Below are 279,480 nucleotides of genomic sequence, written 5' to 3'. Positions count from 1 at the left end.
AGGGTAGTGTACAAACCCTTTAACCTGAAAATCGAAATGCATTGCCATCTCTCCTTCACTCACCTGTTCCACTTACCTTTCCCTTTGCAGTCCAGGTATAGCAGAAAAGCTTAGGGTTTACTGAAAAGCCATGTGCTGCTCCCCTGCAGTGCACTGTCAGACTAGGACTAGGTGTCCCTGAGTTCTGACTACAGGGATGTGGGCAGAAATAAGCTTTGGCACATTTCTAGGACTAGCCATAAAAGCTCCTACATGACTCCCCAGTCTTCTGTTCATGTTACATTGTGCCTTCAGAGGCCACATGCTCCATAAGGTATAGCTTTTGAATGGTGGAGCTTCCAACAGCCTGGATCCCCAAGTGACTGTGTGGAGTACAGCCTCTGCTGACTGATGTTGCATATGTGATATGAACAGAAATAAATGTGTTTTGTGTAAAGCCTTTGAGATTTTAAACTTAATTTGTTGTAATAGCAAAGCCTAGCCTATCCTGACAAGCACCACATATGAATGGTCCATTCTAGTCAAACCAATCCATTTGTTTTTCTCACTCATTCTCATCTGGGAGATTTTGCTAACACTGCTTATCTTGCCTGAATATTCTTTTTTTCTCCTCTAGACTTGGGAGTCCTTCCCTGTGATCTTCCTTTTTTATAGTTTCTTATAACACTCTCTTAAATAAGGATCTGTATTGGTTTGTTATTGCTACCAGAATGCAATATGCCTGAAATAAGTTGACTTCTATAAAGAGCATTTATTAAGTTGCAAGTTTACAGTTCTAAAAACATAAAAATGTCCAACTAAGACATCCAGGGAAAGATACCTTGACTCAAGAAAGGCCAATGTGTCTAGAGCACCTCTGTCGGCTGGGAAGGCATGTGGCTTGCATCCGCTAGGGTCTTTGGCTTCTGGTTTCAAACAGCTTCCCCAGGGGCATTTGCTTTCTTCATCTCCAAACATCTGGGTCTCATGTTGCCTCTGTTGCTCTCTCCAAAATGTTTCCCCTTTTAAAAGATTCCAGTAAACTACTCAAGACCCACCTTGAATGGGTAGAGTCACCTCTCCATCTAATCAAAAGGTCACACCCACAATTGCATTTTTTACACACACAAAAAAGAGTGGATTGTAATGATAAATGCATAGCTGTATGATGATATTGTGAGCCATTGATTGTACCCTTCAGATGATTACAAGGTATGTGAACATATAATATGTATCAATTTAAAAAATGAAAAAAAATAAAGCATTTGTGGCAAATAATATGGTCTGTTCTGTCCAGGTTACAGGCAAAATTCCTTTTAGATTCAAAGGGGAAAATGACTTCAAGCATTCTGTTGACTCTTTTATTCCTGGTAGACTTCAATAGACCCAAGTACCTTTTTTTGTTGCATTTTAATTGCCATTTCTTTCCTAACCATGTTTTTCTAAATCATTTTGTTCTGATATATCGACATGGATGGGAGGGACCTGCTACCTGGGATTTATTAATAGTTTGGTGTTGGGAGTTCTAAAATGTACTCATTTTTAAAGTTTCAAAATTTGAAGTTTTTCCATTTAAAATGTTATTTTTATTTAAGAGAAAGTATAGTCCTTACACACAATCTGGATCAGAGTTTCTCCAAATATGCTCCCTCAACCGCCTGCATCAGACATCCTGCTTGGAAAGTTGCAGATTTTAGGGCTCCATTCTAAGGCAAAGGATTCAGTAAGGCACAGAAGTATGCATTTTTAAGACAACCTGGCCAGGAGGGTCTCAATTTGTAATGGTCATAAAAATCATTGATCTTGGCTTTTGATCTAAGATGACCAAATGTTTTCAGGTACCACTAGGCGTGTGAATGACCTGCAAGGGGAGATTTAGAATGTAGGCGCCTAAGCACCCCCTTTCCTAATGAGATCAAGTCTCCTCTGGCCCCTTTTTGGTGGCAAACTGTCAGTGGGATCTGGCACCACTCAGCCTTCTGACCGACAGACAAGCCTTAAAAATATAAATTCTCAAATTTTGCCTGCCTTTTTGTGTGTGTGTAAGGATTGCAATTCTCCGGGGTTAATAAGCGAAGTTCTAAACCCTACGCCTACCTGGTCACTTTCCTATTTAAAGCACTTCCATGTACTGAGGAGCTTGAGATGCAAAATCTATAAATGCAAATGGAAGCTCTGAAGGTCTTTCTCTCGTATGCATGTAACGCAGTTACTGCTGAAGTGTATTATTTAGTAATTGGGTGCATTTTTTTTTCAAAACAATTGTTGTGGCATCATAATATACAGGTATATACATTTATTTAATATTGATTCAAGAAATTAAAAATATTCAAAACATTTGCGAGGCACCAGGAATGCCAAGAGGACTAAAGTGGGTTCTCTGAATGGCTGTCAGGCCATGCCATAATTTCCGGGAACTGTATTAATTTTGTACCATTTTGGAGTTGGGAATTCTAAAATGTACTCATTCTTGAGGTTTCAAAATTTAAAGTTTTTCGACTTAAAATGTTGTTTTTATTTAAAAAGAGAAAGTATAATCTTTACACCCAACCTAGACCAGAGTTTCCCCAAAACTCAGACTTTTGTGCCCCTGCTGTGAACAGCCATCTCTCTTTGTCTGCCCAGGAAATCCCCACTCTTTCACTAAGAATTCACTGCATATAAAGCCGAGTAAAGCGAACTTCCCCCTGGAGACTTCCTGACACCAAGGTCTCCTGCACCTGGAGACCACCATGCCTTTGTTGGCATTTGCTACTGACCCTCCTAGGCCAAGTGGATCCCTAAAACTTCATGTCCAGCTGGTGTCTGTGACTGTGGCCTTATTTGGAAATGGGGTCTTTGTAGATGGAATCACATAAACCTGAGGTCATATTGGATTAGAGTGGGCCCTAAATCCAGTGACTGGTGTCCTTATTAGAACAGGGAAAATTGAGAGAGGAGCATGCCATGTGAAGCTGGAGACAGATTGGAGTGATGCGCCCAGAAGCCAAGGAGCAGCAGTGGATGCAGAAGCTAGGAAGAGGCAAGGAATAATTCTTCCCTGGCGCCTTGGGGTGGGGGGTAGGCGGGACCCTGTTTGTACCTTGATTCCAAACTTCTGCCTCCAGAACTGAGGCTGAATAAATTCCTGTTGTTCCAAGTCACTCAGTTTATGGTAATTTGTCACAACAGCCCTCAGAGGAGACTAATGTACTGATCATGACCATATATCCTTCTTTCTCACTCTTCTCCCCTAACAAAGTTCTTACACAGTGATTTTGAACTTTTTTGAGACCTAGATATAAAATCTGATGACATCTTAGATTCCTTCCCCCCAAAACAGGACACAGCACAAAGGATATGATTTCAGAGGGGTGAGTGTTTCCTGAAACCCGTCATGGATCTTGCCTGGATCATCTGCTATGCCCTGTGTCTAAAAGTCTTCTTTGATCAGACACTAAGTTGCTTGAATTAATATTGAATACACATGTGGACATACACGTATCATTCCTCACAAAGGCAGGGTAAGAAATCTGTGAACTTTCACATATGCCAGGTAGTAATAGCTGCATTGCATAGGCATGTCCTACAGAGCTTTGATTTCTGGTTTAGAGATTTTGCATCTCAAGTACCTTAGGGTTTAGGCAGGGGTCTATACTTCTGACCAAGGAGAGAAAAACTCAAGAGGAACTTGGATAACATTAATCCCAGAATGACCTAAACAAATGATAGTAAACACTGGGTTATGGGAGGGCTTGATCCAAGGACTGGAGTTTGGAAAGAGGAGAAGACTTGATCCCCTAAGGGAAGCTGTAAGACGGCGAGGGGAGATGGGTCATGCTTTCCTCTGCAATGCCAACCAGCCCCTAGGAAGATGCCATGGTTACTGACTGCTGGCTTTTTGGACCTTTGGGTCCTGATTGAGATCTCTTGATCCTAAAGAGATTCTTTAGCAGCTGCACAAAATATGTGTGTGTGTGTGTGTGTGTGTAGAGGCTGGCAGTATAGGGGGTAACAGGAGGCTTCTTTCATAGCTAATAAGTGGAAGGGGTAGTTGGGGTTTGAACTTAGATCTAAGGACGCCATCTTAGTGCCCCACCATTCTTGCAAAGCCAAAGATGCAAATCTTCAGTGCAATCAAGCAGAGTTAACTGGGGGTCTTGGGAACTCCTAGGGGTGGGACCCCTACTGCAGCTTGGCTTTGCTACTCCTACTGCTGCCTCAGCCCACTCCTTTGCCCTGGTTAGGTCCTTCCAGGCTCAGCTGTGGGACCTCTTCTGGAATGTTTCCTAATCCCCAGAAGTGAGGGTTGATCTTTCTTGGTGCTCTCGGCATCCAGAGTATGTATCAGATTTGGGTACTTTCCAGGCTGCTAAAAGCATCTATTTCCTTTGTTCTCTGATTGACTCACTCCAGAGCAAATACTGAGACCCTTGTCTCTGTATTCCCAGACATCCTGAGACCTTGACAAATGTTTGTCAGATCAATGAATGAACACATCTCAATAGCCATGTCTAAAAGAGAAAGATGCCACACTGTTATTGTCTTTTATTAGAAAAAGCAAAGCATTTGAGGTTTATTATTATTATTATGGTTACTCAAAAGATTGGAATTTTCTCATTTCTGTTATAGCTGACTTTAACTTACTGCCGTGTTAGATCTAAAATAGTATCTAGCACCTTTTCAGTCATGTCTGTTTTCAGAGCCTTCTGATGGCACATTTCAGAAGGTGAATTATAAATATCTTTCACTCAACTTTTGTAAATAGGTGCCAGACTCAGTTTCCGTCATGGTTTCTGTTACCCCTCGTTGTAGGTGAAGGTGCTAAAGAGTTTAAATTTCAACTTCTTGACCTTTCAACGAGAAACTGTAGGCTTTTAAAAAATTTTCCTTTCTTTCCGCAGTTCCGATTCTGGTACTTAGAAGGAATGACAGAAGAGGGAGCTCTGGGTTAGGCGATGGTGGGCCATTGTGGGGCAGACTTGCCTTGCTTTCAAACTTCATGACGTAGACTTTGGTGACTTTTCTGAATGGAGAAGAATCTGGAAGGAGCAAGTATCAACATTTAGTGGCCCACCCTAACCTGGTCCAGTGCCTGGAGTGGAAGATGGTCTGCCTTCCAGCTTCTGGCCTCAGACTTTCAGACGTCAAGTTACCCTCCCAATGGTACTTAGCCCACCTTCACTCATTGTCATCTATCCAGAAAAGGGAACTGAAAAACAGAGAATGTCACCAGCAATCTACTGAGAAACCACTGCCACTACACTAAGCCTTTTATATATGGTAGGTCTTGGCTGTTGTGGTGACAGGCACAGGATGAGCAGGGCCCAGGCAGCTAAGCAAATACCTTGGGCTTTTGCCAGCTGTCCTGAAGAGGCTTCTGGAAAGAGGAGAACCCAGAAAACCAGGCACAAGATTGAATTTGTCCTCAGCCTAGCTTTCTGAAAACAGCCAGATCCCAGGACCTTGTTGTCATGGCCTAAATGGCTCAAGAAACCAATAAAACCCATCCCATGTCTCACTTAAAACCATGCACATAGCTAGTCCCCCCTGCTGAGTCTGCACGAGACCAAAACAACTGGTGAATTTAGTGAAGCCAATCAAAGCTGCCCTCAATCATCTGGCTGATGGCACAAGGCCATTCGCTCATCTCCCAGAGCCCTACACACACACACACACACACACACACACACACACACACACAAACAGATGGTCTAACTAAAATTGTGCTTTAGAACCTTCAGATGTTTCTCCCTGGCCAGCCCTTTCAATGTTCATCCTGGCCCTCTCCTGTAATTTTATGAAGACAGTGAGAACCACAAAATGCAAGTTCAGCTGAGGGCCCCACATCACTGAACGAGGGAGCCTCGTTCTGGGCATGGCACGGGTAGTGTAGACTTGTCCTCACGCCACTGCCCTACAGATGCCCCAGGGTCAAATCTTTCATCCCATAATTGCACACTTTCATTTTTTTTGTTTTTTTAAATAAAACAGTTTTTACTAGAGAAGTTGTGGGTTTACATAGCAATCATGTGTAAAATACAGGATTCCTGTACACCATGCCACCACATCACTTGAATTGGTGTGGAAAGTTTGTTACAATCAACGACAGCACTTTTTTGATAATTCTACTATTTTTTTGAATTTTTATTGTACAATATAACATATATACAAAGCAAAGAAATAAAAAAGCAATAGCTTTCAAAGCATTCTTCCACAAGTGGTTACAGGACAGATTCCAGAGTTTGTCTTGGGCTACCATATGATCCTCTCATATTTTTCCTTCTAGCTGCTCCAAAATATAGGAGGCTAGAGGGCTTAAATACTTTTTTGTCATCACAATCGACTTTTTCCCTATTTTTTTTTTGTGAAACATAACATATGTACAAAAAAGCTATAAATTTCAAAGCACAACCCCACAATTAGTTATAGAACATATTTCAGAGTTTGACATGGATTACAATTTCACAATTTTAAGTTTTTACTTCTAGCTGCTGTGAAATACTGGAGACTAAAATAGAGATCAATTTAATGATTCAGCATTCATATTCATTCATTAAGTCCTATTTTCTTTGTACAACTCCACCATCACCTTTGATCTTTCCATCCCTCTCTTTAGGGGTGCTTGGGCTATGGCAATTCTAAATTTTTTATATTGGAAGTGTTGGTCACTCATATGGGGTGGGGAGATGGAACTATCTGATGTTCTGGAGAGGCTGGGCTAGGTTTCAGGACTTACCTGGACCAGGGACCCATCTGGAGGTTGTAGGTTTCTGGAAAGTTACTCTAGTGCCTGGAACCCCTGTGGAATCTTATATATTGCCCTAAGTGTTCTTTAGGATTGGCTGGAATGGTTCTGGTTGGGGGCTGGCAGGTTATGATAGGTAGCAAAGTATATCTGAAGCTTGTATAAGAGCAATCCCCAGAGTAGTCTCTCGACTCTATTTAAACTTTCTCTGCAACTGATACTTCATTAATTACACTTCTTTACCCCCTTTTGGCCAGGATGGAATTGTTGATCCTAAGGTGCCAGGTTTGGATTCATCCCTGGGAGTCATCTCCCATGTCGCCAGGGGACTGTCACCCCTGGATGTCTTGTCCCACGTAGGGGGGAGGGCAATGATTTCACTTGCAGAGTAGAGCTTAGAGAGACTGAGGCCACATCTTAGCAACGAAAGAGGTCCTCCAGAAGTAACTCTTAGGCATGCCTATAGTAATCTAAGCTTCTCCGCTACCTATGTAAGCTTCTCAAGAGTAAGCCTCATGATCAAGGGCATGGCCTATTGACATGGGTGTCCCTAAAGTCTGACACAATATCAGGGGATTCCCTGATGGTAAGGCTTAATAGTTTCATAGTCTTTCTCCCCTCTCTCAGGGGACTTTGCCAATACTTTTTGATTATCTGCTTAATATACTCTAGGATGTATTCAGGCATTACAATAATCTATATAGGATTACAGGATCTCTTTCTTATTCTGTGCTTCCTGTGTTTCCAATTGTTCAAATGAGTATACAGATAGGTTGAATTAGATTATGCACTACGGAAAATTTCAGTTCCAGACCAAATACATCTTCCTTCCATTGTTCTCAAAGAGTATGTGTGGTTCTAAAATATAGACACTGTCTTCCTTACCCCTATGTTCTGAATTACTTTAACCCCAACCTGTTTGGCTTTGTCTTATCTCTAAATATCAGGTGATATATATAAAACAGCCCCTCAAAATCCAGAAATATTAATCACCACTTCGGAGTTACTGTGTCTCTTCTAAAAGCTTACAGTCTAGGCCCCTGTTTTCTTATAAGCATTTTCTAAAGGTGACCGTACCATTGTTGTTCTGTTGTTTCTGGTTTATTTTGTCTCACCAAATGTCCCACATGTTCATTCACATCGTTGTATGCCTCACGACTTTGTTCCTTTTTGTAGCAGCGCAACATTCCATCATAAGTATAAACCATCATTCGCCAATCTACTTCTCCGTCAGTGCATCCTCCAGCCATCTGCATTCATCGGGTATCATGTAGAAGGCCCAAAGTCCGCTGTCCATCAACATTCTCAATTTTATATAATTTAATTTTTCCCAAGAGAAAGAAAACCGATAAACACACCCTCGCCAAATAGGAAATCTAAAAACCTCCTCCTAACTCTTGTCCCTCATATTATTTACCTCTGCCGTTGCTGTGGTAGTGCTGATGGTTTCCTTTTGAACATAGCTCATAGCATGCAACAGCAGTTTTCTCCCTGTACCCTGGACTTAAACACTCTTTATACGGGAGTCATATCTTTGAAGTAATTCTTGCAAGAACTAACTCTTATTTCTAGTATGAATCAGTGGGACACATAGGTCTATACAACCTCTTTCAATCTTGTTCATCTTCAATATGGTAATATTACTTCTAGACCAACTAGAAAATCAACTTTGCTCCTATCTGTTCCCTTACATTGGAGTTCAAACTCATTAGCTAATGGTTTACCCATCTCTAGCATCTATGTATCTCTAAATCCCCTGTATTCTGTATTATAAGCCTCTGATTATATCTTTGTGCTGGTCATAAAAGTGGAATCATACGGTATCTATCCTTTTGTCTGGCTAATTTCACTCAGCATTATGTCCTCAAGGCTCATCCATCTTGTCATGTGCTTCAGGATGCCATTTTGTCTTACTTCTGCATAATATTCCATCGAATGTATATACTGCATTTTGTTTGTTTCCATCTTTTGGCGATTGTGAAAAATGTTATAAACATTGGTGTGCAAATGTCTGTTTGTGTCGTTGCTTTCAGCTCTTCTGGGTATATACCAAGTAGTGCTATTGCTGGGTCATAGGGCAACTCAATATTTACTTGCCTAAGGAACCGCCAAACAGTCTTCCGTAGGATCTGCACCATTATACGTATGCGTAAGTGTCCCAGTTTCTCCACATCCTGTACAACATTTATAGTTTCCTGTTCATTTAATAGCAACCATTCTTATAGGTGTGAGGTGGTATCTCCTTGTGGTCTTGATCTGCATTTCCCTTATAGCCAGTGAAAATGAGCATCTCTTCATGTGCTTTTGAGCCACCTGTATTTGCTCTTCAGAAAAATGCCTATTCTTGTCTTTAGTCCATTTTATAATTGGGTTGTTCGTTTTTTTTGTTGTTGAGTTGTATGATTTCTTTGTATATACAGGAAATCAAGCCTTTGTCTGATATGTGATTTCGAAATATTTTCTTCCACTGAGTTGGCTGCCTCTTCACCTTTTTGTCAAAGTCTTTTGAGGTGCGGAAGCATTTGAGGAGTTCCCGCTCATCTATTTTTTCTTTTGTTGCTTGTGCTTTGGGTGTAAAGGTTAGGAAGCTACCTCCTTTTATTAGGTCTTAAAGATGCTTCCATACATTTTCTTCTAGAAGCTTTATGGTGCTAGTTCTTATATATAGGTGTTTGATCCACTTTGAGTTAATTTTTGTGTAGTATGTAAGATAGGGGTGCTCTTTCATTCTCTTGGCTATTGATATCCAGTTCTTCCATGCCTGATTATTGAAAAGACTATTTTGTCCAGTTCAGAGGATTTGGGGGCCTTGTCAAAAATCAGTTGACCATAGATTTGGTGATCTATTTCTGCACTCTAGATTTGATTCCATTGGTCAATGCTTCTATCTTTGTGCCAGTACCATGCTGTTTTGGTCACTGTGGCTTTATAATAGCTTTAAAGTCAAGGAGTGCTAATCCACCCACTTTGTTCTTTTTTTAGGATGCTTTTAGCTATTCAGGGTCTCTTTCCCTTCCGGATGAATTTTGTAGTTAGCTTTTTCAAATCTTCAAAGTAGGTTGTCGGAATTTTGGTTGGTACTGTGTTGAATATGTAGATCAGTTTGGGGAGAACTGACGTCTTAACTATATTTAGCCTTCCTATTCATGAGCAGGAATGTCTTTCCACCTATTTAGATCTCCTTTGATTTCTTTTAGCAGTTATGCAGTTTTCTGTGTACAAGTCCTTTACGTCCCTACCTAAGTTCATTCCTAAGTATTTGATTCTTTTAGTTGCTGTTTTGAATGGAATTTTTTCCTTAACTAACTCCTCAGGTAGGTCATTGCTTGTGTATAGGAATATTAATGGTTTTTGTATATTAATTTTATATCCCGCCACCTTACTGAATTTGTTTATTAGCTCAAGTAAATTTGCTGTAGATTTCTCAGGATCTTCCAAGTATAGTATCATATCATCTGAAAATAATGAGAGTTTTACTTCTTCCTTTCCAATTTGGATGCCTTTTATTTCATTGTCCTGCCTGATTGCTCTAGCTAGAACTTCTAGCATAATGTTGAATAATAGTGGTGACAGTGGGCATCCTTGTCTTGTACCTGATCTTAGGGGGAGTGCTTTCAGTCTCTCTCGATTGAGTATGATGCTGGCTATCAATTTTTCATATATTTTCTGTATCATATTAAGGTAGTTACCTTTGATTCCTATCTTTTGGAGTGTTTTGATCAGAAAAGGATGCTGAATTTTGTCAAATGCTTTTTAAGCATCAATCAAGAGGTTCATGTGATTTTTCCCTTTTCATTTGTTAATGTGCTGTATTACATTAATTGATTTTCCTGTGTTGAACCATCCTTGCACTCCTGGTATAAAACTTGGACATGGTGCATAATTCTTCTAATGTGCTGTTGGATTCGACTTGCTAATATTTTATTGAGAATTTTTGTGTCTGTGTTCATTAGGGAGATTAGCCTGTAATTGTCTTTTCTTAAGGCATTTTTACCCAGTTTTGGTATTAAAATGATATTAGCTTCATAAAATGAGTTAGGTAGAGTTCGTTTTTTCTCAATTTTTTGGAAAAGTTTGAGCAGGATTGGTGTTAGTTCTTTCTGGAATGCTTGATAAAATTCCCCTGTGAAGCCATCTGGCCCTGGGCTTTTCTTTGTGGGAAGATTTTTGATGACTGATTGAATCTCTTTACTTGTGATTGCTTTTACTTGTGATCTTCTAATTCTTCCTGAGTCAGTGTAGCTTGTTTGTGTGTCTCCAGGAATTGGTTCATTTCATCTAAGTTGTCTAGTTTGTTGGTGTATAGTTGTTATAGTATCCTCTTAAGATTTCTTTTATTTCTTCAGGGTCTGTGGTAACACACCCCTTCTCATTTCTGATTTTGTTCATTTGCATCTTCTCCTTTTTTCTTTGTCAGTCTTGCTAATGGCCCATCAATCTTGTTGACTTTCTCAAAGAACCAATTTTGGTTTCATTGATTCTTCCTATTGTTCTTTTGTTCTCTCATTCATTTATCTCTGCTTTAATCTTTGGTATTTCTCTTCTCCTATTTGCTTTGGGGTTAGTTTGCCGTTCTTTTTCAGGTTTCTCCAGATGTGCTGTTAAGTCCTCGATTTTTGGTCTTTCTTGTTTTTTAATATAGGAATTTAGGGCAATAAATTTCCCTCTCAGCACAGCCTTTGCCACATCCCATGAGTTCTGATAAGTTGTAATCTCATTTTCATTCATCTCCAGATAACTACTGATTTCTCTAGCAATTTCTTCTTTGACCCACTAGTGATTTAAGAGTGTGTTATTTAATCTCCACATATTTGTGAATGTTCTCATTCTTTGGTGGTTATTGAGATACAGCTTCATCCTGTTGTGATCAGAGAAAGTGCTTTAAATAATTCCAATGTTTTTAAATTTATAAAGACTTGTTTTGTGCTCCAGCATATGATTATCCTGGAGAATGTTCAGTGAGCACTAGAGATGAATGTATAATTTGTCCTTTGGGGTATAATGATCTATATATGTCCGTTAAGTCTAATTCATTTATCAAGTTATTTAATGTCTCTATTTCTTTGTGATTCTTCTGTCTGGTTGTTCTATCTATAGAGGAGAGTGGTGTAGTGAAGTCTCCTACTATTATTGTTTAAACATCTATTGCTCCCTTCAGTTCTGCCAATGTCTGTCTCATGTACATTGGAGCTCCTTTATTGGGAGCATAAATATTTATGATTATTGTATCTTCTTGGTGGATTGACCCTTTAATTAGTATATAATGTCTGTCATCTCTTATGATGTCCTTAGGTTTAAAGTCTATTTTGTCCGATATTAGTATAGATACTCCTGCTTTCCTTTGGTTACAACTTGCATGGAAAATCTTTTTACATCCTTTCACTTTCAATCTATTTGTGTTCTTGTGTCTGAAATGAGTGTCTTGAAAGCAGCATATACAGTCTACCAATCTGTATCTTTTAACTGGTAAGTTTAATCCATTAACATTCAAAGTTATTACTGAAAAGGCATTTTGTGTTCCCCTATCTTATTTTATTTTTTGATTTTATTTGTAAGATCTATATATTTTTCCCCCTCTTTCTCTTTGTAGTCTTTAAATTACCCTTAGTGGTACTCTTCAATTCTGTGCCCTCCTCCAGACCTCCCTCTCATGTCTTTTTTTTTTTCAGCTGGCAGAACTCCTTTTAGCATTTCTTCTAGGGACAGTCTCTTGTTGACAAATTCTTTCAGAACTTCTTTGTCTGTGAAAACTTTAATCTCTCCCTCAGTTTTGAAGGACAATTTGTCTGGGTACAGAATTCTTGGCTGGAAGCCCTTCTCTTTCAGGATCTTGAGTATATTATACCATGATCTTCTCACCTCTGAGGTGCTAGTTGAGTAATCTGAACTCAGTCTTATTTGATTTCCCTTGTATGCAGTGTATTGTTTTTCTCTTGCTGCTTTCAGGATTTTCTGCTTCTCTTCAGCATTTGACAGACTGACTAGTACATGCCTTGGGGAAGATCTATTTTGATTTATTATGTTTGGAGATCTTTGGGCTACTTTGACTTGTATATTCATGTCCTTAGAGGATTGGGAAGTTTCCCCCCATTATATCCTCAACTACTCTTCCTAGCCTTTTACTCCTTTCTTCTCCTTCTGGGACACCAATATTCTTATATTTGTGTCCTTTGTTTTGTCTATCATTTCCCTGAGTTCCCATTCAATTTTTTCCAACTTTTTCACCATTTGTGGTTTTGAGTTTTCAAAGTCAATTATCCTGTCCTCTATGTCACTTATTCTTTCTTCTGTCTCTTCAAATCTGGTGTTGTGTTCCTCTAGTATGCTTTTTATTTGGTCAACAGAGTCTTTAAACTCTGTGATATCTGCTATTTTTCTATTAATATTTTCAAATTCCTCTTTATGTTCTTCTATTGTTTTCTTGATTTCCTTTATGTCATTTGCTATTCCACTTATTTTATTAAGTAGAGTTTTATGAGCATCTTTGATTAGTCGTTCCAACATCTATGTCTCCTCTGATGTTTCAATTTGGTCATGAGGCAGGGCTACATCTCTCTGCATTGTGATATGCTTAGTGATCTTCTACTGTCTTTGTCGCATGTAAATATCTTGACTGATTTACTTTGGAAGTTGATTTCTTTCAGTGGTCCAAGGCCTTGTGTTTGCAGGATGGTTGTACAGCAGGGAGCAGGGCAAAGGGTGGTGCACTCAGTGTGGTGATTTACTTCAGGGCAAATATATGCGCAGGTTGGGGATGTTATGCTGATGCTCATAAAGGTGGGCACCCAGCGGCCAGGGAGGACATTGCCATGTGGCTGCACTGCTCTGGGGGGCATAACCCTGGTGTATGCTGGTCTAAGGTACAGGGCCCTTTGTGCACATGCGTAGAGCTGTGGCAGCAGGTCGGCATTATGCCTTCCTGAATTATGTGAAGATGTGACCCGGCTGTGCAAGTCAGCACTTTCTCAGAGCTGGGAAGTGAGGCTGAAGGCTGCACACATGCACAGTTCTAGGACTGCTGTAAAGTGTGGTTCCCAGAGCTGAATGACGTGTTTGGGTACCTGTGTGCATGCGTGGGCCTGGGAGTGCTGTAAACAGATGCTCTGAGCTCAGGAGGGGCAGAGTGAGGCTGTGCAGCACTATGGGCAAGGGGGCGGGGTAGCCTAGGTATGGAGGTTAGTGCCCGCAGCCTTTATGAGCTGGAAACAGCATGCAGGGAACAGGGTGGGGGAGGTAGTGCTCAGGAGGGGTGCAGGAGAGGTGGGTTGGGCTGCACTTAGGGTGAGGGTGGGGGGCAGGTACGTGCACTGGGGGCTGGTGGGGTGGGGGTGCCTGGAGCATGGGGAATGAGAGCAGGTGACGGTGTTCAAGTGCGTGGGGTGTGGGGTGAGTTGCCAGTCACAGGGCTGTGCTGGTGAGGGTAGAGTGCCCAGGAAACGCAACCTGGCTTGCATCCTAGTCCCGGGCTCCCTTGCATGCAGTCCCGCAGGCTCCATAGCTCTGCACCTGAATGCCAGGCTGCAGTTCTCTGCCTCTCAGTTCCTTGGCCTCTGCAACCAGGGCTGCCCCATGTGGTGCAGTAGGCTCTCCCAAGTCAGCCGCACTCTCGAATCGCTGCCTCGGTAGCTCTCTTGTCCCTTCTCTAACTTTTCCATGGAGCAGGGCTAATCTCCAGCCACCCTATTCAGCCATCTTCCCAGAAGTCTCTCTACTATTTTTTAAACAGCAGTTACATTTGTTACGATTGATGAAAGATTATTAAGGTAGTACTGTTAACTATAGTCCATGGTTTATGTAGGGTATTTTCCCCCTATTCCCAATCTATTATTATAATTTTTCATGCATGTCTTTATTTTATTTCTCATCTACCCATACACTGGGTAAAGAGAATGTCAGTCCCAAGGTTTTTACAATCACACGGTCGCATGATGAAAGCTATACAGTTGTTCAATCATTATCAAAGATCAAGGCTATTAGATTACAGTTCAACAGTTTCAGTTGACCCCTTTTTGTCTAACTGCTTTCTGACTTATTTTTTTAATAACATGACTTTCATTCAGTCATTTATGGTTGTATTATAACACTAAATTAACATCCAGAATTCTAAGAAAAACACCAAAAAAAAAAAAACACCCCAAAATGTATCAAATGCATATAGTCAGTAATTGTTTTATAGAACTGTTTTAGACATTAATTGTATAGAATGAAAAACAATAAACAGTAAATTATTAGGTGTTCACTCCTCACTTTGTTTTGTGTATAAGGGTGTAGTACTTTCTTGATACTTGGAGCTTCCCACTTCCTCAGTAAACTAGCACCATTACCTTTAGGTATATTTAAAAATTATTAATAAGCTTATATTTTAGAAAATTTTTAGATCTATAGGAAACTTGAGCATCTAATACATAGAGTATTGTATTACCACTCCTCACTTCCCACTCCACAACCAGTTTTCCCCATTATTAACTTCTTACATTACTGTGGTACATTTGTTGCAATTAATGAGCCAATATTAACACATTATTATTAACTGAAGGCCATAGTTTACTCAGATTTTTCTTAGTTTTACACCAGTATCCTTTTTGTGTTCCACTAGCCCATCCAGAATACCACACTTCATTTAGTTATTTAGTTGTCGTGCCTTAGGCTCCTCTTAGGTGTGACAGTTTTTCAGACTTTCTGTGTGTGTGTGTGTGTGTCCATGTGTAGGATGGGAACTGGCAACACCTTTTTTTTATTAGAAAAGTTGTGGGTTTACAGAAAAATCATGCACAAAACCTAGGGATCCCCTGAACCACCTTATTATTAGCACCATGCATTGGTGTGGTACATTTTTTACAACTGATGAAAGCACATTTTTATAATTGTACTATTCACTATAGCCCATGGTTTAAAAGAGTTCATGGGTTTCTAAAAAATTTTATTCTACTAACATATATAGATAACCTAAAATTTCCCCTTTTGACCACATTCAAACACATATTCAGTGCTGTTCATCCACGATGTTGTACTGCCATCACCACCGTCCGTTACCATAGATTTTTCCATCATCCCGAATAGAAACTGTATCATTTAAGCATTTGTTGTAATGTTTTTGACTGTTTGGAGGAGTATTGGTCACGCACACTGTAGGCTGCCCACTACTGGAAGCTGATGTTTTCTTCATTATTAGATGGGGGTTAGAGGTGTGGGAGAGGATGACCACAGATGTAAAGTTCCAATTCCATCACCCTGTATCAGGACACATGTATCAACTGAATTTATGACTGTGGATGTTGACCCAGATCACGGGGCTGAAAGTAGGCTTTGTTAGAAGTCTCCACTTTAAAATTACTGTTTTTGTTTCCTCCTTGGTGGCTTTTTAAAATTTCAAATGATCTTATTTCCATGACTCTATTACGCTGCCTACATAACCAGATGGATGCTTTGTGTAGAGGTAGCCAGCATTAAAGTTTTGGATCATCTTGTTTTCTGTTCGGCAGTGGGACAGCCCAGAAACAGGCAAAAACCTTCAGAAGCTGTGTGTCCTCGAATCTTCCACGGCTGCAGTGGTTTACCCAGGGTACAATCCAAGACTGACAGAAGCATCAGAGTTTCCCCCGGCATGCTAGACAGTAGCTAACAGTCCTTCTCTGCTTAAGTTCTTATTTAAAACCTTCCCTGTTTTATTAGTCATGAAACCACTGCTAACCTGAATGAGAGCTTACATACATGTAGTAGAATCAAGTGCTCATATATTCATTCATCAAACATTCCCTAACACCGACCTGGCATTCTGCAAGGGTGCTTTGACTGGATAGTTAAGCTCCTAGAGGTGAATGCAGATCGTTCCTCTGCGAAGTCATGCACAAACCTCAATGAACAGAAGGATCTACTTAATACATGGAAAACAATGGAAGCTGTAAAACCTGAGAAAAATAGTCTTTCTCTTGCTTCTGTGAAAGCACAGATAAATGAGGGACTTACATCTGGGATCTCGACATTTGGATTTAGAAACAAAATTTTGCCTGGATGTTTTCAAGCAGAATGAAGGGCAATAAGTCATAGTCAGAAGACAGAGAAATGAAAGGTTGTCCAAGGCTCCCTTCCGTACACTTGGTGATACTTCCTGAGCTTTTCAACAACAACACCAATCCTTGAACATAGTACTGTGCCATCATTGATAAAGGCTTCTGAAAAGAGAGGACAATAAGAACACACCCTTTTCAAATAGGTCTAAGAGGGAACTGAAAGAAGTTAGTTGGGTGTGCTGGTTTGAAGCTGTTATGTAACCCCCACAATGGCATGTTCTTTTAATCCATTCTTGTGGGTGCAGACCTATTGTGGGTGAGACCTTTTGATTAGGTTGTTTCAATTGAGATGTGAGCCACCCACTTCAAAGAGGGTCTTAACCTTTTACTGGAGTCCTTTATAAGAGGATAAAAGGCAGATAAAGCCTAGAGCATTCACAGTGAACACCCAGAGAAGTTAGGAGACAGCTTAAAGAGAGAAAACCCCCTGGAGGAGCTAAGACAGATGCTTAGAGAGGAAGCCACTGGAACCAGATGATGAAAGAAACAAGACCCAGGAGTGAAGGGCAGCATACGTAGGCCATGTGCCTTTCCATATGACAGAGGAACCCCAGATACCAGCAGCCTATCTTCAGAGTACAGGTACCATCCTGTGGATGCCTTAATTGGGCATTGTCATGGCCTTAGAACTGTAAATTTTAAGTTAATGAAGCCCCATTGTAAAAACCAACCCACTTCTGGTATATTGCATTCCAGCAGCTTTAACAAACCAGAACTCTTGGTAATAGGAGACTTTACACAATTATAAGGAAAATAACTTTCACAGTTGGGGGCTTCCAGAGTACAAGACAGAGTAGTGTGAATGGTTGCCAGGTAGCAAAAGGGGAGCGAGGTCCTGCCTTTGGACTCCAAGTGCCAACTTTTTTCTGTACACTCACCCATCCTTCCGGCTATGCCCCAGAGCCTGAGGACACAAAAGGAATGAGGCAGATTGTGTAGAGGAAGAGATATGTCTGGCCAGGGAGTTTGGGGTCTTGGGAGAGCAGTTCTAGGATTCATTAGAAAGGACAGAGAACCAGTGACAAGCAGCAGACAACAGCCACTAGTTGGTACCTGAACTTAGAAAGGTGGAAAAGAGGAAATGGGGGTTTGCAGGAGAGGACAGAATGCAACGTTCTGACAGTAGAAGTGGCACACCATGATCATTCCCATATGGAACATTCCAGTCTACAAAAGACTGCCACAGTCCTTTCCTCAATGGATCTTTAAGGATAGGAATTTAAAATCTACCTGTTCCTTTCAATTGCGGAACGTACCTAGAGGCACAGAGTCCTTTGGAAGCGTGCAGAGCCTTTGGACTGAAGCTTCATGCTTGTGTTTTCTACTGACGGTTGAAGGTGAGACGGTAGATCAAATCGTGGATTTAATCAAAACCTTCTTCTCGTTGGGTATTTTGCATTCACTGCCTAAAGAATATTTTATTCTCTTAAGGAAGTGTGAGAAGAGCATTGTTTGGGGTTTGGGTTAATGAGGCAACTCACTCATCCAGGTTTGCTGGATTTTAGCACTGAAAGTCCTACTTCCTGGAAACTCCTCCATCCTGGGGAAACTAGGATGGCTGGTTACCCCGTCACACAATAATCTGCCTTTGGTGTCTTCATTTTAATAATTTGCTTTATGGACAATCTGAATTCTTCATAGCCTAGCATTACTGAATGTCTTTAGAGTGGTTTTCTTTCCCCACTCTCCTAGGGGTGTCTAAGAAAGAGGTGAGCTGCAGGTAACCAGCTCCGTGGGAAAGCACATTGCGTACCAACTGCTATATATTTTTCATGAACTCTAAGTGAAACCTTAAAGGTCATTTCTAATATATATTGATCCACTAACGGCTTTGTTTTCTCAGCCTTAACTCTAGGGAGAAGTGAATGCTAGGGAAGCTGGGACTTGGGACAGATGAATTTATGGCAGAAAAAATTGGAAAGTTCCTGAGCTTGCGGCTGGGTTGTGAACTCCTGAGTAGAAGTCCCTGGGAGAAAGCAAATTGCATAAAAGAGCCTAAGTTCTGGTGTTGATGCTCAGAGAAGGAAGAAAAACCACTGGAGTGAGGTTTGGAAAGGGGGGGGTGTCTATTCCAGTTCCTAGCTCAGTCTCTTTGGGGAGTGTCAACTGTTCCTGTGACTTCTAAATCGCTTTGATCTCCAGGACAGGACAAATGGACCCCTTGGATTTTCTTGAAATTTCAGTATTTATTTATGTTTATATTACGTTTTTAGACACGTATTATGTGGGTTTCCTCTACTCTGTTGCTTCAGCTGCAGTTTCATAAGTTACTCTGCAGGCCCTGCATATTCCTGACATACCAAGCCCATTAACTTGAAATCAGAAAAAAGTTCTTTGAGGTTCCTAAATTCCTTCCTCTGATGATCAGTCCCTACACTTGCTGAAAATAAAATCACTGGGCTGGAGCAGAAAAAATAATTGGCCCAAACAGTCATGGAAAAGTCTAAACAGAAGATTTTCTTTCTTTCTCCGCTTGCAGAGATTTATTTTCACGGTTTTATGAGGCTTTAATGAGGAAACCTTATCTGTATGCCTGGTAATTATCAACCAAATTCCCATTTCCTGTCAGAAAATTCACAATAAGTAAAACAAAAATGTGGACTTGGAAGACTCTTTGGCCTCTGACCTTTATGGCTGAAGAATAACTCATTGTCACACGGAGTGTGTGACCATGAAGCTTGTCTGTGACTTCTCTTGTACGCCGTTGCTTAGAATAGATTGCCACCCTCAATTTACTATAACCAAATGCAAGTAGAACTAGCTTCTGCTGCGTTTCCCACGGGCTGTTCCATGAGGGAATTGATTTGGAAAAGAAAAAGTACAATTTTTCTCTTTATGGTTTAATATAATTTCTAGTCCGGTCTTAATATTTCCAGCTCGTTCTGTTGGGGTGAATGAGCTCACACCCCAAGCAAGGGCATGACACGATAAAACAAACTTTGTATATTGTGAGTCACTCAACAAAACTTCCATGGTCACTGTCATGGTCAGGTTGATGTGTCAACTTGGCCAAGTTGCGGTACCTGTTTGTCTGGTTGGGCAACTGCTGGCCTGTCTGTTGCAATGAGGACATTTCATAGAATTAGATCATGATCACGTCAGCTGCATCCACAGCTGATTCCATTTGTAATCAGCCAAGGGGAGTGTCTTCTGCAATGAGTGATGCTTCGTCTAATCACTGGAAGCCTTTTAAGGAGGATTCAGAAGAGACAGGCTCTGTTCCTGCTTTGGCTGGCAAGCCTCTGCTGTGGAGTTCATCCAGACCCTCCATCGGAATCATTGGCTTCACAGCCTGCCCTGCGGGTTTTGGACTCTGCATTCCCATGGTCATGTGAGACACTTTTATAAATTTTATATTTGCAAGTATGTCCTGTTGATTCTGTTTCTCTAGAGAACCCTAACTAATACAGTCACTAACTCAGGCATGGACAACTCCTGGATCTTGCAACTTAAGCAGAGAACTCAGCAGCGCCGTGTTGGGTGTCTCCTGACTCTTTATAACCAGAAGTCACAACTAAAGGAAGCACAAATGCACAGGCAAGCAAGACGGAAGCTTGTAAGGGCTTCGGAATCTTTTTTAGAATTTTAGGGCACCATGGCACCCAAAGGCAGCAGAAAAGTCAGGACACATATGCATCTTTATTTACAGTTCCAGTTTATTTCTGACACTTTGTTCTCAGTGTAAAATGTGTCAGCTCCCAAATAACATACTGATTTATCTCTGCTTGTTCTGTCATTTTGTAAGAACTTTGCAAATGCTTTAATGGTATCTTTGTTGCTTTCTGGGCCAATGGTGAAAGAATCGGAATAATAATGCAATGATTTAATTTAAATTATAGAAATAGTTTTCAAAAATATATTTTCAAATTGCTGCGACTAGGATTGTGTAGATTTCTATCAGGTACAATTTTTCTGTTCCCTGAAAAATTGTGAGATGGCCCAAATTTGCTTGTGCTTGCTCTCAGGTATGAGGTTCCGGTTCCCAGACTTTTATCCCTGCATCCTTCCCCATTCTTCCCTTCCCCATTGAAACCAGATACAAGCAGGAAACAGGGAGATAGAGGCTGCTATATAGCGTGCAAGTGGTCACAAGCTTTGGATGTATTTGGGTTTTTATCTCTTCCAGATATTTATTCATTTATACCCATTGACCCTTTTTTTGCATTGTAGGGATGTTTAATTTGGTAGGCTTTCTGAACTAATGAATGAGCTGGGCCAGGCCTATTCTACTCTTTATCTCTCTTGAGTAACCATACAATTAGTCACCTGCTAGCATAGCAGCAGAGAAAGGGCTCTTGGCGCACCAGTTTTTTCCAGAAGAAGCACATTCCAAGGCCAAGGAATTCTGTGAATTAAAATCCAAACAGTGTATTGCTCTAAAACAGTGCTGTTCAACAGAAATATAATGTGTATCATATAAGTCATTAAATTTTTTCTAGTAGTCACATTTTAAAAAGGGAAAAGAAACAAGTAAAATTAACTTTAATAACATCTTATTTAACCCAATATGTCCAAAATTTTACCATCTAATATGACAATATTAATGCAATATTTATTTTCAGGTTTTTTTTTGCACTAACTCTTTGTAATCTGATATATATTTTACATTTACATTAAGTCTCGATTCTGACTAGACACATTTAAAATTCTCACTAGCCACATATGGCTAGTGGCTTCCTAGTTTACTTGGATCTAGAATATTATTCTATCTCAACTAAAGACATTCAGTTAGTTACCATTTGTTGCTCTGGGTACATGACTGGCTGTACTTGTTAATGCTGTGGTGTCTGAATCAGAAAATGCTACTTTACCTAGCCTTCATTATTATATTTCTATCCACCATCCATTCTGAAACAACATTTAGCACTAAAGTTAGAATTAGGATATTCCCAGCCCATCTCTGCCTTCAGAAGTTGCTTTGCTAGCTCACTTCAGACCTTTAGACTGTGAGGTTTAGACTGCTGATTCCCAAAATTTCGCATGCCTAAGAATCACTTGTTGAAAATGCACATTCCTGGGCAGATCTCCAGGCCAATGGAGGACAATCTTTGCAATTAAGGACTGGAAATCTGCCGCTTATCAACACCACCAGGTGATTCTAATACACACTGAAGTCTGAGAACACTCCCATCCACCCTCAAAGAATTTATGATGGTTTCTGTAGGAATTTATGATTTTCACTCATTCAGGCGTTGGTTCAGCCTCATGCAACAACTTATGTTCACACGCATTTGAACACATGGAGCCTTCTCAAAAGGCCGTTCATCAGTCTCCATTTGATATTCCATAATAAACTTGCTCTCAGTCAATTGCATTCAGAGACCCTATATCATATCCGTAACAACTGAGAAACCCATTCTGGACTGTATTCTTAAAACTCTAACTCTCCTTTTGAAATGCTTTCCTGTATTTTTGCTGTATGCCAAGATAGCTCTGCATGTGCAATACCTTGTATTTACACAAACACTTTTCTCCCTGGGGCTTTTAAAGTCTTTATAAACATTTTCTCATTAATCTTCATTGCACCTCTGTAAAATAAACAAGTGAGATTGCCTTCATTTTGCAGGAGGGAAATCAAGACATCTGGGGGTTAAGTGACTTGTGAAGGAAATTCGGGTCCAAAGTAAATGGCTAAATCACATCCTCTTTTTGGTAGCCATCCTTGTTTCTTGACTTTCCTGATCTGCTATGGTTCTTGAAAATCATTTGGAACTACTTCTGATAAAAAAACACTTTACTGAAGATGCTTTGTGTGCCAGTTTACTGCTTCAGATGAAGAGGTAAGACTATCTTATGTTCATGCTAGGAGACTTCAGGTAGGAAGTGCTCTTTCATTTCATACTTATTTGTGACACCCCATCTTTCAATAAGAACATGTCTGTTGCTCCCAATTCCCTGGAACCAAGTGATGAGATTTGGGATGAAAGCTGCCCTTTCTGTGTGTCTTTGCTCAACAAAGCTGCCAGGACACTATTAATTCAGGGCTGCAGTAGGCTCAGGTAGAGTTTCACGTCACACACAGGTATGTCTGGGCCACATGTTTCTTTTCGTGGTCCCAAGACCATGTCTGCCTAGAGATTTGAGGAGAAACAATTTTGTTCCCTGTTTTGTTTTGTTTTTTAAAGGTGATTTTTTTTTCAATAATTGGTTTATTTCAATCATAGGTTCATTATAGAAAAAAATTAACATACAGAAAATGCAAAGGAGAAAATGAAGATCACCTACAATCTTACTGCCACCAGAGAAAACTGCCTTTGGTGTATTTTCTTTAGATTTTTTCTTTTTCTGGTAGTATATTTGAGATGACCTGAAATCTGCTTTCTACTCAAGAAGCCCTGCTTTCATTTAGTGGGAACTGATCTTCTGGGCACTGGGTATGTAAGATATATACTTAAAGGTAAAATCTCTAAGAACTGTTACTGATACTTCTAATTCAAATTCAAGCTTATAGGGAATTGACTTAACCTTTTTTATTTTCATCTCCTTTCTTCTACTCTCAGAATCCTGGTTCTCTGTGACACAGGGGATGATACAATTAGAATATCCCATATTTACTCATATGCTTTATCTTACTCCTGGTTCATCCCAGGAGTTCTGTCCCATATTGCCAGGGAGATTTACATTCCTGGGAGTCATGTCCCATGTAAGAGAGGAGGGCAGTGAGTTCACCTGTCGAGTTGGTTTAGAGAGAGTGGCCACATCTGAGCAACAAAAGAGGTTCTCTGGGAGTGACTCTTAGGCATAATTATCAGTAGGCTTAGCTTCTCCTTTGCAGGAATACGTTTCATAGATGCAAACCTCAAGAATGAAGGTTCAGCCTATTGATTTGGTTGCTCTCGCTGCTTTCGAGAATATTAGAAACTCCTCAAATGAGGAAGTTGAATATTTCCTCCCTTCTCCTCAGTCCCCTAAGGGGACTTTAGAAATACTTTTTTATTCACTGCCCAAATTATTCTGGGATGTATCAAGACATTATACTAGCCTGTATAAACCAATATGATCTCATACCATATTCAAGATTCCATGCACTCAAGGTGTTCAACTAAACAGATCACACAAGGTAAATTATTAATGTGATACCCAGAATATAAGTATTATATCAAATAAACATCTCTCCCTTTGGTCTCATACAGAAATTGAAGTTTTAAAATATGGACGCTATCATCCTTTACCCTATATTCTGATTTACCTTAGTCCTATCCAGCTCAGCTTCATTCATATCTCTAGTCAAAGTCTGATAACTTCTTCAACTTTTTAAACAGTTCCTGTATGAGGTAGTGCTGACTTTCTTAGCTTCAGATCTCTAACTCTGAGTCTCAGGTGTCACATATATGCCCAGAGTTTCTGGGAACGACCAAGTTATATAAAAACAGCTCAGAATCTCAGAATTTAGAAATAACAGTTATAACTCCTGAATATGATGTAACTGCTATAAGAGCTTACAATCTAAGATCCTTTACAATAGGCCCCAACCTGATAACCTATGATCTCTACTTCAACTCACTGAGTTTGTACATTATAATTAGTCCATATGAGTGAGGCATAGTAGTATTCATCTTTTTGTTTCTGCTATCATCAGTTTTAACAAACTAAAACACATGTAATATTGTGTTTGAAAAGTCTTTTCATTATAAATCACTTTTTCTTTTGGCTTAACTGCCCAAAGGATATTTCTTTGTCTTAAAGTCCAGTAATTTTACTAGAATGCTTTGATAGAAGTTGTTTTCATTGATGTTCCCAGGTATATAGAGTGTTCTTTCAGTATGTAGTGTCAGTTGATTTTTTTTTATTTAACTAAAATTTCCTTGGATTATAGCTTTATTATTTGACAGTTTCCTTTGTGTGGTTTTCTTCTTGGATTCCTGTTATCTGGATGTTAGGTGTTCTTTATCTATATTGAAGATTTACCACTTTGCTTTGAATCCTTTTTATCTATTAATTTATTTTTGATTTTTAAAATTGACCCTCTTTTCACCTTCTATTTCTCCTAAAGCATTTTATCTGTTGTGTATTAGCTTTTGCATTCCCTCTAATTTATATTTCTGAAATTAATTTTCTTTGTCTCTAATTCTTTAATGAGTTCTGCTGTATCATTTGTTGTCTTTTTCTGCCTCATTTTTTTAATGTACTTTTGCTCAAGTTGAAATAGTAAGTTATAGTTTTGATGTGTTTTGTGAACATGTATTTCTGGCATGATTTCATTGTAGGACTGTTACTGTGCTTCTTAATTCCATTTGAAAGTAGCCTTTCCATATGGGATTTGACCTCAGTGTTTTTCACATTTTTCCTTGAAATCAGTTTTTTTGAACTTTAGAAGGAGACATGGGTCAGGATAGTCTTCCTAATTTCATAGGCTATCTTTTCTGGTTGTTTTCATGTAGTGTAAAAAACAAGGTAGTTCACTTTCTAAGAATTCCTGACTCTCCTCTTTTTCCCATGTTTACCTGAATCTCCTCTTTCTTTTATCTCTGTTATTCCTCTTATGCTCTATTTTTTTAACCATATGATATTCCACTCTTGTTATATAGTCAATAACTCACATTATCATCACATAGTTGTATATTCATCATCGTGATCATTACTTGGAATATTTGCATCAATTCAGAAAAGGAAAATAGAAAAAAACTCATACATACCATACCCCTTACCCATCCCTTTCATTGATCACTAGCATTTCAATCTACTAAATTTATTTTGAACAATTGTTCCCCCTATTATTTATTTATTTTTAATCCATATGTTTTACTCGTCTGTTGATAAGGTAGGTAAGAGGAGCATCAGACACAAGATTTTAACAATCACACAGTCACATTGTGAAAGCTACACCATTATACAATTATCTTCAAGAAACGTGACTACTGGAACACAGCTCTACCTTTTCAGGCAGTTCCCTCCAGCCTCTCCATTACACCTTAACTAAACAGGTGATATCTATTTAATGTATAAGAATGACCTCCTGGATAACCTCTCGACTCTGTTTGGAATCTCTCAGCCATTGATATTTTGCTGTATTTTAATTTAATTCTCAGCAATCTCTTCTCAAATTTAGGCCTTTGCCTGGAATAAAACACTGACTGTTCAGTTTCAAGAGTTTCTAGTGGCTAGACTGTTGTAGTCCCTTCAGACTTTACTGCAGCCTACTTGTACTCATCTCCTATTGGGTTGGCCAAAACACTCAGTTTCAGCTGTTACCTTTACACATTGACTAATCTGACATTTTCTTGTTCTTAGGTCCATCATTTGTCCCCTTACTTCCATCTGCTTCTTCCCTCACAGACACTGACATTAGCAGACCTTATGGCTACTGACAGTTTACTCTCATCCCTTTTTATTTTGAAGTTCTTGGGGATACTTAGTCTCCTAGTTTTGCTATAAATGTTTCCAGGAGTTCTTGATTTTGCTGTCTAGTTGCTCTGTTTTTACGTGGGGATTCAGGGTGATTAAAAACTATCTCTGCTGCCATCACTGCCTTCCTAGAATCCCCTTCAACTTAAAAAAAAAAATACAAATGAGAACTTGCAACTGGGGCTCTCTCCAATCCAGACACATCTCAGCCTTGTGCAGCTCTTGGCTTCTGGAAGGTTGCATTTACTCCTGCACTCAGAACCCCATTTTCACCTGTATTTTCTCAGTGCCCATCCATAGCCAACATTTTTTTCCATACCCTTGAGACAGTCTCCAGCCATACTGAACTACCTGTCTGTATTATCCAGGTTATCTCCCAAGGCACTGATTATTTTTTTTTACTGTCTTGCTTACTAAGTTGCATAGGTTTTGAGAGGTTATTCAACCTTATTTTTCCCATAAACTCTATATATTTAATATACACAGTTTACAGAGTGTAATGTTTTCATTAAAACATATATCATGTTATTATAGAGATGGCTGTACTTATTTGTGTATGGCATGTGAGAAAGAGCACTTGGAAAATAGTTAAGGATTGATATGTAGAAAACTATGTAATTGGAAAAAAAGAGTCAGATGTCAGCAAAATGGCAGAATGAGAGGCTGGGGTGTTCTGGACAAGGAGGAGAGACTTTTAATTTCCAGAGATAGGGGAGAGTATCTATGTAAACAGAATAATTGATAAAGCATGAGTGCTTACCTAGGACAAGTCATGTGCTCAGAAAAAAACTGAGAGAACCCTATGTTTTTGCCTTGAGCTATTCTTTAGGCCCACTGTAAGGTTCTTTAAGTTCTGAAGAAAAGAATAATAAATAGAGCTAATCTGCAAAGATTAGCTTGGTAAAGGTGTTTTCTTTTGTTCTTGCTGCTGCTGTTGTTGTTGCTTGCTCCTGTCACTCAAGGAAATCTGTCATAAGATTAGCTGGATACAAGTGAAAGAAACAGAGACTTCAGTTATCAAACAAACCACTAAGTCTTCAACAATAATAAGGGGAGAAAAAAACCTTAGCAAGCTCTAGAGATGGGGGATAATCTGACTTCCAGAGTTAATACATTAAAATGTTCAACTATTCATTCAACTAAAGATTATAAGGCATACAAAGACACAGTAAAAGTTGGTCCATTAAAGACACAGTAAAAGTTGGTCCATTTAAAGGAACAAAATAACAGGAACCATCAATGGGGAAGATCAAACATTGGACATACCAGTCAAAGTCTTTTAAAACTCTGTCTTAAATATGCTCAAAGAACTAAAGGAAAATGTTGACACAGAACTGAAATAAATCAGAAAACTAAGAATTTCAATAAAAGGATAGCATTTATAAGACAAGACCAAATGAAATGCTAGACCTTAAAAGTACCGTACCTGGAATTAAAAAAAAAATAGGTTATCCAGCAGATTGGAGCTGGTAGAATAAACAGTCAGCAAACTTGAAGCTGAGACCATTAAAATTATCCAGGTTGAGGAATAGAAAGAAAACAGAATAAATAAAAGTGAACAAAGCCTAAGAGACCTGTGGGACACCATCAAGTGTACCAATCTACACATTATGGGGGCCCCAAAAGGAGAAGAAAGAGAGAAAGGAGAAGAAAGAGTATTTAAAGAAATAATGGCTGAAAACGTCCCAATTTTAACCAAAGACATGAATATACACACTCAAGAAGCTCAAAGCTCTCTGAATAAGGTAAAGAGATCCATAATATGATATATTATAATCAAAATGTCACTGCTAAAGACAGAGAGATAATCTGAAAGCAACAAGAGAGAAGTAACGCATCATGTGCAAGACAGCCTCCGTAAGATTGAATCCTGATTTATCATCAGAAACTATGGAGATGAGAAAGCAATGGGATGACAGACAGAAACTGCTGAAAGAAAAAAAAATTATAATGGAGATTCTATACCAGGCAAAACTGTTCTTAAAAATAAGGGAGAAATTAAGACATTCCCAAGTAAACAAGAGTGGAAGGAGTTCACCACAAGACTTGCCCAACAAGAAATGGTAAAGAGAGTCTTCAGGATGAAAGGAAAGGACAACAGACAATTGCTCAAAGTCATTTGAACAAATAAATATTTTTGGTAAAGGTAACTGCATGGGTAAATAAAATGCCACATTATTGTATTCTTGGATTGTAACTATTATTTATTACATAATAATTTATTACATAAATAATACATAAACATACTATATTCATAAATATAATAATATAAATAAAATAATATAAATATTATTGTTTACATTATTATTCTTACCTAATCTAAAAATACAAATTCATAAAAAGTAATACAAAACAATGGTGTCTGGTACATGATGTATGAAGATGTAATTTGTGACAAGAACAACATAAAGGGGGTGGACAAAGGAGCACTGGAACATATTTTGTTTATGCTATTGAAGTTAAACTGGTGTTAAACAAGAATATTATAGATTTAGGATGTTAAACTTAAGGCCCATGGTAACCACAAAAAAACCCTAAAAATAATAGATGCAAATTGAAATGAGAAGGGATTCCAAATGATCCATTAAAAAGTTCAACTAAACATATAGGTAGGCATAATGGAAGAGCTTAGAGACAAAAAAAGCTTAAGAATTACAAAAACCAAACAGCAGAATGGCACAAATAAGTACTGCACTATCAGTAATTACTTTAAATGTAAATGGATTAAATTCTCCATTCGAAAGGTAGAGATTAGCAGAATGGGTTAAAAAACAATGACCAATCTATATGCTGTTTATAAGAGACTTACCTTAAATTCAAAGACCCAAATAGGTTGAAAGTGAAAGGATAGGAAAAATAGATCATGCAAATAGTAATCAAAAGAGAGTTGCAGTGGATATATTAATATCAGCTAAAATAGATTTTAAGTTTTAAAGGGACAAAAAAGGACACTATATATTGACAAAAACATCAATTTCACAAGAAGATGTAATAGTTTTAAACATGTATGCAACTAGCAAAAGAGCCCTAAAACACCGACAGAATTGATGGGAGAAGTAGATTGCTCTACATTAATAGGTGGAAACTTTAATGCACCACTTTCAATAAAGGATAAAACATCTAGACAGAAGATAAATGAAGAGATAGAGGACTTGGGTAACATTATATATCAACTAGACATAACAGACATACATAGAACATCTCAACAACAACAGAATACACATTCTTCTTAAGTGCACATGGATTATTCTCCAGGATGAACCATATGTTAGGTCACAAAACGAGTCTTAATAAATTAAAAAAAAGTTAAATCATACAACTGACCACAATAGCATGAAGATATAAATCAACAATAGAAGGAAAACTGAAAAATTCACAGATATGCGTAAATTAAGCAATACACTCTAACAACTTGTGGGTCGAAAATAAATCACAAGGGAAATTCGGAAATTTCTTGAGACAAATGAAAATAGTACAGCAACATACTAAAGCTTATGGAATGCAGCAATGGCAGTGCTCAGAGGGAAATTTAGAGCTGTAAACAATGCATTTTAAACAAAAGGAAGATCTGAAGTCAGTAACATAACTTCATACATAGAAGAACTAGAAAAAGAAGCTCAAACTAAACTCAAGTGAGCAGAAGGAAGGAAACAATAATGATTATAGAAGAGATAAATGAAATATAGAATAGAAAATCAATAAAAATAATCAATAAAACCAAAATTTGGTTCTGTGAAATGATCAATAAAATTGACAAAACTTTAGTTAGAATAACAAAGAGAAAAGAGAGAAACATAAATAAATTAAATTAGAAATGAAAGTGGGTATTTACTCCTGACCTTACAGAAATGAAAGAGGTTGCAAGAGGATACTATGAATGGTTGTATACCAACAAATTAGAAAACCTAGATGAAAATGGATAAATCCTAGAAACAGTCAAATTAGCTACACCGAATAGAGAAGAAATAGAAGATCTCAACAGACCAATACATTGTAAATAGATGGAATTTATAGTCCAAAACCCAACAAAGAAAAATCCAGGACCAGATGGTTTTGCTGGTGAAGTTTACCAAACATTCAAAGAATTGACATCAGTCCTTTGCAAACTCTTCCAAAAAATTGAAGAGGAGGCTCTACTTCCAAACTCATTCTATAAACCAAGCATTACCCTTATACCAAGCTGGATAAAGAGCTCACAAGAAAAGGAAATCACTGACCAATATTCCCATGGATATAGATGCAAAAATCCTCAACAAAATACTAGCAAACCAAATCCAACAGCACATTAAAAAGACTATCACCATGACCAAATAATATTTATCCCAGGAATGTAAGAGTGATTCAGCATATCAAAAACAATGTAGTACACTACATTAATAGAATGAAGAGGGGGGAAAGTGATCATCTTAATTTACACAGAAAAGGCACTTGAAAAATTCCAACACCCTTTATTGATAAAAACTCAGAAAACTAGGAATAGAAAGAAAGTTCCTCAACATGAAAATGAGCATTTATGAAAAACCTACAGCTAACATACTCAGTTGTGCAAAACTGAAAGATTTCTTCCTAAGATTAGGAACCAGACAAGATGTCCATTTTTACTGCTACTATTCAACGTTGTACTGGAAGTTCTAGTCAGAGTAATTAGGCAAGGAAAAGAAGTAAAAGGCATCCAAATTGGAAAGGAGAAAGTACAATTATCTCTATTCACAGATGGCATGAACCCATATTTAGAAAATCCAAAGAATCCACAGGAAAGCTACGAGGGCTAATAAATGAATTCAGCAAAGTTGTGGGGGTACAAGATCAATTTGCAAAAATCAGTTGTCTTCTATATACCAGCAATGAAGAATGTGAAAGGAAATCAAGAAAATTCCACTTACAATAGTTTTTAAGAGAAGAAAATATCTAGTAAAAACTTTATGGATGTAAAAGACTTGCATGCTGAAAACTATAAAACATTGCTGAAATAAATTAATGAGACCTAAATAAATTCAAAGACACCCTATGAAATGGAAGACTTAGTATTTTTAAGATGTTAATATTACCTGTGCAAGTTTGAATCTATTATGTACCCCAGAAAAACCATGTCCTTTAATCCTCATTCAATATTGCTGGATGGGACCTCTCTGATTGTTTCCATGGAGATGCAACCCACCCAATTGTGGGAGGTAACTTTTGATTAGCTGGTTTCCATAAAGATGTGTCTCTACCCATTCAAGATGGGGTTGCTTACTGGAGCTCTTTAAGAGGGAACCATTTTGGAATAAACTTTAGAACCACCAGAACCAACAGAGCCCATGCAGCCAGAGACCTTTGGAGCAGAAGGAAAATGCCCTCATAGAAGCTTTATGCAATGAGGAGAGAAAGCTAACAGATGTGACCATGAGCCTTTTCCAGCTCAGAGAAAAACCCGGATCATCATCGGCCTTCTTAAACCAAGGTATCTTCCCCTGGATGCCCTGATCTATACATTGTTATAGCCTTGCCTTAATTTGGACATTTTCATGGCCTTAGAACCTTAAACTTGCAACTTATCAAATTCCTCTTTTTAAAGCCATTCCAATTCTGGTATATTGCACTCTGACAACTTCAGCAAGCTAAAACGCTACCCAAAGTGATTTACAGATCTGATGCAATCCTGATGAAAATTTCAGAAGCCTCTATGAGATATGGAAAATTCAACCACCAAATTCATATGGAATGACAGTGGTCCCTGGATAGCTAAAAACATCTTGAAAAAGAAAAACAATGTTGGAAGATTGAGCCACTCAATTTCAAGACTTTGTGCTACAAAGCTACAATAATCAAATCAGTGTAATACTGTCATAAGGACAGACAAATAGACCAATAAAATAGAATCAAGGGTTCAGAAATAAATCCTCACCTTTACAGCCAATTGATTTCTGGCAAGAGTGTCAGATCTGCTGAAGGGAAAGAATAGTCTCTTCAAGAAATGGTACTGGGAAAACAATATCCACATGCAAAAGAATGAAATTTGACCCCTACCTCACACCATGTGCAAAAATTAAAACAAAATGGTTCGATAGCCTAAATATAAGAACTAAAATCATAAAAATTTTGGAAGAAAACCTAGAAAATATTTTATGACCTTGTGTTAGGCAATGGATTCTTAGATTTTATGCAAAAATCATGAGCAACAGAAGAAAAGTTAGATTAATTGGACTTTATCAAAATTAAAACCTTTTCTGTACCAAAGAATATTATCAAGTAAATGAAAAGGCAACCAACAGAATGGGAGAGAATATTTTGAAGCCACACATCTGACAAAGGCTTAATATGTAGAATATAAAAGAACTCCTACAGCTCAAGAACAAAAAGACAAACAACCCTATTTAAAAATGAACACTGGACTTGAATTGACATTTCTCCAAAGAAGATACACAAATGGGTAATAAGCAACTGAAAAGATGCTCAACATCATCAGCCATTAGGCAAATGTAAGTCCAAACCATATTGAGATACAACTTTATACCCACTAGGATGTTTATTATTTTAAAAAAAAAAGGAAAATAACAAACGCTGGTGAGGATGAGGAGAAATAGGCACCCTTATACATTTTTTAAATCATATTATGTAATTCTTTTCCGTTTGTTGCTTTGTTATTTGGGCATAAATCAAATTTTGCTTAGTTTTTCTCAGACAGAAGTTTTCGTTGCTATGTGTGGTAGTTAGATTCAGGTGTCAACTTGGCTAGGCAAAGGTGCCTAGTTCTATTGCTGTGGACATGAGCCAATGGCATGTGAACTCATCTGTTGCTGATTACATCTGCAGGTGGCTAGGAGGTGTTCCTGCGGCAATGAAAGATGTTTGATTTAATTGGCTGGTGCTTAAATGAGAGCATTCAAGTAGCACAGCCAAAGCAGCTCAGCATACCTCATCTCAGCACTCGCAGCTCAGCCCAGGCCTTTGCAGATGCAAAAAGGAATCACCCTGGGGAAAGTTGTTGGAACTCAGAGGCCTGGAGAGAAGGCCAGCAGAGATCATCCTGTGCCTTCCTGCATAAGAAAGAACCTCAGTTGAAAGTTGACTGCCTTTCCTCTGAAGAACTATATGTTAACTAAATAAATCTCCTTTTATTGAAAGCCAATCCGCCTCTGGTGTGTTGCATTCCGGCAGCTAGCAAACTACATTTGTTTCCCTTTATGGTAGCTCTCATTGCATTTAAGCTTTAAAAGTTCATCTTCTAAGTTTCAGTGGCTGAGAGATTTCAAATAGAGTCGAAAGGTTATCCTGGAGGTTATTTGCATGCATTATAATGATATTCCTTTTTCATTTATGGTGTATTGGGGTGACTGGAGGAAAGTACCAGAAACCGTTGAGCTGTGTTCCAGTAGCCTTGATTCTTGAAGATGATTGTATAACGATCTAGTTTTTACAATGTGGCATGTGGTTGTGAAAATCTGATTTTGTCCAGGTTTTGTCCAGGGTGTGGACAGATGAAAAAAAAAAGGATAATAAATAAATAATGGGGGTGGGGCAGAAAGGGTAAACAAAATGGACAGATTGAAATACTAGTGGATAATGAGAGGGAGGGGTAAGGCATATGGGATGTATGAGTTTTTTCTTTTCTCTTTTTGTTTCTTTTTCTGGAGTGATGCTGCAAATGTTCTAAAAAATGATCATGGTGATGATATCGTGAGTCATTGTATAGCATATATGGACAGTGTGTATGACAATTTCTCAATAAAAATGTATTTTAAAAAAAGAACCAGTTAGAAAATGCAGTTAAAAATATGAATCCCATTTACAATAGCAGAAAAATACATATTTCCTCATATCCACTACCAGGTAGGGTGTGGAGATGAGAAAATACGTTCACAAACTTTATGAAGAAAATCAGAATACTAAAGGATGTAAAAAATGCCCTATTTATACAAAGAGAGAACGATGTTTATGTGAATCTCCAAATAACCTAAAAAATAAAAAAGTTTGTCTTCTCCTTTCCACCACTCAAACCAGAGTCTGAGAATTTGATGAACAGCATCTCATCACCACACGTGCTTTGAAGAGCAGCCTTTTGCTGGGATGAGGAAACCCCAAATCACAGGGACATAAAGGAATACGTCCCACCTTAGTGGGCACTCAGGCTATGGGAGTGACACTTGAAGCCTCCAGAAATGGATCTAAGAAGAGTCTTATAACCTGAGACACTGCTTCCCAGGGTTTTGCTGGCCCTTCCTGGCCTTTGGAGACTCCACTGTGCCTTATTGCTACTGAGCTGCCGGCTCGGAGCTGCTGACACAAAGGCCTTTCCTTAGAAAGTAACGGGTCTGACTTTTCAAGATACAAAAGCCCTTCATTGAGTATTTGCTTGGTAAACTCAATTCATTCTAAATAGCTCTCCAAGATAGCTGTTTGGTCCCTGCAAGACCTCCTACAGTTGGTGTTCATTCAATGGCTGGATTGGATATTCTTAGTTCAACCTCATGAAGAAGCAGGGTGAGGCGATTTTTTTCAAACATGAGTTAAATTTCATCCTCCATAAGAATTTGTATCTTGTGACTCAGAACAAGGTCCATTGTCAGCCCTAGCCACACTCTCCCAAATACTCTGTTCTGGTAACACCAGTGGAGCCATCTCCATTTGGCTGCTAGCTATTCCTGACAGGAATAAGTTCCAAACCATTTGCTGGAGGGTTCTAAGTAACTTGTGATTCATGATTGTCTTGGTAAGCGTCTTCAGTTGGGTCTGTTTCAAAACAGAAGCCATTTTCTGACTGATTTTTGTTATGACTTTGGTGCTATGAAGTGCTGAACTTCCAGTATACTGAGCTAGATGAATTTTCGCAGCATGACAGAATACAATTAATTTCCTAAATTGCGCAATTTCTAACACTAAAATTACAGAAATCATAAATGCTCTCTTAAAATTCTTTCAAAGACATAATTTCTAATGGTATTCCTTTTCTTCTTTTATTGTTTGTCTTCCTCTCCCACAGTGGTTTTTCATTCCTGGTTGAACACTGGAATCACCTAGAGAGGTTTTGTTTCACTATGGAAACTTGGGTCTCTCCTTCCCAGCTGGGTGACCTGCAAGTCACTTAACTTCTATGCTCCTCGGTTGTCTGCGATGAGAGACACCGTGTGTAAGGGGCCTTTGATAGTAATAACGACTCTGTGGGTCTCAGACACAGACAGTGGCCTGGACCCTGGAATGTTCAAATCATCCCAAACCATCCACCACTTCCCAGAGATCCTCCAGAGAAATCCCATTTATTAACAATTAGGGCTTTGGCCCCAAGTCCCTTTTGTTTGGCAGAAATGAGCTGGACTCTGATGAGCGTCCAGAATTCCTTTTGCCCCTTTCGTTAATTGGCAGGCAGAGGGGCTTCCTTGGCTCCTTTTCCCTGCCCCTCTGCCCTCCGTTCAAGCCTTCCCCTCTGCCCCTCATCACCGCCAGCTGGGAGTGGAGGGGCCTGTTCCAAAGCACAGATGCGGGCTGAGATGAGGTGGTGATAGAGGTCCCTGTTGGTCCCTGCTGACACCACTCTGAGGCCAGAGGAGAAAGAAGAGCTGTAAATGAGGCAGTCTCAGGAAGGGGATTTTTTTAAACCCTCCAATCCTTCCCCTGAAAGTTCTTCTCCACTTCCCCTTGCTGCTCATTCTCATTTCCCTCTCCCTCTTCTTACCTTGCAGTATGAAAGGCGAAATCAGACCCTGAAGGCTTGAGAAGGAAAGAGGCAGTGCCTGGGGTAGGAAAAATGATGGTGCACGCTTGTGTTAGAGCCTTGTTGAAAAGTCCCATTAAACCCGGTGAAGACAGAGCTAATTTATCTCTTTCTCCTTTCCTCCCATCTGCTCTACTTCCTTTTCTTCATCATTAAAGGTGGGGCCTGCTGAAAGGCAGACGGAACCCTTGCCTCTTTGGGTTACCTGCCACACGGCCAGGCATTTGTCAAATTCTGCTACTTTCTACAAAAACATTTCCTGCATCTGGCTTTTCCTATGAAAATGGAAAATGGCTTTTCCATTGCTACTATGAGAATAAGCTCAGGCAAATTTCCATCCAGAATATCCTAACCTTTTCACTTCATTCATTCATTTGTTTAATCATTTGTTCATTTAGTAGATAGGCAATTATCGACTGTTCTGTGGCAGACTTCAGTGTGTGCCATGGAAGATCCACGAAATGAGAAGACACAATCCCAGCATCCTGTTCAATTTACAGTCTAGTTGGGGCAGCTTGAAAACAAATTATGACAATATCAATGTGACATGTTTTGCAATAAAAGAAAGAATAAAAGGATATGACAAAGGCACCACAGAGAAAATAGGATATGAAGGATAAATAAATGTTTGCTAGATGGAGAATGGGAAGGGGCATCCCAGACATGGGGCCAATGCAAAAGAGTTGCAAATGGCACAGTCCAGGGGCTCAGCTGAGAAGTTCAATATGGAGCATCAACAGGTGTAGGGCAAAGTCAGACTTTGTTGGGTTGGAGGCAGAGTGTGGAATTTATAGGGGTGAGGAAGACAAGGGCAACTTTAAGCAGGTAAGTAAAATGCTCATCTTTGCTTTTGCTGAGAGACAACTATGCAGGCGAGGTAAGCAGATTGGAGTGGGTGGGCATTGGCTGCCAAGAGCAAGATCCCAAAGAAGGCAGTGGAGAGGACCCCTCGGGAGCACGGGTGGTTGGGCTTCCTCCTCCCAGCTTCTCTGCGTTAGCACAGATGCCTTCTTTTCTTGTGCCACTCCTGCTTTCTGTGAAATTCTCTCCATGCATTGCCTGTAGCAACCAGAACATTTTGTCCCATGGAAATGGGAATTCAACTCTGCTCCAAAATGGAAGCGATGAACTGCCTACACTGTAAGTTCCTGTTGTGAGAACAATGACTGTATTTTTAAATTCTCTGTAGCTCTAGAGAGTGTCGCAGGGTCCCTGGTGTGAAGGAAGAGCTCGAGAAATCCTTGATGAGCTGGATTGAATCCAGAAGCGATTGGAAGGGTGCTTTGTGAGCCATTCCTTTCTCTCATTCTGAATTTTCTCTGGAGGGGCTCATTTGGCATGGGGCAGGTTATCCAAGAGGCAGTTCTAGAAGTTCTAATAATTTTATTACATAGTCAGCACAGTCTTTTTTTAAATCTAGATTCACCCGTCCTTCAAATATTTGAGGGCCCACTGTGTGTCCCACACTGTTCCAGGATCTGGATATGCAGAAGTCATCAGACCAGCACGCTGCCCTAATCCGATAAAACTGGTTGTCTTTTAAACTTGCCGAGAGTATGAACTCCTCAGGCAATTACATAACGGAAAACTATTTTAAGAGGAAAAAAAATTAATCATTCTTTCTCAAGAGCAGAGCTAAGCTGCATGATTTGGAATCGTGTCTTATTATGAGGGCTTCTAGCAAAAATGTGAACCCCAGTTTGGAAAGCTCTGACTGTGCGCAGGGAGGCAAGGTTAGCCCCCAGGGATGTGGTCTGATGGAAGGATAAAGGGAGGGACGCTGCATGAGCTCCTTTCAGAGGACCAGATAGCGGGAGTTCTGGTAGCCTCAGGGTCGATCAGGCCAACATGAGTCCTTTGGAATGTTCCAGTGATCATTTGAACCACCACAGTGATGCTTCTTAAGAGGTCTCCCTGGCCCAGCGAGATGCTTCTTCGTATGCCCCAGCAGGGACACAGCGTCTGGGGAGTTAACTCCAGAACTCTGTGCATTCATCTTCATGACTTCCTCTATTTCTTGGTCTTAACAGTATAGACACTTACCACATGTCCCTCCTTCCCCTGGGCCTTCTAGCATAACACACCTTTTGGCTCCCTCTCTGTCTCCTGACTTTGATTTGAATCCTTGGATTCTGAACAACTTTTCTCCCCTTTGGCAATACTGACACGGTGTAATGAATGGCCTGTACTTGGCAGAGGGCCAGGGTGGCTGAAACCTGTGAAGGGAACTTTAGACAGCTCATCCCAGCCAAGCCAAGCCTGGAGGGTCTCAGATACTGACAGCCAGCAAGGATGCAGTGCCCTGGCCCAGAAATCTTGAAGCATTCTCCAATGATGGAAGGCAAAAGTTAAGATGCAACATTAAGTATACGGACGTGCAAATGCGGGTGTCTGGCATAGCCCCAAAATAGCTGGGAGCAACTCAGCATCCTTCTATAGCTTTTCTCTTGATGATGCTCAAGGTAGATATGAGAAGCAAGGGAGGATTATTAAAGAGCATGTTTCCTGCACACAAATCATGAACCCTGACACTGGTGTTACGGCTGTAATAAAAAATTGTATCCAATTTCTCAACCCTCTCCACCACCAACCCCTTCCCCACCCCAATAAATCTTAGGATACTGAGGCATTTTATCCTGTAGCTAATGTTTAGCATTCAATAAACTGAGGAACTACTATTTCTGGCTGTAACCCAATTTACTGTAGACTTATGTTTCCTACTCAAGCTAGGAACAGACTCCCCCTTTTCGTGATTCATAGGTTGGTTAGCAGATATCAGGCTTCTGTGTAAGAATGGTTATATTTTTCCCAACCACCAAGAGACATATGGTTATATATAATAATATTATACTATTTTTGTGTTTGTATTTTGTATTAATTTGTATGATACTTATATTTATTTGTATACCATTTTTTAAATATTCATTCTAAAACTTGAAAATGAATTAAAGAAATCCATGGCCAGTGAATCTAAGTCCAAGACTCAAGGAAAAGTTTATTACAAGTAACCAGTATAAACTTTTCACCAAAAGACTACAGAAGAAATCAAAACGCATGTGAAAGTCTGAGTCCTTTATAAGATGTTTCACTTTACTTATCTTGAGTTATTTTTGTGTGAGAAACAGAGAAGCATAGTGGATGCATAAATAAAAACCAAATTAAAAAAAAATCAAATCCAAACCCCTGACTATCCCATACACCCAACAGGAATCCTTGTTCTTGTTTAGCCTATGGTGTTATAACATGGCAGGACTGCAGCTGCTTTGCTCTTTTCTGGAGTGAGGCAGTGGCTCACCCATAGACTGTGTCCTTTTCCACACCTCTCAGCTTCCCGTACATTCTTGCCTAGACTAGTCCGTATACTTGCTAATCTCTTTTTTTATATATATTTTTTATTGTGAGATATAACATATACACAAAAAAAGCAATAAATTTCAAAGTACATTGTAACAAGTAACTATAGAACAGATTTAAGAATTTGGTGTGGGCTACAGTTCCACAATTTTAGGTTTTTCCTTCTGGCTGCTACAAAGCCCTGGAAACTGAAAGAAATTCCAATATAATGATTCAGCAGTCATACTCATTTGTTAAATCCTATCTTCTCTGTTATAACTCCTCCTTTTTCTTTGATCTTTTTCCCAATCTTTAAGGGCATCTGGGCTATGCCCATTCTAACTATTGGAAAGGGCTGTTGATATGGGATAGGGAGATGGAACTAGTTGATGTTCTTGGAGAAGCTGGACACTTTGCATTTCAGGACTTATCTGGTCTAGAAACCCATCTGGAGGTTGTAGGTTTCTGAAAAGTAATCTTACTATGTGAAACTTTTCTAGAATCTCAGATAAAGCCCTAGGTGTTCTTTAGGGTTCTCAGGAATGGTTTGGGTTGGAGTTTGACAAACCCTGGCAAATAGCAATATTTTGCTGAAGCTAGAGTAAGAGTAGCCTCGAGAATAGCCTCTTGACTCTATTTAACTCTATTAGCTGCTGATACCTTATTTTGTTATATTTCTTTTCACCCTTTTGGTCAGGAAGGCACTGTTGATCCCATGGTGCCAGGGCCAGGATCATCCCTGGGAGTCATATCCCATGTTGTTAGGGAGATTTTCACCCCTGGATGTCATGCCCCATGTAGAGGGGAGCGTATTGATTATACTTGCAGAGTTGAGCTTAGAGAGAGAGAGAAGCTACATCTGAGTAACAAAAGAGGTCCTCCGGAAGTAACTCTTAGGCATAACTATGAGTTAGAAGGTAGGCTTAACTTTTCCACTACAGAAATAAGCTTTGAAAAATTGTCTGGAGGTTCTTCAAAAGTTTAAACATAGAGTTACCATATGACCCAACAACTTCACTTCTGCTGATAGACCCAAGAGAAATGAAAACATATGTCCACAAAAACTTGTACACAGATGTTCATAGCAGCATTGCTCACAATACACACAAAGTGGGAAAACTCCAAATTTCCATCAACTGATGAATGAATAAATAAAATAAGGTACTGTATAGCCACACAATGGATTATTATTTAGCAATAAAAAGGATTGAAGTACTGATGCATGCCCCAACACACATGAACCTTGAAAACTTTATGCTAGGTGAAAGAAGCCAGTCACAAAAGACAACATATGCACGATTCCATTTATATGAAATGTCCAACGTAGGGTAATCTATTGGAGACCAAAAGTAGATTAGTAACTTCCTAGAGCTGCAGGGGTGGGGGCAAAAGAAAGGAGGAGGTAGAGAGGAAATGGGGAGTAACTCTAATGATTGTGGAGTTTCTTCTTGAGGTGATAGAATTGAACTAAAATTGTTTGTAGTGATGGTTGCACAACTCTGTGAATGTACCAATAGCCATTGAATAATATACTTTAAACAAATGAATTGCTTGATATGTGACTTATGCATCCTTTATTTTGAAAAACAGTAAATATGCTTAGTGTATTTAAAATATAATCTCCTTCCTCCTTCCCTTCCTTCTTTTCTTCCTTTTCTAAAGTACAGTGTATAAGCATGAGATGGAACATGTTCACCCCATGAAATAAGGTGTTCCTGTATTGTTAGCAGGGTGATGAGAAAAGGCAACAAGCCAAAAGTGGAAGGTTCATTTAATTTGAGGAACTACAGATAAAGAGAGTATTTAAGGATCAAACAAATCCCCTTAATGGCATTCATTCCTTTCTTTCATTCCACATGTTTATGGGACATGAATTAAACATTTGAGGCATTGGACTAAGTGCTATTTTATGATTTCAAAACAACATATAAACATATACCTGAGACCAGATTTCAAATGTCTTGTGTTTCATCATTCTGCCCAGACAACCAGCTCCCTTCCTCCAAGCAAATAGCTGACAGTACCTGACTTCAGTCTATCACAGTTGATTAAAAAGATTCAACACACATTCACATTTGGAAATCTCTTGATATTTACAGAAATGCAAAACGCTTTTGCACAAAATTCATAAAATAGCTCTTTAATAATGTCTGAGTTCATCTGGTAGCACCGCTGGGATCTGTGACCCAAAAGGAGTGGGGTGTGGGGAAGTCAACTTTGACTTTTTGGTTCTGCCCCTGACCACTGGGGCTTATGGATCTGCTTTGGTGTCAGGAGGACTGGAAGCTTGACCCAACTGGGGTCAGGAGCCAAGGTCAGCCTTGTGGCCTCTGGACAACTGGCTGTTCATGGAACGACTCTCAGAAGACTCGGATCTGCTGGAACCAGTACCAACACCAGAAGCAGAATGCCAGGTCAGAACCCACCTCTCCTTAGAGGAAACCGAGACCTTAAAAGTGTTGTCTGAGACCCCACACCAAATGCTTTGAACCCACATCTCCGGAGGTGGGGCCAGAGGATTCTTAAATCCCAGAAAGTCTGCAAACAGCTATCTACACCTGGATTCAAACCTGATATAGATTTCTAGGGTCCCTTTAAAAGTAAAGAGATCTGGACTTTGTAATTCAGGACATTTCTAAGCTAGAGAGAATTTCCTGAGCCTGTTCTAGTTTTTGCTTAGGTCTTCAGAACTTAATTGAATTGGATTCTGGAGATTAAGCCTATGGGCAGAGGACATAGCCATTCATCTCCTCCTTAATTTAAGGATAATTCTCTTCATTTATCCCTGGTTGTTTGCAGGTCAGCCCAATTATCCTCTTCCTGGAAGTAGCAGAAAAGTAGTAAAATAATGCAGAAGAAAAGGTGTCCATATATATTTCTAGTGTATTTTATTCCTATGATGCAAACACATTTAGAAAAAGTGGATTTTCCTGGGAAAAATAATGTAACACTAAACAAATAATCAAAGGGAAAAAAATGTTTAGCCAAAACATTCAGACACTAAAATATATGCATTATTTTGGTCAAAACGGATTCTTTCTATTCAGTGCCTGACTTTTCTTTATTATTTATCAACATTCCTAATTCCTTTTGTATCTCATTCTCATTCATTTATTTGACAAATATTGACCAAGCAACTACAGCTTGTCAGGAAGATTTCTGAAGTTTTATTATTTAACTTTAAGTTTTGAAGGATGATTGAGGTAGAAAAATTGTATAACAGAAGAGAAAGGAAAAATGAAAGTGTGTGCATGTTCAGGTCACTCTCGATTTTGGTGCTCCATTTTTAATTTACTCACTTGGATATCTGCATAAGAATCCAGCCTTCACATGGGGGGGAAATGGGCTCCAGTGAATTCACTACAACACAGTCCCTTAAGGAGAAAGAAAACTTTGAACAATAGATGCCTGTTTCAACAACCACTGCCAATGTTCTGAAAGCACTAATTTGCTTTCAGCCAGAAAACAAAAGCTGATTTGCCTTCTTTCCAATTGATTCACTGGCTTGCTGGAGCTTTAAAAAGTGTTACTTAAATGCTTAGTACTATTATAGAAATCTTTTGTGAAGATAAATTGAATTTTTTTTTAAGTCAGCAATCTTTGCCCTCATCATTCATAGTGCTAAGACAGCTCCCAGCACTCTACAATCAGGGTAAGGGTTGATATTCATTTCTTCAGGGTAAACACCAGGTAAAAGCTTCATATAAAAGAGACCTTGTATGTTGACTTTTCCTGACCAAAAATAAGTCCCATTTGCAGATGTGCCTCATTTAGTGCAAGCTCGGTTTTAATGAAATGAGATATGGTATGGTGCATATATATACGTGTCTCCAATCATTTAAAATGCAGTTAGCCCTTGTTTTATGACAAAGTCTCCTACAGTAAACTTAGATAACTAAACTAAAAATATTTCCACTTGGGTTCAGTGGCTTTTCTCACAGTTTCTAAAGAACTTAGGACGCTGAGGAGGCACCTTGAGCAAACTGGTTTCCCAAAATGGCTAGTTGGTCTGTGATTGGAACTCACCTCCACCAGGCTCTCCCTCTGTGCCCTTTCCTTTGGAATTTGGGGTCACTCAAAGACTCACGTTGCTGTGACGAAGAAAGCATTGCTTCAGGACCACTGGTGCATAAAACTTAGGCTTAACACACCATCATTCCATGCAATGAACTGAGTTTTCTGGCTATGAGTTCCATATTCTCATCAGTAAGACATCCCTTTCCCAACCTGCAATGATATGTCAGGTGGGGCTCAGGTCTACACTCCAAATTCGGCCTCCAAAGAGGGGCAGTCTCTTTGTAAACCTTTGCCCAGGCAGCCAGGCAGCCAGGCAGGAATCCATCCATCAATCAACAATACTGATCCACAGCCACATGCCGTGTTAGACTGTGGTCATTCTCACAGAAGCCCCTATCCAGCTAAGCTTTCCTGCTTCTCAAGGCCAGGGAGAAATTGTTGCCCATGCCGACTTTAGGGAAACTGATGTATTTTACTTTGTTCTATGAATTCTCGAATACTTACTGATTTTGGTTGACTGGGGATCCAAGCTGAGACAGGCCCTTGCTGGAGACTTTGTATAAAAATGAACCAAAAAACTCCATAAAACTGGGTCAGAATCTGACAGCAGCAGCTATTGCTTTAATGTAGGCCTCCTCTTCTGGGAAGAAAGGAGCAGGACAGGGTTGTGACTGCAAATTCCGAGAACGGTTCCTGGATGTACACAGGGCACAGCTGAAGACCTGACCTGAGGGGCAGCTTTGTGCAAGGCCCAACAGGGTGGGCCCAGGACCACCGGGCACCATCCTCTCAAGTTCTATTTGCTCCAGGGGCAGCCTCCTGCTCAGACAGGAGGGAAGAAATCTAGTGGGACAAATCCTGGGATTTTCCTTACCTTAGGAAACAAAGAGTTGTGGGTTGTTTTTGTTTTTTTTTAAGAAGTAGTGACTCTGAGGTATAGAAACATCCAGGGAAAATGTATTTACAATCTCTATGGCCTTGATTGTGTTAATGAAGCTATTACTCAAAGAGAAAATGAAAACAAGCTTCCACTTTGGAGGCACATCTGCTGACGGGATCTGGGAACAATGAGGTCAGTCACGCAAACAGGGAGAGGAGCAGCAAGGCCAGGGCGCAGCTGCTGACCGGGCGGGGGGCCGTGGCACTGGCCTTCAGCATGCATACCACCCTGGACCAGGACCCGTTGTTGGGCAGCGGGGCGATGCCGGCCACATTGCACATGACATTGTAGACGTCCACGGATCGGATGGGCGCGGCCCTGAAGTGGGATTTGAAATCTGAAAGGGAAAGGCAAACAGGCGATCACGGTCACGGGCAGGGCAAAGAGGGACCGAATCACAGAATGGAAGGAAAATGCTCCAGGAACTCTGGCATTGGAAGAGCAACTCCATTAGCAGGGCGAGGATGAGCCATTGCTAATCGGAAGGCTGCAGGTTAGGAAAGGTGCTTTCATTGGCTTGTGAGCATGAGTATCTTTATAAGAAAAGCCAGCAAACAGACTCTCCTTGTAAGACAGAGTTTTCCTGGAGGGGTTGAAGGGCCATCTGGGCTGCCCATTTCTGCCAAGAGCAGGTGTGGTCCCAGAAGATTGACTGTCTTGCTGGGCTCTCCTTATCCAAATTAAACCTTATGCTTCTCTTCCAGAATGTTTATCTAGCAGGGACTGGTTAGCCTGGGCACTGATTTTTTTTAGTAGAGGTCCCAGAGCAATGTAAGGATGTTTCTCTTCTAGGTTACAGGACTTCCTGGGATGGGAAGCCATGCCGTTTCCTCAATGCTGGCTAACTCAGCAGATACAGCAAAATTTTCTCAATTAATTTGGAAGGTGATGGAATGTTCCTTGGGAGCTTTTCAGTGGAGATAAAATAACCCAGCCATGTGGGAAATAAGTGAATGGATGCCAGAATTAGGGCCCCACATGAAGGCACAAAGAGATCTAAGGTACAAGTGTGCTGTGTTCCCACTGGGGCCCCCCACCACACTCGAGCAGTAGTGGATGAATGCCCGTTGGGGACAAAATCATGTCCCTCACAAAAGGCACGGTCAGGCCCCAACTCCCAGTTCTGTGAGTGTGAACCCATTTGTGAACAGGACGCTGGAAGTTGCTAATAGCTAATGTGTGCCCAAAGTGAACAAGGGTGGCCTTAACCCAGTATGGCTGAAATCCTTATATTCCATTGGACATAGAAAGAGAAGCCACAGGGAACAGACAGAGGTTGGTAGTCAACAGAAGGTAGGAGAGAAAGGAGAAGACACCATCATGTGCATTGCCACATGACAGAAAAGCCAAGGAGCCCCAAAGATTGGCAACCAGTCAGAAGATATCAACCCTGGGAGGTAGCACACCTACTAGACTATGAAATTATGGGCTAATAAATTCCTATTTTTAAACCTACCCATTGCATGGTATTTGTCTTAGCAGCTGAGAAACTAGCACAGAGCATAATAAATAAGGGCACTGCAGTAGATTCTGCATATCATCAGAAGGACTTCAATCAAAAGCATCACCTTCTCTTTTTCCAAAGGGGACATTAATGATCCTAAATACAAAACACTTGTCTGTTTAAATAGTGGATATAAGAGTCCAATGATACAAAGAAGCTGATTCAGATGCCAAACCACAGCTTTCAACATAATACCTAAAATTACATTAAGGTTAATTCAGAGGAGGATTTTATCCATCAATAAAGACCCGACATTGGCTTTTAGTTCATTTAAAATTTTAAAGGAAATGGTTAGTTTGGGGACTGTAATGTCAGTCTTTCTATCTTAGAAAATAATCTCTATAATTGCTTTGCTGACGTAAGCACATATTTTATTTAAAAAGCAAACAAACAACAGCAACCTATCCCAAAGTACCAATGCCAAATTCTATTCTTGTTATTATCCCTGGAATTATAAATATGGAAGAAATTTATATACAGAAAACTCTGCCACAGAATATGGTAGATCCAAGCAACTTCCAAAATGATGGGTTTTACTCACTTTAGAGAATCAAAGTTGAATTCAGTAAAAAGAGACAGTAGAGGACATGCTAAAAAACATGGAGCCCTGCAACCAGCTTACAACTATTTACGAGGTAGATAACCTCAGAAAAGCTATTTAACCTTTCTGGTCACATTTTCTGCCTTTGAGCCTGGACTGGGAATTCAAGTTACTACCATGGGTTCAATAGTTCTTGATATTAAAAACAGTCCCCCTAAAGAGAAAAGGTTCTGCAGCCTCTTGCTGTATCTGGCCACCTTGGGCTGCCTTCCGAGTGAAGCTTCTTAGCTTGTAGGTGGCTCACTGAATTACCATGCTGCTGTCTTATCTCAAATGTGGAGTTCTCCAGGGCAAGATTAGGCTGCTCAGTTTAGAAACTGGGATTTACCAGAGTGAGACTCCCTCCCAGAATTATTTCCCTTTCTCTTTGCTGGGCCAGTCTTACTGACTTTTAAGGCTGTATCTGGGCAGCTGCACTGATGCCCGGCTTCCACCCTAAATAAGAAGCACCTACAATTAATCAGGAGGGACGTACCTTTATCTTGAAGTGCAGCTAGACAGCTATTAAAGGACTTGCTCTTAAATTTTCTTCTGAGTAAACAGTCAGTGTGTAAAACTGTTCCATCTTTCATTAGAATTGGAGCCAGAAATGTGACAGTTTGCGGGAAGCTCTCAAGGATGTATCTGCCTGGAAACGTTTTTGCAATTAGCCCTGTCCATTTTGATCAGGGGTCGTCTTCTGTCTGTTAAAGACCAAGGGCTCTTAGTTTTAAGAGCCCATATGATGGAGGCCTTTGTTAATGGACAAAATTTCCTCACTGGATTTAATTTTAAGCTAATCCAGTTTTGCATAGTGTTCCTTAAAGTTTTTGATTTGGGGCGAGATTTGGTTCTGCTTTAAAATATGCCTGAGCCTCTTGCTTATATTCACTCCTTCACAGACAACTCTTTTGCATTGGTGATCTTATTTCTCTGTTTGGGAGAAGGCAGAGGTGCTGTGTTTGATTGAGAGCCCTGCTGTGTAGTGCTGGCCCATAGAGAGTCCAGAGCCCCGGACCATCTCCAACATAATCGAACAGCAGACCTCAGCGTGGTCCTCAAGGCTCCCTTCCCAATTCCCTTCCCTTTTGAGCCCTGCATTTCTGAGCTCAGGCTGGACTGGCAGGGGGTTAATAGCTGCGTGCTCCGACAACCTCTTACCTCTCTCTTGGGCCAGTGTGGTGAACCCAGTTAGCACTCTGTAAATGTTGGCTGCTACTGGTTCTGATGGTCACTTCAGGACTTAGGAACTCAGATCACACATAGGAAAGGATTGAGACTAAAGCATTTCCTAATCTCAGGCTCCCAGAAGCAACTGAGGAGGCTGCAAATCTGGCACCCCCAAGTTCTAAACAGCTATGTGTGGTAGTAGAGCGCACCAAGGCAGACCAGCAGATGGAATGAGCTGAGCTGATGCATATTATTAGTCTTGCTACATGGAGAACAGCAAGGCTCCCAAGTGTGGCTCCAACCCATCATTTGGGTGGTAGATTGGATCACGTTCCCCACAAAGACATGTTCAATTCCTAAAGCCTAGTCCTGAGCATATTAATTCACTTGGTACATGGGCTCTTTGAAGATTCTATTAAAATGAGGCCAAACTGAGTCAGGATAGAACTCCAATAAGAATGCAATCCTTATAAGCAGAGGAAATTCGGACGAAGTCTATCAGTAGAAGCCAGAGGAGGAGACAGAAGATGACCATGTGACAGAGGCAGAGATGGAGTTGTAGACGGCCACCAAGTCACCACCACAATGCCACCAACTTCAGAGAAAGCATGGCCTGACAACACGTGATTTTGGACTAATAGCTTCCAAAACTGTGAACCATTAGATTCCTGTTGTTTAAGCCAACTAATCTTAGAATATGTTAGAGTAGCCCTGCAAACTAAGACAACATGAATGGAAAGTATGGACTTTTATGGGCTGAAACATTTTGACTGACATCTGAAAAAAAGGATTTGGAATTTGATTGCCAAAGTAAGCTTATCAAATTTAATATAGTAGACAGTAGTAAGAAAAAAGAGCAGTTTCACGAACCAATGGAACAATTGTTGATGGTTGTTTAAATTCTTTTTGGATTTTTGTTTTGTTTTGTTTTGTTTTAAGGAAGTGACTGTTCAGGCAACAGTATGGTCTTTAGAGTATGTGACGACATTTTCTAAAATGTGAATTTATGTGCTGTATCAATTAAAGCAAGTGCCCCAATAGGCCCTCTGTATCTCCCTTCTAGCCCTAGGAATTAATGTGATCGGAGAAGGCACAGCAAAATGGCTTTCATCCCCATCTAGTCATTCTGGCTCATTCTCAAGGTCAGTCCCAAGGTCATTTCTGAATCTGCCCTCAAGCACATCCTAGCTTCTGGTTGGGCCCTAAAGTGAATGAACCTCAGAGGGGTGGGTGCTCTAAACAAGGAGGGGCTGCAGAAAGACCAGACACCATGAAGGAGACACATCAACCTCGAGATGCGCAATGTCAGTGACCTGGCATCTGATAAGCTTCTTTGGACACCAGATAGCTATGAAATAACATTGTGATGAATTAAGTAAAAAAAAAGGAATCACATACATGTGGAATACATTTTCTTCACTGCACTCTGGGTTGAAGATTTACAAGGAAAAGTATTTGGCTACATTTGCCAAACCCAAGAAGCATTTGAAAAGAAGCCAGCAAGAGACGTTTCATGGAGACCAGCTGGGTTTGCTCAGCATGGCTCATAAAGAGGATCCATAAAAAATCCCTCCAGCCTTTACTAGGCCATTAGCCCCTATGGGGAGACACCTCTGGGAATGACCGGAGAAGAGGATTTGGTCATTTCCTGCCTACCAGGTCCGAAGGCCAAGAAGATGCCCCTCATGTCCATGAGTTCGTTGTCATATCCATGCCACCCGCGCTGCCAGCCTTCCCTCTTGCCAGTGCTGTTCATCCAAAATGGAAGCATCTCTCGACTCTGAAATCAAGTAAGGCAACTACATTATGTGATGTCCCGGGCAGTCACGATTACTGAGCATCTGACATAAGCCCCCACCCAACGTGTGGGTTCCTCTGAGGTTGGATCACCTCTGCTTCCTACTCCAGGTTACTCCAGCCTTTGAAGGCAACCCATTAAATTGCCGAAGAACGCTAGCTATGAAGATTTTTTCCTCTATGGAGCTGAATTGTAGCTCGTAATAAATTTTAGAGGCACTAAATATTGCATGTTAGAAAGAGAAGGAAGATTGAAGCGCACCAATTCCAACCACCTCATTTTTCTCACTACCACCTCAGTGCCCTTTCTGCCGTACATATTACCCTATCCTTTTGCTGCCTCCAGCTCCACCCCCAGGAGCTACTCAGAATAAATCAGTCCCTTCTTCAAGCCATTCCTTCAAGCATTTGAAGACAGCATTGTGCTCCTTTTAATCCAGGCTTTAATCTCTTCCTTTTAATTTTCATGGATTCTGGAACCACCACTTCCTTGTCACCCTTTTTCCCTTCAAAACTAGATTTCCTTAGACTAAAGATGCTTACTTGTGAAACAGAAGGCTTAGAGGAGGTTTTGTGAAGCCTAATGAGGTGGTAGCCAGTCAGATGCAATCCTAGCCATTCATTCCAAATGTACCATCCATTCATGATATTCCAAGCCTCTTCTTGCTAAGCAAAGGTTAGTATTACAAATATTTCAAATGCAGATGGTAGAATTGGCTGGCCATGGGGACTGCGTGGAATAAAAACAGTTAAAATGCCAGCAATTTACAGGTTGCCTTACAAGATAGTAATAGTACCATGCATTCAGTGTGGTGTACAGTTCACCAAGAGCTGAAACTGACATCCACTTAATTGTCACAACAATCCTGAATGAATGATACTATTTCCCCCACTTTATAGTCGAAGGAGCTGAAGCACAAAGAGGTTAAGTGGCACTCAGCTGGGGAGAGGCAGGGCTGGGTTTGGTCCGTGTGCATTTCCCCCATTCCACAGCCAGAGGTCACTGCAGTGCTCCTGCTAGCACTGGACAACTGGGTGTCCCGCCTCCCACCTCGTCCCTTACCTCTTCACTCATCGAGGGGCGGCTGGGCCAAAAACATAGAGAAGAGACTTTGAAATTGGATCAATGTAGGGCCATGTAAGATTAAGTTCCAGTTTGGCCACTTTCTAGCTCTGTGATCCTGGGCAAATTACTTAACATCTCTGAGCTCTGGATTCCTTGCTGAATTATGGGGATGGAAGCAGTCGCTGCTGTGCAGGGCTTTTTTAGAGGATGAATGAACACATGTGGAGTGACTGGCACACAATAGGTGCTTAGTAAATGGCTGCAGTCTGGTCTCCAGATGCCCTTGGCTGTGGGCGAGGCATTCTGGCATAAACAGGAGGACAATGATGGCCGTGAAAGTTGAACTCTCCTTTGCTTATTTAACTGTCATATCACATGGTGCACTCATCTAGACGCACCCCATAAATTGCTCCCTAGAATTACTGCTTTCCAAATCTCACTATTTCATTGACTCTCTGTTTCCTGAGTTTCCATCATCCCCGTTTTGCCTTCTCCAGCTGTAGCATGTATTTTTTCCATGGGAATGCTTTATTAATTTACTGCATTTCTAACTTCTTACAGTGATTTTTGTTGTTTTTCTTTATCTATGGTGATGATCTCACTCAGCCTAATTTAGCTTTGTCAGCTAATTTAATGTGTTGCTTCTCCTTCTCACAAACCACAAGGCAGTGCTCCCTGAAGCCCTAAATAGAACATTTTTGTAATTGACAGCATCACTGATCATGAGCCCCATAGTGTGATTGTACCCGAAGACAAAGGAACAGGTGAGAGGGAGAAGCAGGCTGATTACCTGATTAAGAAATCACTGCCTAAATCCCACGAATACAAACATACAACAGAGAAAGCCCTGAGCGTCACTGAAGATCTGTCTGATCACAGGTAAATCTTAGCATTTTATTAAAATAACCAATTTGCTCCAGCAAAACAACTGTTCTTATTGTTTAAAATAATAACAATAAACCACCTGGTTATGTTTAAAAAGCTCATCATTTTGGTCTGTGCCATTGAATGGATGATGCCGCTCATACAACCTTAACCACAAAATGGCGCGCTGCTGATTGATTTCCTGCCTTTCCCTTTCCTGGTGGACGCAGCATCTTTGGTCTTCGTGCCACGTTATCTTCCCAAGCGCCTGCCGGTGGGGCTGTGCTTCTCCAGCCTCCAGGCCACTGGCTTGAGGACTCTCCATCCAGAGCCAGCCGGGCCCACCGCCTGCCACCTAGTGCCACCTAGTGGCGCCCTGGGGAGGTACCCAGCCCCTCCAGACTTGGCAGGAGGTGAGAGAGAAGGGTACAGGGGGAGGGCGTGGTGTGTGCAGGTGGGCGTGTGCACGTGTATGTGTGTTGGGAGGAGAGGGCGGGTTTCTAAGTTGGGATCACTAAGACAGTCAGACCCCTCGCAGGGCAGGCAGCTGCGTCCTTGGGATGGCAGGCCCTTCTGCAGCATGGGGAGGGGGGCCAGGTAAGGGACCCGCCAAGAAGGCGTAGGTCCCTAGCAACCGAGACGGGAGGAAGTTCGCCTGATAGAGGCAGTGAAGGAAAGGGTGTCACAGGTGGGGAGTTCCAGGAGGGGGTGGGGGTGACCCTGCCAGCGTGTGAGAGAAGGCAGTGATTGGAGCACGTTGGTATTCAATCAGCACACCTACGCCGAGCTCTGAAGCCTGTCCCACCCTTCGGGGCTCCTGGTGGGACTCAGAGGAGGAGGCAGCCCCTTCACCTATAAATAGGGCTCCTGTTGAGTGAGGGAAAAGGGGGACGTGGGGGTGGGGGGCCTTGACAGTTGCTGTGATGGTCAAGACCACGAATGAATGCCCCAGCGCGTCTGGGCATGCGGGACGCCGGGGCTGCTAGGAGGAGGCCATGGGTGGGGTCCTGGGATGCAGGATTTTAAAACCAGGACAGTCCCCAGGCAGACTGCGATGAGTTGGTCACCTTACAATCAACACTCTCACCCGGTGTTGTTTGTTCAACACTTGCAGGTGCCTTCCAGCCCCCGCCCCCCATATATTGGTGGAAAGCAATGCCAGGCCCCTCCTTGACAAGCCCCTAAACTGTAGCTAATAATTTCTAACAGAACTCGCAGGAGAAGGAATCATCATAACTCCACACTAGAAAGCATGGAGAGAATGGTTCTGAGCTATGCTTATAGACTTGGGTTCTTAATCTAAAGGGGTTGCCTTAAAGGAAACTCGGCATCACTGCCTTAGCATAACAGGGTCTATCACAAAACTTGCTTTAATTTGGGAAGTCAGGGATAGATTTATGAGATAAAAATGGTGGTTTCTAGACTAGATGGTTTTCCCAGTCATCCTTAGTATTAAATATATATATATATAATGTAACATTCACCGCTTACCTCCACATCAGAAAACCCTAAGTAGTGTAGTTTGTTCTGTTTGACACTTGCCTGGGCCCATCTCCTTGAATTCACCATTTTAGGATTTGCTTAGGTTGCTGAGCTGAGATGTCTGGTGGGGGGGTGGGAGGGTATAGCCTCAGGAATAAGGGTGAGGTTGGAAGGAGGGATGCATGGACAGAAAGAAGCAGAAAGCAACCAGAATAGTTTGTATTCATTCGTTTCTAAGCTTGCACATGGGCAGGTACTTGCTTTGGCAAACTCTCTGGGCATTTACTCATTTTTTATTGTTGCGTTTTTGAAATATATTAGCACGTCTATTTCTCGCCCATTCCTTTTGACTTTCCCTTGGTGTAGATCAGCAGATGGTTGCTAAGCCACAGAGAGAACTTCTCTTGAGGAGGTGGGCAGGGTGGCAACTGCTGGGACATGGGCGGCCTCAAGCTCTTGCCTTGTCCCTAGAACTCACTACTCATGGGACAGCTGAGTAGTGGACTCCCTGCCTAACCAGAAGGAACTGTTTCCTCCAGCTCTGCCCCTGTGACTTCCCCATCTGTCCTTCCTCCAACAAAGGCACAATGCTCTTATCCACCTGGTAATTTGGGAAGCACACACTGTCAGTACTGGAGTTCCCAAGGCTGCCTCTCAGAGATGCCCAGAGCTCGCCCTAGCCCCATTCTTGGGTGTTTTCATTCAGTGGGTCAGGGGGAGGCAGGGGCTCTTTCTTTTGAATACTTTCTCCCAGATGATTCAATGCATGGTCAGGCATGAAAACCCCAGAATGCCATTCCCTTGGCATCTAACATGTACTGCTTTGAATTCTCATTTGTTTTTTTCCAAGGACATTTTTTGTTTTCGTTTGTACTGGTTGGCCATCTTGAGATCAGAGTTGGTGTCTTAGGTTTTTTGTGCATACTGAGTATGGCAGCCCAGACCCTCACTCCCAGGGTGTGCTCAGGGCCTCCATCACCAGAATCCTAGCCACCTCCCAGTCCATGAACCACCTTCCAGTCCAGGAACCACCTCCCAGACCAGGAACCACCTCCCAGTCCAGGAACCACCTTCCAGTCCAGGAACCACCTCCCAGTCCAAGAACCACCTCCCAGACCAGGAAACACCTCCCAGTCCAAGAACCACCTCCCAGACCAGGAACCACCTCCCAGACCAGGAACCACCTCCCAGACCAGGAACCACCTTCCAGACCAGGAACCATCTCCCAGTCCAGGAACCACCTCCCAGACCAGGAACCACCTCCCAGTCCAGGAACCACCTCCCAGTCCAGGAACCATCTTCCAGACCAGGAACCACCTTCCAGTCCAGGAACCATCTCCCAGACCAGGAACCACCTTCCAGTCCAGGAACCACCTCCCAGACCAGGAGCCACCTCCCAGTCCAGGAACCATCTTCCAGACCAGGAACCATCTCCCAGTCCAGGAACCACCTCCCAGAGCAGGAACCACCTCCCAGTCCAGGAACCACCTCCCAGTCCAGGAACCATCTTCCAGACCAGGAACCACCTTCCAGACCAGGAACCATCTCCCAGACCAGGAACCACCTTCCAGTCCAGGAACCACCTTCCAGTCCAGGAACCACCTCCCAGTCCAGGAACCACCTCCCAGTCCAGGAACCACCTCCCAGACCAGGAACCACCTCCCAGTCCAGGAACCACCTCCCAGTCCAAGAACCACCTCCCAGACCAGGAACCACCTTCCAGTCCAGGAACCACCTCCCAGACCAGGAACCACCTCCCAGTCCAGGAACCACCTTCCAGTCCAGGAACCACCTTCCAGTCCAAGAACCACCTCCCAGACCAGGAACCACCTCCCAGTCCAAGAACCACCTCCCAGACCAGGAACCACCTCCCAGACCAGGAACCACCTCCCAGACCAGGAACCACCTTCCAGTCCAGGAACCACCTTCCAGTCCAGGAACCACCTTCCAGACCAGGAGCCACCTCCCAGTCCAGGAACCACCTCCCAGACCAGGAACCACCTTCCAGTCCAGGAACCATCTCCCAGTCCAGGAACCACTTCCCAGTCCAGGAACCACCTTCCAGTCCAGGAACCACCTCCCAGACCAGGAGCCACCTCCCAGTCCAGGAACCATCTTCCAGACCAGGAACCACCTCCCAGACCAGGAACCACCTTCCAGTCCAGGAACCATCTCCCAGTCCAGGAACCACTTCCCAGTCCAGGAACCACCTTCCAGTCCAGGAACCACCTCCCAGACCAGGAGCCACCTCCCAGTCCAGGAACCATCTTCCAGACCAGGAACCATCTCCCAGTCCAGGAACCACCTCCCAGACCAGGAACCACCTCCCAGTCCAGGAACCACCTCCCAGTCCAGGAACCATCTTCCAGACCAGGAACCACCTTCCAGTCCAGGAACCATCTCCCAGACCAGGAACCACCTTCCAGTCCAGGAACCACCTTCCAGTCCAGGAACCACCTCCCAGTCCAGGAACCACCTCCCAGTCCAGGAACCACCTCCCAGTCCAGGAACCACCTCCCAGTCCAAGAACCACCTCCCAGACCAGGAACCACCTTCCAGTCCAGGAACCACCTCCCAGACCAGGAACCACCTTCCAGTCCAGGAACCATCTTCCAGTCCAGGAACCACTTCCCAATCCAGGAACCACCTCCCAGTCCAGGACCCATCTCCCAGACCAGGAACCACCTTCCAGTCCAGAAACCACCTCCCAGACCAGGAACCACCTCCCAGTCCAGGAACCACCTTCCAGACCAGGAACCATCTCCCAGTCCAGGAACCATCTCCCAGACCAGGAACCACCTCCCAGTCCAAGAACCACCTCCCAGTCCAGGAACCACCTCCCAGTCCAGGAACCACCTCCCAGTCCAAGAACCACCTCCCAGACCAGGAACCATCTCCCAGACCAGGAACCACCTTCCAGACCAGGAACCATCTCCCAGTCCAGGAACCATCTTCCAGACCAGGAACCATCTCCTAGTCCAGGAACCACCTCCCAGACCAGGAACCACCTCCCAGTCCAGGAACCACCTCCCAGTCCAGGAACCATCTTCCAGACCAGGAACCACCTTCCAGTCCAGGAACCATCTCCCAGACCAGAAACCACCTTCCAGTCCAGGAACCATCTCCCAGTCCAGGAACCACTTCCCAATCCAGGAACCACCTCCCAGTCCAGGACCCATCTCCCAGACCAGGAACCACCTTCCAGACCAGGAACCACCTCCCAGTCCAGGACCCATCTCCCAGACCAGGAACCACCTTCCAGTCCAGGAACCACCTCCCAGACCAGGAACCACCTCCCAGTCCAGGAACCACCTTCCAGACCAGGAACCATCTCCCAGTCCAGGAACCATCTCCCAGACCAGGAACCACCTCCCAGTCCAAGAACCACCTCCCAGTCCAGGAACCACCTCCCAGTCCAGGAACCACCTCCCAGTCCAGGAACCACCTCCCAGTCCAGGAACCACCTCCCAGTCCAGGAACCACCTCCCAGTCCAAGAACCACCTCCCAGACCAGGAACCACCTTCCAGTCCAGGAACCACCTCCCAGACCAGGAACCACCTTCCAGTCCAGGAACCATCTCCCAGTCCAGGAACCACTTCCCAATCCAGGAACCACCTCCCAGTCCAGGACCCATCTCCCAGACCAGGAACCACCTTCCAGTCCAGGAACCACCTCCCAGACCAGGAACCACCTCCCAGTCCAGGAACCACCTTCCAGAACCAGCTCCTGCCCAGGACTGTTTTTCAGCAGGCAGGACCACTGAGGCCTGACCAGCTTGTTTCCTCTAGTGTTCTCTCCTCACAGGTAAGTGACCCTGGTTTACTGGTAATTAAACATTCTGACACTCCTCTTAACCACCGAGAGTGCAATTCTTCTGGGAAAGCAGGGTCAGGGCCCCATGTCTCCCCACTTCCTCCCTTGATGAGGCATCTCAGCAGATCTCTAGGCTGATGGGGAGTATAACTGAAATCTGGTCAGATTAAATAAAATGTGGAAATCGACCTAAGTTATATTAGGGGCCCAATAAAAGTTAAATCTGGTCTGTTCTCCTTTGACCTGGTTAGAGCAGGAGCTTCCACCTCCCAGAAAATACGATACGCTTCTGAAATCATCCCAGGCTGCCCAAGCCACACAATAACACCCAAGTCAGCGTGGCTTTGATTAAAACTCCAGTGAAAGTGGAAACAGTTTGGCTCTGGTAGGTTTGGCTGTGAGGGCTCAGGTTGAGCTGTGGCTTCTATTACAAACCATTGTTTCTCAGATTTTGTGGCATTACTCTTTTAAATTGTCCTCCAAAGTGGCATCCCGTTACCCTGATTCCTTGGAGACTCTGAGGAGTGGCAGTTATACCTTCAAGGCGTGCTCACCATGTGCCACCACAAAGAGTGTCCCTCTCCCAGCCCCCCTCCTTCTGTCTTAGAAAGCAGGGAATTTAATTGCTAAAAGCCCCTTGCCACACACACAGTTTGAACCTTGAAATGGAAAATGCCAGACAGCAGAATCAGCAGGGATCAAGAGAAGGCTGAATTCCTGATGCGGCTAATTCTATGGGGTAGGGTAATGTGTTGAGGGGAGGGATGTGTGGATAAGGTTTCTTCTTTTTTCAGGTTCATGTTTATTGAAGTGTGCCAAGGGCAGGGAGGGTGTGCCTGGGCTCCCAGGAGGCTTTCCTAAATGACCCCAATCACCACCAGAAAGCTGGAGGCTTCCAACTCTTGACATCAGACTTCCTAAAGCTCTCTTACGTGGGCCTGGACAATACCACTCCAGCTGCCATGAAAACTCAGAAGCCATGTTTTCCAGATTGTCTTGATTTCCCCAACTAGTTTGGGCACGGGCCCAACCACCATTCAACCACGGGCCTCAGAACTGAGCCTGGTATTTCATATCCTTTGCCAGTTTTCAAAATAAAACTTTCCTCCCGGGAAAAACATTGGCCTTCCTTGGAAGCTTGGGCCTGAATGTTGCTATGTTTCTCTCAGGTTAGAACTCAGACAACAGTCTTTAAGGTCTCCAGTGAAGCAGCATGGTTCCCAGTCTCGCGCCAGGCTCCGGCCCCATCTTCCCTTTCTGAGAATGGTGGCATGAGATAGACGGTGTCCAGGAGGGGCCATGGGAAGTGGCCCCTGGAAGCTGAGAGCAGTTAGTTTATTCTTGGACTGCAGCTGATTGAAGCTGAGAATCGCCATTTGGTGGTTTCAACAACTTCCCTAATGAAATCACTTCTATGGCTACTAATAATCAGCCAAAGTTAAGGGCCAGACTTGGGTTTCCTCTGTATTTACTTGGTCATGATTTACGAACCTACAAAGTGAACAACCTGTCAATAAGCACCCAAGATTCAACTATCTCAATACTTTTTATTTCATTCAATCCAGATCATATGATGAGCCTCAATTGTGCCCTGGGTTCCATAGAGGAAAACAAAAAGATGAGCTGCCAACAGCTGCCCTCAAGGAACTTCCCTACAGGACTGAAGAGTATAAAAATAGGCAACTGCACCAAGAGAAGAGGTTCAGAGTCTTGAATTCCAAAGAGACAGAAATTAGGGACTCAGTGGGTGTTTTCATGGAAGCGAAGAATTAGGCTTCTAAAGAGAGGCAGGAATTTGGAAAGAAAGGGCATTCAGGGATTCTAAGGACTATTTATTGGGCTTATCAAAGTTTTGGGAATGTCCTGAGCACAGCCATGGGGACAGAGGAGATGGCTTATGTTGGGAGAACTTACTCACTGCCCCCCTGCCCCACCCACACATTTAATTCTAGCACTTAAGTCTGGATTATTCTCAGAAACAAGACAATTTTGGTTCAAGTGTGTGCACACACTCCTATTGGTGATAGAGAAGGGAGAAGTTGGGGGGTTAGGAAGGGAAAAGGAGGCAAAATGGACAGCTGAGCAGCTGTGGAGGTTTTTGCAGTGCTGACACAGGCAAGAAAAAAATAAACCAGAGTTGGAACTTCTCTTTAGTGTGAAGGGCTGAGGCAGGTCTCTAGGCCCCACTAGGAATCAGAAGGCTGAATCCCTAACTCTGAAACATGAAATCAGAACATTGAGCAATGTGGACGGGAGACACAGAGCACTTACAAGATCTTTGGAGAGCTGGGCAGACTCTGTACCTAATGGGTTCAAATCCTGGCTTTGCCACTCCTTGCTTGGTAACTCTGTAAGACAGTCGAATCTCTCTGAGCCTCAGTTAATTCATCAGTAAAATCAGCATAACAATGTCCACAATGCAGAGTCATTGGGAGACTCAGAGATAATAACTTGGAGGTAGCTACTGTTGCTGACCCGAGAGTTAAAAATAAATTTTTCTTAGTATCTCTAGCGTCAGCAACATGTCAGATAGTTTGATGTGGGTGTCACTGACACTCTTCTTGGGGGGAGTGGAGGATTTATTCTAAAGTTTTTAATGATCCAGCCATGATAAATGAAGATTATTTTTACTGTAGGAGTTATTACTAATTGAAGGTACATGGGGTGCTATTATGGTCTCTCTTTATTGGTCAGCATTAGAAATATAAGAATTTTTGTGGAAAGGGTATCCAATTGCGCTTGAGATAAAATACCAAGTCTTTCTCATGACCTGGCCTGGTCGTGCCCCTTCTTACCTGTCCCCCCCCATCTCATGTGACTTTTTCTCTCCTGCACTCCCCACACTTGACCACTTGGCCCATTCTTTCAATTTCTCTAATTTGCAAAGCTCTTTTCTGCCTCAGGTTGTCTGAGCATCCTGTTCCCTTGGCCTGGCAACCAAAGCCCCCCTTTCTGTCTGATGGATGACCACCCAACCTTGAAAGACTTCAGCTTCAAGGTCACTTTCTCAGGGAGATCTTCCTAACAGCCCCCTCCCAATCTAAACTCAGAATATCTCCCAGATATTCTGAGTCTTAGCACTCTTTTGCCTTCCTGGCACTTAACACAATGTGTAAATGCATATTTATTTCTTTGATTGGTGTGTCATATTTGGCCCGGTGGCTGAGCTGGAAGCTTCGTGAGGACAGCGATTCCTGGGGCTCCCCACTGTGGAATGAGAACTTTGCAAGGTATATGTCATAGATATTCAGCAAATATTTTACCCAACTTTACAGTTGAATGGAATTGCCTCCTAAGTGTGCTTTGACTGCCCTAGATATTGTGACCGTGCAACCTGCCCCAGCCCATTTCCAGGCCCCCCGAGGGGAGGAAGGGTCCTAGTGTGCTTGGCCAAGAACTGTCCCAGAGAAGGGGTGAGTGAAGGAGAGCTCTGTGGGAAAACAGCCTGGGCTGGAAGACCGGTGCCAGAGCCCGCAGAGCTTGAGTGTTCCCGTAAAGAGTCCGTCCATGACCCCCAGGCAATTAGAAACAATGGAAAGTTTTTCCAGAAGGTAGCAGCTGAGTCTTAGAGAAAGAGAGGAGGCAAGGACCTCAGCTAGGAAGCCCTGTCCCCCTGCTCTTGAAGGAAGATGCTTGCCTGATGTGATAGGGTGAGCCCGAACCATGTTCCCCGAGAATTTGAACACCTTCGGATTTCTGCCCTTGAAGGAAAGGAGGCCAGGGAAGGGACTGCCTGGAGTTGGAAACGCAACCTGCGTATTTAAAAAGTACAGAGTTGGAAGCAAACTGTGGGGAGACACTGGGAGAGGAGCTGGCTTTTATATGGCAGCGTCAGCAGTCACACCGGATAATGGTGCAATTCCAGGTGATGAATTAAATCTGTCTCCCTGTCTCTATTTTTTTCAGTGATAGTTCTCTAGGTAACTGCAAGAAAAAAATGAACTCAGTCTAAGTTCCTTCTGTTAGAGCAGCTGCCTGACAGTCTGCAAAGCTTAAATTGGCAGACACTTGGTGTTTATATGGGAAGGGCAGTTTTACCAGGGAAGCCAAATCTCACATGTGTACAGAAGGTGGCTGGAGGGAGAAAGGAAAGTGGAATAGGATTTGACTTTATTGGCCCTCAACCAGCATCAACTTGTCCTGACTCAGCTGTTTTCCTAATCATGTCGAAGCCAGAAAACAGACTCCCCTGCCATAGAAACTCAAACCCAAAGTGATTGCTTTCCAGGCTGAAAACGCTGCCATGCTGCAGATGTAAAGTGCTATCAGCACAAGACCATCATCCCGTGTGTGATGTGCTGGTATGTAGGTTACAAAGGAAAACACAACGTTCTTTTACCATTTGGGGGAAATTTTGCAAATAGGACTGTGGGATTAATAGGCCTGGCATGGAGCAGGAATAACGACACAGATTGGGGTTTTCAGTTCTCTGTAGTCAAGAAAGTAAAATAAGCAATAAGGATGTGTAAAAAAAAAACAAATCTAAGGAAAGAACGGGCACTTCCTGTTACGATTATTAAGAAGATAGATAAATAAAACCCCAATGTTGCATTAAAAGTAAAAAAAATCGGAAAGTGTGTGATTTTTACATGTGATGTCTTAAAAATTTAACAAAAGAAAAGCATAAATTCTGGGGCAGGAGTAAACTGATCAAGGAATTAAGTCTAGATAACTGAGGAACAAAAGGGAATGATTAACAGCTATCCAAATTTCTCTCAGGACTCAGGAACAACTTATGAGTTTTTGGAGAAACATGTGAGCGCTTTTGTTAGAGTCACCCTAGGTTATATTTATATAATCAACTGTGTTTCCCTCTTTGGGTTGGCTGCTAGGAAACTCAGAGTCACATTTGCATTCCATTTTATGTTGGGTTATGTTATTTTCAGGACTGACAATATCTGTAATGTAGGGTCATTGAGAGAAGTAGAGATAGTAACAAAATACGTAATTCAAGATAGCTGTTATTGTTGTTGTCTAAAATTTTAAAGAAGAAATTTTTCTAAATGTATTTTTAATAAATGTTAAAATAAATTTATTTTTAATAAATGTAAAACAACTTTGTGCCCATATCTTTGAAATGTTTTGTGGGGTGGGTGGGGGTCAGGGGGAAATCGTTCATTCTGAAGCTCCCAGTGATCCAAGGATGATAAGTAAAGATTATTTGACAGTACCCATCATTACCAATTAAAGGTGGATGAAATGCCACTGATAGTCTCTACACTTAGTGGATCAACACTAATCTTTCAGAATTCATCTTATTTTTCCCATCCTATTTATCCTCCTTCTGATTGCTTTCTTTCTTTAACTTTCACGTATCTTTGAAATGACCTCAAATCTCCTTTTAGAGATAATTGAAAGGAATAAAAGCTGCCCAAGAAATTATCAACGTTAGGTATTTTCCTGTGTGTGTGTGTGTGTGTGAGAGTATGTGTGTATGTTGTGACTTCTCCCCTCTTAAGCCGTACAATGAAATATTGGGTCACTGTTGCTAACTGATTGATTCTTATTCTTGATATACTCAAACGACTGCATACATATGTGTGTGTGTTTGCAACATGCACTAAAGTAATATAAGTATATTATGGTGTGATATATATATATATATAGTATAATATGATATAGTATAGCATAATATACTACTACTGTGTGACAAGAACCTCAGAAGTCACCATAGTTTGCAGTTTCCTGCAAGGAAGCAACTACATGGACCCTTGGAGATTCCTGGGAGCAGAGTCTGGGCAAGAGAACACCTCACCAGGCTTGTGGCTGGACCTTCTGAGCAGGTCCTCGCTACTCAGAATGTGGCATAATTTGTCCTTTTCTTTTCTTTTCTAAGTTCTGCCTAATTCCCATCCTCAGAATCATTCTGTCCTGTGATTGTGGCCCCTTGGTCTGCATTTCCTCACAGCCCCAGATCTCAGGGACAAAACTGACCAAAGGAATTTGCTAGCCACACTTGTAAGTTGATTGCTGAGACGTAAGGGGAAGTTTGCTGGTGAGTTCTGGACAGAAGCGGATTTATAGTGCAGTTAAAAAAATCATCTTCTGAGTCCTTGTATTGAATTTCTTATCCATAATTATATATTCTTTTCTTAAAGTGTGATAAAGTGAAGAGATGCTTTTTGGTTCTTAGAGGACAGAGCTTTAGGGGCCAACGGATTATCTGGGGGGCCTTTTAAAGCATGTCATGAACAGCCAAACTCTAATGACAAGAGAGGCCTTCTTTGGCTTCTGGGCTGTGAGAGCTGGCATTTCTGACCTCATCTGTGTTTCTCAGATCCTTTGTGACCAGGGGCTTCTCTTTGTCTGAGAGTACTCAGTAGCAGCTCATTCTGAATGACCAACCCTCACGCCACCATAACCAGGTCCCTGGACTTCCACTTGTAACCCACTAGTATTTTTGCATATTTTCCCCTGCTCCTTCTCTGGCTAAGTAAATACCAGCCTTAAACCTTATATATGGCTGGTCTAGACCAATGACTCTTGTGTCCCGACATCTGTCCTTCTCTTTTACCCTGTAGTCCGAAACATTTTCAACCCAAACCCATGTCTCTCCAACTCATGTCTCCCCAGTCACCCATGCCCTCTTCAAGATTTGATTCTAAACGTGACAAGCCACCTTGGATTCCCCAGGAGAACTGGGCCTTCCCACACCAGTCCAATATCATAAGCTGACACCAAGGGCCAGACTCTTGGAGTTCAGTCAGGCAAGGAGGAAGCTGCTGAAGTCCTTCGGACGTGAGGCAATTAGGATTTGGACCAAAAATGCAAGATAATCTCCTCTGCAAAAATCAAGTTGGCAAACTGGGGGAATGGATCGAAGGAATTTTCTTTACTACACATTTCTCTTAAAGGTGAAAGCAAAGCCCGGCCTCTCTTTGCTGTTGGCTGCCCTAAAGCAATTTCTTTAGTTCACAGTAATTGTTCCACTTTAAGCTGAACAGGTTCCATTGTAAGCCCAGGTAATTGAATTAAGGTTGTTTGTTAAAACACAGCGAATCTGGAGCCAGGTGGAGCCAGGAAGTCTAAACCGTGACTCTGGCTCCCCTACAAGTTTTGTCTGCGAAGTCAACTGATCAAGTCTTTCGATTCTCTAAGGAAATAATGCAATGAATGACAACATGGTGAAAACAAAGTGTCGATGCTGAATAATTATTATTTGTCTTTGGACTGTTTGATAGAACTTGTAGAATGAATTAATTGTCACATCTTAAATAATTACCTCAGTTATGAACCACCCTTCATTGGCCACTAGGGTCAAAGGAGAGACAAACTTCCCTTTCTTGTAATAGAATCTGCTTGGAATGTCTTCTTTCTTGTAGACAGTCATGTGTTCCACCGTTCTCAATTTGTTATATAGCTGCAAAGAAAACCAAGAGAGACTAGTATTGCCTTCTCTTTCCTAAATATATAGGAATATTTATTTGACTTGGGGTGGGGGAGAAGGGAGGACCTTATAAGTATGAAAGCAAAGAAAAATTACAACAACAAAAAATCCCAGATAGATTTGACAACATAAAAAATGGGAATATTTTCTACGTTTTATGAAATAAGGTGGATTATTTTTCTAGTAAGGCTGAAGGTGAAGCAATATCCCATGAGCCAACAAGTCATCTTCCTGGGACACAACGAGAAACCCTCAGATGTGTGTACCCAAAGACATGTAGAGGCAAAGAGAACAGTCTAAATACTCAGTGACATGGAAGGGACAATTGAATCCTGGTATGTTGCTGCAATGGAATACTATACAACAATGAAGATGAATGAATTACAGCTACACGGGACACATGAATGAATCTCAGCACTCTCAGGATGAGAGAGAAAATAAAAAGCAAGTTGCAGAAGAAAATATAGGCAGGATTGATCTTGTTATATAAAAGTTCAGATTACTACACACTAAACTCAATATATGCAAAAGTATAAAGCGAATTGCAGGAATGATAACAAAATTCAAAACAGTGGTTTCCTCTGAGGGGGCAGAGAAGGTATTGGGGTCTGGGCAGGACACAATGGAGACATCACAGGTAATAGCAGTGCCCTCTTTCTTAAATATTTGGTGTGTATAAATTGGCCATCATATCATTATGCTTCACACCTGTGCCAGTTTGAAACTATCAGGTACACCAAAGAAGCTATGTCCTTGAATCCTCATTCAATATTGCTGGGTGGGATCTTTTTGTTTGTTTCCATGGAGATGTGACCTACCCAGTTGTGGGTGGGACCTTTTGATTAGATGGTTTCCGTGGAGATGTGTCTCCACCCATTTAAGGTGGGGTTGCTTACTGGAGCCCTTTAAGAAAGAACCATTTTGGAAAAAGTTTAGAGCTGACAGACCCCACACAGCCAGAGACTTTTGGAGATGCAGAAAGAAAATGCCCCTGGGGAAGCCTTGTGAAATGAGGAGAGAAAGCTAGCAGACATCGCCATGTGCCCTCCTAGGTGAGACAGAAACCTCACACTTCACCAGCCCTTTCTTTGATGTTAAAGTATCTTTTTCTGGATGCCTCAGTTTGGATATTTTCATATCCTTAGAGCTGTAAAATTGTAACTTAATAAATTCCCCCTTTTAAAAGCTTCTCTGTTTCTGGTCTGTCACATTCTGGCAGCTTACAAACTAAAACAACACTTGGTACATATTCTCCAATAATTATTGCACCTGCTCAATGATTAATAAGAAATGTACAAAAATTATTTAAGTGAAAAAAGCCATGATGAAATTAAAAGACAAATGAGAAACTAGTCTGCCTGATGTGAAATGCCACAAAGATCCAAGAAAGAGGATTTGTTCTTTAGAAAGAGGATTTGTTCTTTTAACGTGACCTACAGCATGTCCTACCTACACTTGACTCTTAAAAGCACTGGGTAATCATTTGCCATTAATTACATTACTAACATCATGATGAAGATGTAACCTTTGTACATATAGTCAATTCTCGTTACTCATGGTGGTTATGATTGATAAATTCACCATGAACACTCCTACATGTCTCTGGTCACAATGTTTTCATCAACCCATCAATACATAACCTTCATGATGTGTGTTTCTGATTAAAGACACCTTACTTAATATATATTGTGGATTCATTAATGAGGAACTCACGGCTGACAGCATTATGACTCATACCTGAAAGGAGCTTATCTAACACACGTATTTTCTCTGCATGGTACATCACAGCCTTCTGGCACTTACAAACACTAGACAGGAATTCAGGACCTTGCTGGGGAACCATTTAAAACAGCAGAATCACCCACAAAAAAAAAAATCACAAAAATCTGAGAAACTGTGGTCTTAAGTATACTGTTCACAGTATTTTAGGGCTGAAACAAGAAGGCAGAGTGTGGTCTTGTTTGACCTGAACTTGGAATGTGCATGCTGGGCTACCTAAATTTTTCTCTGCTCTGTGCATGTCCACAAATGACCACAAAAGCACTGTGAATATTGATTTTGGGCTTACAAATAAATTTTGGGGAGTGGACAAATTAGCAAACACAGAATCCATGAAGAGCATGAATTGACTATATTCCCAATATTTAACAGCAGCTTATATATTTATGGCTACAACTAAAATCAACAGGCTTATGTTGACTTGCTGGCCTTTAGTCAAATCAGGCATATATTCCTGGATATTGAATATAAAATCGAAGTATTAACTACTCTGAAAAGCAGTTTTTAGGCCATTAAGGAGAGAGTTTGAAATGTCCCCATGAGTTATAATTTCTTACTCAAGAAAATCCATGATTCTTAAAGGAAGCCGGGTTGCATTTGCAGAGATATTTTGGAGAAGTGAAAAACCTGATGACACATAACAGGTCTCACAAACTGTTGTTCCCATCACACGACAAACTGTCACCCAAACACACCCCCACTTTTGAATAATGTACCAAATGCTTTAGGCTGCTTGCAACTGCTTGACTTAAACACCGCCACCTTGGAAGCGGCTCTTTCCAGCTCATAAGCTGTTGATACGAAAGCATTCTGGAAATGGCATGTTCCTAAAAGTGCCAAACTGGAGATGCAAATGATCTTCCTTGCCAGGAAAACAAAACTTCTTTGCAAGAAACCATTTACCGTGAGACCTGTCAATGTGTAAAATATTCTTCCCGCTTTTATATTTAGGGAGTTTATGGGACATTGTGTAATATTCAACACCTCCAGTTCCTGACCGTGGGGCCTGAGGATAAAAAAGAAGCATCCATCTGGGGAGACAGGGCATGTCTGGGGAGGAGTGGCAATTGTTGGCACCTGTACTTCTCAACCCCCAAATAGACAGATCTTATATGGGAAGGGTCTCGGGGTGAGGGAGGTAGGATGCTGAGTCTCTGGCAACGCTCTCAGCAAAGATGACCAATACCAACCTACATCTACTCCAGCAATACTTGTGATTCTTTGGGGATGGATGGAGGCACTGGGCCTGTAGCCAGTACCCTGTGGAAGGCACCCTCTCCTGGCAGCAGCCTGGGCCTCCGCCAAGGTACAGGACCATCTCCTGATCCAGATGGGTTTTGTCTGGGGATGGACAGAAGCCACAAAGCCTGTATTGACAGGTGATCAAGCAACCTGAAGACAAAGTAGTCAGCCAAAGATGTCACTTGTCCCTCCTCCTTTCCCCAGGTGATTTGCTAAGGCTGCCCCATAAAATGATTATTCGGAGAGAATGGTGAGTTCCCGGAGGGCAGCAACCATGGGGAACGGGGCTTCGTCCCACACCTGGCACATCGCGGAAACTCAGCCACACCTTCTAGGGAACATTCACCTTTGTGGGTAATCGTGGTAAAAACTAACACAACCGTCGTGCTCTGTGGCACCCAGTGGGGCAGCTCGTCTTCCAGCATGGCTCTCATTTACAGAGAGAAGCAGGGAGGCCAGGTTAGGCCCCTTGCCCCATCACCCACTGACACCAGAGCTGGGATGAGACCCCAAGCAGTGTGGCTCCCGCTCATCCATCGCCTCCTTCTCCCCACTTCCCTGCTGGGAACAGGTGAGTCTGACAGCTTTCTCCCAGAGAAGCAGCACCCAAGTGTGCCTCGGTTATCCTCCAGACTGGCCTAGGAACTGCTTTATCACTGCGGTCAGTAATGAAGTCACCCTGCCATGTGCTTGGTGTGTGCAACACAAGTGAGGGGTTGTGCATCCTTTATCTCATGTGATTTTCACTAAAACCCAATGAGGTAGATACTATTATACCCCATTTTAGAGAAAATAAAACAGAGACTTAGAGAGGATGAACAGCTTGAGAAAGTGATTGGCAAATAGGTTCTCAGACCACAGACTCCGCTCCTAATGCTGCTCTGTGCTTCAGTGTTAATACTCCAGGAAGAGGAAAAAGCACAGAGTGGTGGCTAATGAGGGCACATGCCCCTCCCTCCTTCCCCACCCCCTCCCTCCTCCCCCACCCCTCCCCCTCTCCCCTCCACACCCCTGCCCCCTCCCCCTTCACACCCCTCCCCCCTCCTCCCCCTCCACACCCCATCCCCCCACTCCACACCCCATCCCTTCTACCCCCCCCCCCGACCCCTCTTGCCTCTGACTGTTTCCCAGGGCCTGGCCAAAGGCTGACGACAGGCCCTCGGTCCTTCACTTGCTGCAGGTCACTCAGGTTGATGTACTTGTTCAGCTCAATCACTTTGTCCATCCAGAAAATGTCCGTCATGCCATGATCCGAGAAGATGAGGACGTTCAGGTCGTCCTGCAGTCCCCGCTCCTACGGGTGGTCAGAGGCAGTCGTTACAGCTCCGAGAGAGGCTCTTACACTGCAAAAGCCTCATAAAAAGGTTTTTTAAACAAAAAACCATAGGAAAGTCCTGAGACAGAAGGAAAATGATCCCAGATGAGTAGGCAGAGCTGCAGGGAAGAACTAATAGCAATAAAAATGGCAAATGCATGAGTGAATGCACACAAGTACTAATTGCTTAAAGAACAGTAAATACTAAAAAAAGAGAAGAAGAAAAAGCTATAGGAAAAAGGTTCTGAATTTAATCATCTACTGTTCTGCCCTGATGAGACACAGGTCTCAATCACAAACAGAAGCACTGTCGGGTGGGGGCAGATCTGAAAGCCAAAACCCCATTCTAAAAAGTGCTAAGGAAAAAAAAAGATGGTACTGATAACTTTTCAAGATATACTCCCTGTTTCCAACTTCTTTGACTCTCTCAATAACCTTGGGTGGTAGCATGAGAAGTCTCATTCGCCCATTTTAAAGAGGTGGAAAATAAAGCCTAAGGAAGTTAAATATAACTTTGATAGCAAGCTGCACGATACAAAGAAATTGCCTAAAGGTACTTAGCAAGTGGATAGCAAAACCAGGGTCAGAACCCTCCCTGGGCTGGCTCCCAAAGTCTGCGCCAAGCAGGTCACCACAATTATTAGGATTCTAAAGAACTGAGCTATCGCTCCAGCTAATAACATAGACCTGGGTCATTTCAATCACACTGGCCCGGCTGAATAACAAGGGAGCCCTTGGTAGCTGAAGAGGCATTGAGTCAAGAAAAGAGATCCATTGATGCTTCTGCATGGGCCTGACCAGCCATCACCAGGGAAGTCCGTGGAGGCAAGGAGACTGAAAGAGAGCGATAGGGGAAGGCCAGGCCAGCCGTCCTGACCGGACTCACCTGGATCCACTGGGTCATGTACTGCAGGACGGTGTCCACTGCCTTGAGAGCGTCCTTCCTCTCGGGAGAAGAAGGTCCGTGGTGGTGCCCTTCCACATCGATGCGCTCGTGGTAAATGGCTGCCAGGTCAGCGCGGCCACTCCTGGAGGGGGCAGAGAGGCATGGTTGAGGGGGTCCCTGCCAGCTTGTTCTCTCATCACCCACCCCGTGCAGGTATTGCACCCCAAAATAATGTACGCTGTGTGGGCCTGGCGAAGCCGATACCTTGAGATGAACAAGGTGAGATCTACGAGCGAGAAACAGGAAGCCTGAACCAAGACTTGCCAGTCCTGAGCAGCTTCGTGACAGAAGCCAGGTGGCATGTCTACTGGTCACCTCCTCTCTTGTCCCTGTGGTCTGCTGTGCTCATCATGTCCCACAGAGCTGGAAGGCATGGTGAACAGGAGGGAATCATTCCTAGAACTCCACCCTTGTCACCTATTGTCATCTGAAGATGGGAATAACTGGTGGCAACCATTTAAATGACTACTGTTGAGGTGTGGGTGAACTTTAAGGAAGTTCTAACGAAAAACTAGATTTGGGGTTGGGATGACTGGCAAGAATAAGAACAGGCTCTAAGGGCAACTTCTGGGGAGGCAAACAGACAAGTGGTCAGGGTCTCCCATCGAGAGACCCTTGCCTCAGGGGAACAATGAAGGGTCAGAACTAATGTGGATATGGAGTGAATTCTAGCAGTCACCGCATGGCTGTGGGGCCCAGGAGGCCCCTCGTTTTGGCAAAACTTCTCCTGTTGGCCAGGTGTCAATGGTACCTCGATGGTCCCCACAGTGCTGGGCTAAGAATGACCAGAAGCTAGACATATAAGCTGGAGCAGGGGCTTATGGACTGGGCAGTGAGGAGAAATCTTGTGTCAAGTCCTCTCCCCCCTTCACCCAGTGTTTCCCACTGTGACTCTCCTCCCGGCTCTGCCCACAACCTTTCCAATGCCCCATACACAGATCACATCGACAATTAGGAGGATGTTGAGGATAATAATAGAGACTGCAGTAGTCAACCCACAAAGGAGGAAGCAGAGGAAAAGACATTAAAGTTTATGCCTCTGCTTGGACTTTACGAGGGTCAATAATTAGTACTCTTAGCGGATCACCTTATTTCTCTAGAAAAACGATAGTTTAGATTCATACAACATGCACGCAAATGAGGTGGCCCAATCTTTCCTGATGTGGCTTCCCCAGCTCTCTGCACACAAGTACAGAACATGTACCCTATAGGCCCATTGTGCCTGGGATCTCACAATCTACTGGGGAGGAAGAGCAGGGCAAGCGCTTGGTTTCCACTACCAGAGTGAAGCATTTCCAGCTCACCCTTCAGGTCTCATGGAACCTATTTCTTCCTCTAGGAAGCTGCCGCTGATGTCTCAAGGCTTGGCTGGGTGGTCATTTCATGTGCTCCCACAGCACCTTTGGCTCATTTCTGGGCTATGACTTTTCATACTGTGCTGTAACTGCCCATGTGTGTGTCATCTCTCTTGAAATTATGAGTTTCTTTCACACTGGAGGCTGTGATTTATTCACCATCATACCTCTGTTCCAGCATTTGGCACACAGTAGGAGCTTTATAAATGTCGTCTGCATGTGTAGTAATGGTAAGCACTTAATCAATGATCGCTTATGAGTCAGACATGATTTTGAGGTCTTTGATATACGTCATCTTATTTAATCCTCACAACAGCCCTATAAGGTAAAACTGCCTTGACCAGTCACCAGTATCACATGGCTAATAAGAGATGGAGCCAAGATTCAAACCCAGGTCCACCGACTGTGAGACTCCAAACCCATCTCGGAATAGTCTGAAAGCATCCAACCATCCACACTGGAAACAGTTCTTCTCCTCTTTCAGGAATCCTCCCAACCCCAAGAAATTTGGATGTGAGACAAGGCAAAGCCATCATAGTAAAACTGAGTCACTTTCATTTTTCGATGTAGAGTGCTGTATGTCTGTGGGCAGGATATGCCTCCAAATTCTGGAACTTCAGTGAGAGGTGTCCCTCCCTATAGAAAAGCATTCATAAATTTCCCAGATGAGGAAATAGGGTTAAAACAGGAGCTACTCAAGCATCATAGCTCTCCGGGACACAGCTAGAACCAGACATGCAACCTTCCAACTCCACAGTCAGGACGCTTTTACTCTACACCCACGTCTTGGAAGATCCACAGCCTCTCCACTCACAAAACTGTAGAGTGAGCTCCAGAGAATGTTCTGCCTGAGCATCTCCCTTCATCATGGTTGCCCTGCCAAGAGGACAGACACTTTAATAGTGTTGCAATATCCCACTGGGTACCCTGAGGTGTGCTTCATTAACACTTTTGAGGACATATTGTTTCAGGTCAGACAAAACGGCTAGTCTAATGTTCCTTTGTCTTTATAGAACAAAACAAAGTGGATCCTTTTCATAAGCACCATACTGCCCTCCTCCACCATGTGGATTGATTTGGGTTGTCATTTAGGTGTTTCTCACAAATGTTATCATTATTCATACTCACTAATGTGTGAATGACTAATGCTAACTCCCTCTGCTTCTATAGACTGCAGAGAACAAAAGGTCACCTCAGGGTCCCGCAAGCATGTAGGTGTTGGGTGAAAGTTAATATTTGGCAACAGCATTTCCATACCTATCTTCAAACTTCTTGAGGCCTATGTTCATTAGACTGATGGAACTGATGGCATTCTCTTGACCACTGTATTTAAACATAATGGGACTTTCCATAGCCACAAATATCCCTCAAATAAGCCTCAAAATTTAGCTGCTTTGGGCACTTGTGTCTTTACCATTACAGATGTCCTGACTCACACATCTGTTAGGTGTCCACATTTCCATGGTGGCTTTGATTTAATTTCCTGGCTGCTAAACCAAGCAATAGGATGGCACAAATAACAGGAATTTATTGGCTCATAATTTTGAGGCCAACAGAAGTCCAAAATCAAAGCATCATCAGGGTGATTTTCCTGCCAAAAGACTGTGGCATTCTGGGGCTGACTACTGGTGATCCTTGGTCTTTGGCTTTTTTGTCCCATGACCATGCATATGGCAGTCTCTCCCAGCTTCTCCAGTTTCCATTGACTTCTGGCTTCTTCCCATGGCTTTCTCTCTGTCTAAATTTCATTCTGCTTATAAAGGACTCTAGTAATAGGAGTAAGACCCATCCTGATTCAGTTGGGCCACACCTTAACTGAAGTACCCTCATCAAAAGGTTCTACTTACAATGGGTTCACATCCACAGGAATGGATTAAGATTAAGAACATGTTTTTCCTGGACATGCTGGGCTTGGTTAGCTCCAAACCACCACAGGCTTATTGGTGGGGAAAATCCTGTTTAATACAGTGATGACTTACTACAGTGAGGAGCTTTCATAAACAAGACACACTGTTGCATTAATGTGAAATGTTTTCTGACCACTTCATTTTCGATGCCTCCCTCTAACACTTCTCTGGTTTCCTTGAGGCTATTTGAGGTGTTCACAAATCCTCATGTGATCAGAAAATTAGTATATGTCATAAATTTACCTGAAGGCTTTGTGGCAGGAAGCCGTCAACCCCAGATACCAGGAACTCTGGATTTGGGATGCTTGCGACTTAGAGGTTACACATGTGCCTTTTATGAAAGGATTCTATACTGAAGTTTCATTGATTCATTAGGGACTTAAGTCTTCAAGGGCTGAATTCTCTGGCCTGTTGGAGTTTAGCTGACAAATTCTTGTTTGCCAGCTGCTTTCCACGTGGATCTGGTCTCCATCACAGGTCAGCTCATTTGTAACTGAATGGTTGGGTGAGGAGCGAAGGGTGGAAATGCCTGCAGATCTGTTATTGGCCATTTACAGACTTAAGGTCCAGGAAGCCTGCCAGAGGGACATGAAGCCATCAACCCATTACCTCAGGGCTGCAAGGGGCCCTGGTCCTGAGTCTTTGGAGACACCCAATTCTCCCATCCCCTTAGGATTCTGTCCAGATTTCTATCCAACCTAAAAAGTTCATATTGTCACATCCATTTTCCTTACTTAAGCATGTTGGAAAATTCTCTCTAAAGAGAGAATTAGGGAGAGAAAAATGCAGCAATTTAATGAATCAGTTAAGATGACTGACTGTTCAGAAAAATGATCCAAAACTTGGAAATCAGGCCAAAAAAGGACCACCTGTAACTTCAATGTCATGCTGGAGCATTGTCTAATAAGCATGCATAGGGGCCACCAGAATCTCCAAGAAAATGTCTATTTTTTGTTTTTACCTTATTATTTGTTATGATTCGAGTCCAGACTGCTATAAACTTAGCTGTTAACTTGTAGGAAACTAATAAGATGGAAATGGTTTTTGTCTGATAAAGAAGATACCCCAAAGTTTATGTATGGTTGACTACTTCCTATATCATAAGGCATTTTTTTCATCTAACAACAATTATATCCCATTGTTCCTTTTCTTCACTGATTATATGTCAGTTTCTCATATTCTCTTTGAATCAACTTTGTTTTCCTACTTATTCCCTCAAAATAAATTAATGACAACTTTGGCATAAATCCCATACAAACATGCCGTGAGCACATTACAAAGTTCAAAAATGAAAATTATACTTTGACAGGGCATTGGAGCCAGACAGATGCAGGTTCAAGTTCTGGATCCTCTTCTTACTAGCTGGATGTCTCAGAGGAACCCCAAACATCTCTCTAAGCCTCAATTTCCCTGTCTGAAAAACTGACTCACATTAAGTGAGCTGAAGTTCGTAAAATGCTAGACACACAGTAAAAGGAAAGGTAGGTAGGAAAAAGCCTCCCTTTTCTTTTTCCCTTCCAGGTATCCCTAGATGACTTTTGTCCCCAGTATGTATACATCACAGGGAAGAGAGCACAGTCTCTTCAGAGACTGCATTATTGCCCCTTCTTCCTCAGAGTTCACAGGGACATGGGACAAACACCGGGCCTATGGAGAGAGCCATCTCTTCATCCATCTGGTCCTCTGTTAGCACCATCAGCCACAGAGGCTCTGGGATCCAGAAGGAGTTCTTTTGGAGCTGTTTTCAATAGCCTGATGCTTGACAAAGGGCAGCAACCATGTCCACCATTCCCACAACTCATTTGATACTACACCATGCCATCTGGAAGGCCACGTGGTCTGTGCCTTGACTATCCTAGAAGCAGCCACCTGGCCCCTTCTAGGCAGCCAGGCTGCATCAGCCACCACTGCTTACTGTGGCTTCTTCTCCTACACCCCACCCGCAAATGAACTACTCAAGGCTCATTTCTGCTTTAGCACCATGCACTTATGCTGCCAGCTGAAGCATGAATAGCCTGCAAACCAGACTTCCAGGGGGATGAATTAAGTGATGCAGATTACAAACTGCTCTTTTTTTGGCAGACAAGGTGGCAATGGAGAGCAAGGGCAATGCCTGCAGAGCCCTGGGGTGTGTGATGCCAAGGCCACATAATGTACTAGGGATTGGGTTTGCAGGCTGCTGAGCATGTCAAACACAGAGCAGACTGCAAAGGCCATCATTCCACCTCAGCCCTTCTCGAGCCCTGGGCCAGAGGAGACCCCCAAAAGGAGAATTGCATAGAGGCAATCCTCTTTCAGGGCTTCTCAGAGCTATAGGGATAGATCAGGGTAGATGACAGAAGGGTTTACTCTAGGGGAATTTTCACTCATTTCACTCAGGAGAGACCCCAGGAGACTGGGTCTTAAATCCCAGTGTAAGGGTAACACTCTGGCTTCAAACCTTATTAACTGTGGGAGACCCCACCAAAGTGCTTCACCTTCAGAGAGCCAGTGGTGGGGGTTTTTTTGTTTTGTTTTTATTTCTTTGTTTGTTTGTTTTTTGGTACAATGGGGATAACATCCATCAGTGGATGTAAGAACAAAACAGGCTAATGGAAACAAACGCATTTGACACAATACTAGCAAATGGGTGCTAAAAAAAATCACTTCTCCCTTTTCCATTCCTCTAGTTAGAAGTTATCTAAGTTCAAAAGTAGGGTAGAACAGGATATGACTCTGGTCAATAAAGTGCTATGAGCACTGGAAGGCAATGCCCGAATCAAACGTGGCTATTGGATTAGCCCTTTCCTAAAAGGCTCCATCTTAACTATATTTAGTCTTCCAATTCACGAACATGGTGTGTCCATCCATTTATTTAGGTCTTCTTTGATTTCTTTTATCAATTCCTTGTAGTTTTCTGTGTATAGGTCTTTTGTGGCCTTGGTTAAGTTTATTTCTAAATATTTCATTCTTTTGGTTGTTACTGTAAATGGCATTTTGTCTTGATTTCCTCCTCAGAGTGCTCATTACTAGTGGATAGAAATTCTATTGATTTTTGCACACTGATCTTGTACCCTGCCACTTTGCTGTATTCATTTATTAGCTCTAGTACCTTTGCTGTAGTTTTTTTGGACTTTCTGCATATAGTTTCATGTTATCTGCAAACAGTGTAAGTTTTACTTCTTCCTTTCCAATTTGGATGCTTTTATTTCTTTTTCTTGTCTAATTACTCTAGCTATAATTTCCACCACAATGTTTAATAACACTGGTGACAGTGGACATCCTTGTCTTGTTTCTGACCTTAGTGGAAAAGCTTTCACCTTCCCTATGAGTATGATGTCAGCTGTGGGTTTTTCATGTATTTCCTCCATCGTGTTAAGAAAGTTCCCTTCTATTCCTATCCTTTGAAGTGTTTTCATCCAGAAATGATGTTGAATTTTGTCAAATGCCTTTTCTACATCAGTTGAGGTGGACATGTGGTTTTTGCACTTTGATCTATTGATGTGGTGCATTATATTAATTAAATATCTTTTGTTGAACCAGCCTTGCATACCTGGAAAAAATTCCACTTGATCATGGTGTATAATTCTTTTAATGTGCTGCTGGATTCAATTTGCAAGCATTTTATTTTGGATTTTTGCACCCAATATTCATTAAAGAGATTGACCTGTAATTTTTTTCTTGTGGTATCTTTGCCTGACTTTGGTATTAGGGTGATATTAGCTTCATAGAATGAGTTGGGAAGCTTTGCCTGTTTTTCAATTTTTTTCAAGAGTTTGATCAGGATTGGTACTAATTCTTTCCTGGAAGCTTGGTAGAACTCACATGTGAAGCCATTTGGTTCTGGACTTTTCTTTGGGGGGAACTTTTTGATGAAAGATACAATCTCTTTATTTGTGATTGGTTTTTGAGGTCATCTAATTCTTCTCGAGTCAATGTTAGTTGTTCATGCTTTCCTAGAAAGTTGTCCATTTCATCTACATTCTCTAATTTAATAGTATATAATTGCACCTAGTATACTATCATTATTTCCTTTATTTCTGTGCAGTCAGTAGTTACACACTCTCTTCTATTTCTGATTTTATTTATTTGCTTCCTCTCTCTCTTTTTTTGTCAGCCTAGCTAAGGTCCATCGATTTTGTTGATTTTTTTCAAAGATCCAAATTCTAGTTTTGTTGATTCCCTCTACTGTTTTCATGTTCTTATTTTCATTTATTTCTGCTCCAATCATTGTTACTTGTTTCCTTCTGTTTGCTTTGGGCTTAGTGTGCTATTCTTTCTTTAGTTCCTCCAGGTGAACAGTTAATGTCTAGATTTTTGCTCCTTCTTCTTTTTTAAAAATTAAGCATTTATTCCAATAAATTTCCCCTCAGCACCTCTGTTGCTGACTTTCATAAGTTTTGATATGTTGTGTCTTCATCTTCATTTGCCTCAAGATATTTTCTGATTTCTTCTGTATTTTCTTCCTTTACCCACTGGCTGTTTAAGAGTACACTATTTAGCCTCCAATAGGTGAATTTTCCAGGCCTTTCACAGCTTCATTCCATTATGATCTGAGTAAGTATTTTGTATAGCTTCAATCTTTTAAATTTTATTGAGACTTGCATTGTGACACGTGTTCTATCCTGGAGAATGATCTACGGGAACTTGAGAAAAATGGGTATCTGCTATAGTGGGGGTGAAATGTTCTATAAATGTCTGTTAAGTCTAGTTCATTCACTGTGCTATACAACACTTCTGTTCCCTTAGTGATCCTGTCTGGATGTTCTATCCATTGATGAGAGTGGTATATTGATGCCTCTAATTAATATTGTAGAGGTGTCTACTTCTCCCTTCAGTGCTGTCAGTGTGTGCTTCATGTATTTTGGGGCACTCTGGCTCAGCACATAAATGTCTATGATTGCTATGCCTTATTGATGAACTATCCCTTTTATTAATACATAGTGTCCTTCTTTGTCTCTTTTGTTTTACATTTGAAGCCTAATTTGTCAGATGTTAGTATTGTTATCCTGCTCTTCTGGTTGTTGCTTGCATGAAATATTTTTTCCAGCTTTTTACTTTCAGCTTATTTTTGTCCTTGAGTCTAAAGTGAGTCTCTTGTTGACAGCATATAGGTGGGTCTTATTTTTTGATCCATTCTGCTAGTCTGTGTCTTTTGATTGGGGGAGTTTAAGCCATTAATGTTTAATGTTGTTACTGTAAAGGCAGTACTTTTTTCCCCAACCATTTTATCTTTTGGATTTTATATGTTGTATCTTATTTTCTTTTCTTTTTATCTCTTTTGATCTTCATGATAGTCCAAACTTCTTTCTCCTGTCTTTTATTACCTGCCTGTAGTGCTTCCTTTAGTATTAACTGTAGAGCAAGTGTCTACAGTTTACAAAGTAAGTGTCTGTTTGTCTGAAAATATTTATATTCTTTCTCATTTAGAAGAACAGTTTTGCCTGATATAGAATTCTTATTTGGCAGTTTTTCTCTTTTAGTATCTTAAATATATCATATCACTGTCTTCTCACCTGCATGATTTTAGCTGAGAAATCTGGACATAGTTTTATTGAGTTTCCTTTGTATGTGATGAATCACTTTTCTCTTACTGATTTTGGAATTCTCTCTTTGTCTTTGACTCTTGACAATCTGATTAGTAGGTGTTTTGGAGTAACTCTATTTGCATCTATTCTGATTGGTGTATGCTGCACTTCTTGGATCTGTAATTTTCTGTCTTTCATAAGAGATGGGAAATTTTCAGTGTTTTTTCCCTCCTTTATTCTTTCTGCCTCTTTTTCCTTCTGTTATCCTTTTGGACACCCACAAAAAATATATTCATGTGCTCCATGTTGTTATTCAATTCTCTGAGACCCTGCTCATATTTTTCCATTCTTTTCCCTATTTGCTCTTTTGCGTGTAGGAGTTCAGATGTCCTGTCCTCTAGCTCACTAATCCTTTCTTCTGCCTCTTCAAGTCTGCTGTTGTAAGTCTCCAATGTGTTTTTCATCTCTTATATTCTGCCTTTCATTCCCATAAAGTCTGTCATTTATTTCAAACTTTCAATTTCTTCTTTATATTTGCCCAATGTCTTCTTTATATCCTTCATCTCTTTGCCATATCTTCCCTCAACTCATTGATTTGATTTTTACATAACTTTGTATGTCTGTTTGAACATCTTTAATTACTTGTTTCAATGGCTGTATCTCATTTACAATGTTAGTTGGTTCCTTTGACTGGGCCTTATCTTCATTTCTCTTAGTATGACTCACAATTTTTTGCTGGTGTCTAGGCATCTGATTTCCTTGATTAGTTTATTCTGGAGGTGATTTTCACTCTTTGACTTAGGGTTGTCTTGTTGGTTGGTTTTGTTCTCTATTTGTTCTTTGGTGTTCAGTTTAACTTATTCTAGACCTTTAGCATAGCTACTGTTTAACTGATCAGAATTTTTCAGCTCTTGTTTTTCTGGTTCTTGTCCTACCTATATGGAGCCTTTTTTTCCAAGAAGGGTCACCCCAGATATGATCTACCCCAATCAGATTTTCCCAGACCAGACAGACCCTGGTGTCAGGAGGAGGGTATAATCAGTATCATGTTTCCCTAAGGGTGCAACTCAATAGGTTGTGAGACTCAATAGGTTGTCAGACTTTCCTATGAAGCCCCTAGATTCTGTGCTTTTTATATCCTGCCCAGCAGGTGGTGCTTGCCAGCTGGCAGCTCCCCACTGGCATTAAGTGATGTGGGCCCTTTAATTCTCAGGAGGCCCTTTCTTCCAATGTCATGGTTAAGACAGAGGTGAGGTAGCAGGCAAACTTAAGCTGTTTCTGATTCCCAGCTTGTGGGGCCTGAATTCTCTGGAGGAGATTCACCACTTGAGCTGGGCCCCATCCCTCCTTTTCTTGGGGAAGATATGCCCTTTAGGGAATTATCTCCCCCACTTGACTCATTATTTCATCTCTCAGACCTTTCTTAACTCATCCCTTGCCTGGGTCCCTCTGACAATCGAAAACACCTGAGGCTTTCTCTAATGAGCTGCTTAGAATAGTTTTTAAAAAGAAGGGGGAAAAGAAAAAGAAAGAAAAAAAAAACAGAAAAATAAATCCCTTTTCAGAGCCACTCCCCAGCCCCCAAAGTTTACCAGTCAAGAGTGAGAGCTGGTTCCCAGCTCTATGTTCCCCCTTCTTGGGGCTCAGTCCCTTTCCAATACTCTGAGATGAGCTGACTCCAAAATCCTCCATCTCTATTCTTTTTTATTTTATTATTTTTCTGTCAGCTTCACCTACTCTCTGCTGGGGTAAGACTGCAATTGGAGCTTTGCTGAGCTACCTTCCCTTGTTTCGAGTTGACTAGTTAAAAATACACTGTGCTGGTTTGAAGCTGTTATGTGTTCCAGAAAAGTTATTTTCATTATCCTAATTCAATCTTGTGGGGGCAGATCTATTCCTGGGTCAGATCTTTTTGATTAAGTTGCCTCCATGGAGATATGACCCACTCAATTGTAGGGGGGACTTTTGATTAGGTGGTTTCTTTGGAGATGTGTCTCTGACCATTCAAGGTGGGTCTTGAATCATTTACTAGAGTCCTTGAAGAGGGAACCATTTTTCTAAAATCTCGGAGCTGGCAAAGACAGAGATAACTGAAGATACAGAAAGGAAATGCCTCAGGGGAAACTTTTGAAATGAGAAGTTGGCAAAGAAGGCCAGAAGGTGTGGCTATGTGCTTTCTCATGGAGAGAAAGCTTGAATGTCATCAACCTTTTCTTCAGAGTCAAGGTATCTTTATCTGGATGCCTTAGTTTGGACATTTTTATGGCCTTAGAACTGTACACTTGTAACTTAATAAATCCCTTTTATAAAATCCATTTCATGCCAGCAGCTTTAGCAAACTAAAACATACACCCTTTAGGGAAATTATCTCCTGATAGTTAACTTAACTAATTACTTTGTCCCTCAAACATACCTTAATTCCTCAATTCCACCCTTGCCTGGGGCAGTGCTGAAGCCTCAGAATGCCCACAGTTTTACTAGTGGGCTGTTAAGAAGTTTTGAAAAAAACAAAAACAAAAGTTCTTATCAGAACTGGACACAAGCCCCTGGGGGTTGTCAACAAGATCAGTGCTGAAGCCCCAGAACCCACAGTTTTACTAATGGGCTGTTAAGAAGTTTTAAACAAAAATGGAGAGGAAAAAAAAATTCTTATCAGAACTGGACACTAGCCCCCAGGGGTTGTCAATAAGAGTTGGGGTGGTACCCAACTTTATGTGCCCTTTTCTTGGGGCCAAGCCCTTTTCCTGTATTTTGAGCTCAGTAAACTCCAAAAGACTCTGGGTTGTTTGTTTTTTTCCTGTCAGCCCCTCCTTCTTTTTGCGAGAGTGAAACCTCCTGGTTATTTTTATGCTTGCTCCAGTTTATCTGTGCCTAGAGCTTGTATTCAGCAGTACAGATTTGTTAATAATTGTGCAATTGGAGCTTGGTTGAGCTAGCTTACTTGCTCCTAGCAGAGCTTTTTTCTCCCTTGGTGAATCAACTCCAGTACAGCCTGCCATGCCAAGCTTCTCAGCTTTGGAGACTTACAGTTCTGCATGGGATCTTGGCCGTTCCACCCATTTGGATGATGTACAGTGTGTGTCCTGTCACTGAAGTCCCCCAAACAGTTGTTCCAAACAGTTTCTGGCTGTTTAAGCTGACCTAGAGGATGAACTAAATTCTAGACCTCACTATGCTGCCTTCTTGCCCCTCTCTTTGCCATCTTACCCCTCTTTCCTTTGACTTTTGAGGAAGGCCAAAACCATCATCCTGCCTTCTACATGCAGTATCATGCAGCCTATTTATCCCATTCTTCTTCTTTTTTCTCTCTCATTTCAAGCATTGACTAGTTGTAGAGTTAGTTGGTCACCATTTTTGCACTAACTCTTCAACAGATTTCCTTTGAATGGTTCCACTATCTTTGTCTGTATGAAGACCTCATGAGACAACTACCCTGGCCTGGTACATCCTTCCAAGGCCTTCATTGCTCAACCCCAGAGGCCCCATTTGCATTTTAGACTGTGTGACCACTACCCCCTTAGCGCTCAAGGCCATTTACATGGACTCTAGTGTGAAGAATGCTACGCTGGGAAATTTTGTGGCACCAGAACACACCATGTAGACAGACAGCTGGTGCTACCTTCCTGGGCCTCCAGTTCTTCCTATCCTTGTTCTCTTCTCTCTCTAGGGGTTCCTAGTGCCTTTTCTGAAAAACGCACATACTAATACCAACACCAGTAAAACCCCTCCCATTCTAAATGCTGTGGTCCTATATAAGGATGTAATTCAATTCACCAATAGTACATAACTTTGCCATGTGGCTTCAATAGGAAAAAATACAAAAATTTATTTAAAAGAAACAGAGCCCAGCCCTCGTTCCTGTAGCATTCTGGTGTCTCTCAGGACAGGAAAGTCTATTTGGATTGTTTATAGGCCAACACTGGCCTGGGATTCACATGGCCATGTGCTCCATGCTTCTCTACCTGTGAATCACTGGGTACTATATGAGTCCATTCAGCTATTAAAGCAAGATGAATGAGAAAAGGATTTCCCTGCCAAACAGAGTGTTGGGTTATTTGGAGGTATTTACATTCCAGATTTTCAAATTTGGCATGACAATTGGCTATAGAGATGGCTAGCATTTGGGGTATGTTGGAAGCAACATCATTTAGACAGAGCTATTCCAAAGGTTCAGCTCTGCCCATCCGCTATGCATGCTGCACTATTCTGTTTTCCTCACACACACTAGACTGCAACATAATATTCCAGGTCTTCATGTGTGCAGTTTTCTAGAATGTATAACAAGAAAAAGAAGGCAGAGTAGGTAGGATGCAGGGTCACATAATACACATGATTTAAAAATCATGTGTTCGAGAATATGTATTTAAGTTTATATTCCCCAAACTCGCCCTTTGCCCCTCACCCCCACCCAGAAAAAAAAATCTTAACTTTTTCCAGCCAGTTCATCAGAATCTGAGCCTCCATATGCCCCAAAGGAACCCTTTTGATGGATTTTCATGGGAGTGGAATCATTCTAAGAAGAAGTAAAGACAGGAATGTTGTTCTCTCTTTTCACATCCTGAGGGGTGGTTGCTGCTCCCCATGATGGCGGAAGCAGGAGCAAGAGTCAGGTCTATAATTTGTCAGCTTTATACCTGAGGAAGTTTCAGTTTTAGGTCTAGTTGTGTGGTGATGATGCACAGTGCTTAGGGTACGCTGGGTTTCAAGGTCTGCCTGGATTGAGATCAGGATCTTTCTCTTTGGAGGGTGAAGGTCTCCACACTCTTAGTCTCAATGGTCCTCTGCCCGACCCCACCCAGGAGACCAGTGGGTAGCCAAAGCGATTGTAAGTTTAGCCTGGAAGCGTGAGAGCCCTATTACATCCCTGCTCTCCTGGTAGTTGATTCCTAATGTGTCTTCACCTAGTCCCCATCTTGACTTCCACCTCCAGTAGTTGCTGGGACTGACTCACGGCTTTGTTCTGAATTATCTTGCCCATTGGTTTCCCTGACACAGGCTTTCCTATGCCATTCAGAACTCAGCATTACTGATTCCTACAATTTTCAGACTATGTGTCATGGTTCCACATGGTAGGAAAAAAACAATGCTACGTTCTCATACTTAATGGCTTTGTATACTTCCAGGAAAGGGACAGAGTAGGCACTTTTACCAAACTTATTCAACCTCAGATGCTCCATTTTTTTTTTTGCCATATACTTATTAATATCCCCTGAGATATTCACCAAACCATGTTTAGGGAAATACTGACATTTTTATTACTTATCCATTGCCCAACAACATCAAAAGAGAAATCTCAGTTTCTGGGAGACTTTTCTCGCTCTCAATTCAAAACTTCCAAAGAGCCCCTGCCTGACATTACTGCCTCAGAATTATTCCCTGCCAGCAGTTAGCAATCACCATTTGAGAGACTCATGAATTCTCTGAGACATGATTTGCCCCACACCAAGCCTCCTTAATTCACTTTAGGATTCATTATTGGTCCTGGAAACAAGAAAGACTTTAGGTCACTTACTTGAATGAGTCAAGAGCGTCACTGACTGCGTTGGCAAAATTGATATCCGTTGGAACGTTTTTATATTCCAGGCAGTAAGTAGGTCTTACACCAAGAATTTCAACCTCACAGCCTGAGAAGGAAAAAGGTGGTAAATGGTTACTTTCTTCAGTAATGGAGGTAGAGTTACGAGCCTATTTCAGCAGGCAAATACCATTGGTCAAAATAAAATTTCTGTTCATTTTCTTTAAAAATATCTTAATTTATTGTTGATAGGTATTTAGCCATAATTTTGCTTAACCAAAGTAGAAGTTCTGAAATGTCAATGCTTTGCAACGCTGGTGTCCCATGACTGGGATCTTCTCTAGATAGATAACAGCTGCCTTTCCCAGTTTGAAACAAAAGATATTTAACTAGTTTAGAGAAATATCTGAGTGAAAACTTCTTCCCTATAAATTATTTTGTAACTACTGAGTCTTCCAGTGTAGACCTCTGCCTATTCTAGAATCAGCATTATGTAGTATTTGACTAGTCAGAAAATTATGGAAAAAGTATTTCATATTCTATTTATTCAATATTATGAAAACATTAACTGGATTTAAAGGTACCACACTAAATAAATAAAATGCTTTAAAATACTGACTTATTTAAAATTACTTTTAAATGCTTTAAAAATACTGACCTGAAACAAGGATTCTCAGTCCTGACTTTTCTTCTCCCAAAGAAGTAAAATAAGCAGAGACACCCTGATCTCAGGAGCTGCTATGACCTCAGCTTCTCTGCCTCAGACCCTTGCTTACCTGGGGAAGACACCCAACCCCACTGTTGGTGTACAGGGCAGGAGAGGCAGGAGCTTTAAGCCTATTTGCTTAAAGTCCTTTGAATATATACCTATTGAGCACCTCCTAAGACTTTGTCACTATGCCACACACAATGGCATCAGCCAAGGTGTCCATCCTGGAGCATCCCAGAGTCTAGTCTGGTATAAAGAGACATACATGAAAACAGTGTAACATGCAATCTAACGTGAGGACCACACTTCCTATTCAGATAGGGGGCACTTACCACTTCAGGGACTTACCACTTTAGGCATTCCATATTGGAATCAGCCTTACAGAGGGCATTTAGCCAAGGCTGTGGGGGGTGGAGGAGGGGAAGGGAGGGGCGTCGCAGGCAGAGAGCAGCTGCACAGAAGTTCAAAAGTGAGAAAACATAAAGTGCGTGCGGAGCAAAATGAAAGCAGATAAAATGCCAAACAAAGGTTGTCAGGAGACCAGATGCTGTTATTTCTTGTAGCCTGTGGAAAATGATTTCCAAGGTGGGACTAAGTAAAAGTGGGGCATCGAGGAGTGTGGGGGAAAGGTCTATAGGAAACACATTGACTCCATTCCCGGGAACATCTGTTAGTGGTACAGCTGATTTATATGAAGGTGAGGCAGCATCCAAGTGAAATCCCTTCATCTGGCATATCCTAGCAAGACCTGAGTGCACTATGGGAGTTCCATTCCACTCCTCTGATGTCTTGGGTTCAGGGAAGGCAAGGGATGTGTGAGACAACTGAGAGAGAATTAATCTAAAAGTCAGGCAGCTCTTTCTGCTGAGACCTGTGCGATGAGTAGGGCAAACAGATGAGATGACTCAGGAGTAAATCCTGTCCGCGGGTCCTGGGAAAAATATTCATCATTGTAGAAAATACTTGTGGCTTTTGATGGGTGATAGATGCCGGAGTTTTATCACCTGAATGCGATTTGTGAATTCTTATTGTTCTTTCAAAGCTATTTATGCAACAAAGTATGAGGGGCATGGGCATGCTCTCTAACACTTGGCATTCAGGGCTGAATCCCAAGTACCAATAAGGCACCATCTGGTGCCTTACCAATGTGGCCAGGTGGCTGCTTCTGGCATCTCTGACACGTGGGTATGTAAGTTAGTAAATAATGGAATTTTGGCTTTGGTTTCGCAGGTAAAAGAAATGACAACCTTTTTTTTTAGATTTAATTTTTTTTCTTTAATAATTTTCATTTACAAGCACTCTATGCCAGCCAAGCAAAAACTACCCCTTCCCCTATAATCTAGTTTCTGTCTCATTTTTTTTTTGCTATTCGCACGCTTTTTTAGTATTCACACCTTAATATCAAACCACACATTTTGGGGGTATAATCCTCAATAACTATGTTTGTTAATATCATTATTAAGTATTTGTTCTCTTAATCCTTTCGTTGTATTAAAATGAGTCTAAGCTTAATACTGACATAGTGAGACACTTCATCTGAGAAATTTACCTTTGTCTCTGGTTAAAGTAGTACATAGATTATTTTTCTTTGAATAATTATATGTAAGCTTCTATAGGTAGAACCAATATGTAATAAACTGCAACTGTTGTTGCACTGTAATAGAATCCTTTACTTAAAAAAAATTCCAATTAATTTTCATTTTAATTTAACAGAGGTCTATGGAAGCAGCCCATCAAAGGTTAAGGCTAAGATACAAGAATTAAGAGAAATCCTCCCTAAGTACATAAATCCTTCAATGAGTGCAAAGACTAGAGACAGGTCACCAGGGTGGAGAGAGATCTTCTGAGTTGCAGAAAATTAGGGACAAGGCTGGAGAGGACAAGAATTCCTCGGTGACCCCAAACTGTTAGCAGCAGAAATGTAAGGCATAGAGTCCTCCACTGGACAAATTCCAAGTATTGCTACAGGAGTAACTCTGTTCCTGCCTTCAGAACATTTGAAATTAGTGGTAAATTATTGTAAAGTTTCAAAAGAGACTGAAATCTGTAGCTGAACTCCAGATTAGGTTGGGTTTAGCCCCCATCCTTGAGACCTGACATGGGAAGGGGCAAACCCTTTGCTGGAGAAAATATCATTTGCTATACAAACTACTGTTCTTTTGCAAACAATTTTCTGCATGTAATAAAAAAAAAATCATACATGTCAAGAAGTAGGGAAATATGCCCCACAATTAAGAAAAAAAGTAGTCAGATGAACCAGACCCAAATCGTGATGCAAATATTGACCAGATGACAAGAGCAAATATAAAAGATTTATTTAAAATATTACTGACTACTTAAAGTGTAGCAATGCATTATAGGGTTTACAACATTGGTAGGATAAAAAAATGTGACAATGAGAATGTAAAGAATGTAGTATGGATAAATAGTATGCTTAAATCCAATCATATCAAATGTAAATGGTCTAATCACTTCACTTAAAAGACATAGTCAGGTTCTGGGTCAAGATGGTGGCTTAACAACTTGCGCATTTTAGTTCATCCTCCAGAACAACTACTAAATAATCAGAAACAGTACAGAACAGCTCCCGGAGCCACGATAGTGACCGGACACACAGTGTACCCCAGTCTGGACCAGCTGGACTGGCTGCGAGCACCCCCCAGAACCATGAGTTCCCAAAGCTGCGGCGGCCAGCACCCCTCCCCCACAGGCCACTTCCCAGAGGGGAAAGGAAAGGACTTTACCAGCAGCAGGGACTGGGCACAATCAAACGCCAATTGTGGAACTAATTAACAAATTCTGACTACTAAAAATAGGCCCCCAGCTTAGGTGAACCTGATCAAAGGGGAGGTTGCTCATTTTTGCCCCGGCACCAAGGAGGCAGGACTGACAGAAAAAGGGGGGGAAAAAAAGAAGGAAACAGAGGTTTTTGTGGCTGTGTATCTACAAAGGCTTGACTGCCTCTGGGTACAGCGGCAGGACTTTTCAGGCTGCAACTGCCCCAGGCATAGGCAGAAGTGAGCTCTTTGGGGGACTTGTCTGGAGCCTGTGCCTTTCCCAGGTGAGGAGTGAAGCCCAACTCAGGTGGAATCCCTCCCTCAAGGAATTCAGACACCAGGGCTTGGTAATCTGAAGCCATTAAAACCAGCCTACAACCTCTCCTCTGTCTCCAACATGCCCACAGCAGGGAGAGTCTGCCAAAGTTAAAGGTACTGCATCATCTTATGCTGGTGGGACCTGCAGTCAGACAAGTGCCACACACAGGACAGGATAAGAAAAACAGAGTCCAGAGACTTCACAGGAAAGTCTTTCAACCTGCTAGTTCTCACCCTCAGGGAAAACCGACGCAGGTGACTCTTTCCTCTTGATAGGAGGCCAGTTTGGTCTGGGAAAACCCGGCTGGGGTCTATAATATCTAAGTAGACCCTCCTAAGTGTGGTGGGGGGGGGAAGGCACCACACAAGCAGGGCAAGAAACAAGAAAACAAGAACTGAAAAATTCTCCTCTGTTAAACAAAACTTGAGCTAAAGGTCCAGATAAAGCTGAACGGAATGTCAAAGAACAGATAGACAATAAATTCATTCAGCAAGAAAACCCTAGATAAAAGAAGTGAAAGCAATCTCCAGAATAAACTAATTAAGGTAATTAAATGCCTAGACGCCAGCAAAAAGCAACAAATCACGCTAGGAAAATTGAAGATATGGCCCAGTCAAAGGAACAAACCAACAATTCAAATGACATACAGGAGCTGAAACAATTAATTCAGAATGTACGAACAGACATGGAAAACCTCATCAAAAGCCAAATCAATGAATTGAGGGAAGATATAAAGAAGGCAAGGAAAGAACAAAAAGAAGAAACTGAAAGTCTGAAAAACCAAATCACAGAACTTATGGGAATGAAAGACACATAGAAGAGATGAAAAAAACAATGGAAACCTACAATGGTAGATTTCGAGAGACAGAACATAGGATTTCAGGACGGAACATCTGAAATCCGACAAGACACAAAAACTATAGGAAAAAAAATGGAAAAATATGAGCAGGGACTCAGGGAACTGAAAGACAATATGAAGCACATGAATATACGTGTTGTGGGTGTCCCAGAAGGAGAAGAGAAGGGAAAAGGAGGAGAAAAACTAATGGAGGAAATTATCACTGAAAATTTCCCAACTCTTATGAAAGACCTAAAATTACAGATCCAAGAAGTGCAGCGTACCCCAAAGAGAATAGATCCAAATAGACATACTCCAAGACATTTAATAATCAGAATGTCAGAGGTCAAAGAGAAAGAGAGGATCTTGAAAGCAGCAAGAGAAAAACAATCCATCACATACAAGGGAAACCCAATAAGACTATGCTCAGATCTCTCAGCAGAAACCATGGAGGCGAGAAGACAGTGGGATGATATATTTAAATTATTCAAAGAGAAAAACTGCCAACCAAGAATTCTATATCCAGCAAAATTGTCCTTCAAAAATGAGGGAGAAATTAAAACATTTTCAGACAAAAAATCACTGAGAGAATTTGTGACCAAGAGACCAGCTCTGCAAGAAATACTAAAGGGAACACTAGAGACAGATATGAAGACAGAAGAGAGGTGTGGAGAAGAGTATAGAAAGGAAGACTATGAGTAAAGGTAAAAAGAAGGAAAATTAGATATTACATATAAAATCCAGAAGGCAAAATAGTAGAAGAAAGTACTACCCATGCAGTAATAACACTGAATGTTAATGGAGTAAACTCTCCAATCAAAAGCCATAGTCTGGCAGAATGGATTAAAAAACAGGACCCATCTATATGCTGTCTCTACTCAAAGAACACGAGCCAAGGACACAAATGGACATTTACACATCAATGTTTATAGCAGCATTATTAACAATTACCAAGAGATGGAAACAGCCAAAATGTCCATCAACAGTCAGTTGGCTAAACAAACTGTGACATTTACATAAGATGGAATATTATGCAGCTATAAAACAGAATAAAGTTATGAAGTATGTAACAACATGGATGAACCTTAAGGACATTATGCTGAGTGTGATTAGCCAGAAACAAAAGGACAAATACTGTATGGTCTCACTGATATGAACTGACATTAGTGAATAAGTTTGGAATATTTCCTTGGTAACAGAGACCATCAGGAGATAGAAATAGGGTAAGATATTGGGTAATTGGAGCTGAAGGGATACAGATTGTGCAACAGGACTGAATATAAAAACTCAGAAATGGACAGCACAATATTACCTAACTGTGATACAATTATGTTAAAACACTGAATGAAGCTGTATATGAGAATGATAGAGGGAGGAGGGCTGGGGCATAAATGAAATCACAAAGAAAGACAGAAGATAAAGATTGAGATGGTATAATCTAGGAATGCCTAGAGGGTATAATGATAGTGACTAAATGTACAAATTTTAAAAATGTTTTGCATGAGGAAGAACAAAAGAATGTCATTACTGCAGTGTGCTGAAAATAGATGGTACTTGATATTTTAAAATTTCAACTAATGTGTGAGACTAAAGCAACAAATGTTTATTTGGTACAAATCTATACTTTGACTAGTGCATCTCCTAATATAACTTTTGTAGATAGTTGATTGAACACCTTAAGTACATGGAACTTTGTATAGGACATGAGATTTTGTTGGTTTGTCCAGGTGATGCCCTGATGAATCCTAGAGTGATTTGATCAGTGAGTGGAAAAGTATTTGCAAAGTCCCCTTCGGGGAATGGTGAGAATGGGGGAAAACTCAACTTCCCCAAATTGAATTCTTGATATTCTCACAAGCAGTGTGGACAACCAAAGCTATAGGCTGAGCCCCCAGTCTTGGGGTTTGTTCATATGAAACTTAACCCCACAGGGGATAGGTCAAGCCTACTTAAAATTAGGCCTAAGAGTCACCCCCAAGAGAACCTCTTTTGTTGCTCAGATGTGGCCTCTCTCTCCAGCCAACACAGCAAGCAGACTCACCACCCTCCCCCTGTCTACGTGGGACATGACTCCCAAGGGTGTGGATCTTCCTGGCAGCGTAGGACAGAACTCCCAGAATGAGCTGAGATTCAGCATCAAGGGATTGAGAAAAACTCTAGAATGAGCTGAGACCCAGCATCAAGGGATTGAGAAAACCTTCTTGACCAAAAGGGGGAAGTGGGAAATGAGACAAAGTGTCAATGGCTGAGAGATTCCAAACAGAGTCGAGAGGTTATCCTGGAGGTTATTCTTATGCATTCAGTAGCTATCACCTTGTTATCCAAGATGTAATGGAGAGGCTGGAGGGAACTGCCTGAAAATGTAGAGCTGTGTTCCAGTAGCCATGCTTCTTGATGATGATTGTATAATGATATAGCTTTCACAATGTGACTGTGTGATTGTGAAAACCTTGTGTCTGATGCTCCTTTTATCTACCTTGTCAACAGATGAGAGGAACATATGGAATAAAAATAAATAACAGGGGGAACAAATGTTAAAATAGATTTAGTTTGAAATGCTAGTGATCAATGAAAGGGATCAGTAAGGGGTATGGCCTGTAAAATTTTTTTTTCTGTTTATTATATTTTTCTGTTGTCTTTTTATTTCTTTTTCTGAATTGATGCTAATGTTCTGAGAAATGATCATGATGATGAATATGCAACTATGTGATGATATTGTGAATTGCTGAGTGTATGTGTTGGGAATGTTTGTTTCTTGTAATTTCTTTTAATTAATAAAAAATTTTTAAAAAAAGACATAGTCAGACTGGATAAAAGAGCAAGACCCAAATATATGGAATCTAAAATATAAATACTGACTGATTAAAAGGAAAGAGATGGAAAAAAGTTATACCATGGAATACTAAGTACAAACAATGTTCTGAGTATGACCATATATCAGAGTAGATTTCTATAAAGTACTAAATGATAATGAAAATGAGCAACTGAAACTCTCATTTGCTTATGGGAGCATAAAATGGTACAATATCTTTTAAAATTGTCCAGCAGTTCCTTACAAAGTCAAGTATACATCTACCTGTGAACCAGTAATAATACCCCTGGGTATTTACCCAAAATAAGTGAAAATATTTGATCACAAAAAGCCTTGTACAGGACTATTCATAGAAGCCTTATTCGTAACAGCTCCAAACAGGAAATAACCCAAATATCCGTAAACAGGAGAATGGAAAAACAAATTTTAGTATATTCATGCAATAAAATGCTACTCAATAAAAAAGAATAAATTACAGATGCATGCCACACAATGGGTATTTCGCAAAAACATTATATTAAATAAAAGAAGACAGACACAAAAGATTATATGCTGCCTGATTCTATTCATATGAAGCCTGGAGACAGACAAAATTAATCTAGAGCGACAGAAATCAGAAAATATCTGTTTCTGGGGATGGGGAGTGTTTGGTTAAGAGGAAGAATGCTGATGGAAATATTCTGTATCATGATTTAGGTGGCAGCTATGCAAGTACGCAATTATGAAAATGCATAAAACTGTACTCTTATGATCTGTCCATGTTACTGTATGAAAATTATCTCAAAATTTAAAAATAATTAAATTGAATACCTATTATGTGTATAATGTTCTATTAAAATGTGAATAATATTTAACAAAGCTGGTGATGTACAAAGATTAATAACAATAACATGTGTTTTTGAATGGCTACTATGTACCAGGTACAATATGTGGTGCTTATATGCTCTACTTGGTAGATTTTTACAAATCCTTTTAAGTTGCTGGTATCACACTTTTTTACATTTGAAGAACTAAGTCATTGTCATAATGCAAGTGCCAGGATGATCTAAGATTAGAATCCAATTCTATCTGATTAAAAAATTTTAGGTATTATTTTTTAATAATAGCTAACAACTTCAGACATGCAAGGGCATAAAATATGTTTTCCATACTCTTAAGATTCACTCAAGTTTACTGAGAAATAGCAAAGTAAAGAACTCAAGAATGAGGAAAATGGGGTTTTAAAATAAATACCAGTGAATGGTGAAATAGCGAAATATAGTTAAGGGGGAACTTCTGGGGGAGACAGCAGAGTAGAGAGCTATGGGACTCACCCTTTCTCCAAAAACAATTGTTGATACGTCTGAAACAACTGTTTTGGGGGTCTGAAAACCAGGGGAGCACTGCATAGTATCCAGGAAAAAGCAGGACAAAGAGAATGAGAAACTGCAATAAAAAACTGAGAGTAACTCACTCTGTGGCAGTAGCCAGTGCCCATTCTCCACTCTCAAGGTGAGTGACCTCAAGTCCAGTCCCTGGCTAGCTACTGTGGACAGAGAGGGACATGGAAGCCCTCCTTCCCAAGAACAGGGAGGGCATGGCCGAGGACTGATCACAGCTTTTGATTGGTGAATGGAAACTGCTGGGTGCCAGCTATGAACCATGTTTTAGCCTGCCCATGTAGAAACTGCCACGACCATTGTTTCAACACTGCCCCCAACAGGGGTAGAGTTAAAGACGGTTTAAAGATACAGTGCTCTCTTAGGGTTGTAGAAAACAGCTTGCTGAAGAGTTCCATCTGCTGGGCAGGCCAGGGAAGTACAGCATAGGGAAGCTGACAAAAAGGCTTTGGGGCATCTTTCCTGCCCTTCAAAACTGGTCTGTGCTCCCCTTGTGGGTCCTTTGCCATGTTTTCGGTAGAAAATATTGATGTGGGAAAGTTCTATCTAGGTGACCTTCCTCCCCAGAAATTGCCCTCAAAGTAAAAGCAGCTGGAGACAATTAAAGGAGTGTAAAAATTATAGTAGTAACAGAAGAAAGGAACCTTTCTCCTGAGGGCAAAACAATTGCACACACACACAAAAAAAATGGAATCTTAAAAATTGGACCACATATACACAGTAAGAAAAAGAAGAAGAACTAAAAAATCTGATGGTTTAAACATGGGCTATTCAAAAGCTCTAGAATAAGTGAAACCAAGCATCAAAGAAGAGCTGTAACATAAAGCCAAATAACAGTAAAACTCTAGACAAGAAGGACAAACTGACCTTCAGAGTAAACTCTTCAGGATAATTAGGTGCCTACACATCAACAAAAAAAATTACAAGCCATCCTAAGATGCAGGAAGATATGGCCCAGTCAAGGTAACAAATTAAAACTTCAGAGGAGACACGGAATTTGGAACAAGCAGTCAAAGATGTTCAAACAAATCTCCTAAATCAATTCAAGGGGATGAAGGAAAATAGGGCACAGGGATAATGGATATTAAGAAGACACTGGCTGAGTGTAAATAATAGTTTGAAAGTATATACATGTGATGGATTATTATTCAGCTTTAAGAAAGAATGAAAGCCTGATGCATGTGACAACATGGACAAACCTTGAGTACATTATGTTGAATAAAATAAGCCAGACACAGAAAGACAAATATTATATGATCTCACTAACATGAACTGATTATTATAAGCAAACTCATAGAATATAGAATAAAGCTACTAGGGGATTGGATGGGGGTAGAGAAAGGGGAACTGATGCTTAATCTTTGCGGAGTAATACTTTAATATGATTTCATCAGTTATAACAAAGGTACCACGCTAATTGCTAAGCGTCAATAATAAGTATGGGGTTTTTCTTTTTGGAGTAATGAAAATGCTCTAAAATTGATTGTGGTGATGAATACACAACTCTGTTATTATATTGAGAGCCACTGATCATATATTTTGGATGGATCGTATGGTGTGTGAATATATCTCAATAAAACTGCTTAAAATACACAACTAAGTCTAAGTAATAATTAGTAAGGTAGTTATGTAAACTATTTTATTGAAAAATTTGGTGAATATTTTAAAATTTTAATATAATTCCCTGAATCTAAAGTTCCAAATTATTTAGACAAAAAATCGGGGGCAACTGCAGGGGAAAGAAAGGGAAAGCGTCTTCATGTTAATGATGGGAAAGGATGGCCAAAATATAAATAATGTTTAATCCTACACATTGATTTAAAAGATTTGAAGATACAGAAGAAAAGCTGAGTGTATATGCATATGTTCCTACTCATGAAAGGGAGAAAACTTTAGAGTAGAAAAACTGGTCAAATATCAAAATAAATGAAAAAAAGAAACACTCAGGAAGCATCAATACTAAAAGCATAAAAAAGAGAAAACCAAACATTTGTTTTCAAAATAATGTGAATGGATTCGATTCTGCACTTAAAGATAGTCAAATCTAAGCAAGAAAAATAGTAAAACCTGTAAACTATTCGCAAAACCCACACTTGAAAAAAAATTACCAGAAAAATTAGATGTAAAGAATGAACCAAAGCCAAAACAAAATCCCTTATACCCGCCCAAAGCAGATTTTAAAAATCAGGCCTAACAGGAGTATTCAACAAAAAAGAATATGCCATCAAAGGCTTGCAACAGCTACAAACCCACATAAATAATTATGAATGCTTATGATTGTTTACACACACATAAACACACGCAAAGGTACATTTTAGAAATACAAGGTAAATATTTGGTAATATTAGGGAAAAGTACAAAATTGCAATCTTAGTGGAAGACAACCCAAGATATCAATATAAATAGAGATAATAGCGCCTTTGGAAATTACTATCAAAAGTGGAACTGAGGGGCGGGCCGCGGTGGCTCAGCGGGCAAAGTGCTTGCCTGCTATGCCGGAGGACCTCGGTTCGATTCCCGGCCCCAGCCCATGTAACAAAAACGGAGAAACAGAATACAATAAAAAACAAGAAAATGTTTAAAGATGTTTCCCTTTCTTCCTTCCTTCCTTCCTTCTATCCTTCCTTCCTTCTCTCTGTCTTTCCTTTAAAAAAAAAAAAAAAAAAAAAAAAAAAAGTGGAACTGAGTGCACAGGTGACGCCCCGAGGGACGAGGCAGAGCCGCGGAGCAGCCGCTACAAAGCTCGTGTCATTGAAGTTTCATTTCAATGAAATGAAATGTTCAGTCTATACCTGAACATACATTTCATTGAAAACCTAGATCCAAAAGACTGAAACTGAAGCATCACCCCAAAACAAAAGATGAATAATTTGAGTTTATGGCATTTTGTTGAAGTCAACACAGGTAGGAGGAGAAAGAGGAAGAGGAAATGAAGATGTTGAAGCTTCCCCACAGCGGGTCCCGCGTGCGCCACCGCGGGCGTGCAGGTGGACACCTTCTCAGACCTCCGTGGTGCACTACACCGGGATGCTTGAAGATGGAAAGAAATTTGATTCCTCCCGGGACAGAAACGAGCCCTTGAAGTATACACTGGCAAGCAGGAGGTGAGCCGGGGCTGGGAAGAAGGGGTTGCCCAGATGAGCGTGGGTCAGAGAGCCAAACTGTCTCCCCAGACTATGCCTGTGGTGCCACTGGGCGCCCGGGTATCATCCAACTAAACGCTGCTCTGGTCTTTGACGTGGAGCTTCTAAAACTGGAATGACAAATGGCCTCCTCCTTCTGCTCCCTGTGCTTGGATCTGCCATGCGGGGATCTGGTGGCCCCAGACGCAAGCACTGAATCCGAATTCCCTGATGGTCCAGTACATTCTATGTATAAACATCTACCCAGAATGAATGTGTTCTATCACTCAGCTTTGCTTCCAACATCTTCATTTCCTCTTCCTCTTTCTCCTCCTACCTGTGTTGACTTCAACGAAATGCCATAAACTCAAATTATTCATCTTTTGTTTTGGGGTGATGCTTCAGTTTCAGTCTTTTGGCTCTAGGTTTTCAATGAAATGTATGTTCAGGTATTAACAGCACAAACAATGGGTTAACTTTAGAATAGAAATTGGTGTTTGGGTGGGGGAGGAGTGCAAGAACTTTATTTTATTTTATTTTTTGGATGAAATGGTGATCTATTATATATTGAACAGTTTTGCTGCTGCCCTGCAAAGCCCTAGCAGACGTGAGGCGCTGTTTAGGGCTGAAACATTCTCCAGGCTGAGATGTCTTTGGATTAAATTAAAAGTCCTACCCAAAACCGAAATGGGAAAGGGGAGAGCCTTTGCCTCACGAGCCCCACCCTTTCCTCTTCTCAAACCCTCTGCTTTTCGAAAGCATATAGTTTTCACTGCAGTATCGGACACTACAGGTATCTATCCTGGGGCCAGCAGGGACCTCTGAAGCCTTTTTGGTGGCCTGGCTTTTGGTTCCCCCCTCCCCCCATCCTGTGGTTTTCATGATGAGATTTTCAGGATTTTTGTACTCTTCTCCTAGCAGTCAAAGCTCTACTACCACTTCCGCAATTTTAAGAACTTTAATCGAAAGTATAAATTGAAGGTGCTGTTTGCAGACACTTAACACCCAGTGAAAGCCCAGCCATCTGACACATCCTTGAGTGTTCTCTTAAGAAAATGAGGCTGGTCTTCGCAGCTTCAGCATCTCCTGTTTTTTGTGCTCAGCCCCCACTGCTCACCTCAAAGTTCCTTGGCTTCTCCCTCCCCCTCTCACCTTTTGCTGACCTGTGTAGTGATTTGGTGAGAGAAATTGTTGCTGACCCTTACCCAGCCACCCATCCCCTGCACCACATATGAGTTTTGAGTTATTGTTGCAATAAAAGTGCTTTATGCTGGCAAAAAAAAAAAAAAAGTTGAATTGAATAGGTAAATATTTAAAATTTATCTTATTATATAGAATATGCACTCTTTGCAAATATAATAGTTGGAAAAAATTTGGTCAGAGAGTCTTTTGATCAAAAAAATTCTGATCCACAAAGAAAATCGTATAACTTTCAAAGCATAGAAATGTTATTGTCCATAATGCAAATTATCTGACCACTCGTAATGAAACTAGAAATTAATTAATAGCAGCTTAATTAAAAATAAATCTAACTATTTATAAATTAAAAAGGAAGCTTTTATGTAACTGGGTGTAAAGAGGAAATGAAACTTCAATGACAGGCTAGTTATTAACAACAGTGAAAATTCTACATTTCAAAACTGCATGGGATGCATTTTCATTTAGCTCAGAAGCAAATCAGCAACATTCATTGCTGTCACCACTGCAATTTATAGCTGTTCTGAAGTTTTTTATCAAGGCAATTAAACAACAAATAAAAAAAAGAAATGAATGTGGGAAATCAGGAAGCATGTATGAAGCTTCTCTAGGAGAATGTTTTCTAAACTTTTTTTCTGTAATCCCTAGTAAAATATTCCTATTACTTTAATACACAGCCCAGAAATACACACACGCACACACACATCAGAAACAAAAGCTTCACCCTACTAAGAACAATATATGGTGGTGATTTTTGGTTCTATTCTCTTCTGGTCTATATCTTTTTAAGATGCTGTTTAGCAATCTGTAAATTGATTTAACTGTTCACTATGGATCAAGATCCAGGTTTGAAAAACACCAACGTGAGGTATATTCCTAGAAGTGGATCCTTGGGTCACTGCTTTCCATCGAGAATAAGGTTGTTAAGGCATATTCAAATGACTTTTATTGTATACATGCTTTGCCTAACAAACATTTCTAGAAACATATTCTAAGATATAACGAAAGTTGTATATATAAGCATCTTTATAACAATATTATTTATAATAAAAAATGGGGAAACAACTTAAATATTTGGTAATACAGGTATGATTAAATAAATTATGGTATAGCCACATAACAAAATAACATGCAGGCACTAAAATAACTGTTATCTGTATTCATTGGCATATGAATATCGAAAGTGAAAAAATAAGCTAAAAATATTATGTGAAGGTTGTTCTCATTTTTGTAAATATTTAAAACATATTCGTGTCTTGGGCAGGCCATGGTGGCCTGATAGGTGGCATTCTCATCTACCATGCCAGAGACCCAGGTTTGATTCCCCGTGACTGTCCATGCAAAAAACAAAACAAAAAAAAACCATATTCATGTTTTAAAAAAAGAATGCAAGTAAATGCACAAAATATAAGAAAGGGCAATATTTGAGGTGACTGGTTTAGTAGGCTTTTTGGCTAAACCTAAGTCATACCCACACCCCTTCCCCCTTTTCACCTCTTTTTTGTAGAAAGAGAAAAGCTGGTTTCTCACTTTCCCAGGGTCTCTGTGGCTAGGAATGGTCATATGACCCAGTACTGGCCAAGGAGATTTCTAGATCTCCTGGGTGGCTTATGGCCAGAAGCTTTGCTTTCTTAGGCTAGCTAAAAATTGTTTTCTGGCACTCCCTCTTTCTAGTTCGGAATGCAAGTTGTGAGAGCATGATTCCTGAACTTGCTGCAGCCATCTTGAAACCTTGAGGCATCAAGAAAGAAGATTGTAAAGGTCACAAGCTAAGATGAAGGAGAAGTATGTAAAAAAGCCCACGTTTTCAAAATGACATTAATGAGCTAAACCATGTAATGTACTTCCTATTATGTGTTACAAATATATTCCTATTTGTTTTATCCAGTTAAGTTTTCTATGCCTTGAGTAGACAATTCCCTACTGATACAGTACATTAGGGGTGATTTTTACATTCTTATCACTATTATCTGAATTGAACTAACTTTTCTAAAATAATTATTACCTTTTTTAGCAGAAAAACAAGAAGTTATTTTTTTAGGGCTAACTTCCAACTTCCTTCTAATATACCAATTAGGATACACAAAAGAACAAAAATTGACTCCATAAAAATCTGGATATAAGAGTCAATCTATTGGCAGAATATGGGAAGAATAACTATTAACTACAATAGCTTGCTTGGGCAGCATCATTAATATGAGAATCAACCTGATTTTTTGAAAGTACGTTGGGAATATGCTTCAGTCTTCTGTCCATGAATATTTCCTGACTTAGAAATCCATGGGTTGCTCACCCTAAAATTGTTTGTGCATTTTATATCCTCTTGCATATTTTTAATATAATAGCTAAAACTTACAGCATAAGTTTAAATATTGCAGAGAATACAATTTCTAGCATATAGTAAACATTGGCATTTAAAAATAAAATTGTAGTATAACTTTTAAAAATTAGAGTCCAACAGACTCTAAATAACTCAATAATTTGAAACGCAGAATCATTCATTTGAAAGAATAATAATTCCTGGACCATGCACCCAAAACCCCCAGCCAAAAAAAATTAATAACAAGCTTTTATCTAACAGTCAGAAAGTTTACATCATTTTTTTTTTCTTTCCTTGAGTCATGTTTCCATTCCACTTCCCACACAGAATTTTAACCTCAGGTAATACATTTTATCCTTGGTTATTTGTGTTTTCTCTCTGTCTTCATTGATAAATGCTGTTGGGGGGTTAATCCGTTGAAATCCTTTTTAAGAAGAAATTTGGTTTTGTCAATTCCCTCTACTGTGTGTTTGTTTTCTATTTCATTCATTTGTGTCTTATCTTTATTAGTTTCGTCTTTCTATTTGGGGGAAATGTACTTTGCTTTGAGATGGAACTTTAGATCCTACAAATCAATAAGAAAAAGGCATGGAACTTTAGATCCTACAAATCAATAAGAAAAAGGCAACTCAATACTAAAATCTGGGAGATTTCATTGAGTATCCAAAAGGTCAATAAAAATAATCAAACTCATTACTTATTAGAAAAATGCAAACTTAAGCCACAATGAAACACATGCTTACCAAATGAAATATGGTTAATTTAAAAAGTTGATGAATTCATGTGTTAATGAGGATGGAGCAACGAATACTTCTTGTAGAATAGTGTAAGTTGGTGAATGAAAGACTTTCAAGGGGAGTAAGAGAAGGATACAGAATACTGCAGAGGCACTCTCTGCGTCCCCTCTAATCACTACTCCCCTAAGTGTAAACATTATTCTAACATTGGAGCAGGTTTTACCTGCTTTTGAATGTTATATAAATAAAATCATTCAGATTACTTGAAATATTTAATAACATAAAATACTAGTAAAGAGGTAACATTATAGATTTAATACATTTACTGAATGTTTGTACTCAAATCGATCAGCTAACTATATACCTTCTGCTCATCACACATGTGATATTATTTCTCTCTCCTTTTCTGACTTCCTTTGAGTTATTTATTATTAGTATGTTTTGTTTCTCTTCTTCTATTAGATTATTTTTATATGTTTATATACATTAATATATTCCTGGCAAAGTACTCAAGAGATCTTTTAAAAATGAAGTATTGATTAATTAGAATCTAAGATAAATTTGTATTTCACTAACTTCCCAAATAACACAAGGTCGTTGTGATACTTTAACTTTGAAATTTACATTTTTCCTATCTTCTGCGCTTTTGTTGTCATAATGGTCTTTAATGCCCAAAGGATTATCATCATCAATATTATCACTTTACCTACGTTTCAATTTACCTACATATTATCTTTTCTGCAGCTCTTCATTTCTTCTTGTATCTCTGATTCCATCTGTGATCATTTTCTTTTTGCCTGAAGAATTTAATATTTCCTCTACTCAAGACTTGATGGCGATTAATTTTCTCCACCCTCTATTTCTAGAAAAAGTCTTTATTTTACCTTCATTGCTTACATTTTAATTTTTATGATTGTGATAAAATATATATACTATAAAAGTCACTTTGACCATTTTTAAGTGGACAATTCTGTGACGTTAAATACATTGAAATAGTGTAGCTTTCACCACTTTCTTTTTCCAGATTACTTTCATCATCCTAAACCAAAACTCATACCTATTAGGTGATAACTCCTCATTCCTCCCACCACTGCCCCTGATAACCATTATTCTGCTTTCTGTCTTGATGAATTTGCCTATTTTAAGTATTTCATATAAGACAAATCATACAATATTTATCCTTTTCTGTCTGGTTTATCTCATTCAACATGATGTCTTCAAAGTTTGTCTGTGTTGTACCATGAACCACCACTTCATTTCTTTTTAAGGATGGATAATATTCTACTGTAAGGATATATACATTTTGTCTATCCATTCATCTGCTGATGGACACTTGGGCTGCTTCCCCCTGTGGGCTGTCGTGAATAAAGCTGCAGTTCACACTGGCGTACAGATATCTGTCAGAGTCACTACTCTCAATTCCTTGGGTTATATACCTAGGAGTGGAACTTCTAAGTCATATGTTAATTCTATTTTCAACTTGCTGAGGAACCACCAAACTTGTTTTCACAGTTTAGCTCTACCATTTTACATATGTACCAACAATGTACTAATGCTCCTATTTCTTGACATCCTCGCCAACAACTGCTATTTAGTGTTTTTTTAAGTAATAGCCTTATTTGTAGTTGTGATGCAATATCACATTGTAGTTTTAATTGCACTTAATTTATAATTGAAAGCAAAACTTAATTTGCATTTGATGAAATAAAAGGACACTAGACAGTAACTTGAGCTATAAGGAGAAATAAAGAACATTGGTGAAGATAACTATATAGGTAAATTTAAAATATTGGATTATTGTCCTTTCCATTTGTAACTGCCTTTTCCCTTCCATATAACTTAACAGGAAAATGTGTAAAATAATAATAATAAAATGCATAAAGATATAGAGACAATAAAAATATAAAGGGGAAGGAATGGAGATATTTAGGAGTAGAGAGTTTGTATACTTCTGAAGCTAGGTTGTTATTAGTTTAAGATGTAAATTGTAATTATAAATGTCACCACTAGAAAAATAACTAAAAAATATAGAAAAAATAAAGCAGAAGGGAATCAAATTGCTGCACTTCAAACAAAAAGCAACTAAATACAAAAAAAGGTAGCATTAGAGTAATTGCGGAGTAAAAGACGTAGAAAGCATACAGGAAACAAATAACTAAATGGCAGAAGTAAATCCTTCCTTCTAAATTATTATCCTAAATGTCAATGGATTAAACTCTGCTATTAAACATCAGAGAATGGAGATTGGTGGAAAAGCATGATGCATCTATATGCTGTATACAAGGGACTCACTTTTAGTACAAATACCAAAAGAGATTGGAAGTAAAAGGGTAGAAAAAGGTATTTCATGCAAACAATAATCAAAAGGGAACTGGATTGGCTATGTCATTGTTGGACAAAAAAGCATTACAAGGGACAAAGAAGGACATTATATATTGATAAAAGAGCCAATCCAGCAAGAAGATATAATGGCATATATATATATACCTAAAAACAGCCACAAAATATATGAAGCAAAATTGACAGAATTGAAGGGAGAAATAGATAGTTTGACAATAATTAATTCAATACACCACTTTCAATAATCTCAAGAACATCTAAGCAGAACAGCAATAAGGAAATAAAAAACATAAACAACACTCTAAATCAATTAGACCTAATGGAGATATACAGAATATTCTATCCAACAACAGCAAAACATACCTTCTTATCAAGCACACATGGATCATTTTCCAGGAAGGGCTATATGTTTGCCTTCATTTTTAAAGGATATGTTTACTGGGTATAGAATTTTAGGTTTAAAAACATTTTATCATGTTGAAAAAGAAAATATTCCATTGTCTTTCTGCACTCCATCGTTTCTGTTGGAAAGTTAGCTACAAGTCTTATCTTTGCCCTGATGAACAATTTTCTCTGGTTGCTTTTAAGATTTTCTTACTTTCTTGGGATCACAACAGTTCTGAAATCCATGATGCTCTTTCTTAAGATCCCTAGCACTTCCTGAATCTATAATAAATATTTTGTCAATGTTTGAAAATTATCATCATTTTCTCTCAATATTGTTTCTATCTCATTCTTTCTCTCTTCTCCTTCTGTTACCTTTTCATATGCCATATATGTCTCATATTCTTTTTACCTTTTTCACCCTTTTGCCTGCTATTTAAATAGGATATTTCCTTCTAGCTTATCTTCTAGTTCACCAATTCTCTCTTCAGTTCTGTCTTAAGTCCTAGAATTCCCCTGTAAAAACAGATTCTAGTTCACTCACACAAGGATCCATTTTGTCTTTTAGTTCTTTGAAGATACTAATCATAATTTCTGTTAGTTCCAACTGCTGGAATGCAATATACCAGAACTGAAATGGCTTTTAAAAGGGGGAATTTAATAAGTTACAAGTTAACAGTTCTAAGGAAGTGAAAGTGTCCAAATTAAGACACCACAAGAGGTTATCTTCACTCAAGAAAGGCTGATGGATCAGGGACACCATTGTCAGCTGGGAAGTCACATGGCTGGCATCAGCTGGGCCCTGGCTCCTGGGCTCCAGTGCTTTCAGCCTCTGTTCCTGTGGAGGTTCCTCACTTTACTTCTCTAGAGCTGGATTCAATCTCTTGACTTCTCTTGGCTATCTCCAGGTTCTGGCTTGCTTACCATCTCATGGCAACATCTGCTGGGCTCCAAGCATCTCCAAACATCCATGTCTCTGTTCTCCATATGTCCACATCTGTGTGAGCTCTGCTGTGAAGTTCCTCTTGGCTCTGGGGCTTCTGTTATTTCTCTTGTTTCTGTCATTTCTGTTGCTTCTGAGGGTTCACCAAATTGTTTCCTCTTTTAAAGGATTCCAGTAAGCTATTAAGACCCACCTTAATTAAGTCACATCTCCATCTAATCAAAAGTGAATACCCACAGTTGGGTGTGTCATGACTCCATGAAGATAATTTAATCAAATTTCCAACCTACAGTGCTGAATAGGATGAAAAGAAATGGCGTATTTCTTGATGATGATTGAATAATGATATAGCTTTCACAATATGACTGTGTGATTGTGAAAACTTGTGTCTGATGCTCCTTTTATCTACCTTGTCAACAGACAAGTAGAATATATGGAATAAAAATAAATAATAGGGGGAACAAATGTTAAAATAAATTTAGTTTGAAATGCTAGTGATCAGTGAAAGCGAGGGGTAAGGGATTGCTAGGTATAATTTTTTTTTCTGTTTTCATTTTATTTCTTTTTCTATTGTCTTTTTATTTCTTTTTCTGAATGGATACAAATGTTCTAAGAAATGAATATGCAACTGAGTGATGATATTGTGAATTACTGATTATCTATGTTAATTTTTATTTCATTTGTTGATTTTTTTAATTATAAATAAATTAAAAAAAAAAAAAGAAATGGCTGCTCCCACAAGATTGGTTCAGGATTAAAACGTGGCTTTTCTAGGGTACTTTAAAGCTGGGATATAGTTCTTGTCTGATATCTGGATCATCTGTTGGTTTGAGTCTCTTGTGTGACTTTTCTCTTTGTCAAATCTTGTCTGGGTTTTTTCTCTTGAACTCTCTGTCAAGCCTTGTGTTCCTACATTGACCACTTTTTATTGAATGTTGCCTACAGTTATGAAAAATTATAAAGATAATTTGATTCTCTATATGTTATTATCATCCTCTTGAATGCTCATACTTTTGTTTATGGTGGGCAGTTAGGTATGGGAAGACCCAACTTAATCCAAGGTGGGTTAAGGTTAGGGACCAAGATAATTCAAATCTTGACTTTGTGAAAGCTTCAATCTGGGTGAAGGATTCAGTCCCTGTAAAGCCTTGTGTTTTTTTAGCTTATTATTTCTCCCAGGGTGTTGCCTTTTATTGTCACAACTGAAAATCTGAGATGTTAACCAGGCCTCATGTCTTTGGTAGGCCTTGCACTCCAGTTTTTGTCCTTTCCCCAATCCTGTGATTCAGTGAAAAGCTCAGCTCAGTTTCTCAATATTTCAACCACTGCTATCTAAATCAGCATTTGCTGGAGGAGAGAAGTGATGCTGATTGCCAGACACACCTCTTTCCCTAGGTCGGGGTGCCACCAACTCTGATTGGTGTGTCTCTGGTATGCACACAAGCACACAGTTGAGATTTTCTAGTTGTTCTCAGAGAGAAAATTTGTTTCAAAACAACTTACCAAGTGGAATCTTGAATTTTGATAAATAGTTTTAGACATCAATAGTAACATTTTATTAGAAATGCATCTCTTAATGAAAAGGATGGGGATGCTTTGTAATATTAGTTCATGTGTCCATGGATGAATATTATTGATAGTCAAAAGAGAGACAAATTCATAATTCTATTTCTATTTGTTAAATAGTGCTAAGAAAGTTGTTCACATAAATAAGTAGATGGAAATAGAGATAGTTTGTTGTACCAATGTCATTCAGTTCTTTGAGCCGCTTCTTTGAATGCCAAAATTCACATAGCGATCTATCATCATAAATATTTAAACAATATTTTAACTGACAACTCAATTAAGTTTTTCTTAAATAATTTAAAAAGTACGAATTGTAAACCACCTGACTTTCAAAAAGCTTTGTTATTTTGACAATCATTTTGAACTATCCTTTGTTTTGGTGTTTGGAGGCTTTTATAAACTGAAGCAATGTACCTTAGTGAGATTTTTGATGAGAGAGGGTAGTGTCATTCTTATGTAGATATGGAAAGAGCATGTTTTCACAGACAAATTTTAAGAATACATATGAATGCTGAAGTCATAGAATTGATTCCCTTAAGAATATCCTTGCTCTTGGAAATCTTTGGGTGGCCCGCTTGAAGACTTCTAAATTAAGAAAGTAGGGATTAATAGCTCTACTCTATGGAAACTATAATATCCAGAAAGCAATCAGGCATTAAGTGGGGTTGGCAATTGGAGATCCAAAAGCAGTATATTTTATTCTCCTGATAGTCAGTCCACAGCTGAAGCTCTATAAGCAGAACAGAAAGAGAGGAAGAACTTTTGTTGCAGAGCCAAAAGGGTGTTATAATTTACTCCATAGTCAGATGGTTAGAGAGCCAGATGATGGGGTGAAAAAATCACCTCAACCCATTAGGGATGCCCTGAGTGCAAGTTCTCCAGACACTGTTAATTTGGACAGACTATTAACCTCCATGTGCCACTGGGAAGAGTTTGGACGAGTACTTAGGTAGGCAGAGACTGGGACAAATGCAATTAAGATGCTCTGTCTGTTTAGAATGATCTCTCTTTAGCCAAATATCAAAAGTCAAACACATTCACTTTACCTCTTACCTTAGAACTCAAAATGAATAAATGATTGGCAAAGGAAACAGCCAGCAAGAAATGTGAACGACAATGTGGTGGAACATTGAGAAGTTAAACTGGTAGTTTTGGAGAAAGCGAGATCAATTATCCCAGGTGAATTTGTGTGGGTGCTTTATTTTGTCTTCCTTTGTCTTTATCTGATAGAAATGAGCAGGCTGAAGAGAGTGTGTTGCGTAAATCCCATGAGCTAGTTCTCTAATCAGGCATCTGTGGCCCCTTCTCTTGGCTCTGCTACAATCTGTGGACATGAGTAAATTGCTCAACCTTTTGAGCTGAGGCCTCCAGGCCATTTTCATGGCTTCGAAGGGAGCATGGAATCTGGTCTGCTGAGATCATGGATCACCCCAAAGTGACTGAAGAAAGAAGGGGTTTCTGAATCTCTGCCACGGGGCTCTGTGGGGAAGAAAACAACAGCTAAGACAATGGCCTGAATTATACAGTGTCAAAGACTGGCCAAGAACTTTGGAGTATGATTTTGGTCTCATGAAAACTTGGAGGACATGTTTTGACTTTCCTTTCTTTTATTTCCTCATCATCCCCAGGGCATTTTGAAGGAAACTGCCCTTAATGAAAGGGTCATTTTTAGGAGCTAGCCTTTTCTGTGTCTGGATTCTGCCTTCCTACTGGACATTTTCACCTCAGGCTGAGCAAGTGTCTCCTCCTATCCCTGACTATAAAATATAGTTAGAAGGAACTTAAAAGATAACCAACAAAGGCCACCACTTAATCCCATGTACCTTTGTGTAAATTTGTTTTGAAGTCCCTTCTTCAAAACATAACTTCCATCCATCAGAAAATGATTTTTATATACCCATTTTGTCACACTTTACTTCCACAGACCAAAAAATTGTCAAAATATGCATGCCTATGTGTACAATGTGAATGACAGCCCAGTAGGTGTGGCTTCCTTGTGCAGTTAATTAGCACAGCAATATATGGCAGACTTACATCAAGCTCCCTGATTTTACAGCTGAGCAAACAGAGGCTCAGATAGAAAAAGGGAATATCCTAAGAGCTCCCTAATAGTAATCAGATCTCTGAGCTCTGGTATTTTTCTGCTGTGCACACTGCTTTCTGATGAGCCTTGCTTCCCAGCACCTCTCCCCAAGGACCACCAAGTTGAGCCCATAAAATCATAATTCTTCAGACTTCTAAGAGCATGGGGCTTGCCTTCCAAGAGGGGCTCTCACTTGCCAACGTTGGCACATCTTGTAACAATAACCCCTGTGAGCTGCATTTTATGTGATGTGAGACAGGTGTGTGATGGCTGAATAAATGTCTCAAGAAGGCTTATTAAACATCTAAGCCAATTAACTCTCTTAGAAACATGTAAGCTTTTCCAGGAAAATGCATCTGAGGCACAAGAGCTTGTGGGAACAGGTCCCTGGAGAAAGTGTGGCCTTTGATCATAGAGGCCTTTCCCCCATGGTGGGCCTGGCCCACATGGCTAGGAGAACCTTGATGATGGCTCCTTCTGATGCTGTGGGGAGAGGGTGGGGGAAGTGGGCTGGGCCTAAGTGTGGCATGCCCCTGAAGCCTGGCTTGTGTGTGTGTGTGTGTGTGTGTGTGTGTGTGTGTGTGTGTGTGTGTGTGTGGTTGGGGGGTAAAGGGATGAGCTGAGAACAAGCTGACGAAAACAATTAGATAAGAAGTAACTCATCCATTAGAACTCATTCATAAAACCCGACTGAAAATGACTCACTGGGCATAAAGATGTGACTAATAGGAGACCAAGTTGAGAGGGAAAGGATGCCTTACCCTGGCTAGTAGAGTCTCTGCTTGGGGAAGGCGAGTGGGTGAAACTACAGAGGGTTGTAATGAGGCCCAAGGTGGGGTTTTAATCTCTGTACCTGCTACTTAGTTCTACAAAGAAAAACCTCTGCCCAGGGCTGGGAGCTGCTCTGTCAGGAGTGGGGACAGGTGAGGAGTAACCAGCTGACCAGTTCTAGAAACATACCCCCAGTCCTCCCCTTGCATCTTCATGTCTGGGGCACATGCCTCAGGATCATCTCAATCCTGAAAATGATTAAAATGCTTAGAGAGATGGAAACAGCTCAAATGTCCATCAATGGATGAGTGGCCAAACAAGCTGTGGTATATACATACAATGGAATACTACGCCGCTGTAAAACAGGATAAAGTCACACAGCATACAACAACATGGATGGACTTTGAGGATATTAGACGGAGTGAAATTAGCCAGAAACAAAAAGACAAATACTGTATGGTCTCACAAATATCAACTAACATTAATGAGGGAACTTTGAAAGTTGAAGTTAAGAACGTAGGTTATCAGGAGATAGAAATAAGGTAGAGATTGGGCATTTGGTGCTGCAGGAATGCAGATTGTGCAGCAGGACTGATTGTACAAATTCAAAAATGCATAGCACAATACTACCTGATTGTAGCACAATAATATAAGTACACTAAGTGAAGCTGAATGTGAATATGATTGAGGGAGAAGGGCTGGGGCATACATGAAGCCGGAAGGAAAGATAGAGGATAAAGACAGAGATGGTATAACTTAGGCATGCCTAGAATGGACAATGATGGTGATTAAATGTACAAATACAAAAATGTTTTTGCATGAGGAAGAACAAATGAAAGTTATCACTGCAAGATTTTAAAAATGGGATGGTTTATAGGAAGAGGTACAGTCAATGCAAACTAGGGTCTATAGTCAACAGGAATACTGTAATATATTTCCACTGAATGTGACAAAGGCACTATGCCAAAAGTAAATATCAATAAGTGGGGGCAAGGGGGAAGGGTATGGATTCTTTGTGGAAGAAAAGGAAATGTCTTCATAAAGATTATGGTGGTGAAGGCACGTCTATTTACTTAGGTTGGATTGCATGATGTGCAAATAAAATTGATTTAAAATGAACAGAGAGATGGGAGACCTGGATTCAATTCCCAGTCCATGCACTTCCCAAAAAACAAACAAGCAAAACAAACAAACGAATAAACAAAAATTCAACAAACTGTGCTGCAATAACGGGATACTCACATGGAAAAATAAAGAAATGTGACTCTGCCATAAAGCATACACACACACACACACACACACACACACACACACACACACACAATGAACAGAGAGAGAGAGAGACAAGTGCTAGAGAAAATGTGGAGAACGAGACGTAGCTATTCACTGTTAATAAGGAAGCTGAGAGGTGCAGCCCCTCCAGAGGGTAGTGTGATGGTTCACAGGAGGCTAGGGGTGGGCTTCCCATATGACCTTGTAACTCTATTGCTAGGTATATACCTGGAGGAACTGAGTGCAGGGACACAAACACTCTGGTGTTTATGGAGGCAGTGTTTGTGATTCCCAATGGATGGAGGCAGCCTAAGGGTACAATGACTGAGAAATGGAAGGGGGAACTGGTATATACATTAAACAGACTACTGAACAGCTGCAAGGAGTGAAGCTTTAAGGCATGCCACTAGGTGAATGAACCTTAAGGACAGTATGTGGAGTAAAATGTCAGAAACAAAAAGACAAATATTACCATGCCTCACTCATATGGATTAACTATAACATACAACTCATAGAATTGAAGTTGAGAGCATGGGTTATCAGGTTGGGGCCTATTGTAAAGGGTCCTAGATTGTAATTTCTTACAGCAGTCACATATATTTAGGAATTGTAACTGACATTTCTAAATTCTGAGATACTGAGTTATTTGTATATAACCTGGTCATTCCCTGAAACATTGGGTATCTATGTGACACCTGAGACTCAGATATAGAGCACTGAAGCTCTGAAAGTCAGCAGTTCCACATTCAGCAACTGTTCAAAAAAAGCTGAAAAAGTGATCAGACTTCAAGTAGAGATATGAAGGAAGCTGATTTGGATAGGACTAAGGTAAATCAGAATATTGGATAAAGGATGATATGGTCCATATATTCAAACACCAGCTTCTGTGCAAGACCAAAAGAAAAGATGCTTATTTAGTGCAAAATTTATATTTTGGGTGGCACATTACCTAATTTAACTTGTATGGTCTGTTTACTCGAACACCATACTTACACGGAATCTTGAATAGTGCATGGGATCTTGTTGGCTTGTATAGGTTAGTGTGATGCCCTGATAAATCCCAGAGTAACTTGGGCAGAGAATAAAGAAGTAGTTAGTCCCCTTGGGGGACTGGGAAGAAAGGAGGAAATATTCAACTTCCCTATTTGGGGAATTTCTGATATTCCTGCAAGCAATGGGGACAACAAATTCAATAGGCTAAACCCTCAGTATTGGGGCTCACTCCTATGAAGTTTATTTCTGCAAAGGAGAAGTAAGCCTACTGACTATTTATGCCTGAGAGTCATCCCCAGAGAACCTCTTTTGTTGCTCAGATGTGGCTTCTCTCTAAGCCTCCCCACTACATGGACATGACTCCCAGGGTGACTCCCAGCAACATGAAAGTTGGTCTTCTTGACCAAACTTTCTTTGGTCAAGTCTTCTTGACCAAAAGGGAAAAGAGAGAAACGAAACAAAAATAAAGTTTCAGTGACTGAGAGACTTCAAACAGAGTTGAGAGGTTATCTTGGAGGCTATCCTTATGCATTATATAGATATTCCTTTTAAGTTTATGGTACATTGGAGCAGCTAGAGGGAAGTACCTGAAACTGTTGAACTGTGTTCCAGTAGCCTTGATTCTTGAAGATGACTGTAGAACTATGCAGCTTTTACAGTGTGACTGTGGGATTGTGAAAACCCTGTGTCTGATGCTCCTTTTATCCAGGGTATGGACAGATAAATTTTTTTTTAAAAGGAAAATAAATAATAGGGGGAGATAAAGGGTAAAAATCGGGTAGATTGAAATACTAGTGGTCAATGAGAGGGAGGGCAAGGGGTATGGGATGTATGAGTTCTTTTTTTTCTTCTTTTTATTTCTTTTCTGGAGTGATACAAATATTCTACAATGATCCTGGTGAAGAATATATAACTATGTGATGATATTGTGAGCCACTGATAGTATAACATGGTCGGATTATATGTGTGTGGATATTTCTCAGTAAAAATATTTTTTAAATGCTTAGAATGATTCTAGGCTCCCCCAGGGGAGCACACCTTGACTTTCTTCACATTGTCAGAATACCTCCCTCTTAATCTAGCACCTCTGGGCTGGGTGCAGCAAGGCTTTCCCCAGCCTTGGGCCAGAGCTGTGGTACCAGTGCAAGGGACCTTGCATGGGATTTAGAATTAGACAACCATGGGGAAGCTCAGACCACTTACCTCCTGGAAGTGTGCTCTCTGTACTTCAATCCCCTCTTCTTCTAGGTGGGAGTAATTGTAGTAATTTCGTATGATTAAATGAAAACATGTATGTAAAGAGCTTAGTTCACTTTACAGACTCAAACGATCAATATATTTTCCTTTCCCTTTCATCATCAAAGATGTTCTTGGTTCCAAACATGACCATGCAGGACACAGAGTGACTCTGGGGAACTTTCAGTCTGTCCCCCGCTCACTACCACACCCTGTGGCAGGGGAAAGAGAATTCAGGAAAGAGGACTACCAGGCAGGTTACTAGTAGTGAAGGGAGGGGTGGGGGTGGGAGGGCTGTCTGGGGACTGTGAGTAGAGCCAGAGATGGGGTACTTTAAGTTGAATGCACCAAACAAAGTGTCCTCAGTGTGGGCCCTGTCCATGAGAATCAGCCACGGAGCTTTTGAAGACACTAATGCAGAGGGCCCCACCCTAGACCAGTTACATCAGCATCTCTCACGGTGCAGTCTGGGCACTGGTGTTAATTAAACATGACCTCAGGTGATTCTTATATGTATTTGGGTCTGAGAATCACTTCTAAGGTGGGAGAAACAAGGGAAAAGTCTTAATAAATAAATTTGCCTCTCAAAGAGCAAGGACATAGAAAATAGGAAGAACAAAAAAGAATGGACTAGTGGGGAGGAAAGACGGTTCTTGGGGGGTCTTTCCCAAGAGGACAAACCTGCAGTGACCATCCTTCTTGATATGGAAGTTCTGGTGACCCTCAGATAGACATCCAGACCCAGCTGAAGAGCTGAGACTGGGCAGAAGGTAGGCTGGGGGGAGGCGTGTGGGGTTGTGTGGTATGGGGTTTAGGGGGAAACAGAGCAGTCACTTCCCTGGAGTCCACTGGGGAGGGGTCCTCACTGGAACAGCCAATGGGTACCCCAGGAAGCCTGATGGACAGGGTCTGGTGCCTGGACTAATGCAGAAAGCAAATGGAGGTGGCATGTCCACTTCACTCCCACTTTGCAGAGCCCCTGAACATTCCCAGTCTGCTATGGACCAGATTTCCCAACCTCCCTTTCAGTTAGACATGTCCATGTGACAGTGTTCTAGCCAAAAAAATGAGATCAGAAATGGTGTGTACCATGTCTGGCCCCAAAGCCTCCTGTACATAATCCTCCATATCCTTTCCTCTTCTGTGTGATGTTAGAATCTATGGATTGATGAAGATGAAGCCACAAGATGGAAGAAATCTGGGTCTCTGTGTTGCAGTTTGAAGGAGAGTCAACAAGTGTTTAAGGAACACCCATTTTGGGACTTTTTATGGGCAAAAAATAAACTTCTACAGGGTTAAGCCAATTAACAGAGAACTCTGTTGAGACTTGAGGGCTTATTTGTTTTTATAAATGATGTTACCCCACTAATAAACCCTAACTGTTGAACTCAAATGCCTTTTTGTATAGCTCATAAGAATTTGAAGACCTGGCCATTTCTGGTTTCATCCTTCCTCTCTCCTGCCTTAGACAATTAGCTGCGACCTTATTTTACTCTTTTCTGTTTCACAAATATGACATGCTCTTGCTTGCCTTGTCTTTGACCCTTAGCATATAATCCTTTCCACTGCCTCAGTTGCTTCTAGGAATCTGTCCTATAGCTTACCCAATACCTTCTGTCTATTATAATGACACCATCAAATTTTACCAGAATGGATGGTAAGTGCCTACTTCTTGTTTACATCCCCTATCTACAGAAATGTGCCGTTACCATTTGTGCCAATTTGAGACTATTAAAAGCTGTGTCTTTTTTCTGATCCAGTCTTGTGGGGGCAGCTATTTCTTTTAATCCTGATTCAATATAATAAAGTGAAAAAGTTTGATTGGATTACTCTCATGGAAATGTGGCACACCCACTTATGGATGTGGCCTTTTGATTAGATGGAGATGTGACTCTGCCCATTAAAGTGGATCTTGATTAGTTTACTGGAGCCCTTTAAAGGTGGAAACATTTTGGAGAAACCTCAGAGCCAACACAGAGACATTTGGAGATGCAGAAAGAAATGCACCCCCACCCCCCCAGAAGCTGCTTGAACCAGAAGCCAAAGGACCAGCAGATGCTGGCCATGTGTCTTCCCAGCTGATGTGTCTTCCCAGGTGTTCTGGACCCATAGACCTCTGTTGAGTCAAGGTATCTTTCCCTGGATGCCTTAGTTTGGACATTTTTATGGATTTAGAATTGTAAACTTGTAACTTAATAAATTCCTTCCTTTAAAAGCCTCTCAATTTCTGGTATATTGCATTCAGCAGCTTTAGCAAAGTAAATATACAATTGAATCCCTCATGATCACCACACGCCTAGCCATTATGGAGGCTGAACATATATGTGGAACAGACAACCTACAATGAAGCCCTATACTCTTGAGCAAGATGCTTCACTTTTTCAAGTTTCATTTACTTTTCTTTGAAAAAATGAGTTGACTTTTGTCATGAGGCCCTACCCTGAATATATGAACTTTTAATTGGGTCAGGAGATACGCTAACCAGATGCAAAAGAAAAAAAAAGTGTTTTGTTCTCATAATTTTCTTCCTGTTTATTTTATTTTTTTATCTTTTTTTCTTTTTTGTGAAAAATAACATACATACAAGAAAACCAATAAATTTCAAAGCACAGCACCACAATTAGGTGCAGAACATGTTTCAGAATTTGACATGGGCTATAATTCCACAATTTTAGGTTTTTACTTCTAGCTGCTCTAAAATACTTGAGACTAAAAGAGATATCAATTTAATGATTCAACAATCATATTCATTTCAAATCCTATCTTCTCTGTATAGAAGAAGGATGGAGTAGGGAGATGGAACTACCTGATGTTCTGAAGAGGCTGGGCCCTCTAGGTTTCAGGAATTATCTGGTCCAGAGACCCATCTGGAGGTTGTAGATTTCCAGAAAGTTACTCTAGTGCATGGAACCTTTGTAGAATCCTATTTCCCTAGGTGTTCTTTAGGATTGGCTGGAATGGTCCTGATTGATGTTTGGCAGGTTATGATAGGTACCAATGTCTAACTGAGGCTTGTGTAAGAGCAACCTCCACAGTAGACTCTCGACTCTATCTGAAATCTCTGCCACTGATACTTTATTAGTTACACTTCTTTTCTCCCTTTTGATCAGGATGGAAATGTTGATCTCATGGTGCCAGGGCTGGATTTATCCCTGGGAATCATCTCCCAAGCTGCCAAAGAGACTTTAACCCCTGGATGTCATGTCCCATGTAGAGGGAACGGCAATGATTTCGCTTCCAGAGTTGGGCTTAGAGAAAGTGAGACCACATCAGAGCAATAAAAGAGGTCCTCCAGAAGTAACTCTTAGGCATACCCATAGGTAGTCTAAGCTTCTCCGCTACATATATAAACTTTACAAGAGTAAGCCTCAAGATTAAAGGCACAGCTTATTGATTTTGGTGTCCTAAAGTCTGACACAGTATCAAGGGATTTCCTGATGGTAAAATTGATAGTTACATATTTTTTCTCCCATCCCTCAAGGGACATTGTCAATATTTTTTTATTATCTGCTTAATATACTCTAGGATGTATCCAGGCATTGCATTAGACTATACAGAATTAAAGGACCTCTTTCTTATTCTGGGCTCCCTGTGTTTCAATTGTTCAAATGAGCTATACAGAGAGATTGAGTTAGATTATGTGCTACAGAAAATTTTAGTCTCCAAACCAAATAAACTTCTCTTCCTTTGGTCTCAAAGAGTATATGTCATTCTAAAATATAGACATTGTCTTCCTTACCCCTGTGTTCTGCATTACTTTAACCCCAACACAACTGGCTTCATTCTTATCTCTAAATATCAGGTTTCATGTATATATATAAAACAGTCTCTTGAAATCCAGAAATAATAATTACCACTCCAGACTAAATGTGTCTGCTATTAAAGCTTACAATTTAGGCCCCTGCTTTCCTGTAAGCATTTTCTAAAGGAGACCATACCATTGTCGATCTTTTGTTTCTGTCTTAACTTGCCTCACCAAATGTCCCACATGTTCATTCACATCATTGCTTGCCTCACGACTTCATTCTTCTTTTGTAGCAGCACAATATTCGTTCATAAGTATATACCTCCGTTAACCAATCTACTTGTCAGTCAATGCATCCTTCAGCCACCTGCATTCATCAGGGATCACATATTGTGCCCAAAGTCCACACTCCATCAACACTCTCAATTTTAGATAATTTCATTGTTCCCAAGAGAAAGAAAACAATAAACACACACTTGCCAAATAGGAAATCTAAATCTCCTCTTAACTCTTGTCCTTCCCCCCGTTATTTACCTCTGCTGTTGCTATGGTAGCACTTATGTTTCCTTTTAAACATAGCCCATAGCATGCAATATCAGTTTTCCCCCTGTACTAGGTTTTTATTTTTTGTGTGTGTGGGGTGCATTTGAATTCCATTCAAAATAGCAACTAAAAGAATCATGCACTTAGGAATGAACTTAACTAAGGACATAAAGGACTTGTACACAGAAAACTACACAACGTTGCTAAAAGAAATCAAAGAAGATCTAAATAGGTGGAAAGACATTCCCTGTTCATGGAAAGGGAGGCTAAATATAGTTAAGATGTCAATTCTTATTTTGACATTTCCCCAAATTGACCTACAGATTCAACAGAGTACCAATCAAAATTCTAACAGCTTACTTTGAAGACTTGGAAAAGCTAGTTACCAGATTCATCTGGAAGGGAAAGAGACCCCAAATAGCTAAAAGCATCCTAAAAAATAAGAACGAAGTGGAAAGATTAACACACCCTGACTTTAAAATCTATTATAAAGCCACAGTGGTCAAAACAGCATGGTACTGGCACAAAGATAGAAGCATTGACCAATGGAATCAAATCGAGAGTGCAGATATAGACCACCAAGTCTTTGGTCAACTGAATTTTGACAAGGCTCTCAAATCCTCTGAACTGGGACAAAATAGTCTTTTCAATAAATGGGCATGGGAGCACCAGATATGAATACCGAAAAGAATGAAAGAGGACCACTATTAACTCATGTCGTTTTTCTCAGGGAAATCTTTGTCGACCTTCTCAGGTGAAACCAGATCCCCTATGTGTTGTTGCTATGATGTAATGTACTTTCCTTTATTATAATTTTCACAAGTGTATAAATATCACTATTTATATTTAATATAAATATGATATTTAATATAAATATAACATTTAATATAAAATTTCATATTTATTTGGGTTAAGTGCTATATTATTTGGGGGGGAGGGGTGCATGGGCTGGGAATCAAACCCAGATCTCCCACATGGCAGGCAAGCATTCTACCGCTAAACCACCCATGCACCCCTAAATACTAGATTATTATATGACTTATTGACTGGATAGTAAGTTCTTAAAGGGATGGTGGGGTGGGCACAGAATTTTGAACCTGTTTTCCTCATGGATGTCTCCCAAAAGTCTCTCCTAAGGCTTTGGTTCACCATCTTTTAATGTTTTATGAAGAAATGGATTTGCTGTGACTTGTGAAGGATGGAAGTCCATTCCTGGCTTGGCTTAAATGCCCAGAAATAAAGCTGATGTTTTTCTTTGAGGCTCTCCAATCACTATAATGAATGCTTCTGAAAAACTATGATCTTTCTTGGCCAAAATATCTTTCTACAAACAGAGATTGATTGTGGTTGGACAGCTATGAAAACTTTCTAACGCTGGCAGATCGTCCTGAGTGGCAGCACCTCCTCAATTTCTCTGCAGGCAGAAGTTGGCCAACACCTAGATATCCCACATGATTCTTTTGAAGATGACTTCTTTCAGAAGACCTCAAACTTAAAATCTGAATTTGTCATTTTTTTCTTGCTTACAGACAGCATTAGTGCTGCTTCACCTTGCCAAAGATGGAGTCATTAACTTATGGACAAAGGAAATGATGCAATGTGAATTCAATTCAAAATGTTTTAGAGAATCTTGACCCAAACCTTCCCTTGACAAGCAAAATTAATTTGGGGAGCTTGGATCTCATTTGCTACTTTGGTGAATCAAAGTTTTTAACATGTGTCCATCATATAAAAGTATTCAAATAAATTAGATACCATAGGTGATATATGTGTTGCCATGTCAAAGATGACTTGTAAATCCTCATCACCATAGTCTCATATCACACAAGCGCAAAACTGTGTATGTACTATGTGTGGGTCTATTTTTCTGGAAAGGGGAGCCTTAGCTTTGGTCAATTTCTCAAAGAGATTCTTGGCAGACAAGTGTAAGAAACAGCAAGCTACATACTGACTAAGACCTCTTCCAACTCTAAAATTACATGAATCTTAAAGTCTAATGCCAAATTGGCCATATTATTAGACATTTTAGTGAAATCCACATCCCTTTTCTTTGCAGGGCCAAAAATGTAGTTGAAAAAAATCCAATTTTTATCCAAGTGTCTGGTGCCCAGTACATGGAAACAATGAATTTAGCTTTGATGTTAACTCACACATTTGTAAGATTGATGCTAGGCTCCTAATTTTACCTGTGCAGAACTAAATGCATCTGAGTTTAGCCCAACTGAAGATTGTGAAGGATCCACCATGGCAGAAGAAAGGAAGAGGCTGTGGATGATCCATAATTCTTGAACAACAGCTAATACATGCCTCCTTACTTATTCAAATGAAATCAACTTGATCATAACAACCAAAATATGATGGGCGCTGAATCAGATGCCCTCCCGTTAACTCCCCTCCCAGGCCACCTATGGGAAATGGAGGTGTGGAAGCCAGGTAGAAATGGGTCTTTGTCCACATAGATGTCTTGTTCCTCAGAATACCTACACAGGACCTGTAGAACCCAGTAGAAAAGCCAAGATCCACACCCAACACCATCCCAGGGGCATATGCGTGGTTACCCCCAATGCTTGGCTGTAGGTGGTTAACCTTGCAAAGTGCATGCAGAGAAATGTAGAACTCAGAATCTTAACACACTTACTCCAAGGAGTTTTAACCATATTATCTTTAAAAGATGCTATTTTTATTGTGTTTCTGTATTTTATGATAGCAATGAGAATAAACAGGAACTGCTGTGACCACGTAGCACCAATTGTCCAAGGAGTTCAAACTCTATTTCCATACAATATCTTACTTATCCTCTCAGATTTCCCAATTTCTCATCCTTATTCTAGGAATCCTTCTCTGTTTTAGGTTGCTCCCAACAATGAAGTGAATTGAAGCCTCTATCTTTTCCCTTTCAGTAAAATTCCTTTGACCTGAGGCTGGAAGGATGGAGTGGAGAAATAAAATTAGTGAAGAGCACATACCTAGCTCTTATCCTATACAGAATACTGCTGGTTCCTGATTATACAGTTCAAGGCTGATGTCTTCGGGCTTGCTGCCCTGAATATTTGATTTAGCACCTGGGATAATTTCCCAACGTACATCTCCCTGCACAGCTCAATGGCACCATTGAGTTGGGTGTTAAAGGCTCTGTTTACATATTAAATTTCTCAAGGCTTGAGGTGGGGTATTTTGGACTCTTCACTACTGATCAATTTTTCAGTCTGCTGCTTTATCTACCTGACAGAAAGACTTGAACTACTGCCATTTCCAAATTGCACTTCTAAATATTGACTTAATGGCGAGACTCAAAGTGTCATAACACAGCTCACTGGAGCAATGAAGATTTTCCAGGCCTCATGGAGAGGTCTGTACAATGTCCTGTGGGTAATGGTGAAGGAAGAGGAGGATTTAAGAAGAAAAATAAAATCAAGGCCTGTTTAGAAGTGATGCTTCTACACTTCATTTAATCTTGCAGAGACAAATGAGCTCTCACTGAGCTATTGGCTGTGGCTGGAGGGAACCAAGGAGGAGAGAGAAAGGAGAACAATGACCACTGATCCCTCAGCTGTTGACCAGTAGGGAGAAGCATTCCAGACACTCTTGGCTGGGCTAGGCAGTAGGGCCTTCCAAGACAATTAGCTCTCACACAGTTTTAACCTGTGTATCCAGTTTAGAAAGACTGGATGGTATTTAAGAAACAGGAGCCTTTTCATTCTAATATCTTTCAAGCTTTGATACAGGCAGATGTTTAGCTAATCTTCATTTAGGTCACTGAGAAAATTCTAGGAGGTTATCATCTTAATTTCTTTCCTCCTAATAGGAGGATACCTAGGCAGTTGACACCGTAACCGATCTTAGGAAGTGTTTGTCACATCACATTAGCTGTCGAACCATGTCACAGTTCACAGTCCTTTCTTGCCCTTAAGGAGAGGATTCAGAGGAGCAGTGAGATATGTTACAGACAAATTAGATTTGTGTCTTTGTAAATACTCAGTTACATATTAATTCATAATGTTTATTATCTCTAAGGATCTGGATTCTTTAGGATGAGATGAAGAATAGTACTTTGTAATACTGCAGAGAGAAGACTGAAATCTGGTGACTCCCCCTTCTTGACTTTTTTAGCTCTCCCCCCAACCCTTGCCCTAAACATTGGCATCAGTGGCTATCCAAAAGGCCAGCCACAGGAGACCACAAGTGAAGAAGTGAAGGAAGCAAGTAGGAAGTTGGGGAGAAACTGAATTGCTCTTCAGAGCATGAACTCAAGACATAGGAAATTAAACCAACCGGATTAAACCAATGCATCAGGAAAGGTCTAAGGACCTTGAGGTCCTTAGATTTGTTTTAAGGTGGTCCTAAGGACCTTGTGTCCAATCCATTCCCTCTCTTATGCCTCTGGTATGTGAATCCTTGTATATGGTGATAATGATGCCACTAAGAATGACCTCACAGTGCAGCAAAATCTTTTCACTTTAGACCTTATCGTATTGGGCTCAAACCTGAGCTTGACTCCTCTAGAAGGTCTGATTAGCCTGAATGATGCACCAACTCACTTCCTTAATCAGAGGTTCAACTCCATGACCTCCATTTAAGATAATGGAGTCCTTTAAACCCCTTCCTTTGCTTGAAGCTCCTTTGCATGTCAGAGGAGGTGGCTGCTGTGGACAGAATGCCATGCATCTTCTGAAGAAACTCTGCAGCAATCCCCCTGAAAGCTTTATCCCTTGGCAGAGCCAGCCTATGATGGTCTTTGCTTCTGCCCAGTTTTAAATTAATGCAGGCCATTCTGGCATTCATGAGATCACTTATGGATGCCAGTTGCTGTTCTGTGGCAACTTTCATGGCACCTACCATACCCACAGCTCTGCCAACATGACTGTGGACCTGTTTTCAACATATTCCATGCTGCTCCAAGGGCTTGAATGCCCCTAGCAGCTCTCCACATGACCACCTCTAGCCAGCATCCTCCAAACTCTTATTGACAGTCCATGCCCTCAGTGTATGCCATCTGTGATTCAGCCATGGCTTACTCCATTCTTCCCAATCCCTGTCAGCCACCCTCCCTTACAATCCACCCCTTCCATAATTCCATCAGGCTACTGCTGATCTCCAACCCAAGCCAATGAGATCCCCTCAACTGCTGCTGTCCATCACCTAACAGGCTGCTATTCATTTACCCTTCATTTCTTCTAGGCTTCCTCTGATGTATTCCTTCATAATTGCAATCGTTAGAATTATACCACTAAGGATTAAGAAAGAAAGTGGCTACAGCCTTGTGCATGAAAGGTCCAATTGCCCACTTACGCTAAGTACAAGTCTTACCTATTGGAAGACAATGGTAAGTTGATTATTTTGTTACTACCAATCCTAGTAAGCAAAGCAATGTTTTAGGAAGTACAGGAGGAGGATCAGTACAAAGCAATCTCCTTTGCATAACCAAAATTTTGAAAAAGCACAATATACCAGCACAATATTCCTGAACCAAAGGAGTCAGGAAATGAGTTCAAAACAAAATTTTAAAACATGCCTATAAGACGTATTTGTTAATGATCTCATTTTCCAAACTCTGACTTGATTTTCACACAGGACATCTATATCTTTTGTCCTCAAAGAGATTATTTGGTAGAAGGCTGGAGGGGAGGGGCCTGGCAGTCACTCACCTGGCCAGTAGTACATGTAGACTTTCTTCTTGGCTTTGGTCAGAGTGATCCACAGAGGCTCGGATCCGTTCCACCAGAGAGGCATCAGGCTGTCTTTATTGACACCAATGTCAAATGACTTGTTGGTGATGGGATCCCACATGTAGTTTCCAGTCATCTGATGGACCTCACAGTGGCGACCTATATGAAGAGCACAAAGGCTGTCAGTTTATTGTTTTGGTTGTTTTTGTTTTTATCTTTGTTTTCTGATGATACAAGCCATGCATGATCATTTTGGGATTCAGAACAGCATGAGGATTTGCTATTGATTTATTTTTATCATACATTTTTTTCTCACTTAGACTGCACCATACAAGCAAAAAAATCTGGGAGATGCCTAATAATTGGTTGAGGATGGGGTCATTTTGAACAAAGTTAGTCTGTCAAGTTTTGAAGCTATTTTAAGTTAAACGGAAGACACTGTGCAGAGTTTGACCTTCTGTTCATGACTTGACGTCTAAATATGAGTCAGGATGGCAATAATAGATTCCCACTGGGCTTGAGTTATGCTCTTGCCACAGAACTCTCTCTGTGCCCCTTCCAACCCCTCTTCCCACAAGATTAGGAATCAAGAGGTTGTGGAGTTTATTCTCGCCATTCCTGGAAAAGTGGAATTGTCTCGACATTGCCCAATGATGGAATCGATGACATTTGGAACAGAATGGTGAAAAAAGTGACTCAATCTTGAAAAACAAAGCAAGGAAACAACCCTCAAAATGGAATCTTACATAGAAATGAGGGTTGGTTTTGTCGGGTACAACTCAGTCCCAGAAGAGAAGCCAAACATGAAAGACGTAAGTACTTAGGCTCTTTGAAAACATTAAGTTTAAATTATTTATTTTGGAGCAATCTGGTGCATCTTTAATGTAAAAATAACAGAAACACTGGCAAGTGCATCAAAAATTGTTGCAATTTTAGTGACAATCATTGGCACCAAGATGGAACGCTTTACCAAACTGCCTAACTATGGCTAATCAAAGTTGTTTTGTTTATTTGTTTGTTGTTGTTTCTCTCTATCTCTCACTTCCCCCATTTTATTTTTAAACAGAAAACAAGGATAAACCATAAAATACAATGTTGCAAATATGAAGACCAAAGATACCATAAAAGAAAAACCTTTTATTTCATCACAGAAATCCAGGGATTCCCAAAACTATGCTTCGAATTTAAAGGTCAGAGGCCCAAACAAAATGGTCCTACCCCAAGGTTGTAAAGTTAACTTTTTGTCCCTGACCAAAATTTCACATAAGGCCTAATACAATTGAAAAATTAAATTAAAACTTTGAGTAGTTTTCCCAATTGTTAAGGAACTTGTTAATTTTATTCTTTCAACTAACATTTATAAATGCTCCTATGTGTCATATACTGTGAAAGGTACGGAGCATCAAAACTGAATAAATGTGGTCCCAGCCCTCAGTGTCTTATAATTTACTTTTCAACAGAGACCCTCTGTGTAGAAGAGACAGGCCTCAGTGGGCCAGCAAAGAACAGGGCTAGGTACAGCTGTGACTGAGGAATCACAAGTCTCCTCACCCACTCTGCAGGTGAGGATGGTTTCCACCAGATCCTTACTCACTCGTTAAAGGTGGGACCATGCTTCTTGTTAGTTCAGCTGCATTATATTTTTTGGTGTATCAAAGTTTAAGAATATTAAGGAAGCCTCTCTCATGGTAAAAGTTCTTATCTACGCCTTGACTCAAAATACTATGTTGCATATTCAAAAACTGTCATCTTCATAATGTTTACTTATCCTTTTCACAAGGCAAGACAATCATGCCAATAATTGTTGGAAAATGGCTCCTTTACAGAGAAGGTCTTTCACCATGAATACCCTCTTAACTCCCTCCCATGTTCAATGAGGATAGCTCGCCTCGAGCTGGTATGCAAGAAACTGAGGTAGGCTGCAAAATGGTAAAGTGGTGTGGAAGGTGTTACTGAGGTCACTAACCAATGAGCCTCTAAATGAATTACCAAGATAGGACCTGCAGAATGCATGAATCCTAAATAAAAGCAGAAGCCTCATGGGATTCAGCTTTCACAAGGTACATTCAAAGAAGCATTAAGTAACCAAAAATTGTTGTTAGACCACAGTAATCTTTACTTTTATAACTCAAAAGACCCCACAATGTTATTTGGAAAAAAATTCTCTCTTCCTTTTGTATATTTTATTGAGAAATTTTCACACACATACAGTCCAACCATATTTTATAATCAATGGTTCACAATATCATCACTTAGTTGATGATATTGATTTTAAACACTCATATCCAGCTTTCTGGAGCCCAAAGGGTTCAAACTCTTACCCACTGTTCTAGTCTGCTAGCTGCTGGAATGCAATGTACCAGAAATGGAATGGCTTTTAACAAGGGGAATTTAATAAGTTGCTAGTTTACAGTTCTAAGGCCAAGAATATGTCCCAATTAAAACAAGTCTAAAGAAATGTCCAATTTAAGGCATCTAGGGAAAGATACCTTGGTTCAAGAAGGCCGATGACATTCAATGTTTCTCTCTCAGCTGGAAGGGCACATGGCAAACATGGAGGCGTCTGCTGGCTTTCTCGTGGCTCTACCAAAAAGGGGCTCTCTCCAAAATGTTTCCTCTTTTAAAGGATTCCAGCAAGCAACTCCACCTTCAGTGGATGGAGACACACCTCCATGGAAATCATCTAATCAAAAGTTACCACCCACAGTTGGGTGGGTCACATCTTCATGGAATCAAAATGCTCCCACCCAGCAATATTGAGTGAAGATCAAAGGGCATGGCTTTTCTGGGGTCCACCACAGATTCAGACCGGCACACCCACCTTTGCTGCCTGGGTAGAGAATTATGAGGAGCCACCTAGGATTACAGAGTTCTTGCATGACTGAACAAATGAGGGAGAGAGAGAGTATCCTTCCAGAGACTATCTGCTAAACTAAAATTACCACCTCTTACACATATGTCTTTAGGAAGTACCATAGGAACTGACTAGGGGAGACATAATCTATATGCGCACTTAACAGATAGTCCTAGCGCATTTTCAAGTTGCAACTGAAGAAACTTTATTCCCTGTAGTTATCTGAGTTCCTTAGCTTTTTTTCATAACGGATCTTTCGCCTCACCATTCTGTAAGATATAGCATTAGCCTTGGCACTCCTATGCATACCAATGGAATTGGTAGCGACATCAACACAAGTGAACTTAAAGAATTTAATCATGACATTCTTTAGAAAAGCATCTTTGAGACAAGGGCTGCAAAGATGTTATTGGTTCCTACTCCCCCATCTAGCATACTGGTTGGTCTTGGCTGGCCTGGAGTGGCTCTTAGATTCTAAGACGGACTCCAGCCTTATGGAGGGACATGAATCATTCTGTCTCCCAAGACTCAACACTTCCCCAAGGGCTGGTAGTGATGCACAAGAATGAAAGCTTCTGCTTACTTTCTTTGGGTGAGTGGTACCTAGAGAAGATTCTAGAATCAGTGGTTCTTACATGAGTAAAATAGTTTCCAAGTGTAGGGTAGAGCTCTTTCTACAAGGTCAGCAAGACCCGTATTTGGAAACTGGGTTTTACTCTTTTGACAGATTGGGCTTGAGTTGAAATGGGAGAATTTATTCTTTAAATACTCAATCACAGATGCTGTGCTAGTCCCCAGGGGTTTCTCTTTGTTCTAGGAAGAGTCACCTGCTGTGGAAGCCAGCTGGAGGACATGGGCTTCCTATCTCATCTGCTCAGAATCTTTTCTCATAGCTAAGCTGATTTTCCTTCTCAGGAATATAGTGAGGCTGACAGACTGTGCTTGTAGCAGTCAGAGCCTGCTCTCACTCAAGCTGGTTTCCTTATCTATCTGGTCTCCCTTTGTCTTTTCCATCTTTATTATCTGGGTAAAAGTTGTGGTTGAAAGAACAGAGCAAAACAAAACACAATGTACTGGCCTCTCCAACCCACAGGCTCTTATCTCCATCTTCCTGGCTGACCCATATCTATTTTTATCCATCTGCAACTCTTCTTGAGTTTTCTTATAAACTGAGCTTTGCTATGGTTTGGTTACTTGGATCTTTTGCTGAAGACGATAGTAGAAACTTACCTGACAATGTCCAAACCACAAATCTCAGGTGGTCTTCCAGTATGGTGGAAAGAATATCTACTTCTGTTCTCCATCCTCCTCCAAATGGCGATTCTGTGAGGCTTTAAAATTGGTGCCAGGAGGGGCTGATTGGTCAGTGATCATGATGTGTATTTGCTATTTGCATAGTGATTTGTGGACCTAAAAACTTACCATGAAGTTTGTACTTGATGCTACAAAAGCCATAATTAGGGCTGCTGGATTTATTTTAGCACAGTTAATATACTGTGATAACTGAAATATAAAGTATGTTGTCAGGAAACTGGCATTATTTAACTAAACCATGGTAATTAAAATGTTTGTATATCTGAACCATGCAAAATGAGGTGTGTGTGTCGCTATTCATGGCATGAATTAAGCACTCAATACTAACTTACATTATCATGAGGGGAGAGAGTCCACAGGCAAATGTGATCTAGGGGTTGGCTAGAAACTCCCTTTCTCTTGAGCTTTCCATATGATATGGTGGGGGACTGGTCCTATGTCCCCCACCCAGATTCTTACAAATTCCCAAGAGGCTTACATAATTGCAGGTACCTCTACCTCTAGACTTTATCTTCCATAATATATGACACCCAGAAAGGAAACTCAGCCTTTTCCTATATCCCACAAAAGAAACTCACCCTTAGAATAGTCTTGAGTGTGGTGAACTTTACTGGGGATCCATTAGGAGTAAAGAGGGGGAAGAATTGAGAACAATGCAAAAAAACTTGCAATTCAATATTAGACATTAGGTACTTAAAAACCCTTTCAACTACACTCACCAGGGATTTGTTTATGGTCCTTCACTTTGAAAGTCCTAGCCTTACACATAGCATCACACTGATTCATCTCTTCTCAATTCGCTTCTTCACAGCACCTCCCTCCAAAATTTCCCTCCAAACTTCAAAGTTTTTGCAAAAGCCAATTCAGCCCTCCAGAGCTCATGCTTCACTCCTAATGTCTTATTGTTCATTAGGTTGCTAAGAAAGAAAGAAAGGGAGAGGGGAGGGAGGGAGGGAGGAGGGAAATGAAAAGAAAAAAGACAAAGAAAAAAGAATGCATTTCTTTGGAAAAGGTTTACCGGCCTTAGAAAGTCATCATATTTAGCGTTGCCAGATTTATTATAGAAGGAAGAAGAAAAGGAATACGTGTATGTGCATATGTATTAATATGTATATGTATATATGATATCCAGTTATATTTAAATTTCAAATAAACAGCGATTTTTTACACAAGTAGGTCCCAAATATTGCATAAACACTAAAAAATTATTTTATTGTTTCTCTAAAATTGAAATTTAGCTGGGCTTCCTATCCTAATTGTATCTATTAAAAAGCACGCTTTTTTTTTGTTTCACGATGACAATAAAACATGAGAAATAGAATAAAGAGGAATGAACAAAAGCAGTGGGAAGTAGAAGAAGCAGCGAAGTTTGTCTGGAAGAGTCAGGGAATGCTTCTTGGAGGAACTGGGACTTGAAGGATGAGTAGAACTTTCTCAGGCACAAAGTGCACTCCACACAGAGGCGATGGCAAGCATATAGTGGCGAAGGAATATGAGAGAACTGGATATTTCTTATTGGAGGAAAATGGAATTGTGTTATTTCATCACTCAATGTTCACCTTCCCTGAAAAGTGAGCTCTTCTCAGCTATATGGCTGTGCTGGTACAACTCAAGTTAGTGATGGCTTGACTCAGTTAAGGTCCTCGCAATAAACCTAGGGCATAGAGTTCAATGAATGGGCCATTTGCAAAGGATAGTAGAAAGGGTTGAGGGGAACCAATAAGAGATGGTGAAGCAATGGAGGATTGGAGGGAGCAGGGAGCCATTACCCCCTATGCTTGAAAGCAAAGGGAGGGAGCCCAGGAATGGATACCCAACCTCGCTCTCCTTCCACACTCTGAACACCTGCTGGTACCTCTCATTGGCCAACTCCTAGAGGAAGCCAGAAAACAAGGGAGTCCACTGGAGGTCTTCCATCAACGTGAAGCCCTGGGGTTCAAGACAGGCTAAAGAAGGCAGAGAAAGGCAAGTGGGCAAATGGTGAATATGCAGCACTGTGGTCAAAGAAAATCACAAGACATGGATGGCTTTTTAAAGAAAATCATGTGTCCCACCTGGGTAGGGGTCCTTAACTCAATATTAGAGACCAGCTGAACTTGATGTCACTGGCAAAGGAACTTGTGAGCCTTTATGGTAGCACACACATCTCCAAATTGGAAGGGACCTCAGGTGGCCTCCTGGTCTAATCCTCAACCTGAAAATTCAGAGGTAAGGAATAACTCTCTCCATTTTATATGTATTAGGTCTAACGCAGTTGAATATTTGCCTAACATCGCAAAGCTAATAAATGGTGAGGGGGGTGGAAGGGCAAAGAGAACGAAAACAACTTGAACTGGGATTTCTTTCTTCAGGACTATAATAGATTCAGTAACTCTATTTGTACTCCGAGACATAAACATACTGATTTTGAGGTGAGATCTCTTGACTTTTTTTTTAACCATTTTATTTATGTCTATAAACACGCATGCAGAAAAAGAACTGCATAACTAGTTATATTGATAAGCAATGAAGTTCTATAGCCAACGAAGAATTTATTTTTTATACAAAAGCTTTTTTAATAACTGGGATAATCTCAACCTTAAAGAGTAATAGTAATCTTTAACTGCTAAATCCATTCCTTCTGTTTTTCCAAGGTCCATGATATTTCTATTGGATGATTGAGACTCTGCCTATGCGATATAAAAACAGGTGGTTGAAAAAGTGAAAAATAAAGTTATATTTTAGGTGCATCAATTTAGTCAAAACATTGCTCCATAAGGACAGGTTACAAATTCTGATAAGAATCTTGGAAATCACTCTTTTATAGCATTTTAGGATTTTTGCCCAGAGACAGCACTTGCTGTCCGAATCCAGAGTTGCAGGCAGCTCTCTGGGGACACCCGCTGGAAGTCTGGGTTATAACAATAGGTGGCCAGCAAACCAGGCTGTGGGGACACGTGTCCACCTCTGGGAGAAAATGGGGAGAGTGCAGAGATGAAGGCATTCGGTCAGACAGGCGAGAGTTTGGATATAGAGCCTTCCCACTTTCCAGCCATGGGAACTGAGGCAAATCCTTCTCACTTTTTCCACCTTTAAAATGGGACTAATAATACTTTCTGGCTGAATTGTGGTGTTAAAAATAGCGAATGCATATGTTAACGCTTGCTATATTCTAGGTATTGTTCTAAATGCCTCTAATCTTTCGAATAATCTGATGAGATAGTTACTTAACGTCAGCCCCACTTTATAGGTAAAGCCCAGAGAAAGTGACTTGTCTAAAGTCTCCACTGCCCGAGGTCGTGGAGCCAGGTTCAAATTTAGGCGGCCTGGCTCCAGAATCTTCACTCCTAGCTATATGATCTGCTAATGCTAGTTTAACAAAGTATGAGCTAGCACGCAGCACACTTGACTGCACTCAATAAAGCTCACAAGAAAAGGAAGCTACTGTTGTACTGCAGCCCATAAAGCTCCACCTTCAAGGACAGGATACCTTCAAGGGACTCTGAGAGCTCAGGTGATGAAGTTCCGGCCCTTTTCCAGGGTCCACGCATGGGGTGGATGAGAGGTTGAATTAGACTCAGGAGAAGTGGAAGTCAGAACCTAAAAGGCCAAAGGCCCGAGTCGATTTCACAGATTCGAATCTATTTGATCAGTTTAGTAATAAGAGTAGTTACCAGTTCTTGGCCACCTCCCAAGTGTTTGGAACTAAGTGCTTTGTGTTTGCTATCTAATTTAATCTTCACCAGGATTCTAAGAGACGTAATATTATCTTCATTTTGCAGACGGAAGAACTAAGGCTCAAGGAAGGTGAGTGACTGGGCAAGGGCCACAGAAAGATCTCTCTGGTTTTTCCCTTAATGGCACACTCACCAGCACGCCAACCCCTCCAGCCACTGCATTGCCTTGTCAGCCCACCAGGGCTTGGTCATTTTAATAAAAAATGCCTCATAGGCCAGATCCGATTCTGAGACTCTTACCCACACATGGAGATGCACAGTTTCCAGAAGGCCAGCACCCTCCTATTTAGTTTTCCCCCAGCTACCAAAATAAATACCATTCAAAGAGATGACTTAATAGGAATTTATTGGCTTCTGGTTTCAGAAGCTAGAAGGCTTGCTTCCTCCTGGATCAGTATCTTCCGGCTGGCTGGCAATCTTTGGAGTCCCTTGGATTTTCTGTCACATGGCATCACACATGGAGACATCTTCTCCTTCCTCTTCTGGGTTCCATGGACTTTCAGCTTCTCGCTTTTCCATGGCTTCTCTTTCTGCATCCGGTTTCCTCTGCTTATAAGAATTTCAGCCGTATTCGGTTAAGGCCCAGCCTCATGCAATTTGGGCACTCTTTAAAATAGCATCTTCAGAGGTCCTATTTATAAATGGGCTTACACCCACAAACATGCCTTTTGTGGGGGGCATGATTCAATCTCCAGCTCTTATGTCTTGCAGCAAGCTTTCATATACAAATATTCCCATAAATATCTCTAAAGGAAAGCATGTCATCAGTCAAGGAATACTAACAGAGGAGATGGTAGGGCGGGCCACTGCGGCTCAGCAGGCAGAGTTCTCGCCTGCCATGCTGGAGATCCGGGTTCAATTTCTGGTGACTACCCATGCAAAAAAAAAATGGGGGGGTTCTTCTCCCTTTGGAACAAGAGAAAGAAGCTGTGGAAAGAGAGGCTGCCAATGGTCTGGAATCCGTGGGTCTCAAGTTAATGGGTACAAAATAGAGACCAAAAGTATACACATCATCTCAGCTCGACATGACTTCAGAAGAAACTTTATAAACCTGATTCAGAGCTGGGTTAACTGACAATGTTTAAAAAAAGAAAAAAAGAAATGTCAGGCTTTCCCACTCCTAGAGTCCTCTCAGCACTGTGTTGAGCAATCGGAAGTCTAACGATTAGTTTAGATTATAAAATTTTCAAATAACTACTTGATATCCAAGACACTTGAAAGAATTAACAATGCATTATTCAGAATACCTTACTTAAAAATTGAAATTTGCTTTATAGATCACCTCTTTTGGGAAATGCATCTTATTGACTTGAGTTGTTCAAAGGCAGAATTTGGTATGTTAAAGAAGTGGTTTCTAATGAAATATGCAAGATTAAGTTGAAAGAAATGTTCACAATTTGCACATTTTTGAAGGCAGCTACTGTGCCAGACACTGTCACAATTAGGATCTGAGTCACAAATATTGCAAGGACCAAGATAACAGGCTTTGATTATAGTGTGAAGTGTAGGTACTGCGGCAAAAATAACCCCAAAATGTTAAAAGGGGAGATATTTTTATCAGAGACATTCACATTCCTGGCTTTGAGATCACTGGGCCTGAAAGAATGCCCTGCTTTATTTTTCTGCAGTGGCCACTCCCTTGGTGCAACTGTTTAACAACTAGAATAAAGGAAAAGAAACACAAATTATTTTCCTGCCTAAGGACAAACAAAAGCATACGTTTGGGGGGTTTTATTTAAATAATTCTTATGTTTTGGAAGCTGATGTGATTGAAGCTCAAAGAAATTTCCAGACAACTTAATCCATCCCCACCTCTGTGCAAAGTAGGAAAAGAGCTGAATAAATTGCTGCACTCTCATTTAACTGAGCACTCTTAGGGACTTCTCAAAGGGTGGTAGGTGTTAGGAGGGGGGAAACTTCTTATTTCTGGTTTCTATTCATCCGTAAATAAGAGAAATTCAATCCAAAGAATACCTTTATCTTCAAACATCTCCCTCCTCTCACTAGTCATACAGCTTCCACCTTTCCTCTGCCCACTCACTGGCCAGCTGTTCCCCAGGGACAAAAAAATTAGCTGCAATCTGTTCCCCCTTCCATGCCATCTGCCCGCGGCTAGTGAGAGCCCCCTGTTTGCATTCTCTTCCTAGAAGCTTACTGGGATATACCAGGGCGGAGGGTGGGGATGAGTTATCCCAGTAGTTCTTCAGCTGCCCTCTCTGTGACTGGGGAGAGAGGAGACTTCAATTCAGTTAAAATTTTTTTTTAACTGCACATTTCAGTCCCTGAATCCAAGTCACATTCTCCCATGTAGCTTTTCAATTGATGTAGAACCTGGAATGGCTGAAGGGTGGTCTCCAACAAAAGGGACCAGATATCAAAATATTGGGGGGATCCACCATTTATGCTAAAAATTAGTAGAGAATGATCAGATGATCAAATCCAGCTTTTCAGGAGTGTGAGATAATCAGCAACACACATGGTTCAATCTCCTGTGAACAAACCAACTGCCCCAAAGAATCCTCAACACCTCCCCTTCTGCCCCACCCCACATCCCTTTTGTAAAGAAGCAACTAGAAGAAAACCCATTTTTGTTGGGGTAGTTAGTTTTGCTTGTTATTGCTAGAATGAATGAGATATAATGCTGTCCTGCCCAAGCTCAGGTGTGGCCACAGAGAAGAGAGCAGCTTCCCCAGAATGAGAAGGAAGAAAAGAAAAAGTTGAAGTTATCACGTTATGCACCTATCAATTATCATTCACAATCAGTGTATAAAGAGATGGTGTTTAGACTTGACACTGTGCCTCACCTAATGATTTGTGTATATAATTTTCCTTGGGTGCTCTTAGCATATATAAAATGTGTTGAAAGATAATTTGCCTTAGGGATGAAAGAGTAACCAAAGAGAGCAACTCATCACTTTGATAGGCATGAGAGGTATCTTTTTGAAGTACTGACAGCTCCCCAGTCCAAGCAGCAGATGCCACTGAAACGAACTGCAACTTTCCGAGATGAAAACAAGAGCAGGGAGTGAGGACTCACGAGCAGCGTGGGGCCCAGCAGTCTGGGAGTCCAACAAAGTCTGAATTGTGTCCATGCTGCTCACCAGCCATGGGACCTGACACGCATTCCTGAACCTTAGTGCGCCTCAGTTTCCTCTTCTGAAAAATGAAGATAATCACATTTTTCTTACAAGGTTAAATGATTTGGGGAAGGTAAAACTTCTGTATGGTGTTTGGCATGTAGTAGGCCCTTGAATACCAGCACCTAATAAATGTCCTTTTAAAGACAACCATATCAAATGCGTGTGTACAATTTCAATAGCTTCTAGGGAGGGACGAGGCTGGGCAGCGGCATTCTTATTTGGAATTTAAACACCATCTTCGGAGAAAGACGCTTAAATCCGCTTGAACGAAAAGAAAAGAAGCATTAGCACACAAGTACCTTGCTTAGGACCAAGTCAAGCGAGCTGGAAGGTTTGCAAATGGGTGAAACCCTAATTCAGAAACTGACCACGAGCCCCTGTGACTCCTAATAGCTGAGAACCGCGCGGTCCCCCAGACCCGAGAAATGCCGGCCCGACACTGCCCTCTATCGGCCGTTAGAATTATCTTCACCTTCCGCAGCCTCCCCGGCGCCGCGCTGGGAGCCGCGGGGTTGTGCCAGCCGGTGTGGGATTTTCCTGGTGCAAGGTTTAAAGTAGAGGCTGCTGAGAATACAGGCAGAAGCCAGGAGAAACCCAAGATGTAGATCGCTCTCTTTAGGCGTGAGAAGCCATAACCTCACAATTTGGTTATTCTGACACGCAGTTCTTGTAAAGACAGGCAGGAAATATTTTTCATTTTTCCTCCGTGTACCAGTTTTCAAAATGATTGTTAGTTCCTGGTATCCCCCCAAAAGATGTTCGTTTTAAAAGAATAATATGAACTGATATATTTAAACATATTAGATGTGTTTCTTTCAATTGTCATTATTCCTTTTGATGTTAAAGTTGTCCCGTCTTTGGACAGAAGGATCTTATTTTAAGTTGGTTCCTAAATCCAGCCCTATTATTCTTTAATAAATTCCTTGTTTTCTGGGGTGTGGGGGGGATCCAGGCTTTCCAGTAGAGCTATTGGTTTAACAAATATGCAATATATATTACGAGTCTGTAGTGAATGATATTTCCAGTTCAAATTCAGGACTGCCTCATTTATCTTCGCTGTGTGTCTCCTGTTTCCCATGCCAAAAATGTCAATTCTCAGCACTAATTGGGTCACTTGGGTCTAGGAACATTTGAGTTGACTTTAGTCTTTTGCTATTAAAAATTATACGGCAATAGTATAAAATAAAAGCAAATGCAGACATGACTACTAAATCATTATATTGATACTTCTTTTTAGTCTCCAGTGTATTAGAGCAGTTAGAAGGAAATGCCTGAAATTATAGAACTATAACCCATACCATACTCTAAAGTTTGTTCTAAACTACTTTCAAAGTACTTTAAAATGCACTTAAAATCTATCACTTTTCTGCATCATATATGGTATATTTTACAATGAAAAAATGTTAAAAAGGGAGGTACTTTAAAATCTATCACTTTAAAAGGGGAGTACTTTAAAATCTATCCGTTAAGATGTACTTTGAAATCTATCATTTTCTGCATCATATATGGTATATTTCACAATTAAAACAATGTTAAAAAGGGGGGTGCAAGGGTAGTTCAGTGGTAGAACTCTTGCCTGCCATGCAGGAGACCTGGGTTCAATCCCCCCCCCCCCCCGCCCCGTGCACTTCCCCAACAAGCAAACAAACAAACAGATTCAACAAATGATGCTGCAATAGGGGATATTCACATGGGAAAAGAATGAAATGTGACCCCCGCCAAACAGCATCAAAAAAAATAAAAATGTAAAAAGAAAAGAAAGAAGTGCATTAAAAAATAACAATACAAGCAGGTGAAAGACCCAGGCCAGCCTCTGTAACCCTGTCATCTCAGTTGTGGCAGCAAATCTCAATCCTCTAAACATGCGACTTGTCTGGAGAAGACTCATTTTAAGACCCTTGTTGTGTCTCACGTCCTCATCAACCCCCATCCCAATTCCTGTTTTGTTTCATTTTCCTTTTTAGCATTTTTGCTTTTTATTTGGTATTATCCTTGACCTCAGCCCTTTATTTCCCTCCTTCTCTTCTTTTCTCTTTTGGTTAAGGTCAGAGATTTTCTCTTTAACTTCCGTTTGTAATAATCATGGCAATGGACTTTTTTTTTTTTTCTGTTTGAAATCTCTTAGCCATTGACACTTTATTTGGGTTTTTTTTTTTCGTGTTTTTTAAAAATTTTTTATTAATTAAAAAAAAATTACAAGAAAGAAACACAAACATTACCAACACACACACTCAGCAATTCACAATATCATCACATAGCTGCATATTCATCATCATGATCATTTCCCAGAACATTTGCATCAATTCAGAAAAAGAAATAAAAAGACAACAGAAAAATAAAACAAAAACAGAAAAAAAAATTTAACATACCATACCCCTTAACCCTCCCTTTCATTGATCACTAGCATTTCAAACTAAATTTATTTTAATACTTTTTCCCTTTATTATTTATTTTTATTCCATATGTTTTACTCGGCTGTTGACAAGGTAGATAAAAGGAGCATTAGACACAAGGTTTTCACAATCACACAGTCACATTGTGAAAGCTGTATCATTATACAATCATCATCAAGAAACATGGCTACTGGAACACAGCTCTACATTTCAGGCAGTTCCCTCCAGTCTCTCCATTACATCTTGGATAACAAGGTGATATCTACTTAATGCGTAAGAATAACCTCCAGGACAGCCTTTCGACTTTGTTTGGAATCTCTCAGCCATTGACACTGTCTCATTTCACTCTTCCCCCTTTTGGTCGAGAAGGTTTTCTCAATCCCTTGATGCTGGGTCTCAGCTCATTCTAGAGTTTTTCTCAATCCCTTGATGCTGAATCTCAGCTCATTCTGGGATTTCTGTCCCACGTACAATGGACTTTTAACATCTAGCACTCCTTTCTCCTTCTGGGACCCACTACCCACGCCTTATGGGAAAATCTCCCTCTATCCCAAACACGGCCCATTCAAGAACTTATCTGACATGGCTTTTTGGACTATGGTAAGAAAAGGGTGGAAATCTCTCCCAAGTTGGACCAACCAGGGTACCCCACCCCTAGACACAGTGACCCATTATCCCAGAATCCAAGGTGTACCGAATCCTGCCCCTGAATTCTTCAGCCACAGCCATTGTATGAGAAGCATCCATTTCCTGCTGGCAGCTAAGCTGTGAAGAAATGTCCCTGGGTAAAGGCAAACTCCCTGGGAGGAGAAAGTCAGACTGCAGGGATCCAGCAGCAGAGCTGAGAGGGAGGGAGGAGAGTCCCAACCTACTGAGTGCTTACTTCTGCTGGTCCTGGCTCCCCAGGGCGCCTCTGGCTGTGCAAGCCTCTAGTCTGCTCTTTGCCTAAGGTGTAAGCGCTGGATTTCCGACACTTGCCTCTTTCCTGACCCTTTTTCCTCTTTCCCTCTGAGCACAGAGCGCCTTGGGCTGGGTGCTGGATTTGGAGGGCGCTGCTTTAAATAAGTCCTGGGCCTCAGCCATGGAAGGCTTCTGAGCACCAAGCATTTGCAGTTTTGCTTCTGCTCCTTCCTCCAAAGCCTACTCCTTCACAGCAAATCTGACACACTAATCTGGGGTAAAAGGGCTTAACCTTCCTCGAGCAATTACATACAGCTCAAGAGTCCTTTCCCATGGAGATTTTCAAACATACGAGACCAGTTTGATAAACAACAGTAAATCACATTCTGCCCTGGTTTCACACATCTCTCTTCCCTCACTGGAGTGTTTTAAAAGCAAATCGCAGGCATCATATCATTAATCGTAAGTATTCAGAGCCTACCTCTAATATTGAAGGACTTTAAAAAAAAAAAAAAACATGCTGTTCCGGAGAAGATGGCGGCTTAGTAAGACGCGCGGGTCTTAGTTCCTCCTCCAGAAAAGCAACTAAAGAAACAGAAACAATACAAAACAGCTCCCGGAGTCACGACAGAGACCAAAAAAGACAGCGTACCCCATTCTGGAACGGCTGAACGGGTAGGGAGAATCCACTGCTGTGAGATACCCGAGGGGTGCACGTTTTCCCGGCTGGGGTGGCTGGCGTCTGGGGTCCCCTCCACGCACGTGGCTCCCCGGTCTGACTGGGAACATTGGATAGCGGGGCCCTCCCCTCACGCTTGGCGTCTCGGGCCAGCTGGGCAATTTGGACCGGCACTCCCCCAAGCCACGGCCAGTGACCCCCGCCTCCACGCGCGGTTTCCCGGGCCGACTGCCCCGCAGACAAACGACCGCCACGAGCGCCACCTACTGGGCAGGAAAAGAAAAACAGAGCCCAGAGATTCCACAGAAAAACCTTTCAACCAGCTGGGTCCCACACCCAGGGAAATCTGATCAAATGCCCAGACACCAGCAGAAAATAATGGATGACGCTCGGAAAATTGAAGATATGGCCCAATCAAAGGAACAAACCAATAGTTCAAATGAGATACAGGAGCTGAGACAACTAATGCTGAATATACGAACAGAAATGGAAAAACTCTTCAAAAACCAAATCAATAAATTGAGGGAGGACATGAAGAAGATATGGGCTGAACAAAAAGAAGAAATAGAAAATCTGAAAAAACAAATCACAGAACTTGTGGGAGTGAAGGACAAAGAAGAAAAAATGGAAAAAACAATGGATACCTACAATGGTAGATCTAAAGAGACAGAAGCTACAATTAGTGAACTGGAGGATGGAACAACTGAATTCCAAAAAGAAACAGAAACTATAGGGAAAAGAATGGAAAAACTTGAGCAGGGAATCAGGGAACTGAATGACAATATGAAGCGCACAAATATACGTGTTGTGGGTGTCCCAGAAGGAGAAGAGAAGGGAAAAGGAGGAGAAAAACTAATGGAAGAAATTATCACTGAAAATTTCCCAACTCTTATGAAAGACCTAAATATACAGATCCAAGAAGTGCAGCGCATTCCAAAGAGATTAGACCCAAATAGGCGTTCTCCAAGACATTTACTAGTTAGAATGTCAGAGGTCAAAGAGAAAGAGAGGATCTTGAAAGCAGCAAGAGAAAAACAATCTGTCACATACAAGGGAAACCCAATAAGACTATGTGTAGATTTCTCAGCAGAAACCATGGAAGCTAGAAGACAGTGGGGTGATATATTTAAATCACTAAAAGAGAAAAACTGCCAACCAAGACTCCTATATCCAGCAAAATTGTCCTTCAAAAATGAAGGAGAAATTAAAACATTTATAGACAAAAAGTCACTGAGAGAATTTGTGACCAAGAGACCAGCTCTGCAAGAAATACTAAAGGGAGCACTAGAGTCAGATACGAAAAGACAGAAGAGAGAGGTATGGAGTAAAGTGTAGAAAGAAGGAAAATCAGATATGATACATATAATACAAAAGCCAAAATAGTAGAGGAAAATATTATCCAAACAGTAATAATACTAAAAGTTAATGGACTGAATTTCCCAATCAAAAGACATAGAATGGCAGAATGGATTACGACCCAGCAATACCACTGCTAGGTATCTACTCAAAGGACTTAAGGGCAAAGACACAGACGGACATTTGCACACCAGTGTTTATAGCAGCATTATCTACAACTTCAAAGAGATGGAAACAGCCAAAATGCCCATCAACAGACGAGTGGCTAAACAAACTGTGGCGTATACCTACGATGGAATATTATGCAGCTTTAAGACAGACTAAACTTATGAAGCATGTAATAACATAGATGGACCTAGAGAACATTATGCTGAGTGAGTCTAGCCAAAAACTAAAGGACAAATACTGTATGGTCCCACTGATGTGAACCGACATTCGAGAATCAGCTTGGACTATATCATTGGTAACAGAGACCAGCAGGAGTTAGAAACAGGGTAAGATAATGGGTAATTGGAGCTGAAGGGATACAGACTGTGCAACAGGACTAGATACAAAAACTCAAAAATGGACAGCACAATAATACCTAAGTGTAATGTAACTAGGTTGGAACACTGAATGAAGCTGCACCTGAAATATGGTTTTTTGTTTGTTTGTTTGTGTGTTTGTATCTTTTGTTTTTGTTTTTTTCTTTTTCCTTTTTATATATATATATATTATTAGTATTATTATTTTAATTCTCTTCTCTATATTAACATTCTATATCTTTTTCTGCTGTTTTGCTAGTTCTTTTCCTAAATCGATGCAAATGTACTAAGAAATGATGATCATACATCTATGTGATGATACTAAGAATTACTGAGTGCATGTGTAGAATGGAATGATTTCTAAATGTTGTGTTAATTTCTTTTCTTTTTTTTGATTAATAAAAAAATTAAAAAAAAAAAAAAAAAAGTTCCCACCATGGATGGTGAGGTACCAACATGAAAAAAAAAAAACAAAAAAAAAACATGCTATTGTTTTCACACCTGACAGAATGAATAGTAACTCCATACCATCATCTGATATCCAGTCTGTGTCCAGTTTTTCCTGATTACCTCAAAAATGCCTTCGTAAAGTTGGTTTCTTTGACTCAACATTCAATCAAAACCTGCATGTTGCATTTGGCTAATATATTCCAGTCCTTTAAACTTTAATGGCTCTCCTCCCCTTTGTTTATTACTTATTCTCCGCTGGTTTTTTGAGGAAGCTGGGTTATTTTTCTGAAAAAAAAAAAAGAAGTCCCATATCCTGGATTTGGCTGATTGTATACTCGTAGTATCATGAACATGTTTCTTTACCTGCTGAATTTCTTGTAAACTACTAGTTAGATCTAGAGGTTTGATTAGATTCAGATACGATTTTTTGTTTAAGGCAAGAATCCATCATATTCGGACCAGAGTGCCCTGAAAAAAGCAACTGAACCCTAATGCTGTGATGACACTGCACAAGGCAGCAGAAGGACAGAACAGCCAGTGCTCAGAATCCCATCGGGTTCCTGGAGAAGGGCTCTCAGATGTCTGGTTTTCACGCTGCAGCAGCCTAGAGAGTTAGCTACGTGCCTATAGGTTTCATCTTAACTCTTCTTTTTGCATGGCCACAAATGCCACATTTAAACCAGCTATAAATTATGCATTTGAACACTCTCCAGTAGTAAGCTTTCGAAATAAAAATCAATTAATCTGGCAATAAATAAGTGGTGCTGTGTTCCTGACCTTGCATCATGTCATGTGGCAGTAACATCTGGCTGTCACAGTTTTTGTTAAACTCAATTAGTGGGATCAGTGTTGTCAGTCTATTCCATCTATTATAAGATTTCCATTAACCTTCATTCAATGGTTTCAACAACCGTTGATGGTCATCACCTATTCCATTTCTTTTATAAAGGTTGCAAAATCGCTCCCTTACCAAGTGAAGCTGTTCCCTAGAAACAGGATCTTTTTGGAATTTCTGTGGGAATTAGGTAGCTCTTGCTTTGATGTGATCGGATGCATCAGTGATTCGTGGCTGTGTAATAGACCACGTCCAACTTTAGTGGCTTAAAAACACAACAAGCATCCATCTCATAAATCTGAAGTTTGGGCAGAGCTTGGGAGGGAAAGCTTGTCTCTGCTCTAGGTGGTATCAGCTGGGGTGGCTTAGAGATGGTGGAGGGGGGCATGGTGCTGGGGCTCACTCACTCATGTGTCTGTTCCACCTTCTCCATGTGAGTTTAGGTCTAAGAAGCCTTCTGCCTTCCTTCACACTCTGACCACAGTAGATCTATACAAATTAATGATTACATGGGTTTTAATATGGTCAAAATGGTACAAGTGGAAAGTAACAATCACACATTTTTGGCCTCTCAAATTGTAAGTTAAAGAAAATACCAAAGTGGTTGGTGAAATAGGCATTATACATTGCCAGAAGAAATATAAAGCAGTACAATCTTTGTGGGAGAAGCAGCAGAGCCAAGCTTATTGAAGATATAAAAAGTACTTATCAAACCGTGACATGCTGTTTTCTCTTCTAGAAATCTAAAAAGAGGAATACGTCAGGGAAACTCAGAAGACTTATGAATACAGATGTCCATCGCAGTATCAGAAGAAAGCTGAACACAAAACCAAATGGCAATGATTTATTGAAGTGTGGTCCCTACATTGTGGACACAATGCAAGTGATACAGTTTTTCACTTCCCAGTCTTTCCAAGGTGGCTCAGTGCAATACTTCAGGTGGAAATTTGAATGAAATCATCTCTAGAGCACCAGGGCCTTGTCTTTATGAAATAATTTTTATTGCATGTAGTTGCTACTCAACATTTTACTATAGGATTTTGTATTCCCTCAATAACAAAACTGAGATCTGAGCGGAGTCTGAAATTGTCTAAGATAATGGAAAGAGGTTTTCCTATTTAGATGTTGGCATATCACCGTGGGAACCACATTCTCAGATTATAGTGTCAAAGTTGAAAAGGATTTTAGGGACATTCTAGTTTAAATACTGACCAATTTCTTGAACATTTATTATTTTCAAGGTACAGTGAAAGGCACATGATTAGAAGAATATAATCCCAGTCCTGAGGGTACTGGGAGTAAGATAAGTATGAAAAATGTCATCCAAGGCTGCATATGAACAAGTTCACAAAGAAAGCAGTACAGTGGGGTCTGAAGAAAGAGTGAGGACGTGTATTGGAGATCTACCCTGGGACAACACTTAGCTGGTCAAAACCAAGGGACCCTGAGGATTTTGATTCCAGTAACTCTGAAGAAGAAGAATTACAAAGGCTCAGACTCGAGTGAAATTTTAACTGAGTTAGAAATGAGAATAATTAGGTAGGAAGGAGCAGTATCTAAAGATCCAAATCTACTGGATGGTGAAAAAGAAAGCTGTTAGAAGAGGCCCAAATACTTTTTTTGAAATAAGATAAGACATGAATCAACAAACCAATCAATAACAAACTAATATATTTTAATGTTTCATCTCATGCCAAGATAATGAAATAAACAAGATAGTATGTGCCTGCAACATTCCTAATAATCACCAATGGTAATAAAAGAACCTTTTACTCTTTGCCAAGTATAGTGCTAGGAGATTTCCAGAATTATCTCATTATGTCTTTATTAGCTTTATGTAGCAGATATTTTATAGATGGGAGAACCAAGACTCAGCAAGGTCGAAAAATCCCTCCTGCCAGAAGGAGTCAGAAGCAGGATTGGAACTAATCTATATTTAGTTTGTACCCCAAGAGTATCGTATAGTACTATTATTTTTTAATAAAGTGTCTGCCTTGAGTTTACTATGCATGTTCTGAGATGCATGGCAATTCCCCCAAGGATGTGCAAGGGAAAAGCCATGGTTCCCAGTGGACTTTTGACCATATAGAACAATGCATAAGCGCACAATCCTTGAAGTCAATGAAGACCCATGTTGAACCCCAGTTCCACCAACTAAAGAGTTGGTCCCATTGGGTGATACCCCATTTCTTCAGCTTTAAAGTGAAGGAAATGCAATGCATATATCTACCAACTCTGCTTGCTATCTCTTGTTTTTAACTCACAACAATTTTGAAGCAGAAATCAACACTTTTACATTTCATTTGCAATTATCCAGTCACACCAAAGCATTAATGAACAATGTATAGCTTATTATAGGTTTACTAATAATGCACCACATACAGAATTTAGTCCCAAATCCTGTTTGATACAGTCCCCAGGTCTCCCTTCTAGAAACTGAAGTTCCCAGAACATCTATCTCAGCCCTTCCCCAGAAGCATTCAGTTTTGACCCCTACCTCTATCCCCTGCCAAGCCATTTGTCCTCTTGCCTCTCAGTATTTCTTTTCTTCTTAAACAGAGTCCTTTAGTCCATACGCAATCCCATTTTCCAAACTAGTAGACCCATACTCATCACTCTGCTTCAGAAAATTAGAATCTTGTTCCCTTTAAAATCAGTGGAGAAAAAAAAATCAGTGGAAAATTATAAATTGCACACTATTTTTTCCTCTTGCAGGTATAATTCAGGTAAAGGATTCATGTAATAATCATTGAATAAAAGGCAACTATTCTTTTTATTCCTGGAGAAATCATATATGCCCTGCTCTCTTCCTTTCTACACAATTACTGAATTGATACCAAGAGAAAGTGGTTGGAAAAAGTCCTTCATTTGGGGCTATGTTGCAGAAGAAGTAATTTTATCACAGTGATGGTAAAAGCAAGGCCATCATCAGCTCAGAATCTATAAGCTGTCCATATGTGAGACAAAAACCACTCTCTCTAGCTGGAAACACCATCAACAACTGGAAGCTTGAGACAACAAGTTCTTGGTCTGAAATTGAGAATAAGAGTTCCACTTACATCAAATCTATCCTGCATCCCACCCCCAAAGGTGGAGAAAGGCAACGTGGTATATGAGGAAAGAACTTGGGAATCAGAAGAGCTAGGCTGTCACACCGCACTAACATCTCTATCCTTCCAGTGTCACATGGCCAGTTGGCCACAGAAGTGGAAGGTGTGTGTGGAAGCAGGGTGGGTGTGCAAGCACTGGGCAAAAAGCCAGTTTACCAAAGAGTCTTGCATCTAGGTGATGCCATTGATGACATTTTAGCCAAGAGGAAGAAGGAAGAATAGAAACCATTTTTAGGCCTGGACCAAAAAAACAACCCTTGTGGTTCTCCATATTCTCTCTTCCCTGTCGGCTGGGTGGATGTTGGTACTCAGTGTGATCTTCAAAGCCTTGGACAGCTTATAGATTCTGAGCTGGTGATCGCCTTGCTTTTACCACTGGTGTGATAAAACATTGGCTTGGAAGCCACATGTTGACTATGGCAGAGCCTTTACCGGCCAGGTCCCTAAATGACTGCATGGAGCAAAGCTCCACCCCAATCCGCTCACTACCAATTGGACTCTCATATGAGCAAAACAATGTTTTGTTTTGAGAGTGTGAAGCCACTGAGATGTTGGAGCTTAAGTACTGCAATATCTCATTTTACCTTAACTAATCTACTGTGAGAATCAGCAGAAACAAACAAACAAAAAGCTACAGATTTACCACCAAAGACTTTCGAGTTTAGAATTATCACATTCAGAATAGAAAAACAGAGTTATGATATATTTAAAGAAATAATACATAGAAGAAAAATTAACAAAGAACAAAAGAGACTATCAAAAATAAACAGACATAAATATAGCTTAAATGTTAATAAATTCCTACCAAAATGAAGTGGAATTAGACTGCAGAGCATCAAGCATGAGTTTCTCCAGAGTATATATCTACTCATGGTCATGAGTAGAATTTACCTAGCACAGTCCTGGTATACTTTTTTTTTTTTTTAACATGGGCAGGCACCAGGAAACGAAACCAGGTCTCCAGCATGGCAGGTGAGAACTTTGCCACTGAGCCACCATCACACTGCTCAGTCCTGGTATACTTTTGCTGTTCCAATATATGATTCATAGTTCCCTTCATTCTCAAAAGTGTTCCAATTTGCATCAAGTTTGAATGTCACCCAATCCTCCCATAGATTGGACAAAGCAACTAGGATGGTAAAACCAAATTCCCAGGGACAACATCTACAACAAAACTAGGCAGCAAAGTATCCCCATAAACCCCAAGGTAAAAGACTGTGGGAACAACCCAATCCCCCAAAGCTAACCCACATCACTTGGCATCAATTTGGAGGCAGCCAAGGGAGAGCAGTCATGAGCTTCTTCTAGAATAGTACCAAGACCCTGGCACGCCTTAATCTGACCTCCTTCTCCAAACTTACATGATACTTTGACCTTATTTGGATTTAAAAAAAATTCTTTAAAAAAAAAAGTGTATCATGAATCTAATCATAAAGAAAAATCAGACATATCTATAAGATAGTATATTTTACAAGATAACCAGATGGGACTTTTCAAGAATGTCAACATCATGCAAGATAAAAAGCGAAAAAAAAAATGCCCTTCACCTCGATTCGTTCATTGTAGCATTTGGCATGTTTGCTTTACTTGTCGTTTGAAACAGAAAGGTTTTTTTGTTTTTTATTTTGCAGAACCAGTCGAAAATAAGATGCTAATGTCATAACACTTCACCTGTATATAATTGAGCGTGTATCTCATAAGAATAAGGATATTCTCCCATCTCAATACCATTACTAGATCCAAGAAATTTAATAGTGATTCAATATTGTAAACTAATTAGATCATTTCTGTTATTTTCAGATTTTTTCAATTGTCCCCAAAACATCTTTTATAATTTTTTTTTAAAAATTCAGAATCCAGTCAATGTTCAAGCATTACGTTTGGTTGTCATGTCTCTTTGGTTTCTATTAATAGTGAGATCCTCATATAACAATGAACATATAACATTATGTTCAGCAAAAGGAGCAAACCTCAAGACACCGCACGTATGATTCCATTTAAACGAAATATCCATAAAAGCAAAGGTGTAAAGACAGAGCAGACCGTGTTTGTCTGGGGCAGGGCAAGCCCGAATGAGGATTAATAGTAAAAGTGCATGAGGGAGCATCCTGGAGTGATAAAAGTCTTCCAAAATGGATTTATGGTGATGACTGTGTCACCTGGCAAATTTCCTTTAAGAAAATCATTAAATTGTACAGTTGAAAAAGGGCAAATGTATGACATGCAAAGTATGCCTCAATAAAATTATTTTTGAATTTTGAAGTTTGGGGGAAAAAATTAAGCAATATATTGTTTGGAGACATATTCATGTCTAGTAAAACAATTTTGAAAACAAGGGAAGTACAAACATGAAATTGAGCATAGTAGTAACTCTGGAAGGAGAAAGGAGGAGGGGATTGTGAGCAAGAGGCGCTTGCTCACATAGTAGGTTCTCCAGCATTCAGGGTGTCACTGTGCTTTACAATCAACATACACATTGCATGTATTTTCACAGGTATCAAATTTTACATTGAATTCTTAAGAGAATAAAGCTATAGTCTAATGTTCACAAGAAAAAGTCACTACCGAAGTCTATGAAATGAGGAAAGACTTAACAATGCTAAAGAAAAACTTGTTCCTTGACTATTAGTGATGCTGAATAAGGAGACACATCCTCCTCCTCCTCGAAGTACTAAGGACAGAAACTTAAGAAAAGGAAGAAACATGACTCTTTTACACAGAACATAGCAACCTTACTGAATCTATCACGCCAAGAAGTCGCAGTGATAAAAGTATACATGAATTTAATCCAGTAGTAAATATTTTACTTGAATAAATAAGCCAATAAAATATAACTAAATTTAATTCAGTAAGTACTAGCTCATTCCTATCCTGAGTTTAATAATTCGCTCTAAGTCAGTACAGTAGTAATGTTTGTAAAGCAGCAGTGATGAAACCTTCAGGATCTTTTGTTTAGCAAATGTATCATCTACTGTGTGTTAGACATCTTGGATATAAAAATATACACTGGCGTCTCTATCTTTGAGGTACTGACAGCTCAGTGAGGAGACAAACATGTGAACAAATATTAAGGAATAAAACAATGTGTATTTGACAGTGCTAGGGAAAGCCCTAAAAGGAAAACGCCAGCTTGGTATGTGCGGCTGCTCTGCCCAGAATGCACTTTCCACTCAAATGGAAAAGGGGGCGCTACTCAAATGTCACCTCCCCAGAGAGGCCTTCCTGGACCACCTTGTCGCCCATTATGCCACTTACCACTCTCCCCACACTGTCATTTATTGTTTGCTTGATTATAGCCTTCTCCCTCTTCAAACAGTAAGTTCTTGAGGGAAGGGCCCTGACTTATTTCCCACAGTGTCCCAGAGTAACTGGCAATGCACAGGTGTTGGTACGTGAACCAATGCTTTGAAGGGAGGAGGCCATCAGAGCAGAGCAGGTATTTGAGCAGAGGGGCAGTTGGCCGAGCAGAGAAGATGGGGAAGGTTGGCCCAGCAAAGGGAGCCAGATTGACCTCTAGCCGAAGTTACCCATTAGAGGAACAAAGCTGCTTGCATCCACACCCCTGCTTTGCTCCATCACTGGTCGGGAGCACCCTGAGAGAAGTGGGGCCCCAGCACCAGCGTGGTGATGGATCAAGGGGCCAGCAGCTGGGCTGTGAGTTAGAGACACAAGCAGCTTATTTTCATGGCCCGCACACCACTTGTCACTTCTCGGACATCATTCACCAACCTTCCCTCACTCAGTTTTGCTCCAGCTACACTGCTTCACCACTGTTCCTCCCACACCTCAAGGATGTGGCCACCTCTGAGCCTTTACCCTTGCTGTTCCCTCTGCCTGGAATGGCACATGGCTGGTTCCCTCGCTTTCTTCAGGTCTCAGCTTATATTTTCCTCTTATCAGAAAGGTTTTTTCTGACCATGCCATATAAAATGAGTGGCACTCTCTTATCATTCTCAGTGCCCTAAAACCTTTTACTTTGTCCATAGAATTTATTGCCGCCTGCCATTATTTCTATCTATCTGCTTATTTGTTTGTGGCACTTTACAAAAATAGGAAACTTTGTTCTGTTTTGCTTTGTTCGTGTGTATCTATCTCTGGCGTATCCTATATATTAGGCACTGGATTCTTTTTAAATAAATAAATGATGAACACATATTAAGTCCACATAGCAAGTACTCTGAAAATGTATGTTTAATGAATGACTAAACCAAATACTCTTGTAGGAGCCGGGGAGGCAGCAAAGTGCAAGACAAAACCCCTGCTCTCACGATGCTTTACGTTCTTTAATAAAAATGAAAGATCAATTGGTCATTAATTGACCAATTATAGAAGTAGAGGCATCTTGCCTAAGTCCCTTTAAGTGAACTTTGAAGTAGTGTGTGAGGCTCTCCCAGAAAAGAATGCAATGCCACCCTTGGGTTGAACAAGCCAAAAGGTCTTTTGTTTTTATTCTTGTGTTTGTGTTTCAATTCTAGAAGTCAAGTGTTGGTTCGCATTGCACCTTAAGCCTTTCCCGGTGGTTTTTCCTTATGAAAATGTTAACAGAGTTCGGCTTCTGTGGGGTAAATTCCAAGATTTCTGAATCAAGCATTTTTGTAAAACACATTCCCAATTCTACTTAACAAAATCAAACGTTGTCCTAGGTTTTTGCTCCAAGTAAAAAAAAAAAAAGTAATTTCTTCACCAACTGCCATCTTCGCCCCTCCCAATATTATCTAGAGATCGAGAAGGTGGGCCCTATTTGGGTCCTAAGCGGACGCACCACAGGAAACTTGTATCCTGGAGCTGCAGCTTGGCCTGGCCACTCCGTGTTTGCTGGTAGTTAAGAGGAATCCTGCCCGCACCCCCACATGGACCACTGATGATCATCTCATCCAAGTGGAAAGAGTTCAGAAGACGCCTCATGTCAAAACTGATGCCAAGCAGCTCCAGGGGTCTGAAAATGTGGGAAAACTTGAGCTTGAAGAAGTCATTCTGATGAGAAAAAGCTTAGGAAATTTTATTCCCTACTAAATGGTGAAGTTTTCTTTCAAAACAAAGCCATCTCAGGAGCCCACAAATTTGAGATTAATTCTTAATCTCCTGGGCCCACTGATGCCATCATTTCTGCATCTCATTTGTTTCCTTCTGTCATATAAGAGGCACTGATTTCCATGTTGAAGTCAGACTCCGATCTTATTAACACTTAGACTTGAAGCTGAATAGATGTAGAAAGATCAAAACATCAATAGAAAGCAAAGTGACAGATAAGGTGGTTAAGCATGCAAATGTATTTACCATTCTTTTAAAATTTAATTTCCTTGACTTTCCATCTGTTGTAGCCTACTGGGGTAGCTGCCTGGGCTAGAGGCTCAGGTTCGAAGCAGCTGGTCTATGTGCTGAGTGGGTAACAGACAGCACGGCTGTGTTGGAAGAGTGGATTTAGAGTCCATGCAATAAATAGCTCCTTGTGTTTACACTAGGGGGTTTCTTTTCTCTGCAGCCCTCCTTGAGCTGCCATGTTTCTAAATGGGAGCTATTCCAGTGAAAGCGGAGGCGGCTTGAACCCAGTAGATCTTTCCCCCAAAGGACTAAACTTTGAACTTTGTTCCTAAGGGAAATTGATAGTGAATGACATGGCTTGAAGTGGTAGTTTTTAAGCTGAAGTTTTTAACCCCAGAAATCTTACTTCAAACTGGACCATTTTCACTCTCTTTTACTCATAAGTTTGATTATTGACAATGGAGAGTGGAGAGAAGGGGGTAAAATGAGATTGATGCTTTTAAAAGTAAATTCCTGGACACGTGGTTTCATGTCCTAAATAATGCTGCGGTTCCAATGTGGTTAAGTAGCAGTGAAAGTGAAGAGAAGGCACGAGATCAAATAGGAATCTTGCCTTATCATTAGCATGAGCAAAAACCAGAATGTTTCAGGCAGAAACAGGCCCAAAGGTCATCAAAACAATAGGTAAGAAAGAGGACCTTGGCAGTAACATTTGAATTCACAGAGGCTTGGAGTCCCCAACCTCTTCAGTTTTTAGATGAGAAAGTCAAGCTCAGAAAGACTTTATACCCAAAGCCACAAAGTTTAGCTACTGGCCCACGTGGACTCGAATCTGTGCCTTTTGTGTCAAATCCATTGCTCTCCTCACACAGATATCTTCCAGACGGGCCCATGGGCTTGAGAATGCAGAGCGGAAGGGGGCTCATGTGAGGGGGGAAGGGGTTGGATTTGGCAATGAACTGAGAGAATATAAAATATATCTTGTTTGGACAGAAGCACTGCCCTTTTAATTTCTTGTTATTAAAAAATTCATATTCTCCTGCTGATCCCCAAATCACCTGGAAGTAGGGGGGAGGCTAAAATGGACAGCATCTACCTCACACCATATCACTGAGGGAATTGTCACTTCTAAGAACTTTTCCAGACTCTCAGTTATAAGTGACTTAAATTCACAAACATAAAATCTCTCAGATAATAAGAAAGAAATTGCGTTAAACCATCAGAGCCTTGGATTACTCACCAATCTGGAATTTAGTGAAAAAGGAAACCTTCAGAGTCTCACTTTGGGTGTCTACTTGCTTCCTTAAAATATTTGACAGAGTTTGCAAACTTCTCAATGTCAGCCCATTTCTGCTTTGTTGTGTTCTGGAAGCTATCCTGGTTTGGGCATGGATTGGTGTTGGGAAGGAGAGGACAAAGAGGTAGAGCTATGTCTGAGGTGGCCTGTGCCATTTCCATTTGGATTTTTCATCTAAGTGAATGGCTAAGTACCACTCTCAAGAGATCGGCAGCAAAATTCCCTTCCTATTAAGAGTGGGGGTGGGATGGGGCAGAACAGCTAAGAAGCACCCATGTAAATATTTTGGATAAACTATTTTCTAGCAACTTTAAAACACATATAAGGAAGTGTTTATTGAGAATCTAGGGGTTCATAGGCAGTCAGCTTCTGCTCTCTCAGGGAAAACCATGTCCACCCCCCCAACCCCCATACCAAGTGTGACTACAAGTGACTAGTCCAGAATTGCAATGGTCGTGCCCCGGGTCAGAATCCCAGATGTGGTTTATCAAAAGAGGCCTGTTCAAACCATTTCTCCCAACTGTTCAGCCTTGGCCATTTGAGATAAGCAGCTAAGTGTCTGAGGTTGAATCTGCCCTTTTATACTCAACGCCAGAAGCGTTTATTGTTTGCATTGTCTATTGAGACACACAAAAGAGGGTTTAAAAAATAGTTCCCCGTGAGGTTGCTTAATCTGGAGGAAGCCCGAAAGGCAGGGACTCAAGCTCTGTGGGTGTCTGTGTGCGCAGGCATATGCCATGTGTGAAATGCAACTACAAGATCGTTGTCTGAGGGACAGACACATACAGATGGCTGCACGGGACAGTGGCAGCTCGGCGCCATGCTCAGAGCAGCTTCCTTGGAGATGGGAAGGGAGAGGCAGCCTGACGTCACGGGAAGAGCATGGATTTTGTACTCACAGGACTAAGTTCTTGCACTTACAGGCTCTGTGATCATAAATACGTAATTTAGTATCTCAGAGCCTTTGTTTCTTCTTCATCTGTCAATGGTGATAATTGTACCTACCTTATTAGGGGGTTTTATGAGAGTTAATTGAAATAGTATTTGAAAGGAGCTAGCACAGAGCCTGGAACAAAATACGGTGGACATTTAGGAAATGTCCGTTCTGTTCCCAGCTTTACTGAATCTGGCCATTTGTATCAAAAGGAGAGAGACCATATGAGTGCTGCAGAGAGATAGGCCATCCATTATCTTCTCAGATTCTGACTCTACCAACCAGGGGCTGCATGATGAAAATGTAGAGTGATGGATGGGGCGGCACTAGACCTGGACTCAGGTCCTGATTCACTGCTCACTTCCCAACTGGGCAACCTCACCCAAGGTATTGAACCTCCTACACCTAAGTTTTCTCATCTGTAAAAACGCCCTTACCTAATACCCAAGGTGATGATAAAGGTCAACTGAAGAGATTCAGATAGGAAAGGAAAGTAAGGCTTTCACAGAACACATAACCTTGTATATAGAAAATCTTAAAGACTCTACTAGAAAACTACTTGCACCAAGAAACAAGTTCAGCAAGGCAACAAAAATACAAGATCAACATACAAAAATCTATAGTAATTTTATACATTAACAACGAACAGTCCCAAAATGAAATTAAACTTCACAGTTCAAAAAACATAAAATGAAATAAAATATTTTAAAATAGTCAACAAAAGAAGTGTAAGACTTATACAATGAAAACTGTAAAAAATATATATATATACATTGTTGAAAGAAATTGAAAACCTGAAGAAACAGAAAGAAAAGACATTCCAGGTCTGCAGATCAGAAGACTTAACATTATTCAGATGGCAATTTCCCCCCAATTGGTGTACAGATTCAACACAGTCCATATCAGAATTTCAGCTGGATTTTTTGCAGAAATTGGCAAGCTCAGCTTAAAATTAAAATAGAAATGTCAGAGGCCCAGAAGAGTCTAAACAATCTTCAAAGAGAACAGAGTTAAAAAACTTACATGCCCCAATTTCAAAGCTTACTACAAAGCTACAGTAATCAAAATGGTGTGGTACTAGCATAAGGCCAGATATAAGGATTAATGAAATAGAATTGAGAACTCAGAAATAGGCTTTAACAGTTATGGTCAATTTATTTTCAGCAAAAGTGTCAGTAAATTTCAATGGGCAAGGAAAAGTCTTTTAACAAATGGTACTGGGACAACTACCACACATTACACACAAAAATTAACTCAACGTGGATGACAGGCCTAAATGTAAGAGTTAACGTGTAAAACTCTTAGAAGAAAAATAGAAATAAATCTTCATGATCTTGGATTAAGCAATGATTTCTTAGATATGATGTGAAATGAGCAAGAAAGAAAATGAAAAAATGATAAATCTGATTTCATTAAACTTAAACACTTTTGCACTTCAGAGGACCTCAAAAAGAAACTGAAAAGGAAACCCCACAAACTGTGATAAAACATTTGCAAGTCATATATCCCACATGGGACTTATATACAGAATCTATAAAGAACTCTTACAACCAAGACAAATAGCCCAATTTTTTTAAAATAGGCAAAAAGATCTAAATAGACATTACAACAAAAAGTTATGTAAGTAGCCAGTAATCACATATAAAGATGCTCACCATCATTAGTCATTAGGGAAATGCAAATCAAAACCTCAAGAAGATATCACCTCACACCCACCCGGATGGCTTTAATCAAAAAGGCAGAGAATAGCAAGATCTCTGCATCTCTGAGGATGCAGAGAAATTGGAACTCTCATATATTGCTAGTGGTAATGTAAAATGGAATGGCCACTTTGAGAAAGTTTGGTAGCCCCTCAGAAGGTTAGAAGAGTTACCATATGACTCAGCAATTCCACATCTAGGAATCTACCCAGGAGAAAAGAAAACATTTGTCCTCAAAATATGCATAAATGTTCATAACAGCATTATTCACAATCACCACAAAGTGGAAAAAACTCAAATGTCCATCAACTGGTGAATGGATAAACAAAATGGATACATCCGTACAATGGGATAGTACTTGTCAATAAAAAGGGTGCAGTACTGATGCATGCTAGGACATGGATGAACCAAAACTGCATTCTGCTTAGTGAAAGAAGGCAGATACAAAGGAACACATGTGGCATGATTCCATTCATATGAAATGTTCAGCAAAGACAAATTTATACAGATAAAAGAATAGATTAGTAGTTTCCAAGGGATGGGGGTGGAAATGGGGAGTGACTGTAGAGAAGGAGGTTTCTTTGGGATAATGGAAATATTCTAAAATTACCATGGTGATAGGTGTGCAACTCTGTAAGTATACTAAAAAATCATTGAGTTGTGCACTAATAATGGATGTATTTTCTTCTATTTAAATTATCTCAATAGAGTTGCTATTAGTAACTTTAAAACATCACTCAAGATCTGCAAACTATGTAGATTCAGATATGGGACTTGATTGGTGCATTGGGACAAAACGGGCAAATACCAACCTTTAAATCCTCCAAATGCAGAATTTACCCACAAAGTATCATCTTTCCATTTTCACAGTCTCCCTAAGCCAATGAATTTTTGTTCTCATTTCTAAAAAATATTCCTGTTTGATAATACTGACCTCCTGTTGAAAACTTTTGTCTTTCCTTGATTATTGTGACCCTGCCAGAATCTGAAGTTTCATTCATCAAGCTCCCTAAATGTAAGCAAGTGCCACAGGGTTCTATTTTGATCTCTCTGGCTTCCCTGCCCATCCTCCTCCCAAAGGGACCCAGACAATTTCAACTCCAACTTCATGAGGATGACTCCTAAATAGTTTTCTCCAGGTCTTCAGGGCTAGTTAAGAAATCACCTCATGAATGTCTTATAAGTACCAAAAGTACAATTTGAATAATTTATTTACATACTGTATTAAGATATTTTATCACAATATTATTGTTTTATAATATTGTTTTCCCTGCCATCATGCCCCAAGCAGGCATCCAGGCCTGTCCAAAGGACTATGTTTCTGGAACAACAGCTGATATTGTCTAGTGGGCACTCCTCTTCCCAAATCATTTGAGCACATTGTGATAGAGGGAGAAAAGAAAAGGCTTATATGCCTCTGAGTATAGCAAGGATGAAAGGAAGGCAGTGCTAGCTACATAATTTGAAGGGCCCAGTGCAAAATAAAAAATGTGGGAATGCTGTCCATAAATTATTAAGATTTTCAAAATGACAACAGCAGAGCATTAAACCAAGCATAGGGACCTTCTAAGCACAGGGCCCTGTGCTTCTGCCCAGGTTGGCTGTCCAGTAAGAAATCCTGGAAGAAGATTTTCCTCCTAGACTAGGTAGAGGTGAGAAGCAATCAGCTGGCCCAACAAAAGATGGAAATGATCCTTGAATGTTGACAGAACTCCATGGGGACGGCTAATGGGTGTGAGATATACCTGGAGGTTGGCGACAAGGGACAAGGTCTTCAAGTCCAAATGAAACCACAAAGCAGCAGGGTCCTGATCTGAAAAGCCATACTGACTGGCATGTGGGCATCTCGGTGGTAACCAGGGTGGAACAATGACCAGTTCCAGTCTTTGGGACTGTATAAGCCCTGAGGACATTTGCATAACCCTAAGAGGTGAGGAGAAGCCCCATCTCCCTACCCAATATTAACAGACTGAATTTCCACTAAGCCCAGTGGGATTCAGGTCAGAGTAGGATTTAGGTTTACTTAAAGAAAATAGAGAAAGGCAATATTTCTTGGACCCACTTACACACGTTAATTCATTAATCTTCCCCTAAGGCTAGCTTGAATTCTTGTCTGATCCTGAGATTATTTTTCTCTCTGATCATCCACATCCACTCAGTCTTGCCAATTTCTTCTCGCAGTGCCTATCAAATCCTCAGATTCATTCTGCCACTGGCAACTTGGCTCCCAGCCTCCATCATTTTGGTCTTAGATTTAAATGGTCTCTCGGTGCCCTCAGACCCTCACGGCCCAGAGATATCAGACTATTTGTCTGTCTAAAGCTGGGTGATCCAAAAAAAAACACCCCATGGTTCCCACCTCTGCACCTTGGCTTCTGCTACGTTCTCCGTCCTCAAGCCCTGCCTCCAGGTTTCAAACTGACCAGATCTTTAAGCTTTACTCAAATGCCATCACTCAGCAAACCTTCTCTCTTCAGCACACATTCTCAGAAGTTATCTTTGCTTCCCCCATGGTCAGTCCATTTTTCCGTTTGACTATTTATTTTTTGACACATATTTAACTGCTCCAGCTTCACTATAGGCTTCATCCAAAACAAAGGCCGTGTTCTAGTCATCCTTAGAACCTCCTTGAATGGATGACGTTCGTATATGAATAGACTGCACATGTGTGTCAATGTCATATGTTGGAGTAATCAGTTACCAAATTCTGTGGTTCAAGCAGTAGGTGAAAAGGAGTTAGCAAATAGATGAAAATCAGATCTCAAGGCACCATCTACCTCTGAAATGTTACAATTTCTGGTAAGGCCTTTAAGAGGAGAAGTTTATTTGGGCTTGAAAGAGAAATAGGTGGAGGAAAGCTGGGCTGGGGCTTTTGTGAAGGTCCAGGAATTTCAGGGAGGCTGGGAGTAGAATCCTTACAGAGGTATTAAGTAGAGAAAACAAAAGCAAGGACCAACTGTTCCCAGGGAGCCTCCAACATAAACAGAGAGTAAAAAGTGAGAGGTGAAGAGATCATTCTTCAAAATTCCATTTCAACAGGAGTGTCTTAGTTTCCCAGCTGCTAAAACAAATACCACATAATGGGTTGGCTTAACAACAGGAATGTATTGGCTCACAGTTTTGAAAATAGGAGAAGTCTGAAATCGAGGTGATAGCCAGGTGATGCTTTCTCCCTGAAGACTATGGTATTCCTGGGCTGCCTGCCTGCCGTCCGTGGCCCTTGGCTTCTCTGTTACATGACAATGGACACTGGTGTGGTCTCCTTTCTCTTCTGGGGTCTGTTGACTTCCAGCCTTTGACTCCCCTTTTGGCTTTCTCCTTCAATGGCTGAATTTCATTTTGCTTATGAAGGATGCCAGCAATCCAAGTTTAAGCCCTACCTGATTCAGTTGGCCACATCTTGACTAAAATTAATATCTTTGAGAGGTCCTGTTTACAATAGGTGTACAAACACACAGGTGTGGGACTAAGATTAAGAATGGTTTTTTCTGGGGTACATAATTCAACCTACCATGAGTTTCACAACTGGCCACAATAACCCTGACCACCTTCTTTTTTGAAGGCTAGGATTCAGTTTGATTTACACTGAAGGAATCTCAGGTGAATTTGCAAGAGACTCAAACAGCTGGTTGATCCGTTAAAGAAAAGACGAACAGCCCAATCGGTTGTTGGGAATTGTGTAAAGTCATTTTTATCTTCCTCCACTTAATACTTTTAGGTTCTAGTTGGATGTTATGATACATGTTGACACAGCCCAGGAGTGAGGTCTTTGGAATTTAATTTTCGTATTTGTCCCATCAGACCCTGACTCTGGGCTGCTTCTGTGATGAGATTATTTAAGGAGCTTAAGGAATATCCAGGCTTTATTATCCATGGCACTGGGAAGTAGGGAGGATAGTGAGCTGTATCCAAACACCATCCACAGTCCTCTAGATGGTTCTACCTCCAATCTGGCCAGATCGTTGATGAAATCTAGGCACACACCAAGAAAAAAAAAAAACGACTTGGAATTTCATCTCCAATTCAGTTTATACCTTGTGGAAGATGCTAATGGGTAATGAAAAAAGAAGCAAAAATCACCCAGAGAAGCCCTGCTATGAAAGAGCAGGGGTGTTATTATAAAGTGGAGAGCTCAGTCAGAAAGATCAAAATGGGTAACAGGCAGGAGAGGTGGAAGGAAAGCCTGGACTTCCATGACAGAGAAAGCAAAACCAAACCACAACACATCACTTTATGCCCAGTAGCCTGAGAAGCATTTTTTTAAAAACTCTTTTTATATGAATGTATTTGGCTAAATCACAAGGGAGGGTTGATCAATTTTGAATGAAAACGTTTGTTGTTCAACCACAGATGAGCCAGTTCTATGGGATATGGATAAAGTTTGCAATGTAATATTGTGAATAGGTCATTCATTCACATTATCCATAATATAGGCAACAAGAAGTCTCTCCCCCATCACTGTGCCTCACCTGTCCAGCTTCCACCCCAATAGAGAAATCACAATTCTTAGTTTCTTAACTACCTTAAAAATATGTTTTCCCTTCAGTTGGCAAAAATCCTTCGCTAGGCCCTGATGATTGTAAAAGGTGAGGTCTTCCAGCCGGGCTGGGTCCTAACTCCTATGTCCTGGTGGATCCTGGCTGGACAAGGGGAGGGAGAGCTGCTTGCAGGCCTTAGGGCATTTGTGGCCAGAGTCTGAAGGGACACATTTGAAAAGTTTTAGAAATAACTGACCACTCACACAAAGTACCTGGGTGCTCAGAACATTTCAAGGCCATGGTGTGGTGTGGCAGAGTTTTTTCCAGGAGCTGCTAGAGCCAAAAGTGTAGACACTGGTGACTTCTCTGAAAACCCCTGTGATGGCTCTGAGTGCCCTCATGCCCCAATACCCCTCCCCAATGTCTTGTGACCAGGGGTGTGTCCTAGAGAAGGTCCACCTCCTTGACAGAAGAGAATATTGAAATCCAGGGAAAGACGAGGTAGCCAGAGTGTGGACCTAACACCATGCCCCTTTCCCATTTCTCATTAGTCTGGGCCGCAGGGGTGGAAGGTAGGGTGTACAACCCAGCCTGAGCCTACAGTGTGCTAGCAAATGAATGAGGATCCCAACATCTGACATTTTGTTCCAAATACCCAAGTTTAAGGGTTTTTTAATCTTGAACCATTAAAATGGAATGTTTTCTCAAGTCCACCTGTGAAAGCCATGTTCTTATACATGCGGAGAATTTTTCAGGGAAAACTAAACATGCCACAGGGCTGGCAGACTAATTTGTTTGATTTGTGTGCAGGATTTAGAAGAAGAGCCCAGGGACCAGTCTCCTTTGGGCAACCTAGGTGGGCGTCTCAGCTGATTTAACCTCCACATGTGTGATTCTTCCAATCCTCAAGGCCCGGAGACCCCCTCTGCCGCCCCCACCCTTTCCTCAGGCCAGAGTTCTTTTCTTGGACCAAAACCTCCAGTGGGATTAACTGAAGAGCACTTTTTTCAAATGTATAAGACAGATCACAGCGGAGGCGCTGTGATTACAGCAGGGGGTGGGGAAAACTGAAGCCCATTTGGGAGCCCCTTCCAGTCACCCTTTCCCTCTGCCCTTAAAGAATCACTTTAAGCCTCACTGCTATGACCCCAGCACATAGCACAGAGCCCAGCACATATTGGTCACTCACTAACTGCACAACAAACCCCAACAAAACAACAGAACTCCATCTGCCCAATCTTCTCATTTTAAAGCAGCAAGAATTCAAAACTAGCAAGATGATGTGACGTACCTAAAGTCACAACTATCCAAGGCAGTCAGGGCAAAAAAAAAAAAAAAAAAAAATTCCCTTTCTAGTCCACTAGGACGTCCCAATCTTTTTCATTTTGGTTGGGATTCCTGGGATAAAAGGACCAGGCCGTTCACACAAAAGTTGGTTGACCAGAAGGCTTGGCATCACTGGGCATCACTGGGGAGCAATATCTTGGGCCCATGTGCAACCTCCCCATAGTCCACTGGCCCCCCACAGCACACGGGTTGGGAAGCTCTGCTAGGTACACACTTTTATGCCCATTGTCATGTGGCCCCCAGGCATCCTTTTGCCTCAGCCTCAGCAACCACAGACGCGTTCATTCTTGAAGGCATCCAGCAGGAGTTATATCAGGAAAGAGTAAGTAACTATAGTGCTCCTAACCAAAAGTCAGACAATTTCAGTCTGGACAACCGTTTGTCTAAATAGGTGTGCCCATGATATTCCATGATCTGTCCATTGGGTCCTTCTTCCTTGCTACCAGAAAAGCTGTGGAAAACGAGTAGGCTAATATGGGGCCAAGTATCCAACAAAGCCTGCTGCACACGGCAGACCTGCCCCGTGTCCTTGCCTGGTGAGACTGTGGATACAATGGCACCTATTCATGGAAAGGGGACTCTGAAACACGAGGAGGTGTTGTTTCTGAAATAAATGTTAACATACTGCTTCAGACTCCCTCAAAGTTAATTTCAAATGTCTTTTGGCGCATTGTTTGGCATAACATTCAGGATCCAACAGGTTCCTGAGTTCGGTTCAACCAAAATCCCAGAAGCCTTGGTGGGAGACACGGGGTCCTATCCACTGACAGGCTGGGGAAAAGCAAGGAGAAGGTGAGACTGGCCATGGTTTGTAGACCCCAGTGTCTCTAGGAAAGCAAATCTTCTGAAAAATGGTTTGCTGTTATTATAATCAGAGCTTTCACCAAGTTTTTAGGCTTTACCTACTACCCTAACCACTCCCTTCTCCAGGGAGTCAGTTTCCAGCTGCTGCATGCTGTATAACAAGAATGCTCTCTCATCACCATGGAAGCCAAAAGAAACACAGTTTTTGAAAAGTGGCACTTCAGTGTGGAGAGGTCTGTTGATGGGAGCTTAACTAAGGGCGTGCCAGGAGAGATTATTTTTGTAAATTCGTGGAACGCATTGCTTCTCAGGGTTTTGCTGGTTAGTGTTCTTCATGGTTCCTGTTGCCTGACACCTCACCTACCCAGCCTGCTTCTTTAGGTGGTTTAATCAGAGCTAGTCGCAGAGACCATAGTTTTAAATGAAAAGTGGAAAGATAATGCTAAGCGTCCCTGGGAAATGAGTGACAAATTTAAGATGGAAGTTCACGCAGATGAGAAGATATTTTAATTTTGCATCTGTGAGAAATGTTTGCTACCAGCTGTCTGACAAACAGGAGGATAAGTGCATTTACTGGGACTATTGGGACCCACAGTCCCAACTTCTTTTCTTTACCCTCATCGTTACTCTATATATGTCTGGAACTCTCCCTTAAGCCATTATCTCTGATCCCCTCAGAAGCCAACTCCAGGTGAATATCATAACTCTGCTTGAAACTTAATCTGATGGAAATTTACTTCCCCAAATGAACCTCACAGAAACAAAAAACCCTCCCAACTCTCCCATCTCTACTAATAGTTGCCTATGGTAGCTTAGAGTATGTGCCCCAGAAAAAAACATGCTTTTAATCTTAAGCCATTCCTGTGAATGTGAGCCCATAATAGATAGCGCTTCTTAATGAGGTTATTTCAGTAAAGGTGTGGCCCAAATGAATCAGGATGGATCTTAATCTTACTACTAGAGGCCTCAGAGAGAAGGCCACAGAGAAGAAGCCATGGGAAGCAGTCAGAAACTGGAAAGTCTTCCAAAGACTTTCCAGAAGAGAACTGAGAAAGCATGGCTCTGTTGATGCCTCTATTTTGGACTTCTAGCTTCAAAACCATGAGCCAATAAATTTCCACAGTTTAAGCCAACACACTGCATGATTTTAGTTTTAGCAGCTAGAAAGCTAAAACAGCACCCCCACACTTCTGAATAGCTTACAGCCTTATAATTTTTTTAGGCTCTGTTCCCTTCAGTCCTTCCATATTTACTCACTCACCAATCAGCAGGTTTTGCCTCCCCTGAGGCTCTTCAAATTCAACTGCTTCTCTTCATAGCCCATCACAAACAACAGATGCTCAAATGTTTGAATGGAAAAGGAATTTATTGGCTTATACTTGGTTTAGCTTGCAAAGCCTTTGATCAGTTGCATGCCTTTTTTCCCCACAAACTCATCTTTCTTTAACCCCTCAATCTACACCTAAACAGTGGATGGGTTTAGCACCCTTTCCCATCTCTTGCTAATGCTGACTTCTCTGACTTTTCTCATGCCATGGCCCTCATATCTTCACCAGTCTTTTCTGATTTCTTTTTTAAAGATCTGACTCAAATTCACCTCCTACTAAAATATTTCCATTCATCTTTCAATGTTTAGTTCTAGACCCATCTTCTCCCTGGAAATGTTCACGACCATTATAACTCCCAATAATAACTCCGTCCCATGAGTCCCAGACACTCATTATCTGTATGTCACTCATTTGTACTTTATGATATTCAGTTTTGAAATGTCTTTTCTCTTGGACTGCTATATTATTATCTAGCCCTGAAATTGTTAGTGGACGTTTTCATGTGCTTTTCAAATCTTTTGTCTTTATCCAAGTTTTCTGAAGACGAGAAGACCCCAAGTTTACAAGTTTCTTATAAAATGTAGTTAATATCTATTTGGTGCCTGTGATACATCCTGCCATGTTGACATAAACCTTGGCAATTCAACTCGCTTTGGTCGATGGAATGTGAGTGGAAATGACATGTGCCAGCTCTGAGCAGCAGTTTTAAGAGTTATCATGTTGCACTGCCATTTTCCTTCTTTCCTCTGCCTTGTGACCTGCATGTCTCATTTAAAGGTGACTTTCATCCTTGCCCCCCCAATGAAGAAGAAATAGGGTAGAGTTCATTCCTAAAGACCATGCACATGAGTGGGAAACAAACCTGCATTGTTATAAGCCCCTGACATATTGGGGCTGCTTATTACTACCTCTGAATATAGCCTAACCTTACTGATAAAGTGTGTAACATATATTAGTTTTTACAATGCACATATATTTTTCCATTCTACCCACACAACAGGAAAATTTTTACTGTCCTGTAGAAAAAATTTACTAGGGGGCAGGCCACGGTGGCTCGGCAGACAGAGTTCTCGCCTGCCATGCCAGAGACACAGGTTCCATTCCTGGTGCCTGCCTATGCCAAAAAAAAAAGCAAAAAAAAAAAAAACTAAAACTCATACAGAGCTGTTCAAATGTGGGACTCAAAAAGTAGCAGAATAGAATAATCAGTTCTTCTGCAGTGAATCCATAGCTCTTTCTACTATACTATGACTGCCTCAATTTCAGGACAGAAGCCCTCAGTGAGAAGGCTGTGGAAATGAAGTGACTTATCTTAAAAATCTTCACTCATCCATGGGCAGCCAAACCCCACCACCCCTCCTCAAGATTTTAAATACAGAAGGAGCCTCTCCTGATGCCTGAGTAGACAACCCAGCCACAAAAGGAGCACAAGCTGGAGGGTGAGAACCCAAGGACATGCCCAGCCCTGCCAGCCCTATTAGTTGCCAGATCCATGCCAAGGTCACACAACCAGGACCCCATCACAAGAGGCCTTCACTGTGCTCACCTGGTCCCTGGAGCTGGTTATGGGCCCCTGCCTTGTGCCATGCTCTACCATCCTCTCTGCACTGCTTCCTTTGGCCATCTTGACTACAGTTTTGTCCTGCCTCTGGCTATGTTGCCTTCAGATCTTCTGGTTAAACTTCCCCACCTCCACCCCCCACCCCAGGCCCTCTGATCCCCTTACTTTGGCATAGACCCCTGCTCATGAGTAATTCTCCTTCCAACCCTCTCCCTGCTTCCAGACTTACAATCAAATAAAATTTCAAACAAAATTGATAGACATATGGTATTATATAAGGTGACTAGACACAAGTGATAATCAGTTTACCTAAATGGCCACGAATAATTTTGCTTTCATACAATCAAATTACAAGTTTTCCTCCTCTTTGTTATTTTGGAAGTACCTAATCGATACCAAATTTACAGTTTCCTTGCAACTCTTAACTTTTTAAGCATTGTCATAATGCTCCTACGCTATAATGAAGATGATTTTGATAAGATAGAAATAAAGAAATAAATAGATTGGTGCTATGATGAAGGATAAGAAGAGTAAGGAGAATGCAGAATGAAAGCTTGGTGGCAGGTTCTATTTTGGTTAGGGCGGCCAGGGCAGGTATATCTCAGACAGTGATTTGGAGGAAGAGACCAGAAGAAAGCAAGGGAGTTAACCCCGGCTCTGTCAGGTGGGAGAGCATGGCAGGCAGAAGGAACAGCGAGTGCCCCAGACAGCAAGGCCAACAAAGGGCCAATGGCAGGAAGCAGGGAAGCAGGTTGGCAAATGAGGTCAGGAAGGGGCCAGGTGAGCGCTCACCTCCAATTCTGCAGGCACTCTAGATCTGACTCAGGGTGAAAGAGGAACCCACGGGAAGGTTTGAACAGAGAAGCGACATCATCATACCCATGTTCTCAAGAAGGGCACCTCTGGTTGGTGTAGGGAGAACAGACTGTGGGGTAGAAGGTGGAGGCAGCGACAGGGGGTAGGAGGCGTCAGGTAATGGAGTGCAGTCAAGGGCGGTGGAGACGGAGAAGGCTGCAGGTTCGATCTCCAAATACAGCAGACTCGGCTTGGGAGAGAAAGGGACGTCAGGAAGATGAGGAGATACCCACAGAGGAGACAACAGGGTAGTCAGTGTAAGAGAGGAAACCAAGAGAGAAGTGGTCCTGGAAACCCACACATTTGGTGGGAAGGAGGGAGAAACTGCAGCGCTCATTTCGTTCCTGGGGCAAGGGAGCAGAAGGCTGAGCATTGACCATGGAAAGAGGCCACTGGGAGGTCAATGCTGAAGACAAAGCACAATTGGAGTGGGTACAAGAAAGAAGAAAAGGAAAGAAGAGCTAGAGATCATTTATTTTAAGAGGTATCTAAATCTAGGAAAGCTAACCCAGTGGGGTGAAGGTCCCCCATTAAAATGCTGATCTTAACTCAGAGGAGAGAAGAGGGAGATGGGGAGTGAGTACTCCATGCTGCCTTGCAGTCTGGGTGTGCAAGGGCTGTGGGCAGTCCTCCATTCCCTCACCCCACCTCCTGCCCCGTGAAGCCTGAAAATTCTGCAGAAGCCTGAGGAAGTGGGCTGTTTGCAAAATGAGATTGTTCAAGTACTTTCTGCATTGATTTCCTTTGATCTAGCGACAGCCAGTTGTAATAGAAATCAGATGATTTCCTAAAAGCAGGGGAAAGCATACCTGACCCTACAGTCTCCTATTCCAGAATGTTCAGTTTTTGATATCTGGTAGGAATTTGCTTCACATGTAATCTCTAGGCGTGCAATAGGAAATAGATTGGCAAGAATATTAATACTGTTAACACCCTTGTTTTTACTTTGATTCAACTTGATTTTAAGCTCTCTGGGTGAAGGCCTTGTTTTTAACATTGGCTATATCCCCAGCACCCCACTGTTTGTTGGATCTCTTTGACTACCATTGGAATTTTGTTCACATTTGTCATGATACAAACATGTTTTGAGGGGGGAAAAAAAGTAATCAGCCACAGTGGTTTCATATCAAGAACTGAACCAGATGATTTCCAAGGTTCCTTACAAAATCCCCTGACTTAATTTGCTGGCACAATCCAGGTGGCTTCCCAGGAAATTTCCCCCACCCTAGGGACTTTCAGTCATTTGCTTCATTTCTACATGAAGGTCAACCCAAGAAGGACCAGTCCTAAATTTTTCTAATTTTCTCTTTGCTCTCTTGTCTGCAGCAGCAGCTGAAATCCTGGTCTGAGTTAGGATCTTGTAGTTCATCTTGTTTTATTTTGTAGCTGAGGAAACTGAGGCACAGCAAACTGCAATGATTTGTCCAAAGTCTTCCAGCAATGTCCCAGCCATTCAAGGAGTCCAACCAAGTTCTCTCATACCCAAGGCCAGCGTTCTTTCCAATAAGCCATCACATTCCATTATGCAAAGAGAAGAGCACCAAGAGATTTATATCTTCTTGGCAATAATTCTTGCAATGAAGTAAGCCCATAGTGTCTTTTATGATACCTAAGGAGTCCTAAAACAGCACAGTTTTTAATACCAGAAAGAGCTAGTGGTAATCTTTTTGGTTCATAAAATGCTCAAATGCTCAAACCATATGTTTAAGCACAATTCCCAAGTAATATATCCTTCCTTGTATGAAAAAGGAGACGTTTTTCAAAGTCCAGTGGAAAAATAAGCATAGATAATTGGGGAAAATACTCTACATTTAGCCCTGAGGATCAATCCTGGGGCAGTAGAGATGATCCCAGCTCATGGCCTGGAACTTTGGCACTGGCACCAGGACTGTGAGTTTTGCTCAGTAGGTAGAGACAGGCCATACCGAAAGACATCTGAACATAAACGCGAGCCTTCTGCATAGTCCCGCTCCTATGAAAGCGGGCAATTCAACTCAGGCACCCAGCAGACTTCCCAAGCTGAAGATCCCTTCTGCCATCTAAAAATATATAGATGGGAGATGGTGGCTTCCTTGAGCTCGACTCAGTTGGAAAGTGAAGTTGAGATCTTTGTCAGACACTCAGGGACCCTGCCAGCTGTGGCGAGGGCTGTTCCCTCCTGACTAGACAAATAAAAACCCCCATAGCATGGAAAGGAGGTGTGCTTTTGTGCGACAGAGGTTTTGTGTGAATTGTTTCTTGTGCCAGCGTCAGGAATGTGGGTCAGATCAACGAAAGCCTGTGTCACTGTCTTGGTTTCTCTGTGGAGTTCTTAATGGCCCTTTTTGCAGTTACTGCCATCTGATTTTCTAGAATGGATGCTGTTCATTTTTTCACTGGAATTGAGAAAGCTGAACGTGGCAGTTTATGAATTGGGTCTCCCAGCGAGGCTCTGAAAGAGGAGTGGCTTGGGGGTGGTCTGTGTGTGTAAAACTCTCGGGACAGACGCCTCCAGATGTTCTTGTATACAATATTATACAATAGCATCTATGTGGGGCCCCGCAGCCTGCAAGCTGCTTCCCTGAAAAGGAGCGGCATGCCTAGTAAGGACCAGAGGAAGACTTTTGCTAGTCCTGCTTATCTTAGAGACCTTGGTTGTTTTCTGTTTAGGAGAATTTAAAAAAAAAAAAATGTTTAAGTAAATAAATTTTTTTTTTTTACTGTGCATGCAGTCTTTCCTCCATGTTTTCATTTCTAATTCTCCAAAGCATCTTTTCCCTTTAATTTGGGGCATCAGTTTATGACATTTTTATGTACACATGTATATAGCCAGAGCATACAGTTAGAGATATCAATTCATATTTCCAGATTCCTCTGACTTTTTCACTGTGCTGGGATGTGTAATGAGATAACAAGATAAAATAGTTCTCCTCCCCTTTCTATTAACGTAATTTACAGTGTCCTCCGTGTGCTCAGAGCACATGGCTAAGGCTTGTATAATGGGTAATAACAGTGCGTTCTTAACAGCCTCCCTGAATATTTTGCTGAATTCTTTCTGAGCGCCTCCTGCTAGCCCTTAAAAGGTAAGCTGACAAACAAAGTGGCGGCCGGGACTCCAAGTATATGAGCAGAAAGAGAGCTGTGAGTTTCAATGCATACTTGGAGGAACAGATTCGAGATTTCACATTTGAGGTTCTGGCAATTCCAGGTGAAGGTCACCTGTATGCAGATCAGCTTTGATCTGGAACAGTCTGGGTTAGCTGGGTTCGTTTTTCTTTGTTTTTACAAGTGCTGGGTGTTGAAAATGAGAAATCTGAACTACACAACATTTTTCTTCTCCATGTCATTTCACCCAGGTCTGCAAAAGCAAAGGAAGCAAAGGAAAAGGAAGTGGTACTGCTAAGCAACACTCAAATGTGACCTAAAATTCCCTCCAAGTAATCCAGGAACTCAACTATCCCCAGAGGAATCCCGTGTGTAACTTACACACTCCAGCACATTGATTAACAAAGCAAAACGACACCAAGTGACAGATGACCACAGAGCAGGGGGACGGAAGAAATTTGGAACTAACACAAAAAGCCTGTCGATTTTTAAACATGAACTTACAAAATATGGGATAGGCTAGAGTTTTTATTTGGGAAACAAATAACCACTGTTTTAGAGTTGAACAGATCCCCAACTAGTGCCATAGTTCTCTATTCTCCACACTGAGAAGCCAAACACAGTCCTTGGGATAACTTTTGGAGAGTACAACCATCACGCACAAAAAAAAATCTCAGCCAAGAACACAGACTTCTTGTCTGCCTTTGCAGTCCCAAAGAAGTAGGGAAACCGTGACTGTTTAAATAAGACTCCCACTGCCAGGAGCTGCTTCCCGTTTGACCTTCCCCACGAAGGAGAGGACTCAGTACTCACCAGTCATCAGGCTGTAGTAATTGGGATAAGAGAGACTAGGGAAGTCTGGAGTCAAGTAATCCACCTTTACTCCCCTGCTCACAATCTCTTTGAAACCAGGCAAGGACTCCAGAGCCTCATCGCTGATGTAGTCCCAGCGAAAACCATCCAGCAGAAAAACCAGGAGCTTCCGGCCAGCAGAGGCTGGCTGAGCTAGGCTGAGCCCAAGGACCAGCAGGAGGGCACCAAGCTTTGCTGCCATGCTGCCAGGAGCCTGCCAGAGCCCGACTGGCACAGCTGTCCCCTTGCAGAGACTGAGGATGGGGAATCTGTGGCTATTCTCTCTTCTAGGGGCTGGACCTTGAGCTGCTGGCCTTACTGAGCCAAGTTCACTTTCAGAATTTAAAGGTACAGCAACCCCTTTAATAAATATCCATGCTCATCCTTCACTAGAAAGTCAGGAGGCCGACCCTTTCAGAGAAGCTGAGCTCCCAAACAACCCAGAATTAACATCCACGGAGAGAGTACAACCTTATTATTTTGGGTGAATGTTCCAGAAATATAAACACCTACGGAGAGGTGGAATTTTAGAAGATGACAAAACTCAGTGATAACTTTGCAGTTGGGCTAACCAAAGGGTGGAGCCAAGGAAAAGGGCAATCTTTTAATTTGCTTCAGACCACACCTTTGCCCAATTTAAACTATCTTACTGACTTTTCACTTAAAATTTAGTAACAAAAACCCTTTGATGCACTGTATAAACAAGAGACAATGAATCTAAATGATTCTATTTGTGAACTTTTCAGTGGTGTTTCCTTGCCATAGAGAATCATAGAGCCAGAGAGAAAGTCCTCTAGTTGGACAAACAGGAGGTCCTTATGGTAGATTAACCCCGGGTGATATTGCCCCAAGAGGGCAGAGTGATATGGAAGGATGGGGAGCAAGAGTTGGAGATGGAAAGTCAAAGCTGGAAATAACCATCCAGGCTTCACAACAAAAAGGATGAAACAGGTGGACATCAAAGGCTGTTGAGGTTCAGTCATGAGAAGCTCAGTGAAGTGGAGCACAGTAGAGGTAAGGCAGGAGCCACAGTTTGCTCTAAGTCTAGCATTAAGCATTTATCTAAGATTCTGGGGGTTTCTTAGAGCAGCTCTTTTACTCACATGAAAATAAATAACCTAGTTCATGTGAAGACTTATAATATGTCTGGGTCACAGCCAGGGCTTAACAAATGTTAGATATTATTAGCATTATAATTTTTTTGCATTCTGATGAAAATTGCAAGTCTCAGGGCAAACTTTTTTGGGGATTGACACCAGCTACTCTAATTTTGACCAATTCTAAAATGCCCCCCCCTTTCCTCTCTGCCTGTGCCACCTTCTCTTCTCTTGTTCTGTTGTATTTAGAGTTCAAGCAATTACATGTGACAACCATGCCTCTTACTAAATTGTGCTGCAAAAACAGGAAACACACGGGCCAAATTACCATTTCCATCTCACTGGACTCAGACAAGATTCAGACTTAATGTCTCCAATAAAAAGTCATGCTTTTTACATTAATACAATAAGAAAAAGAAGGGAGCTGGTTCTTAATGCTTGTTAGCTTAAAAACACATTGTTGGGCGGGCCACAATGGCTCAGCAGGCAGAGTTCTCGTCTGCCATGCCAGAGGACCCGGGTTCAATTGCCGGTGCCTGCCCATGTAAAAAAAACAAACAAACAAACAAAAAACACATTGTTATTCTTCTTTGAGCTGCGGTATATTATTGTTGTTCTAAAAGAGGAAAGAAGGAAGGGACAAAGGAGGAAGAGAAGGAGGGAGAGAGGGAAGGAGGAGGAAGGAGGGAGGGAAAGAGAAAAAAAAAATGTGCTGATGAGCTGCCCTGCTATTGATCTTCACATGCGCGAAAAGAAGAATTTCTCGTTGTTGTGAGTGCCCGAGGAGGGAGCAGATTCAGCTCGATGTATTCTGTCCATCCCTAAGCCAATTAGGGGTTTTCTGGACTGTGAAGTTAGCATGATCGTACAACCATTTGCCTATGGGTGGCGTCTCTGGCCCTGGACTCACTTCCAGAGAAGTTAAGTACTCCAAACTTTAAAAGATAAATGTATAAAAAGGGCATCCACCTCTCCTTGTTGCAGGGGATACATCAAAACTATAAAGCCTTAGGCCCCTCATCCAGCTGTTGAAGATGACAACGCTGAACTACAACTCATTCCAACCTGGAGTGCCCACCGATCGTCAGAGGTTCCCAAGCCTCTACAGATCTTGCTGTGGTACGTCTTGTGGAGGTTTGCAGATGCTTATTGATGTTTAGATAGTTTCTCTAAAGCTTTGGATCAATAAATAAGCATCTCAAATATATTTACCAATATCTGAAGATATAAGACAAATGGGATGGGATTCAAACCAAGGCAAGCCAGCATTGGGCATGGTCATATGTCTGGCCATGTACTTTCTGGCCTAGAATAGTTCGGAAAAAAATCTAAGTAAGCAAGAAGTCTTTAAAAAAATGTGGTTAATATTAAGTTTCCTAAGTCTTGGGACCTTGTTGGTCTCTTATCTGGATGTCCCCACTTAGGGGTGGTTGCCAACACCTAATACTTACAGGTGTTTCTTACTGCTTGTTTTTCAAAGGTTAGCAGTGCTGTTATGTCATGGACTGCACAGTTTTCACCCAGATAATGCAGAAAAAAAGAAAAATAGCCCCTGGACCTTGGAACTGCCTTTGCCCTAAAAGCTGCTCCAGGTTTTGCTAGGGACATGCATGAACTCTCAGGAATGTGCTGCTTAGATTAGTCCACACTCTGGTGCCCCACCTCCATGGAGAGGCAGGTGAGGTGGAAGGAAAGAGTCCTGATCTTGGAAACAGAAAACATAATCCCAGAATTTGGATCCTGGCATTATTATGCAATTACGTGATTCTGAGAAAACTGTTTTTCATGTTTCAGTTTTCTTTTCTGAAAAGTGAGGAAAAACTGTAAGAACGTTCCAGCTCAAAAAACAATAAGATTTGAAAGTGACAACCCAAATCAGCCCACGTTGACCCACATCAGCCCTTGTTGCTCCTGTTAATCAATTCTAGCTTTGTCAGCCCCTTTTGGCCCATGTTGGCCCATGTCAACCCCTACCTTCCCTAGAAGTCAGCTGTCTTGGCTCCTCAACGTTCTTGTTCCAACCCCTGCCCATGGCAACTGTTGCATCTGCCATCTCTAAAGTCAGCTTCTGCAATGAGCATCTTAATAAATTTTAAAAATTGAAATCATACAAGAGTATGTTCTATATTTAGCAAAAATATAATTCAAAACTAAAAGTGAAATAAGGACATTTTGAGATAAATAAAGCTTAGAGAATTAGTTACTAGTAGACCTGTATTACAAGAAATACTAATGAGGTTTTTAGGGTGAAGGGAAATAATACAATATGAAAACTGGGAAGGAATAAAGAGGATCAGAAATGGTAAATAAGTGAGTAAATATAAAGACTATATTGTGCCTAATTTTTTCTTTTCCTAACTTCCTTAAAAATGAATCACTGTTTAAAGTAAAAATAACACTGTATGATGGTATTTATAACTTATGAAAGGGTTAAAATATATGTAAACAAAAGCTTAAAAGGTGGGTCAAATATTTAAATGGAATTATACTGTTGTGAGATTCTTTTCATTCACAAAGTGGGAAGACTTAGGTGTGGTGAGTGAAATGTAAAGTAATAGAATATTTATTTTAGGTAGACTGTAATAAGGATGCATATTGTAATCCCCAGAGCAACCAGTAAAAATAATAAAAAGAGGTATATCTTAAAATCCAATAGAGAAAATAAGATGAAGCACTAAAAAATTGAATAAACTCAAAAAAAGGCAGAAAAAGAGCTACAAAGGAGTAAAAAGAGAAGGGATAGATAAAAAACAAATACCAAGATGGTAGACTTATACAAACCGTAACAGTAATTATTAGATATAGTGGACTAAATATTCCAAATAAAAGGCTAAGATGGTCACACTGAATGAGACAGCAAGTATCAAGTCTCAACTATTTGTTCTCTAAAATATGAAAATGCAATTAGGTTAGAGTGAAAAGATAAGAAAAGGTATACCATGTAAATGGTAAGCATAAGAAAATAATGTGGTTATATAAACAGAAGACAGAATAGACTTCAAAACAATTACAGTCAGACACAAAGAAAGAAATTTCATGATAATAAAAGAGTCCATTAATCAGCAAAGTATGAACTTAATAAATACGTTTACACCTAATAACAGAGAATAGCTTCCAAAATGCAAGAAAAGCAACCTGACAAAATTAAAGGAGAAACAGACAAATCCTCAATTATTCTTTGCAATTGATAGAACAACTAGATAAAAAAATCAAGACAGTTATAGAAAATTTGACAAAATTAAAATTTGAACTACAACTTGACTGACTTGATATTTGTAGAACACTATACCCAGTAACAGCAGAATGCATTTTCTATTCATATGTACTCAGATTATCATAGATGTTGTATGGTGGATAGAATATGGTAGCACATGATAATTACACCATATTCTTAAACATAAAAGAAGCCTCAGTGATTTAAAAATACTGAAATCTTAAGAATGTGCTTTGTAACTGCAATGGAACACAATTGGAAATCAATAACAGAGGTGGGGCAAAATGGCAGTGTAATGAGGTGTGGAGTTTAGCTTGTCTTTCAGGGTAGCTAGTAATTAGCTGGGAAGTGTATGAAACAACTGTTGGGGGGACTTCAGTGACTGGACACCATCGTACACTAATCTGGAATGGGTGGAATGGCTGATTTCCAACACAGAACTCTAATTAGATAGAACTATGAGCATTGTCAGACTCTAGCACTGCCCCAGGCAGGAGTGGAACTAAGGCATGTCTGAGAGACAAATTAATTAGTCAAGTGAAAGGGGATAATCCCCTAAAGGGTGTATCATCCCCGCAAAAAGGGGTCATGGCCCAGTTAATGTGGCAGCCCTCCTTCAGAGAATTCAGGCCCCAGGAGCTGGAAAACAGAAGCAGCCTAATTCCACCTTCTGCCTCAGGCTCTGTCTCAACCACAGCCTAAGGCTGTCAAGCACCACATGCTGGGCAGGATAGGAAAAGCACAGAGTCTGAAGGCTTTGTAGGAAAGTCTGACAACCTGCTGGGACTCACACTCAGGGAAACTTGATACTGATTACACCCTCTTACTGATACCTGGGTCTGTCTGGTCTGGGAAACTCTGAATAGCATCAATCATATCTGAAGAGACCCTCCTCAAAAAAAGGTGGTATATAGACAGTACAAGAATTAGAAAGACAAGAACTGAAAAATACTCATCAGTTAAACAGAGGACATTCAAACAGACATGCAAAATCACATTAAAAAATCAAATCAATGAGTTAAGGGAAGATATGGCAAAAGAGATGAATGATATAAAGTAGACATTGGGTGAACATAAATAAGACCTCAAACGTTTGAGAAAACAAATGGCACAAATTATGGGAATGAAATACATTATAGAAGAGATGAAGAAAACAATGGAGACCTACAACAGCAGGTTTGAAGAGGCAGAAGAAAGGATTAGTGAATTAGAGGACTGGACATCTGAAATCCTACACACAAAAGGACAGATAGGGAAAAGAATGAAAAAATATGAGCACAGTCTTAGAGAATTACATAACAGAATGAACTGCATGAATATACATTTTACATGTATCCCAGAAGGAGAAAAGAAGGGAAAAAGTGCAGAAAGAATAATGGAGGAAAAAATCACTGAAAATTTCCCAACTCTTATGAAAGACATAAAATTACGGATCCAAGAAGCACAGAATACCCCAGATAGAATATATCCAAATAGACCTACTCCAAGACACTTACTAATTGGATTGTCAAACATCAAAGACAAAGACAGAATTCTGAAAGCAGCAAGAGAAAAGCAATCCATCACATACAAGCTAAGCTTGATAAGAATATGTGCAGATTTCTCAGCAGAAACTATGCAGGCAAAGAAGGCAGCTGTATGATAAATCTAAGATTCTGAAGGACAAAAAATTGCTAACCAAGAATTCTAACCATATGTACTCAGATTGTCATAGATGGAGTATGATATGAGAATGACAGCAAAACTATCCTCCAAAAATGAGGGGGAGTTTAAAATATTTTCAGACAGTCACTGACAGAGTTTGTGACTAAGAGTCCAATTCAACAAGAAATACTGAAGGGAATACTACAGGTAGATAGGAAAAAACAGGATCAAGAAACATGGAGAACAGTGTGAAAATGAAGACTAACAGTAAAGGTAAAAAGAGAGAGAAAAAAAGATATGACATATAAAATCCAAAAGACAAAATGGTAGAAGACAGTACTGCCTTATAGTAATAGCAGTAAATGTTAATGGAATAAACACTCCAATCAAAAGACATAGACTGGCAGAATGGATTTAAAAAACAGGAATCTATAGATATGCTGTCTACAAGAGACTCACTTTAGACCCAAGAGCTAAAACAGATTGAAAATCAAAGGTTGGAAAGAGATATTTCATGCAAACAAAAAGAAAAAAGCAGGGGTAGCTATATCATTATTTGAAAAATTAGATTTCAAATATAAAACAATTAAGAGAGACAAAGGAGGACATTATATATGAATAAAAGGAAAAATTCATCAAGAAGACAAAATAATCATAAATCTTTATGCAATGAGTCAGATTGTCTCAGAATACATGAGGCAAATATTCACAAACTGAAGAGAAAAGTAGACGCATCTGCAATAATAGTTCAATACACTGCTCTCATTATTGAGTAGAACATCTAGACAGAGGATCAATAAGGAAACAGAGATTTTGAATAATACAATAAATGACCGAGACTTAACAGACATTTACAGAATGTTACATCCCACAACAGCAGGAAACATGTTTTTCTCAAGTGCTTGTGGATCATTCTCAAGGATATACTATATCCTGAATCACAAAACAAGTCTCAATAAATTTGAAAATCTTGAAATTATATGATACGGAAGCTAAGCAACAGTCTTAAACAACCAGTGGGTCAAGGAAGCAATTAAAAGAGAAATCAGTAAATATCTTGAAGCAAATCAAAATAAAAATACAATATATCAAAACTTGTAGGATTCAACAAAGGCTGTGCTGAGAGGGAAATTTATTACCCTGAATGCCTATATTAAAAAAGAAGAAAGAGGAAAAATTGAGGAATTTACTGTTCACCCGGAAGAACTAGAGAAAGAACAGCAAACTAACCACACTGCAAATAAAAGGCAAGAAATAATGATGACTAGAGTAGAAATAAATGAAATTGAGAATAGGAAACAGTAGAAAAAATTAACAAAACCAGAGGATTCTTTGAGAAAATCAAAAAAATTGATGAACCCTTAGCTAGGCTGACAAAAAAAAAGGACAGAGAATGCAAATAAATAAAATCAGAAATGGAAGAGGGGACATAACCACTGGCCCCACAGAAATAAAGGAGGTAATGGGTTTATTATGAGCTACTATATCCTAATAAAATAGACAATGTAGATGAAATAGGCAACTTCCTAGAAAAGCATGAACAATCAACACTGATTTGAGAAGAAATAGACACCTCAACACATCAAACACAAGAGATTGAATCAGTCACCAAGAAGCTACCCAAAAAGAAAAGTCCAGAACCAGATGGCTTCACATGTGAATTCTACCAAGCAGTCAAGAAAGAATTGTACCAATCCAGCTCAAACTCTTCAAAAAAATTAAAGAGGAGGGAAAGCTGCCTAACTCATTCTGTGAAGCCAACATCACCCTAATACTACAAGATATTACAATTTAAAAATACAGACCAATTTCTTTCATGAATATAGATGCAAAATCCTCAACAATATGCTTGCAAATTGAATCCAGCAACACATTAATAGAATTATACACGATGACCAAGTGGGATTTATTCCAGGTATGCAAGGATGGTTCAATACAACAAAATCAATTAATATAATATACCACATCAACAAATCAATGAACAAAAACCACATAATCATCTCTATTGATGCAGAAAGGGGATTTGACAAACTTCAACATCCTTTCTTTATGAAAATACTACATAGGAGAGGAATAGAAGGGAACTTCCTCAATGTGATAAAGGGAATGTATGAAAAACCCACAGCTAACACCATCCTCAATGGGAGAAGACTGAAAGTTTTCCCTCTAAGATCAAGAACACGAGAAGGATGCCCACTGATGCTTGTTATTAAACATTTTGCTGGAAGTTTAGCCAGAGTAATTAGAAAAGAAAAAAGAAATAAAAGATCCAAATTGGAAAGGAAGAAGCAAAACTCTCACTGTTTGCAGAAGACATGATACTATATGTCAAAAATCCAAAAAAACTACAGCAAAGCTATATGAGCTAATAAATGAGTACAGCAAAGTAGCAAGGTATAAGATCAGAATCCAAAAATCAGTAGTGTTTCTATACACTAGTAATGAGCAATCTGAGGAGGAAATCAAGGGAAAAATCCATTTGCAATAGCAACCAAAAGAACAGAATATTCAGGAATAAATTTAACTAAGCACACAAAAGACCTATACACAGAAAACTATATGAAATTGCTTGAAGAAATCATGGAAGACCTAAATAAATGGATGGACATACCAGGTTCATGGATTGGGAGACTAAATATAATTAAGATGTCAATTCTATCCAAATTGATTTATAGATTCAATGCAATACCAATTAAAATCCCAAAAATATACTTTGTAGAAATAGAAAAACCAATAATCAAATTTATTTGAAAGGGCAGTAATTTGGGCAGTGAATAAAGAAGTATTTGCATAGCCCCATTGGGGGACTGGGGAGAAAGAAGGAAATATTCAACATCCCCATTTGGAGAATTTCTGATATTCTCACAAGCAGTGGGGACAATCAAATCAATAGGCTAAGCCCTTGATCTCGAGGTTCACTCCTTTGAAACTTATTCCTGCAAAGAATAGGCTAAGTCTACTTCAAATCATGCCTAAGAGTCACCCCAGAGAATCTCTTTTGTTGCTCAGATGTGGCCTTCTCTCTATGCCAACTTGGCAGGTGAGCTCACTGCCCTTCTTCTTACATGGGACACAACTTGTAGGGGTAAAAATCTCCTTGGCAACATGGGACAGAACTCCCAGGATGAGCCAGTACCTGGCATCATGGGATTGAGAAAGCCTTCTTGACCAAAAGCGGGAAGAGAGAAATGAGACAAAATAAAGTTTCAGTGGCTGAGAGATTTCAAACAAAGTTGAAAGATTATCCTGGAGGTTATTCTTAGGCATTATGTGGATATCCGTTTTGTTCTGGTTTGCTAGCTGCCAGAATGCAATATACCAGAAATGGAATGGTTTTTAAAAAGGGGAATTTAATAAGTTGCTAGTTTACAGTTCTAAGGCCAAGATAATGTCCCAATTAAAGCAAGTCTATAGAAATGTCCAATCAAAGGCATCCATAGAAAGATACCTTGGTTCAAGAAGGCCGATGAAGTTCAGGTCTCTCTCTCTCTCAAGTGAGAAGGCACATGGTGAACACAGTCAGGGTTTCTCTCTTGGCTGGAAGGGCACATGGCGAACATGGCATTATCTGCTAGCTTTCTCTCCTGGCTTCCTGTTTCATGAAGCTCCCTAGGAGACGTTTTCCTTCTTCATCTCCAAAGGACTGCTTCATGGTGCTACAGTATTCTCTGCTCTCTCCAAATCTCTCACTTTCTCCAAAATGTTTCCTCTTTTATAGGATTCCATAAACTAATCATGATCCACCTGAATGGGTGGAGACATGCCTCCACCTAAACCAGCTTAACAATACTCTTGATTAAATCACATCTCCAGGGAGATGATCTAATTACAGTTTCAAACATACAGTACTGAATAGGGATTAGAAGAAAAGGCTGCCTTTACAAAACGGAATTAAGATTAAAACATGGCTTTTCTAGGGTACATACACGTTTCAAACCAGCACACCTTTTTAGTTTATGCTGTATTGAAGTGGCTAAAGGGAAGTACCTAAAACTGTTGTGCTGTGTTCCAGTAGCCTTGATTTTTGAAGACAATTGTATAATGATAAAGCTTTTACAATGTGACTGTGTGATTGTGTCTGATGCTCCTTTTATCCAACATATGGGCAGATGAGTAAAAAAAATATGGATAAAAAAATTAAGCAAAAATAAATAAACAGGGAGTGCAAGGGTAGTTCAGTGATAGAATTCTTGTTTGCCATGTGGGAGACCCAGGTTCAATTCCCAGTCCATGCACTTCCCAAAAATCAAACAAACAAGCAAAACAAACTGCAAAAATTCAACAAATTGTGCTGCAATAATGGGATACTCACATGGAAAAATTATGAAATGTTACCCTGCCATACAGCATATAAACAAACAAACAACAAAAATAGGGGGGATGTATTAGTTAACAAACTGCTGGAATGTGATTTACCAGAACTGGGATGGCTTTTAAAAAGGGGTATTTAATAAGTTGCAAATTTATAGTTCCAAGGAAATGAAAATGTCCATATTAAGGCACCAATAAGAGGTTACCTTAATTCAAGGAAGGTCGATGAGTCAAGAATACCTCTGCCTGCTGGGTAGTCACGTGGCTGGCATCTGATGGTCCTTTGCTCCTGAGGTCCTTTCCTTTCATCCTCTGTTCCTGTGGGGGTTTCTCACTTTGCTTCTCTGTAGCTGGTTTTCATCTCTTGGCTTCCCTTGGCTCGCTCCAGGTTCTGGCTTGCTTAACATCTCATGGGAAGGCACATGGCAATATTTGCTGGGCACCAACCATCCACAAACATCCATGTCTCTGTTCTCCAAGTGTTGGCATCTGTGTCAGCTCTGCTCTGAAGTTTCTGTCAGCTCTGTCGTTTCTGTTGTTTCTGGCTCTCTCTCCAGAAGGTTTCCTCTTTTAAAGGATTCCAGTACATCAAGACCCACCTGGAATTGGTGGAGTCACATCTCCATGTAATCCAAAGGTCACACCCAATATTGGGCATGTCACATCTTTGTGGAGATAGCCTAATCAAAAGTTATGGGGCAGGCCACGGTGGCTCAGCAGGAAGAGTTCTCGCTTGCCATGTTGGAGACCTGGGCTCGTTTCTTGGTGCCTGCCCATGCAAAAAAAAAGAAAAGAAAGTTACTGCCCTACAGTATTGAATTAGGATTTAAAGAAACAGCTGTCTCCACAAGATTGAGTCAGGATTAGCAGTATGATCTCTATAAATGTGCCAGACAGAATAAATGTAAACCACTCACTTTAAAGTAACCTATGGGTCAAAGAAAAAGATCACAAAGGAAATTAGAAAATATTGCAGCTAAAAGATATCGAAAATAACAACATATAATTTGTGGTACATAGCTGAAACAGTGTTTAAAGGGAAATTTATACTTTAAATTCTTGTGCTGTGATAAAAGAATGTTATAAAAATCAAAGATGGGTGTGCAAAGGTAGTTCGGTGGTAGAATTCTCACCTGCCATGCAGAAGACTCGGGTTCAATTCCCAGTACGTGTACTTCCCAAAAAACAAACAAACAAAACAAACAAAAATTCAACAAAAGGTACTGCAATAATGGGATATGCACGAGGAAAAATAATGAAATGTGACCCCACCATACAACATACAAAAAAAATCAAGATTCTAAGAAACTAGAAATGAAGAGTAAATTGAACCTAAAGTAAGCAAAAGGAAGATAACAATGATAAGAAAGAGAATGCTTATCTCCTATAGTCACAGAGCTGAGATTCCTGAAACTCAATCCAGACCTTTTACCATGAGTCCGTGAATTCCAGTGTGAATTGAGTTTAAATCTTCGCTCGATGTCTTGCATTAGGAAGGAATGGGATCCTGAAAATTGGAATGGGGAAACCTGGGCAGATATCAGTGAAGCTGCAGTTATCAAATCCTTAAATTTTTCCGAGTCTTCTTTTCCAGTAGAAGAAACTCTTCCAGTCTTTTTTCTACATAGGATAACTCTGCTTTGCCTCAAGAACCTGTAATGGCCTCTACTGAGAAACTGCTTATTATCTTCAGGATTTACCCTGCCACTCCTCTCTGCTTCCACATATAACTTGACTCGAAGCCCTGTAAGGTGAAGTAAAAAGTATGACCCACAAAGAGGTGCACTACATAGCAAAATAACAGCATGATTTTTTCCAGAAATATGGGAAAATATATGGGCATAAATCTGGTAGATTTATGTGCAAATGAAAATTAAGGGTATGCAGTAAGGGCGGAAGGAATATAAAATTGGATCAAGCCGAATTTATTAATAAATACAGACTAAGCAGAAATTTCATATTCAATGTTGTAGCTTGAGGGGTTTGAAAGGGTTCTAACAGTCTAGCTGGTTGGCTGAAACATGGACCAAAAAGTGGTCCACCCTAAATGAAGTCAAGATGCTAAAACTACCTGGGAGTACAAAGTTTTGGGAGACCAGAAAGTTGGAGTGAATTTATCATGAAAGACCTGCTCACCCACCCTGGGAAGGTCCAAACAACCCAACTTTCTCCATGACTGTGAGATATAAATTTGTGAGGAAAGACTCAGCATCCTTGAAGAGGTCTGTGGCTGCTCCTCTCTGAAAGCCACAAATTAAGTGGAAACTGCTGCCATTGAACTGGGATTCTTAAATGCAATAAAGATCTTTGGATCTTGGGGTGTGAGGAGCCAAGTGGTGGCTCTTAATAGCCAAAGACAAAATAAGTCAGGTTACCATAATGGACATACAGAGTCAGAGCAGTAATCAAAATAGTCTGACTCTCAGAGACCTCTGGCATTGGCTAGTTGATCATGGTGTCCCTAGAAGAGAACTAGGTGGGCAGTCTATTACATTCTTACTTGATCTGTATAAGTGTTAGAGTTCTAGGTCAAGTGAACCGAAATCTAACTTGAATCATCAAAAGAGAGAATCACAGTCCCTCAAGCAGTTCTCAGGTTTGAGCCAGCTTATAGACCCAGAACCCATTGACTGAGGGGAACGCTGGGTTCCTTGAAGGAAGGAGTCTGCTAGTCTGACAAACTTTTATACTGTTACCTCTTCTTCCAGCTTTCCCCAAGGAAGCCTATGGCCATTTGTCAGCATGAGTGTGCATTCAGGAAAATTTTAGAGGGTTCATTGGACAATGGGTCTGAAATGACACTAATTCCAATAGAACTAAAACATCACTTGTGGTCCATCAGTGAAAGTGGGAGCTTCTGGAGCTCAGAAGATCGACAGAGTTTCAACTCAGTTATGTCTCATAATTGGTCTAGTGAACAGAATATTGGGAATGAAGGAAGGGACATCAATTAAAAATCCAACAGACATTGAAAATAAAATAAGGGAATATCATGAACAGACTTATAAATTTGAAAATTCAGATACAATAGAAAAATTTCTTGAAATGCACAACTTACTACAACTAATACAAGAAGAAATTGACAATCTTAATACCTAAATGTATTTTAAAATACATTAATCACCAAAAATCTTTCTACAAATAAAATTCTAAGTTCAGATGGTTTCAATGAAGAATTGTGTCAAATATTTAAGGAAGAAGTAAACCAAACATACTCAAACTCTTCTAAAAAATAAAACAAGAGAGATCACTTCTCAATTTGTTTTATATGACCAGCAAAACTCTGATAGCCTTAGAAGAAAAGAAAATTACAGACCAATATCTCTGATGATCTAAGATGCAAAATTTATTAACAAAATATTAGCAAATTGAATCCAGCAATATAGAAAGAATAATGCCTCACGACTGAGTGGAATTTATAAATCAAAGCTGGTTTATCATTCAAAAATTAAATCATAGTTACACCCTACAGTGATCTGGGGAGAAGATTTTTAAAAAGCATTTGCAAACTCCCCTTGAGAGACTGTGAAAAATGTTAAAATATTAAACTTCCCCACTGGAGAAGACCTGATATTCTAGCAAACATTGGAGACTACCAATTTAATAGGCCAAGCCCTTGATCTCAGGACTTACCCTTATGAAACTCATTCCTACAAAGGAGAAGCTAAGACTACTTATACCTAAGAGACACTCCCAGAGAACCTCTTTTGTTGTTCAGATGTAGCCTCTCTCTCAAAGCCAACTCTAGAGGTAAATTCACTGCCCTCCCCTCTGCATGGGACGTGACTCCCAGGGGTATAAATCTCCTTGGCAATGTGGGACATGATTCCTGGGCATGAGCCTGGCCCTAGCATCATGGGATTGGGAAAGATAAATGAAAGAAAATAAAGTTTCAGTGACTGAGAGATTTCAAATAGAGTCAAGAGGTCATTCTGGAGATTACTCTTATACATTATATAGATAGTCCTTTTCAGTTTTCAGTGTATTGAAGTAACTTGAGGGAAATGTCTGAAGCCATTGAACTGCAACCCAGTAGCCTTGATTCTTAAAGATGATGGTTTAATATATAGCTGTTAACAGTGTGACCATGTGATTGTGAAAACCTTGTGACTGACACTCCCTTTATTCAGTGTATAGAGAGATGAGTAAGAAAATAAAAACAAAGAATAAATAAATAATAGGGGGAAAAGGGTATGGGATGATTGGGATGTTCTTCTTTACTTTTAATTTTATTCTTATTTTTTTGTTTTTGGAGTAATGAAAATGTTCTAAAGTCAACAGTGATGATAAATGCACAACTATGCAATTACATTGTGAACCATTCATTGATTGTTTACTTTGGATGTTTATATGATATGCGACTATATCTCCGTAAGGTTGCATTTAAAGAAAGAAATCATAGTAATTTACCATGTTAACAAAATAAAGGAGAAAAAACTTATGATCACCTCCATTGCATTTAGCAAAAATCAAAAGCTGTACTTAATTTAAAAAAATATAACCTCACAGGAAACAAGAAATAGAAAAGTATGTCTTCAACTTGACAAAGGGTATCTACAGAAAACCTATAGCTAATATCATGTTAAATAGTGAAACATCTGGGTTTTTCCTTAAGGTTGAGAATAAGGCAAAGATGATCACTATGTGCCTTCTCTATTCAACACTGTGCTAGAATTCCTAGCAAATGGTGCAAACAGACAACAAAAGGAAATAAGCCATAGCTAACATTATATTCAATAGTGAAAAACTGAAAGCGTTCCCATTAAGATCCGGAAAAAATGACAAGGATGCCCATTTTTACTATTATTCAACACTATACTTGAAGTTCTCGCCAGAACACTTAGGCAATAAAACAAAATAAAAGGCATCCAAATTGGAAAGGAACAAGTAAAACTATCTCTTTGCAGATGACATGATCTATTATATAGAAAACACCGAAGAATCCACAAGAGAGCAATTAGAGCTGGTAACAAATTTGGCTTAGTTGCATCATACAAGATTAACAAGCAAAAATCAGTTGTGTTTCCATGAATGGAAATGAACACTCCAGCAATGAACAATCCAAAACGGAAATTAAGAGAACAATTCCATTTACAATAGCATTAGATAAAATAAATATACTGAGGAATAAAACACCTAGGAATAAACTTAATCAAGGAAGTGCAAAACTTGACACTGCCAAAGAAATTAAAGAAGACCTAAATAAATGGCAAGACACTCCATGTTCATAGATTTGAAGGCATTACTACCCCAAGTGATCTATGCAGTCCCTATAAGATTCAATGGAATTTCTATAAAGATTATAGCTGTCTTTTTTACAGAAATGGAAAAGCCAAGCTTCAGATTCATATGGAATCACAAGGGGCTCTGAATAGCCAAATCGATCTTGACAAAATGTTGTAATTTCCGAAACCTGAGGTTAGTACATGGGTGCTGTTTATATTATGCTCAGATATTCTATATGCCAGAAATCTATAATTTTACGAAAACACTCAGTCGGACTTGCTGATTAATTGAATGTGTGGGTGGTAAGGGTGAGGAAGGGTTTTGGATGAATTCCAAACTTCTGCTTTACATGACACAGTGGTACCTTTTGTCAACATCTGGCCTGTAAGAGAACTGTCATCTTTAAGCAAACACCTCATTACATAAATCAGAAAAGGCAGAAAGTTGACCTAATTTAAACCATGATCCAAGGTAACAAAGGAACTTTATCTTCAAAATAAATTTGGAAAATGATCTCAGCACACCCATCAAGGACAAGCATTCTGAGCCTTGATACAAATACTCTTATATAAATGACCTAGTATTCTTTCTTTATGTTTTTTCCTCCCAAAATGGAAATACTGTATATGCAAAGGAAAGTAAAATGGATTTTTTAATAATTATGAAAAGGTCAAAATGTGAAAAGTGATTTAAAACCAATAAAAACTGCTCAGATAAAACAAAAACAAAAGCAAAATAAAGCAAAAACTGCTCAGATTTTTTTTTAAAGAAAGCTGAACAAATGATTAAGCAAATGAAAATGCTTGAGTTTATACTGAGAATCTGAAATATGAAGGGAAAAAGCAGTAGCATGTAAACTGAAAATACCTTGACAAACAATTACCATTCCTGGGTTGCTACCTAATCACAAAAATTGCTTTGAAAATAAAAGGAAACTAGTATCGCAGAATTAAAGAATTGTAAACATGGAAGAGATTATAGAAATAATCCCAGGCAAGTTCTCTTCATTTTGGAAAAAAGGAAGCTGAGTGTACATGAAAAACAAAGGTAGGTACTGGCAGAGTGTAGAGTAGGTATCATCTTCCGTATTAATGCTTTTACAGATTTCAGCACTATTTATTCTGCCTCTCCTCACGCCCTATGCCCTTTTATTATTTATTTGCCTATAATGTATTTGTTGCTTATTTTAAATGATTACGGATTCACAATTCCTTGTTAAAAACACTTGGGACCAGAACATTTAGGAATTCAAATATTTTCTGATTTTCAAAAGGAAACATGGTGAATGAAGAGTGTATGATGCAAACACCTATGGCAGGCTCTGGGGTGTCACCCCATAATCAAAACTTATTAATATTTCTACAAAAACATGTACAAAAATTCACACTAAATGAGATAAATAAAGAACATAAACAGTCTCACATCAGATCGAGATGAGTCTTTGTCAACAAGGGAGCTTGGGCAAGGCCAGGCTTTTTCACCAAATAAATTACAAAAGTCTTGTGCTTTCAGAGGTTTTTGCATTCCAGTATTGTGGATAGGCACACAAATTTCACATTTGTGGGGAAATAAATGTAAGTAAGAATGTATACTTCTCTCTTAACCCACAAAGCTTGGTGAGGCCTTGTCTGTGTAAAACATTGTTAGAAAGTTGGACAGAAAGGGAAGGCACTGCCTACATCCTAATGAAATGCCCCACAGTATGGGAAGCTCTAAAAGATAAGGTGCCTAGAAAGAAGAACTAGAAAGATGAGTTGCTAACTTGGAAAACAAACTTGTGTGTGGTTGTCAGTTAAGAAGTAATCACCAAGTATCTTTCTCTGCAGGAAATAGTTTAGATGACACCATTGGCATTTTGGTATTTGGCTGCTCTTTGAACAGACCAGGTCTCTTCTACATAGCCAGTGACAATCCACAGCCCCCGCGGTAGAGCATCCTTTGTGGTAGCCACGCTTCATGTCAAATGACTCTGTGCTATGACCTACCCACAGCTGATCCGACAAGGGAGGCCCCTGACCCAAGGGAAGCCAAGAGACAGAACCAGTCATACTTCTCTCTGGGACCCTTTCCAGCTTCCTTCAATGAACCTCCTTTTTCATCAGGGGTCTGAGTGAGACCCTGATCAGTGCATCTCCAGTAACAGCCACTAAAGCTATTAGCTGCCAGGTCTAACAAACAAGTACCTCTTTACTAGTGGATTCCAGAACAAGGTCTCTAGTTTCCTTCCCAGGGAAACCTTAAGAGTGTTAATTATGCATCTGTCTGAACTGCCTCGGATGGATCTGGGGTGGCCCAGATCACCTAAGAATATGCTCGCCAGGGCTGTGCCCACCAGTCAGCAGACTTTGGTCTTAACTTGACCCAAGCTCTGGCCTGATGGGAAGAGCCTGACCCATTGTAGCTAGTTCTTGGGAATCCATTTTATGGAGAGAACCTTGGATTGAAGTTACTTGCAAATATGAATTTATTACACAGAGACAATTTATTCTATGAAAATTTTTTTGAACACCAGACACCAACATTATACAGGTTCTCTCACATCTTATGTTATGAAACAGCTAGATAACCACGTCACAGAAAAGATATAGTCCATGTTAATGTGTGCTGTTTGCAACTGAAGTTTAACTTTGAATTTGGTTGTACACATGTAGCAAGTAAAACCCTTAAAGAGCCTATAGGTGTTAGGTCTGGGAAATGGGAAAAGGCACTGCAACCGGAGCCGCTGAGGTTGGGGCACCCCTCCCAACATGACTTCTGGAACCGCCCCTTCCTGATGGCATGACTTCCGGAACCGCCCCTTCCGGACACCTGACTTCCAGAGAACCGCCCCTTCAGGAGTCACCTGACCCGCTTGCTTAAAAACTGCCCGTGCCATCACCCAGGCACTGACTCACCTCCCTCCGTTTTGGATTTGGTGAGCTCAGCCCGGGAGCGCAGAAATAAACCCGCCCGCTTTAAATTTTCAGGTCTACCTTCCTTCTTTCTCACCCTTTTGCCTCCTAAACCTTTCAATGGGGATGTCATTTCCAGGAATATGATGAACTAGATACCAAGACAGACCTGCTTGCTGAAAACCACTAAAGTGTCAAGTAATTGCTACAAAATATTAGTAAAATGCATTAATACGCTGGCAAAAATGAAAAGAAGCGTTGGAGGCCAGAACCAAGTGACTATAGGAAGCCAGAGTGGGTCAGAGCGGTGAAGTCAATTTTCTCCATGAGCGCATTTGCCAAACGGGTGCTCTGCAGGTTTGCTTTTTACAGCGTCACTTCAGGCAGGGAACAAGAGACAATCCCTAGGCCGGACAGAGATGGTTTGTCCAACAGGATCATAAACACAATTTTACACCTATAGGAACATTTTAATAGAAAGTTAGACAAAGCTGAAAAAGTATTAATGGACTGGAAATGAGATCTGAAAAAGAAGGCAGAATGCAGTACCAAAAAAAAGCAGAAAGAAAATATGTAAGAAAGGTTACAGAACTCAGAGCATATTCTGATTATATGTAAGAAACATTTAATCAGAACTCCTAAAGTAGAGAAGAAAATTGGGAGAAGGTAATGTTTTGAAGACATAATAACTTAGAATTTTCTAGAAGTGGTGAAAGACAATGGTCTTCTGATTCAGGAAGCCAAATAAATCCCAGTTTAAATAAAAGTAATACTCTACCAGGTATATCATAGTAAGTTGCAGGACACCAAAGGCAAAAAGAAATATATTTAAAATCAGACACGATGAGGAGAGATTACTCTGGAAGAATATAGAAAATTAGAACAACAAATTACTTCTCAATTGAATCAATGAAGATATATCTTCAAGGAGCTGAGTAAAAAGTAATGATCAAGTTATAATCTTGTGCTCAGGGAAAATATTTTCTAAGAATGAGAGCAAAACAGAAGTGTTTTCAAAGACTGAGAAATTACCTCCAAATGCTCATCAAGGAAATTCTAAGGAATATTAAGCATAAGGTAAGTTAGCCCCATTAGCAGGTTTAAGATGCAAGAAGAAATAAGGAACAAAGAAAATGGTGAATCTGAACCCAAATTAAAAGAAACGTTGGATAGAGAGAACAAGATTTGATAAATTTTCATGAGGCTAAAAATAGAAATAAAATACACCACAATTGTATGAGTTGAAAAAGTCCTAAGGTCCTTATTGTTTTGTTTCTTTTATTAAAAAACTGAACACTTTAAGTCTAATTATGCATCTTTAATGTGTAAATCTCAAGCTAGTACGAGAGAGGAAGAAATAAGAAACGTACTGATTGCATCTGAAATAAAGCAAAAAAGAAGGTAAAAATAGACAGATTGAGCAACAGGAAGTCAAAACATGATGGGAGAAATAAATCTAGATGTATTAGTACTTACAACCAGTGATAAGACTAAATTATCCCCTTTTAAAGACAAAGATTATCAAAATTTTAGAAATCCAACCATAAACTATAAGAATATTGTTTAAAACATAAGGCTATAGTAAGGTTGAAAATAAAAAGACGGGAAAAGCCATAGCAAGTAGATTCTAAACTAAGTCAAGGAGGTAGCAATATAAATATTAGATAAAATAGAGTTGAAGGAAAAATCATAACTAGAGATAAAGAGAAGCTAATTAAGGAAAAAGGTTTAATTTCCTTAGAATATGTATCATTTCTGAACTTGTAATAACCTAGTAATATAGTTTCAAAAGATATGAAGCAAAGAATGACAGAGCTGCAAGAATAAGTTTTGAAATCTGCTGCCATAATGGGAGATTTCAAATAATCTCTCCTAGTAAAAGATCGTTCAGAATCATTAAAGACACATATTTGAATAGCACAATCAACAGGAGTGATTTAATAGGCAGATACTGAACTTTGCACCCAAGAAGCAGAGGATGCATATTCTTTTCAAACACACATTGAACATCTATGCAAACTGGACCAGTAAAGGATTCAACATGATCAGTTTGATACCATGCTACCCATACTCTCTGACCACAGAGATTAATTAGATTGACCACAATCTAATTAAAATTTTTTTTTTTTTTTGCATGCAAAGGCACTGGGAATTAAACCTGGGTCTCCGGCATGGCAGGCGAGAAATCTGCCGGCTGAGCCACTGTGGCCTGCCTGCAATTTAATTAAATTTTAAATCAACAATGAAAAGATAACTTTCTGAACATTTTTCTAAAAATAACTTTCTGGATCATACCTGTGTGGCAATTAAGAAAAACACTAAAAAGATAAAAATTGAAAATCAAAAAACATAAACACTGAATAACTCATGGATAAAGAAAAAATTTTAATGGGAATTAGAAGATATTTAAAATGGAATGGATACCATAATGTAACATATAAAACTTGTGGGATGTAGCTGAAGTTGGACTTAGAGGAAAATTCATAATTTTAAATATTCATCTTATGGTAACAGAGAGCTGAAAATTAACATGCTAAGTACCCAAATTGGGAAATTAAAACCAGAACAACAGTATAAACCTAATAAAAGTAAAAAAACTACTTAATGTCAATCAATTTGAAAACAGAGGAACATGTCAAATTCCTAGAAAACTGTTACCTACTAAAATTGACTTAAGAACATTAGGTTCTAATATTACTAGAAATAAAATAATAGAGGTCAAGGGTGCATGGGTGGTTCAGTGGTAGAATACTTGCCTTCCATGCAGGAGACCCAGGTTCGATTCCCGGACCATGCACACCCCCCAAAAAATAATAATAGAGGTCAAATAGAAAAAAGAGATACTGTAGCAGAATCAAAGATGCTATGGAAAAATCCACATTATATAAAAATTGAATAGGAAATGTCAGTAAAAATTCTTATTATTACTTTTCTAGCTTACAGTTCTGTTTTACCAAAAAGGCCTGGATTCAATGGCACCACAGTGGCCATGAGCTTGCAGGGGAGAGGGGATCAAGAGGGTTGTCTCCGGGCCCACAGCTCATAGTTTCTGATGACCTCAAGGTATAGGCCATTTGCGAGAGACAGTGGAGGAAGGGAGGAAAGTGGGGGGGGGGGAGGGAATCATTCCCTGGCCCTTGAAACTTCACTGAGAGTGAGCTGTCAGCCCTGTACAGCAACCACAGAAAGCCTACTTACCACCCTTGCTTTCAATGCAGCCAAAGAAGGAAATGGACTAGAAAGAACCTCCCAGAGGGGCAGAGAGAATAAGGAGCAAGGTAGCTCCTGCCAGAGGACATTTGGAGATGCCAAGAGGGCTCATCAGGGAAGTTAAGGGAAGCCAGGCCAGGGAGATGACACTGCAGCAGGGCTTGTGTGGGTAAGCAATGGCCAGTGCTTTAGACTCTACGTGACAACACTTACAGACTGTAAAATCTTTAGGATGCTATGTCTTTATAAAGTATCATTTCTGAAAATTTATTAGGCTTTCTTTCCACAAAGTTGATCTTCAAGGAGAATAAAAGAAGGTAAAAAAAAAATCAATGAACTCTCAATGGCTAGATATAAGGAACCTTGCTGCAAATGACACAAGTGACTGCAGAAGAGACATGGTGATTGTGGGGAAAGGTGTTCAAGAGGTCTGCAGCCCTGGAGACCATTTTAAAACGTTTTCATGTATTTGTATTACTTACACCCATCCACCTGACAAATGGCTCTTCAAATAATCGTCTCTCTCTAGTGGCCAAAGAGTTTTTTAAAAGACTCAAGTGTCCTGCAATGGAGCCTGGCCACCAAGGACGTAATAATTTACATTTTTGTGGAGATTATTTGCATGAATCCTTGCATTTGAAAACATCACGATAGCTTATAAAGTCGAAGTTTCATTGCTCTAAGTCGGCAATGATAAAATCAGCTTCAAAGAGTATTTATGAGAACACATTCGGGCATCGTTAAGTGAGATCAACAAAGGAATGTTGAGGTGTGGAAGCTGGGAGATTGGCTAGGCTCACGCACTAAAAATTCCTGGCATTGGCACAAATGTATGGAAGTAAAACGGTGAATGAGTGTATGTCAGACATCAAGACTCTGAATGCCAAAGATCTGCTGTAGTAACTGCTCCTGACACACTGGTGATGCAGAATAATGGCCCCCCCAAAATTGTGCTTCCATTTGCAAAAGCTGCCAGAATGCAATATATCAGAAATGGATTGACTTTAAAAATGGAGATTTATTAGTTTACAGATTTACAGTTCTAAGGCCATGAAAATGTCCAAATTAAGGCATTGAGAAGAAGATAACCTTCTCTGAGGAAAGGCTGATGACATTAAGTGTTCCTCTGTCACATGGGAAGCCCCATGGTGACATCTGCTGGTCCATTTCTCCTGGATTCTGGTTTCAGTGACTCTCTCCAAATGTCTCTGGGCATTTTCTCTCTCTCTTACCCTCATAGAGGACCCCAGTAAAGTGATTAAGACCCACCCTGAATGGGCTGGGTCTCATCTCAATTGAACCAAAAGTTCCTACCCACAATAGATCTGCCCCCACATGGACAGGTTGAAAGAACATGGCCTTTTGTGGGTACATGACAGCTTCCAACAGCACAATGTGCGTGTCCTAATCCCCAGAACCTCGATGTAAATCGGTATAATTAGGTCACATGACAAAGAGGAGTTAAGGTTGCTGGGGAGATTATCCTGAATAATCAGGGTGGGCCCAATATAATCACGTGTCCTTAATGTAGAGGAGGGAGGCAGAAAAGGTCAGAGTGATAAAATGTGAGAACTTGACCCACTGTTGCTGGCTTTGAAGATGGGAGAAGAGGCCACTAGCCAAGGAATGTGAGCAGCTTATAGAATCTGGAGTGTTCAATGAGCCTGACTCTCCAGAAAGGAATGCAGCCTTGCTGACATTTTGATTTCATTCCTTGAGATGCATTTTGGACTTCTGACTCCAAAACTGGAACATAATAAGTTTGCATTGCTCTAAACAAATCTACTATAATTTGCTACAACATCAACAACCATGCCTTAACTGCTACCCCAAAGGAAATGTGTAATACCATCAGACATTGAATGAATTCTTACTAATCAGAAGTGGCCTTCAAGTAAGCCACTTGGGCTCAGAAGAAATAAACCGGACCAAGATTCAGATGTAAGGATACTGTGGTAGTTTGGAAATTGTGTGTACCCAGAAAAGATCATGCTCTTTTAATCCATTCCTATGGGTGCAGACCTATCGTGGGTGGAACATTTGATTAGATTATTTCCATTGAGATCCTCATACTGGAGTCCTTTATAAGAGGATAAAACACGGGCAGAAGCTAAGAGATGAAATTAAGAGACGCAAACAGAGCAGAGCACCAGAGAAGCTGAGAGAGAGAGAGAGACCCACCGAAGCCAGAAGCTGAAAGCAATGAAACCCAGAAGGGGAGGCCAAGCAGATGCAGCCATGTGCCTCTCCGTGTGACAGAGGACAAAGGAGCCCCAGATGCCAGCAGCCTGTCTTCAGGGTCCAGGTATTGTCCTATGGAAGCCTTGAGTTAGACATTTTTATGGCCTAAGAACTATAAATTGTAAGTTTTAAAATCCCCCTTGTTAAAGCCAGTCCACTTCTGGTATCTTGCATCTCAGCAGTCTGAACAAACCAGAACAGACACAGACCCCATGGCGTAGTCTGGTGACCTTCCCACATTGAGAGGGGATAGTCCTTCCTCTCCAGGACTCTGATCGACCGGTCTTAAGCGTACTCCCCTAATGAGGATGTGTCCTCCCTTATGGAATGAGGGTATCAGATTAACAAAATCTCCTTGGCCCTCTCCAGCTCTACAGATTCTATGAGTTCTTAGCGTTTCAAGCAGTTGATACAACACTGGGAATGCTTTTGCTTCTGGAGCTGTATCTCTTCCACATCGGGTGGCATCAGGGCGAAAACTACCCGGTGCATTTTACACGAAGCTTTTCCAAGCCACTTGGCTGCATGAAAGCTAAACCCTCACTGCCAGGAGGAGGAAAAAAGGAGAAGAAAACAATAGATGTTCTTCAAACTACCCCCCCCCAGCCCACCCTCAAGACCACACATCCTTTCAGCTTCTCCCCCTCCTCCTAGAGTGCAGTCTCCAGAGGCTTATGAGTTTACGTACAAGCCACCCCAAGGAAAGCATGAGTAGAAGGGCCTGTGCTCCTGATGGGCTGTCGAGAACAGAGGCTCCAATTCAGGGGTGCTGGCTCCCCAGTTTCCGCTCTCAGAGGGCTCCAGACTGAACCTACACACGGAAGCCACCGCACACAATTGGCCTTCTTAACTGTGTCTCCGATGAACTGGAGGCTTTTGACCTGCAAAGTGTGATGCTGTCTTTCATTCAACCCCAAAGATCCCAGATTACCACTGCTGTGTTTATGGATTTCAGAAGGGTAGTATAGTTCCAGAATGAGTTGCAATAACTTTTGTTCTCCAAGCTGTACTACTTTACATGTGGCTTGCGGGACTTGAGACTGTGGCTGGGCTCCCACACATTTTTTAATGGGGCGTCACTGCCGTTTGCTTTGGCTGAGTTTTTGGAGGGTTTTGCTGTCAGAATTCTCACTCTGCCAACAGGGTCAGTCAGCGCCCTTTCCCAGCCTCATTCCAGGTTTACAACCAGGGTGGAAAAGTTTACTCAAGGCCTTGATTCACCTTGTGCCTATGGAAACCCAGGCTACTACACAGCCCAGTGCTATATGCCCACTGCCAGCCAGCTTTCACTAGCAATTTTAAAGTAGATTTTCACCTTCTTTGGGCATTAACCTTTGCCTTCCAGAAGCTAGAGTAGCTTTGTGGAATGCGGAATATCCAAATGCAAAGGATTCACAGTCAAATTCAAAATAGCCATTTTTTTTTATCATTAGATGTTTATTTTTTAATGCACTTATATTGTGATATATTCACACCCCATCTGAAGTATACAATCAGTGGCTCACGGAACAAAATAGCCATCTTATACTAAGTGGTTTTCAGATACGGAGGCCCACCCATCTACAAAGACATACTTCGGGAATTCTCCAAGAAGGATCAAGTAGATCAGGAAAGGCAATGCCTGGAGCCCTGTGATAAGAAAGATTCTGAGGCTGCACTCAGGTTCCACAGTGGCATGTTGTGACTGATGGACAGTGCCTGCCACAGACCTCAGGGGAGGCTGGGGAGGCACCTGGGCAGTTGTTGGTGTTCCTTGAATGAAACACTCTGGGTCCACTTCAGAGCAAAGTGGCATTTTCAGTCCATTATTCACATGGACTTCGAGGAGTTCAGATCCAGGAGTCAAGCAAGAGGGTCACAGAATTCACTTGTGATTGCATAGGACACAGTAGCCTTCTTGAGTCAGAGTCCTTGGGTCTTGGGCACTGGTGTTTGGTTTCTTTTATCTGAGTCAAGCTATGTGATTCTTGAGCTTTTTTCTTTAATTGATACATATTCACATGCCATGTAATCATCCAAAGTGTACAATCAATGGTTCACAGAATCTTATAGCTGTGCATTTATCATCATAATCAACTATCTTTTCTTGTTTGTGAAAAATAACGTATATATGATAAAGCAATAATTCAAAGCACACCGCAGCAATTAGTTGTAGAACAGACTTCAGAGTGTGGGTTACAAGTCCACATTTTAAGGTTTTTACCGCTAACTGCTCCAAAACACTGGAGACTAAAAAAAATATATATATCAATATAATGATTCAGCACTCATACTCATTTGTTAAACCCGATCTTCTCTGTATAACTCCACCATCACTTGTGATCTTTCTCACATTCTTTAGGGGTATTTGGACTATGGCCATTCTAACTTTTTCATGTTGGAAGGAGCGGTTGATAATATGGGATAGGAGGATGGAAATAGTTGATGTCCTGGAGATGCTGGCCCCTGTGCATTTCAGTACTTATGTGGTCTAGGGACCCATCTGAAAGTTGTAGGTTTCTGGAAAGTTATCCTAGTGCATGGAAACTTTGTAGAATCCTATATAATGCTATAGGTATTCTTTAGGATTGGCAGGAATGGTTTTAATTGGGGTTTGGCAAGCTATGAGGGGTAACAATGTCTAATTGAAGCTTATGTAAGAGTGGCCTCCAGAGTAGCCTCGTGACTCTATTTGAACTCTCTCAGCCACTGATACCTTATTTGTTACACTTCTTTTCCCCCTTTTGGTCAGGATGGAATTGTTGATCCCATGGTGCAAGGTCTGGATTCATCCCCAGAGTCCTCTCCCACGTTGCTAGGGAGACTTTCACCCTTGGATATCATGTCCCATGTAGTGGGGAGGGCAATGGTTTCACTTGCAGAGATGGGCTTAGAGAGACAGAGGCCACATATGAGCAACAACAGAGCTCCTCTAGAAGTAACTCTTAGACGTACCTAAAGGTAGGCTAAACTTCTCTGCTACATAAATAAGCTTCACAAGAGCAAGCCTCAAAATCAAGGGCTTAGCTTAATGATTTGGGAATCCCTAATGTTTGACACAGTATCAGGGGTTTCCCTGGTGGTAAAGTTTAATAGTTCTGTATTTTTTCTCCCATCCCTCAAGGGGCTTTATCAATACTTTTTGATTATCTGCTTAATATACTCTGGGGTGTATCCAGGCATTACATTAAGCTATACAGGATTAAAGGCCCTCATTCTTATTCTGGGCTCCCTGTGTTTGGATTGTTTAAATGATCTATCCAGACAGGTTGAGTTAGACTATGTGCTACAGAAAATTTAGGTTCTGGACAAAATAAATCTTTTTTCTTTTGGTTTCATAGAGTAGGTGAACTTCTAAAATACAATGTCTTCCTTTCCCCTGTGTTCTGATTTACCTTAATCCCGACCAGATCGGCTTCATTCTTTTTTTTTTTTTTTTTTTTAAAGGAAAGACAGAGAGAAGGAAGGAAGGATAGAAGGAAGAAAGGGAAACATCTTTAAACATTTTCTTGTTTTATTGTATTTTGTTTTTTTGTTTTTGTTACATGGGCTGGGGCCGGGAATCGAACCGAGGTCCTCCGGCATAGCAGGCAAGCACTTTGCCCGCTGAGCCACCGCGGCCCGCCCCGGCTTCATTCTTGTATCTAAGTACCAGGTTATACATATATAACACAGCCCCTCAAAATCCAGAAATAACAGTTACCGCTCAGGACTAAATGTGACTGCTATAAAAGCTTGTAATCTAAGCCCCAACGTTCTTATAAGTATTTTCTAAAGGAGACTGCAAAATATTTGCTCGATTATTTCTGGCTGATTTGGCCTCACCAAACGTCCCACAGCTTCTTTCACGACATTGCACGCTTCACAACTTTGTTCCTTTTTGTAGCAGCACAATATTCAACCATATATATATATACACCATCATTCATCAATGTACTTCTCAGTCAGTACTTCAGCCACCTCCATTCATTGGGCGTCCTGTATAATATTCCAAGTCAACAGTCCATCGACACTCTCAATTTTAGATAATTCCATTGTTCCCAAGAGAAGAATAACCAATAAACACACCCTCACCAAACAGAAAATACAAAGTTCCCCTTAACTCTTGTCCTTCTCCCCATTATTTACCCCTGATATTGCTGGGTACTGTTGATGTTTTCCTGTTAAACATAACACATAGCATGCAATAGCTGTTTTCCCCTATACCCCGAAATGATACATTCTTTGTACAAGATTCATACCTTTGAAATAGTTCATGTAAGGCCTTATTTATATTTCTAGTGTTAATCGGTGGGACACATGATTGAAACGGGACTATACAACCCATTTCAATCATGTTCGCCTTCAATATGGTAATATTGCTTATAGAACCACTGGTGAACTACCTTCACTTCTACCTATTGAGTTAAGATATAGTGTCAAGCACTATAAAAAAACACTGTACATGGACTATTTCTAATCCTTTACAGGCCAGCAAGGTAGGTGCTATTGGTAACATTTGCAGTAAGAAAATGAAGATTCACAGATATTAAGATACTGTCTGATAGACTCAAAGATAAAAAGTGCCCGAAATAGTTCAAAACTAAAGGCCCTGGGGAAAGGGGCAAGCTAGATGAAACAAGTAGCTCAGAAGAGAGAGCTCCTGTATCCCCGAGGGCAAACGTACTTAGAGAGAGAAAGCCTTGGAGGGGAGAAGTGCATGAGCCTCTGTCTGGGGATGCTGTTAAGGAAACAAACCAGTGCGGAGAGAGGGTCAGAACTTGACTGCACCTGGGAAGTTTTATGATGACCGCATGTTCCTAAATTGTCTGTTGTTCCAATATGTTTATTAATAGCACCCCTTTCATTCTCAGAAGCAGTGGTGTATTGGTAAATATTTAAAAACCGTTCTCCATATATTCCTGTGTATGAATGTGTGTGTGTATATAAAGGATGTGTAGTACACAATTTACAATAAAGAATATTCTGTATTGTAAACTCCAATACAGCCAATTGGTTCCCACAGAATGCTTTTGCTGATTTGTGCCAAAACTTTATATCCTTAGCCAAGTTGTGGCTGCAGTTCGACCATGATTTAACAAATGGAGTTGTAATTTTAATCCGCTCATTCTTTTCCTAATGAATGTATGGCCGCCAAATCTGATGTGTGAGCCACGGTTAAACTATTTCTCATCCTTGTACAGATTATATTCATTGAAAAGGAACCTCTTTCAGCTTCAGCCTTACTGATTGCAATAATGTCAACTCCCTTTCATACAGATGCAAGGATTAGAACATTCTTTGATTGTGTATGATTTAATAATTGGCTGAATTTAATAACCAGCTAAAAAAAAAAGTCCAGAAAATTTAGCAATCCACTTGCATGAGCCTGTGTGAGCAGGCTCCAGCACATCGCTGCAAAAGTGTCCCAATGTGGGCAATATATAAATTAGCATCGCTCTGTATTTTAGAAGAATAGCTCTAATCCTCACTCCATAACTGCAATGCTGGTGACTGTTAGATTATGTTCTTAAGGAAACAGACAAGGGCAGAGGGAAAGGGAAGGCTCATAGGAGAAGGAGCTTAGCATCACTTCTGCAATCTAGGATCTGTGTCACTTGCACTCTCTGACTTTTAAACTGCTTCTTGCTGGTGAATAAACAATGACTAACATAGAAGCTAATTTAAAAGATTGCTAAGTGGGCTTAGGCAATTTTCAAAGTGTTGCAACTGCTCTACTTCTTACAGCCGGGGAGAAGCTTGCACCTAGGAAAGATCTGGCATTATACTTATAAAGCCAGACTTCACATTTTTAGAGGCTTGGTGGTACAGGAGAAAGACTCAGAGGATAGGGGCTTAAATCCTTGCTTGCAGACTTTCTTGAGCAAGTTTCTCAATCTCACTAAATTTCTATTTTCTTAGCAAAAAAAAAAATTGGAAACAACAACAACACTAATACTGAATGTGCACTCTTGCTGTGAGTAAATAAAACAAAATACATGAAGGAATTCTTGTAAACTACTAAAGGCAAGGCTATCATCGTGGTATTGTTTAAATTTACTAAATTTAGAAGTTGTGTCACAGTAAGGACAATCGACAGAGCTGTAGCTGAAAGTTGCACAGAGGACACATGGGAAGGGACAGGAAGATCATGCTTTAAAATTTCCTGTTAGTCACAATGAGTAAACTCACCACCCTCCCCCTGTCTACATGGGACATGACTCACAGGGGTGTGGACCTTCCTGGCAACGTGGGACAGAAATCCTAGAATGAGCTGAGACTCAGCATCAGGGGATTGAGAAAACCTTCTCAACCAAAAGGGGGAAGAGGGAAATGAGATAAAGTGTCAATGGCTGAGAGATTCCAAACAGAGTCGAGAGGTTATCCTGGAGGTTATCCTTATGCATTCAGTAGATATTACCTTGTTATCCAAGATGTAATGGAGAGGCTGGAGGGAACTGCCTGAAAATGTAGAGCTGTGTTCCAGTAGCCATGTTTCTTGATGATGATTGTATAATGATATAGTTTTCACAATGTGACTGTGTGATTGTGAAAACCTTGTATCTGATGCTCCTTTTATCTACCTTGTCAACAGACGAGCAGAACATGTGGAATAAAAATAAATAATAGGGGGAACAAATGTTAAAATAAATTTAGATTGAAATGCTAGTGATCAATGAAAAGGAGGGGTAAGAGGAATAGTATGTATAACTTTTTTTTCTGTTTTCGTTCTATTTCTTTTTCTGAATAGATGCCAGTGTTCCAAGAAATGATCATGATGATGAATATGCAACTATGTAATGATATTGTGAATTACTGATTATATATGTAGAACAGAATGATCAAAATAGGAATGTTTGCGTTTGTTTGGTGCTTTTCAGTATTTAAAAAAATTAAATTTAATTTAAAAATTCCTGTTAGTGAGTAGGACAGAGCAGAGATATGTGCACTAGAGGAAGTTTAAAATGAAAACAGCCCTCCAGAATGCAAAACAAAAAGCTTAATTTTCTCCAAGCAATTTTTCCCAATTATTTAAAAATAATTTTTAGAAAGATGAATAAAATGTTCAACCTGAGATATTCCCCTTATGTTACCTAATTTTACATTATTAGATGGTTTTCTTTTTTTATTGAATATTTTTATGGGTAAAAATTCCATACATGGTGTACAATCAATGACTCACAAGATCATCACATAGTTGTGTATTCATCACCATGATCGTTTGTTGGAACATTTGCATCCAAATGGTTTTCAATTCAGCAATTTTTTATTAAGCACTTCCTTGGTGTCAGACTCTGTGCTAGCTTCAAGGGATACCTGTCCTTGAAGGGTTCCAATAAATGGCTTTCTGAAATGATAAATATGTAGTTATTTGTGTAAACCAATATTCACTGTCAGCATCTAATTTCTGAATGCTCAAATGTAACAATACATTCATGCAAGTTTGAGAACTAACTGCTGAGGAGAAATGCTGCAGTAATAAACGATACACCAAAAGGAAAAGAGCATTATCTCCGTGAATACAGAGCTTCCGTTTGCAAAAGTTTACATTTGTTAATAACAAACTCACAAGAGGTAAAATCTTGAGAATTTTGTTCATTAAACAGAATGGATTACACGAAGTTTTGTGAAGCAAAAGATAGCATTCAGTGGGTTTAGGGATTTGTTTGTTTGCTTGCTTTCACCATAATTCTCTTTCTAAAATTGAATCCTTTCAGTCTTTGCCTGATGTGAAGCTAGTAACAGAAAACATAAAAACAGTAACTTTTTTACTAATTATATAATACTGATAGATCAAAATAAGTTTATAAAAGCATAAAGACGAACATACAGGAGGCTAATAGCTCAATTTGAAACAAATGAAAACCATTCAAATGTCAGTTAATTGAATATATTTCTAAGTATTGTCAAAACAGAGAGACATTCCTTAATGATAGAGCAAAATTACTATTAATGCACAGACCACATTTACTTATATTTCTAACTCTACATCAGCTAAATGACTTGGGAAGAGCAAAAGTCACTTACATTTTGGAGGGGTTGTTGTTTTTTATTTTGAGTATTGGGTTAATTTCTGATGGGAGAAAATTTAGCATTATCTTTTTAGAGCCTAGAAAATGTCCATAATCTTTGGCCTAGTAATTCCCCTTTAGGAATCCGGTCTAAGAAAATTACAGGTATATACAAAAGATTCGGGTACAAATATTCTCATCATAGTGTTATTTATTATAGCAAAGATGTGGCTATAAAAATATGTTTTATGAGTAGAATTGAATATTGAAAAATCATTAAACATAATGTTTTTAAAGGTTAATGTCTGAGCAGTGAGGACAACCATATCAATAGACTAAGCCCTCGATCTTGGGGTTTGTCCCTATGAAACTTATCCTTGCAAAGGAGGAGCTAAGCCTACTTATATTATGCCTCTCGGTCACCCCCAGAGAACCTCTTTTGTTGCTCAGGTGTAGCCTCTCTCTCCTAAGCCAACTTGGCAGGTGAACTCACTGCCCTCCCTGCTACATGAGACTTGACTCCCAGGGGTGCAAATCTCTCTGGCAATGTGGAACAGAACTCCTAGGATGAGCCAGAACTCAGCAACATGGAATGAGAAAGCCTTCTTGACTGAAAGGGGAAAGAGAGAAATGAGACAAAATAAAGTCTCAGTGGCTGAAAGATTTCAAACAGAGTCGAGAGGTTATCCTGGAGGTTAATCTTCTGCATTATATAGACATCCCTTTTTAGTTTATGGTGTTTTGGAGTGGCTGGAGGGAAGTACCTGAAACTGCTGCACTGTGTTTCAGTAGCCTTGATTCTTGAAGATGATTGTATAACGATGCAGCTTCTACAATGTGACTGTGTGATTGTGAAAACCTTATGTTATGCTCCTTTTATCGTGGGTATGGTCAGATGCGTAAAAAATAAATAAGGGGGAATAAGGGGTGAAATAAATTGAGCAGATCGAAATACTAGTGGTCAATGCGAGGGAGGGGTAAGGGGCATGGGACATATGAGTTTTTTCTTTTTCCTTTGTATTTCTTTTTCTGGAGTGATGTAAATGTCGTAAAAGTGACCATGGGTGATAAATACACAACTTTTATGCGGTGAGCCATTGATTGTACACTATGTATGAACTATGTGTTCAGATTTGTCAATTAAGTTCTTAAAAAAAAAGAAGAAAGGAGCTATCAAGCCACAAAAAGATATTGAGGAAACTTAAATATATATTGGTAAGCGAAAGAAGCCTTACATACTGTAGATTCCAACCATATGACATTCTAGAAAAGGCAAAGTCATACGGACAATAAAAAGATTAGCATTTGCCAAGGTCTGGGGGGTGGGGGTGGGGAAAAGTTAACGCCTTAGAAATACACAATGTAATGGTAACAAAAATAAACAGTCCATAAAACCGTTTATAAAAGTAAAATATATTACACATAAGATAAATACTTGTTAAAAATATATATGATAGACATAAATACATATCACATTAAAAAGCTGGGAGAAAATAACTAAAAATACTAACAATAGTCATGTCTAGGTGATGGGATTGTTTTCATATTGTTCATATTATTTTTCTGTTTTTTTTTTTTTTTTCCTTTTTCCTTCAGATTTCCCACATGAGCCTGAAGCTCTGCCAAGAGGGAAAGAACATTTTGGTCAGGCTGCCACAAATTCTGTGGTTCCTGTGATAATTATACATTTAATTTTAGAAAAAAAATTGAAATTATTTTTTATATCTTGATATTTTAGTGACAATTAAAAAATGCATTCATGGTAACAAAAAAAAGAAATTTAGCAAATACAGAAAAGTAAAAGAATTCCACCAGTCAGAAGGAACTACCCTTATTAGTATCCCGTGATTGACTGAGCCAATGGATTCCAAGCTGTACCGAGGAGTCTGTTTGCCTTGGGGTGGGGCAGGGGCACTGGTCGAGTGACAGGGTCTGGGTGTGGCACTAAAACTGAATCCCCGTCCCTACATTGGCCAGTTTGCTTGTAACTGCATGTAATATTCCACTTGAAGTAAGGTTCCATGACAAACAACTATAAAAATAACACCTTGAAGCCCCTGTCATAAACTTCTTCTCTAAAGCAAAACCTTCACCAGTTACGAGTCTTTCTCCAACATATGAAAGCTTGAGCAACCTTTGCCCCCGTTTCTGTCTCCAGGATTAAAATTCCAAGAAAAAGGTCAAGATTGTCTTCAAAGTTCGTGCTGGTGCCAAACTGTCCGCACAAAAGCCAGGGCATTTTCATTTGCATCAGCTTGCCCATCTCACCACACCTTCCCCTGCATTGGTTATTATCTTTTAACAAGCTTGCTAATTTGAAGGTTTTCAAATGCAGTCCCTTGTTGTGTCTTGCCACACTTTAAGGACTATGCTTAGTTCCCTTTGGATATTTTCTTCCAAGAACCCTTCCTTCAACAAAAGCTCCCCTGCAGAGTCTATGTGGGACCCTCTCACTGAAACCACACCTGAGCTGTCCACGCGGGCTGGTGCTTGCGCTTTCAGCTCCCTAGACACCCAGGCCAGCCACGTGACCTGACCTCAGGGGGAGCCAAGCTTGCAGAACAAGGTCCTTTCGAAAAATGTAAATGGCGAGCACGGAGATCGGAAGTTCCCTGAGTCCCAACGCTTCTAGGACCACGAAATCTCAGAATTGGAAGGTCCCCTAAGATGATGTCGTTTGGGTCCTTTGGTTACATAGATGAAACCTTTGAGGCTTGGAGAGGAAAACAACCGCCCAAGCCATCCAGGCAGCCAGCCGTAGAGTCGGGACTGATGTCTGGGTGTGCTGGGAGTCTCTGGCCAGGGTTCTTCCCACCGCCAGCCTCTGGCTGCCTCTAATCATCAAGAACCAGCAGCAAAAGTGAGTCCTGAGCCTTCATCTCATCCACTCTCCGGAGGGTCTGTCATCATCATCATCGACCCCTGATAACCACACACAAGGCTGCCCAACAGAGGGACGGAGAGGAAGATGAGGTCCAGCCCGAGTAAAAGGACGATACAATAAAAGAAGAAAGAAAACAAACTGCAGGAAATACTCCCCAGGAAACTGGCGAGTTCTTAGAACTCAATTTCAGCGGTCAGCATGTGATGGCCACTAGGAGGCGCTCTATTTTCAAATTACGGTCTTAATCCCTTGCCCTGTACTGGCTTTCGGTTCAAATGGCTTCAGTTTATAAATACTGAAGGTTTATTGCAAGGATTTCCTTACCAAATCCACTGGTTCTTATCCAGATTTTATGCCAGTCCACAGTCTACAGTCTGTAGTGCCTTCATGAGCTGGTTTCCAATTTCAGTACTTATATGATTGTTTTGCAAGTAAATACAGGGGATAGGGAAAGGGAAATTAAGGTTTAAAATGCTCAGAGTTCCTATTTGGAATGATGCACATGCCTTGATAATGGGTGGCGGAGATGGTAGCACAACAGTGTGAAAGCTATTAACAGCATTGATATGTATCGCACTGATATATATTTATATATCTGAATATGATTAAAAGGGTAAAATATTAGATTGAATATACAATCACAGAGTCCAATTTTTTTTAAACTCCATGGAACTACATTATATATGTGAATCCTAAGTTAAACCATGGACTTTAATTAATAGTACAAATATAAAAATGTGCTATCATCAACTGTAACAAATGTTCCACACCAGAGCAAGGTGTTGGTGGTAGGGTGGTGTATGGGAACCCAGCATCTTATGCATGATTGTTCTATAAGCCCACAACTCCTTTAAACAAAAATAAAAGTAAAAACAGTGGAGTTTCTACACAGACACACGCGCGCGCACACAATGCACATGCATGCATACACAATACACATACATGCATGCATGCACACAATATACATATATATGCATGCACACATGTGTATGTATTATTTTCTGCTGCTTCAATCTCTTGATGTTGGAGAAACCAAAAGTTTGTTCCTCGAGCCTCATGCTGTCTGTGTTCACTCTCTCGGTGATCTCACCCAGTATCCTGACATTAAATGCCATGTATTTGCTGAAAAACCCCACATTTTTATGTCCAGTCTGGACCTCTCTTCTACATTCCGGATTTTTATGTGCAAGTAATTGCTTGACATCTCCACCTGGCGTCAAATGCTGAACTCCTGATGCCCACACTGTGTCCCACCCATAATTCTCCCCCATCCCAGTCAACAGGAACTTCACCCTTCCAGACACTCAGACTCAACACTTTGAACTCATACTTCATGTGTCTCATTTTCCTAAACTCCACATCCAATCCATCAAGACATCCTGTTCATTTTAACTTCAAAATGCTTCCAAGACCTGACCACGTCTCTCTACTTCCTCTGCTATGACCCTGGATCCAGCCAAACCACTATCATCTCTTTCTAGGCTCATTTCAGTAACTTCCTAATTAGTCTCTTCTTGATTCCTTTCTTACTTCCTAAAATCTATTCCTTACATAGTGTCCAGGAGAATTCTTTGAAAATCAAAGTCCAATGATTTCATTCTGCTGCTCAAAATCTTTCCTCAGCTTTTCAGGATAAAAACCCCAACACTTGCAAGGGTCTCCAGGCTTTAAACTGCCTGGCCCCATTTTTTTCTCCATCCACATCTCCTATCGTCTCCTCTTCCTTCCTCCTCATATGCAGATGGATGGCATGCTTAGTCACGGAGTGTATGTAAGAAAATGGCAAATGAGGTCTATGTCATTTATAGGCTAAATTCTAAGCTACCACTCATGTCAGGAGGGTCCAGTCTCAACTATGAGAATAATTTTGGACTTTCCCAGCTGGAAGGAGGAGGGTCTCTCCATTCCCCACCAGAATTCCAGGAATCAATTTACCTATTGGCAGAGAAGAAAAGTGAGTTCGCTTGGTTCCCTGTACATGGAGAGCCCTCTAGGAGCTCAGGTAGTGTGATGGTTAATTTCAAGTGTCAGTTTGGCTAGGATGGAGTCCAGTTGTTTGGAGCAGCAAGAACTGGCCTGATTATTACTGTGAGAGTATTTCACAGATAGATTTAAAACAATCAGCAGTTGATTATATCTATTGTTGATCTATAGTCAAAAGAGGAGATTACCTTCAATGATGAGAAAGAAAAGAGTTCTCATCCAATTGGCTGAAGGGCTTAAAGGGGAAATTAATGATTTCATCAGTCAGAAGGAATATTCCTCTCTACTTCAGGCCAGCCAGCTTCTCCAGTGAAATTCACCAAAATCTTCATTCAGGCTCCCAGCTTGTAGCCTTCCCTATGAAATTCATCCTTGTCAATATCCATGCTCATTTGAGCCAATTTCCGATGATAAATATCTTAACATTTACAGATATGTTCTGCCTTTCCTGTTTCTTTAGAGAATGCTGGCTAATAGAGATTGGTAGAGCTGGCCCTAGGAAAACACAAAGTGGGCAACTCAATCTGTGTTCACACAAACCTATACCCTAGAAGTTTGGGGCATCCAGTACCCACAGACTCTAAGTCTCCATGCCAACTCAGGCACCTTATCATGCACCCCTCTTAGGCCTCCTAGCACTACACATGTTTCAAACTTTCTAGATCCTCGACCCTCGCTCTGCTCCAGCCCCATCAAACTTGGCTTTGCTAGTTTCTGTGTAGGCAGCGCTTGCTTTCTAGCTGTTCAGCCATATTCTCAGGTATTTGCTACAGGATAAAATGAAGTCTCAACCACCCCTTCTGTGAGATATTTGAATTGTTTGTAGCTACTGCCAGCCTGAGGGAGAAAATCAAATGCTGAGAATTTCTCGTGTCATTTCTTCAGTGTTAAATGTTCACTAGGGGGGTTTAGTCAACCCACCCAGATGAACTGTAACTGTCACATATGAATGTCACAAAAATAACAGACATGCCCTTTCAGCTTCAGGGGTGGCCAATGGGGATCAGTAACCCCAATCAACCAGAGGCACGCTGAAGAAGAGGAGCTGAAGTCCTCCAGGCCCCACCAGGGGCTTCTTCATCTCCTGCTCCCCCCCTCCTGCTTTGCTTCTCCTGTTGTTTTCCCTTTTCCCTCTTCTTCTTGAGTCCTTCTGCACCTCCACTCCCATGCTCTAGAATGCTTTCTGGACGCCAGGGGCATGCCTGTGTCCCCCTAATGTCAGCCCCACGAGGCAGGCAGGATTTTTTTCCTGATTTTTCTGCACCTGGAGCATCTAGTCCCAAGCACACAGTAGAAAAGGCATCTGGTAGATGAATGAACAAGGCAGATAACTACCCTGGGTGTACTGTCACCCTCATCCCACTTCTAATGCCCACCAGGGTGAAGGCCAAAGCCGATTGCTTCTCCTAACTCCATAGGGACCAAATCAAGGGGTGATTGTTTTCCAGCATCTCAGCCCTTCTCCAACAACAAGCATTCACTGAGATGAAATAAAAATGCCCTTTGAGAAAACCAGAGATTCGCCTCCCCACGCAAGGCAGAACTGAAAGGAGACCTTGGAGGCCATGTAGCTTCCTGCAGGAGTTTCCATAGGGAATTTGTACACGTGGCTGGGAGAGCCGGTGTGTTTTTCCGAGTTCTGTGTTCTCTGGTTTCATAACTATTGTGCGCAGCACTGACCTGTGCATTCTGAATCCATCTGTGGCTGCTGTAAAGAGCAGGGTGAGCCCTCTCCTCCCCCATCAGTCCCTGAGCCCCTGTTCCTGAGCTCAGTGCCTTCAAGAAGGGTCAGGGACTAAATGGGGCAGGATAAGAGCATGTCCACTGCTCTCACAGTTTAGATCAGCTCTCCAAACATCTACTGAACTCCCACTCCATACCGGGTCCTGCAGCGTGAAGACGAAGGACCCGAGGGAGTGCTGGTCTACCAACAGTGTCTGGTCAAACGACCCCACTGAGCACTTTCAATGCCCCTTCTCATTTAATCCTTACAAGAGCTCTGCATGGCAGATACCACTACAGATGAGGAAATCGAGGCTGGGATAGGTTCAATGATTCTCCCCCACCACGAAATGATTAAGTTGAAGGAGTCAGGACACTCTGGAGACCTGCCTGGCACTAAGATAAGTTCTTTTTAACTTTAACAGAAAACTCCAGGTGAGGGCAACAAGCACAGGTGCTTGGGTTTTGCTCTCTCAGGAATATTCCTCAGCATGGCACTCTCCAGAGAACAGTCATTTCATTGCATAAACATCTTGCACTGAGAAATGGCTGGCAAAACGTTATTTTTTGCTTCTTCACCTTTTGTTTTGAGCATGTACTGAACCATCTATATTTAGCATCAATGAGCATTGCAAGTGGTCTTGGGAATCTCAATATAATGTCATAATTCGTTTCTAAGCTACAAACAGACAACCTCCAAAGAGGGGTTTTGGTTTTTGACATGTTTATCAAATTGGGTACTTCCTGAGCTTTCTTCTAAAGGGAGGAGGAAAGGAAAAAGAATTTATTGAGTATGATATCCATTTTACAGGATGATTCCATTTAATATGCCAGCCCGAGGGGAGTGGCACATACCTCACTTTCCAGGTGAGGAAGTGGAAGCTAGGAGGGATGGAGCCCTCTGCCCACAATGAGTGGTAGAATTGAGATCTGGACCAAGTCTTGATTTCAAAGCCTGGGTGTTTCCATAGCCCTAGGCTTCTCTGACCTGGCTGGTGTTCCCTCCTTATGGAACATCCTGGGGCAGGGCCAAAGGAAGGCCATCCCTCCCCCATGTCCTCCCCAGGCCAAGGGTTAATTATATGGTGAGGGTACCCATCAAAGCACCACCCTGAATATCAGCTCTGTGTGTCTAGTGAGGCTGCTCCCAAGGTCCAACGGAGCCCTGCTGGAAAGATCACTTTTTTTTTTTTTTGACTTTTTTTTTTATTAATTAAAAAAAGAATTAACAAAACAATTAGAAATCATTCCAATCTACATGTACAATCAGTAATTCTTAATAACATCACATAGTTGCATATTCATCATTTCTTAGTACATTTGCATCGATTTAGAAAAAGAAATAGAAAGACAGCAGAATAAGAATTAAAACAATAATAGAAAGAAAAAAAACAAAAACAAAAACAAAAACAAAAAAAACCCATACCTCACATGCAGCTTCATTCAGTATTTTAACATAATTGCATTACAATTGGGTAGTATTGTGCTGTCCATTTCTGAGTTTTTATATCCAGTCCCATTGTACAGTCTGTATCCCTTCAGCTCCAATTATCCCTTCTCTTTTTTTTTTTTAATTAACTGAAAAAAAGAAATTAACCCAACATTTAGAGATCATACCATTCTACATATGCAATCATTAATTCTTAACATCATCACATAGATGCATGATCATCATTTCTTAGTACATATGCATTGGTTTAGAAGAACTAGCAACATAACTGAAAAAGATATAGAATGTTAATATAGAGAAAAAAATAAAAGTAATAATAGTAAAATCAAAACAAAACAAAACAAAACAAAACAAAAACCTATAGCTCAGATGCAGCTTCATTCAGTGTTTTAACATGATTACTTTACAATTAGGTATTATTGTGCTGTCCATTTTTGAGTTTTTGTATCTAGTCCTGTTACACCGTCTGTATCCCTTCAACTCCAATTGCCCATTATCTTACCCTGTTTCTACCTCCTGCTGGACTCTGTTACCAATGACATATTCCAAATTTATTCTCGAATGTCTGTTCACATCAGTGGGACCATACAGTATTTGTCCTTTAGTTTTTGGCTGGATTCACTCAGCATAATGTTCTCTAGGTCCATCCATGTTATTACATGCTTCATAAGTTTATCCTGTCTTAAAGCTGCATAGTATTCCATCGTATGTATATACCACAGTTTGTTTAGCCACTCTTCTGTTGATGGAGATTTCGGCTGTTTCCATCTCTTTGCAATTGTAAATAACGCTGCTATAAACATTGGTGTGCAAATGTCCGTTTGTGTCTTTGCCCTTAAGTCCTTTGAGTATATTCCCAGCAATGGTATTGCTGGGTCGTATGGCAATTCTATATTCAGCTTTTTGAGGAACCTCCAAACTGCCTTCCACAGTGGTTGCACCATTTGACATTCCCACCAACAGTGGATAAGTGTGCCTCTTTCTCCGCATCCTCTCCAGCACTTGTCATTTTCTGTTTTGTTGATAATGGCCTTTCTGGTGGGTGTGAGATGATATCTCATTGTGGTTTTGATTTGCATTTCTCTAATGGCCAGGGACATTGAGCATCTCTTCATGTGCCTTTTGGCCATTTGTATTTCCTCTTCTGATAGGTGTCTGTTTAAGTCTTTTTCCCATTTTGTAATTGGGTTGGCTGTCTTTTTGTTGTTGAGGTGAACAATCTCTTTATAAATTCTGGATACTAGACCTTTATCTGATATATCATTTCCAAATATTGTCTCCCATTGTAAAGGCTGTCTTTCTACTTTCTTGATGAAGTTCTTTGATGCACAAAAGTGTTTAATTTTGAGGAGTTCCCATTTATTTATTTCCTTCTTCAGTGCTCTTGCTTTAGGTTTAAGGTCCATAAAACCGCCTCCAGTTGTAAGATCCATAAGATATCTCCCAACATTTTCCTCTATCTGTTTTATGGTCTTAGACCTAATGTTTAGATCTTTGATCCATTTTGAGTTAACTTTTGTATAGGGTGTGAGATATGGGTCTTCTTTCATTCTTTTGCTTATGGATATCCAGTTCTCTAGGCACCATTTATTGAAGAGACTGCTCTGTCCCAGGTGAGTTGGCTTGACTGCCTTATCAAAGATCAAATGTCCATAGATGAGAGGGTCTATATCTGAGCACTCTATTCGATTCCATTGGTCGATATATCTATCTTTATGCCAATACCATGCTGTTTTGACCACTGTGGCTTCATAATATGCCTTAAAGTCAGGCAGTGCGAGACCTCCAGCTTTGTTTTTTTTCCTCAAGATGCTTTTAGCAATTCGGGGCACCCTGCCCTTCCAGATAAATTTGCTTATTGGTTTTTCTATTTCTGAAAAATAATTTGTTGGGATTTTGATTGGTATTGCATTGAATCTGTAAATCAATTTAGGTAGGATTGACATCTTAACTATATTTAGTCTTCCAATCCATGAACACGGTATGCCCTTCCATCTATTTAGGTCTTCTGTGATTTCTTTTAGCAGTTTTTTGTAGTTTTCTTTATATAGGTTTTTTGTCTCTTTTGTTAAATTTATTCCTAGGTATTTTATTCTTTTAGTTGCAATTGTAAATGGGATTCGTTTCTTGATTTCCCCCTCAGTTTGTTCATTACTAGTGTATAGAAATGCTACAGATTTTTGAATGTTGATCTTGTAACCTGCTACTTTGCTGTACTCATTTATTAGCTCTAGTAGTTTTGTTGTGGATTTTTCCGGGTTTTTGACGTATAGTATCATATCGTCTGCAAACAGTGATAGTTTTACTTCTTCCTTTCCAATTTTGATGCCTTGTATTTCTTTTTCTTGTCTAATTGCTCTGGCTAGAACCTCCAACACAATGTTGAATAATAGTGGTGATAGTGGACATCCTTGTCTTGTTCCTGATCTTAGGGGGAAAGTTTTCAATTTTTCCCCATTGAGGATGATATTAGCTGTGGGTTTTTCATATATTCCCTCTATCATTTTAAGGAAGTTCCCTTGTATTCCTATCTTTTGAAGTGTTTTCAACAGGAAAGGATGTTGAATCTTGTCGAATGCCTTCTCTGCATCAATTGAGATGATCATGTGATTTTTCTGCTTTGATTTGTTGATATGGTGTATTACATTAATTGATTTTCTTATGTTGAACCATCCTTGCATACCTGGGATGAATCCTACTTGGTCATGATGTATAATTCTTTTAATGCGTTGTTGGATACGATTTGCTAGAATTTTATTGAGGATTTTTGCATCTGTATTCATTAGAGAGATTGGTCTGTAGTTTTCTTTTTTTGTAATATCTTTGCCTGGTTTTGGTATGAGGGTGATGTTGGCTTCATAGAATGAATTAGGCAGTTTTCCCTCCACTTCGATTTTTTTGAAGAGTTTGAGGAGAATTGGTACTAATTCTTTCTGGAACGTTTGGTAGAATTCACATGTGAAGCCATCTGGTCCTGGACTTTTCTTTTTAGGGAGCTTTTGAATGACTAATTCAATTTCTTTACTTGTGATTGGTTTGTTGAGGTCATCTATGTCTTCTTGAGTCAAAGTTGGTTGTTCATGTCTTTCCAGGAACCCGTCCATTTCATCTAAATTGTTGTATTTATTAGCGTAAAGTTGTTCATAGTATCCTGTTATTACCTCCTTTATTTCTGTGAGGTCAGTAGTTATGTCTCCTCTTCCATTTCTGATCTTTTTTATTTGCATCCTCTCTCTTCTTCTTTTTGTCAATCTTGATAGGGGCCCATCAATCTTATTGATTTTCTCATAGAACCAACTGCTGGTCTTATTGATTTTCTCTACTGTTTTCATATTTTCAATTTCATTTATTTCTGCTCTGATCTTTGTTATTTCTTTCCTTTTGCTTGCTTTGGGATTAGTTTGCTGTTCTTTCTCCAGTTCTTCCAATTGAACAGTTAATTCCTGCATTTTTGCCTTTTCTTCTTTTCTGATATAGGCATTTAGGGCAATAAATTTCCCTCTTAGCACTGCCTTTGCTGCGTCCCATAAGTTTTGATATGTTGTGTTTTCATTTTCATTCGCCTCGAGGTATTTACTAATTTCTCTAGCAATTTCTTCTTTGACCCACTCGTTGTTTAAGAGTGTGTTGTTGAGTCTTCAGGTATTTGTGAATTTTCTGGCATTCCGCCTATTATTGATTTCCAACTTCATTCCTTTATGATCCGAGAAAGTGTTGTGTATGATTTCAATCTTTTTAAATTTGTTAAGACTTGCTTTGTGACCCAGCATATGGTCTATCTTTGAGAATGATCCATGAGCACTTGAGAAAAAGGTGTATCCTGCTGTTGTGGGATGTAATGTCCTATAAATGTCTGTTAAGTCTAGCTCCTTTATAGTAATATTCAGATTCTCTATTTCTTTATTGATCCTCTGTCTAGATGTTCTGTCCATTGATGAGAGTGGGGAATTGAAGTCTCCAACTATTATGGTATTTGTGTCTATTTCCCTTTTCAGTGTTTGCAGTGTATTCCTCACATATTTTGGGGCATTCTGGTTCGGTGCATAAATATTTATGATTGTTATGTCTTCTTGTTTAGTTGTTCCTTTTATTAGTATATAGTGTCCTTCTTTGTCTCTTTTAACTGTTTTACATTTGAAGTCTAACTTGTTGGATATTAGTATAGCCACTCCTGCTATTTTCTGGTTGTTATTTGCATGAAATATCTTTTCCCAACCTTTCACTTTCAACCTATGTTTATCTTTGGGTCTAAGATGTGTTTCCTGTAGACAGCATATAGAAGGATCCTGTTTTTTAATCCATTCTGCCAATCTATGTCTTTTGATTGGGGAATTCAGTCCATTAACATTTAGTGTTATTACTGTTTGGATAATATTTTCCTCTGCCATTTTGCCTTTTGTATTATATATATCATATCTGACTTTCCTTCTTTCTACACTCTTCTCCATACCTCTCTCTTCTGTCTTTTCAGTTCTGACTCTAGTGCTCCCTTTAGTATTTCTTGCAGAGCTGCTCTCTTGGTCACAAATTCTCTCAGTGACTTTTTGTCTGAGAATGTTTTAATTTCTCCCTCATTTTTGAAGGACAATTTTGCTGGATATAGGAGTCTTGGTTGGCAGTTTTTCTCTTTTAGTAATTTAAATATATCATCCCACTGTCTTCTAGCCTCCATGGTTTCTGCTGAGAAATCTACACATAGTCTTATTGGGTTTCCCTTGTATGTGATGGATTGTTTTTCTCTTGCTGCTTTCAAGATCCTCTCTTTCTCTTTGACCTCTGACATTCTAACTAGTAAGTGTCTTGGAGAACGCCTATTTGGGTCTAATCTCTTTGGGGTGCGCTGCACTTCTTGGATCTGTAATTTTAGGTCTTTCATAAGAGTTGGGAAATTTTCAGTGAAAATTTCTTCCATTAGTTTTTCTCCTCCTTTTCCCTTCTCTTCTCCTTCTGGGACACCCACAACACGTATATTTGTGCGGTTCATATTGTCCTTGAGTTCCCTGATACCCTGTTCAAATTTTTCCATTCTTTTCCCGATAGTTTCTGTTTGTTTTTGGAATTCAGATGTTCCATCCTCCAAGTCACTAATTCTATCTTCTGTCTCTTTGAATCTATCATTGTAGGTATCCATTGTTTTTTCTATCTTTTCTACTTTGTCCTTCACTTCCATAAGTTCTGTGATTTGTTTTTTCAGTTTTTCTATTTCTTCTTTATGTTCAGCCCATGTCTTCTTCATGTCCTCCCTCAATTTATCGATTTCGTTTTTGAAGAGGTTTTCCATTTCTGTTCGTATATTTAGCATTAGTTGTCTCAGCTCCTGTATCTCATTTGAACTATTGGTTTGTTCCTTTGACTGGGCCATATTTTCAATTATTTGAGCGTGATCCGTTATCTTCTGTTGGCGTCTGCGCATTTAGACAGATTTCCCTGGGTATTGGATCCAAAAGTTTGGAAGATTTTTCTGTGAAATCTCTGGGTTCTGTTTTTCTTATCCTGCCCAGTAGGTGGCGCTCGTGGCACACGTTTGTCTGCGGGTCCCACCAGTAAAAGGTGCTGTGGGACCTTAAACTTTGGAAAACTCTCGCCGTCCGGGGGGTTCGCTAGCCGAAGCGGCTTGAGCCGGCCCGGGGTCCGAACACAGGGAGGGTTGCTGGTCGCCGCAGCCCGGGAAAGAGCCCGTCCGAATTTCCTAGTCAGCCCTGGGCGACCAGCGTGGCGGGAGGGCGCCAGCGGCAGCGGCCCGCCCGAGAGAGTGCACGTTCCCCAGGAGTCACGGGTTTGGAAGGGGCCTCCCCCACCCGTCACCGTTCTCCGCGGCCTGGGGCTTTCCGATCCAATTCTCTCAGTTGGTCCGGGGGGCTGTGCGTGGTGTGGGCGCCAGCCGCATTGGTTTCAGGGGACCGCCTCTCCAATTCTCCCAGCCGGCCCGGGAAGGGGGAAGGGAGTAACTCCGGCCGCTTGCCGCCCCGCCCGGTGAGGCCCGCGCGCCTCGGCGATCTCACCCGAGCTGCTTCTCTCAGCCAGCCAGCCGTTCCAGGATGGGGTACGCTGTCTTTTTTATCTCTGTTGTGGCTTTGGGCACTTTCTGTATCGTTTCTACTCCCCTAGTAGCTGTCCTGGGGAAGAAACTAAGATCCGCGCGTCTTACTAAGCCGCCATCTTCCAGGAAGTCCCCTGGAAAGATCACTTTTAAAGATACTTGATGCAAACAGTCCACCTCAACTGGCTCATTTAGGGTGGGCAGAGACCTCAGTGCCTGTCACTTGGTAACTCATTGCTCACCACCATGCTTGCTGCTGTCCAACTGCCCAAGCTCAACACATGTCCTAGCAACCACTCTACCTTGCTTCCACTTACCCCATCTTCTTCCTTGGCTTCCAACCTCTCATGGTTAGGAGGAAAAGTAGTAGAAGTCACCTCATTGGACTATGGTGGTACAGCATGAAAGAGGACAGAGGTTGGGTTCCGAAGGGTCTCCCAGGTCACTGAAGCAGCCCATCCAAACCCTCCTCTTCCATGTCTTACAGAGCAGTTTATTAAGGGGATTAGGAGAAAGCCACACACTTCTCAAAGTCCAAGAACTGGGTGCTGCAGAGAAAGGAAATGTTAGCAGGAGCTTTGGCCACAGTGCCCTGGGGGTACAGTTTGGGTAAGCCTCTGTAGGGATCAGCCCTGCAGGGAAGGAACTCTTTAAGGCTTGCCCCTTCACTTGAGTCTTTGCTGCCTGCTCTTCAATACCCCATGCAGTGTGTGGGGGTGGAGGGGAGTGGTAAACTGGGAGTTTCCATGGGAGATGGGTAAATTCCAGATAGCTAAGTGTTTCTTCCCAAGCCATGCACAAGGCCCAATCTATCTAATACTTTAAAGTTTTCCGAAGAAAAACCAGATATCTTAGAGTTTGTTATAGCATTATTGATATTTTAGTTTATCATGCATGTGTTGAAGACGTCTGATCCAGGCTCTTCCTTGTGGTTTTTGGCGAGTACATTGAGTGTCTAAATATAGAATGTTCACTTGTCACATGAAATCATTGCAATTATGACCCCTAAAGTATCTTTAAGCTAAAAAATGATTTTTGACCATTTTACATATTTTTAAAATATTTTCTTAACTCTTTGTTGAGCAGACAGTGATACCACAGGGTGAATTATGGACAGATTAGGAATGAGTCCTGGGGAGCTCTGGGACTCTTCCCCCACATCATGACCCATCTCCATGCAGTACTGCAGCCACAGGAAACATAAATCTGACTCCAGAAACAGGGAGAGCAGAGTCATCACCCACCTCGGCAAAACCTCGCTAAATCCACTCATCCCAGAAAAGGCTTTGCTGAACTTTCTCATCTTTCTCCTTCCCTCCCGCCTTCCTTTGTTTGTGATCTGCTCTCTTCCACCCACGGAAACCTCCTCTCCCTTTCTTTGCTTGTACTCAGCTTTTCCATTCCTGCAACTCTATGTGTTACCACTAAAAGGAAGGAGGAAGAGGGGAAGAGGCTTTGTATATTAGTCCCTGACACCTAGGCTTCGAAACTCACAAATAAGTTTTAAGATACTGTTTACTTAAAGAGCTGGCAATATAAGTCCTTGGCCTTTCAGAGCATAATCTCTGTAATTCCTCCAGGTATTTCAGACCGATGCTTGTCAAACATTAACATGCTTCCAAATCACCTGAACATCGTGCTAAGGTGCAGATAGTGACTCTGTAGATCCAGGCTGGGACCTGAGATTCTGCACTTCTCACCAGCTCCCAGATGAGGCTGAAGCTGCTCAGACCTCCCATTGAGTGGCAGAGTATAGATGACCTCATTTTTTCTATAATGCCTGGGGATTCTTTGGTGGAGTTATTTGAATGATTTTCATTATTGCAATTCACACTTTACAATCAGGCAGCCTAAGACATCCTTCCTGGCCTGTGACTTAGAAGCCAGTGCTGGACTTCTCTGGCCAACGCTTTGTTTGTTGGAGACAGGGTGGGGTGGGGCCATGTCTAAGGCAGACAGAGGCGTGTTGACAGCAAGACACAAGCTGAAATATTTTTGCATGGGTCTTTAATGAATCAGGGGTCTGGTTACCATTTAAAAGAATGTCTCAAGGGGTTTGCCGGACGATCCAAGGAGATTGGTTTAGGACACTTCTCAGATGTCCTTGCAGCATGAGGCAGGAACAATGGGGATGACTCTTCAGAAGAAGAGCAAGGGCAAGGGCCTTGAAGCAATGGTGAGCGTCTGGGCTAGTCTTTCAACTGAACCTGCCCGGCTCTCATCAGCATCTCTTCCCTTATGGGCGGGAGCCAAGGACAGGTTGGAGCGTTCAGACTCTGGAGATGGATATGTGGCCTGGGGGCGGGGGGGGGGGGGGAGGTCCTGGGATAGACTCAAGGGTCAGTATTGTGAATGGAGCAGCACTCAATTATACCTGTGACTGTGGGGTTAAGAGGGGCAATTTTAGGACATATATATATATTACTAGAATTAAAATTAAAAGATAAAGCATAAGACTGTACAACAAAGTGAACCTTGTTGTACATGATGAACTATAGTTAATAGAACAATTATAAAAATGCTGTTTCATGAGCTATAACAGATGTACCTCACTAAGGGAAGGTGTTAATAATTGGGTGATATATGGGAACTCTGTGATTTATATATTTTATGCTTGATATTTCCATTTACCTACAACGTCTCTAACAAATATATTTATATATATTATATTTATAGATAAATAAATATATAATATATTATATTTAGATTTTATAAAAATACTATACTTTTATTTTTATGTATATAATTTTTAAAAGTCAGTGATCAAACTGCTGGCCCGAGAACTTGAGATAGGGGAAAATAGCAGCCAACTGCATTATTAGAAATCAAAGTATGTTGTAGCTGAAGGGCCCTCAGAAACCATCTATTCCTCATCCTCTGTTTATGGATAAAGAGCTAACATTGAAGAAGTGGGTGACTCACTCAAGGTCATCATATTATTTGGAGATTTTGACTAGATTTTTTTTTTTTTTTTTTTAACATGGGCAGGCACCAGGAATCAAATCCAGGTCCTCTGGCATGGCAGGCAAGCATTCTTGCCTACTGAGCCACCGTGGCCCACCCGATTTTGACTAGATTTTGAGCTCATGGTCTTGAGGTCTTTGCAGCTGAACATGTTGTTACTCACATAATTAATGCTAACATATGAAATTGGGGATGAAAAAGTATTCCCAGTAAGTAATTTAAATTCTGTTTCAGTAACTATAGAGGCAGTGCCGGGAAAAAACAAAAAATGCATTGATATGTCCCCCAGGGATCAGCTGTGGCACCTGTGGGCAGCTGGGCAGTTTGGGGTCTGCCTGTCTGGTTCGCACATGATCATATCTGTCCAGCAGAGAACTGACCACATCCTCATGATCGGATTTAACTCCCACCATAGCCCATTAAGGAGATGGTATTATTCCCACATTACAGGTAAGGAAATGGAGACTCTATTAAGTCAGTTGCCAGAGATCTCACATTGGCTGACCTGGGGCTCAGCCTGGCCGGCCCGTAACCCCTATTCTGTGTGTCACCCAGCCCCTGCCCAGCCCCGCACACTGCTGCTCCTTCCTTGAGTGTTCTAGAAGCACTGCCTGGGGTCTCTGGGGACAGGCCTTCATTCTCCAAAATACCGGAGGAGGGAAGAGAATCAAGGGGAAATGGGATCTGGGTTCAGTGGGGAGACCAAGATAAAAGGGGCACAAAGACAGGACAATCTGTAGGAGAATGTCTGCTTGGTGCCCTGTAGTCACTGCATTCCTGAGAGCAGTTGCTGCTCTCTGCTGCTGTTTCTGTGAAGGGATCATTCAAGGTACTTTCCAGTAACTGTTTTAGACTCTTGTTTTGATGAGCTGGAACAGTCACATTTATGTGGGCGGCAGGAGCCCCCTTTGTCACTTTCCTTGCCTAGTTCCTGGTACCGAAGATAATAGGCCACCCATGCAATAGCCAAAGAGAGCAGCAGGTCTGGGCAATGCTTTCTGCATAGTAACTACCCATGTTTCTGTATAGTAACTACCCACAGCTCCCTGCCCTTTCACAAAATGGATCTGAGTACCTCAGGGGAAAGCAGATACCTATTGGAATGGTGACTCTTTGCTACACAATGACCCTCAAACTGGACTTTCATCTGTGCTACAGTAAGGCAGTTAGCTTGAAAGCAGAATTCCACTGAGAGAGAGATTTTCCTCAACTCTTTTAGTAGGTAGGTCAAAACCCAAATTAGATGACCTAGATCTGAAAGACCTTTCCACAAAAGTAGAGAAAACATCCCTGTCCTCCTTCAAGGACAGCTAAGCAATTTGCTTGTAATTCTTGGGCAGAGGATTTTGTGATATGGAGGAAATGAAAAACCTGGAGCCTGCCCCTTCTGGAACTGTGGGATTGCAGGAGGAAGGGGAAGAGAAGGACAGAGAGAGAGAGAATGAGAGGGAGAGATGAAGGACAGACTCGAGCTTCAGTTTGACCCCTTTCCAGGACCCAGGCCTTGAACAGGAGAGGACCTGGGAAAACACCCAGATCAGTGATGGGTACCTGAGACCCTCAGGGCTGGCCGTCCATTTCTCTAGGCAGAGGAAGGAGAACTTTCAGGTACTTAGAGAACTCCGGTCCAGCTCAGTACTACACCCACAATGGTGCCAGGCAATGGCTCAGAGATGCTCCTGACAAGCGGGTGATAGATAAGTGTACGGCGGGACTCCTAAATCCCAGGGTGTTTATGCGGTATATGGGGGTCCCGATGGTTCCCCTCTGCTGTGAGAAGGGAGTGCAGCCATGTTGAGGACACCATGAGCCAGCAGAGATCTTAGAGCTGTTATGAGAGGTGGTGGTGAGTCTGGTCATGAAGATCAGAAGAACGACCAGGGCCCCAGACTCCAGCAGGGGCTGCAGCACATCACCCCAAAAGGCCAGATGCGATCACAGTAACTCAACTAGTGTGGGAAGAAGCCCACCCCAGACAGCCGCTCTAGTTGCCTAGTCTGGCAAGTAAATAGAAGACCCCAGTGGACCTAAGTTTCCCACTGCCCTGAGGTTGCATAAGCCACAACTAGGGTGGCCAAACTCCAATGGCTTAGGCCTGATATCCTGACACAATTATTGATTATGTTCTCTTTGTCTCTCAAACATGTCCTGGATTGATTTGATCTGAATGATTACAAAATAGATATTATAGAAGAGCATGCATATTGTGATTCCACTTTTTAATTAGAATAAAACATAACCTGTATGTCTAAGGCTTAAGTTTGTACATCTGCAGAGAACATGTCTGGAAGGATATGAGCAGGGATTACCTGGGGGTGTTGGGTGGAGACATGGAAATTGCTGTTATCTTTATATCCTTGCTTGCTGCACCAGGCATGTGTTTTTAAAAAGCAGGGGTGGGGAAGGTGTCCTGTCTTGGAGGATGACTTACAATGGTCACTTTGTCCAGAATACAGACATCATCTCGAAGAGGAGAAAAGGCAAGGAAACCTGAGAACCTGAGCATTTTTGTTAAAGGCACTGGGCATTAGTCTTAAACAGGGAGTGTTTATATTATTGCAAACAGACTAAGTTTACCAGATCATACTAAAGCATCATTTAGTTTGATTTTCCTATCTCTCAGTAAATATAGGCTCATGAGGAAGATCAGATCAGCCAGAGAGAAGCCGAGTCAACACTTTCTGTGCCCCTCTGAATGTGGTGGGAGTAGTTTTGTGGCCATGCTACAGGTGAATTCTGACTACTAATTGTGAAAGATTGTTTACTCATTTCTTCCAATAGACAGAAACAATACCATCCTTTCGCGAGAGCACGGCCTCCTTATTTCTTATTTTAAGATTCTGCTTTGGTCCCCCCTCAGTGCCAAAGCCAGAGCCAGAGCTGGCCAACTGGTGCAGCAGCTGGCCTGCAGGTGGTTTTCAGGGTGCAGACGCTGTTCATTCAGCCTTTGGGAGGTCAGGTAGGATTGGGCAACTGCAGCTCCTGCCCAGTCATTTCCAGTCTTGAGAAGTCTTGCCACTGAGCCCAGTGGACTGGATACATTTGCTATGCATGCCATGACATGAAAATGGCTGAGAAGCAGACCCAAGGACCATCTCACAGCAAATGAGAGTGTGCGGAGTTCCGCTGTATTCATTCTGAAGTCAACAGAACCAAGTAGACTTCTGAACTTTCCTTCTACCTTGTTAGATAGTGGCCGGCAAGGAAAGAATAAGATGATAGCCAAGGTCTATACTCGGCAAGGGGGAAACCCTTCAAGAACTAACTCTTCTCCCATACTCAGCTGGAGGAAGGCTACTTGTGACAAGACAGATAAATGCTAGTATTGGGAGAGGGAATGGGAAACTAATGTCTACAGAAAAACAAAAATAGATGCTGCAAATATGTTGTACTAGGCTAGCCTCTACTAAGCTCTCAGCTACTCTATCATGTACTATATTGCATCAACTCTAAGCATGCTTTCCCACCCCCCTCCAAAACCACAATTTGATATCTCTGAAAGCACCTTAAAATCCACAGCCTCTTACAATCATTGTGTGCCAAGTAGCAGTTGTGACAGTTGTCATGACTTGCATATGCTAAAACATCAAAAATGCCAGCACCAAAACTTACAATGACTTGGAAGAAAGTCCTAGAAATAAAAGTCTAACACTCTCTTAAGGCTTTGAGAGGAAGTGGGGAGCTGGTGAATCCTATGCTCAACATTTCTGAGGCAGGAGACAAAAGTTAGCCAATTCCATATAATTATAAAACCAATTGAAGAGCCAATACCAATGGTTTTGGTTCTTTGATGGTTGATTTTTTAAAATGCTACCTCACCAAACCTTGTGTCTGATGCTCTTTTTATCTACCTTGTCAACAGACGAGTAGAACATATGGAATAAAAATAAATAATAGGGGGAATAAATGTTAAAATAAATTTAGTTTGAAATGCTAGTGATCAATGAAAGGGAGGGGTAAGGGGTATGATAAGTATGAATTTTATTCTGTTGTCTTATTTCTTTTTCTGAATTGATGCAAATGTTCTAAGAAATGATCATGATGATGAATATGCAACTATGTGATGATATTGTGAAATACTGATTGTATCTGTAGAACGGAATGATCATATGTTAAAGTTTGTGTTTCTTTCTTGTCATATTTTTTTAATTTAAAAATTAATTTTAAAATATCTGCCTCACCAATGCATTTAATAGTAATGTTAAAAAAAATTATCCAAAACTCAAAAATAAGGCAAAGAGAGGCTGCCTATTCTTCCAGTGTCAGATAGTTAATTTAATCATCTAGTGGAACATACTACGATTTGACTTGTGATCTACTACTGTGCACAGTTTTCCATTCTATGAAGTTACATATTAACTTCTCAGTTTTTATCTGGTAGAGATGATGCAAATGATTTTTGTCTAGTAGAAAAGATAAGTCCAAAGATATGTCTTATTAACCTGTAGAGCATTAGACAATTTTGTTTGTAACCTAGCGATCTTATTCCATCACTATGGAATGGTGTATGTTCATTCTATGTTTGTATGAGAGTCTTGTTTTTTAACTTTGAAAAACATACATACTGAAAACTGAGTGGGAAAGTGATTCAAAAGAAATGTGACTAGGTTGTAGCACTATTTTAACTAATTTACTTTGCATTTACTTTCTTTTTATGTTTGCAAAAAGGTGATTGTATAATTTAAATGCAAACATAAAAAGAAAGTAAATTTTTCAGTAAATTTAAAATTTTAAACTATGTTTAAGAACAATATAGAGGAGGGCAGGCCATAATGGCTCAACAGGCAGAGTTCCTGCCTGCCGTGCCTGAGACCTGGGTTCGATTCCTGGTACCTGCCCATGCCAAAACAAACAACAAACAAACAAAAAAACAATATGGAGTCATTTGGAAAAAAAATCTGGAGTCATTTGGGCAACTTAAACGACCTTATTTATAAATGTATTCTATCTGATTTTTTAAAAAGTTGTCTGTTTAGAAAGGTTTGTCAGTCAGATTGTGCTTAAAATATATATGTGAGCATAAAATTTATCAATGAAATTTGAACTTTTATGGGGCTCCCAAAACAAACTTTAATTTGTCCGCCTTCATATTTTAAGTGCATTTTTACTATTTATTTCGGGTTTCTTTTTTTTTTTACCTATTGCAATTTCTGATTGAAAGACTTTTCCCAAATAATACATAGATAGGATTGTTGAGAATGTACTTCATGAATAAATGAAATAATAAGATTTAGAAGTTAAACTTAAGGAGGAAGGGTGTCTGGGCGGTTAGCGGTAGAATGCTCACCTTGCATGCCGGAGACCTGGGTTCCATTTCCAAACCACGCACCCAAAAATGAAACAAGGAGGAGCTAGATTATTTTTTTTAATTTTGTAACTTGAATAAGTTGGATATTAATTTTAATAACCAAATATCCTGGAATAATATTTTCTGTACACCAAAGGACCCCCCCAAAATTTGCACTGACACCCACAGTCCCTAAGTGAGGCCAGCCAACTGTAGACTGAGAAGAGGGTTAGCTACAGATAAGCGCTTAACCCTTCAGAGCTTCGGGGTTCTGGTCAGTGGAAAGAGTAGGTCCTCCTGAAGATGCGGGCTGCTGCGCATTATTACAATCCCTTCTTCCCCCTCTCACTTTATTTTCTTCCAATTCTAAAATTTCAAACACTGGGTGTCAGTATTGCCCAGAAGCACAGACATATCCTCAGAGTCAGGAGGTAAACTGCTTAAGGAGAGCCATTGACGGCTCACTAGGAAAAGCTTCCAAATATTGTTTGCAGGCTTGACCACAAAAGCAAAGCAAATTGTTATTCAGATTCTAAAGCTGGTGAGCAGGTTTCACCAGTTTTTCCACCTGACCTGGGCAAGTCTGCGGTTCCATGAGGAACACTGGGGGAAATGCAGCTGCTTTCCAGGCCCATCCACTCCAGCTCGGAGCTTCCTTTCCAAGCAAGGCTCCGCTTGTTACAAAACAAAGGAGGGACTTTGCATTGTTGGTTCGCTTCGTGATAAATAAGTACGTCACACCGGTATTAAAGCCGGAGAGAAAAGAAGATATTTAAACACGGTAAAGGAAAAATAAACAATGAGCAATGAAAGGAGTGAGTTGAATTCACAGGCTCATGGTTTCTAGAATCACCCCAGGCAATTGATATTCACCTCCAGCATCAGAAATGTTTCTTCTTGGTCCCCCTCTTCCCCACATCCCCCCTTTTATTCTTCCTTCTCTCTGGCCCCAAACTCAAGTAGGAATTTGGAAAATTTTTTTGGTTTGTTTAATTGCTTGTTTTAATTTTGTTCAGCCACAACTGCCTAGAGTTTAGAATCCAGATTATTTTCTATCTGGGTTTTCAAATTATACTCTACCTGGTGCCCATCCCAGCCCCTTATCTTGCCCTCTCCCCATGGGCCACCTGGAAGGTCCAGTGTTGCTGGGGTGGGCATCTGAAAACAAACAGCAGTGTCACTTGCAAAGGCAAAAAGTTCTTTATAGTTATTCTAGCTCTCTCTATCTGCCCCACCTCCCTCTCTCTGTCTTCCTCCCTCCCTTTCTCCCCTTTCCCACTCACCCCTTTATGTTCTCTCTTCTTTCTTTCTGTTCCTTTTCCATAATGTGAAATCTTATCCCTTTGTTAAAGGGTTTATTTTTGCCTAATTCTACCACTTAATTTTAGAACTCTCATTTTTGCCTTTCAAAGGGGACGCTTAGCAGCTGATGTGACATTTCTCATGTTTTCGTGAGTAGGAACCAGTTTCTTGTTACGCCAAAGCAAAGGGACCTGCAGGTATTGATAATAAGCTAGCTTCTCCCTCAGAAGAAGGTACGGGCTTGGTGCTTCCCAGAGGGAACGGAGAAGTGAGCCTGGAGCGCTTGTTCCTGGCCAGCACCTGGGCAGTGAGGGCTCTCCTCTCCAGTCTGTGAAGCACCTGGGCAGGTGAGGCCTCTCCTCTCCAGCCTGTGAAGACCTTCCAGCAGCAGGGGGTCACCGCCCAAATCCTGACCAATATCCTGCTCAAGCAGTCACTGAGGGGAGCCAGACCTCCAGGCTGATGACAACCAGTAAAGGATCAGACTCCCTAGGGACAGCGGGGCCTTCTCCAGCCTGAACCTAGACTCACAGCTCTGAAAGAGCCCAGAGTGAGAAGTTGAGAAGGAATTTCACCCTCAGCTTCCTTGCCAGCCTCTCCTCTTCCTCAATTTCTACGGTCCTCAGTTTTTCCATCACTTCAGAGGGCTCGTCATTTCCATCACCAGTACTCTTTGTGGTGGTATCATTGAACCTTCTGGAAGGTTCAGAAGCTAGCAAACTCAGACTTTGGAATCAATTTCAAACCTTTGCTTTGAACCTTTCAGTTGACAAGCAGCTAACAATGTACGCACCGTTGGGTCATCTTTTTTCCCCTTGACAGTTGCTAAAATTTCTCCGTTACTTAGTAGACTTCAAATATTATTTTGATGGCTGTGTAAATCTCCCATACTGTGTAACAGTAACTTTTAAACATAATCTTGGAACTGTAGGCAAGCTGGAAGTTGTAACTTGTAAAGCCTTAGAATGTAATCTGTAAAACAGCCTTTGAATATGATTTGAAAGCTGGAAGCTGGTTGTTAATAGGAACTCTTAGCCTCACAAAGGAGCAATATGTAAATATGTATATGTAAATGTAGAGTCTGCACCCAGACTGAATAAACTTTGTTGCCCCTGACCTCCCAGATGGGAACAAACCTTTCATCTGTCTCCACGGCTCAGAGGCACCTTCCCAGGTGTCGCAGGATGCCAATCCTGAAGGAAATAACAAAAATTCTTCAGACTTCTGTTACCTGTTACTGAAGAGAATTATCTCTCTTTGTCTCTGATGGGTATAAAAGCCAATTGAACCATCACTTAGGGGAGGCTGATTTGAGAAACCTCCGCCGTCTTCTCGCCACTGAAAATAAAACTCTTTTTCCTCCTCATCTCCATAGTTCGGTGTAATTTCTGTTAGTCAAGCTGGGCAATGAACTTAGATTTGGGAAGTGCCCCTTCTACAAATGCACTTAATTCCTTGCTTTGACATTTAAGTTACTTGAAAATGTCACTATTCCAGATAATGCCTTAAGTTTCATTGTAGCTAAATCTTTGTAATCATTCTTTGAAATCTTTTAAGAGTCTATATATAATAAATGACACATGTTCTTGGTAAAAACTTAAAACATTACAGATAAGACCAAAGTCTCCGTTTACAACGAGTTTCAGTGTAGTTGCTTCCAGAGAGATAAGTGTTGTTACTGGACAAAGGCCTTGGATTCCTTTGCCCAGTGAGCTCAATAATCAATTCCTGAGACACTGGGGTTTCAAAGAAAGAATTTATTACTAGGCGCATAGTAGGAGAGTACGTGGCCTGGTGGCCCAAAATCTCTCTTCCCAAACTGCATTAATTCTGATAGTTTTATTAGAGAAAAAGGTGGGCAGGGTTTAGGATAATGAGCATAGTGGCCTCAGGTGGTGTAATTAGTGACGGGGTGGGGGGATTTAATTACTGAGCATGCGCAGATGGATGACATGCTTAGTCACAGAACACTTGTGAGAAAACGATGGAATGAGGTACAGGTGACTTGTAGGTTAAAGTCAAAGCTACTCTACCTGTCAGGCCCATTTTGGTTAGATCCAGTCTCAGTGGTCAAGACTTTGGACTTGGGGTGGGTTAGTTCTGGGCTGACCCAAGACCCTTCATTAGTAAACATTAGGGGCTGTCTTTAGTGATTACAATACCCTAAAGTTGAAAAACTGGATAATTGGGTACAAGTGAAGGTTAGCTGCAAGGTTTTTATAATCTCAGGAGCAGAAGATAAGGGGTATACAATCATTATCAGGGATCAAAGCAGCTGGATTACAATTTAGAGATTTCAGGTGTTTCCCCTGTCTACTCCAGTATACCAGAAAGCAAAAAGGAATATCTATACAATAATTCAGTAATCAAAAATCATTCCTTAAGTCCTGATTTCTTAGTTACAAAGTGGCAGTAAAATAACACTCCCACTAGAGAGCAAACAAGATTGCCTGTGTCATCACAACCTCACTCACATTTCATATGACCAAGCTTGTGATTTTTGCCAATCTGATTAAAACAGCATCTTGTGTTTTACTTATACTTGCCTTATTCCTAGTAAGGTTGAGCATCTTTCCAGGTTTATTGACTGTAGATCTTGTTTTGTTTTGCTAAATTTTTTTAAGAAAACATTTCTGAAGCCCTTATTTACAAAAATTATAAAAACAAATAATACCCTCTGTGTTGCAAATAATGCTTGTTTAAAAGGGCCACCCAGCTACAGCATTATAATATCATGAATAACAAATGTAAAGGAAAACAAATTAAGATGGCTAACATTTGGAGATTTGCTAATGTTATTGATTGAAGAATTGATAACACATACTTTGTGATCCGTCATTTCAGGGTAGAGCTAATGATTACCAACAAGTCTTCCTGTTCATGCTGATCTGATCACATATTGTGCATGGCTAAATATTTCACAGTCTCTTTTGTCAATATATATAAAATAGATTGCAAAGATATGCACAAAAACTAAACATGCATTACACTCCTTAGGTAATTTTATAAGTATACTGCTGTTTTGCACAAAACTATCTATTATTTATCTTTGTAGCAATGATGAAAGCACAATTTTTGTTTTCTAATTTAATTTGATATAAAATACATCTAAAAATTTGCTATTTGAACTTTAAGACATTGATGTGCAAGATCAACAAATCAAGACTATAAAAAATATGGCTATAATTTTTTGGAACAATAAGGATAAACAGTGATTGAATTAAAAGAAGCAGATCAAGGGAAGAGTGCTACCATAAAATAACTGCAGCTTCAACATCTTGGACACCAGTTTCTTGGCAGATACTCAAAATCCAATCACAAGAGATTTTTTCCTGAAGGGTGTAAAGCTGGTTTGAAAAATTCTTCAGTCATACAGCAGCCCACACATGCCAATTAGAAACTGACAGACACTAGATGAGCTCAGAAGATTAAACACTATGTACAGAAACAGCAGTTACTAAGCTCCCCAGTCGTTTCTTTTGTCTTTTTTTATATTAGTCTTGCTGAACCAACTGTTTGCACAATGCATGTGCTATCTTCTGTGGGTCAAAAACAAGCAAGTATTGCACAAAGTTGACAAATGGTCATTTTTTCCAGCTAAAAGCAAGAAAAACCTAAATTTCTGATAAAACAGATCATCTGAGTCAGATTTTTGCACGCCCTAACGTGCAAAATTGATGAACCACATCTCAATAATTAAAACTCCTCCAGAATGGAAGGGAGAGACATGGAACAGGGAAATAAATTACAGTCAGTGCCAGCTAATTTAGGAAAGGGGAAAAACAAACCAACCCCAAGTAGGTGAAGTCTGTCAAAAACTATTCAACACGATGTGCTCTCCCCATTCTCTGTCACACACATTTGCTAACAAGTATATCAAAGTAAGGCCACATTTAATCTGAATGCTTTCCATTTATTAAGATCAGAAATAAGAATGATCATATTTAGTACTGAAAAGCAGAAAATAAAATGGAATATGAAAGGGAAAAAAGAGATATTGTCTATTGTTCAAGGGATTCAACCAGAGATAAAATCTATGTACAAGCATGTGTGGTGCTCAAATTAAAATAAAAGGATGGATGGTGCAATGGTGTCTCAGTGGCAGAATCCTCACCTGCCATGCCGGAGACCCAGGTTCAATTCCCAGAGCCTGCCCATGCAAAAATAAAACAAAAGAAAATACAAGGGCTATTTCATGTCACGACTGCTTGTTGGCTTCCTCTTCATATGTGTTCCCTGTGCCATTCTTTACATAGGATGAGCCAAACTAAGGTCATACAAATGACCACAATACTGGACATCAGCACTATGATCTCCAAAGAACATTTCTTTCCTTTTCAAAAAGGCCATTCATTCCCGTAAGCAATGAATTAGATCCTGCCTGATGTCATTGTCCTGTTCATTCCAGCTCTAACAGCTCAGCAATGACCTGTCCCCCTTTGAGATTTTTGCAGCTTTCCATGAGGTACTTATTTTGGTTTGTTAAAGTTGCCGGAATTCAATTTAACAAAAACGGATTGGCTTTAAAAAGGGAATTTATTAGGTTACAAACTTACAGTTCTAAGGCCATGAAAATGTCCAAATGAAGACATCCAGACAAGGATACCTTGACTCTGAAGAAAGCCCACCGGTATCTGGAAGAAGTCTGTCAGCTAGGAAGGCACGTGGTGATGTACTCTGTCCTCTCCCAGCTTCTGGTTTTAAATGATTCTCTCAGCTCTGGTTTCCAGTGGTTTTCACACTGAGCATCTGTGGTTCCTCACTTAGGTTATCCAGGGCAGAGTCTGTTTTATCTCTCAGCTTAACATCTCCAAATTTCTGTGTCTTGGTTCCAAATGCCTGTGTCTTGCTTTCATCTCTCTGCTCTCTCTGTCAGCTCTCTCTCTCTCTCTCTCTCTCTCTCTCCCCCCCCCTTGTGAGCTTTTTCAAGGATTCCAGTTAACTAATTAAGACCCACTTTGAATCGGTGGGGGTCACGTCTTCCTGAAAGTAATCTAATCTAGAGGTCCCACACACAATTGGGTGGGTCACATCTCTGTGGAAAAAAACTAATCCAAAGACCCCACCCGCAACAAATCTGTACCCACAAGATTGGATTAAAAGAGCATGGCTCTTCTGGGATTCATAACAGTTTCAAACCAGCGCATCCCATCCTCTGGACCCCAAAATGTTCTTCCCAAATGCAAAATTAATTCATCCAATCACAATACAAAAAAAAAAAAAAAAACCTTTAATCATTTCAGTAATAGTACAAATACAACACCAAGTCAAAAACAGTTCAAATTCATATCAAATCAGCTATAGGCGTGGTTTGTCCAAAGGCAAAATTCTCTTCTGACAGTGGGCCTGTGAAACTCAGAACAAGTTATCTGCACCCAATATATGAAGGAGGGACAGTCATAGGATAAATATTTCATTGCCATAGGAAGAAACTGTATGGCAAACAGGGTTCACCAACCCCAAACAATTATGAAAAACACTAAGACAACTCCACTAGATATTAAGGTCTGAGAATCATTTATTCTTGGGGCTTCAGAGGGCAATCCCACCCTTTCCAAAGAGCATATGCAGTGGTTCTGCCCTCTCCAAACACAGGGGTAAGCATTCCAACATATCCAAGTATTGAAGAGACCACCTTGTTCTTGACTCTACCTTCTTCAAGCATCTGTATGATACCCAGACTCTCTGTCATCTCCAGGGCACATACTCAACCCCTTCAGAACAGTGGGATGGTGGAGAGGCTCTCCCCAATCCCCAGGGTATATGCTCTCCCCTATCTGAAGCCTGAAGTGGCAAAACTCTTCCTGAACATTGAGAACTCACCTTCTCCACATGGATGTATAGATCTACTCTCCTGGCCCAAGATTTCTTGGCTCCTACCTTAGCATCCATGTTTCTGCCTTTGAAGTCATTTTTCCTTCAGTCTGTCTCTTTACTGTCCCGTTCCATCCAGACTGCCTGTGTTTCTTGCAACACACTTGTCAGTTTTCCATGCAGCACAAAAGCATCACAACCATCAGACAATAGGATTTACCACAGATTCTTTCTGGATAAATCCACCTCCAATCCTGGTTTGGGCTGAAATGGTTGACTGATTCCATGTTTGGTTAAATCCTTATGTGGGGCACTATTCTCTGGGGTCTCATTTTCTGGAAGCCCAGACTTTTCCAGACCATCAATTTCTGGTTTCTTTGTACCCAGTGGTTCATTTCTCAACTTATCCCTTTCCTATCTCATTTTACTGAAAAGCTGCAAGGATGAATTTCCACACTTAGTATGGAAATCTCTTCAGCTAAGTATCCCAGGTCATCATATTCAAATTCTCACTTCTACCCAGGACCTGGACTCAATTTTGACAAATTCTCTGCCAATTTAAAACATGGGTCACCTTCCATCCACTTTGCAATGAAACATTCATCATTTACATCTAAGACCCATTGGCAACATCCTTAGAGTCCATATTTCTACCAACAGTCTCTTCAAAACAATCTAGGCCCTCTCTATCATCTCACAATTTTTTCAAAATCTTCCCCTTATCCATTTATAAAGTTGTGTCAGCATTTTTGGAATTTGTTTCTCACAGCACCCCAGATTTTTCTGACACCAAAATCTGTTTCGGTTTCCTAATGCTGCCAGGATGCAATTGTGCCAGTTTGAAAGTATCGTGTTCCCTAGAAAAGACATGTTTTAATCTTTATCCAATCTTGTGGAAGCAACCATTTCTTTTAATCCTGATTCAATACCATAGGTTGGAAACTTTTGGTTAGATTATTTCCTCAGAGAGGTGATGCGCCCAAGTGTGGGTATTACCTGTGACTAGCTGGAGATGTGACACCACCCATTCCAGGTGGGCCTTGATTAGTTTAATGGAATTCTTTAAAAGAGGATACATTTTGGAGAGAGTAAGAGCTGACAGAATCAACAGAAACAATAGATGCCTCAGAGCCAACAGAACCAACAGAGCCAAAAGAGCAGGCAGAGCCCAGGGAAGCCATTGAAGAAGCCTGGAGAGAAAGCTCGCACTACAACGCTACCAGGAGCAGCTTATTGCAGGGGGAGGAACAAGTGATAAAGGGTAGTTTTTATTTGATATTTGGTGAGACTGTATTTATAGGTTCTTTGTTTCTATGGACCAATGAAAAGTGTCTAAAATTGAGAATGTTGATGATTGCGCAACCAAGTGAGGATGCTGTAAGACATGTTTTGTTCATTTTGGGCATTATCTATCACACCCAATAGATGGAGGAAGCTGAAGGATACGATGACTGAGAAGCAGAATGGCAAACCGATACATTTAAATGACGGAGTTTGGTGCAGCTACAAAAAGGAAGGCTATCAAGAAGCACACAACAAGCTATAGGAAATCTTGGGGACAATGTGTTGTGCAAAATAATCCAGAAACAAAAGAACAAATATGCCAAGGTCTCTTTCAGAAAATACTTATAAGAAGATGGGAACCTAGATTGTTAGCACTTATAGCAGCCACACATAGTCTTCTGAAGTTGTAAGTGTATATCTAGATTCTGACACACAGGGCTATAATTGTATCAGCAGATATTTCCCTGGAACTTTGAGTAACTCCGTGATACCTAAGATCCAGAAATGAAGTGCTGTAGCCCTGAAAGTTAGTATAACTATATATAATAACAGTTAAAGTATCCGAAAAAAGAGATCAGGCCTCAATTATAGATAAAGATGAAGCCATTCAAGCTGGGACTCAGGTAGAGCAGAATACAGGGTAAAAGATGGTAGTGTATGTACCTTAAAACTTCACCTATATTTTGAGACAAAAGGAACAGAGGTTTATTGTATCTAGAACCTAAATTTTCTGTAACAAACAGTCTAAATCAACCTGTCTGGATAGCTCTTTTAAACAACCCAAACTCCTGGAGTCCAAAATGAAGATGAGATCCTGTAATTCTGTATAGCTTAATGTAATACCTAAATACATCAGATTATGGTGGGCTGATATTAAAAAGTATTGGTAGTCATCAATATTACTGGGTGGGATATTTTTTGCTGTTTCCAAGAAGATGTGACCCACCCAATTGGGAGATCCACCTTTAATTAGATGGTTTCCATGGAGATATGTCTCCACCCAATCAAGGTTGGTCACTACTGGAGCCCTTTAGGAGGGAACCATTTTAGAAAGAGCTTCAGCCAACAGAGCCTGTACAGCCAGAGACTTTTGGAGATGCAGAAGGAAAACGCTCCCAGGGAAGACACATGAAATGAGGAGAGAAAGCTAGCAGACCTCACCTTGTGCCTTCCCAGCTGAGAGAGAAATCACAAACTTAATCAGCCCTTTCTTTGGAGTTAAGGTATCTTTATCTTGATGCCTTAGTTTGGACATTTTTTATGGCCTTGGAACTGTAAACTTGTAACTTATTAAATTCTCTTTTTAAAAGAAAAAAAAGAAAGCATTGGTAAAATCATTACCCTCTCCCCTACATGGGACATGACATTCAGGGACATGAAAGTCAACCTGACAAGGTGGGCATGACTCCTGGAAATGAGTCTGGCCCTGGCACCATGGGATTGACAACACTTTTCTGGCCAAAAGTAAGAAAAGGAGTGTAATAAAATAAGGCATCAATGGCTAAAAGAGATCAAATAGAGTTAAGTGGCTATTCTTGAGGCTACTCTTATGCAAGCTTCAGTTATATAGTGTTAATTGCTATGGTCTGCAAAATCCAAACCAACATCACTCCTGTGAACTCTTAGGAATACCTAGGGCTCAAACTGAGACTCTATCAAAGTTTCATGCACTAAGTTTGCTTTCCTGGAACCTGTAATTTCCAGAGGATTCCCAGGTCACATAAATCCTGAAACAAAAGGGAACTGCCTCTCCAAGATTATCAAATAATTACATCTCCCTATCCTTTAGTGTTGACACCCCTTCTCAACATGTAAAAGTCAGAACAGGCCTCGCCTAAAGATCCCTATAGATTGGGAGAAGGATCAAAGGAGAAGGAGGAGTTATAACAGAGGAGATGGAATTTGACAAATGAGTACGACTGCTGAATCACTGTATTGATATTTCTTCTAGCTTCCTGTATTTTGGAGTAACTAGAAGGAAAAATCTGAAATAGTGGAATGGTAACTCATAACAAACTCTAAAATCTGTTCTATAACTACTTGTTGCACTGTACTTTGACAATTATTGCTTTTTCTTTCTTTTCTTTGTATATATGTTACATTTCACACACAAAAAAAGTTTAAAAAGATTAAACTGCCATGTTAAAGTTCCTGGAGGATATTCTTGATCATTCATAAATGTGAGTCCTCGATGAATTATCCCATTGTTTTTTTTTTTGTATGGGCAGGCACCAGGACTCAAACCTGGGTCTCTGGCAGGCAAGAAGTCTGCCTGCTGAGCCACCGTGGCCTGCTCTCATTGAATTATCTTTAACCAGCCTACATTACAGCACAAGAGTTGTACTGATAGGTAGCATTGCTCCTGAGTTCTCCAATGGCCCTTGCAACTACACTTGGAAACCTGGTGTCCATAGCAACACAGATAATGATGAATTCTCTTCATCTCTTCATCCAGGCTGCAAGCCCAAATGTCACAGATTCTTTGCTTATGATCTGCAGTTGTTGCTAACATAATGAGTGTACAAGGGAATCTAGATGCCAAGCATCAAAATGTTATCCTTGATTTGAGATTTTTTTCATATAATACTTTATCCTTTATTTTTGTACTTGTGTCACTAAGCTTGCACTCCTACTCCTCCTTGCCAAAGAGCACCCAGCAATGGTGGCAGTAGCAGATGTCCCATAGACGTCTCTTGCCCAGGAAGGGGAAAAGGGAGTCCTTGGATTTCTTATTTCTTTTGATATTTTTATTGTAAAATATAACACATTTATTAAAAAGCAATACATTTCAAAGTATATTTTAATGAGTAGTTACAGAAGAAATTTCAAAGAGAAAAGCAATTCACCACATACAAATGAAGTCACATAAAACTAAATTCAGGCTACTCAATAGGTACCCTTTCCCCTCTGTGGAACATGACATCCAGAGGTATAAGTCTCCCTGGCAATGTGGGAAGGTTCCATCATTTCAGATGTTTCCTTCTAGCTGCTCTAAGACACTGGAGACTAAAAATAAATGTCAATATAATGATTTAGCAGTCATACTCCTTTGTTAAATCTCATTTTCTCTAACTCCTCCTTCTCCTTTGATTTTTCTCCCAATCTTTAGAGGTATTTTTAGACAATGACCATTCTAACTTTTTCATTTTAGAAAGTGATGCCGACTTTATGGGATAAGGGGATATAACTGGTTGATGCTCTTGGAGAGACTAGTAACTCTGGGTTTCAGGGCTTATCTGGCATAGGAACAATCTGGAGGTTTTACGTTTCTGAAAAATAAACTTTGCGAGTGAAAATTTTATAGAGTCTCAGATAGAGCCTTGGGTATGCTTTAGAGTTTACAGGAATACTGTTTTGGGGGTCTTTGCACACCATGGCAATTGGCAATATCCAGCCAAAGATTGCATAAGAGCAACCTCCAGAACAGTCTCTTGACTCTATTTGAACTCTCTTAGCCACTGATATGTTATTTTGTCATTTCTTTTTCCCTTTTGGTCAGGTAGGCACTGTTGTTCCCATGGTGTCAGGGCTAGGCTCATCCCTGGGAGTCATGTGCCATGTCTCCAGGGAGACTTACAACCCTGGATGTCATGTCCCACACAGGGGGAAGGATACCTATTGAGTAGTCCAAATTTAGTTTTATGTGACTTCACTTGTGTGTGGTGAATTGCTTTTTCGTGCTGCTTTCAGGATTTTCTGCTTCTCTTTAGCGTTTGACAGTTTGATTAGTATGTATCTTGCAGTAGGCATATTTGGATTTGTTCTACTTGGAGTACATTGAACTTCTTTGATTTACATATTTATGTCTTTTGAAGGGTTGGGAAGTTTTCCCCAATTATCTCCTCCAAGAATCATCTTATCCCTTTATTCTTCTCTTCTCCTTCTGGGGCACTAGCAATTCTTATATTTGTGTGCTTCATGTTATCCATCATTTCCTTGAGATCCAATTCAAATTTTTCCATCTTTTATACCATTTGTCATTTTGTGCAGTCTAAATCTGTTGTCCTGTCCTCTAGTTCAGTTATCCTTTCTTCTGCCTCTTCAAATCTGCTGTTCCGTGTCTCTACTATATTTTTAATTTGATCTACACTATCTTTTATTTCCATAAGATCTGCTATTTTCCTATTTATTCTTTCAAATTCTTCTTTATGCTCTTCTAGTGTCTTGATATCTTTTATGTCTTTAACTTATTTAGAAGATTTTTATGAATATCTTTGATTAGTTGTTCTAAATTCTGTGTCTTCTCTGATGTTTTAATTTAAACATTTAGCTGAGCCATATTTTCTTGCATCGTCATATGCTTTGCAATTTTCTGCTGATTTCAAGGCATTTGATTACCTTGATAAGGTTATTTTGAAAGTTGATTTCCCTTGCTCATCTAAGATTGTGTAGTTGCTTGGATTTTCATTGAAGGTCTCCTTCTGCACTTGATTTGCCAGTAATTCCTACCAAACCAAGACTGGGACCTCATGCAGAAGGTGCAACTCTACTTGAAGATTTGTTAAAAGCTAGGCAGATAGGCAGTTTGCCAGACTGCAACTTACACATCTTCCCAGCAGATAGCATTCTTGGGCCACTTCTTCCCCTCAAGCCCACCTCTCCCTGACTAAGTTAGCCAGCTTGGCTGGCACTAACCAAGTGAAAAGCCAGTCAAGGCCACAAGTCTTGGTGTGCACTGAAAGCTGCCAACCCTGGAACTGGGTTGTGGGCAATGTGCACTTCAGTGGACAATCTACTTGTGGGTACAGTGTGTCTGGTAGTCCCTGTGCTCCTGCATGGAATGACCTTAGGCTGTAGGACTAGGTATTTCAATTTGGTAGGTAAAAAATATCTCATTTGTTTACTTTAAATACTTTCGTTAAGAGTAAGATTGTCTACTTTTTTATAATTTTGGAAATTTATATTTCTTTCTTTGGGAATGGCTTATTTCTCCCACTTTTATGCTGGCTTGTTCATCTTTGTTTTTGTATTAATTTCAGAAGAACCCTTTCATGCATTAAGAATATTAACCTATGTCTAAGTGTTAATAAACCCAAGAATGGTCTGACATAAGAATTTCTCACAGTGTAGTGGCCTTCTGCCTTGGAAAGGGCCTCTGGGAAAATCCACTTTGAAGCCTAGAGCCCCTCAAGTAAATATAATTTCATAACAAGTTCTTTGATCCCATGCTAACCTTAATTTGCAAGGCTGGGTGATTTAGCAGCATCAAACAGCAGCAATTTACCTTTAGGCACACATGAGAGGTCTTGAATATTTCAGTGTGATTAGACCCCAGCCATTCACTGTTAAGGCATCTGTGTGATTTATGCCAGGACATCACAGATACAAAATGCCTACCTGGCCACTCTTCCTTGGATCCAGGACAACTCCCAGTTTTCCAGAAACCAAGAGGACTTGACCCAGGAGAGCCACAGTCCTGCCTCGGTTTTTAGATGGGCTGGAACATATAGTTGTCCCCATCCCCACTGGAGGGGTCACTGCAGCCCTTTACTTCCTTCATTGTTTCCTTTCTTTTTCTTCCCATTAGGGAAAGTTTGCTTTGTTTTTACCCACTTCTTAAGAGTCTATGAGTTGGCCTAAGCAATGGGAATTTATTGGCACACAATTTTGAGGCTAAGTCCAAAATAGAAGCATCAGCAAGGTGAAGCTTTCTCCCCAAAATGAAGGCTACAGTGTTCTGGGGCTGGCTTCTAGTGATCCTTGGAGATCTCTGCATTGTATCCCTGCCTTGTGTCATATGGCCATGTCCTCTCCTTTCTCTTCCAGATTCTTCCAGACGCAAACTCTTTAGTGTTCACTGGTTCAATTATTTCAGAAGGACAGTTTCCCTCTCCTCCCTGTGTCTCCTCTCTATGTCTGAATTTCTTCTGTTTATAAAGAACTCCAGTAATCTGGATTAAGGCCTGTTTTAGTTCGTTAAAGCTGCTGGAATGCAATATACCAGAAACAGAACAGCTTTCAAAAAGAGAACATATTAAGTTGCAAATTTACAGTCCTAAGGCCATGAAACTGTCCAAATTAAAGTACCAAAAAGAAGTTACCTTCACTCAAGAAAGGCTGATGCTGTCCAGAACACCTCTGTCAGTTGGGAAGGCACCTGGCTGGCATCTACTGAAGTCTCTGGCTTCCGGACACCTCTGTCAGCTGGGAAGGCACATGACAATGGCTGCTAACTTTCTTTCCTCATTTCATAGGTCTTCCTCTTCATCTGCAAAAGTCTCTGGCTTGTGTGGGCTCTGTTGGCTCTATTTTTCCAAAACGGTTTCTTCTAAAGGGTTCCAATAAGCAACTTCACCTTGAATGGGTGGAGACGCATCTCCACGGAAACCTAATCAAACCACCTAATCAAAAGGTCATACCCACAATTGAGTGGGTCACATCTCCATGGAAACAATTACAAAGATCCCACCTAGCAGTACTGAATGAGGATTAAAGAACATGGCTTTTCTGGGATACATAACAGTTCCAAACTTGCATAAGACCAACCCTCATTCAGTCAGGCCACACCTTAACTGAAAATATCATCAAGTGGTCCTATTTACAGTGAGGTTACACCCACAGGAATGTGGGTGAAAATTAAGAAACATTTCTGAATATGGTCTGTATTTTCTAGCTTAAAGCTCACTCATTGAGAAATAAAGAACCTCTCTCTCGTTTCACCTCTAGAAACCGAAAGCTAGTTGATCAGGAAATAAATACACATAATAGACAGTGTGTATACTAAACTTCAGGAGGACTCACAAGATTGTTTTATCCACAGACTATAGCCTAGACTCAGACACAGTGTGTTCAAACCCCAGTGGCATCCCTTAATGGTGCACAGCTCTGATATATGACTCAACTTTCTAAATATTAATTTTCTTATCTGTAAAATGCCATCCATATCACTACCTACTTCCTAAAGGAATTGTGAGGATTAATTGAAATAGTATCCACCAAAAAGATCCTGGCCCAAAGGGCATTTTATCCATAATAAGACTCATTATTATTTCTCCATCATATTCTAGAATAGAGACAGATCAGATCTCTATGTGCAGATTTCTCTTTCCAAGGTAGTAGTAATAGGTGCATGAGTTGGCATAAATTTCTTCTCAAATACTGCAAAGTTTTTTTTGGTCAAGAGGACTTTCCTTGTTTGGGATATGACATCAGGCTTTTTAAAACTCCCTGCTGTGGTTGAGATTCCCTCACAGCGGTTACTATAGCTGCAAGAAGGAGGCAGCAAACTAGCCCCCCAGCAGTGAGAAAAAGGGAGTTAATAGCTCCTGAGGTTAACTGAGGGCTGTTCTTATACTTTGCAGATGATATGACTGTGAATGCCTAGAAAAACACAGCCATGTCCTTTGCAGGGAAATCAGAGAAACACCTTCCCCTCTGAGAGACACCATCATACCCTGATAGTAATTCACTGTGCAAGGAGAGATGGTAAAGGACTCCTCTCTTCAGCAGTGCAGACAATTTTCTACCATAAGTGTCATTATGTTCTATGTGTCATATTTACATTCTCAATTTTTTAGGGACAATTTTTCTCATGGAGTGAAGGTGGATGATTGAAATTAGTCCCATTTCTGGATTAATTGCAAGGGTGTGAAAATTAAAGAAAGAATTCACAAAGTGTCTGATCCTTCCCCAATATGTCTAGGGTTGTTTCATTGATAGATGGCTATAATTTGTATAATGGGGATATTGATGTTTATTAAAGGAGCATGAATTTTAGTTGGGCAGATTTGGCTTTGAATTCTGTCTCTACCCTGTAGAAATTGTGCAACCTCAGTTATTTATATCTCTGAGCCTCTGATTTCTCATTTGCAAGCTGAATATGACACAAACATTGAATATCACACTTCCATTGCAGGAGTGTTGCAAGGATCAGAAAAGACATATTGACATTGTGAGCCCAGGATGCTGAATGTGCCAAAAGGAGCTTTGCAGATAGGAATAGGTTAAGGATTTTGAGATGAAGAGATCACCCTGGATTATCTGGGTGGGTCCCATCCCTTAAAAGAGGGATGCAGGACATGAAAGCAAGTAGTAAAATAAAGCAATGTGTCCACGGAAGCAAAAGTTGGAGCAATACAGTCAAGCATCAAGGAATTCAGGCAGCCTCTAGAGGCTAGAAGAAACAAGGATCAATTCTCCCCTGGAGCTCTCGAAAGGAACCAGCCTTACCTAACATCTTCATGTTAGTCCTGTGAGACTCATTCCAGACTTCTGACCTCCACGACTGTAAGAGAAAAAATGTGCAATGTTTAAGGCCTCTAAGTCTGTGGTAATTTGTTATGGCAACAATAGGAAATCAACAGGACTGTCTACAAATGGTGCTTGTTTTTATGATCTGTCTCAATAATACCCAGAATGTGGGGAAAATGTGAAAATTGTTAAGTCCCATGTGAAAGTTATTATCATCAATGTTGTGATTTTGTTCTGCTTACATTTAAATCATCTGCTGCTTCCAAATTTTAATTTCACTATTTTCCTTTTATTGTATTCATGCATGGCAAAACTATACTTCCATTCTTTATTTTTTTAATCCCTACCCAAGAGGGCAGTATAGCATAGTCTTGGGGACTATGGGAATGTGGGCTACTATCCCCTCACCATGCATGGGTTTGGGCCAGGCAAGACACCCCAACTTCTTAAGCTGGTTGCTAGGGGTGAATAGAGTAATAACTAGGCAAAGGAAAATAACAAGGTATCTCAGGGGAAGGTGTCAAAGACTGCTACAAGTCCCCTCAAATCCATTTTCCTCACATTCTATAAATATTTTTACCTGGGCACAGGGACACCCATTATGGACTGCACTTCCCACACTGCCTTGTGGGTAGGTGTGTCACCTGACTAAATTCTGGCCAGTGAAATGGAGATAGAGTTGATATGTGCAACTTCAAGAAAATGTCCTTAAAAGAAAGCACTGGGTACTGTTCCTTTTCTCACCTCACTCTAGCTGATTGGATTGCTGATGTGATGGCCACATGTGGAGTGGCCTGCTCCAAGCACAAAATGGAAGACAAATGCTGAGGAAGGCAAGGCAAAAAACAAACAAAAACCAGAAGCCCTTGGTCCCTGGATAACTGCGTAACTGCCTTGAAACCAACAATCCTGAATTGCTTAAATGTATATGAGAAATAAACATCTATCTTTTTGAATAGCTCTTTTTATTTATTTGGGGGTGGGAATCAGTCATTTGCAGTCAAACCACAACCCTAATGTCACAAGAATAAGGCAACCAGAGAGGGAAAGAGCAAACAACTTCTTCAGAAAACAGATTTACTGCAGTAAACACACAACTCCTTTATGAAAGAGAAAGACAGAATGAAAAAGATTTAATTGTAACATAAATTTCAAAAACATGATTTTTCAAACATTAAAGTGAGCATAGATAAACCGGAGTAGATGCCATTAAGAATTGAGATCTGATTGTTAACTAGAAGGATCAAGCAGAGAAAAAAATATATGAAACTTGGAGGAAAAATTCAAAGACTGAAAAATATTAAGTAAAAAGTTAACCGTGAGGGTAAATCCTAAAAGCCAACACAGGACTATCTCTTATCTGATACATCGAGGCCAGTAAAGTTTTGGAATTCAGATTTTCTTCATATTTTTGAAATTATACTACATATTATACAAATATACATACATATATACATAGTAGATATACTCTATACTCTGTAATATCCCCAAGAGCTTATGGGAAGCACCCTGAAATCAAACAATTTAATTTTTAAGCAGCAAAACTTGTGAATATTCACACTAATACTTCTTTAAATGACTGAAAAATAGCACACAGTTCAGGTTATATTTTCCCACCAAATGCGTTTGTTAGAAATTTATTTTAGAAAACAAATAAAATTTTAAATCTCAGATAAGGGATTTCAGATTTTAGGATTTCAGGTAGAAAGAAAAGGGTATATACAGAGTAAAGGCATGATCAAACAAGTAGAGGGAAATTGTCCTTAGTTTAAAGAAAAACCTGAGTCTACAGTTTAAGAGCTCAATACAGCCCAGGATGGACTGATCAAAAGAGGCAAAACCTGATTTTTAAAAAATTCCAAATTCCAAGGACAGAGAAGAAAAAATTTAAAATTCCTTAACATTTAGAACTAGGTATATACAATGGGGAAAAAATAGTTGGCATTTAACTTCTCATCTATAAATCAGAAAGAGAGAAATCAGAAGAGAAAAAACATTCCAGACTGAAGGAAAAGGACTGCAACTGGAGAATATTATATTTAGCCAAAATATCACTCCCTATTTTATGAAAGGAGGGTATTTGATGATATGCAAAGATTCAGAGACTATGGCACATAAGAATACAGCCTAGGAAATAAGTGGAAAGCAATTCAGCCAAAAAATAAATTTACCAAGACTTCCACTTATGACCAAGATGAAAAAATAGGAACCAGATTTACTCTTCTGTCTGAAATAACTAAAAAACCATACAAAACTTATGCAACAATGTTTTTCAGACATTGAATCTCAAATATCACAGGAGAGTGATCTCTGAGAGAGGGAAGCAAATGAGGTGAGTCTCATGCTCGACCCAGCTTATTGCCTGGAGAGAGCTTCCAAGAGCAGAGCACAGTGTCAGCCATGAATTGAGTGGACAAGGATGGGAGTCTAAGGGGGCCGGAGTAAAGTTTGAAAGGTAGAGTACTAAACAGGGGAAAGCTACATTGAGAAAGCACTGAAGATCTTCAGAGGGTCACCCTTGCGTCTTCATCTGAATTCTGCATGTCTGTGAGCAAACTACCCAAGGCTGGGGAAAGAATCACCAAAAAGGAAACTAGAGAAAGAAACCCAAGGCTCACACAGGGCCAGAATAGTTTACGTTTCAACCCACCAGAATGGGGAAACCTCATAATTCCGAGTACTTTGACGATTACATCCTCAGTAGTGGGAAAAAAATCCTGCTTGGAAAAGTTTAAAATATTAGCCTTAAAATATTCACATTGTTTCCAGTCTACTTAATTGCATTCCAGAGGAAATCTCAAAGATCAAGGATATTTATAGGAATATAAAATATCCAGCCCCCAACAAAGTAATATTCATAATGTCTGTCATCCAATAAAAAATTACCAGGCATCCAAAGAAGTGGGAAAACATAACCCATAATGTGAAGAAAAATCAATCAGAAATTATACAAATTATAGAATCAGTAGACAAATACATTAAAATGCTATGGACATTATAACTATAGGACATTTAAACTATATTCTGTATTATCAAAAAGGTAAAGGAAAGATTGAACATAAGGAAAAACATGAAAAATCTAAAAATGATCTTTGAATTTGAACTTGACAGATAAAAACCTATGTTTCATCATATATAATTGAACCTGATATTGGAGATGAAAAATACACTGGATGGGGTATAGGCGCTGTAAAAGAAAATTATGGTGAACTTAAAGCCATAGCAATAGAATCAATACAGAAAGAAACAAGAAAAAAAGATTGAAAATAAAAGTGAATAAAACATCACTTAGATGTGAGAAAATTTTAAGCAGCTTAAAATATGTATAACATATTAAACCCTCAAAAGAGTAGGCAGACTAAATAAATAATTGCCAAAAACATCTGAAATTTGATGAAAACTATGAAAGAAGCTCAATGAACCCCAAGCACAAGCAGCATGAAGAAAACTACAAATCATAACCAATTGGATAAAAGCAGTGATGAGAGAAAATCTTAAAAGCAGCCAAAGATAAACACATATGACATACAGGGAAATGAATATAAAATGACATTAGTCACTTTATCAAAAAAAGTGCAAACCAGAAGATAGTGGAGCAACATCTCTTAAGTAATGAAGAAAAATCTGTCAACCCAGAATTCTATTTCCAGCAAAAGTATCTTTTAAAAAAATGAATATGGGGTAGGCCACAGTGGCTCAGCAGTCAGAGTTTCTGCCTGCCATGTCAGACCTGGGTTCAATTCCCAGTGCCTGCCCATGCAAAAAAAAAAGGAATATAGACACTTTTATACATACAAAATCTGAAAGAACTCATAACCAGTAGGGTTGCACTGCAAGAAAAATTGAAGGACATCCTTCAAACAAAAAGGAAATGATACCAGAAGGAAACCTAGATCTATACAAAAGGATCAAGAGAACCAGAAACGGTAAATATGTAAGTAAATATAAAAGTATTTTTTTAATTCCTGAAGATTCTTTAAACAATAACTGACCATTTAAATCAAAATTAATAACAGCGTATTCTGGGATTTATAATGTATGTAGAACTAAAATGTATTGCAATAGTAAAAAAAGTCTAGGAAGGGAGAAATGAAAGTATACCAATGTAAAGTACTTAAACTATTTGTGAAGTGGTATAATATTATTTTAACATGGGCTGTGATAAAAAGTATACTGTAAGCTTTAGAAGAAATACTTGAAAGGCAAAAATAAAATTTTAAAAAAACCCAGAAAACTAACAAAGGACAAATAAGACATCAACAAACAACTATGAAGATGGTAGATTGAAGTTTAATGATATAAATAATAAAACTAAGCATAAATTGTCTAAGCGTCCCAATTAAAAGGCAGAGATTCTCAGATCGGGTATAAAGACAAGACTCAATTGCATTCAGCCTGTAAGAAACACACTTTAAATATTAAGAAACAAATGGGTTAAAAGAAAAAAATAACAGAAAAAGATGCATCACACTAATACTAATCAAAAGAAAGTTGGAATGGCTATTTTAATATTACACAAAGCAAATTTCAGAAGAAAGAACACTACCAGACACACAAAAAAAAAAGAGGGTCACTTCATAATGATAAAGCTGTCAACACAACAAGATTTCACAACACTGAGTGTTAATAAAAAGAGCTTCAAAATACACGAAGCAAAATTGAGAGAATAGCAAGGAGAAATAAGCAAATCCATAACTATAATCAGATACATCAATGATAATTGATAGAACTAGTAGATAGGGAATCAGAAAGGTTATAGAAAACTTGAACAACAATGTCAACAAAATTAGCCTAATTGAAATTATTTGAAAACTACATCCAACAACAACTTATATTATTTCCAAGTGGACATTGAGCATGGACGTTATTCTGGGTTATGAAACAAAATCTCAATATATTTAAAAGCATTAAAATCATACAAAGCATATACTTTTAGCTCAGTGGAATATAATTGAATTAGAAGTCAATACCAGAAAGATCTCAGGAAAATCTCCCAAATTATAGGAAATTTGAGGTCCCCCTGCAGGATTACCCAGCATGACTTAGGGCCTCACTGTGTCTGCAAAATAGATTCTCACCATGTGATAATTCCAGAGGAGCTGGAGCAAGGGGGGAGGGGAGAAGGATCAGCAGAGCTGGTTTCAGGCCCCTAGGTCAGTGCCCCCAACCTCCCCAGGCCACTCCTCTCCTCACTGTTGCTTCCTACTAGGATGATTGTAAAACCAACCAGGGCTTTCCCCAGGGCCAGCCTTAGGACATCTAATAAAGTGTGAACTTCCTTAAAGCAAAAAACCTCTCATTTATAAATAATCCACATGCCAAAGAAGAAATCAAAGGGAAACTAGAAAGTATTTGGAACTGAATGAAAATGAAAACAAGTTATCAAAATTTGTGAGATGCTGCTGAATCAGTATGTAGGAGGAAATTTATAGTACTAAATGCCTATGTTAGAAAAAAAGAAAAGCCTCAGATCATGACCTCAGCATCCATCTTAAAGAACTAGATGAAAAAAGAAAAAGAAAAAGAAATACAAAGTAAGTCAAAGAGAGGATACAATAAAGTACAGGGCAGAAAACAATGAAATAGAAAACAAAAACAGAGAAAATTGATGAAACCAAAAGCTGGTTCTTTGAAAGGATGAATAAAATTGACAATTTACAGCCAGACAACTTTCCATGATTAGGAATGAGAGTAGTGACATCACTACAGATTCTTCAGCTATTAAAAGAATAATGAGGGAGTATTATGAACAACTTGTGCTAATAAACTCAGCTTAGATGAAATTTACAAATTCCTTGAAAGACACGAATTGTAAAGCTCATTCAAGAAGTAGCAGACAACATGAATAGTCCCATAATTACAAAATAAATTGGATTTGCAATTAAAAACCTTTCAAAACAGAAAGATCCTGTACCAGATGGCTTCAGCCATGAATGCTACCAAAGATTTTAAGTAAATAATAATACCAATTCTACCCAAACTTTTCCAAAAAATATTAAAGAGGACTGAATACTGTCTAACTCATTTTATTTGGCCAGATTTACTCTATACTAAAACTAGAAAACTCATTACAGTAACAACAAAAAATTAAAGACAAATATCCCCCCATAAAGATATGCAAAAATTATTTCAAAAATTTTAGCAAATCAAATCCAACAGTATATAAAAGTAATAAGGCATCATGGTCAAATGAGGTTTATACCAAGAACACTGATTAGATGTCCCAGGACCATGGGCCCTGGGGCATTTAACATTTGAAAATCAATTAATATAATACACCACATTAAAAGCCTAAAAAAGAAAAAATGTGTATGATCATCTCAGTAGATGGTGAAAAAGCACTTGACCACATCCAGCATCCATTTCTGATAAAAACTGTCAGCAATCTTTTGTTGCTCAGATGTAGCCTCTCTCTCCAGCCAACACAACACGCAAACTCACCACCCTCTCCCTGTCTACATGGGACCTGACTCCCAGGGGTGTAGACCTTTCTGACAATGTGGGACAGAAATCCTAGAATGAGCTGAGACTCAGTATAAAGGGATTGAGAAAACCTTCTCAACCAAAAGGGGAAAGAGTGAAATGAGACAAAGTGTCAATGGCTGAGAGATTCCAAACAGAATTGAAAGGCTGTTCTGGAGGTTATTCTTATGCATTAAGTAGATATCACCTTGTTATTCAAGATGTAATGGAGAGGCTGGAGGGAACTGCCTGAAAATGTAGAGCTGTGTTCCAGTAGCCATGTTTCTTGAGGATGATTGAATAATGATATAGCTTTCACAATGTGACTGTGGGATTGTGAAAACCTTGTGTCTGATGCTCCTTTTATCTACCTCGTCAACAGACGAGTGGAACATATGGAATAAAAATAAATAGTAGGGGTAACAAATGTTAAAATAAACTTAGTTTGGAATGCTAGTGATCAATGAAAGGGAGGGGTAAGGGGTATGGTACATATAAATTTTTTCTGTTTTTGTTTTATTTTTTTCTGTTTTCTTTTTATTTCTTTTTCTGAATTGCTGCAAATGTTCTAAGAAATGATCATGATGATGAATATGCAAAAAAAAAATACTGTCGGCAAGTTAGGCATAGAAACATCTACTTAATGATAAAGACTGAATGCCTTCCATCAAGATCAGGAAAAGGAAAGCCATGATTGCTCTCAACATTGATCTATAGATTCAACATAATTCCAATTAACATAGCAGTAGGCTTTTTTATAGAAATGGAAAAATTGACTATAATATTTATCTAGAAGTGTAAAGAGCCTCCAATAGACAGATCTATTTTGAAAAAAACAAAGTTAATTGGCCTACACTACCTAATTTCATGATTTAATAATCAAGATGGTGTTGTATTGGTGTAAAGACAGACAAGTAAATTAATGAAATAGAATATAGAGTCCAGAAATGGACTCATATCTATGGTCAGTTGATTTTTGACAAAGCTGTCAAGGCAATTCATCAGGGAAAGGAAAACCTTTACAACAAATGGTACTAGAACAATTGAACAGCCACTTGCAAAAAATGAATCTTGATATTCACTTCATCCCACATGCAAAAAAATTAATTAATTGTAATTGGATTAATTGTAAACCTAAAATCATAACACTTTATAGAAGAAAGCATTGGAGAAAATCTTAGTGACTTTAAGTTTGCAAGATCTCTTGAATACAGTACAAAAAAGCATAAACTATAAAAGAAAGCAGTAAGTTAGACTTCTACAAAATTTAAAACTCTTGCGTTTCAAAAGGCACTGTCAAAATATTGAAGAGGTAAATGACAGACTAAAAGAATATATTCCAAAATATATATCTGACAAAGAGCCCATATCTAAAAATACAAAAAAAATTCATACAATAAAAGCATGGGCAAAAGATTTGAACAGTGCTATTTCACCAAAAAAGGTGTACAGATGACAAAAAAAAAAAAGACTCACAAAGATGCTCAACATCATTAGTTATTCAAGAAATACAAATTAAATCCACATTAAGGTAGCTCTGCATACCCACCCAAATGGCTAAACATAAAGTCTGAGTGTGCCACATGATGACATTCATACACTGCTAATAGGAATGTAAATTGGTACAACCAATCTGAAACATTGGTAGAACAAAATTTGAAGAATTTTGACAGATTTTAAAAATTTTAAATGTCACCTATCGTACGATCCAGTAATTCCATTTCTAGGTATTTACCCAAAAGAAAGGAAAGCATAGTCATGCAAGATACACAAATGTTCACACAGCTTTATTGGTAATGGGCAAAAACTGAAACAAACAAGCAAATATCCATCCACAGATAAATGAATAAAACAGATTGTGATATAATCCATAAAATGGAATACTACTCAGCAATGAAAGAAGTGGTCTCTGATACCCACAACAGCATGGGTAAATCCCAAAATAATGTGTGCAGTGAAAGAAACTAGAACCCCCACCCCCCAAAAAGAAATATATATCATATGATTCCATTTATATAAAACTCTAGAAAATGTGAACTAATCTATAGGAACAGCAAGGGGATCAGTGGTTGCTTGGGATGGGGGAAAGTGTTATAGGGTGGGGGAGTTCAAAGGTGCACAAGAAAACTTTTGATTGAGGATATGTCTATTATCTTGATTGTGCTTGTGGTTTTAGAGTGTGCAGATATCATCACATCAAACTGTATATTTCCTTATATGAATGGCATTAGTTGTTTTCATTAAAAATAAAAGCCTATTACAACCAGGAAAGAACAGTAAAGCTATTTTCATTGTCTGGGCAGGGGTTGGCAAGCTACAAAGCACAGACCAAAATCTGACCCACCACCTTTTTTGTTTTCATTTTTTTTAAATATATTTTTATTAACAAATCTTCAAACACATACATTCCATACATGGTGTAAATTATTAGCTCACAATATCATCACATAGTTGTGTGTTCATCACCATGATCATTTTTAGAACATTTGTAACACTCCAGAAAAAGAAAGAAAAAGGAAAAGGGAAAAGCTCATACATACCATACCCTTTACCCCTCCCTCTCATTGACCACCAGTATTTCAACTTATTTTACCTCTTATCCCCCCTATTATTATTTATTTTTTATCCATACTTTTTTAGTCATCTCACCTCCTGTTTCTGTAAGTAAAGTTTTATTGGAACACAGGCTCACCGGTGTTTACATGTTGCCCGTAGTCACCCTCACTCTATAACAGCAGAGTTGAATAGTTGAGACAAAGTTGGGATGACCCACTAGGTCTAAAATATTTATACTCTGGCTCTTAATAGAAAACATTTGCTGACCTCTAATCTAGGAGATTAAAAAATAATTCTTGGGAGTGGAAATATGTAGTCTCAATTCTCTTGATCGCTGTGTGACCTTGGGCAAGTTACTCAACCTAAACTTCAGTTTTCTCATCAGTAAAAATGGGGTAGGGTGGGCAATGGTGGCTCAGTGGCAGAGTTCTCGCCTGCTGTGCTGGAGACCCGGGTTGGATTCCTGTTGCCTGCCCATGCAAAAAAAGTGGCGGGGGGAGGGGGGGCGAGATAATATGGGCACCTTCTTCAAAGGATGGTTGTAATGATTAAATGAAATAACTTGCAAAAAATGCTTTGGATGCTAACTGGCAATCCAAAAAATACTAACAAAATGCTAACTATTTGTTATGGATTGAATTACGTTCCCCCAAAATGTTCATGTCCTAATCCTCGGTCCCATCAATGTGATCTTATTTGGAAATAGAGTCTTTGAAGATGTGGGTACTTAAAATGAGGCCCAGCTGGATTATGACAGGACTTAATCCAACATGAGTGGTGTCTCTATAAAAAGGGGATAGGAGACAGCAGATACCAGAAAGAAGTCCACGTGAAGATGGAAGAGGCAGAGGGATGCACCTACAAACCAAGGATCTCCAAGGACTAGCCAGCAAATACCGGAAGCCAGAAGAGGCAAGGACAGATTTCAGATGTGACATTGTAGCTGAGAAATCAGGATTCAAGGGGTGATTTTCATTGTTGAATCATTATATAGATATTCCTTTTTCTTTCTGGGATATTGATCTGTGAATTGAATAAACAAAAATAAAAGTATTAGGTTTGTCTAACTTGCTTTCCCACTCGTTGTCAACAAAGTTCACAGATTGTAGGTGTTTGGGCTACATTTTCGAAAGGGCTCTCTTAATTTCTGTATTTATCTATTTGGAGTTTTTGTACCTATGGCTGCAGATGTTGAGGATATACTATACCTCAAGTCATGACACATTGTCATTATTGGGCTGGGCAAAGTCCCTTGTTTATTTATTTATTAGCTTTTACTTCCCCCATAGATAACCATTTGAATGTGCTAAATATTTGTATTTTTATTTGTGCTGATTCTTTTAAGAAATATTGTATGATGTATTTTTAATTTATATATTGTGTTGTTTATCTTTTACTGTACTTTTCACTCAGCACTGAGTTTTAAGATCCATATATCTCCTATGTGTACATCCAGTGGTTATTTCTAAATACTCCATTGATACATCCACATATTTCAATGATCCACTCTCACCCTTTGTTTTTTTTACTAAAGTAATAATTGATAGTAGCTTGCAGCTGAACCAATGCTGTGTCCAGGATTCGGCACTGCATTTCCTTGACTTTGGTGGAGTGGGACACAGGTACTCCTGGAAGAGACCAGGGCCAAAGAGAGTCAGCCTGGGGGTGGCTCTGTCACCACGGGTGTCCTTGGGAGAATAGCATAGCTTCTCTGACCCAGTTTCCTCAGCTGGAGCAGAGTCAATAATGCCTGCCCCACCCATCTCAGAGGGTCGACCTGAGGCTCAAATGAAACAATGGGTTAGAAAATGGGCTTCCCATAGTGTTCTATCCCCATGTGCTTGTCTAGTTGGCACATGAGCCCAACCCAGCACCCAGTGATGGAAAAGTAAGTGTGCCCAACCCCAAGCCACCAGTGGAGCAGAGGACTGTGGGGGCAGGGGCAGGGCAGGGGTGGAGAGAAGGGACAAGAACTCAGAAGTCAGACTGTAAAATGATAGAGCTTTTGCAAGGTGACCATGTTATTGTGGAAACCTTGCATCTTCTGATGCTCCTTTTACCCAGGGTATGGACAGATGAGTAAAAAAAAAAAAGAGAGAGAGAGAGAGAGAATAAAAAATAAATAAATAATGGGGGAGGAAAAGGGCAAAAATTGGGTAGATTGAAATACTGGCAATGAGAGGGAAGTGTGAGGAGTATGAGATGCATGAGCTCTGTTTTTCTTTTTCTGTCCTTTACTGGAGCAATGCAGATGTTCTAAAAATGATCATGGCGAAGCATTACACAACTATGTGATGATATTGTGAGCCATTGATTGTATAATGTGGTTGGACTATATGTGTGTGGATATCTGTCAATAAGAATATAAAAAAAAAGTAGATGTGTGTGTGTGTGCCCATGAAGCATATGTGGCAAAATGTTAATTATTGTATCGAAGTGGTATACACATGGCTGTTCACTGTACTATTTTTTTCTATTTTCTGTAGGTATATAATACATTATAAAAGCGGCTATTAAAAAACAACAACAACAAAACAGAACTGGGAAGCTGAAGCTCCACTGCTCCAATGCTTGTCAAACTGAGAGCTGACAAGGCTCAAACTTCTGTGGGAATCCCTGAGATACTGTCTGTACCATCCCAGATACTATTTGTCATCCTCTCGCTCTCTCTCCCCCTCCCCTCCACCCTTCTCTTTCTCTTCTGTCTCTCTGTCTCTCTCTTTCTCCAGGGTATGACTAAGTTAAGGCAAGAGAGGCATAAGGGTGCAAACTTTAAGGGGCCACTCACTCCTTTTATTTTATTTTAATGGCTGAATATTATTTCATTGCACGTAGTTACCCCATGTTTCTATTTTAAGAAAAGTTGCGGGTTTATAGATAATCATGCATAACATACAGGATTCCCACATGCCACCCTATTATTAATACCTGGCATTGGTGTGGAACATCTGATACAATTGATGAGAGCACATTTTTATAATTTTGTACTATGAACAAAATTATAGTCCATAGTTTAATTCAGGGTGCACTGCTTGTTTTTTATGGTTCCAGGCATTTTTAAAAAATATTTATTCTAGTACCATATACACAACCTAAAATTTCTCTTTTTAACCACATTCAAAAAACATAATTCAGTGCTGTTAATTACAGTCACAATGTTGAGGGGGACACTCACTTTTAGGGTTACACAAGCAATTAAATTTTACACCCTAAGCATTTCTTACACACACATACACACACACACGCACACACTCTGCCCCCTGGGCCTGGACAGGTGCTGTGACCTGCCCCCACTCCCCCGCCTCCAGGGACAGCGTCCAGTCCTGCATCCCTCCCTCAGGCACTGAAATCCCAGCCCCTGCTTCCATTTCCTCTTTGTCACTGGCATCTTCTCCCTTCCCCATAAACGCCCCTGCCATTCATTTTATTCCCATGTTTACTTTATAACCCGGTGTCTGGGAGCAAATGCCCTTTCCAGTTTTCTATCCTTGGGGATATTCAACAAGAGAGACTCATGCTCGGCTATGATGATCATTATCTTATGCAATTTTGCTCGCTCCACTTCCATATTTAACAATAACAACAACGAAACAGACAAGACGTGAACTCTACCTTTAAACCAAAACACACCACAGTCATTTGTAATGGAGCCAGTGTGGGTGGAAGGCAGCCCAAACACTGGGGAGCTTCCTCCCAGCTCTCTCAGGCAAAGGTCTTCAGGGGCCGCTCGCTCCCTGGGGCACCCTCTGCTGAAGACAAGGGCACTTTGACCCAAACCACTGGACTTTCCTGACCAGCTCCCCCCACTCCCCCTTGTTCCTCCTTTGCTAAGCCCTCTCCAGAGAGGAGACTGACTCTGGTTTTCATGCTTCCTCTGCACATTTTTAGGTGCATGTCTTCAGGATGGTAGTAATTACTTGGTATTATTGATTTGTTTGGGAGTCTGTTTTTCCCTGGACTGGGCTTCTTGAAAACCGACGCTAATCATGCAACCCCACTGCTTAAAACCCTGCAAGGATTCTTCCCTGTCCACAAGATAAAGTCCATATTTCTTTATAAATAACATCAAAGGAGGCTCCTTCGACACTTGGAACTTACTTTCCTTGCAGCCTCATCTCTCCCAGTCCCTGCTCTCACTCTGGGCTCTGCCCATGAGAAAGTTAAATTTCCAAATGAGCCATAGTCTCCCTGGCCTCAGGAGCTTTTCCCATGCAGTTTCCTCTACCCTGAAAACATCTCTTCCCCACCCTTTTTCCCATCCCTTGGGCAATTCCTCCTTGTCCCACAGCTCTTAGAAAGCAGGCACTTTCATAGCAGCCCTTCTGGCACCAAACTCAGGCATGCTTTCTGGGTGAGTTCACCCATTTGTGGCCACCCACTGCCTACACCTTTCACACCGCATGGTCACTGCCTGTGAGCCTGTCTCCAGCCCCAACTAGATCACAAGCTTGCAATGGTGGTGACCTTACCTATATTTCTGCATTTTGGGCCATTGTATCTACAGGGCTTAGTGCAGTGACTGGCTTATAATAGGAGCTTGGTACATGTTTAATGAGAGAAAAATGGGTACAAAGAGGAAGATGCTCACTGGATGAGGTTCTTGCACCATCACAGAGATCACAGAGCAGGGAAAAGGCAACTCACAGCGTGAGCTTATTGCAGGGTCAGAGAGCTCTGGGCTGGGAGGCTGCTGCGGATACCAAGCCCCTACCTCAGCTAGGGGCAGGCTGTGTTGAACGGTCATGCCGGAAACCTTCCAAAGCCTGAATCTTGAAGGACGAATTAGTCAAGCAGAGAAAGAGAATTGCAACAAGCAGAGGGCACAAAGCCCAGCAGTAAGAGAGAACACAGACTATTGGCAGAGCTGCAAGTAATTTGCTCTGGAGGTAAGCTGGGGCCAGACCTGGAGGAGCCTTACATAACCCGCTGGGCCTTAGGAACCAAGGAGTGCATTGACAAAGGGTGGATTGTGTGGCCAGGGTGACATTTGAAAATTTGGGGAAAGCCTCTCTTTCTCAGCCCTCAATCCCAAGGGTAGGCAGCCTCCAGTGCTGGCCTTGCTGGGTCAAGTCTCCATAGACTTCTCTGCAGAAGTCTTTTAAATAGGCATCAATGTCTCCTCACCAGAGGCGTCATACTATTATTTTTAAGTCCAGACAATCCCCACCCTCCTAGAATCTGCCTCTCATTCTTGGAAGTTGGGGAAAACCACATGTTTTTCATTATTCCTGAAAATACTAGCTCAGAGCACATAGTCCTGTGACACTGGGAAGCAGCCAAGGACATCTGTGTCGTGTCTGGTCCCATTCATTCCCTGGTGGTTCATTCCAGGAATTTAATGCAAGGCTGGGGGACTAGCGGGGAGCATCGGAAGCAGACCAGCTCCTGGGGGATGGAGGCGGCCCGGAGGCACAACCCTTCCCCAAAAGACCCAAGAGGCAGAGTGGGGACTCCAGTTTGCCAGCCATCCCCTCTTCTGCATGAGACATGAATGGGGACTATTCACAGTGAGAACGTCTCTTTGGGTCCTGTTGCCCTGGTCTCATTATTTTTATAACCTCTCAGAAGATGTACAGTTGTCCTGAATACTGGACTCAAGACCAAAAAGAGAAGCAGGGTCACATAACTCATTCTGTGAGCCAGGGGGAGAGCACATTAGCAAGACCTGGTAATCCCTGCACCTGTCTGCAACCTGAAACAGTGCTTGTGAGTTGCCACCTGGGCCTGGCACTCGGCCTCAAGGAAACCAATTAGATAGACATGCTCTCGGCACTGCAGGCATTTACAGTGCCCCTTTGCCCCAGGAGACCCCAAATGTCAGAGGATCCATTGGTTGCCTTTTAGATTGTAAGGGCAGGTGCTGACAGTAGCATCAACCCACCAGGCCAGCCTGGCCCACACCTCACTGGGTCCTCCTTGTACAGATGCATCAGAGATCAGTCAGGCAGCAGCACCGCTAGAGGCTCACCACAGAGCAGGGCTGCTCCTTAAATGGGTAGAGCCCGATTCCATGGAATTTCCATGTTGGCATGGGTGGGTTCTGATGGGCTTTTTTTTCACTTCCTCCCTAGGGTGGTTTGAAGCTGTCTGTACCCCCAGAAACACAAGTTCTTAAACCAAATCCATTGTAAGTAGGACCGTTTGATGAGGCTATTTCAGTTAAGGTGAAGCCCACCTCATTCAGGATGAGTCTTAATCCTCTTTCTGGAGTCCTTTACAAGCAGAGTGAAATTCAGACCCAAAAAGAAAAAAGTCACAGGAAACAAGAAGTTGAACATCATTGGAATTTGAAGAGAAGGGGGAGCCCAGGGGATGCCACCATGCACCTTGCCATGTGACAAGCTAAGGACCACGAATCCCCAGCAGCCAGCCCTAGGAAACTAAAAACATTGCCTTGATGGCATCTTCATTTTTACTTTTTCCTAGTCTCAAACGGAGCGAATACATTCCCATTGTTTAACCTGACTCATTTCATGGCATTTGCTTGAGCAGCCAAGGAAATGAAAACGCTCTCTTAGACCTTTGACCAGCGTTACAGCTGGTAAACCCAAGCCCCGCTTCACTGCAGTCAGGCCTGCATTTCAGACACAGGAGGGGCTTGGCCCATATGCACAGGGGCACTTATTAGGAACGAAGGCAGATGGGGGGTGTAAAGCAGCTCCCCAAGCCAGCCCAACAAGCTGGGAATCTACTTGGCTGCAGAAAGTAAATTCCCATCCCTGACCTCTTAGGGGGACACTTGTAAGAATCAAGTCATGTCTTCTAAGCCTCCTCCTGGGATATTTGAAAGGAAAGGAGAGACTGTACAGGACAATTTTATTACTATTGCCTGGGATAAATTTGTTGAGAAGAAAAGACTTTCAATTCAATGTAACTAATATCTGCGAAGCCCCTACTGTGTTCTGGTGCCATGTAGGAAATCTAAAGAACAATTAGCAGCAGCCTCTCAAGTTCTAGTGTCTGTTGGTGGGGGAACAGGGGGTTAGCAGTTGTTTTACACAAGTTTAAAGACAGCACCATAATCATAGTGAATAATCAAAACCTGTATTGACAGTCATATGGATTCGAATCCCAGCTCTACTTCTTATTAGGTGTTCCTCAAGTTTCCTCATCTATAGAAAAGTAATCAAAACTCTTCCCCACATTACATGTTTAGAGAAAGTTAAAAAAAGAAAAGTACATGAAAACAATTTTTTTTGAAGTTTAGAACTGTTACGTACCCCAGAAAATGCAATGTTCTTTTAAACCATCCCTGTGGATACAGACCTATTGCGGGTGGGACCCTTGGTTAGGTTATTTCAATTGAGATGCAGCCCATTCAAGGTGGGTCTTAATCCATTATTGGAGTCCTTTATACATGGACAAAGGACACACACAAGAAGCCAATAGATGACATTCAGAGAAAGAAGCTCCCAGAGGAGCTGAGAGAGGAAGCTGCGGAAGCCAGAAAGTGAAAGTAACAAACTCCATGAGAGAAAGACCAGCAAATGCCAGTCATGTGCCTTCCCATGTGACAGAGGTATTCCAGATGCCAGCGGCCTTTTTTCAGAAAAGGTAGCATCCTGTTGATGAAACTTAATTTGGACATTTTCACAGTCTTAGGACTGTAAATTTTAAGCTAATAAATCCCCATTGTAAAAGCCAATCCATTTCTGGTGTATTACATTCTGATACTTTTAGCAAAATGAAACATCTTTGTGAAAGGAAGATACACAACAGACCTAGAAGTGGTTTAGCTGAGCTGACATCGACATTTCAGCAGAAAGGCATACACAGAATGTTGTTTAAGAGTCTAAAGCCCAGTGAAATCACACCATTTGGGGAGAGTAGTTGGAGGAACTAGTACAGGAAGATTCAAGACACTTTCCTGTGAGATTGATCTGGCATAATCGAGTAGAACTGGGGTGAGGGAGTAATAAAAGCAGCTGGTCTCATTCCATTCCTGTCTTTGTAAGTTACCCTGAAGCAAGAAGTCAACAACAAAAGGGGAAACACTGAGGACAAAGTTTTTCCCTGAATCTGTCCTCTTACATGTTTACTTCTATCAAAGTTAGTGGACAAAGGTGGCCCATCCCCCTGCCTCAAATGAGTGCTCTAGAGAAAAAATACTGGGGGTTTGTCTCCCAACTCTGTGCCTCAAGAGCTGTGAGACATTAGAAAAGTCACCTAAAATCTCTGAACTTGAGATCCCATGTCTGCACAATGGGGATCATGATGCCCACCCACCTTCCACCCAAGGCTTCTGTGGGGATTCCATGAGATGACATGGGTGGATCACTTTGTGTCTTATTTTCCAAGCTGCTATGACACATAGCATACAATGGGTTGACCTAACAACAGGAATTCTTGGCTCACTATTTCAGAGGCTAGAAGGTTTGCTTCCTCTTGGGGTTGGTAGCATCGGCAATCCTTGGGTTCCTTGACTTTCCTGTCACCTGGTGATGTCCTCTCCTTTCTCTTCCAGGTTCTGTTACTTCCACCTTCTGGTTCATTCTTCTCTGTGGCTGTCTTTTATAAGGCCTCTGGTAATAGGATTAAGACCCTTCCTGTTTCAGTTGGCCACACCTTTACTAAAACTAACATCTTCAAAGTCCTATTTACAATGGGTTCACACCCACAGGAAGTGATTAAGGTTAAGAACAAATTTTTTTCTGGGGTACATAACTCAATCTACCATACTTTGTAAAGGCCGAAGATTCAGATAAATATACATTGGCATTTCTTTAACCAAAGGACCTAATTTCAACTGCCTGTGGCTATGAAAAGGTTGCAAATTCCCATCAGTACTCTAATTACAATGAATTAGAACCCTGTCTGCCTGCATGGGAAGTTAACCCCTCAAAACATCTTTTTAGCCATTTCTGGGAATCCCCTGAACTGTGCCATAGGTACTCAGGACCAGGCTCCCCTGCATCTGGGCACTGGGCTCTCCTTTCTCTGCCCCTGAGTTGCCATGACACCACCTCTGGCACTCCAGAGATTGGCACTCTTCTGGTCCACCCAAGCAGGCCTAGAGAAAGGAGTACATGCTCTCCTCTTTCCAATGTATTCCTCATCATTCCCTCCACATGGCTGAAACTGGGCTACAACTTTTAACAACGCCACTCTGCAGTTCAGGGAAAACAAAAGGGAAGCCCAAAATAGAGGATAACTTACTGCTCGTTGCCAGTGGAGCCACCCAGATCTGAGTCCCAGCTTGGTTTTCTGGGACAGGGGCCAACCCAGGTCTAGCCCAAAGGAGCTATGGGTGTATCTATACCCTTAGGTCTGGGCCAACTCTCCAGAGACCCAGAGAGACAAGGAGCTTCTCCTCCCTCAGGTGTAGACATGCCCTCCCTGTTCCTCATTTCCTGTCCTGGGACTGGGCGCCTTCCAGAACATCCGACAATGGGAGTATCTGCTCTATTCAGGGAAACTCTATCTCTTAACCACAAGCCTGTGGCATTGCTACCTACTCCCAGGCCACATCCTTCTATCTAAACAGTAGTCCAAAGGTTACAAATCAAGCATATAGACAAGTTTCATTTAGGCGAGGAGGTTTGTTTTTTTTAAAATAGAAATTGGTACCAATATTTCAGTTGAGATATTTCCTATAAAAATAAAGAATTCCATCTTCTCTTGAAAAGTAAGAAGCTATACTGACATTCCACACATGTATCTGCATGTTACACATCAGCAAAAGCAGCCCTCTCCTCTAAATGGAGTCATGCTCTCCAATTTGCCAAAACCCTACCAGTCTATTTCAATCATGGACCTTATTTGCTGGACTCCTGTAGGCATTTGCATTGAGGGGATCATTCTTGGTCAGTGGACCCAGTGGTCCAGGAGGAGCTGGATCAAAGCCCGTTCTAGGTGATATCCTCTCCTTTGACATGAGGCAGTGATCCCATCTGCTTGCCCTACCAGCAGACTACTTCTCTCACATTTACAGCCCATATGAGTAACTGCTCAAAGAAAACACAATCTTACAACATGAAGAGCCAGTAGATTGCAGTACAGTTCACTCTAAACCTGTATGCAGCCAGAAACCATGTCTTCCTAGCTTTAGACCACTCTTTGTCAGTGCCCCTGAAAAATGGCAGAGACAGTCCCTGTGGTTGTTAGGTTTAGGTGTCAACTTGGCCAGGTGAGGGTGCCTAGTTCTATTGCTGTGGACATGAGCCAATGGCATGTGAACCTCTTCTGTTGCTGATTACATCTGTAGTCAGCTAGGAGACATGCGTGCTGCAATGAATGGTGTTTGATTTAATTGGCTAGATGCTTAAATGTGAGCACTCAACATAGCACAGTCCAAGCAGTTCAGCATACCTCATCTCAGAACTCACAGCCCAGACCTTTGAAGATACAGAAAGGAATCATCCCAGGGAAAGTTGTTGGAACCCAGAGGCCTGGAAAGAAAGCCAGCAGAAATCGCCCTGTGCCTACCCATGTGAAAAAGAACCTCGGTTGAAAGTTAGCTGTCTTTCCTCTGAAGAACTATACAATTTTAACTAAATAAATCCCCTTTTTATTAAAAGCCAATCCATCTCCAGTGTGTTGCATTCTGGCAGCTAGCAAACTAAAACAGTCCCCAAGCTCAAGCAAACACGATGTGTATCTGGTTAATGGGGAGGACCCAGGCAACTGGAAATAATCTGTCCCAAAGGTGAATTTGAGTTTAACTTCTTACAGGAAAAATCTGCTTGCATTTTTTAAGGGTTCAATTTTCCTATAATTTTTTTTAAGATTTGAGCATTATGGTAGGTAGAATTATGTACCCCAAATAAAGACATGTTCTTAATCTTAAACCATTCCTGTGGGTGTAAACCCATTGTAAACAGAACCTATTGAAAACATTATTTTAGAGAAGGTGTGGCCCAACTGAAAGAGGTTGGGTTTTAATCTGATAACTGGAGGCTTTATGAAGACAAAGCCATGTGCAGAAGCAGAGGCTGAAGTCAATAGAGCCTGAAAGAGAAAGGAGAGGACATCACCATGTGACAGGAAAGCCAAGGAACCCCAAGCACTGCCAGCCCTCCAGAACACTAATAATCCCAAGAGGAAGCAGGTCTTCTAACCGCTGCACCTGTGAGCCAATACATTCTTGTTGTAAGCCAACCTATGGTGTGGTAATTGTCTTAGTAGCCAAGAAACCAAGACAGGCACCTACTGACGTCATGACATGTATTCTGGTGTTTGGATAGACTGCAAGGTAAAGTATGATAATAGATAAATACTAAAACTTCAGGTCCACCTAATCACAGACAAAAGGGGAGGAGGCATTTCCACAAAGCTAGTCCCTTTACACATTATGAGCATGCCCAGGACAAAGAAATAGATATTTAATTTCTGTTTGCATAGAGACATGGTGTATCTTTCTTGCTTGACATTGAAATAGTAAAAGAACCACAGAACAGTAATGGCTTCAGAAAATCTCATATTCCCATCAATTCTGAGAAAGACAGGTGTCCATGCTGCAGATGTCTGCCCCCTGAGATTTTCCTTCCTCTTGGCGGTCTGATGTTGATGTTATTCCAAATATCGGCTATAGAGAGAGGCACCCCTACCTCATTTACCATTATAGACAAGTGTGGGTACATGATGTACATGACCCTTTCTCTAATAGCCTCACTTCCCAACTCCTCACCCAACCTACCTCCCCATTGCATACAGTTAAGATGACACTGAACTATTTAACTAAAATGTATCTAATATTATGGGATAGCAGAAGGAGAATGAACACACAGAGCGTTCTGATTATTCTAGTCTACAAAATAAAGCTTTATAATATTTGATGTAAAACTCCCTCCCCCTGGGTACACGGGTTCAGTGGTAGAATGCTCGCCTTCCATGCTGGAGACCTGGATTCAATTCCTAGTCCATGCACCCCCCACCCCAAAAAAAGTAAAACAAAAATTCCCGAAACTTGCCTCCATGACCCTGAGGTTTTATTCACTCCTACTACCTAGAATCCTTTTGAGTACCAATCACAGTTCTTCAAATTTCAGACCCAAGAAATGAGGCTCAGTAAAATCTCAGGATTCCTTCTCTTGTCTTCCTAAGGCCCACCTTCCAAACTCTGATTTCCTGTCTGAGGACCTGCTGCATCCAAAGAATTCACAAGAGGGAAGTCCATCCATGTCAGAGAGGTCCAAGACTGCCCATATGGGCTACAGTCTCAATATTCAGCCATAAGATAATCACCTCCAATTACAGAGCTCAGCTATTTGTACCAGAGATGCATGTGCATATTGTCCAATTCACCTGTTCTGGTAGTTAGAAGCATCAATTCTACTTATTAATGTATGGGTGTATCTAAACTTTCACATGAATGGAAGTCTTAATCAGTTCCTAGCTTCTTAGCCTCTGAAGAACTTTCATCAGCGAGCTTTGCAAAGCCCTGTGTCCTTCCCCTTCCTGAAGTATACTTCCCAGTGTAAGATAAATTGAACTAGTTACAGTAGAAGGAAGAGGCAGAATTTATGAGATGAAGATAACAGTTCAAAGTCCTATTAGGCTTTAATTCTCTAAAACTTTCCTCACTTGTCTGCTCTACTAATACATCCGAGGATCAAATGTGACAATATTGGTGAAAACACTCTACTATAAATTCTCATACAGAGCTTATTCTTCATTAGCACTGGAAATAACTTGTAGCTTCTGTGAGATGACTTATAGTCATTACTTACCTGCGAGTTGCACAAAAACATCCCTCAGGACATAAATTTTGTCCCTCCACAGCATGGCTATCAATTCTGATAAATATTTTCAGGAATAAAAGTCTAGCTTCATGGGATGCCAAGAGAATAAGGCCAGTTGGAGGGTCAGGGATATCTGGTGGGAAAAATATTAATGGCATGAATAAACAAACAAATGAACAAGCCAAGTGTGTTGAGGGAGGCTGGAGGCAAAGATAGAACAAAATTAGAGGGGATAGGCAAGGAAAGATTTCAGTTCATCCCATCAGACTTTTAGAGAACTCTAAGAATCTCTTCTGGAATATGTTCTCTGAATATATATTTTAAAGCCTCATATCTTTCTACTTTATTTTCAAAGAATAAATAATCATTTATGCATATTTTGTATTTTTAAAAAAATTATGGGCCCTAAAATTTCACCAGGTGAAAGTTTTCTCATCACATAAAATTCATGACATGCTGACTTCAAGGTCTAAGGAAAGTTGAAGCCCCAAGCAGGGGAGATTAACTTGATCTGGAAATTCAGAGAATTAAAAATTCAGGGAATCTTGCAATTAAATTAAAAGATTATTTTGGTATCTTGAGGTGTTCTGGAGAGAATGATGTTTATGAGATTGTTGAGCAAAGCAAAGGAATTGTGAGATTTTAGTTAATAGCCTTGCACTAAAACCTACCAACCATGTCCTGATGACAGGGTTATGCTTCATCATCCATCAGATAAAACACACTTTTTGCTCCCAGTGACATTTCCCCAAATGCAAAGTCAGGATGCCTTAGGCCATAGAGTTAGACCTAGGAGGCTTTTGCAGAAAGGACAGACCGGACCAGATTTCCAAAGCTTTTCCATCACAGCCATTTGTCTCCTTTAGGTGAACAGCCAATCTCCAACCATTCCCACCAACCTCATACACTATCAGTATTATAGTTCTGTGTTTCTGATTGCAGCCCATCAAGAAAGTATTCTACCAACAACTTATTTTTGGGAAATAGAAAAACCAATAAGCAAATTTATCTGGAAGGGCAGGGTGCCCCGAATTGCTAAAAGTATCTTGAGGAAAAAAAACGAAGCTGGAGGTCTCACACTGTCGGACTTCAAGGCATATTATGAAGCCACAGTGGTCAAAACAGCATGGTATTGGCATAAAGATAGATATATCGACCAATGGAATCAAATAGAGTGCTCAGATATAGACCCTCTCATCTATGGACATTTGATCTTTGATAAGGCAGTCAAGACAACTCACCTGGGACAGAACAGTCTCTTCAATAAATGTGCCTAGAGAACTGGATATCCATATGCAAAAGAATGAAAGAGGACCCGTACATCACACCCTATACAAAAGTTAACTCAAAATGGATCAAAGATCTAAACATTAGGTCTAAGACCATAAAACAGTTAGAGGAAAATGTAGGGAGATATTTTATGAAACTTACAATTGGAGGCGGTTTTATGGACCTTAAACCTAAAGCAAGAGCACTGAAGAAAGAAATAAATAAATGGGAGCTCCTCAAAATTAAACACGTTTGTGCATCAAAGAACTTCATCAAGAAAGTAGAAAGACAGTCTACACAATGGGAGACAATGTTTGGAAGCGACATATCAGATAAAGGTCTAGTATCCAGAATTTATAAAGAGATTGTTCAACTCAACAACAAAAAGACAGCCAACCCAATTACAAAATGGGAAAAAGACTTGAACAGACACCTACCAGAAGAAGAAATACGGATGGCCAAGAGGCACATGAAGAGATGCTCAATGTCCCTGGCCATTAGAGAAATGCAAATCAAAACCACAATGAGATATCATCTCACACCCACCAGAATGGCCATTATCAACAAAACAGAAAATGACAAGTGCTGGAGAGGATGCGGAGAAAGAGGCACACTTATCCACTGTTGGTGGGAATGTCAAAGGGTGCAACCACTGTGGAAGGCAGTTTGGCGGTTCCTCAAAAAACTGAATATAGAATTGCCATACGACCCAGCAATACCATTGCTGGGAATCTACTCAAAGGACTTAAGGGCAAAGACACAAATGGACATTTGCACACCAATGTTTATAGCAGCATTATTTACAATTGCAAAGAGATGGAAACAGCCAAAATGTTCATCAACAGAAGAGTGGCTAAACAAACTGTGGTATATACATACGATGGAATATTATGCAGCTTTAAGACAGAATAAACTTATGAAGCATGTAATAACATGGATGGACCTAGAGAACATTATGCTGAGTGAGACTAGCCAAAAACTAAAGGACAAATACTGTATGGTCCCACTGATGTGAACTGACATTCGAGAATAAACTTGGAATATGTCATTGGTAACAGAGACCATCAGGAGCCAGAAACAGGGTAAGATAATGGGTAATTGAAGCTGAAGGGATACAGAATGTGCAACAGGACTAGATACAAAAACTCAAAAATGGACAGCACAATACTACCTAATTGTAATGTAACTGTGTTAAAACACTGAATGAAGCTGCATCTGAGCTATAGTTTTTTGTTGTTGTTGTTTGTTTGTTTTTTATATATATTTTTTATTTTTATTTTTTTCTCTATATTATCATTTTATTTCTTTTTCTATTGTCTTGCTATTTCTTTTTCTAAATCGATGCAAAAGTACTAAGAAATGATGATCATACATCTATGTGATGATATTAAGAATTACTGATTGCATATGTAGAATGGAGTGATTTCTAAATGTTGTGTTAGTTAATTTTTTTTAATTAATAAAAAAAAAAAAAAGAAAGTCTTCTAGAATCATTTGTGATCCCTGGGCTACAGCTGGTATGCTTAAAGTCTTAGATTTCGGTTTTAATCAAAATTTGTAAAATGTCTTAAAAGCAAAGTGCTACTAAAAGTAGGCTAAAATATAACCACAACTTCAGGAAAGTTTTATTATATATCATATCAATTCCTAGTGCATGATCAATTTAATTTTATTTTCTTTTCCCCTTATTTCAACGGGTAAGAATAAAGCAGATTTGCTTAAATGTGAAAACCTAATCTCCTTTCTCATCTTGTCTACTTCTTTTTATAAGATTATCTTTCAAAACTGACTGAGATGTCCATAAGGCTGACTCTAAAGCTAGAATACTGAGAGACTGTCTGTGTGCTTTATAACCATTCAAATCAAGTGTGCCTTTTAAGTTTCATGAGGCAGAAAATCCCTTAAAGATTTTCTCTATAAAGAAGGTCTTTTAAATAGCACCAATTATATATTTTCCATAAGCTGGGGAGATTTTTGCCAAGGTTAGTGTACATGATTTGAAACTATGTTGACAAGAATCTTGGTATAGTAAAAAGAAGTAAGTATGGATTTTTCTGTTAACATATTTAAGGGAAAATCCCAGGCCCTCTGCTGTGTGTTTGCAGAATGACTTCAATAAGCCAATTAGCCTCTCTGAGCATCAATTTCTTCATCTGTAAAATGGAGATTATTTTGCTATCTTGAGATGTTCTGGAGAGAATGGATATAAAGGACATGACTTATCTTGGGCACTAAAGAAAATGCAGCTTTTAAGAGGATGCACTACACAAGCATGAAACTAAAGAAATGGAAAGGTATAACCTTTTCCTCCTCCTAAGTAGCTTATTTTCTTGCTAGAGAGAAAAATAACAATGGAAGTAAAGCAGTACTTACAGATTCATGCTTCCTGGGCATCATTAAAATTCAGGGAATCTCGCAATTAAATCTTGGCCTTCTCTGGACAGATGCTCCCAATTTCTGATCTTAAACCTATTTTCTTTCTCCTGAATAAATGGTATTTTGACCTAGAGGAGAAAAGACAAAGATCAATAGGAAAGTAACTGTGGAAGTCAGCTGGGTCAATTAGCTGTTAAAATCCATTTATGAATGAAACTAATTCCGTAAATACAGATGAATTATCCAATTTTTCCATTTCTGTTAGATGTTGAAGTTAGATGTGTTGAATAAAAGCATGGGGTTTAATTTCAGGAAGATGTCAGAGTAGGGTAAATTGGGTTCATCTTGCTCCATGAAACAAGAGAGGGGACAGAATAAACAACTGGGACTGCAATCCCAAGGGGTGAGTGATTGAAGAGGGTCTTCAGCATTCCATAGGGAGGCCCTATACAAGAGAGGTGGGGATTAGGATGGGAAGAGTAGGGTGAGCCTGTTCGGCTACAACCCCCCGGGGGTGGGTGGTGACATGCAGGGAAGTGCGGATCTGAGGGATCAAACTGTCTCTCCACTCCAACCTGCCCCAGGAACTAGCTAGGGAGACCTCCCTGTGAGGCTCTGCAGCTGATGGCACCTATGGAAAGCCCAGAGGTGTATCAAGCCACCTGCACTGAGATCAGAGGCCCCACCAGATTCTGCAAATAGCCATCCAATCACATACTGTGAATGGTGGATCCATTAGGTGTCAGGCACTGTGATCAGCTGCCCTGCCAGCTACCCCATCCTATGCACTGAAACTGGTTGTCCCATTGCTGCATGTAGTCTCCCAATTGTGTATGCCATCTTACCCAGCTGACCACCACAGTCAGGAAGAGGCAGGTCTGGGGGAAAGAGGTGGCTCAAAAACACCATCTGAGGGGAAGAAGTGGTAATTGCAATCAGCCAAACTGTCTATCTGCTTAGTTTTTTGTTTTTTTTTTAATTTTTAAATTTATTTTAATTTTCATTTCTCTTTTTTATTTTCTTCTCTGTGGGTACCAGTCTGAGTTCATTCCCAGTGTATCTTGGGGTATCTCCTTCTGGCTTTGGGGCCTAATATTGCTGAGGTGTGTTTTTGTTTTTGTTTTTGTTTTTGTTTTTGGTGCATAGGTTAGGAGTCAAGCCTGGGTCTCCAGTGTGGTGAATAGGCATTCTGTTACCTGTGCATGCTTGCCTAGTTTTTTATTTTTATTTTTATTTTGTTTTGTTTATTGCATGAGCAAGCAATGGGAATCAAACTCAGGTCTCCGGCATGGCTGGTGAGAACTCTGCCACCACACCACCACCTGCCCTTGCCTAGCTTTTAAAAGACCCTCAAGTAGAACTGTACTCCCTACATGTGATCCAGGCCTTAGTTTGGTGGGGAATTAATGACAAACCAAATGCAAAAAGGGACTTTCAATGCAATCCCAAGTAAATATAGAATTTTAGATGAGTGAAGGAAATCAACTTGCAAAATAACCCTATTAAGATAATAAAAATCCCTGACACAACAGAAAATCACAAAGCATGTGAAGATCCAGGCAAAAATGGCCCAGCTAAATGACCCTATCAAAACTTTGGAGGGGACATAGAATATGGGACGTGTACTCAAGGATACTTATAAAGGATATCAATAAGATACTAGAAAAGCATAAAGAAGAATTTAAAGATTAAATAGAAAAATAGTATATCTCACACAGATGAAAGATACTGTCAGACCAAATTAGAAATATAGTAGAGACATGTGATAGCAGATTTGAAGAAGCAGAAGGAAGAATAAGTGAACTAGAAGATTGAACACTTGAAATAGAGTGCAAGAACAAATGACAAGAAAGAATAAATGGAACCAGTTCTCAGAAACCAGTTCAAATGGACAACAAAAGGCACACAAATATAAGAATCATTGGTGTCTCAAAAGGAGAAAAGAAGAGTAAAGGGCTGGGAAGTTTGGTTGAAGATATAATAGGAGAGAACTTCTCAACCCTTATGTTTTAGTTTGGTAAGCTGCTCGAATGCACTATACAGAAACAGAACAGCTTTTTTGTTTTCATGGAAATGCACCAGGAATTGAACTGGGTCTCCAGCATGGCAGGTGATTATTCTGCCACTGAGCCACCATCGCACTACACAAAGAATGACTTTTTAAAAGGGATTTTATTAAGGTACAAGTTTACAGTTCTAAGGCCACGAAAATGACCAAACGAAGGTATCCAGATAAAGATAACTTAACTCCAAAGAAAGGGCCAGTGAAGTTCAGGGTTTCTCTCTCAACTGGGAAGGCACGTGGTGACATTGCTGGCTTTCTCTCCTCATTTCATAAGGCTTCCCCAGGGGCATTTCCTTTTGCATATCCAAAGATCTCTGGCTTTGTGGGCTCTGTCGGTACTAAAACTTCTTCCAAAATGGTTTCACCTTAAAGGGCAACCCTACCTGGAATGGGTAGAAACACATCTCCATGGAAACCATCTAATCAAAATTATCACCCACAATTAGGTGGGTCATATCTCCATGAAGACAATTTAAAAAATCTCACCCAGCAATACTGAATGACTATTAAAGACCATGGCTTTTCTGGGGTACACAAGAGTTACAAATCAGCATACTTTATAAATGACATGAATATGCAAATCACAATGGCCCAATGAAGCCTAAATAGAATATATCCAAATAGGCATACTCAAAGAAACATACTAATCAGACTGTCAAATGTTGAGGAGAAGCAGAAAGTCTTGAAAGCAGCATGAGAAAAGCAATTGACTACTTGCAAGGGACTTACATAAGGCTGAGTTTTGCTAAATCTTGCATTCCTGGAGGATTTTTGAGGCCCCATGAAGGTGAGAAGGCGGTGATATGATATATTTAAGATCTTGAATAAGTAAGCCTTTCAGCCAAGGATTCTTTATTCAGTCAAGTTGTCTTTTAAAATTGAGGAGGAAATTAAAATCTTCCAAGACAAGCAGTGACTGAGAGAACCAGTGTACAAGAGACTGCCTTACAAGAAATACTAAAGGGAGTCCTGTCAGCTAAAAAAAAAAAAAAAAGAGGAGAGGGAAGATCTGGAGTAGGGCACAAAATCGAAGAGTATCAGTAAGGGTAATTTACAGTAAAAAACAGAGAGAGGGAAAAGAATGCATAGGCCTGACAAATAAAAATTAAAGGATAAGATGGTAGGTACAAAAACTGCTTTTACAGTAATAGCTTTGAATGTTAATGGACTGAACTCACTAATTAAAAGAATCTCATTAGCAGAATGGGTTAAAAATACAATCCAACTATATGCTATTAACAAGAGACACATCTTAGACCCCAGGACACAAACAGATTGAAAGCGAAAGGCTGCAAAAAGATGTGCTATGCAAGCTGTAAGCAAAAGAAAGCAGGAGTAGCTATACTAATAAAAGATAAAATAGACTTTAAATGTAAAGACATCATAAAAGCAAAGAAGGACACTACGTATTAATAAAAGGGACAATTCACCAAGAAGAAATAACAATCATAAATGTTTATGCTCCCAATCAAGGAGCTTCAAAGTAAATGAGGCAAACATTAGCAAAATTGAAGGGAACAATAGACGTTTCAACAATCATAGTGGGAGACTTCAAAATACCACTCTCCACTAGAGACAGAAAAACCAGGCAGAGGATCAATAAAGAAATAGAGAACAATGTAATAAATGAATTAGACCCAATGGACTATATAGATCATTGCACCCCAAGACATCAGAATATACATTTTTCTCTAGTGCTCATCAGATGTTCTCCAGGATAGATCATATGTTGGGACACAAAACAGGACTTGATAAATTTAATAAGGTTGAAATTATCCAAAGCACTTTCTCTGACCACAATGGAACGAAACTGGAAATTAGTAATCACTAAAGAAACAGAACTTTCACAAATACATGGAGATCAAACAACACACTCTTAAATAATCAGTGGATTAAAAAAGAAATTGCTAGAGAAGTCAGTAAATATCTGGAGACAAATGATAATGAGAATACTACATATCAGAACTTATGGGATGTGGCAAAGGCAGTGCTGAGAGGGAAATTTATTGCACCAAATGCTTTTATTAAAAACTGAGAACAGGGCAGACAATGGCGGCTCAGTGGCAGAGCTCTCACCTGCCATGCAGGAGACCCGGGTTCGATTCCCAGTGACTGCCCATGTAATTAAAAAAAATAAAAAATAAAAAGTGAGAGAAGCAAAAATCCAAGTCTTAACTGCTCACCTGGAAAAATTAGAGAAGGAACAGCAAACTAACCTCAAAGCAAATAGATGAAGAGAAATAATGAAGATTAAAGCAGAAATAAATGAACTGGAGAACAAAAAAACAATAATAGAAAGAATTAGCAAGACCAAAATTGGTTCTTTGAGAAAATCAAAAAAATGAATGGACCTCTAGCTAGGCTGACAAAGAAAAAAAGAAAGAGGATGCAAATAAACAAAATCGGGAATGAGAGGGGGAGTCATTAGCATGGATCCTGAAGAAACTTTAAAAATCATATGAATACTATGAACAACTATTTACCAACAAACTAGACAACTTAGATGAAATGGACAAATTCCTAGAAGCACATAAACTACCTATACTGACTCAAGAAGAAATAAGATGTCTCAACAAACCAATTACAAGAAAAGAGATGCAATCGGTCATTAAAAATCTTCCTACAAAGAAAAGCCCAGGATCAGATGGCTTCACGAGAGAATTTCATCAAGCATTCCAAAAAGAGCTAATACTAATTTTATCAAACATTCTAAAAAGAGCTAGTACTAATTTAATTAAGATTAAAGATCTACATATAAGATCCAATACCATAAAATCCAAAAATTTGAGGAGAAAAGGAATGCAACCTAATTCATTTTATGAAGCTAACATTATCTAATACCAAAACTGGATAAATCGCTGCAAGAAAGGAAAACTATCGGCCAATCTTCACATAAGCAGAGATGCAAAATTCTCAACAAATGGCTAGCAAATTGAATACAACAATATATTTTTAAAAATTATATGTCGGGATTAAGTGAGGTTTATGCCAGGAATGCAAGGGTGGTTCAACACAAGAAAATCAATCAACATACTATAGCACATTAATAATCGAAAAGGAAAAGTCATGTGATCACATCGATTGATGCTCAAAAAGCATTCAATAAAATTCAGCATCCTTTCCTGATAAAAACACTGTAAAATGTAAGAATCAAAGGAAATGTTTTCAATATCATAAAGGGCATATATGAAAATCCCATAGCCAGTACCACACTTAATGGTGGGAGATTGAAAGCATTTCCTCTAAGATCAGGAACAAAACAAGGTTGCCTACTGTCAGCACTATTACCCAATATTGTAATAGAAGTCCTAGCTAGAGTGATAAGGCAGGAGAAAGGAATAAAAAGCATCCAAATAGGAAAGGAAATGACAAAACTTTCATTATTTGCAGAAGACATGATCCTATACTTGGAAAACCCTGAGAAATCTATGACAAAGCTACTTGAGCGAATAAGCAAATCAAAGTGGTGGGATACAAGATCAATGTACAGAAATCAGTCATGTTTCTACACACAATTCAATGACCAATCTGAAGAGATAATTAAGAAAAAAATCCATTCAAAATGGCAACCAAAAATTTGGGAATAAGCTTAATCAAGAATGTCAAGGATTTGTACATGGAAAATTACAAAACATTGCTAAAAGAAATTTTAGAAGACTTACGTAGATGGAAAGACATTTCATGCTCATGGATAGGAAGGTTGAATGTTGTTAAGATGTAAATTCTCCCCAAATTGATCTACAGATTCAATGTAATACCATTCAAAATCCCAACAAAATCCCAGTTTGAAGAATTGGAAAAATCTAGTTATCAAATTTACTTGGAAGGGAAAGAGACCTCAAATTGCTAATGATATCTTTAAAAAGAAGAGCAAAGTGGGAGGACTAAAATTTCCTGACTTTAAAGCTTACTATAAAGCCACAGTGGTCAAAACAGCATGATACTGGCACAAAGATAGAAATATTGACCAATGGAGTCAAATCAAGAGTTTGAAAATAGACCACCAAGTCTATGAACAGTTGATATTTGATAAGGCCCCCAAGCCCACTGAGCTGGAACAGAATAGTCTTTTCAATAAATAGGCTTGGGTGAACTGGATATCAATAACCAAAATAATGAAAGAGGAGCCCTACCTTAAACCCTATAGAAAAATTAATTCAAAATGGATTAAAGATCTATATATAAGATCCAATATCATAAAATTCCTAACAGAAAATATAGGGAAATATCTTCAAGACATAGTAATAGGAGATAGCTTCTTAAACTTTACAAGCAAAACCCAAGCAGTGATAGGAAAAATAGATAAATAGGAAAGCATTAAAATCAAAAGCTTCTATGCTTCAAAGGACTTTGTCAAAAGGTGAAGAGGCAGCCAACTCAATGGGAGAAAGTATTTGGAAACCACATATTGGATAAAGGTTTGATATCCTGTTTACATAAAGAAGTTATATAACTCAACAACAAAAGGACAAACAGCTCAATTATAAAGTATGCAAAGGATATTAATAGACACTTTTCCAAAGAGCAAATATAAATGGCTAAAAAAAGCACTTGAAGAGGTACTCATCTTCTTTAGCTATAAGGGAAATGCAAATCAATATAGCAATGAGATATCACTTCACACCTATATGAATGTGTCTATAAACAAATGGAAAACTACAAATTTTGGAGAGGATGTGGAGCAACTGTAACACTTATTCACTGTTGGTGGGAATGTATAATGGCACAACTGCTGTGGAAAAGAGTTTGGTAATTCCTCAGAAAACGAAATACTTAGTTGCTCTATGACCCAGCAATACCAATATTCAGTATACACCCAGAAGAGCTGAAAGCAGTGACACGAACAGACATTTGCACACCAATGTTCTTAGTGACATTATTCACAATTGTGAATTAATATTTCACAATAATAATTGTGACATGAACAGACATTATTCACAATTTATGTGAATTGGGAATGCCCATCAACAGACAAATGGATAAACAAAATGTGGTATATACACATGATGGAATATTATGCAGCAGTAAGACAAAATGAGGTCCTGAAACATATGACAACATGAGTAAACCTTGAGGATTTAATACTGAATGAAATAAGTCAGACACAAAAAGATGGATACTGTATGATTTTGCTATTATGACTCTGTAGGCAATAGCAGAGGCTTACACTATAGGATATAGTGGACCTAGAAGTACTAAGAAGTTAGAGAAGGGGGAAAGGTTACTGTTCTAGTTTGCTAGTTGCTGGAATGCAACATACCAGAAACAGAATGGCTTTTAAAAATGGGAATTTAATAAGTTGCAAGTTAACAGTTTTTAGGCCATGGAAATGTCCCAATTAAAGCAAGTCTATAGAAATGTCCAATCTAAGTCATCCAGGGGAAGATACCTTGGTTCAAGAAGGCTGATGAAGTTCAGGGTTTCTCTCTCAAGTACATGGTAAGCACAGTCAGGGAGTCTCTCTCATCTGGAAAGGCACAGGGCGAACACAGCGTCATCTGCAAGCTTTCTCTCCTGGCTTCCTGTTCATGAAGCTCCCGGGAAGCGTTTTCCTTCTTTGTCTCCAAAGGTCGCTGGCTGGTGGACTCTCTGCTTCTCTTGGCTACGTCATTCTGCTCTCTCAGAATCTCTAACTTTCTCCAAAATGTTTCCTCTTTTATAGGATTCCAGTAAACTAATCAAGACCAACCCAAATGGGTGGAGACACATCTCCACCTAATCCAGCTAAATAACCACTCTTGATTGAGTTAAATCCCCAGGAAGATGATCTAATTTCAGATTCAAACATACAGTATTGAATAGGGATCATTCTGCCTTTACAAAAGGGATTATTCTGCCTTTACAAAACGGGATTTTGATTAAAACATGGCTTTTCTAGGGTACAAAAATCCTTTCAAACCAGCACAGTTAGTTACCCAATGAGTTTGAACTTAAATGCAAGGGAACAGATAGAAGTGGTGGTAACTTATTAGTGGTATAATAAGTAACATTGCCATATTTTTAAGGTGAATATGATTGAAAGGGGATATATAGTGCCATATATGCCACTGATTAGTTCTACAGTTATAAATAAGTTCTCATATGAACTACTTCAAAGGTCCAATATTGTACAACAAGTCAATAATAGTGGGGCATAGGGGGAAAATAAAATTACATGCTATGGCCAATAGTTAACAGGAAGACATCAACAGTACCACAGCACTACCAGGGGTTAATAACTGGGGTTGAGGGACAAGAGATAAAGGGAAATTTTGATTTGATATTTGGTGAGACTGTGTTTATCAGTTCTTTGTCTCTATGGACCAATGAGAATTATCTAAAATTGAGAGTGCTGTTGATTGTACAACTAAGTGAGGACACTGTAAGATAAGGTCTGTTTACTTTGGACATTATCCATAGATGCCCAATAGATTGAAAGGGCCAAAAATTACAGTGACTGAGAAGCAGAATGGCAAAGCTTGACATATATGTGTGTGTGTGTGTGTGTGTATGTGATGGAACATTGTGTGCTAAAAAAGGAATGATGTTGTGAGGTACATACAAACTGAATGAACCTTGGGGACAATATGTTAAGCAAAAATAAGCCAGAAACAACAGCAAAAAACAAATATATTCATTTCTGGTGCCTGTCCATGCAAAAAAAACCCAAACCAAACAAAACAAATATGTAAGGTCCGGTTCTGAAATTACTTAGAAAAAAATTGGAGCCTAGATTGTAAATTCTTATAGAAGCCACACTTAGTCTGAAGTTGTAAGTGTATTTGTAGATTCTGAGACACTGAGTTAAATGTGTACAGCTGGTATTTCCTTGGAATTTTGAGTAACTCTGTGGCACCTAAGGCTCAGAAATGAAGTCCTACAGCCTTGAAAGTTAACATAGCTACATACAATAACATTTGAAGTAACTGAAAAAGAGATCAGTCTTAGAGATACAAACAAAGCCGATCTGGTTGGGGCTAAGGTAAATCAGAATACAGGGTAAGAAATGATGGAGTATGTACTCTAAATGTTCACTTATGGTATGAGACTAAAGATTGAGAGGTTTATTGTGTCTAGAACCTGAATTTTCTGTAACACACAATCTAAAATCAACCTGTCTGGATAGCCCATTTAAACAGCTCATACTCATGGAGCCTAGAATAAGAATAAGGACCTAAAACTCTGTATGGTTAAATGTAATACCCAGATATATCCCAGACTATGGTGGGCTGATGATTAAAAAGTATTAGTGGATAGTGATTTGAACAGTGAATAAAACAGTATTTGCAAAGTCCCCTTCAGGGAATGGTGAGAAAGGGGGAAAATTCAACTTTCCCAAGTTGAATCCTTGATATTCTCACAAGCAGTGTGGGCAACCAAAGCTATAGGTTGAGCCCCCAATCTTGGGATTTGTTCATATGACACTTAACCCCACAAAGGATAGATCAAGACTACTTAAAATAGGTCTAAGAGTCACCTCCAAGAGAACCTCTTTTGTTGCTCAGATGTGGCCTCTCTCTCTCCAGCCAACACAACAAGCAAACTCACCACCCTCCCCCTGTCTATGTGGGACATGACTCCCAGGGGTGTGGACCTTCCTGACAATGTGGGACAGAAATCCTAGAATGAGCTGAGACTCAGTATCAAGGGATTGAGAAAACCTTCTCAACTAAAAGGGGGTAGAGCAAAATGAGACGAATAAAGTCTCAATAGCTGAGAGATTCCAAACAGAGTTGAGAGGTTATCCTGGAGGTTACTCTTACGCATTAAATAGATAACACCTTGGTAGTCAAGATGTAATGGAGAGGCTGGAGGGAACTGCCTGAAAATGTAGAGCTGTGTTCCAGTAGCCATGTTTCTTGATGATGATTGAATAATGATATAGCTTTCACAATGTGACTGTGTGATTGTGAAAACCTTGTATCTGATGCTCCTTTTATCTATCTTATCAACAGATGAGTTAAACATATGGAATAAAAATAAATAATAGGGGTAACAAACGTTAAAATAAATTTAGATTGAAATGCTAGTGATCAATGAAAGGGAGGGGTAAGCCGTAGGGTACGTATAAATTTTTTTCTGTTGTCTTTTTATTTCTTTTTCTGAATTGATGCAAACGTTCTAAGAAATGATCATGATGATGAACATGCAACTAAGTGATGATATTGTGAATTACTGATTGTATATGTAGAACAGAATGACCAAAAGTTAAGAATGGTTGCATTTGTTTGTCACATATTTTTTAAAAATTTTAAGAAAAAAGTATTAGTGCTCAGTGGTAGAATGCTCACCTTCCATGCGGGAGACTTGGGTTTAATTTCCAGACCATGCACCACCACCACCACCACCCATCCCGCAAAAAAAAAAAAAAAAAAAGTATTGGTAAAGTCACTTGAGGGATCAAAGAAAAAAATAGAGAACTATTAAATTTTCCCATCTGTAGAAACCGAGGTACCTTCTCAAACATTAGGGACTCCCAAGAAAATAGGCCAAGCCTTTGGTTTTGAGGTTTGCCCTTATGAAACTCATTTTGGTAGTGGAGAAGCTAAGACCATTATGAGGCCTAAGAGTTGCTTCCAGGAAACCTCGTTTGTTGCTCAGATTAGGCTTTTCTTCTTTCTAAGCCCAACTCTGCAAGGAAAATCATTACCTTCCTCCGCTAAGTGGGACATGACATTCAAGGCAAAGTCTCCCTGACAACATGGTACATGACTCCCAGGGATGAGTCTGGCCCTGGCACCATGGTATTGATAATGCTTTCTGACAAAAAGAGGAAAAGAAGTGTAATAAAATAAGGTATCAGTGGCCAAGAGAGATCAAATAGAGGCTGCCTTTATGCAAGCTTCAGCTAGATATTGCTAACTGCCATGGTTTGCCAAACTCCAACCAAAATCACTCCTGTTAACTCTTAAGAACACCAGGGGTTCAAACTGAGACTCTATAAAAGTTTTACTCACTGATTTTACTTTCCTGGGATCTATAACTTCCAGAGGGTTCCCAGGCCAGATAAATCCTGAAACCTAGAGGGACCAGCCTCTCTAAGATTATCAACTAATTACATCCCCCTATCCTTTACTGTCGACACCCCTTCTCATCATGAAAAAGTCAGAATGGGCATTGCCGAAAGATTCCTATAGATTGGGAGAAGGATCAAAGGAGAAGGAGTTATAACAGAGAAAACAGAATTTAATAAATGAGTATGACTGCTGAACCACTATATTGATATTTCTTTTAGCCTCCAGTGCTCTGGAACAGTTAGAAGGAAAAATCTGAAATTGTGGAATGGTAACCTGTAAAAAAACTGAAATCTGTTCTATAGCTATTTGTTAAAGTGTGCTTTGATAATTACTGCTTTTTTCTTTGTATATGTTATATTTCACAATAACAACATTAAAAAGAAAAATGCTTAAAATTTGGGGATCTTCTATCAAATCCCAGCTCTGCCTCTTAGAAACTATTGCCAGTGGGCAAGTTATTTATATTCTGAGTTTCAGTTTGTGCATCTATAAAATTCATATTTTGTATCCCTGGCAAAGTCTGGAGTCATTGAATAAGTGAATAAATGAATGGTTGACAGTCACTAAACTGAAAACATTTATCAAATCCAGACTTAGTAGATCTAAGCAAAAAGAAAAAAATCAATTGAGTTGACAGAGGACTATGTTTTAATGGGATATTTAGTGTAATTGAGAAAGAAAATTAATTCTGGAAATGAAGAAAGACATTCAGAAATGTTGGGAGCTTCCCTACTTTAAGGATTTGGTCTCAATGAAGCATTGAAACTTCAAAATACTTTCTTAGCCTTATTTTTAGTGAGGGAAGGAAGTTATATTAAAAAAAAATAAGAGAGAAAACCCATGCCTACGTGAACCAGAATAAATCTACAGTTTGTTCAACTCAAAAAAGTTGGCTCAACTCAGAGTAACAAATTGGTCAAAGCAAAGCTGAGCAGAAGTTTCTGATGTCAGTGACTAAGCACTGCTGCATCCTGCTGTCCTCACCCTAAGATGGTCCTGGGTGAAGCCGTAAGATAGGATGTTTTGTCAGACTCTCATTCACCTATGTGGACCACAGACAGTGTATACCGTATTGCTTGTTTTTCTAGCTGATACCCGAGGGGGAATCACCCTGTGACTATTCATGTCTTTGCAAGCGCAGCCACAAGAGGTCTCCAAATTCTACTTTGCTAGGGAACATAAGGGGGATCTCCAAAACTTGAAGAACATGAATTCTTTTTCCTTCTTTTCCTGCACACATGCCAGTGTGTTGAAAGTGAGAGCAAAGAGGCAGGCTAGGTTTGAATTCAGTGGCAGGAATAAACAATACGTGTGGCTTTCCTCCATCTTTCCTGGACGCCATCGTGGTACATATGTGCAACGCTGAGAAGAGAGGCAAATGCCCAGCCAGTTCTTATCAGACATGTGTCAAAGTCATCACCTAGTTTCTAACCATGATATGAAGCATGGTTAAACTGGTGAATTTGAAATCTTTGATAATCAGAGAGCGGGGAGATTGTTGTGAAGCTCACAGGCAAGTTAAACAAGTGTTGAGTGAGTAGCCCAGATTTGATGCACAACTCAAAGGTCTAGAAAATGGCAGAATAACCCGTCAAGTCAGTTTGGTTTCACTGTACTGCTGACCACAGCTGACATCACAGACCATGGGGGAGCAAGATGAAAACACACAGGGGGGAAAATGTTCGTGTTCTTTTTCTTTTTCTTTTTTTAATTTTTTTTTTGTATAGTATAACATATACACAAAGCAAAGAAATAAAAAAGCAGCAATTTTCAAAGCACTCTTCAACAAGTGGTTACAGGACAGATCCCAGAGTTTGTCATGGGCTACCATACGATCCTCTCCTATTTTTCCTTCTAGCTGCTCCAGAATATAGGAGGCTAGAGGGCGTAAATAATTTTTTGTCACCACAATTGACTTTTTTTTTCCTCCTTTTTTGGTGAACAATAACATATATACAAAAAAAGCTATAGGTTTCCAAGTACAGCACCACAGTTAGTTGTAGAACATATTTCAGACTTTGATATAGGTTACAATTTCACAATTTTAGGTTTTTACTTCTTTTTCAAGGATGTAATACATACATATAAATAAATCTCTCAACAGACAAAACAAAACAAACAAACAGTATGTACACTCTGATTTCTGTCCCAGTGTACAGAGAAGGGGACTCTACAAACCCTGAAATGTAGAGAGGGTATTTCTCCCTTCTTTCTAAATTTCTAACCTCAGCCCAGCTGTCCCATCTTCATTACTGGGTGGGACTTTCTTAGTTGAGTCACAGGGTGACTACAAGTTGTCTCTGGAGATAAGAGGAAGTTACATAATATTGACATTGTATATATGTATATATATATATATATTTTTTTTTAAATAAGCCAATGGCTTTCGTTGGACAAAGATTTAATAAATATCAGTTCCATGCATAGATGCCTTTATTCTTACTGCTATTGTTCCTTGAAAAAGGATAATAAAATGCCTCTATCCTTAAGGATTTTACAATCTGCATAGGGAATAAAAACAAAAATTAAATAAGAGCTATACAGTTATATATTATTAATATATTGTTATATTATGTATTAATATATAATGTTATATTATAATATATAATATAATATATTATATATTGTAGTGATTGTATAATTATATTATATTAATATAATATATTGTTATATTGTTATATATTAATAATATATTATATTTATGTAAATATTTATAAACATTATTTATTTAAAGAAAAGATTAAGGAAGAACACTAACATTTATAGAGCATCAACTATGTTTCAGGAACTGGCCCAGGCACTCGTGTTTACTCCTCTGATTGAACAGCCCTGTGATGTGGGAAATACTATCTGAATTTTACAAAGGAAAGCTCTAGGCTCAGAATGGTTGATAGCTAGATAAAGCGTTTCTCAGAATCCAGGAATCTTTTTACTACATCAAACCTAATGATAATATTGTGAGATTTTTTTAAAGGAATGATTGTCATGAATTGATTCATCCAGGGAGTCTTCTTGGCTTTTCCAAATAGCGACTCTCCAGGTGTGTAAGCATCAGGCCTTGTAAGTACAACTCATTGTACATTCCATTGGCATAAACCCCAAAGAGGCAGTCACCAACCCCTCCCCTGCCCCATCCCAGGCCTTTAAAGAACAGGTAGCTGCCTTCTTTAGGAAATGTTGATTTTGTCACTGACAAAGAAAAGAAGCCCTTTCCAAAAACTTGGCTGTCCAGTAACATCTCTATGGAATTCTCAAGTACATGACAGTTTTGTTTTGTTTTTTCCCCACAGACGGGCACCGTGAACTCTGCCTGCTGAGCCACCATGGCCCACCCACATGACAGTTTTGTATGACAGTATCTATGTGTTTATTTTGTTCTCAGAGTGGTCACAAAGCTTAGGCAGAGACCCAGAGTGAAAAAACAGCTACGTTGTTGGTGGCTTTTCAACATCACTTCTCACTGTAGAGGCATGGGACATTACACTCACACACACACACCAGGTATATGGCATTTATGAGTGCTTATCAGATAAACAGAAGTTTCACATTCACAGATCAGCATAGACAGTGTCATGGTCAGGTTCAGGTGTCAACTTGGCCAAATGGTGGTACCTGTTTGTCTGGTTGGGCAAGTGCTGGCCTGTCTATTGCTATAAGAACACTTCACAGAATTAAATCATGATCACATCGGCTACATCCACAGCTGACTGCATTTGTAATCATCCAAGGGGAGTCTCTTTAATGAGTGACATTAAATCACTGGAAGCCTTTTAAGGAGGATTCAGAAGAGACAGGTTCTCTTCCTGCTTCGGCCGGCAAGCCTCTCCTAGGGAGTTCCTCCAGACCCTCCATTGGAATCATCAGCTTCACAGCCTGCCCTACAGATTTTGGACTCTATGTTCCCATGGCCATGTGAAACACTTTTATAAATCTTGTATTTATGGATATTTCCTGTTGATTCTGTTTCTCTAGAGAGCCCTAACTAATACAGATAGCAAGTTGGCCGCTGTGAGCCTTGTGCCGCTCACATTGTGGGGAGCCCTTCCTACAGCAATGGTTTAGCTCACACTAGGTCATTTTAACTTTAAGACAGGAAATACTGGAATTTTAGTGTATCTAAGAACTCCTGATTTTCTTGCTATTTTGTTCTTGGGGTATCTTCAAAGGAATTTTACAGTGTAGTGAACAGCAGGAAGTATGCATTTTCTTACTTACCAAAAACAAAACAAAACAACTGGGCTGACATGGAAGTATAGAATTGCCAAATGCTGTGGGTATGGTACAAAGATGCGAGAAGGGAGCAGAAAAGGGAAGTGCACCATACTGCATGGAGGCACATTAAAAGATTTAAAGGTCAAACAAGTAATTTAGGCTCACTATGAAAACAAGTTAGAATTAGGGATTCTGTGCCTTTTTTGGAATTAAAGAGAGCATCTTGAGCTCAGGCCAGTGAGAGAAATTGTTGCCTTAGGGGTTCTGTTGGTTGCAGGGATATCAGCCTGGCCTTAAGTATCTTCCAAAACAGAAACAGATTCATCCACACTTATTACCATATAAAGACAAATACATACATTAAAAATTTTAAAGTTTCTGGGATGACAGGGGACTCTCTTAATTCATCTCTAGTTCAGTACTACATAGTTACTTTTATAAGTCTTTTTAGTGAAGAAAACCAAAGTGGCTTACTGTAAAATGAGTTTAACAATGAAGAACCAATACACAGAGATACAAGGGTCACAAAACTAGTAAAGAAGACTCCTTCTGCTGCAACAAGGGTCCTTAACAACGGATTTTGCTTAACATGGTGCTGGCCTTGTTTTCTTGACTGTGCCTTGAGTGATGGTAGCTGGGCTTAGGGCATAGCTCTCTTACAGGTTGCACAAACCTACCTCAATTAGGAAACACAAGCATTCATATTTGTGCTTATGTGCTTAGGGTAGCATCCAACAGAGGTAAGCGAGGGCTATAGGTTTCCTCTCTGCAAAATTATTATCAGGGAGCAAGTTACAGTGAAAGCAAGTCTCAGGCTGAATTGGACTGTAAAATAGTTATTCTGAAATCAGCAGGCACAAAAAAAAGTTGAACAATCAGTTCTGTAAACCAGTGAAGTGCCAGTACTTTGTCCTTTTTGGCACCTTGACAAATACCTTGCATAACAGATTCACTTAAGGCAGATGTGACAAGATTTTAAAAAGTGAAATTCAGTTAAATGTCTGGTCAAGTCAGATGCAAGGATCCTCCTATAAGCTGCGGTGCAGGTCCTGCTCCAAATCCTAAGACTCGGCAGCCTTCCCAGAGACACACACTATCCCTATTTATGCAAGGGCAAGAGTGTCAGATACGGTACTGCCAACCAATCCACCTACATTGAACACCTCTCATTTCACCATTGAAAATTCCACCAGCGAAAAGAAATTTTCAGTGAAAATGCTAGCAAATCTATTGGTGTTTAGCAGAGATGAAGATAGAAGAAGTGACTGTAGCTGACTCTAGAGCGGGAGTTTCCCAATAGTCTTTTAAATTCCAACCAACCACTCCTGAGAGCATATTCATTCCTGAGTTCTTCAATATTAACTAACTGCCTCTGGGATAGCAATTAAAAACCCAGAGATAAATATCATCCTTCTTATGCCAAAGTATTTTAAAGTTAATTGCAAAACTGTAACATTTTATTATTGCCTTTTATTGCTTCCAGCCAGAATCCAGTTTGGGATTCAGCCTGCAACTGAGCTTCACACTTAACCGAGCCCCCTCTCTCCTTCCTGTCCCTTGGTCTGAAGTCTTGGTCAGAATCTGCCCATGATCAGGTGGTGCTGGCCTTGTTTTCTTAACTGTGCCTTGAGGTGATCGTAGCTGGGCTTAGGGCACAGCTGTCTCACAGGCTCATCAGTGGAATTAGGCTAAGGAAGTATTTTTGCCCCAAGCAACCAATTCCAACTCCAGCATTTATCTCCATAACTCACAAATGCTCTGATTTTCATTTTTCATTTGCTATAAAAGGCAGAGAATGTCAGACTCATTAATACCAGCCAAAGTGCCATCATAAATACTGCATTGGGGGGACCTTCCACATCCATCTAAGATGAAGTAACACGGAATGGACTTACTCACCTGCTTGGAAAAAAAAGAGCAAAATATATTAAATAACAGTTTTCAACATTAGGCAATAAAGGACAGTGATCCTTGAGAGATGGAAAACAAATGACATGATCCTATGTTTGTCCAAAAGTACTACGTTGAGAGAATTTTGAGGCTAAGGCATGGGGAAGAGGGAAAATCCAGGTGGAGCCCAGTGGCCTCCATGACTTGAGATAGAACTGAAAGTCAGAAAAATCAAAGTAGCTAGAAGTCACAGAAAAATTACCAGAAAGGAGAGAGCAGTACACACAAAGAGGTCCAGAGCTCTACAGGGGATCCCTCAGGTATTTTCTGATACATGCATGAAAGGGACTACCTGAGGATGAAAGAAGCACCTGCAAAGATTACAAGGAATAG

At 40.3% G+C, this 279,480-nt stretch overlaps 1 protein-coding gene and 1 pseudogene across 1 annotated transcript; one reads left to right on the top strand and one right to left on the bottom strand.

Moving 5' to 3' along the window:
- Window positions 1-38,881: 38,881 nt before the first annotated feature.
- ENPP6 (ectonucleotide pyrophosphatase/phosphodiesterase 6) lies at window positions 38,882-166,163 on the bottom strand. The gene is made up of 8 exons (XM_077144595.1): window positions 165,819-166,163; window positions 121,064-121,243; window positions 83,330-83,441; window positions 68,989-69,130; window positions 67,902-68,081; window positions 63,602-63,739; window positions 49,013-49,136; window positions 38,882-44,439 (listed from the first exon to the last, which is right to left on the bottom strand). The coding sequence occupies exons 1-8, from the start codon at window positions 166,057-166,059 to the stop codon at window positions 44,240-44,242; spliced, it is 1,317 nt and encodes a 438-aa protein (XP_077000710.1). The 5' UTR covers window positions 166,060-166,163; the 3' UTR covers window positions 38,882-44,239.
- On the top strand, window positions 95,194-95,428 carry LOC143669872 (peptidyl-prolyl cis-trans isomerase FKBP1A-like; annotated as a pseudogene).
- Window positions 166,164-279,480: the final 113,317 nt, after the last annotated feature.

This window comes from Tamandua tetradactyla, chromosome 26 (assembly GCF_023851605.1).
Source record: "Tamandua tetradactyla isolate mTamTet1 chromosome 26, mTamTet1.pri, whole genome shotgun sequence".
Classification (NCBI taxonomy): domain Eukaryota; kingdom Metazoa; phylum Chordata; class Mammalia; order Pilosa; family Myrmecophagidae; genus Tamandua; species Tamandua tetradactyla.
Note: the sequence above shows the minus strand (reverse complement) of the source record. Positions and strands in the feature narration are given on the sequence as shown.

What these genes read in the sequence shown, in the direction of transcription:
- ENPP6 (XM_077144595.1), bottom strand. Translation starts at nt 166,059, where the DNA reads ATGGCAGCAAAGCTTGGTGCCCTCCTGCTGGTCCTTGGGCTCAGCCTA. An exon ending in CTACATGTACTACTGGCCAG is followed by an intron (nt 83,442 to 121,063) that starts GTGAGTGACTGC and finishes TTTCCTTCTCAG; the next exon opens with GCTGTGAGGTTGAAATTCTT. An exon ending in AAGGGTGGTTCATAACTGAG is followed by an intron (nt 49,137 to 63,601) that starts GTAATTATTTAA and finishes ACTTGATTTCAG; the next exon opens with AGTCGAGAGATGCTTCCATT.